At 38.6% G+C, this 288,358-nt stretch overlaps 1 protein-coding gene and 1 non-coding gene across 5 annotated transcripts; one reads left to right on the top strand and one right to left on the bottom strand.

The window, feature by feature from the left end:
- Positions 1-95,647: 95,647 nt before the first annotated feature.
- Positions 95,648-273,814, bottom strand: Pdgfc (platelet derived growth factor C). 4 transcript variants are annotated; one of them, XM_039103196.2, is made up of 7 exons: positions 271,938-273,814; positions 188,034-188,092; positions 178,311-178,506; positions 139,330-139,510; positions 104,978-105,185; positions 100,362-100,579; positions 95,648-97,233 (listed from the first exon to the last, which is right to left on the bottom strand). In XM_039103196.2, the coding sequence occupies exons 4-7, from the start codon at positions 139,333-139,335 to the stop codon at positions 97,117-97,119; spliced, it is 549 nt and encodes a 182-aa protein (XP_038959124.1). In that variant the 5' UTR covers positions 139,336-139,510; positions 178,311-178,506; positions 188,034-188,092; positions 271,938-273,814; the 3' UTR covers positions 95,648-97,116.
- On the top strand, positions 245,409-245,470 carry Rnu7-62 (RNA, U7 small nuclear 62). The gene has a single exon (XR_005501601.1). It is a non-coding gene; the product is annotated as a U7 small nuclear RNA (small nuclear RNA).
- Positions 273,815-288,358: the final 14,544 nt, after the last annotated feature.

Genomic DNA, 288,358 nt, shown 5'->3' with positions numbered 1-288,358 from the left:
ACCCCATAGCAATTACTTCACTTTTCAGTTGTTTGTATTTTAATGCCTATTTATACTTTTTGCCCTGTTTTTTATGTGCAATGTAAATACATGTTATCGATGCAAAATTATATGAGTGAAAACCATGTGACCATCGCAGCATATTCTGAATTTCCATTAAGGATATTTTCTCAAAACAGTAGGCTTTATCCAGCAATGCTAATTGAAGGTTGCTTTTTCTTCCATAAGTTGTCGCCAACTGTATCTTGACAAGGCATTTTTAAGAGCATACCTATTCTGCAAAATGCTACTTTTTTGTACCGGATACCATAGCGTCTTTGACTGTTCTCTGTTCTTTGTTTTGCTTTCATTCTCATTTTATCGTAAACCTAGATGAAAATTCCACATTTGCATGTTTATACACACAGACTCATATGCACATACATACTACACACATGCACATAAACAAACACATGTCTAAGTACACACGCATATATATTCATATACACTTACACAAACAAGTAGAAACACACACACAGGCATGCACACAGGCGCACGCACACACACACACACACATACACTCACTCACACCTGCCTGTTCACACTCATAAACATACTCACAAACATGCTTAAATAATGCAGGTGTATGCTTGCATGCACACACATAGACACATCTGTACACATACATGCATGCACACATAGACCTTGATAGCCCAGTGGATAACATTGGAAAAGGTAGTGGTATAGAAGTTAGAACTTAACCAAGGGCCATGTTTTAATTCTCAATATACGTGCTAGCAAAAATCTTTGAATAGACCTTAGTAGAAGGAAAAATAACAATTACAGTCAGGAAGGTCTGGACAATGGAGTTTGGTGCCCCACACAGTTCCTAACCTTTTCATTTCTTTTGAGGTCTACAAACACTACTGTAGGCATCACTATTCCTAAACCTTCCACAGAGAGAAAAAAGTCATCGGGAATACAGTAAATTACTAGAAAGAAGCCTTCCAATCTAATTTCCACAAGCTCTTCATTGGTTAGAACCAAATTCTGGGGTTTATGAGCAGATTGTATTTCCTTTTTGAAATGCACAGTAATGAGGTAATCTCTGGTTCTTCTATAAGAAAGAAAATCCCTCCGAGCCCTACGTTTGGGATGTCCCACTCAGAGAGAGAAGGAGATCGATGCAATAAACAAGAGGTTTACTGATCCAGTGCACTGAAATTGTTCTGAATCATGGCAGAGGCGATCCCCAAGAACAAAGGCACACTTTTTATACTTTTTAGGGGTACAAATTGCATCAGCAAGGTTACAATTTAAACTTACTGGCTAAGCATATTGACCTTTAAATCTACTGGCTAGCAAGCATATGACATGCATTCAAGCTCTATGAGGGAGGTGGCTCCTGGCAGGGAGATACCTTTGGCACACAGAGGAGTTGGTGGAGGGTCCCGCCCCTACCGCGGTTGCATCACTTCTTAAACAGGGTGCTTACTCAGCAAATTCTTGTGAAGCTCCCTGGCCTCAAGCTTATCTGGAAGTCCCAGTCACCTGACGTTTTCTAAGACAGCTTTGTTTGTTTGGATCCACTTCATAGTGGACCTTTTCATGCACAATGGATCATGTAGAAAAACAAGATAAATGGCTGGAGGACTCAGCTCAGAAGAGCAGTTCACATGTATCAGTCTCTTCATTTGACATGCATGCAAGTTCCACATTCTCCAGTACCAAACCACTAGGATGAAGACTGCACTAGTGAAGGAACATACTCTCTTGCCCCATATAGCCAGGTATGCTCGGGGCTGAGGCAAGAGGATTAATTACCATGGTTTAGAGGACTGTTCTGAGCTTTAGAGGGAGATCATGTCTAAAAAGCAATAAGGTTTAAAGAAAAATATAAAGTATTTTGCCTAAACTAGTGATCTTAATGCAGTTTTATCAGAAAACTCACAGATGAGAAGCCAGCATATCTCTACTTTTATCACAAATCCCTAGTCTAGGTAAAAATCTCCTCATGTTATACAGGATAAAACTAAAATTTTTTATGCATATGTTCTCACATTAGGCTACGCAAACCCTAATAGGGCTCACTTTCCACAGTGATGAATGTATTAATTGGATCTGTCTCTTTTCCAGCTCTCAAGACCCTACTCCATGTGCTGACAAACTCTCATTTTTGCTTCCTTTAAGTCAGCTAGTGAATTTAGATGTCCAAATACTAAACTCAGCTTGCTTTTTTAATTCTTTGCTGACATAGTTCAATCTAATGCATGCTTTCACAGTGATTATGTATTTTGTAATCTCCCTCACAAAATAATGAAGTACTGATGTGAATGAACAAGGAGGAAGGCACAACCTTGCTTGGGCAATCTGCGCCGTGGCACTAAAGGGATGATGGCACTTTGGCTTCAGCAGTGTTTGTACTTATTATTTGACGGCACTGATTATTGAAAGGTAGCTTACCGATGGGAAAGATGCAGATTACAGAGATATAATATGAGTGAACTTTACAAGGTTATCCATATCATCCTGAGATAGAGACCATGAGAAAGAATATGTCCTTACTGTCTCCATCAGACACTAGGGCATTCAGAGGAGTGACCACACACTAAGATCCATCTGTATGGACTAGAGGGCCCTAATTTTGGATTTTGCATGAATAATACTCTAAAAGAAATGGTCAAGACAAATTAAAAGTAACATTTGGAAAATTTTACTCATAAATTGGATAGTACCCTAAGCAAATATATCTTCCCAGTACTACAATGGGCAGAGTATGTACAGATTAAAAGAGGCTGCAACACTGGAAGAAGGTATGTCAATTGGTTGCAGCTTGGCTTTTATCTTACCTAGGCTCGGTCTGAGCAATTGGTACTTTGTGGTTGGGTTCAGCTTGAGAAGTTGAGAATCAGTTGTCTATGACAGAATCACAACATAGTCTGAGGTTAAGCGGCAGTTAGCTCTCTGCATAGGCAAAATTGAATATAGTTCACCAAGTCTTGTGTGTGTGATGGTGGTGTGCATTTTGTATCTGCAAGAGCTATACACATTATTTCACGAAGAAATACTCTGAATCACGTGGCATTATATGAACAGTCTTAATCATATTCAATATATTTAGTGCATGACAGATTGAGATGTTCTAATTTTTCTTCTGTCTGTTTCTGAAGCTACATTTCGCCAGGTGAGCTCATGTGAAATCCACGGCATTTACTTCCAGTCTTTCAGCCAGTGGTCTATAGTTATGTCACATTGTATTGCTTATGTTTGTAACTCATTTGCTATCTGCACATTTTTAATCTCTAGGGTGTTATTCATTTCTTCTACTAAGTTTGGTTTGTTGAGTTTGGTATCTTGCTTGCAGTATGATTATTTTCAATTGTTTTGATTCCTATGACCTTGCTCTTCATAGCATTTTGTTTTAATTTGCCATGGTTTTGTTGGTACTGAACAACCAGTTTAGGTCACTGTTTTTAGCATTTCTGTATTAACAAATGCCTTAGAATCTGTCATTTCATCTAAGTACTTCTGCAGTTGTATCCACAAGGTCTGATGCTGTAGCTTCCTTTTTGATTTGTATTTAATTTGGGAGACTACAGTTTGATTGCTAAAAATCTCCAGAATATCTCTTTATGTTTTTGTCACGACTTCGGAATTCCTTAAGTGTCTGGAGAATCTTCTCTGGTCGTTTTCACACAGGTAAGTTATTTTATGACTTCTTTTACAAAACAGTATGCTGTCCCCTTTGCCTAAAGCCCATTGGAAATGGAATCCCCAACTCCTTCAGTCACTTATGTTTCTTCTCCTTTTGAGGGTAGAGGCGCCGAGCTCATCCATAATTCACTGTGGTATTGAGGAAGCTTGTGTAACAAACAGCTTTAGAAAACATGTCCTATGCTTCCCTTTCTGTCCCTTCCCTCTTCTCCCCTCCCATCTCCTCCCTTCCTCACTTCTTCTCTTCTACCCTTCTCCCTTCTGTTTCTCACCTCTGTCTCTCTCTTGTGTTCTGTATTCCATGTTTTTCACTGTATTATTTAAATACAGTCAGTTTTTAGAATTTTTTCTCTATTCTAAATTTTCATATCATATTCTTTTTTTGATGTGTATAAATTTAACCTATTATTCATATTATGGTTGTATGGGCTAAAATTCAATGATTCCAGAGAGAAATAACCATAATAATATTTGTTTCAGCAAATAATTGATGTGTTCTGAAACCAGTGAAGAAACTCACTCTTCTTCTTTTTTTTATCTTTATTAACTTGAGTATTTCTTATTTACATTTCGATTGTTATGCCCCTTCCCGGTTTCCTGGCCAACATCCCCCTAACCCCTTCCCTTCTATATGGGCCTACCCTCCCCATCCTCCCCCCATTACCACTCTCCCCCCAATGTTCACATTCACTGGGGTTCAGTCTTGGCAAGAACAAGGGCTTCCCCTTCCACTGGTGCTCTTACTAGGCTATTCATTGCTACCTATGAGGTTGGAGCCCAAGGTCAGTCCATGTATAGTCTTTGGATAGTGGCTTAGTCCCTGGAAACTCTGGTTGGCTGGCATTGTTGTTCATATGGGGTCTCGAGCCCCTTCAAGCTCTTCCAGTCCTTTCTCTGACTCCTTCAACGGGGGTCCCGTTCTCAGTTCAGTGGTTTGCTGCTGGCATTTGCCTATGTATTTGCTGTATTCTGGCTGTGTCTCTCAGGAGAGATGTACATCCGGTTCCTGTAGGCCTGCACTTCTTTGCTTCATCCATCTTATCTAGTTTGGTGGCTGTATATGTATGGGCCACATGTGGGGCAGGCTCTGAATGGGTGTTCCTTCTACCTTTGTTCTAAACTTTGCCCCCCTATTCCCTGCCAAGGGGATTCTTGTTCCCCTTTTAAAGAAGGAGTGAAGCATTCGCATTTTGGTCATCCTTCTTGAGTTTCATGTGTTCTGTGCATCTAAGGTAATGCAAGCATTTGGGCTAATAGCCACTTATTAGTAAGTGCATACCATGTGTGTTTTTCTGTGATTGGGTTACCTCACTCATGATGATATTTTCCAGTTCCCTCCATTTGCCTATGAATTACATAAAGTCATTGTTTTTGATAGCTGAGTAATATTCCACTGTGTAGATGTACCACATTTTCTGTATCCATTCCTCTTTTGAAGAGCATCTGGGTTCTTTCCAACTTCTGGCTATTATAAATAAGGCTGCTATGAGCATAATGGAGCACGTGTTTTTGTTATATGAAACTCGCTCTTTTTGAAGCATTCTCTCTCTCTTTCTCTGTCTCTCTCTCCCTCTCTCTGTCTCTCTCTCTCTGTGTATTAATTATGATTAATTATGATTGAAAGTTAACAAATTTTCTGAGGAGAACAAGTTTAATCAAATTGCAAAAAATGCTGGCATGTTAAATAATAGTTAAGAAAGGCAAATTTTCTGCTATCTGATACTTACCTAGAAGGAGACATAGTTACTTCTCTGGTGTTCCTGTCCAAATGTTCAATCTGAGCCTCACTGGTAATTCTAAGATTGGTGGAGGCAGAAATGCAGAGTGATCTGTGGAGTTGTTAGCTGCAGAAGAATGCAAGAGCTCCCAGTTTTCTGAGAAAAAAGATACTTACCAATAGTATTTTATTTATTAATCTTTAATGAATCTTTTGATTTGCTGAGGGCAAACCTATCAGTCACATTCTCATTTCAACTCTTAAAGTTCAGAATTATTAACTATGGGAATAATAATTGTTCATATTAGTTTCTATACTTGGGTTGTTTAAAATAAATTTCACAGGGCTCATGATGCAAGCCATAGAAAATTTTAGGATCATAATTATAACTTTTTCAACATTAACTGCATTCCTTCTGAAGTAATGTTCATGAGCCACAACAAGAAAATAAAAAGAAAAACAAAACAAAACAAATAACATGCTAGACTACTAATCAATCAACTTTTTCTAATCTCAAACATGCTACATGGTGATAGCTTTTTGTTGGATTTTCAATATTTTCAAACACATGTAGAAATCTTTTCTTGGTTTTTAATGAAATGTCTATAACAATTCTCTGAGAGTCACAGCAGCATTACTTTGAGAATTGCTATTTTCCTCCTGAGAATGTGTCAGCTATTAAGTCTCCAGACACACAGACAGCACAGAAGGATTCCTAAGTCAGAGGAAAGGCAAAGCCACATTCCTTTCACTCCACAGACCCAAGCCATGAGGCTGAGGAAAGGCCAGTGAGGAAATGTGCATTTTTCTTATCCCACTTCCATAAGCTCTTTTGTTTGCCAGAAGTTTATGTTAATTGCAGGGGAAAGGGACTACCAATGAGCACAATTCACTCATGGTTTAATTTAAATACCAAATTCAGCCTTAGCCACTTTCCTAGGGATCATATACGACCAAGATACATTACTGTAAATACTAGCAATCACGTGTCAAGGTTTTCTCAGAGGGCTTATACAGAAGGAAAACAACCAATAAAAAGAGGTTTACAGTTAACTAGGGAAATTCACTTCTAAAAAAACAAGTTCCAGCATTAAAATGGAACTCTAAGAAGCTTCCTGCCGCAAAAACAGAAAGAACTCATTCGCCATTTTAAGGAATGATTTCTGTGTTCATCAAAATTTGTTTTCTATTACAGCTAATCTCTTTGGTTTCCAGCATAGCCTGTACCAGCAAGCTCTCTCCCGGCAGACAGATGCTCTTTGTTTCCATTCCTTTGGTCATCTCACTTTTATATCTAACTTCTACCAAAGGTTTCTTTGGATTAGTAACCTGATAATTTGAAGCCTATTCGATCAAATATGTGGAGGAAGATCATACACAAGTAAGTGATCATAAAATCGAAAACTTCTAGCTGTTTGATGTTTCAGTAAGTTGTGAGCATGGAGGTAGGTGTCATGCCTAGAAAAAGTTAGTGACCTAACACTGACTAAGTGGGAAACAATCTTGGGCTCTCTGTTCACAATAACCCTTGAGATAAAGTACAATGCTTTGCATGCTGTCTTGGTTAAGACTCAGGTCACAGCAACTGATGTTCATAGTGTCTCAAAAGCTCAAAGGAGCAAGGTTGCACAGAGCTGGTAACTGGTGTAGAGACACACTCCAATGAATATTGTTCATGTTCACATATGGGGTAAATTTCATTCTTGGACAGATAGAAAAATCAAGTCCTTTTTCTTACTGAAGACTCTCTTTATACCTCCTGTTGTTAGGACCTGATGGTGTCACCTGGTGGGAAGACCAGATTACAGAATGGCTTCTCGCCACCACCATGCTAAATATATACTCTATATTATAGCGCAACGGGTTTGGAGCTTCAAGACATTTTTAGTAACTGTTACTATTAGGTAACAGGCTCTCAACTTTCTAGATGACCTGGCAGTAAAATCCTAAACAATACCTCTGTTTAAAAACTGCCAGTGGGGATAAGGCTGTGGGCATACAAACTAGTGTCCAGAGTAAACTGTAAGAATCTAGAGATCAAGGCAGTTCAGTCATGGAACTGTGACCCACTCAAATCACAGCTCCAGAGCCAAAAATGGTGAAAGAGGAATTTCATCCTATGACCTCTTGGATGACATTAAAGTCCCTGCAAATAAAAATGTCTTTAGAAACACCCATTAAAGTGGCCTTTGTTTCCAACTCATTCTCCTTACAGGTTCCTTTCTCATCTAAGCTCCTTCCCAACTGCAAAGGGAAAAAAATTGTATAAGGCTCTATTTCTCTCCAACCTATTAGATTCTTTTATTTATTAATTTTAATTATTAGCAACTATCTTATAATTGCCATTCTTCATGATCAATTGATTGAAGTTCTTGATTATTTTTCTAAATTTTCATTAAAATTTGATGCGTGTGTATGAATGTGTGTGTGTGTGTGTGTGTGTGTGTGTGTGTTGTTATTGTTGCTGTTATACAGGTGGAAGTGAGATGATAATTTGCAGGAGTCTGTTCTCTTCTCTATATGGGTCTTGGTGATGAAACACAATCCATCCTGTTAAGAAGGAAGTGATTTTACCCACAGAGCCACCGTGGGTCCATAGTCCTTTGTTTCTGTCTATAACTATGAACTTTGTTATACAACTTTCTACCTCACACCTACCATAACATGAGGTTTATCCTTGTGTTTAATGTGCAAGATAGACACTTTGCACACAGAGACACAAGCAGAGACTTGTCCAACCCCCTTTGCTTTTATTCTTTCTTTTTGATAGTGTATAAAATTATGTTTGTGTTTTTCTCTTAGATGATGGAAACACTTGATCTTAGTATCTGTGTTGTTCTAGCTGGCAACTTGTCTACCTCATAGACCACAAAGAAGTTCAGAAGAACACACACAGACACTAGTGCAAATCTCTGATTACATAGTGGTAAGGTAGATAAATGCTTACACTAAATATATCATATTGGGGCTGATATATTTTTATTGGTTATTTTATTTATTTACATTTCAGATGTTATCCCCCTTCCCAGTTTCCCCTCCACAAACCCCCTATCCCCTGCCCCTCCTTCTGCCTCTATGAGGGTGTTCCCACCTGCCCACCCACTCCTGCCTCATCGCCCTAGCATTCCCCTACCCTGGCAGCCTCCACAGGACTAAGAGGCTCCCCTCCCATTGATGCCTGATAACCAGATGGAGCCATGTGTCCCTCCCCATGTGTACTCTTTGGTTGGAGGTTTAGTCTCTGGGAACTTTGGGGGGGTTCTGGTTGGCTGATATAGTTGTTCTTCCTATGATGTTGCAAACCCATTCATGGAGCCGATATTTTATGAGCCATTTTTATGGAAGAAGACAAGGAATCCATGGAGCATCACAAGGTGATGAATGAACGCTCGTTTTTGTAACTGTAGCAAAGAGGAATAGCTCTGAAGAGTTATCCACTAGAAAACTTCTCTGCTGTATTTCAGTTATAATAAAGCAAACAGATAAAGACTAAGCATGAATCCCAGCATAAGAGGTGTATGGTTGGAATAGTATCTGTCTTGTTAGACAAATCCAAGTGATTATATGGTGTAAGTGTGAGTGTCCTGTATTTTATGGGGTTATATGGGCATATATGTGGGAATGCAGAGGTCAGTGTTGGACGTCTTCTTCAGCATTTCTCAACCTTTCTTGAGACAAGATGTCTTACTGAAGCTGTAGATAACCAATTGCCAGAGAGTTTCAGAACCTGCCTGGTACTGAGTCCCAAGCACCGAGTTCTCAGCCATGCATTCTCATAGCCAAGATGGATGTTGAGGATCTAAACAAACACTTTACTGACTGAGCCATCACCCCAGCCCTAAAAATAATCAAACATTTAATACACTCGTCAAGCAATGCAATTTCTTAAAACAATCCTTAAGATCTTATGGAAAACTATAAAGAACAATAATGTTTAAAAATAAAGCTTACTTTTCAGAATTAGATTTTACCCTAAAAATATTATCTCTCTTGGTTTATGATCTCATCCAGACCTACCTAGTCCTCTCAAAGACTCTTGCAATTTACATATCAAAGTCAGTGATGAATAGCTGTGAAACATAAAATTCAGGGGGTATGTCACTATCCTTGCCTCTTTTGGCTCCAAAAAGGACTTTGGAAAAATAAAATATGTATATTTGTATGACTTGTCTGAAACACTGATAAAGTTTCAGTTATTTTTATAGTAAAATAGTCATTCTGAGAAAAAAATCGTTAAATATCTGACTCTAAACTTAAGGAAGTTAAGAAGTATTAGGAGGTAACTCTCAGATTAACTATTAAATTATTTCAAAAAGATACAAGGAAAGGAGGAGTGTAGATTTGATCTAGAGATCTAGATCATTGATCTAAGAAGCTTAGTTTCCAAGCTGAAGGTACAAATGAAGAAATTACTGCTGACTATATAATATATATGCATTATATATTATGTATTATAAAATATAATAACAAGCATAATAATGGTTTGATATTACTAAGTGGGGTGATTCCAAGAGGTTTTGCTACCCAGTCCTCTGCCTCTGCCCATGTTTCTCCAACCACCAGATATTGCCATAATGCTCACAGTGAACTAAATATGCATGAGAATCAGTGTTCATATGTGCAGATAAGAGAAATGTCAAAGTGATAAAGACAAAAGGACTAAGGGCTTGAGCTGAAGATAATATGTTGGTTCAATAAATGGTAGGCAGATAAGTGGAACAGAACATTGAGTCTAAAAATAGATCCAAGAACATATGAAAAACTAGATAGGGTAACAGTTGCATCTTAACATCAAAGATACAAGTATTTAATAGAATTGAAACAACTAAATCATTTTCTGGAACTGACTACAGTTGAACTATACTTCAAAACTTTCCTCAATCATACCAGTAGTTTCTAATTAAAGGACATGAAATAATTAAGGAAGAAAACAGGTAAGAATTTCAAGATAGTCACTCAAAGAGTTCTTCAGATGGTGATCGATGAATTGAAGTAAACTAAATAACCTTCACTAGAAACGTTCATTTCAAAATGAGGCAGGAGAGCATAGGAGGTAGTTTGGGATTCTGGGATTCTAAATGCCAGGCTTCTTTACTGGAGACATTATGCAAACACTCCCATCTCTGAACAATATATCTTTCAATCCTGGTGCCAACCATAAACCCAGAGATTAAGTCTCTTCCTACTAAAGACTATCAACCTTGGACCATTCCCCTTCACACACATTTCCAACCGTCCAGGAACAATGCAGCCTAAACTAATTTGGGCTGTTTGTGTCAAGAGAAATTTAAGGGCCTGAATGACTTTTTGGAACTTCCTCGTTGTAAAGGGGAAAAAAAGAGGTGAGTTTGGTCACCAGGGCTATTGTGAGGTTGTTTTTGTGTTTATTGACTGAAAACATTAGTTCATATAATTACTTTTCTGTTGCCTATGTATTTCCTCATAATTCATCTGATTTTAATCATACACACATCCAGATATGTATAGGCCTAAAATGGTAAATACAATAGCCCAATGACCAAACTCATCTTTAAAATGAGGAAGCACCAAATGATCATTTGGGCTCTTGAATATTTTAATCTTTTCTACGGCTTTTCTTTATTTAAATCAAGTTTCCTTGCTATAATTGCAAATTTGTGTGGGATTTTATCTCAGGTCTTTGAGTAAGAGGCCACAGACCTGGAAATCATCTACCTACCTGTACCCTGATGACTAGGAACAAAAAGATAAATAACAGAAGGAAAAAAATTAGTGATATTCATTGCTGACAAAAGATAAATCATTCTAATATACAATTAGCTTTCCCAATTCAAAAGACAAAAGGTAATGTGTAATATGTTTCCATTTATTTTAAAAATAATAGATAACTAGCCCTGCTGGTGTATGATGGGAGGCAGCCGCCAGGAAGAGTGAGCACAGAGTCAGGGTCCATTCATGCAAAAACTTCAGAAATGTGTTATCTATTCTATTCAATACGGGTAAGATTAAAGTTCTAATTAATGTTTCCTGGTAAACTCATATTACTTCAAATTTCTGATGCTTGCTCAACTGGAATAAATGCTAAAACCCTTGACATAAGGCTGATTTCTCACCCAGTATAGTCTGGCATATGGAGGGTAGCTGGCCACATCGAGGGTCAACCTCAGTATATTGCCTTTCCTAGTCAAGTGGTTGCCATCTGCCCTTAAGGAAGGTGCTGAAATGAACACACGGACCCATTCCATATTGTGAAATTTTGTTTCACATTATTGAAAAACAGAAATCATTATTGTTAAGCTCTAGAGGAAGACTTGTGGATGGAAGCCTAGGATACATATGTCCCATGTGTAGAAGAAGGAGCTCAGCATTGCACAGCAATTGGCTCACCCAGTTTCAGATGTGCTTTGAGATTTTTGGGGTTGTCCTTTGCAGGTGTACCAGGCACTATTAATCAATCACAGTCACTAGAAGGCATGTGGGCTCATTGCATTCACTTGTCAGCCTCTTTCAGCCAAGTAATTTGCATATCCATCGGGCAAAGCCTCGAAGTATGCTGTATCTCCATGCATTGCAGAATCAAAAGAGACAGTTTGCATTTATACTTGCTGTTTTGTCTTTCAGTTCCACTCGAATCTCTTTTGCCAAAGTGTTCTCCCACTTTCCAATCAATGGTCCCTTAAAAGTGATTCTTAAAATTCTAAAAGCAGAGGTTTCCTGGTGTTTTTTTCCCTTATATTTTAGATACTTTGGATGAAATTATAGACATGATTTAACAGCTTGACTCCCGTTCTCTTCTTTTTGTGTAGGTATTCATTTCCCAGAATGACTCTTGCATCCAGGCTTAAGGAATGCCAGCTGTCCAGAAAAGACACAGCAGACAAGATGGAAAGGCTAGGGAATTGGAAGCTGGGTAGAAGGATTACACAGCAGAGGAGATGAAGAAAAGAATTGCAGAAAAGATTGCCCTACAATCAGTCTGCAAAGTCACAGCCAAAAAAGCATGTCCCACAATGCCATTCTGTGAGCTGTGAAAGCAGCTGCAGATTAATCATTCTGTCTCTTTAATTTCATTCTCTTTGTTGTACTTTAAGGGAAAAATGTGCCACAAGCACTGAGGAAAGATGTGTATTTATGAGCATACCCTATCGGTGTGGTGTGAGACAGTATTAAAGGCAATAGATGGTCTCAAGCACATTTGGCAACTTCGGTAGTATTATTGTTTATTATTAGATTATTTTTATCACAATGAAGTATATAATATCAAATAATTTAATATTATGCTCTAAAGCAAATATTAATATGTTGATTATGGGAATAACTGTAAGTACATATATTGGAAGGGAGTGGAGTCCTTCCTTAAGTTTTGGATGTCCTGGTATACCTTCCCTTCAGCTCTCTAAGTAAGCTCTTTGGAATTTTTCATGTGACCATGTGGGTTTAGCAAGCTTTGCAATTCTGTGAGGTTTCTACACCCGTCAGTCAATTTGATTCTGGACCTACAGAGCAACCTGTACATGTCACATACAACTTTGCAGTTGACAAATCACCTGTTTCTCCTTGTTACTCCTCAGTTTTTGCTGTCATCAAACACATTCTTCAAAATGCTTGGTTATGACAAAACATGAAGCCCTCTGGGAAGCATTCTTGTTGCAAACTATAAAACCAAAGCAGGTCATGCAATCATATGGAAGGGACTTCTCCCACTACGTAGCTGGAAACTGCAGTGTTCTCTAGCATACAAACTTACTGTTTTAACTACTTTTCTAATGCTATGACAAAACTCCATGATTAAGGCAACTTACAGAAATTGGAGTTTATTTAGGGTTATGGTCTCAGAGTGTTAAACTCTATGTTGTTGGAGTAGAGTAACAATTGGCAGGCAACCGGGCAGCAGCTGAACACTCATATTTTGAGCTGCAAGCAGGAGGAAGAGAGAACAATGGGAATGGCAGGAGTCTGTGGAAATCTCAAATCCTGTCCCTAGTAACACGCCTCCTCCAACAAGGATGTACCTCTTAATCCTTCCTAAACTGTTCCACAACCTGAGAGTTAAGTCTTCAAACATCTGAGCCTATGGAAGGGCATTCTTATTCAAACTATCCCACTTACAAATCCATATACTCCTTTTCCCCAGTTCTGGAGATTGACCACAGGGTTTTCTGCATTCTGAGGAAACATTCCAATATTAAACTATATCCATAGCCTATGATTTGTGGAAAGAAACAAATAAGCAAACAGAATTGTTTAATCAGGTGTCTTCTAGATAAAAATAAATGAAAATGCCCTTTTCTACCTTTCCTACGTGAGAGACATAGCTTTGGAATTGGGGACTGTGGGATTGTCATTGTGAACTGAATGAGTATAAAATTTATTTTTTTTGTTTTGCTTCTTTTTTGTTTCCAGTAAGAGTGATTTCATGCAAGTAAATGACTACTTTTACTGTGATTTTTATGGTGTTTTCGTAGCAAGGCATTTGCAATTTAACAGTTTGCTTACTTGACTTTTCGGGGTTCAAATAATAAGATTGGGAGCTAGTACCTTTAATATTATAAGTAGATAAAGGAAAATAGAACAAGAATTATGATTCTATTTTTTTTTCTGAGAAAGGTTCTCTGATAGGTAAACAAAGGTGATCTCAAAGCCAATACCTTCCTACCGCTGCATACTAAAGACAGTCGTTATTGCAATGCCCATTGTAATTACAAGTCTTTTCAACTTCCACAATCCAATATGTTGTCTGAGCATTCAGAAAGCAGCCTTGGTGTTATAACATACAAGGATCGTCTATCAAACTCTTATATCCAATTAAGTATAAACAATAATTTGCCATCAAATATCATATATCCCCCGTTAAAACAATGTAAATAGGTGTCAATGACTACAAAAAAAATTGTCAGTGTTGATGCTCCGGTCCCTTAGCCTCAAAACTGAATCAGAGAAAGTATGAATTCATCACTCATTGCAATGGTGATATCTCTCAAAGTTGGTTAAAGACTTCTTTCACCAATTCTTAGATATCTTTATTTCCTATAATCCCTTTCTAAACATGCATGTCCAACTGGACTAAATGTATATCAATTAGCCTTCTCATGGAGTTCTTTAACATTTTTTATGTGGTTACCATGTCAGCTAAAATGATGCCATAGGGCCAGCAAATTACAAGCAAACTAATTTATCATCATAGCAATGATGAGACCAGTAGTCAGCGTTAGTGAGAGTTTAAGATACTGTCCTGCTTGTGTGTGATATCTCTTAGTCCTCCTGACAACTACAGAGGCCAGTCCTGTGATTAATGAGAAACTGAACTCTAGTGAGAATTAACCTGTCCAACTTCACATTCTTAGTACATGGAAGACCCTAGCTGACCAACATATTTTTCAGAGATGTTTTCTTCTCCATTTTTCATGTGTTAAAAACTGTCCTTATCCAGGTGTCATTCTTAATCTTGTTTTGATAGAAAGCATAGTTATCAAGTGCAAAATGGTCCATATTTACTTTCAGTAAGCTCATTAAAATCCATATTTTTGTCTTCTTATAAATGCTGGCCAACCAGGGGAAAAGTGCTCACTTCTCAGAAAAATGTTGTAAAAACACATTTTTCAGCAGCAGCAGCATTAGCTAAAAGCAACCTGAATTTTCTGTTGCTACCCACAATATATAGAGTAATTACAGTATGTTCCCAAAGGTTCTTTGGATCTAATATAGAATGTTTTCTGCTTTTCTCCATATTCTATAGTTTGCACTAATGGTGCAAAAGTGTTGAATCAAGCTGTCAAAGCCTGAGTCAAGTCAAAAAGTGTCTTCTCTGCTAGAATCTTATAGTTTTCACTGTGATTGTACTCACAAGGGGAGATTTCTATGTCAAAAGGTTCTCATAGACCATATGACTAACGTCGGAGAGTCCTAGGTTCAGTGCTCAGCTTCAAAATAGAGGAGAAAAGAATTCTTTTAAGACATTCTAAATTATTAATATTCTATTCAAGTCTATGCCTTTGAGGATGAGCCTTTTAATATTCTGAAGATAGAGCTGAACATTTATCTAAAGGATGCATGCTGAGCAGTGTGAGACAAGGTTTATGCTTTAGAGAAAACCATGTGTCTGGTGGGCCTATGTAAATGTTCTAATCATGACAATATTTTTATGTAAAGAAGGCTCTATATGATTTTTCAGCTTCTATATTTGGCAAGATTAGCCTTCCAGTGAAAAAGAAACCTATTACATTAAAATAGCAGTCACCAATGCTTTCCACAGTGATGAAATCTCTGCTTACAAGGAAAATGAAGGATTTTGAAAACCAGGCCTTCTCCACTGCTTTGGCTATATCTCAATATTATATTAAAGAAAAGTGAAATTGGTAATTATGGCTTATGATGTTCAGTGGACTGCCAACTCCTACTTGGGTGTAACATATACAGATGTCACAGAGCTAACACTTCCTAATGACCAGCGTTAGCTAGCTCAAACCCATTGCAAGTGCAAGATTCGCCTATAGTTTTCAATGGACCAGAATAAAGAATATTCAAGGATATTGTTTCAAATACTTCATCGCAACCCTTTTTTAGAAAAAAGCAACTTATACCATGATGTAATCATAAAGAAAATATATCTTAATTTGTTTTCAAAATATATTAAACTATCTATTCTTTCAAGTAAATAAGTCAACTGAGGAATGAGATTTACTGTTCTTCCTTGGTTTTAACCAAAATAGATTGACTAGACTTAAAGTAGAAATATGTGAAAATTTAGTTGCATTCTATTAATTCTACCAGTGAAGTTTTAATGTGAGAAAAATTATTCTTCATAAATATTTCTGTTTATCACAGTTTTATCACTGCTTTTTAAATAACTAATAATGATCTCATCAATTATTTATTTTTGATTGTATACCATGAGTTACTTTCAACTTTTTTGTTTAGTTTTGAGATTGTGATTTAATTATATCTCTCCCTTTTCTTCCCTCCAGTCCCCCCCTCATACTTCTTCCCACTATCCTGAGAATTCATAGCTTCTCAGCATTGTTATTGCATACTTATATTTATTTGTTTATACATATAGATTCCTCAACATAACCTGTTGAGTCCATATAATGTTGTGCTTATGATGGTTTCAGCGCAGAACATTTAACCCTGGAAAAAATTGCTGTGTTTTGCTCTGGGAAGGACCACCTTTCGTGACCTCAGCTTTACATATTTTCCTGTAGAACTTTGCCTAGAGTTGAGGTCTCATAGGATTTCTCCCATTCAGTTTCCATGTTCACTGGTATCATTCGTGCTCAGATCATGTTTGAGTGGTAGCTTCTGATTTCAATAGGAGCATAAAGAATCCAGTCTTCTGGCCATATATATATATACATATGTGTGTGTTTGCATATATATATATACATACACACACACACACACACACACACACACACACACACATATATATATATATATATATATATTCCACAATGTTCCTTAAGCCTAAGGTACAGGAGTGTTTTTCAGGTGTATCCACTGGAACTGGCTCCACAACACTGCAGTTTGATTGGTTGTGTGTGTGCTTTTCCAACTTTTTAATGAATTTTATGAATACTATGTGATCATCTCTTAAATGAGAAAACAGGAAGCTCTGGATAACAGTAGAAACTGGAAGAGGAAGAACCTCCAGCTAAACAAAGACTTACAGCATCTTTAATCTAATCATTGAGAATCAAATTGAACACTTATTCTTTTAATTAAAAAGTATCTAATTTGCCACTGTAATTGGAAAGCTTGATGTAATGATCAAGGAGAAAATAGAGGATGCATAGTAACTGAGGTTCCTATTAAAATACACAAAGAGAACTCATGGTGTTAAAATTGCAAATCAGAATTTAGAATTGAGCTGCTAAATTCTAGCTTAAACTATGAGGTGTGTGTGTGTGTGGGAGGGGTGTTGCACTTTCTTGCTAGAAAATGTAAACTAAAAATGAACTCAATGTGGAATGTACCCAGATGTCATAAAGTTTGGAATCACTGCTCTTTCATGTTCACTTTTCATGATAGCTACTTATACGTGACTTCAGTTTTCTCATGAAAGGGTTTGCTCATGTAAATACTGTTTCTTCCACAAATGCTGACATATGGACTATCTGACTACTATAAACAAAAATAGTATAAGAGAACTAGCTGCAATTGTTTTTTTCCTGTTGTCACAATAAAAGGCCATGACCAAAAGAAACGTAGGAAGAGAGGGCTTATTTTAGCTTGCAGTTCTGGGAGACAAAAAAACCTTCATGTTGGAGAACATGTGGTGTGTCAGGAGTTGTTTTATTTTATTTTATTATTTTTCATTTTTCATGTCCAGAGGAAGGAAAGACAAAAGGAAGTGGTGGCAGGCTATAAGTGCTCAAAGGTTCTGCCTCGTGAATCGTTCCTTCAGCAAAGCTCTACCTCTTATATATTCCATAACTTCACTAATGCTATCACCAGAGGATCAAGTGATCAAGTGTCCAAATCCATGAGCCTATTGGGGACATTTCTCATTCACATCGCCACACTATGCAATAGATACAAAAAAGCAAGAGAAATGCATGAATGCTCATGGCAAGCTGAGGAGCTAGAGCATGTCACCCCAAGACTGGCCAGGGGACCATAGGATAGAGGAGGCAATGGAAACTTCTTTCTTAACTTTGTAGAAAGTTTGATGGGGGAGCTGAGCTCTAACAGCAGTATGGGATAGTAAAGGTTATAATATTACAGAGATTTAGTCATGTATTATGAAGTCTATAATTTGAAAGAAGACAAAACAAAATCCCAATCATCAGTCTACCAAAAAGATCTGATGTGTGGTGTGCTCATGCACACACTCACCCACACATCCCACACGTACATACACACGCATCCCTTTGACACAGGCACACACACACACACATACACACACACACACACACACACACACACCACTCATACGCACATACATACACATATCCCATCAATACACAGACACACATATCCCACTGATACACACATACACACATCCCATCAACACATACACACATCCCACTGATACATACACATACATCCCCTTGACACATGCACACATGCTCACACACACGCACACACGTGCACACATGTCCCATCAGAGTACTAAAGACCCAGCTTTAGATGTCAGGAATTACATTCTCATTAGGAAAGGGTATTGATCGTGGGGACTCACAATCTGTTGGATATAACATAGATAAGACATAGAATGACTTTAAAGTTTTAACAATTCCAACTCTATTTTCTAGAAGGAAGCCAAAACTGAGAGTTAAAGTTTGAAATAGCTACATTTGAACTCTAGCTCCACCGTCCTTTGAAAATATGATCATGAGCAAAATGTCCAGCTCTGCAAGATCTGCCGCTGCATTCCTAACATGGAGAATGGTATTTCCTGAGAGTGCATCAAGAGGTTTTGGTGTGATGTTCTCTGAGTAAATACTGTAACACACATGAGTATATTAGTTACCTTTAGCAATTAAAGATTATTGATTATTCTGCAACGAAAAACAATCTTGTTCTTTCTCAATTCCAAAAAATAATTATTTTTCATTTTTTATTTTCTTTTATTGGATATTTTCTTTATTTAGACTTCAAATGTTATCCCCCTTCCTGGTTTCCCCTCCAGAAATCCCTCATCTCTTTTACCCATCCCTGCCTCCATGAGAGTGCTCACCCATGCACTCACTCACTCCCTCCCAGCTCCCTGCCTGGGCATTCCCCTACACTGGGGCATTGAACCTTGACAGGAACAAGGGCCTCTCCTCCCATTGATGCCTGACAAGACCCATCCTCTGCTTCATATGCTGCTGAAGCCATGGGTTGCTCCATGCGTACTCTTTGGTTGGTTGGTTGGTACCTTGGAGCTCTGGGGAGGACTGCCTGGTTGATATTGTTGTTCTTCCTATGGGGTTGCAAAATGTTCAGCTCCTTCAGTCCTTTCTCTAACTCCACTGGAGACCCTGTTCTCAGTCCAGTGGTTGGCTGAGCCAGCAATCATGTTTGTTTGACTTTACAGCAAAGCAAAAGGACAAAAAGAGCATCATAGAAAATATTTAAGCTTGAAAAAAAGCATGCAAATGTCCTACAAAAATACCTCATCACAGCTCTACCTCAGGGTGTTATGACCACGCAGTGAACTCCTCAAAAGGAAGGGCGCTGGTCAGTAAGCAAGAGTCAAGCCATACATCACTTTATACATTTTTGAAAATAAGATTTCAAAATCTTATTTTGTAGTATAATATTATACTGGTAAATGATGTGCTCACAATAAAGAATATGATTCAGACAAGTACATTCCATTACTTTGGATTTTTCGATAAAATTTTTATATTAATCTGCTAATATAAAGTTAAATCTTTTAAAACATTACACACAATGCAGCTGGAAGTCCACAGATAGGGTCGTATCCCTTAAGATTATGCTTTCTGAGAAACATCCAAAAACCAAGTGAAAGTTTGAAATACATACATTTGAATCCTATCGCTTCCATGCACTAAAAGTGTCATGAGTACAGTGTACAACTTTACTTCATTGGCTTACTTCATTTCCAACAAGGAGAATAGTATTTCCTGATAGTTCATCAAGAGGATTTGGTGTGATGTTATATGAATAAACATCACACCCTTTTATTGACTTTGATAAAAAAATTTGATGCTTTTCATGCTGCTCCTGTTCCTCTTACTTTCTTAAAATCTATCTACCTTTCTATCTATCTGTCTATCTATTTATCTATCTATCTATCTATCTATCTATCTATCTATCTATCTATCCATCCATCCATCCATCCGTCCATCCATCCATTCATCCATGTATCTATCTATAATATAATACATATCTTTAATTAAAGAAGTTGTGTCCTCTGCAATAAGTTGGAAATGCTCTCAATCAGGTATATTTAGATTTCAGTAAGCACACATCTAGCTTGTATAAAGACTAGCTCAGATGTTCATTCCACATGTTCTCCAAGTCTGTTCTTGTGCATCTGTTTTTAAGTGAAGCTTCTGACAATACATTTTCGAATCAACACAATATTTTCTCTCTCTCATTTTGTTGTGTTCAATTTCAATTTATTTTGAGATAGAGTATTTTTAAAAATCAACTTTATTTGGAATTCAATGTATGGCCCAGAATAGCTTGAAACCCTTGAATTTCCAACCACAGCCTTCTAAGGTCTACAAGTACAGACACAAGGTTATTAGCATACTCATCTAAGAGAAGAAAATAATGTAACTAGAAGTATAGTTGAACACTGTGTAAATCCAAGGACAAGAAATATTTATATGTATAGAATATATTTTAATAAATTCTCAACTATCTTATTAAAAGATATACTAGGCAATTTTATGTGTTTTATAATAACACTTTAATATTTAATTCCTACTTAAGTAGTATATTTAATAAAGATATAAAGTTTTACCTTAGTGAAAATTCAGTGCATTAAAGGTCTTTTTTCAAGGTACACAATCACAGGAAATTAAAAAATACTACATTGAAGCTGTACATTTTCTCATTGCATAGGAGCATGCTAGTATAATCCCAAGACAATATGAAAACATAAGTATACTGCATGTTTTTAATTAAATTCATTTTGTTTAATACATAAAGCATAGAAATCATATACATGTGACAGGGTACCACATGATGCTTCTACACATGCAAGTGTTAAGTAGGTGGTACTGTACATCGCACTACTGCACAATACATTTTAAATGACAATCTGAGAATTTTAACTACAATGACATCAGAACAATTTTAAAATGCTGGGACTCTTCAAGCTTGCAATATCAACATTTTATGCTGAGCCTTCTAAAGAGTCAAGTGCGCGAAGCAATGCGTGGTTTTATGAGATTCTTCCAGGGGTAAGGGAATCGCATTTGCAGTCCTCCAGTCTAAAGCATGGACCCGGAAGACACTGTACGGAGGAGGGGCTGATGGTAAAACCTCTCATGGATCACCGCACACCAGGAGGGAGTGCAGACTCTTCAGGGAGGACGTCTGGTGGTTCACACACAAGATTTATGATTTGAAATGATTAATCAGCAGTGACCATGATTTGTTTTCAAAGAATTTCTCTTTGAAATGTACCTTGATCTTGATCTATTGCTTTGGGTTAATCTACACAGGAAAAAAAGTGGCACCAAATACTGCCACGGTTTTGAGGGGAGTTTTATGTGATCATTAGATTTCAAAGCCGTGCTCCTGAGGGTAATCTTCCACCTGGAGATCTGAGCAGGACTGTTAAGGAAAACTCCTTCTTCCTCTCAGGAGCCAGCCTACTCACCTCCCATTTTCTCCAGAACCATGTGAAAATACACAGTGACTTTTCTTTGCCTTAGGAGGGTTTTGCCACATGACATCCATTCATTTAAAGGAATTCACACAGTGACAAAAGGTACCTTGTGGGTGGGAGTGGAACTGATAGACCTAGCAAGCAACCTCTCTTGTACTTATTTAAAACTCAGGCTTTCTGTAGATGTCCCATCAAATCCTCAGTGTGTTTTCCATTGCGTCCACTTCTAGAGCACAGTCAGAAGCATAACGTTTTTCTCTGAAAAGCTTCGACATTTATTGCTTTCTACAAATTATGAGTTTCAGGTATCGACGACTACTGCAGATACGGTAGGGAGAAAACCTATTGCTTTTCTTACTGCTTTAATAAAAGCTGGAGAAATGCTTTACAGTTAACATTTGTACAGAAGTGTGTGTGTGTGTGTGTGTGTGTGTGTGTGTGTGTGTGTGTGTGTGTGTGTGTGTTAGCACCAGCTGCCCATAGATTGAAGGAATGTCTATGGCATCAGCAGACAGGAATTATATTTCATTCAGCCCTTTGCCATGGTAAAGGAGTCAACAAGATCCAGATGTTTGTTCTGGGTGTTAAAGTGTGTCTGCTTTGTAATCGTTGTCTGAGACCCAAGCCATTGGTTTATGGTGCTTGAAAAATTGATTTCACCCAGCCTTCAGTCAGAGCTACAGAACTCCAAATATTTTCCCATTAATCCTTAGAGTAAGAAACTCCTGATGTGCTTATGAGCATCAGAATTCCTGAATTCATGGGAAATTGTAGAGTTTACAAGGAAGTCCATTTTGGGAATGAAAAATGAAGCTGTATGCTGACATTTTCATAATGTGTCAAACCAGTATTTGAGAATATCATTAAAGCTTGAGAATATCACTATAATTTAAGAATATCATTATCAATTGAAAATATCATTAAACTCAAAATATACAAGGTTTCTACACACACACACACACACACACACACACACACACACACACACACATATATATATATATATATATATATACATATATATATATATATATATATGCCAGTGCAATTTTTTTCAAATAACTGGTGAGTTTGTAGAGTGTGTATGTGTTTGAATGAAAACACAACTCTGAAAAGTTAGGACAGTTGCTCCAAAGATTATAATTCTCTAATGAAAAGCTATGAGATAAAGATAATCTAACTCTTTGTTATCAAGAGAAGTAAGTGAGAGAAATTGTCTCCGTATTTCCTCCTATGAAAAATTTCCCCCTTCTAAGAAGGATTGGAGCATCTGCACACTGATTGTCCTTCTTCTTGAGTTTCATGTAGTCTGTGCATTGCATCTTGGGTAATCCAAGCTTTTGGGCTAATAGGCACTTATCAGTGATCTTTGTTTGTTTGTTCATTTTGTGATTGGGTTACCTCACTCAGGATGATATTTTCTAGTTCTACCCATTTGCCTATGAATTTCATGAATTCATTTTTTTGATAACTGAGTAGTATTCCATTGTGCAAATGTACCACATTTTCTGTATCCATTCCTCGGTTGAGGGACATCTGGGTTCTTTCCAGCTTCTGGTTATTATAAGTAATGATGTTATGAACATAGTGGAGCATGTATCCTTGTTATATGTTGGAGCATCTTTTGGGTATATGCCCAGGAGTGGTATAGCTGTGTCCTCAGGTAGTAAGTTCTTCATCCAATTTTCTGAGGAACCACCAAACTGACTTATAGGATGGTTGTACCAGCTTGCAATCCCATCAACAATGGAGGAGTGTTCCTTTTTCTCCACATCCTTGCCAGCCTCTGTTGTCACCTGAGTTTTTGATCTTAACCATTCTGATTGGTGTGAGGTGGAATCTCAGGGTTGTTTTGATTTGCATTTCCCTGATGACTAAGGATGTTGAGCATTTATTTGGGTACTTCTCAGCCATTTGGTATTCCTCAGCTGAGAATTCTTTGTTTGGCTCTGTACCCCATTTTTAAGAGGGCTATTTGATTTGCTAGAGTCTAACTTCTTGAGTTCTTTGAATATATTGGATATTAGCCCTCATCAGAAGTACGATTGGTAAAGATCTTTTCCCAATCTGTTGGTTGCTGTTTTGTCCTAATGACAGTGTCCTTTGCTTTACAGAAGCTTTGCAATTTTATGAGGTCCCATTTGTTGACTCTTGATGTTAGAGCATAAGTCATTGGTGTTCTGTCAACAAATTTTCCCCAAAGGGCACATATTCTTTTGAATCACTGAGTAATTGTGCAAGACATATCTGGAAGCAGTGGATCCCTCCTTCTATTGAGTGGGCAGCATGGAGAAGAAGACTATCAGATCCGTTTTAGAGGTTGTTCTCCATTTCTCAGAAACAAGATACAGGAGACTGCTAGAAACAAGACACTACTAAAAAAGCATCTCCAGCGACCTACTTCATCCAGCTTGGTTTCACCTTAGATAGTTTCTATGACTTCCTCAAATATTTTCACAGGCCGAGGGCCCTGCACTAAAAACACAAGATAGCCTGGAACATTTTACACCGAATGCATGATGAGACCTTTGTGGAATAGATGGAGATGTGATTCTCTTTACAGACATGGATGAGCAGGACCTGGCAGAGGAATTATAGTCATCTGAATTCTAAATGATAATCCTTTATACCGCTTTAGATGGGTACAACTGGCATAAGTTGTCCAACTAGTTCGTTATCTTGTTTGAAAATACATGTTGAACTTAGCAATAGAACATTGTCATCTTCATTCAAATTCAAATTCTGCATGGTATTACTTATAAAATAAGAGAGCAGAATCCATGTGTATTTAGTTTTCATAAAACATAAGTGAGAAGAAGCAGAAACTAATTATCCTATTGTTTTTAAATACATTATCCTGGATGCGCTTAAAAGAACATCCTTTACTTTCAGCAGTGGCAGTGTCATCGACTGTCCCAACATGATGGTGATTGATACTATGGAGGGGACTCTGTGCAGGGCTCAATCTGGACAGCAGGAATGGCATCCCAGGCAGGGCCAGAATAACCTCCACCTTCATAGCATGCTGTCATCTGTCAGCCACCACAGCTGAGCAGAAATGGCCTTAACTACGTAATCCTTTAAAGGAAATGAGGACAGTCAGATTTCCTGAGGTAGGAAGACAAAAGGAAAGGAGCAAAAATCCCAGCACTACAGTCCTATACCTTTCCACTTTAGAAGAGCAGACAACTTTCAGTTGTAGTTCATGAAATCGGAATCTTTATCCTTTAAGGAGCTATAGAAATCATCACTCCTATTCGTTCTTGCAATACACACACACACACACACACACACACACACACACACACACACACACACACACGGCACATATGCCAAGTTATGTGGAGTTCCTGTAGGGGATACCCACTCATTTACACCAGTGGAAATCTGTCTGAGATATATCTGGAAGCCCTGATATATCCTATTGAGAGGGCAGTAAGCAGGGTGTACATTGAGAAAACTCAAGCAGATCCCTCCTAGGAAGTTGTTCTGGGGAAAATGGATAAGCCTTGGCTTTCCCCAGTCCAGCAGCTTGGCATGTCTTGACAACTTAATGGGGTAGTGTGGCAAATAAGATGATTGAAGCACTCAGGCTGTTGTTGTCTTTTTGAAACCTCTAGATATTTATTTGAAGACTAGAAATGAACCAGTGTTACTTTTAGATATTGGTGTGGACAACACTGTGTGCTAGCAGGAGAAGGTCTGGACTGGAAAGCAGCCCTTTCTCTTTGAAAAGTGGAGTAGAGGGGCTAGTATTGCTCTCGCCTCTCAACAGCTGTCTTGGGAGAATAGGAGGTTACCAGAGCGCAGACATTCTAATATTTGAGATAATTTGATTTATGCACTGTGGTGTGGTTTTGTTTTTATTCTGCAGGGCTGAAGATTAACCATGGGCCTACGGTATGTTAACCCAGAACTCTACCAGGGAGCTCAACACCAGACCATCATGACTTTTTTTCCCAATGAAAAGAACAAGTTCTACAGACAAAAACAAAACGAACAAAAAAAATTCTAGATTGTTCAGTTGACTAACGTTACAAACAACAGAAAGGCTTTTCCCCACTAAGAGAGGCTATGGCAGAGGGCAGTGGTATTGAGAAGATGCACCTGCAAAGTAAAGATTACAGTTTGGGGTGGGTACTCTTCATTGTTGATGTGCTGAGATTTACAATCACCATGGCAACTTGCCTCTGTGTGTGCTAATGAGTTTCCCTGAAGAGTATAACTAAGAAGGAAAAACCCAATCAGTATCTAAGCCACACTATCCCACGGGTCTGGGTCCCAGACGGAATATAAAGGGAAGGGGAGCTGAGCATAGCTCTTTCCTTCCTGAATGCAGACGCGATGTGCACAGATGCTTTACGCTCCTGCTCTCGTGATCTGCCTGCCACCATGGACTAGTTCTGCAAGCTGTGAGTGACTGCGGACCTTCGTTGCTCTCGTAAGGTGCTTGGTCATGGCAAATAATGCTTTCCTTCTGAGCAGGTCAATTGCCACAGCCCAGTGACCCCGGACATCAGTGTATCTTATCAAAGAAGCAATGCTTTTATCACTCCTACATCCATCCCAACCAAAACAAAAGCCAAGCCCTACAACTCATCCCCTCCAAACACACAAAAAACATAAAATGGTACCCAGACACTGACCACAGATACTGGGAAATATGTGAACAGGATAGGCATGTGAGTATATGGATATGTGAATAGGCAGCATGCACTTTTGATTCACAAAACACTCTGTAGTACAGAACAGCATGAGCAGAGCTTTGAAAGGTACCATAAGCCTCTAGTTTATAAGTATTAACACCACTGTATATAGGAAGCCCACTATGTAACAGGATAACGTCATCTAGAGAAAGTGATAGAAGCAGAATGAGAACTCTGAAGTTGAAATGGTTCTCCCAACTTTTCTCCATGAGGAATCATTTGAATACCTGGGATCCTGATGTGGACATCTTACAGCCTGGAGGTCACATGCACCAAAGGCTAGCAATGAATGTGGTCTGTCACAAAATTATAAATGGATTTAAAACCTAAAGGAGTCTGTGAATTTTTTAAAAGGTTAGTCAATGGAGTCGTGGAGCCCCTTGGTCCTTTATGTTATAAAGCCTTTCTTTCCTTACTCATGGATTAACATGTGTTTGTAGGAGCATAATCTTTGGGACTCTTATTTATGTCCAGTGTTCTCTGTTCTAAGCTAATGGCTGTGTGAACAATGTGAAGCAACACTGACAGCTTTTTTCATCCCATTCAAACATGAACATATTGTTTTTTACTTACTTCAAGGATATTGAAAATATTCAAAGGCTTCAATCTCATCTTTCTTAAGTGATTTTTTTAATTCACTTTGCATCTTGCTTGCTGCCCTGCTCCTGGTTACCCACTCCCACAATCCTTCTCCCTAATCCCCTCTTTTTCTCTTCTGAGCAGCTGGGGACTCTTCTAGGTATCCCTGCACCCTGGCACATCAAGTCTCTATGGGGTTAAATTAATCCTTTCCCACTGAAGACTGAAAAGAGAGCCCTGATAGAAGAACATATCCCACATACAGGCAACAGCTTTAGGGATAGCCCCCACTGTACCCACTTGAAGACCAAGCTCCACATCTGCTGCATATGAGCAGGGAGGTCTAGGACCAGCCAGTGTATATTCTTTGATTGCTGGTTCAGTTTCTGAGAGCCCCAAGAGCACAGGTTAGTTGATTCTGTTGGTCTTCCTGTAGAGTTCCTATCCTCTCTGGGGCCACAATCCTCCCCCATATTCTTCCATAAGATTGCTCAAGCTCCATCCACTGTTTACCTGTAGGTTTGTACATCTGTCTGAGTCAGGGGTTGCGTGGAGCCTCTCATAGGACAGCCATGCTAGGCTCCTATCTGCAAGCAGAACAGTGTATCATTAACTGTGTCAGGGACTAGTGCTTGCCTGTGGGAGGAATCTCAAGTTGGACTGTTTATTGGTCATCCATCCCATGAGTCTCTGCTCCATCACCTGTCTCGGCATTTCTTGTAGACAACAAAAATTTGAGTTGAAAGTTTGGCGCATTTGGTGTCTCTATCACTCCACTGGGGTTCCTGCCTGGTTACAGGAGGTGGCCTCTTCAGGCTCCACATTTCCAGTGTTGTGAGGCACAGTTAAGGTCACCCCCATTGATTCATAGGCGCCTCTCTTATCCCAGATCTCTGTCACCTAGAGATGCCCTCCTCTATCTCCCTACCCGAGTCAGTGGCAGATTTCCATTCATTTTCAGAGCCTTTTGGACATCTCTCCTGTCCCTCCCCATATCTCATCTGAACAGCCCCCAGCATTCTCCTCCCCTCCTCTCTCCCACCCAGTTCCTTCCCTCTGTCTGCCTTTTATGACTCTGTTATTCCCCCTTCTAAGTGAGATTCAAGCATCCTTGTTGTGCCTTCTTGTTTAGCTTCTTTGGGTCTGTGGAGTGCAGTACGGCTAGTATTCACTTATAAGTGAGTACATGCCATGAATATCCGTCTGGGTCTGGCTTACCTTACTCAGGATGATATTCTCAATCTCCACCCATTTGCCTGCAAAATTCATGATGACTTTTCTTTTTTAATAACAGAATATTATTCCATTTTGTAGATGTACCACATGTTCTTTATCCATTCTTCTGTTGAGGGACACCGAGGTTGGTTCCAGTTTCTGGCTATTATGAGTAAAGTTGCTATAAACATGGTTAAACAAGTGTCTTTGTGGGATGGTGGCACATCCTTTGGGTATATGCTATACTGTACTGGCCAGGTCTTGAGGAAAAACTATTCCAAGTTTTCTGAGAAACTACTAAATTGATTTCTAAAGTGATTGTGCAAGTTTGCACTCCCAGAAGCAATGGAGGAGTGATCCCTTTGCTCCATGTCCTCACCAGCATATGTTTTCCCTCAAGGCTTTCACCTTAGCTATTCTGACATTTGTAAGGTGGAATCTCAGAGTCATTTTAAAGCACATTTTTTCCCAGATACCTCTGGCGCCAACCTACCTGGCTGAACCTAATGCTGTCTACCTGATCTTATTGTTTCTTGCCTAGTTCATAAAATAAATATTGGATCTTTAAAGTTATGCCACTGCTATTTCATCATTCCAAACCATATTTGATAAAGGAGGTGACTCAAACATCAAATCAATACTGCTGGGAACATCAAAATCTTAAAAGTTTCTCCATCATTTTGCTGCTAAGCAACTCAAACTACACCATTACATAATTCATTTCAAAGACTCATAGAGTGTGTTTCTTCCTCTTCATAGTTAAGTAATTCCAAAAGGCTTTTCTCTAAATTATGATTAGTATTACAAATTTCTTTCTACAAAATGATTTTGTTTCTGCTACATTTAACTCTTATGGTTGTGACTTATACCTAATTTTGACTCCTTTAAAGATTTTCAAACCAAAGGAAATAAGTGAATTGAAAGAACTGTAAACTGTATTTCAGTTGCATTTTAAATGGTCAGGAGTGATAATCTAGGCAAAAGTCATTTTCCACCCAACTGTCTTACCCTTTTTATTTTAGAGCATTTACACTTTGGGTTGATTTACTGTTGGAGCCTGGAATTTGCCAGAAAGAGTTACCTTTTACATAGTAAGCTTAAGGGTGTTTCATGAGTGCTCGCAGAAGACACAGACTCCTTGGTCAGCAAATCTTGCAAACTCCTGGAGAATCAGCCTTTTACAAATGCTCATATTCATCCAGTCTCTCAGCCTGCTGACCTTCCATGAGGGCTGGCAGACACTCACTGAGCTCAAGAAGTCTCCTGGTTTTAGGAAGACTTTGTAAACCAGAGTGACAAGCACAATAAGGAAAAATGGTGTGGCTTCCTCACACCCAGGACTTACATTCTTGTCATACCCTACAAGTCTGCACGAGGATGTGCAAGTCTCCATGAAAGATCACCTTGTCCCCTTCACGTGCTGGTGAACTGTGATTCCGAATATACTGTGATTGAAATTAACTTTAATTCATCTTTGTGAGATCTGTTCATCATTCCCAAAAAACACAAAAATTTCTACATATGCACAACACCCCTACTTTCTAGAATGCCTTAAACTAAATTAGATGAGAACTAAAAGATAATTTTAAGTCCCTACACCACCAGCCACAGTCACTTGTTTGATTCTTTTCACATGCAAATTTATTTTTTGATACATCTGATTTTCCATAATGTTGATGCAGAAATGGGTAGGTACAAATTTCCATCACTATGAAAATAAATCATATTTAAAATAATAAAATCACTGTACATTAAATTTGACACTGGTTATATTACATTGCTTTCTGGAAATAACTTAAAATACTTAAAAGTAAGCTGGAGAGATGGCTCAATGGTTAAGGGCACTGGTTGTTCTTCCAGAGATCCGGAGTTCAGTTCTCAGCACCTACATGGCAGCTCACAGTTGTCTGTAACTCCAGTTTAAGGGAATCTGGCACTCACACATAGATATAGATGCAGGCAAAACACCAATGCTCATTAAAATAGTTAAAAGTAAAGTAAGGTTTTTAATTATTTTACTATAGTACACATGTGTAAGAATACATTTTCATACTTATTTATATTTTCTATGAAATTTGAGTAAGATGTGCTTTTGGTTTTATATTTAAACTGAGTAAAGCATTACAATTCTTTGTTCCTATGTAAAAGAATAATGTATGGAAAAAAGAAATACATTTAATGCAACCTAAGCAAGAAGCAAAGTTGTTTTAATGTGGCTTATTTCATTCTGTGCATTCCTTTTTTAAAAAATCTTTTTGTCAAGCCAGATTGCATTAAAAATATTAGAAAATGGCATTTGCAAGGTGAATCAGAAAGAAAATTTTATACACTAAACATTTCTCTTTAACTTTACAACTTATGAGTTGTCTCCTGCAAGTCTTTGAAATATATGACTGTAGCCAAGCATTTCAATAATTTATAACTAAAGCAATTGTAGTTGAAATTTGAATAATACTACAGAAAAGAATGGACTCATTAACATACTAACATTAACATACACACACACATATATATATATATATATATATATATATTTGTCATGAATATTCCTTTCTTTTTAAAGAAAGTATTGATTTGCCCATAGAGTAATGACTTGGTTTCTGGCTCATTGTGTTATAGGAAGGTGGCTTTAACTTCAGGAGGTATAACCTAGAAGGAAGAAGCAAGGTCATCCAGGAATGTTCTGTGGAAGGAGAATTTAGGACTCTGACCCCATCCTCTCTCCCACTTTCTTCCAGCTGCCTGCCATTAGGTGAGAAATCTTTCCCTGTGTATTATTCTAATATAATACACTGCCTCACATAGGTCCAGAAGCCATGAGGCCAATCAGCTATGGCTTGATGGCCCTGAAATCATAAATAAAAATGAACACACACACACACACACACACACAAAATCAAAATGTTGTAATAATGAAATCTGAAATATGTAGTTCATTTAAATGAGAAAAATCAAAGACAATGTTTTATATAATTTTAACCCATGCTTTGTGTAGCATAATTTATCTTTCCTATGCAAGAGAACTATATTGCAACCATGTCTCTGTATCTGGAGACTTGCCCCCTACTTATTCAGCAGGCATTTGTCATGGCACCAGGTGTTGTGGCTAATGAAAACAAAAAAATGAAATAAAATCTACCCAGAAGGACTTTGAACAGGGTAGCAATCAACTCAGATGCCATGGTGCGGAGTGTAATCAGACACCTGCACAGGGTTATTGGCTGCTACTTTGTATGATAGAATCTCTGAACTTGACCTCTTGATATCAATTAAAAAGTAAGCACGTTCAGCAACATACAGATATGCAAGTCCTGTGAGGTCGGATTCATCTATGCTTCCTTCTAGAGAGATGTGTATAGTGGTCAAGCCACAGCATGTAAAATGTGTCTGAAGAAATCCACGGTGAACCCCAAAAGCAAATCCCATGTTTCTGTAGTCAGTCTTCAGTTTAGAGGGCACTTCGCTGTTCAGTCTTAAGAGGAAACAGGAAGTAACTGATGTATCATATGCTGATACTGAACTGATGCTGATATCCTTGATAATATCAGCAGTGGTTCCTTCCACGCCAGCCCTGTGTTGATAGAATACAAATCCTTCCATGTAGCCTTTATCATCTTGATCCAGAGTTATGTGATGGGTACAGTTGCAACTCAGATATAAAAGTAGGATCTACACTGAAAGAAATTAGAGAGGATATTCTAACACGCAGGGGTATGAGCAGCGGGATTGAAATCCAGGCATATCTGTTAGCAAAATGTATCTTTGAAAAATGTTCCATAATTTTTAGCAGGATTTTTATAAAATGAGATTTGAAAGTAACAGTCATTGCAATGGTAAAACCTTCCATGTGTTAGGAATAGTTACCTAACATGTTGAGGAAAAATATTGTTTTATTGTATTAACTTGCAAAGGGCTTCAGGCTTGGTACCATGAACGGCAGTAATGTAGTATGCTCAGAACTGGAGGGCAAGAAGATCTATATTAACATGTTAGCAGCCCAGACCATCCACTACACCTGCTCTAGATGTTTTCTTTTAATAATTTATTTTTTATATACATTAGTGTTTTGATTGCATATATCTCTGTATGAGGGTGTTGGATCCCCTGGAATATTTGTGAGCTGCTGTAGGTGCTGGGAATTGAACCTGGATCCTCTGGCAGAGTAGCCAGTACTTTTTTAACTGCTTAGCTATCTCTCCAGCCCCTTGATATTTTTCTTGATCTTTCTTGATCTGGGTCTTCACTGCCAGTCTTCAGTGTGCTCTAGTTTGAAGATCCTGTAAAATCCAATGTTTCCATAGTCAGTCTTCAAAGTTTAGATGCTACCTCACTGTTCAATCTTAAGATGAAACAAGACATATGTTTGAAGTTAGAATTTCCTGTGGATGATCATCCAGGCATAGTGTAATAAGGGCCTTTTCTACTCTACTGTGTCAACATCCTCACTATGTGGCAATAGCCAAGCCTGAGGCACAGTAGATTCAAGTCCAATGAATGAACTCAGAGAGTGCATTCACCCTGTCGCATATTCCAGATAAGACAAACTGTTAAACAATAATATGCCTTACGTACTGAGGTTCAAAATTTAGCAACTGTACTCATGACAAAGTCTTTCAGTTTAGTCTCATGGGTCACAGGTTACACACTCAAAAATGTAGAGGAGACAATCAATGAGAACACATATGTGGTGTCCAAGAATAGAAGTGTAGACTGTGGGAGTGGTGTGGACTACAGCCAAAGAATAAAATCATTCTGGCCTTAGAAAAAGCTATACTTTGAGCTATCAAACTGATGTCATAATGAAATTCTTTTAAACTCTGTAGAAATCAGACTTTTACCACATACATATACACACAGAGACACACACAGAAACATACATACACACACACATACACACACACACACACACAAACACAAACACTTCTACTCACTATATTTGCATATATATGCTGTGTGCTTCTCCAGAAATCATCAGAGTCTTTCCCATGGCTCTGTATTTGTACATCCCCTGATGATATTTAATCATATGAACAAACCGAGCTACACTTGGGCTGTGGTCCACTATTACCAATATTAATACTGGCTCTTCTTCCTCTGAACATTCTGGCTAGTCAATTTCAGAGCCGTGATGTCATTCATTTTAAAATCATCCGGTTTCAATTCTTTTATTTCTCCTTCTTTTGTTCTATGCCTCAGTCCTGCCCTTCCAACCAATATCAAGTTATTATTCACATAATATAGCTGGAAGGGACTCCTGATTTCCATACTGCTCAGGGTTTCCTGTTTCCATGACAAATGTCATCAGCCCCTAAACCCCCAAGTCACCCAAACTGTAAAATAATGGGAGTTCTTTCACTCCTTTTTTGTAGCGTCTATGTCAAACGACTTGATACATTTTCTCCAGGAACCTTTTAATGGGTCAGAAAGTTAAATAATGTTCCCACAGGTAACCTTTGATGTGACTGATTGCCACATAAATATATCCTACTCCTGTAGAGCAGCCAGCAGTCTAGAAAGAAAATTAGGATGCCAACTAACCTTCATAGGATGCCTTTGCTCCAACTGCTTTGCAACAGCAGTTGGCAGTCAGGTGGAGCACAGAAGCCAATGACACATTCTATAGTGTGCAAAAAATTATGATTTAATGGCTTCAAGGGCAGGTAGAAGACAAACCGGCTGTTGTAGCTACTATCCAAAAAGTTCATGTAAATGAGCTAGATGTATCTTTGGAATAGAAATATTTTATTTCCTCAGAGTCTTGAACATCACAGTAGAAAACTAAGGGCTAAGGAGTAGGTTGGTGATATCCCAGGTTCAAACTTCAGCACAGAATAGAAGAATAAGAAAAAATAGAATGTACATCTAGGCATGAGAAGAAGGAAAAAATCCAACTATAAAATATTTCTAGAAGAGATTGCAATCTTGGCAGATGTGTAATGGCTGAAAGTCTTTCCCAGTCGGTGGGCTTAAGCTTCACTAAATTAATGCACACTACAACTACTTTGAGTTTCTATTCCACCCCAGTCAGAATGGCTAAGAAAACAAATGGCAGCAAATACTGCAAAAATACAAGGAAAGGAGATTAGTAATTCCCAGCTGATGGGGCTGTAAACTGGTATAGCCATTTTGCTACTTAGTGTAGATTTTAAAAATAGAAACACCATGTCACTTAGCTATATAACTCTGGGGAATATAACCAAAGTCTCCATATTCTACTTCAGAGATCACTGAGCATCCACATGCATTGCTAGTCTACTCACAGTAACTAGAAAATGGAATAAGTCTTGTCTATCGATAAATGACTGGAAAATAAAAGTGTGCTATATATACACAATGGAAAGAAAACTTAAACTTATAGGAAATTGAGAATTAGAAAATATTAGACCCACCAAATAGCCCAGAACAAATGCTGTATGCATGCTTTCTTTCACATGCAAATTCTAACACTGAAATTAGATTTATATGTTAAAGGTAAAAAAAAATGTAGCTCTAGAGACACGAAATTAAGAAAGGAGTCACGAGAAGCAAAGGAGTTCAGTTAGGAGTGGGGAGAGCAAAGAATATATGTTATAGAAATAGGGGTGGAAATGTTCCTCTGGGGAATGGGGAGAGGATTAGGAAAAAAAGGAAATTAGAGGAAGAGCCAACCAACCTAGAAATGTATGGAAAAATCAAATGGAAAAGTACTACTGTACACAGGAAAGTTATAAATCAAAATAAAAGAGGTTGAACAGAGGTATTCTATACCTGTTAGTACTACTCCCAGAATCCATAGAGATTTTTATCTTTCCTTTTTTAATTTTATAATTTGATCATGACATTTCTTCCCTCTCTTTTCCCACTAAACTCTCTCTATTTTCCTCCAAATTCATGGTCTTTTATTTTTCATTAATTGTTGTTGTATGCATATGATATGACATGATAATACAATAAAATAATATAAATTTCTAAATATAACCTAATAGCTTAGGGTAGGCTTAGGGTTAGTGTTAGGGCTACGGTCAGGGTTAAGGTTAGGGTTGGGGATGTTGTCTTTTCAGCAAAATGTCAGTGATGCAGTCTTCCCTGAGGTCTTTACTTTCTGGAGTTGTAGTCTTTTGACAAAAGTTATAGAACCAATAGTGTGTTCACTTTCATGGAACATGCCTCAAATATTGTCAAAAAGTACTTAGTCAATCTCTAACACACTGCTGCTATTATTAAACAAATGGTCACCTCTTTGGTATGTCGGAATTGAAGGACTCAGGATTCACTGCTGAGAAAGAATACGATTGTCTTTTCCTTCCCAGTGCCTGCATAGTGTCTTCTAAAACAAGAACGGTACCCAGCTAGAAGGAGGCTGCCAGCTCAGTTCCAGTCTTATTACTCTTTGTCCTTCATTAAAACTCTATGGAGTCTTCAGAATGAGAGTCTTACCACCTAGTTTACTGCCCCCAACTCTCACCAGTGGCAACACTTGAGAAAACTTGCCCAGGGAGCTTAGTGAAGCTGGTCTTGATGGCTGTGTGTGAGTGAGCCTAATCTGAGGGCATGAGTGTGGGATTGTTGATCCAACCACTTATCATCTGGTGAGTGTAGTACCAGTACAGAAAGGAAGTACACCCCCTAAACACACACACACAGACCCACTCACACAGACCCCCAAAGACCCTCCACACAGACCCACACACACACGTGCATACACACTCATGCAGACACCCCCCCAACACACATAGACCCACACACACACACATAGACTCCCCCACGCAAACAAGAGAACCCCCCCACAAAACACACACACACACACACACACACACACACACACACACACACACACACACACCCCTCTGGCAGTCCAGAAAGCTGCCCACAGAATCATGACTGTGGGAGAGCTAGGCTTATCCTTCACTAGATGCAGCACTCACGGAGGCTGGCCTGGGTGACACAGTGGAGCTGTCCCTGGTGGCAAAGGAACAAGGCAAGGTTAGGGGTGAGAGAGTAGAAGAGCTGTTCCTTTACTGAGCAGCAAGGCAGGATATAGAGGTGTGGGTGAAGATGAGTTGGCCCAAAGGCATGAGCCCCTACATCCTGTTAATGTCAACCTTGGGCAGCCTAGCCAGTGCACTGCTGGTGATGCTGTGCTGGAGAGCTGACAGGCTGACCAATGCAGCTACCACCCAGACACGGATCCAGGGTTTTGAGTTGGTCCATCCCAAACTCTACTCCATCTATGAATTTCTGGAGTATGCAAAAGAACAAGTCCTGCAGATCCAAAGCTGCAGGATCTCCATGACATAGGATAATACCTATTAGATCCAATATTGATGGTGTCACAAAAGCCAGAGATTTCATACCAGACATTGCATCATTAAAATAAACATTTACAAGTAAAGATGTATGGATAGAGGGATATACTGCTACAGCTTGTATGATAATATGGTTTTTACTTTTTGTTTTCTCTCTCTGTGTGTGTGTGTGTGTGTGTGTGTGTGTGTGTGTGTGTGTGTGTGTGTGCTGTGTGTGCGTGCGTGCGCGCTCACACGCATTGTGTTATGTTATTTTGGAAGGGAGGTTATAAGGGCAAAGGGTAGATATGAGGTAAAAGAAATGAGTAGTAATGGAACACATGATATAAATCAAAGAGTCAATAAAAAGTTAAAAAACAAAGATACTATTTTAAACTTATCACAAATTATTTATAGATGTTTATAAAATGTAAAGTATGCAATGAACATACATTGTTAAATTTAAATCCACGATGATAATTTTTATAGAAATCTATGTAAACACAGTGACTTCATCAGAGCTGTATGACTGCCATCTGCCATGTTTTTATATGACCTAATGGGAATCATCTTTTGGATGTAGAAAATCATAGGAACGTAACAGGGAGAAGCAAGATGTTTTATTGGCTACTAGTCATTTCTTCTAAGATGGAGACAGATGTTGGGTGGTAGTCATTGTGAAGGCCTAATTATTGTTTGTCTAAAAATACTTCAGAGTTGCCTGATTCTGAAGCAGACTGAAAACTAACGGTAAGAAGCTCAGTAAGAGTAAGGGCTGTACTATCAACTGGCTGGCCTCTGAAACATGGACACTGTGACTGGAGAAGGGCTGAAAGGCTACAACAGTTCAAAGTTAGGGAGGTTCCCTCTGGATTTAACAACACTATGTGTATACATAAATATCTCTCAAACTTTTGTTACTCAATATCTAAAGCATAACATAGAAGAAAGCTACATCTTGATGGTTTAAAACCCTCCAGAGGTATAACTTGCACTAAATGTGGAACATTAATACCAAAATATAGTAAGTTACTAAAGACATACACATCTTTCCACATACACATTTCTTGCATTAGCCTCAGTCTGCCAGAAGTTTTTATGGGTAGCATGACCCAAAAAATTCACCAAATGAAACATCTTAGCTTGAAGTCACAACAGCTTGAACCCTGTCTTGTGTTTATGAACACCTGCCAGGCTTATGACATCACATTCATTTGAACCATTCTGATCCATCTATAAATTATTACAGTATGATCTCAGGCAGTTGCCCCATGAGTACAAATTTGATCTGTGTCCATAGGGATCATTAATCCACGTGGGCAGCAGCAACAGCTGTAAATACAATGCTGGTACTATAAGAGGTTCAATTTCTCTTTATTTTAAAACAGAATTAAATGGTTTATCTGCCCTAGACTCTATAGTCATGAGGTTTCAGGGTCATCTTCTTAGGGTAACTGCCTCAAAGTTATGTGCATCGGGTTCTATTAAAATAAGAAGAACAAACTCCTTGTTTCCAACTTACAAAGGGAATTAGATATTGCTATTAAATTCATCCTTTTTATTTTTTGATTTTTGCCTCTGGATCAGCAGCTATAATTCATAGTTGTTTACTATTCAATATTAACGAAGCATGGAATGAAAGCTAAACCTGTCCCTAACCATATTGCCTCAATAGCACTACACAGGAAAATAACAAAATGCAGAGAAAGGATACCAAATAAAACTCTAGTGTATAGATCCAGGGGCTGGTATTAGTGGTTGTATCTACAGTGGTGTCTTGGGGTCCAGACTGTGGCTGTGATAACTACTTTTACATTCATCTTCCAGAGTCCTCTACTTTGAGAGTCAGACCTAACCAACGTTATGACTTACTCTTTATGGCCACTTTTCTGGTCTCCCTAAATGTGTCGAGGCAGTATGTGCTTTCATTCTTTCCAGTCTTCAGTCCACACATGCTCTCGTATGGGATGCTTCTGCAAACTCACATCTTTTGTTTGTTTAAATTGGCTTCGCAGTTAACTCATGGGAACTCAAGAATTGATCTGAGTGTCCTGACGTGTGTTCTACACCATAATGCTTTACGGAGACACTACTTCTCTCCCTCTTCCATTTGGTGAGATACATTAAGCTATCGTTGGCTTTGCTGCTCAAAGCATGCATTGTGTATGACACAGCAGGAGCATCATCTGCTGCTAGCTTCTGAAATTGAGTTTCTGCCCCAACTGCTACCTGCTGCATCCAGCAGCAGCGCCTCGCTTTGCTCATCTGTGATGCTCATTCAAGTTCCAGAAGCATTGAGTCAGAGGAAAGGTGCCCTGTCTTGTTCCCTCAGCTTGGTCTTAGCTCCACTGTTTCTGTCTGGCTTACCTATGGCTCCTACTCATCCACAAGATTATTCTTGCCAACATCACTGTCACCCATATCTCTAACCAGCAAGGGCCAATTCCTTATCCCACATACAAAAACTGTTTTCCTAGAGAACTCTGCTCCCATGGACGCAAAATACATTTACCATATTGGTACCATATGCTTGGGAGAGCAGTTTGGGCCCTTCCAAGACAAGAGTAGTCTCTAGAAATGAAAGAGAGATAAGGAAATAACCTGAACAGGAGATATAGATGAAAGTGGCAAGGAATTGATGTTTCCTCTAAACATGTGATCCTTTGTAGTTGTGCTCTTGCCTTTATTCTTTTCTTCTAGTTGCTAAAGGCATCCATATTTTCTATACTAGCAAGGAAATTTGGGTGTATACCATAGTAAGGGAAACACAGGATCAGTCCCTAATTTTCCAGCGGGTAAAATGACATAAGGATTGCCAGGTCAGTAGCAGAGAAGGCAACTGAACTCTTAAGTTTGTCTTTGAATTTTCCAGATGGAAAAACTCCTAGAGCTGTAAAACTAATAAGAATGCCAGGATGTACTCCTTTAGTGACTATTTAAAATTGATGCTCATTATAAAGCTTGGATTCCTTAGAATTCACTGCACTACAAAGCTAAGTGTTGTTGACGTTTTGGTATTGAGAAACTCATAAATGGGTTGACATACTCTGGTCAACCTGAATATTATACCAATATACGTATAGAGACATTTTACACTGTCCAACAGAAAATGCTCTAATATGAATGACTGGAGGCTTACTTAATTATTACCAAAGGAAAAATTTGAATGTACAAAGTTATAAGAATATTTATTTAGCAGGAGGTGACATTTGACTACTTAAATATAATTCATGTGTGAATTATTGATGGTCAATTCATGTTATCTAACTCTTTCATTTTATCTGAACTCATATTAGGGAAACTCAAAGTTTGTGGTTCACAAAGAACCCAATCCCAACCACTACACCATCATATCCATAATATTTAAACCAGAATCTGCAAAGTATAAGGAATTGGTTTACTAAGTTCCCCTATGTGATTCTGAATATATCAAATATGGAAATCACGGCAATTATACAAAGGATTGGCTAAAATGATGTAATGAAAGAGGATAATGATGGGTAGAAGAGGAAAAGGGAGTTAATATTGGTTTAAATTAATATTTTATTAACCAGAACCTTCTTGTTTTCAGTGCCATTCTGATTTACAGGGTCTTAAAAGTAGGCTGTCTACCATCTCTCTGTCTTATGGCCTAAAAGATTCTGGTAAATGCAGAAGAATGCCTTTTATTTCTATTTGAGTAAGATATATTCAGAATTTAAAGCTGAGATTTTCCTTTCACCATAAATTTTTTAAGAAGAGCAGTGAAACCCTAACTCGATTGAGTCAGACAAAACAGGAACTGCAGATGTTATGTGAGCAGCAAGAAGGATACGGGCCTCAAACGGCAGCTCTCAGTTCCCAGGCAAAAGCACGTTTGTGGCACATAATTATCATTACTATATTACTTTCTGACACATATGATATTACCAGAAAGAATTTACTGCAATTATGAGCTAGAAACTCAAGCCATAGATATGCATGATAATGATATTTTGGTTTTGTGTGGACAGCTATTTAAAGGGGGCCATGGATTATGCTATGCCTTTTGGAGAAATTAAGTGATTTGTGTCCAAAACAGGTTTAGAGTTTTAGTGAAAAAAATGTGTGTAAAAGAAGGGGAGATTATATATTAATTTAGTTAATGACTCACCAATTAGTAAATTCATTCTTGATATATTATTCTGTAAGAAAGAAAGGCTCAAAACAGCGTCTGCTTCCTCTGCTACAGAGAATGCTGTAAGTAGTAGAAATGACAGAAACAATGGCCTCATAAATGAAATGTGGAATCACCAGTCTGTACGGGCAAGAGGGTAATAGGAAATAATTATGTACATTATGCTTTCAAGTCACACTAATTCACTCTGGTACTGTAAATGGATTATACCCTGTTCAAACTATGTGTGTACTCATTTAATAGTACAAGGACCTGAAACTGAGCAGTAGTAGTACATTTGCCAAGCATGTGTGGTACAACAGGTTCTACACTTAGCACTGAGAGATGAGAGAAAGAGAGAGAGAGAGAAAGAGAGAGAGAGACAGACAGACAGACAGACAGAGACAGAGACAGAGAGACAGAGAGACAGAGAGACAGAGACAAATAGAAACAGATAGAGACACAGAGACAGAGACAGAGAACAAAACAGAGATGGGGGAACAAGGAAGAGGGGAGATAGATGAGGCATTAAAGAAAATTTTCATTTTCCAGGATTCAAAATATGTGGTATATGACTCTAAATTTATTACTGAAAACTTTCTCTAAGTTATCCAACCTAACATTTTATAAAAGAGCTGAATGTTATCTCTATCTGGCATGTTTCCATGGAAACATTCTCTGAGATAAAAGATGAACCCTCTTAGAGAAAAATATTCCTAAAACAGTGACGAAGGCCAAAGCAGGTATGGAGGTTGGAGTGAGGTGGGTTGTGGGGTAGAGGACTGATTAACAAGCAGTGATAAATGAGACTTCTGACAAAGCAACCAGGAATTCTGGACCCTTAGTAGGCCTTTTGACTTGATCAAAAAAATAAAAAATTAAATAAAAGCCAGGGACAAGGCTTTATCTGTACACTTGAGCTAGGCAACACTGAGCCTCCACCAAGATAGACTGGCTTTAATGAGAAGACATTTCCTTGGATTTGTGGAGATTTTAGGTGAAAGACTTAATTGCCAGAAGCAGTCAGGGCTACCCAGATGGCTTTACTTTTCATTAAACTTCTTTTCGAAAGCCTTGAATCTATATATTGTTATTCATCTGGGTAGTAATGGTGAAGAATTTACCCCATGGGTCAAAGTGGGCTATGATGATGCCTGTAACACAAGGAATCTATTCAATGAAGAAATGACAGCAGTGCTTACACGAACCTAGTGTGTACAACTAGTATAATTCCTAAGGAGTTGTTTTGTACTTTTTATGTTGCAGCCTGAGCATGCGTGATAAATGAAGTCTTGCTCCCAAGGAGAAAAATTTCTGTGAGAGGGCACTGCAAGCATCCCATATGCTGCTTCATTCTATATGCCAGGAGATCAGCAGGCATAGAGTAAATTAGTCTCTCTAGCAACAGAAACCCAATGCAATTATGATGAGAAAATGAGTGATCCAAATATATGTATAATATATTGTGTATTCACTACACATTATATTATATGCATAGCATATTCTACATTATAATTATTGTATATATAGTACATGAAAATATAATTGATGTCAAGTGGTTCCTGGGAAACATCCTCTGATGTTCTGTACAATTTTAATAGTAAATAAACAGTAGAGTAGCCATGATTTAAGAAGGGACTAGGATACATGGGGATTTAGGTTATCTCTCGATAAGAACACAAATGTCACAAGCTAAGAATGGAGATCATTGAAATTGTGTGAATTGAATTGTGTTACAATAACAGTTCCAGTCTTGAGATAAAGTCTGGCATTGAAAAGAAAGGCTTACTCCAATGACCCTTTTAATACTATATATGCTCTTTAGGAAGCCTTGTCAACATGCCTAACTGCCTGGTGTCCTTATAAAAACATGGAGCTGGGTTATACACAAAAGCATCAGGGCCACGTTTATCCAAATGAAAGACTGTGAGTACACAGGAGAAAGAAGCCCTCTCTAAAGCAGCGTTCCTCTCTGAAGGAATGATCCTACCATGTTGTTCTTCTCAGGATGTTTTATGATTGTCTCCCAAGATGGCAGAAAAAAATTGCTTTCATTTTAGCCACCTAGTCTTTATCATATAAAGCAAGGCACAAAAACTAACACACTTTTTTTTAGCTATATCACACTTTTTTTTCTTGACGTCTTGTTATACAACAGTGTATGGCAGTGTCTACAACCCTCTAGTTATGGATGTAGGCAAATATTTGTATACAAAAGGTAAATATACAAACATAGTAGGGGGCAATTCCATTCAAGGTGGTTTGTGCTCGAGACAAAATGCAAGTGACATCATTTGGTATATATTCAGGGGATTTTGTGTAGGGTTGTTCAGGGTTGATCTCTGGTGCTGGAAAGATGGATGCACATGTCCCAGGGCAACAGCCAGCTCACACGTAATAAGTGGGTGTCCATATCGTAAAGCCTACCATCCAAAGGGCCCATCTGCACTTTCCATTCATGCATTCAGAATTGCAGCACTGGACAGTTAATGTAGAATCAGGCTGAGATACACTAGCCACTCTGTTCCATACATGTTGTTTTTGTGACAGATGTTTTCTAGTGGAAATTTAGCTTACAGACAATAGTGTCAACACATCAGGCCAAGACTGCATTCACACTTCTTTAGATCCATTTCCCTACTTCCCTCTAGAATTTCTCAGCCTAGATCTTCTAGTCTTCTGCCTTAAAGGTCTCCATGTGATTGGCCATACTACCCATGAATACATATATATTCTGATTCTGGTTAATTTTTCTATTTACACCATATAGATGACTATGTAAACCCCCAAGCATCTGTATCAGCTCTGATTAGAACTGATTGAGAATTCACCGTTATCTTTCATTGGTGTCCTGGACAAATCAGGTTTTCTTTTCTTTTTTTCTTTTTTAATAAATCAGTCTATGACCACTGATGTAGATCACTTTTGACTCTGGTCCTGCCCATACCTGGGATAACCTGTTTTATACACTATCATCTTTGAGGCCTGGCTAATCTAAGAAATGATATGTCAAGAGAGATTGCTCAAAATGGATCTGTATGCCCGGTGAGGCTCATCACTTCGCGCTTCCTGGTTAGGCCTGTACAGAATCATGCTTGCTTCCTTTTGAATTGTGTATAACTTGGTGATATAGCTCATCGGGTTACTATAGAACTCTTTCCTACCCTAGGCCCAAATCAATGCAATTAGTCTCATACTCCACAAAGCACACAGATGTGAAAGATCACTTTTACATTTCAAAGATATTTTCTGTAGAACATGACAAGCTCCCCCAAGATGTGTTAATTTCATATATGGAAGGCAATATATGCTAAATTGGCCTCTTACATTTGAGAAGACATTTTGAAATCCCTCATGCCATTACTCCTTCATTAATATATGAATGTAACAAGTCCTGAATCAGCTTTGGCTCTTGCTCCATGGGATGTTTGAATTTTGACACAGCATGTAGATCCATACCTGTTTAGCTATCTTAACATGATGTCTTCAGTATTTTCAATCAATTTAATATGTCAAACTGACAGTCCAGGTCTCTTTTGATTAAACAGTGGAAGACAGAAATGGATCCAATGTTAACCTCAGTCAACACAGTAAATATACTGAATTGTGTTTTATATAAAAATAAATACCTCTTGAGAGGGATGGAGAGCATGTTTATTAATCAATGAAAGCACACCATGTGCCATGGGTTTTTTTTTGTTGTTGTTGTTGTTAATTTCATTAGTCTATTTCTCCAGGTGTACTGGACAGGACATTTTTGCTAATTGTTATTGTTGGTTTTTGTCAACGTGACATTTGACAGTATAATAAGTGGAGTACTTAATATCTTGGAGTCAGTTCTGATCCTCTGGGCTACAACGGTCCTTGGTTACTTCTCCAGCTCTGCCATCTACAGCATATACAGCGTTTTACTTAGACTCAAGCTGGTTACACTCCACAGTTGCCGTTATTCTAGCTTATCATCCCAAGGGACTGACATCTTCTAAATGCTCAGCCAAAGTTCGTACAGAGTAACTCACTGACCTCTAAGCACTCGATAGTTTTTCTGGCTCAAAACTCAAAGGCCACCATAGTTCTCCTAAATAATAAAAAACACATGGTTAGGTCTGTCAGTAATACCCCATGAAAGTGGTACAAATTCCTATCTTGGTTAAGGTTTCTTTTGCTGTGATAGGACACCAGGATCAAAAGCAACTTGAGGAGGAAAGATTTGATTTCACCTTACATCATCACATCATGAGTTTTCCTGTATTTCCAGCTAGCAGATATTGAAACTTTTAGGCTTTCCATCTGAGGTCCCAGAATATTTGGAGCAGAGACAAGGGAACCTCTCTCCATAAGCAAGTTTAAATAACTTCTTAAACCTCTGGTAAAGCACAGTCTAGCAGTTGTAATAGAAATACAGACCCATAAGTGAAGTGCTTCCACAGCAAGACCTAAAAAACACTTGGATAGTATCCTGAATGGCCAAACCAACACTACAGACAGAGAGTAGTGCGGGATCGTGATGTCTGATGGCAAATTTTACTGCACCGCTACAATAATTGAGATGGTACCACACCGGAGGAAAAGTCATAGGTACCAATTGACTAAAATATAAAACCTACAAATAACTCCACAAATAGCCACCTATATTTCTTATAAAGTATCTAAAACATACATTGGTTAAAAAAAAAGACAATCTCTTCAATAAATGATAATGGAAACTTGGTGCTCACATAAGAGAATGATTTTTGATCTGTATCCCCCATCTTATACACAATAAATTCAAAGTGGAAGAATTAATGTAAAACTTGAACTTGAAATCACTAGGGGGAAAAAACAAACAGATATAAGGCAAGCATTTTCGTTAAAGGGGTTCAGTAGCAGAACAAAGTACTCCAGAATCCACACATGGGTTACTTGAAAACACACAGCAAAGACGAGGCTCAGCCAGCTGAAATGATGGTTTAAAAATAGAGTAAAAAACTGCGCTAGCTTTATCTCAGAAAGTCTGCTAGTATTATAATGTATATAGAAAAATTGGACACGACATTATAAAATCTGCAATAAATAAATAAGCTAATGAGATGAATTGAACGGATAATTCTCAAAAAAAGAAATACAAATGGTGGTTAATGACTATTTGAAAAAATGTTCACCATCCTCGACAATAGGAGGGAAAATTTAAAGCAAATTAAGATTCTATCCACTCCAGTCTGAATGACTAACTCAAGGAAACTGAGAACCAATATGGACTAGTGGACTAGAGTATAGGAAAGAGAAACATTTATCCCTTCTCAAGGGAACAAAAACTGATAAAACCTTTGTGGAAATCAGTATGGAGATTTTTCAAACATCTAAATAAAATTAGCCTATCACTCAGTTATACTAATCCTAAGTATACCCCCAAAGGACTCTAAAGTCCTATCAAACTTGCATACCTGGACTCATTGATGTACAATTCATGATTTTAGGAAATGGAATTAGCCTATATATTCATTAACAGAAGAATGAAAGAAGAAAATATGATACATATGCACAACTGAAGGGGAATGAAATCATGACTTTGCAGAAAATGGATGTAGCGAGGAATCATTCTGTTAAGTAGACTATCCAGAAAGACAAATAGCCCTGCTATTGTTATATATTTGTACTGTATTTTAATATTTATATATGCATAGACATGTGTATGTAGAGCTAACACAGGTCATATGAAAATGGGAGCATAGAAGAAGGGGAAAGCTCTTAAGGGAGGATTGGAGACAGAAAAAGGAAAGTAATGGGATCTGTTAGTGGATCCAGAGGGAGAATGCAGCAATGAACTGGGCAGGGAATGGGAAGGGTAGTAGATGAGAAGAATAGAATTACTGTGTGTATTAACATGCCATAATAAATGTATTATATTCTATGCTGATCTAAAAGCTAAAGGAAGAAACTTGGTGTGTTTTCACATTTTTATTTGCTTTTCCTTTGAGAAACCCTGAAGTAGAGCATTATATGAGATTAGTTAGCATTCCTATTGCTATGTGAAAACACCTAGAAGAATCAACTTGAGAGAGGAGACATTTATGGTCTAGAAGAATAGGTCTCAACCTGTGGTTTATAACCCCTTAGAGATCAAACAACCTTTACACAGATGTTGCCTAAGACGATCAGAAAACACAGATATGTAGATTATGATTCATAGCAGTAGTGAAACTAAAGTTATGAAGTAGGAATGACGCACATTTATGGATGGGGTCACCAGAGCATGAAGAACTGAATTAAAGAATAGCAGCACTAGGAAGGTTGAGAACCACTGGTTTAGAAGAAGCATCAAAACGTCACATGGGGAAGGTAGATACTGTTCTGTTCATGGTGGGTCACAGCTTTCATATCACCTCAGCTGTAAAGAATCAGCAAGACAGAAAATGGGGAATTGCTATAAGCCAAAATGCAACGCAGCAAGGTCCTACCTTCCGAAGGTTCTACTACAACCTCCTAAAACAACAACCTTTACTGGGAACCAAGTGTTCGAGCACATGGAACTGTGGAGGGAGAACTTTCAGGTTGAAAGGGGATCTAAGGAATTCAATTTTAAGTGTTATGAGGTGTTTTCTCTAACCTTTATCCAAGAAAATGTCATTACATTGAATTTTTTTATTTAAAGCAGAGTAAAACCAGTTGAGGAAAAATATCACTCAGTAGCAGAGCATATTAGCACATTGCCTTCACATTTCTACTATTTGAAAGGCATATATGTTTTCCATTGCTAAACCTACTACAGATTTTTATAGAAAATCATTTCCTTCTAACATGGCCCAAGTTCTCAGATGTGCTGGAGAGGCAGCAAAACCTGACAGAAGGAATCTGCATTAGGATAAGAAATGAGCTTCTGTGGCAAGAGCTGAAATACTCCCAAAATAAATGTACACATAAAAAGAGCAAGGATATTTGCAAGTACCATAGACTGTAGATGGAGTAAACATACTCCCCCTTCCCTCCCTTTTCACATGAGCTGTATTATTATGAAATTGTGGGAATTATAAGCTTAAGAAGTTGTCAAGGTCATCTTTTAATGCTGCAGGTACTTCTGGTTTATTGTGGGTGGATGTTAATACCCAATTCCATGTGAAAGTCTTCAGTTTCATAGCAGAACTTTTGTCAAAGTTCTACAAAGTGTTAAGCTATCAGTGTAGAATATAACTATCAACCAGAAAGCAAGGGGGAAATTGACATCTACTACAGAGTTGTTTTAAGTTTATCTCATTATTATATGAATATGAGAATAAAAATCAGCAGAAGAATCATTGGTAAATAATTGTTAACTCTAAATTTCTCAGTTTATTTTACTGCTTTTATTTTGAGGTTATAAAGTAATTTCACTATTTGTCCATTTCCTGTCAACCCTCCAAGCACTTCCATGTAGTCTTCACATCTCTCCTTCAAATTCATGCCCCCCTAACCAAATTGTGACTGCATGCATGCATGTATTTGTATACAAGTATATATTCTTAAATATAAACCTGCTTAATTCACATAATGCTACTTCTATGTGTATTTTCAGAGCTAACTCTTGTACTAAACAACCAATTGATGTGAACTTCCCTCATTTGCTTCTTAAGATTGAATTTACAGGAAAATAAAAAACACTAACCATGAAAATTAAATTAAATGAACTTCAGAAGGAAATGTTTGTCACTCTCCAGCCAGAGAAGCCAATAGGCTAACTGCACAACTTAACTTCTCCCTCATCCCCCTAAGTCCAATCCTCTGGTCTTACTTATTCCAGTTCAATAACAGAACATATGTGTTAGGCTCCCTCCTTGAAGCCCCCATCTCCAGTGGCTCACACAGAGCTTCTCCTTTAAATTTCCTTCTGTTTGGCTTATTGATTTATCCCAGCCTCCAACTCAAATTCCCTGAGAACCTACAGACTGTTCCAGTCAATAAAGCTGATAGATTACCTGAAAATCTTCACTTCTCCTTGCATTCCGTCAAGTCCTTACTCCATTCTCAAGCCCAAATCTATAGCAGACTTTCTTCTGTGGCTTCTTCTCGCTCTTTGACTCCATTCCTAAGTGACTAATAAGATCCTTGTGGAACAACCTGCTTTCCTCTCTTCTGTGATCCTGCTCAGTTCCTATATCTTAGCGCATCCTAATTCTCAAGTGTTAGTTACCAATTTCTAGGAATTCATTTTACCCAGAGCTCCCAGTGTCCACACTTATCAAGATCCCAGAAGAGTTTCCTATGGGACAACAGACAGCTGTAATACTATCCTAAGGACCAAAGAAGGTAAGAAAAGCCAAAGAAGAAATATCTATCCAAACACAAGGGCAGATATCAGCAGCTAGAATTATCATCTTTCTTCTCTCTCTCTCTCTCTCTCTCTCTCTCTCTATATATATATATATATATATATATATATATATATATATATGTATATATATGTATATATGTGTGTGTGTGTGTGTGTGTGTGTGTGAGAGAGAGAGAGAGAGAGAGAGAAAGAGAGAGAGAGAGAAAGATATCCAGCATCCAGAACAACCCTAACAGAGTTGGCCCTGAAGCAAATGACCAGATATTAAGATACCTTTTATGACTATGATAAAGATCCTTAAAGGGGAAACAAATAAATCGCTTAAATAATCCTATAAAAACAAAAACAAGAGTATAAGAAAATGATACAGTTCAAGATCTAAAAACTAAATGTAATCAATAAAGAAAAGCTAATATGAGGCTAATCTGGAAATGAAAACTTTAGGAACTTGAACAGACCCACCAACAGAATAGATATGGTGAAAAAAGAATCTTAGATAATAAAAATAGAACTGGATAACTGGGTCAAATAAAATGTTAAGTCTAAAAAGCTGGAACACTATAAAAAGGTCAAATCTAAAAATAATGGGACTAGAAGGAGAAGGCACAGAATATGCTTTCAACAAAATCATAAGATGAATTTTCCTAACCTAAAATCTGGAGATGCCTATCAAGGCATATGAAACACACACAATACCAAATAAACTAGACCACAAAAGAAATCCATTTGGCACATAATAATCAAACATTAAACTATCACACAAAGAAAGCATATGAAAAGGTGAGAGGAAAAATTCCAAGCAATATATAAAGGCAGACATAAACAAATAGCAATTGACTTCTCAATGAATACTAAATCCCTGAAGGATCAGGACAGATGCTCTACATACCAAGGCTGCCAACTTAGACTATTATAGGCATCAAAACATTCAATCACAATAGAAGGAGAAAATAGAAATTCCACGATAAAACCAAATTTAAGTATTATCTATCTACAAATCCAGACCCACATAGGACTCTGGAAGAAAAACTCCAACCTAAGGAGATTAAACATACCCAACGAAGCAATGCAATAAACAATCCCTGCCCAGCAAATCAAAAGAGGGTTAGCAGTAAACACTAAAATAACAGGAGTCAAAGCACAGAGCTCATTTGCATTCACCATATCAAGATCTCAATGCCCAACTAAGTTGACACAAGCTAAGAGAACTGATGAAAAACAAAAACAGGATGTGTAGTAACAACTGCCTCCAAGAAACAAACCTTAATAGTAAAGGATAGGCATCACTTCCATGTAAAGGACTGGAAAAAAATATACCAAGAAATGGACATAAGAAACAAGCAAGTGCAGGCACTTTAACATCTGACAAAATGGACTTGAAACTAAAATGAATCAGAAAAGATAGGGAAGTACATTAAAAACATCTCAAAGAAAAAACCATCGACTAAGAGACGTGTCAATTCTTAACATTTGTGTGTGAAACACCACGGCAAATGGACTCATAAAAGCAACACTAATATAGCTTAAAGTGCATATTAATCCCACACACTAATAATATGAGACTACAATAGCCAACTCTCACTAATAAACAAGTCATCCATATAGAAACTAAACAGAGAAATGAGGGAGCTTGTAGGGAGCTGCGACGTGTCACGCCTCAAAGATGGCGCTGGTTTCTGCCTTCTACCCTCCCAATGGTGAGCACCCCTTGTAGTAAACCTTATTTGGCTATACCTGCCTGGCCTGCTAGCTTCCGCATAGTGACAGCCTATCTGCATGACCCACGTGGCTTGCTAGGATTGGCCAGCGCTAGCTATTTAAGTGTGGTGCGGGGGTTCCCCGGGGTCAGAAGATTGTATCAAGGTTCCTGAGTAAAACTGCTTGAAGAAGATCTCCTCTGGTAGAGTCTTCCTTGCTGGTCGAGGTTGGGTGCAACAGGAGCTCACTGACATTATTAAATGAATGGACCAAACAGAAATTTACACATTTCACCCAAACACACAAAAAAATACCTCCTTCTCTACACCTTATAAAACGTTCTCTAAAATTGTTCACATACTTGGATCTGGATTAATGTCTATATGCAGCTAAGAACAGGCACAAGATAAGGCAAGGGCTGTGATTGGGCAGTGAAAAAGTAAGGCAGGCATGGAGTTTTGGAGAGGTGAGAGAGAGAGGAGAAGGGGAGAAGAAATGAAGATGGAGGAAGAGAAGGATGACTCACCCCTGTGCAGCTTTAAATTGCCACAGGTAGCTCTGAAAATCATATAAGGGATGCATAATTAAGTCTTATCTCAGTGGACAGGTTATATCAAGAGTTTATTGTATGGACGTTTTATGGAGTGAGAATTTATCAATATAAATCTGATAAATTACAAGCTTCTATAGTTTTGTTTTACTGGGATACTGGGAATTGTGACTATAACCATAGGGAGTGAATGGCTGAATGGGGCTGGCTTGTCAGTGACCCACTCCATGGTAACTAGAAGGGTGGTTGCTTCTGGGCTAGCCATGGAGCTAAGATTGCTGAAGGGTCCAGAGAGTAGTTGGCAGCAGTGTGAGATGGAAATTGTGAACTTAGGGAGTCTTTTGAGAGTTCTGGGCCAGAGAGTGTGCTGAGTACACCTAACTGAGGTAAAAATAGTCCACAAGTGCCTTGTGGCCCTACAGTGTCAGCAATAGTGTAGGTTGGTGTCTCAATTTTATATTATTTACTACAACACTTGAACACAAAGCAAGTCTCAACAGATAGAAGGAAATTGAATTGAAGTAATATTCTTCAACTGATTAACTTGAATTTTAATCACAGTTCTTTTAATATTTCAATGGCTAGATCCTCCAAAGATCAGAAAATTAAACCACTGAGTGCATTTTTTAAATCAGTACTACAAATAGGCACATAAGTTGTATGAGTAGCTGGTCACTTGATAACAGAGTTTATAGCATTTTTAAAAATGTGGACTTCTCTATTAAGTCATTCCTGAGAACAAATGATTCAGAAGGTAACCTTGTAAGACTGATATAATTATGCAAATGCTGGTGATTTGTATTATTAAATGTAAAACAATTTTCCTAATGATGAAGAATAAAATTAAGAGAGTTCTTCAGAACAAGCAAAGCAGTTTAAACACAAATTTAAAATTGGGAGATCAGATAATGGACTTGTGCCTCTGATATATTAGCAGCAAAAACAATCATTAAAACCTCTCCATGGTGTGGAATCCAGAGAATAAAACAGATAAATAAAATAAACAGGGGAGGAGGGGTGTGTGTGTGTGTGTGTGTGTGTGTGTGTGAAGAATGCAAATTGATCCATTTTTATCGCCCTGTACAAAGCCTAAGTCCAAGTGGATCAAGGACCTCCACATCAAACCAGATACACTCAAACTAATAGAAGAAAAAGTGGGGGAAGAGTCTCAATCACATGGGCACTGGGGGAAATTTCCTGAACAAAACACCAATGGTTTATGCTTTAACATCAGGAATCAACAAATGGGACCTCATAAAACTGCAAAGATTCTGTAAGGCAAAGGACACTGTCATTAGGACAAAATGGCAACCAGCAGATTGGGAAAAGATCTTTACCAATCCTACATCTGAATGAGGGCTAATATCCAAAATATACAAAGAACTCAAGAAGTTAGACTCCAGAGAGCCAAATAACCCTGTTAAAATGGGGTACAGAGCTAAACAAAGAATTCTCAACTGAGAATATTGAATGGCTGAGAAATACCTAAAGAAATGATCAGCATCCTTAGTCATCGGGGAAATGCAAATCAAAACAACCCTGAGATTCCACCTCCCACCAGTGAGAATGGCTAAGATCAAAAATTCAGGTGACAACAGATGCTGGCGAGGGTGTTGAAAATGAGGAACACTCTTCCATTTTTGGTGGGATTGCAGACTGGTACAACCACTCTGGAAATCAGTCTGGAGTTTCCTCAGAAAATTGGACATTGCTCTTCCGAGGACCCAGCTATACCTTTCCTGGGCATATACCCAATATATGCTCCAACATACAACAAAGACACATGTTCCACTATGTTGATAGCAACCTTATTTATAATAGCCAGAAGCTGGAAAAAACGCAGATGCCCTTCAACAGAGGAATGGGTCAAGAAATTGTGGTACATCTACACAATGGAGTACTACACAGCTATCAAAAACAATGAGTTTGTGAAATTCATAGGCAAATGTATTGAACTAGAAAATATCATCCTGAGTGAGGTAACCAATCTCACAAAAACACACATTGTATGCACTCACTGATAAGTGGATATTTGCCCGAAAGTTTGAATTACCCAAGATACAATCCACAGGCTACATGAAGCTCCAGAAGGATGACCAAAGTGGGGATACTTCACTCCTTCTTAAAAGAGGGAAGAAAATATTCATAAGAGGGGATATGGAGACAAAGTTTGGAGCAGAGACTGAAGGAATGGCCATTCAGACCCTGCTGCACATGGGTATACAGCTCATATACACACACACACACACACACACACACACACACACACACACACACACACACACACATATACAGCCACCAAAATTAGATAATATTGATGAAGCTAAGAAATGCATGCTGACAGGAGCCTCATATAGCTGTCTCCTGAGATGCACAGCCAGAGCATGTCAAATACAGAGGTGAATGCTAGCAGCAAACCATTGAACTGAGAACTGGGTTTCTCTTAGAGGAATTAGAGAAAGGATTGAAGATGTTGAAGGGGTTTGCAACCCCATAAAATCAACAATGCCAACCAACCAGAGCTCCCAGGGGCTAAACCACTACCCAAAGTCTATACATGGACTGACCCATGGCTCCAGTTGCATATGTAGCAGAGGACGTCCTTATTAAGTACCAATGGAAAGAGAAGTCCTTGATTCTGCCAAGGATAGACACCCCCAGTGTAGGGGAATGTCGGGGGGAGTGACAGGAAGGGGATTGGATGGGGAGGGGAACACCCATATAGAAGAAGAGGAGAGGGACAGGATAGGAGGCTTATGTCTGGGAAACCTGGAAAAATAATATTTGAAATGTAAATAAAAAATATCCAATAAAAATATTCTCTCCTTACAACATCAAATACTTACATACATACTCAGATGAGTGTGTGTCTAATTTGAATATAATTCCTAATATCATAATTCATTCTCTAAAATTCAACTTACTATCTTCTCTGAATCCTTTTACTCTCTAATGCACAAATATTTTTCTAATTCTGCCTTTAGTAATCTCAATAAATTTTAAAACTACAAAAGCCAGTTAATTTACCTTTATATAAGTGCCCTGTTAATAACAAATTGCTTCTGTGGCACCAGAGACCATTGGTTTTGATGCTAGTCTACTAAGAATCCAACATCAGAAAGACTCGTAGCATCTCCTAGAAGTTAAGAGAACTTGTGAGCTACTCTTCCATGGCCACCATGGACTAGAGTATCAGTGACCTTCCCCAGGTCTTTTCTGCTTCCAACTGCCATGACATTTTAGCACTGCCGTGAACTAAACAATCTTTTTGAAGACTAAATTTGTGTATATGTTTGTGTGTGTCCCTGCCTGTGTCCCTGTGTTCCTGGCCTGTGTGTGTGTGAGTGTGTGTGTATGGGTGAGTGTATGTGTGTGTGTATGTGTGTGTGTGTATGTGTGTGTGTATGGGTGAGTGTATGTGTGTGTATGTGTGTGTGTGAGAGTGTGTGTGTGAGTGTGTGTGTGTGAGTGTGTGTGTGAGTGTGTGTGTGTGAGTGTGTGTGTGTGAGTGTGTGTGTGAGAGAGAGTGTGTGTGTGTGTGTGTGTGTGTGTGTTTATGTGTCTGTGTACCTGTCTTCCCATTTTTCTGTTGTGGTCAGAAGAGGGTTTCAGTCAGTGGGATTGGAGTTACATGCTCTTTAAGCTATTAATGCTGAGCCATCTCTCCAGCCACTGAACTGTATCACCTTCGTTATTTTGCTGGGAGGTGTGATTTTCCTCAGGTGACAGTATAAGACAAAGATAAGAGCCCTGTATGCACTTGAGTCTCCAGCAATTCAATGGAGTAATCTATCAACCAGGCCTGAGCTACTCAGTAGAGCATTATTGTTTTCTGGGACCATACCACCAATTCAAGTATAGTTAACATTTGCTGTATTTCCATTTCCTCCTTCATATAATGTTACCTATTTTTGTGATGTTACTATTTATTATTAGCTTGACCAGAATAATTGAGGTTTTAAAAATCTGAGTCTGTCTGGAAAGGTAAGTATGTGGGTTTACATTCTGTGGGGGCTGGCTTGCTTTAAAAATAGGCAGTACCATTAAATAAATTGGAGGCATAGATACAACCAAAAACAGATGACAAGGACTGAACTTGCATTTTTTTAATCCTCCTCGAGTGTGGTCTTGCTGCAGCCATCATCCATGAAGGTCATGTTTTAGGCTCTTTTGATCACCAAGTCCTGTGCAGCAGTACCTGGTGGGTGCTTTCTGACCTTCTACCTCTTCTTGGAGCTCTGCCATTGCTTCCAGTTGTTACGTTAGCAAATGCTCTTTCTTTCCCTGTTTCTCCAGCTTTCATATAGCCATTGTCTGACTATATAACTTCTGGTATTGTGAGCCAATCTGATTAATTCTTTATAATTATATATGCATTCTATTGGTTGCATTTTTTGGTGAATAATGGCTAATGCCAAAATGCCTCTTATATTGTCTTTGTTTATGGGTAGATACTCTGACCTGATTTCCTCAGTCTTACGGTCTTTATCAGTTTATCTCAAAAGGTAATCTGTCTTGGAAATTAAAACTGCTTTGATAGTCTTGTCAGGACTGCTAACTTGAATTCAAATTCCATCACAGTCACTTATTACTTATAAGATAATAGGTGATTTAAATCATCATAGTGTTTCCTCATGTTAAAATAATGGTCACACTTACCAAATGCACAGAAATGTTATGCAGCTCAAAAGAGTAAAACATAAAAATGTAACTGGAAACACAGTAAGCACAGAGTGGTTTTAATACTAATACAATAAGGAGGCAAAGTCATGAAAAGATTCACAAACCAAGAAATACACACACACACACACACACACACACACACACACACACACATGCGTGCACATCTGGTTAAATATAAAATAGTTTATTCAGGAATGAATTTATCTTCTTCATTTATAAGAAAAGATGAAAGTTTCTATGTCTTAAGATAAAACTAAATTCTAAAGGATGTATTGATATATTATCAATCTAGTAAAAGAAAATATTAATCATCTTCCTTGCCTTATTCCCATTGTTAACTGGTTGATGCCCATGTAATGAGTAAGGGAAGATGTCCTGGGATTGGCAGCGCAAAGCATGGAAACCCTGGATGTTGAGGCTGGTGTGATGGCTCAGTCACGACTATTCCTGCCTCAGCATCAGGGGAACCTGAGCTCAATCCTCAAAAGTAACATGAAAGCCACTAGTGTACCCTGGGGCTCACTGGGCACCCAAACTAAGCTAGTTTGAAAACTCTTGAGCTCAGTGAGACACTGTCCTAAAAAGACAAGATGTACAGCCTCTGAGGAAAGATCTCACACCTGCATAATTATGAATACACACACACACACAAATACACACTCACTCACACAAACCCACTCACATACACATACAATGCACACAGGCAAACAAAAACAAACATAAATTTTATAATGATATATAAATTAATCCTAATAAAATACTGTTTTAGAAAAATATTTGCTGTGAGCGTTTACAGTAGATATTAAAGGTAGATATAAAATTAAGACATATCTTTTTATTCTAAGAGTTAGCAATACAGAGAGGTAGACATGTATGTGAATAATTAGTTATCTTTTCAGACAGAAACACATTTACATAGGATTCAACTTGCTGTGGAAAGGAGAGCATATAATCAATTCTGACCTAGATAAGATCTAGGACACTTAAAAGAGAATGTGGTTAGCAAAGGTGTTAGATAATATATGCAAGTTAGTGCTGGTAAAATTTTAACAACACTTAAATGTGTGTGTAATTGTATTAATAGTATGTACCCACAGCATATAATTAAAAGATAATAAAACATAGGTTTTTCTTTAGTTTGCATATAGATAATAAATTCCTCTGAGTCTTTCAGAATGCTTTCCATGATTTTGCTGAATTCCGATTTGGTGGTTTTGGTTCTGGGATTCTACTTCGACCAGCACAGTCTACCATTTGTCTTTGGGCTATACCCATACCTGAATATTTGCCAAATTGCACAGACTGAAATCACCTGTGTTTTCCATTAATGAGTGAGCACACCAGAGGTACAGGTGTCTGCCATTCTCATTAAGCCCATGACTAGCACGAAAGTTAAAGCATCCTCACAGTACTGTGAACAAGCTCTTTGCAGAGCTGCATAGTTCTTTTAGTATCCCATGTTTTGTGTGTATTCACTGCACAAAGCACACAAATATGGCAGGCTCCGAAGGGTTGATCTGCATCATTGCCAATTCGTTCATAACCACCATTCAGTCTAAATATAATTAAGATAATAAATTATACTCAAATTCTTCTTGTTCGATAATTTTCATGGCATAAATTCCACTATCATGGGGCTGGGGATTTAGCTCAGTGGTAGAGCGCTTACCTAGGAAGCGCAAGGCCCTGGGTTCGGTCCCCAGCTCCGGGAAAAAAAAAAAATTCCACTATCATATCTTATTTCAAGCCATGAAGTCAGCTGACAGTAGTGTGAACAGGGAAGTTGTGTGGTGTTGCATGTAGAGGAGAGTAACGGCACACCATGGTAATGTGGTAAATTGTTTAGGAATGATGACCATTGAGTATTTTCTTATCTCTGTTTTTGATAATGTGTTTAATTCTATTTATGTAAGTTGACAGTTTTTCAATTTTGCCATTAACAGTAATCTTGTAAAATTCCTGAAAACTTACAATGAGACTCTTAAAGCCTGCTTTGAGCCAAGTACAACACGGCACTGGATGTTAAACGCACAGAATTTCTTCATGCCTGAATCTTTAATTTATAGCTGAAGAAAAGGACAACCTTTAAAGCTCATTAACCTTCTAAGCATTGAGGAACTACTTGGCCTTTCTTGTGCCAAGATTTCCGAGTGGCTGAGTTCACAGACTTGTCTCCTGAGCACTCTGGCTCACATCTCTATACTCTGAGTGGAGAGTCTCCTCAAGAACATCTTTTTCCTATACCTTCTCTGACCTGAAGGCTGTTAAAAGCCGGTCATACAAAATAAGCAAGAGCCTGAAGTCCTGGGGCAGCCAAACAGCACTGTCTGGGGGATTTCTTTCAATCCCATGTCAGAGTCTTTGTTTCCATGCTTTCGTAAGTAGAGCACTGGATTTCACAAAGAGCTTTCACTGGGGATATTGGTAGCTTGTCAGCATATGTGTGAAATGAACTTTCTCATAGGATTACATGGACCATCTACATACTTTCTACCCTTGGTTCTCTGGGGATGTAAATACTCCACAGTACAGGTATGACTTTCATTCTCTGCTTTGATGGATTTTTGGTGTCCAGTGCAACTCTTGATGGAAAAGAAGAGTGAAACTGGTACATTCTGCATTTTTCTGAAATGAATTTTTCTAAGTGATAATGGAGATTGAATCTAGAGAATTGACTATGTATACTGTTTGTGGATGCTTATGAATGAATGTATATTTAAAGTGTAGGTCCGGGACCCATGATCCGCAGCCCATGCATAGCAGTCTGAAAACAGAGTGGAACCTCTGGCTTCTCCCGTTCCAAAGTTACCTCTGGCTACTGCTGTCGACTGAGAACTCAGAAACAGGCTGAATCAACCCTTCCAATTTTAACTGGCAAGACAGAAGTCTAGTTTCATAACAAAGAAATTAATTGAATAAGAGCACAGAGGGTAGTTAATAACAAACAGGTGGTTTGGTGCAAGGGAGGTAGGGGACCAGGGAGGGTGTGTAATGAAAAGCAGGGCATCGCAGGGTTTCCCTCCCGGACTACTAAGGCCCAGATTGTCAACCAGCTAATTCAGTTATTTTCAACTTGTGAAAACACTCACTCACTTTCTTCTTGTGGTATCTCTGAGAGAGTTCTTTCCTCCTAAGATTCTGGTGACTGGATGGCTGCCAGAATGCCTTGTTTTCCTAGACCGTGTGGGGATCCCGGTTGTCGATCACAGAATGTCCTTGGCGTAGCTCAGCAATCACCTATTTTAAGCAGCTGCTTCTTCGTCTGCTCCATTGACTTTTTCAGTGGTCAGAACATGAATGCTCCTTCAATCTGAAACCTGGTACGTCTGAAGGGACTCCTTTGTCCAACCCGGTATGCACCAAGCTTAAATAAACAATATTTCCCTCTGCATGGCATCAAAAGGCAGGTGACCGCAGGGTGGTGTTAACCTTTCATCCTTCATTCAGATTTTTTTTTTAAATGGGGAAATTGACTCCTGAATGAATGGGAGTTCCTTTCTGTGACCTCGTTGGAGGAGGAATGTGACCAGATTGTGGCTCATTTTGAACGTTAACGAGTTTAGACTTGATCCCATGTGGTTGTAGCAAGTTCTCGAGGGAGAGTCAGGAGCAGAATCACACTTCAGATACTCCCGGTCCTGGGATGTGTGTCTGGGAGAGGTGAAAAATGAGGCAGAGGCCAGGGTTCTTCCAAAAGCGATAGGAGCCTAAACATCCAGTACATAAAATTCAAATGTATGAGACTCGTTTTCCAGTAGTCGCCCTGGGCGCTGGGACTCACTGATGTAGAACAAACAGAAGGACGAGAATAGTGAGGCCATGGGACAGAGAAATGAGCTGGCTTCTTTTGTGCTGAGAAAGTGCCACAAATGACACATGTATATGGGGAAATGGCCCTTGGGGTTCTAGTTAAGAAGAGTTGAATTGAGGCATGTGTTGAGTTTCCTTTTATTAAAACAGACAAGCCATATTTAGTTTAGAATAAGATATTCTTATCTTAGGAATACTCCAGAAAGCCGCCCAGACAATCTTCAATGTTTGTAAATAACATGTTTGCAATAATTATAGATGAGTGTGCCCCAGGAGTAATGAAATGTCAATCCAACCTTATCAGCATTATTTACATTACTAAAATATTTAGGATAAAAAAATCCTAAATTAAGCTTTAGTGTCAGAACTTGGACCAGAACAAGGCAGCAGGATCAGCATTTTAATTATCCTTGGTGAAAATTTAATCCTTCTCTTCCTTTTTGTCACACATATGGGGGAAAAGGTAAAGTGCTTATATTTTATTAGAAGACATTTCATGACCTGCTTTCTGTCTAGGGTTGTGATTTCTCCCCGCACGCTCCAGAAATAAACTGGATATTAATCATATTCTCTGTACTCAAAAATGAAGCTGCCATAGTCACTATAGGTTTTTGCTTCTTCTGTTTCTCTGCTTAGCCTGAAAAGCATACTAAGAGAGAAAGAATTTGAATGGATGGAAGGACATGCATCCTGAAAAATGATGGATTGCATGATCTTGTCAATCAGACGTCAGAAGCAAGAGCGAATTAAATGTCAGGACTGAGAAAGATGATTGGCCTCCAACCATTAAAGGTAAACACTGGGGAATTATATTCCCTCACTGAATCCAGGAGGCACCTTCCCTAGTTGCATAGACTTGGGGTGTAGAAGATGAGGGAGAGATGGCTCAGCAGTTAAGAGCACTGACTGCTCTTCTACAGGTTATGATTTCAATTCCCAACATGCACATGCTGGCTGATGACCATATATAACTACAGTTCCATAAGATCAGGTCCCCTTTTCTGGTGTATGGACATACATATAGACAAAATACCTGTATACAAAAATAGATAAATATATTTAAAATGATGAACAATTAAAAATTCTTTCTTTTGACACAACTTTGGATTTTGTAAGAAATTTTGAATTTTATTTTATAGTTTTGTAAAGTTTTGAAAAATCTTCATATTACTATCTGTGATAATTAAAAAAGCAATGGTTCAAAAATATCATAAAATATTGTTCAGTTATCTGTTATCAGGTTGCATTAATTTAACTGTCAATTCTATTCTTTCCTAGATACATTATCATTATCAAAGAAGTTTCTTTTAGCAGAAAGAATGAAGTGTAAGTTAACAGGAAAATATAAAGTTTATTACGATAAAGTTTATTACTGTTAAGTGCCAGAATCATTAGGTGTCTTGGCATCTGCCTGTAATCCGAGCCAGCACTTAAGAGGTTGAACCAGGAGGCCTGCAATTTGGCCATTCTGGCCTACACGATGCCATATTTTATCAAAAAAAAAAAGAACAAAATACCACCTCAAAGGATTGTGGGGAAGCTTTTGCCCATAATACTTGCCTTCAGTGTAGAGTGTGCAGGATATTTAGGATTCAATTCCCAGCACTGCCCCTCCACCCTAGTACATCCTTCTAAGACTTCTTAGGTTTCTCAATGGTAAGAACAAGGAAACCAAAGAGCTGAGATATCATTGTCTCAGATCAGACAAGCAATAACTTTAAAACTGAGTTTTTACATAGTCAACTAAAATCCATTTAATCTTGTTGTTCCTCACAGCAGATGTTTTTCCAAAGTATTTTTTTATTTTACCATTTTCTATTTTTATTTTTAGCTATGTCATTTTATTTTAGCCACTATTTTTATCATTACTTATTTTATTCACTTACATTTCAAATATCCCCCTTTCCAGTCTCACCTCTGCAAACACCTCTCCCCATCACTCCCTTCCTTTCTTCTATGAAGGTGCTCTCCATTCCCCTGCATCCGCTTCACCCAAGCACCTCATCTCCCACTGACATCAGTGAAGGCAGTCCTCTCCTATATATGTAGCAGGAGCCGTGGACTGACTCATGTATTCACTTTGGTTGGTGGTTTAGTCCCTGCGAGCTTTTAGTTGATGTTGTTGTTCTTCCTTTGGGGTTGCAATCCCTTTTAGTTCCTTCAGTCCTTCCCTGAACTCTTCTATAGGAATTCCTGAGTTCAGTCTAATGGTTGGCTGCGAGTATCTGCATCTGTCTTAGTCAGGTGCCGGCAGAAACTCTCAAAGTACAGTCAAACCTGGATCTTGTCTGCAAGCCCTTCTTCGTATCAGCAATAGTGGCAGAGTTTGGTATCTGCAAGTGGGATGGGTAGAAGATGGGCGTGTCTTTAGATCTTTAGATGATCTTTCTTTTCTTCAGTCTCTGCTCCATCGTTTGTCGTTTTGTTTTCTTTAGACAGGAACAATTCTGGGTTAATAATTTTGAGAAGGGTGGTGGCTGCCTTCCCCCACTGGAAGTCATATGTATCTGCTGGAAGAGGTCTCTTCAGGTTCTATTTCCCTTTGTTGGGTATTTTGGCTAATGTCATCCCCATCTGTCCTGGGAGCCTCTCCCATCCTTGGCATCTGGGACTTTCCAGTGGTTTCCTTCAGTGCCTACAAAATTTGTGAGGTCATCATTTTAATATATAAGCAGAATGTCATTGTGTTAATGTACCATAACATCTATATCTATTCTTCCATTGATGGATATCTTGGTTGTTTCCAGCCTCTCACTATTATAAATAAAGTTGCTATGAACACAGTGGAGCATGTGTCCTTGTTATATGCAGGAGCATTTTTAGGTATATGCCCAGGAGTGGTATAGCTGGATCTACAGGTAGAACTATTTCCAATTTTCTGAGAAACCACCATTTGATTTCCAAAGAGGTTGTACCAGTCTGCAATCCCACCAGCAATGGAGGAGTGTTCCTCTTTTTCCACATCCTCACCAGCATTTGCTGTCACCTGAAGTTTTGATCTTAGCCATTAATTGGTGTAAGGTGAAATCTAAGGGTCATTTTGACTTGCATTTCCCTGTTGACTAAGGGTGTTGAATAGTTCTCTAGATGCTTCTCAGACTTTTGAGATCCCTCATTTGAGAATTCTTTAGCTCTGTACCCATTTGTTAATTGGGTTATTTGGTTCTCTGAAATCGAACTTCTTGAGTTCTTTGTATATTTTGGATATTAGCCTCCTATTGGATGTAGGGTTGGTAAAGATCTTTTCCCAATCTATAGGTTGCTGTTTTGTCCTATAGACAGTGTCCTTTGCCTTACAGAAGCTTTTCATGTTCATAAAATCCCATTTGTCAATTGTTGATCCTAAAGCCCGAGCCAATCATGTCCTGTTTAGGAAATTTTACCCTGTGCCAAAGCACTCATGGCTATTTTCCAATTTCTCTTTCATTAGATCCAGTGTATCTGGTTATACGTGAAGGTCTTTGATCCACCTGGACTTGAGCTTTGTACAAAGAGATAAAAATAGATCAATTTGCATTCTTCTGCATACTGACCAACAGTTAGAAGAATATCATTTGTTGAAAATGCTTTCTTTTGCCCACTGTATGGTTTTGGTCTCTTTGTCAAAGATCAAGTGACCATAGGTGTGTAAGTTTATTTCTTTGTCTTCAGTTCTATTCAATTGATCTACCTGTCTGTCTCTGTACCAATATTAAGTGGTTTTTTTGTTTTTGTTTTTGTTTTTATCACTATTGCTCTGTAGTGCAGCTAGAGTTCAGGGATAGTTTTTGTTCCAGATGAAGTTGAGAACTGCCTTTTCTAATGTCCATGAAGAATTGAGCTGGAATTTTGATGAGAATTGCATTGAATCTATAGATTGCTTTGGGTAAGACGGTCATTTTTACTGTGTCAATCCTATAGAATGATATGATAAGCATGGGACATCTTTCTATCTTATGCAGTCTTCTTTGATTTCTCTCTTCAGAGACTTGAAGTTCTTGTCATAGAGATATTTCACTTGCTTGATTAGAGTTATATCAATGTAACTCTATTTTTAGATGTTTTATATTCATTACTACTGTGAAGGATATTATTTCTCTAATTTCTTTCTCACCCAGTTTATCATTTGTGTAGAGGAAGGCTACTGATTTGTTTGAGTTCATTTTATATTCAGCCACTTTGTTGAAGTTGCTTACCGGATATACGTGTTATCTGGTAGAATTTTGAGGTAATTTGTGTATGCTATCATATCATGTGCAAATGGTGATGCCTTGACTTCTTACTTTCCAATCTGTATCCCTTTGGCCTTGGTTTGCCGTCTAGTTTCTCTAGCTAGAACTGAGAGTACTATGTTGAATAAATAGGGAGAAAGCTGTTTTGTCACTGATTTTAGTGGGATTGCTTCTAGTTTCTCTCCATTTATTTGATGTTGCTGTTGGTTTGTTTTCTGTTGCTTTTATTATGTTTAGATATGTGCATTTAATTTCTGATATTTCCAAGACTTTTAATATGAAGGGGTGTTGTATTTGCCAAAGGTTTTGTTTAGCATCTTTTTCTTTCAGTTTGTTTATATAGTGGATTACCTTGATGGATTTCCACATACTGAACCATTGTTACATCAATGGGATGAGACCTACTTGATTGTGTTGAATAATAATCCTGACGTGTTCTTAGATTTTGCTTGTGAGAATTTTATTGTGTATTTTTCCATCTGTATTTGTAAGTGAGATTTGTTTGAAGTTCTCTATCTTTGCTGGGTCTTTGTGTGGTTCAGGTATCAGCATAACTGTGGCTTTGTAAAAAAAAATAGGTAGTTTTCTTTCTGTTTCTATTTTATGGAGTAGTGTGAGAAATATTGGTATTAGGTCTTCTTTGAATGTCTGATAGAATTCTGCACTAAAACCATCTGGCCCTGGGCTTTTTCTGGCTGGGCAACTTTTAATGACTGCTTTTATTTCTTAAGGGACTGTTTACATAGTTTATCTGATTGTGATTTAACTTTAGTACCTGGTAGAGTCTAGAAAATTATCCATTTCATCTATATTCTTCCAATTTTGTTGAGTATAGGCTTTTGTAGTAGGATCTGATGGTTTTTAAAAATTTCCTCAGTTTCTGGTGTTTTCTCCCATTTCATTTCTGATTTTATTAATTTGGTTACTATCTCTATGCCCTTTAGTTAAGGGTTTTTCTATCTTGTTCATTTTTCTCAAAGAAACAGATTGGTTTTTGTGATTCTATGTATAGTTCTCTTTCTTTCTAAGTGATTGATTTCAGTCCTGATTGATTCTTTCCTGCTATCAACTCCTCTTGCATGAAATTTGCTTTTTTGTTCTAGAGCTTTCAACTGACAGCTGCTAAGTTGCTTGTATGAAATTGCTCCAATTTCTTTATGAATACACTCAGTGCTATGATTTTCCTGTTATCACTGCTTTCACTGTGCATATTCATAACTTTGGGTGTGCTGTTACTTCATTTTCATTAAATTCTAGAAAGTCTTTAATTTTTTTATTTCTTCCCCGACCAAGTTATCATTGAGTAGAGAATTATTTGGATTCCATTAGTATACGGGCTTTCTATTATTTTTGTTGTTATTGAAGTCCAACCATTGTCTGTGGTGATCTGATAGAATGCATGGGATTATTTCAACCTTCTTGTATCTGTTGAGGCTTATTTTGTGTTTAAATATGCAGTCAGTTTGGGAGAAGGTACCATGAAGTCCTTAGAAGGAGGTATATTCTCTTGTTTTAGGGTAAAATATTCTGTAGGTATTTGTTATATCTATTTGGTTGATAACTTCCGTTGGTTTCACTGTGTCTCTGTTTAGTTTTTGTTTACATGATCTGCCCAGTGGTGAGGTGAGGTATTTAAGTCTCTCACTCTTATTTTATAAGGTACAATGGTATTTGAACTTGCTAACGTTTCGTTTACAAATGTGAGTATTCTTGCATATGGGGTAGAGATGTTCTGAATTGAGAGTATATCTTGATGAAATTTTTTTCTTTGGTGAGTACAAAGTGTCCTTCCCCATCTCTTTTGGTAACTTTTGGTTGAAAGTCTATTTTATTAGATATTAGAATGGCTACTCCAGTTTGTTTCTTCAGACCAGTTTCTTTGAAAATATTTTTCTGACCTTTTAGTCTGAAGCGGTGCGTGTCTTTGTCATTTAAGTGTCTTTCTTGTATGCAGAAAATGCTGGGTACTTTTTAAATATTAAGTCTGTTAGCCTATGACTTTTTATTGGGAAACTGAGTCCATCGATGTCAAGAGATATTAAAGGTCAGTGATGGTTGGTTCCTGAAATTTGTATTGTTAGGGCTAGCATTTTTGTCCTCTTAGGGTTTATATGATATCTATCCAAGATCTTTTGGCTTTTAGTGTCTCTGTTGAAAAGTCTTGTGTAATTGTTATAGGTCTGTCTTACATGTTATTTGACATTTTCCCTTACCACTTTTAATAATCTTTCTTCAGTCTGTGCATTTAGTGTTTTGATTATTTTGTGACAGAAGGAATTTCTCTTCTGCTCCAATGTATTTGGTGTTCTGTAGACTTCTAGCACTTTTATGGCCATCTCTATTTTTAGGTTAGTGAAGTTATCTTTTATGATTTTGTTGCAAATGCTTTTTGCCCTTTGAAAGGGGAATCTTTGCTGCTTTCTATTCCTATTACTCTCAGGTTTAGTATTTTCACTGTGTCCTAAATTTCCTGGATGTTTTGTGTTAGGAGCTTTTTGCAGTTTGCATTTTCTTTGACTGTTGTGTCAATATCTTCTATGGTATCTTCTATGCCTCAGATTCTCTCTTCTGTCTCTTATATTCTGTTGGTAATACTTTACTTCCAAGTATTACCAACAGATAATAACTGTTATCTGTAACTCCTGATCTCCTTCCTAGGTTATCCATCTTCAATGTTGCCTCCTTCGATGATTTCTTTATTGTTTCTTATTTTCATTTTTGGATCCTGAATGTTTTTGTTCCATTCCTTTATGTCTTTAAGGGATTTTAACATTTCCTCTTTAAGTTCTTCCACCTGTTGACCTGTATTCTCCTGTATTTCTTTAAGGTAGTTATTTATGTTCTTTTTAAAAACTTCTATCATCATTATGATATGGGATTTTAGGTCAGAATCTTGCTTTTCAGGTGTGTTAGTATATTCATGGCATACTATAATGGGAGAACTGTGTCCTGATGTTGCCAAGTGGCATTGGTTCTTGCACTTGCCTCTTGCCATCTGGTTATCTCTGTCTTTAAGTGGCTTTGCTCTCTTTGAGTGTCTTTCTTCAGACAGATCTCCTGGGAGTCAAGCAATGTGTTGATATGTGTGGCAGGGTAAGTTAGAGATTGATTTTAGAAACAAAACTACGGAGTAAATTAGTTTTAAAGATTTTATATTTTTAACCATGTCAAATCAATATTTGTAAAGGTGCATTTGAATTCTTATATAGGGGTGAAATGGGACACACAGAAGATGCCCACCAAGCCTATCTCTGATGTACAGGATCTGAAGGAAATGCACTTGGCTCTCACCATCCCTTTCAACAGCACACCCTGCCTCTAATGATACAACATCCTCCAACCATTCTACCTTCTTGAAAGTACAGCCCTTTTCAAATGTTCTATAGAATGATGACCATACCCTTAACACACAGTTAAAAGGGGGAATTTCATAACCAAAATTATATTATTTGAAGAGAAAGAAACAGCCTCACAGAGAAGTAGATATAATGTATATGTTTTTACATGGATATACTTGAGGAGGAAAATAGCTACCTTCTTCCACCCTGAATTTTCCCCTAAACTTGAAGGTCTTTAGTCAGTATATGTCTATGGTATCTTGGTGAATTAGTTTCCTAGAGAAGCCATCAGAACAGAGCATGACAATAAGCTGTATATGATTTCAACCAGGCCGACAAGCATCCCTCGCCTTACTATCCTCATTCTCTGAGGACTCCAATAACCTAAGTGCTAGGTGGAGGTCCAGCTGTCCTCTGTCCTGAAAATCCTCCAAGCCCTTCTTTCTAGCCTATTCCCATTGCTTTGTGTCAGGTGTCAATGCCTAAACATATTCCCTGCCATGGACTCCAGTTGTCACCCCTGCCTGGGACTCAGGCAATTTCCCTTTTCATTTGTGTCCTCCATTACTCTCTCTCTCTCTCTCAAGTCTTATCCTTATCCTGGTAGCAACTTGCTTGCAGATGTCACTCCATTTAATGGAGGTTTCAAATCTAAGGTCCTTCCAGGCCTTTCATTCCTGTCTCTCCAAATTATTCTTTGTCTGAACCCTTATTTCAGGAGCACCTCCATCTACCACACCTACATTCCCTAGGAATTTTCCTTCTATGTGTGAACACAATCCTCTTTCCTTTTTTAAAACTCCCCCAGGCTTTTCTCTTATCCCAACTCTGTTCCTAACCGGTATCCACTGACCTGCAGAAGCACCAGTCTCTAGCAGGCAACTCAGAACCACTACACACACTTTTCTAAAATCCAGAGAGGAAGGGCAAAAACAAGAACAAAGTAAAGAAATAAAAACAAGGAAAGGACCAGCCTCCCAACAAAAACAAGATCAGATATCATTGCTTAGAAATGTCACCCATCCTAATCCAGATGCATAGATACCAGCACAAAAACAAACATTTACACCAAACACAATGAATGTATCTGCACCAGAACCCAGTATGCTGCTATTATAAACCCTGAGAAAAGAAGTATAGCTGAAATACAAGACAAGGACTACAAAATTTTAATTATGGATATGTGCAATGACTGTAAATAAGACATAGATAAGTACATTAATGAATTCTGTAAAATTGCAAATGAACAGAAGAAAGAAATAATGAAAACAGTTCAAGACATGAAAGTCACAATAAAGTCACTAAGAAAGCCCAAACTGGGGTAAAACTGTTATGTGTAAATGAAAACTTTAGGATTCAAACAGAAACCTCAGAGGTAAGCTTTACCAACAGAATACAGACATGGGAGAGAGAATCTCAGGCATTGAAGACAAGTGGGAGAATGGTTGTCTCAGTCAAAGAAAATGTTAAATCTAAAAACAACAACAACAAAAAATAATCCAATGGGCACAAAACATCCAGGCAATCTGAGACACTATAGAAAAGACCTAATCATAAATAATTAGAGGAAAAAAAGAAACCCATACCAAAGGCATATAAAATGTTTCAAAGAAAATCACAGAAGATTTTGTTATCCTCAGAATATGCCTATCAAGATACAAAAAGAATATAAATCACCAAATAGACTGGGCAATAGGTTATTATTTCACTACATAAAAAATCGAACAAAATTATAAAATTCACAGGTAAATAAATTGAGCTACCAAAAGTCATTTGAGTAGGATAATGCAGAAACCCAAAGCCCAAAATGATAAATGTGGTCTATATTAGCTTATATGCACATTGCATTCTACATAACAACAAAGGTAAAGTATCAAATACAGGACTAGGGAAGAGGTAAGGATCACCTAAGAAAACTGAAATAGGTATACTTATGTAGAGAGAGGGAGAAGACTGGACAGGAGGATAAAAAAGGGATGAGGAAGAGTTGAACGAGGAAGAGGAAGAGGAGGAGGAAGGATTAAGTAAAGGGATATGGGGAGAGATCACTAAGGATAATTTGAGTGTGCACATGCCACTGATTGTAGAAAAGTCTTCATATGTACACATGCATATGTTCAAACATACACACACACACACACACACACACACACACACACACACACACACACACACACAGGATATTGCCAAAGCTATTGGTTGTGCTTCAAAAACTGATGGTGAGGCCCTATTGCTGAAGACAATATTTACATATTTCACTGAACAAAGAAAAGTTAAACAGGTGCCTACTTAGAGCTTTCACCCATTCTGACTAGGGCTCATGATACTGGCATGTATTCTGTATGCTACCAAAGGGTAACTGTCAATCTAGCTTAAAACCCTATGGTCTCCATTAGTGAACTACATGCAAGATATGCTGGTATAAAAGTGGCCCAAGAGTTGTGGGAGAAACTAACCAATATCTGATTGGGTTTCAGTTCTACTCCATGAGATAGAATACATGCGTCAAAGTGGTAAAAACCCTGAGACTAGCTAGGCCATGAGGGAAAGAAAATAATAATATTCTGCAGAAGGAACACAATACAATGACTCCTAACGACATTCTGCTGTACCCATAGCTCAATTTCTTTCTCAACCACCTTCAGAGAAGCTTCCTCTTGCAGTTGAAGGAAAATATCAGAGAGAAGCACAACTGAACAATGCACAGAGATGGAGAGCCATTGGAACCCTTAGTCTTAAATGGGATGTCTTTATCAAACTGATCACGTCTGGGCATCAGCAAGCTGTGTGAAAGAGAAGGTACAAAAATTGTTAAGAGACAGCCGGGGTGGAAGACAAGAAGGAATTCCAGACACAACAGGATGGATGTACAGATGGTCTCACAAAGACTCTTCAGGTCCAAGCCAGATGGAGTCCCTGTGGTAAGAGGGGGAAGTGGACATGGCTGTCCATCTCTAACTAAGAGCTTAACTCAAATTGACATCTGCTTGCTAAGAAAGAATTAGTCTTCTCTAGTAGAGTTGATGCATATATAAACCACTCTTAAAGGAGGATGACCAACACAAACTCAATGTTAGTTCTGTAGATATTTATCTCACTTATCTTTTGTTTGTATATTATGGTTTTCTATTTTGTACTTTTATGGTGTGTGTGTGTGTGTGTGTGTGTGTGTGTATGTGTATGTGTGTGAATGTCTGTGTGTTTCTTATGCTTTTATCTCGTGTTTTTTAAAATTCTGCTTGCTTTGGTTTTGTTTTACTTGTCTGATTTCTAAACAGAGAGAAAGAAGCCGTGGTGCTAGATGTATGGTGAGAATTTAGGAAGAGATAGGGCAGTGGAACTATAATCAACATATATTGCATGAGTTTTCAATAGAAAATGAATAAAAAATTATCGAGTATACGGAAAATAATAAAATTGTACTAAAATCAGCCATTTTGTTGATTCAGCTAATTTGTTTCTGTAAAGTGATATCATATGCTACTATGCAAACCTCAACTATCTTGCTAGTTATGTATTCATTATCATTTTTTACACATAATCAAGAGACTAGAAAAATATTTCAGCCAGAAACTTGCATGGGTCCATCACTTCACAACAAATTACCAAAAATAATTAGAGCTGCCAACACTTATTTGGCATTAACATGCCATATAATATGCAGCATTACAACTATTATCTTACACATTCTTTATATCAATCCAACCATGCCAGAACTACTGATATTCTTCAGGAGAGACCAAGACAGTGTAGTTACTGCTCTCTTCTGTGTCCTACATGCATCCTATATTACCTGGGTCTCCCCATTAACATATGCATTTTAAAATTGTGGCACTAGTTAATTCCTCATCAAGCAATTGAAGCAGTTCGCAGAAATATTTCCAGTCTTATCAAGTGAGGTGCAGTGTGTCTGGTGATTATTTCCAACCCCTAGGATTTCCTACTTCTTCTATCTTCCCACACACATGTTATCATGAAGCAAGTTCTTTATCTGTTTGTTCAATAACGTTTACTTTGCTTATTCCTATTGCCATAGCTAAAGTTGACAAACTCAATATTGATTTTACCATTAATCATTAATGGGTCTCTCTTCCTCATAAATCTCACTTTCCCAATAGCCAGAAGAATCTTTCTTAGGAATGTAATCTTCTCAAACAGCACTTGGATCATATGTTTGCGGCTTATCTGAATTCTGGTAGCCTCAAAGCAAGTTGGAAATGTGTTTATTCAATTTCCAAGGCTGAGAAATCTTAACTTTGACATTAAGTTACATTCTCATCCTCACATCTCTAAAACATATGTCTAAACATATGTCTAAAACATATGTCCAAATAGTCCTTCCTTACAGATTTCCATTCTACCACAGTATCCTTTGATCTTTTCACAGTAACTAGTTTTTGCATCTATGTGTGATATGTTTTCCATGCCCTTTGTTTATGTTCCCTATGACCCTTCACCAAGCTCCCGGTTTCGTTCTCTCTAGAGGCCTTGTACCAATGTGTAAAGCATTAGATGGTTTATGTTTCATTTGATACCTCTATTCTTCCTTTTATCATCACTCTTATGAGTGAACATTTGACTTCTTCAGCCACATTTAGATTTTTTTGAAGTATTATTAGAAATATAATTCTTCTTATCATTGTCTTACTATTTTTATTATTTTTCACTTCCATATATACCGCATACAATATGTAACAATGCAATTTTTACCTTAGGCCATTTCCACTAAAGAGGTCATCATTTTAACGGCTGACTCTAGTCTCCATCTTATTACTAGTGTTACTGTTTATATAAAGTAAATTATTTTAAATAAAATACTACATATTTGAACAAGTGATAGGAAATATTTAATTAGGAATTTATATACATTCAGTAGAGTGTTAAAAACTGTTTTAATGCTATCATGTTAAGTTTCCTATTAAAATACATTTTAGTATTCTGATGTTTGGATTTGTTCCCATCTTCATCATTGCCAGACAAATAGAATCTAATTCTCTCCCATTTGTGTACTTCATCAGGAAAATGTTATGATGCAGCTTAGTCTCTGATAAATAGTCCATTGTAAGCTCAAATAGCTACAAAATTAAGATGCCTAGCTTGCCCTGAGGAATACGCCCTCAGTAAAAAATTAAAATATACATTTTGGCATGTAGTCTAAAATGAGTAGAAGCAACTGTAAGTTTGAATCTAATAATCTGGAGTAGTTTGCCCAAATGCTGTACTCCATGCCCATTAATTACTTTCTTACGTCATTCTCAACCTCGTGACCCTGCTTGACCTCACCCACATCATGTCAGTACCAACAAATTCATGGCCATTTTCATTTTGTATGTTCAATTTGAGTGGCTAATTTAGAAAGCAGCCTAAGTGAATATGTAAAATAAATGATAAGACAAATAATAAGACATATGGCTTTCAATGAACTAGTGTTCATTAATAATTGTTTACTTTTAAAGTGAATTGAACTGTATCAAATGGTAGAATTGTGGCTGCAGTTCTAATATGAGAATTAAGAATGATTGAGGATCCAGCTATACCTCTCTTGGGCATATACCCAAAAGATGCCTCAACATATAAAAGAGACACGTGCTCAACTATGTTCATCGCAGCCTTATTTATAATAGCCAGAAAATGGAAAGAACCCAGATGCCCTTCAACAGAGGAATGGATACAGAAAATGTGGTACATCTACACAATGGAATATTACTCAGCTATCAAAAACAACGAGTTTATGAAATTCGTAGGCAAATGGTTGGAACTGGAAAATATCATCCTGAGTGAGCTAACCCAATCACAGAAAGACATACATGGTATGCACTCATTGATAAGTGGCTATTAGCCCAAATGCTTGAATTACCCTAGATCCCTAGAACAAACGAAACTCAAGACGGATGATCAAAATGTGAATGCTTCACTCCTTCTTTAAATGAGGAAAAAGAATACTCTTGGCAGGGAAGGGAGAGGCAAAGATTAAAACAGAGACTGAAGGAACACCCATTCAGAGCCTGCCCCACATGTGGCCCATACATATACAGCCACCCAATTAGACAAGATGGATGAAGCAAAGAAGTGCAGACCGACAGGAGCCGGATGTAGATCGCTCCTGAGAGACACAGCCAGAATACAGCAAATATAGAGGCGAATGCCAGCAGCAAACCACTGAACTGAGAATAGGTCCCCTATTGAAGGAATCAGAGAAAGAACTGGAAGAGCTTGAAGGGGCTCGAGACCCCAAAAGTACAACAATGCCAAGCAACCAGAGCTTCCAGGGACTAAGCCACTACCTAAAGACTATACATGGACTGACCCTGGACTCTGACCCCATAGGTAGCAATGAATATCCTAGTAAGAGCACCAGTGGAAGGGGAAGCCCTGGGTCCTGCTAAGACTGAACCCCCAGTGAACTAGTCTATGGGGGGAGGGCGGCAATGGGGGGAGGGTTGGGAGGGGAACACCCATAAGGAAGGGGAGGGGGGAGGGGGATGTTTGCCCGGAAACCGGGAAAGGGAATAACACTCGAAATGTATATAAGAAATACTCAAGTTAATAAAAAAAAATCAAAAAAAAATAAAAAAAAATAAAAAAGATTTTAAAGAAAAAAAAAAGAATGATTTTTCAGGAACTTTAGTTTCTGTGGTATAAAATGAAGGTAATATCCTTGTTAATAACTGTGGGTGTGAATATACATAGGCAGACCCTATGTAAGACACATACACACACAGAGAGAGACAGAAAAATACATATACACATACATACTGAAACAAAGAAAAACAGTAGCAATAAAAAAACAAGAGTAAACAATACAAGGAACCACTAAATTTCAGTAGACATTAATGTAAACTCCAGCAATGGGACCTGTTAGATAAACAGATGACTCACATTGATATTAAAAATTATCACAAGCTGGCTCCAGAATTTGGGTGCAGATAAGTTGCCTACTGCCAATGGGGAGCAGTACTGGACCAGCTCAACTTTTACCCAGGCCCAGATCCAGTCTCAGAATTGACACACACCCCCAAATCCATATTATGCACCAGCAATTAGGACAGGGAAAAAACCAGTCCTGTTGTTCCAAAGCTACTGGATCCAGGATCTCCACAACCCAGGGCAACAACAGGATAATAATAAGTCTCGTCTTGATGAGGATCCAGTATTGTTGATATCACAGAAGCTGGGGATTTCAAACCACACCAATGACTCATTGCAAGGAAAGATTGTGGACAGAGGGATAAAGTGTTGCGTACACTGGGACATGCTGAGATGAGATATTTTCTATACTTTGTATTTTTTATTTTGTTTTGCTTTTTTGTAGTTGTTTTTGTTGATGTTGTTGCTGCTGTTTGTGTATGTTTTATTCAGGGAAGAGGCTGCATGGGCAAAGGGTAAATATTAGAGGATGAGGAAGTGAGCGGGACTGGAATTCATGATATGAAACTCACAAATAATCAATAAAAAGTTTTTGATAAAGAAAAAGCCAACACACAGAGATAAAAAATAGAACACTGGTGATAGGGAATGAGTTTAAACATGGAGGAAGGGATGTGGCTGACAACGCAAAACAGAAACAGATAGCCCTTAAGTGGATGGAGCAGTTTCCTGTATGGATTCTATAGTGATTACATGATTTTCCATATATAATAAACACATACTCATAAAAAATATGTCCATTTTGGTTTGTCATCATTGGAGGAAACTGGGTGGTGGACACATGGTCCTCTCTTTTACTTTCGTCCCCAGGGTAGATTATGGAGAAACCATATCTGTAAGTGCTTATCATTATGAGGAAAAGGACTTGAGGAACAAGTTACTCAAATTCTGACTAGAGATAAAAGCTACTACTTGACTCTGTCCAGGAATATCACAAACGTCCATCCATCCTTAAGCCTCTGCTGACTTGTACTAGGTTTGGTTGTACACCAATTTTTGTTGTCAAGAAAATGGAAGAACTGAGATCATGTTCAGATGGAGATTGTTGTCACTCCCAAGCATATCTGTAAATATAGAGCAAAATGATTTTGTAATTTTGTTACCAGAAGAAAAGAGAATATGGATTCACTTATGAATAACAGAGAGACACTATAATGAACTATAATAACCAGGATAAGAAACCTCACTGCTGACTGATAGCACTTCAAGTGTGTTTCTTTCCACGTGAGAAATAGTTACTTGCCTATTTGACTACAGACAGCACAATGTTAGTGATAGCTATAATTCTCACTGAAGAGTTGGATAGGAAATAAGGAAGAAATGTCTCAAAGAAGAAAAACACAGGTAGAGAGACTAACATGACTAAAGTGATTGGAATTTATTTTTTTTTAATTTATTGCTTTTTTATTTTGGTGTCTAATTGTATAAGGCAAAAGAACAAAACAGTGAAAATCAGAAGATTCAAGAAGAAAACCTTCAAAACATTTACTTAAAACTAAAGTGTTTCATAAGAAACCTAAAAATTGGTAAAAATAACAATATTTTAAAGAAAACAGTTGTATCTCATGATACTCTTCATCTGAGAGAATGAAGACATATACATGATATATATGGTCAATTTTATGATATAATGTAATATGCAGATTATATGTAGACTTGTACAGACAGGTAGACACACAAATAGATTCATATATACCTGCATAGATAAAAGGTATTTTATATATACAAATTGACATATATAGAGACATTATACATATAGACAAACATAGATACACATACACAGACTGATATACACAAATCAAACCTGTGAATATAGAGAAATCCCTTTCCTGTTAGAGTGTGTATAATTCTCTATTATAATAAAGTTAATGAAACAGGTATGATACTCATGCAAATTTTAAATTGATAATATTCACTGCACGTCATAGGGAAGGTTTCAAACATTGGAAAACACACACACACATATACACACACACACACATACACACACATATATATGTATATATAATCTGAGTCTATAATGTTACCTGATTAAATTTTGAAAAAGAGCAATGAAGGATACATGGGTAGATTTGGAGGGTGGAAGGAAAGAGGTATGTGATATAATTTTATTATATCTTCAAAAGAGAAGTAATTTTTTAAAAAGAATGATAGCCAGCAGAGAAAACATAAAATGGCTCTGACAGAGTCACTCAACAGTTTATTATTTCCTTCATCTCTTCTATTTCAGCTGGTCAAAAAGGGTTTGCCAGGATGCAAGTTCAATCCACTGCATGATGTAGTGCCCTGTGAACTTAGGACAGGCACGGCCCAGCCCCTCTGAGTGTGGGTGGGCTACTGTGGATGTGCATGTGGAAGTATTTCATGTGCTTATTTCTCTTCTTTCCCTTAGGAATGAAGAGAATGAAGAGGGAAATACATTAAAAGTACGCTGCCCCAGACATCATTCAGGGTGATTCTTTTGTGTTTACAAGAGCTTAAACCTCAGCTACCATATTTAAGACAGTGCCCAGACTCTGGCACCATGATTGAGTGTTGTTTTTATAGGCATGATACGCTAATGCTAGTGCCACAGAGCAAGATGTTTATACAATGAACCTCGTTCATGGCTTTTCTACTATAAGGAATGTTACACTTATTTCCTTAAGTGCCATCTTAAAATGATGGGAAAAGGAATTATAATGTACTTTAAACAAAGATTTAGCTTTACATTTTCAAAGGGACAAGCCTATGCATTAGTGTGCTTTAAAGTAGCAAAGACAAGAAACTATTTTAAAGTAAAGATGAAGGATGTTTCATCTCTGATCAGGAAGTAAAAGGACACTTTGGCGTGTGTAGACTTAACTCAAGTGTTCTATTATGGTGTGAATAGCGATTAGCAGAGAAAGCCCATTTTGTTCATCACAGCAGGCTATAGTTTCCATATTCAGGGTTTCTAGAACCGTCAAAAACCATATTATAAAAAGCAGTTTGTATTCCCAAAGTTAGAATCTGAACCTCCATTACAAGCACACATGCACACTTGTATGCATGAGTATACACACAGAATTATATACATATTTTTGTCTGTGCTAGGGATAGAATGCATGGTATACATACTCTATTATCTTCTCTTGCCCTTGGAGAACATTTTACATTTTTATGCATTCTTCCTGAATGCTCTCATCTTGAAACATGAAATTTTTTACTCAAGTGGGCAATTGGCATAGATCCTTTTTATTCTCAGTCTCAGGAAAGGAAGACTTTGGGATTTCTGTTTCATCTAGACATCTCTTGGCCACAATTTTTGTCACTTTTCTCTTTCAGAGGTGGTGGCAGAACAGTAGCTGGGCCATTTTAAGTGGAGAAGTGTTACCAGATGTGACTCTTTCTTGGTAGACCAGACTCTTAGCGAAGAACACTGGTGTGTGTGCGTGTGTGTGTGTGTGCGTGTGTGTGTGTGTGTGTGTGTGTGTGTGTGTGTGCGTGTGTGTGTGCATGTGTGTGTGTGTGTGTGTTTGAGAGAGTCTCTCTGTGTGGAGGGGTGTGTATCCAAGAGCTCATTTGTAAATTCTTTCTGTACTTGTCCTTAGTTGAAGAGAACACCTCTTTACAAGATAACAGTTCCTCCATATCTTAGGATAGTTGTGTGCTCAGGGCAGAAAAGGGTCGCCATCTTCTTGTTCCAGTGAAGAACAACCATGATTCTTACTTACTACAGGGCCCCAGAGAACTTGGTTCCTCCACCCACCGAATCCTGTAAATTCTCTTCCAGTCGTGAGGAGCCTGGAAAGACCTGCCAATAAGCCATTTGCACAGAGACTGTCTTCTACTTGCTTCCGAAAATCCAGTCTGTGATGTCAACGATTTGAGTGGTCAGACTTTTAGGCAAAAGTGTGATTCTTCGAAAATTTATAGGCTTGAAATTCGATGGCAAAAAATCAAAGTAAGGATTAGAAAGTTGACTGAATGGGGGTGCATATGACACTAGAGAACTACAGAGGAGCAGCTACAAGGACCTCGCTGGGGCAAAGAAGCTGACATCGGGGAGAGGAGAATAATAGAAATGAAGGACTATGTGCCATAGTGAAAAGCAGGCTTTTCCTGTATATTTTTCTGAAATTTTTATTAATGTATCCAATATATTATGATAATATCTGCCCTTCACTTTCCCCAGGACCTACAATATCATGCCATTCTCAAAACCTCATGTCTTCCTTTATTAGATTATTTATTATTTTAAATTCACTATTTTGAATTCGTGCTACCAATATCTACGCATGGATGTCACCTTTGAGACATGCAAGAGACCAACCACCTCACTCCCGAAAAGTGACTCTTGCAGCAGCTGTCACCTACCAAGAGCTCCTCAGCAAGGAGTGGAGTCTGCACCGCTCTTCTCTATCCAGGTTGGGATTTTTAACTAGTTTAACTAGTCCTGCCTTGTCTAAGCTCAGCACAGGTAACTCGCTCCTATGAGTTCACGTAAGCAGCAACCATATCATGGGCTGAAGACAGCATTTCAGGTTCCTTCCCCACTCTCAAGAGCCACAATCTTTCTTCCTCCTCTTTCTATAATGTCCCTTGAACCTCGGAGGGGTCTGGGTACTGAGTCTTCCCAGTCGCTTGTCCTCTGCAGGTTGAGCCACTACCCAGGGTAGTGAGAAACTTCTCGGAGCAGAGGTTGGAGCTGCAAAAATCTAGTCATAAACATAAATATTAGGATGGCACTTTGATAACATGACCACTTAGAAAAACCATATCCAAAGGTTCTCCCCTAGAGTTGATGATCCCTTTAGCCATATACCCCATATAGTGAATTTTATAATTTTGTGAACAATTTCCAAGCAGCATTTTGGAGGATCATTTTTTCACATTTGTCAACCTTTTTTATAGTGCTTCATGCCACATAGTCAGGTCTTGAATTTTGCAGATTGCTTTCATAAGACTATAAAATCGAGGGGATGATGCACAAGGTGACAGACTAGAACATTGGAAAGAAATGAGGCATAATCTGCATGTTCATACATGTGTCAAATATGCAATTTCCACTTCAATTGATTTGCTTACAAATAATTTAATGCTTTTACACATACATACACACATATTTCCTTACTTTATATATACATATACATAAATATAAGTATCCTTACTTTTATATCACTCTTTCATAGACTTTTTATGTCTACTATAAGTAACATAGTTGAATTGATATTAAAGCTATTTTTTCCAGTGGGTTTGAAAAGTAAAAAGGCTCTGAGGAGAGCCAACACTTCTTGCCTGATCTATGAAATGCCTCTCAACATTTCCTGTTCACTGCATTGAGTCAATAGGCAGATCTCTCTGCTAGACAGGATTCCTGAAAACAATAATTCAGTGTTCTTTGGAGCCCTTTATCTTCCTCTATAGTCGTTTATTCACAAATAGACATATGCTCACACGTTATGGGATATCAACCTTTATTTCTGCCTTCAGACTGCCTAAATAGCTTATGGGCTACCAGCACCACCAACAAGGTATGTGATATTTCAAACATAATTGGCTATACATCATAGTTAGACTAAAGGCTTCAAAAATATTCTCAAATGAAGGTCTAGTTATGATGCCTTTTCATCATTTTACCGACCATGTAATCCAGAACAAACAGCCTCTGTGTAGGTCTCTAGATAAAGATACAAATTTGAATACATTTAATTTATTAAGATATGCTTTTTCTAGAGCCCGGCATCCTGAATTCCACCTGTTATCTCACCTGTAATCCCAGTAAAAGGTTCTGTGGCTCTGAGATAGTCCTGAATACAAGGCCACCCTGAGATCTATGGGAAATAGTGAATTCTAAGCCACCCTGAACTACTTTTTGAAAAAATTTAAAATGTATGTCCTAGATGTTGTGTTGATTTTTTTAAAACATATTCTTTTGGCCAATTCTTCATGTAATCAAGTAGGTCGTTTTTGTCCTTATCTCCTAGAGCTGAGGTATCTGAAGTTTAGTGACATTTGTCAAGTTTTCAAAGGCAATAATGCTAATACTTGGTGGCACGTGTTTCAGCTGCATTTGCTCTCACTCTAGAATTCCGCATATAACCTGCATGCTCCATGATGTTTCATCATGTCTCTAGATGCTGTCACAGGATGTATATTATCAGAACACCCAGATAACTATACAAAACAGTTCTATGAGCATGAGAACGGTTTAGACCTATGGGTGAAACATGTTTTATGGAACCCAGTGAACATCAAGAAGAGAGTGTGAATTAATGCATCCATGAAAGTGGCATGGAAAGGTGGCTGCATAACCAAAACACTGGGATAAACTATTTAGCAGAGGTTCTTTTTAGCTTTCAACTCTATGTCAAGGGACATCAAGTAATCCCACTTCTTATTCAGGCACAAATGAGAAGAAGAAATGCCCTTAGGAATGTAACATCGGTGACTTAGTTTTCTATGTCTCAGTATTGAGCTGTTACATGTGGGAAAACATCGGTTGTTCCTAATGAGTGCATGAATCTCTCCACTCAGCAGCACTCGGGGAGAAGAGAAATTGAACAAATCCAAAACTTTAAAAATAGGACTTGAGATGTGCCTGCAGGATTTAAGGCATGATATAAACAGTAGAGGAAGGAATGTTAGGTGTGGTGGAAAACATCATCATGAAAAATTGCCAGATGGGTAAATCTTGGACGCAAAGTATCTTAAACACTGGATCTAATCTCTATGTTTGATCGGAGACAAAATTGAATGATGTCAGATAAAATACAGATTCCACAGAGTCAAGGGAGCATGAAGAGAGAATGTTTCTTTGCCTTTGCTATTTACATTCATAGTATTTTAGTTTGCTGGTATTTCAGTTGTTTATATATTTGTCCACAACAAAAACTTACTGAGAATCTGTCGCATGTCACATTCAGTTCCAAAATTTACTCAATAGAAAGCAAGATTCAGCATCATATTCATTTGTTTAAAACTACATATTTACATATTTTTATATTGTTCCTCTGTATGTAAATGTATGCGTATGATGTTTGTCTCTGTATCCTCATCAGTATGTGTGGATGTGCATGTGTGTGAATGGGTGTGAGGGTATAAGAGTGTATGAATTTGATAAAAGTGCACAAACTCATAGTGCTTGTCTGATTCTCACATTTCTGTGCATTGAAAACACAACCACTTATACAGTGGGTTTTTTTTTAATTCAATGATGGAACATGTATCAACCACTCATCAGGTCCTTACTGGGCCCCACTCATTTGACCTCTACTACTAAATAAAGAACAAACTTAAGGTTATCATTTGGGAATGCAGAACTAGGAATGTTTTCTTTAAGTAAACCTTGGTTCTTCCTTTCTGAAGAAGCCTGCCAGTTGTGCTACAAAAGCCCTGGAAATTTTGGAGAGGAGGCCTTCTAATTGCTACCTACTGGGTCCACTCAGTGCTGGGAAGGCTACATAAACATAGAAGCAACTCCCAGGATTACATAAAGGTCGCAGATCTAAAGTCATCACAAGGAAAAATATAGGTAATTTAATTGTGATTGGCATGACAAGTGCCAAACTATACATGTGATAAAGATCATCAGTGTTCAGATATGTTCTAAAATGAATGAAAAATAGTAATGAAAGTCATCCAGCTACACAGACAGTAAAGTATACTTGGAGCTCCATGCATTTCCTACTTGAACTAAAAGTCGTTTTTAAGGTAAATGTGAGTTTTATTCATTATATGATTATCAAGTGGATGAAATTCTATTTTACAAATATCAGCAAGTAAAAAGATTACTATTTTGTTATTGTTGCTCCTGTTGTTTTGCAGAGTTTATCTGCATGGCCCTGGCTGTCCTGGAACTTGCCCAGTAGACCAGGCTAGCTGAGAACACAGAGATCTGCCTGCCTCTGCCCTCCAAGTGCTGGGATCAAAGTTGTAAGCCACCACCAACTGGTTAATACTACTGTTCACTTTCAAATCATTTCATTGTTTTTTAAAGTATTATATTTATGTATAAAATCAGTTTTATTGTTTGAATATCTGCTGTCTATGTAGCAAGATACCATTTGAACAAACAACAAAACAGTTAGCAATATATTGCATGTATGTGTGTGAGTGTGTGTGTGTGTGTGTGTGTATACATCAGTAACAATAAAAAGAAAGGAAAGGTAAAAATATTATCACACTGAGAGTAAGGGGAGCCATGAGAAAGAAGGTATCTAGGAGAGTATGGAGGGAAGAAAGGGAGCAGGGAAAGTGATAGAATTATATAAAGCGTTTTAAAGAGACAATTAAAGGGAAAAATCATTTCTCCAGATTAATGATCTGCATACAAGACAAGAAAAACACACTATGCCCTAAGAGGAAATTTAGTTTAAAAACTTGCTATCTAGACAGAATTTTGATGAACTAAAAACTTTTCATCAGAATTAGACAACTTAATTTCACTAATGCTTTGACATTCTCCCTAGATTGTATGCAAATTAAAATGTGGAAAATGTTTCCTGCCAGGAGGAAGAGGCCTGGATTTACAAACATACAGATAAAATGAGAAACCCTTCTAATTTTTGCTATTTTTATCATTATTACCAAGAAAGTATGCCCTTGTGCTCTGTTGTAATTTTTGTAATACATTTTCCATAGGGATAACCTTACCATTATACCATAGAACTGAACTCAGCTGTATATTCAAAGATTACATAGTAACAAAACATTACAAGTATAATCTTAACTGAAAAACAGGATAGAGAAATGTGACTATATATTCAGGCATTGAGATATTATGGAACTACTCAACTAAACATGCATATTAATGAAAAGGATAAAATGTTCATCACTCAGCATAGCCACAAAGCCCAGGAACATACATTGACACTATGACTCAAAATTTATTAAAGGTTACAGGAAAGAATATTCAAGTGATAACATGAAGAAATATTTTATTGTTAGATATTCATTCAATATTCTCCTCTCAAATTTGTTTTATCAGAGAAGGTTTTTCTATTTGCTTTTTTATATTTGTATTATATGTTGACATGAATTGTGAATTGTAAGTTATTTGAAAAATATGGGCTTTTGAATGCTAATATGAAACTAAATTTTAAACAGGGAAATAACACAGTAGAAGGCACCTAACAAGTTGAAAGACTACTGAGGTCATGTTCCAAGCAAGAATTCCATTCCTATTTTTTTTTCTATCTAAGTCAGGATGATGTTTTCTGAGCCATGTGTCTTTTTTCTAGTTCTGTGGTGAGGAGATCTGCATTCTTAGGAGCTTGGACTTTGAGGGAAGAAGACCCTTGATTCTAAACATGTGAAAATCAGGTGGTCACAATGTTGGAGGCAAGTCGAAAACTGAGCTGAGGTTAATGTGCTTAAGCCTTTATTGTACTCCCTGTCATCTCTCCAATAATTTCACACAAGCAGGTTCTGTTTTCTTTCCAAGTAATTATCTCTGACATGCATCTGGCAAGTTAATCCTTGAGAATCTTCCTGCAGTTCTGCAAGCAGTGGAGTTCTCCAGATTCTTTTCAGCATCCTTGAGCAGAACTTATATCTACAGTGAGAGTGACTCCTTGCACAGACCCTTAGAGTGGCATTGATTTGTAGGAGTGGCTTTCAAGAGTACTAAAATAAAGTTAACTGTAGAGCTGAGGAAATGATAGTATCTCAGGGAAACATGTTCTTTCCTGCTGTGTGGTCTCTTCCAATAGACCGGGTTCATTCTACCCCATCACAGGGGCAGTCTTCTTTCCGTTACCTTTCTCAGAAATACAGCTGTCAACAGATGTTAGCACATTACCTTCCAGCTTCCTTTATTGTCCTTTATTGTTTACATTATTGATTCATAGCACTGTTTGAATCAAGAATTCTTTAACAGCCTTAGAAGACTAGCCCTGTGCATTTTATCTTTCTCATTCGTCTTTGTCATTTTCTATCAAAATACATCTCTACTGGGTGAGCTGGCAGCCTGGGTGAATTAGGTGAGAAAGTGAAAGCCTCTCCCAAAGTACAGAAATCCCATGGCAAGAACCACAGTGGAGCAAGGGCCCGGGAACAGAAACAAGAGTAACTTCTTGACTGAGCATCTACACACAAATTCAAGAATATTCCCAATAAACAGCATAAGTCAACACAGTGAAGGAAGTCAAGGCCCATGTTTATGACTACAACAGTAAGTGGATACAGACACATGATTGATAAAGGGACACGTGACTACAAGAAAACTTTTGTCATAACAAAAGTAAGAGGCTGGCTGGATTCAACTGTCCTTTTTTGTTCTTCCAGCAACTCAAAAGGCTCATACAGAAAGTTTCCTGAACCTCGGGAGTTGTGTAAGCATATGAGACTCATACATAAGAGTAAAATGAAAGGACAAACAGAAAGACAGAGAGAGAGACAGAGAGAGAGAGAGAGAGAGAGAGAGAGAGAGAGAGAGAAATATGCAGGAGTACCTGAGGGTAAATCACTAAAAATAAAAGAGAGCCTGCTTGAATTAGAGAGATTGCTCAGTGACTAGGGCACTTGCTGCTCTTGCAGGAGACAGACATTCAATTTCATAGAACCCAACTGACAACTCACAACACTCAGTAACTCCAGCTTTAGGGGATTTGTTGGGTCTTCTGACCTCTGCAGGCTCCCTCGTGCACATGGTACACATACACTAAGACATACGTACATACACATAATATATAATAAATATTACCTTTTAAAAAAAACAAAAGCAAAGGGAGCATTATGGACAGATAAACAGATAACTGTGACATCTAGATGACTTGCCATTGTTGTTCTCTTCCTGTCACTGAACAAGCACTGAGACATAGCATTGCACTAGTGAAAACTCATGGTGTTCGAAACATTTACTAATTTCTATTCTAAGATCAAGACCCTGAATAAGAGTTTTTCTTCTTTCCCGACTTTTACTACCTGCTGAGATAATGTCTTGTGCAATAGTCTTAAATGACCAGAAGTGAGGGAAATAATAATTTGTAGTATTTATTTTGTATCATTCACTTGGCTTAATACCTTCTTTAATCTGTAGATTTCCCTTGATCTCTGCATTTTCATTACCAATGTCATGTCACATGATGCTAAGAATTTGCTTCAGGTTTTATTAGTATTAGAAGTGACTTCACTGTGAAGTCCCTACAGAAAGACTCAGCCTGATTTTTATAGGATCAACTCTGTTCAGAAAGAAGAAGCACACACTTTATGGGAGCATTCCAAACCAAGAGTTCATAGGAAGTGACAGTTGTGCTATCTGGAAGGACAAATGAGTTTGGGTAATAAAATAAAAGAAGACAGGCATTGAAGACAAAATAAGGTGTTTATGTATTCAAGGATTTTGTCAGAACCATGGGAAGCATTAGGTTGTGTGAGCTCAGATGCATAATGTATACATAGAAAAGTTACATAAAAAATTTAAAAGAGTGATGACCGGTGCTTGGAATGAATCTTTTCCACAAAAGTACTCTTTGGGTGTTTGGTGGGAGACAGAAAGGGCCTGTAACGACAGTGAACAGTTGGAGAACAACTGAGAGACTGATAGAACCTGAGTGATGATAGTGATCTAAGCCAAAGCAGGGAGTATGGGTATAGATTGGGGCCATTTCAGCAATGGAATTGGCCTCATGTTAGAGGGACACTATGCATCATAAGGTTTATAGAAAAAAGGTATTTAGAAAGTTTCCAGTGTTAATAACTGTGACAAAAGTTGACACCTACTTGCTCACTAACAAACATGATATCAAATCTGAGAAGAGAGATTGTGTTAGAGTAAGTCTATAGAAGGGTAACATTTAGAATATTGTGCTGGATGGATTCATTGGACTGGTCTAGAACCCAGGGACAAGAACAGAGAGTTTGGTAAGCAATCTAAAATGAACAGCCACTCCAGGGTGTTTCCAGTCAAGGGTGGAGAGTTTGAGGCTCAAAAAGTATAGGAAACAATAAGATTTCATGAACAGAAATTGGCATAGGAAACCAAAACACAATGCTTTATCACAAAAGAGAATGCTGAACCAAGGTAGATAGGAAACAGGAAGAACACTTCAGAAGAGAGCACGGAACAAAGGATAAAAAATGGCATCACCGAGTACTTTAAAATGAAAACAATATTTCAGGAATCAGAAACAGCATGGGTCTTAATATTTCTGAATGCTTAGGGGTGACCACATATTCAAAGTACATGAATGTGTAGATGATTCAAATAGATCAGTGCTTCACACACCAGTATTAATGTGACAGATGCTTGGGCCTGGGTAGATGAGTGGAGGGTAGGATGAAAGTGCTTTCTCATTCCTGTAATTGTCTAATAGCATTATGACTGGTTAGAAGTGTCATTCTGCTTGGAAAGACTCAGCTTGTAGATGTTACAAAAAGTGTTTTAGATTGTCTAGATCAAATGCATCATCAGTCTAACACAGACAAGAAAGGTATAGGCAGATCTTAGTATCTCTACAGCTCTTCTACTACTATACTGCTTCATACATAGAAGACTTGACCTATAAGGTTGAGTTTCTAATATGTCTCTAATGTTGGGAAGGACAATATTCTCATTTCTTAATATTTTGGTCCATTTTATGGTCAACTCATTAAGTAAATAAAAAAAATAGTAGGAATTGGAGGATGTCTTATTTTGTTCTAAACTTTGCCTCCCTATTCCCTCCCAAGGGTATTCTTGTTCCCCTTTTAAAGAAGGAGTGAAGCATTCACATTTTGATCATCCTCCTTGAGTTTCATGTGTTCTGTGCATCTAGGGTAATTCGAGCATTTGGGCTAATATCCACTTATCAATGAGTGCATACCATGTGTGTTTTTCTGTGATTGGGTTACCTCACTCAGCATGATATTTTCCAGTTCCAACCATTTGCCTACGAATTTCATAAACTCGTTGTTTTTGATAGCTGAGTGATACACATTCCATTGTGTAGATGTACCACATTTTCTGTATCCATTCCTCTGTTGAAGGGCATCTGGGTTCTTTCCAGCTTCTGGCTATTATAAATAAGGCTGCTATGAATATAGTGGAGCATGTGTCTTTGTTATATGTTGGAGCATCTTTTGGGTATATGCCCAAGAGAGGTATAGCTGGGTCCTCAGGTCGTTCAATGTCCAATTTTCTGAGGAACCTCCAGACTGATTTTCAGAATGGTTGTACCAGTCTGCAATCCCACCAACAATGGAGGAGTGTTCCTCTTTCTCCACAATACTATGATGAGTTTATTTGTATTGGGTGACTATGGGGCAAAGCGCTGTCTGTGGAACGTGAAGGGGAGGGCTAGGCACTAATCTAGAAGGTTTAAGACATTACTTGTCCAAGAATTTGCGTGTCTTCAATACAAAAGTTGCTGATCTATGACAAGCAAGGTGATAATTATATTAATGATTTCATGTGTCTCTTTTCATATGCCTGATATAAAAAGCCTACTGACATATGGTACATGATTCGTGATAGGTACTGATTCAAGGATATGGCAGGCACAGAGAATACAAGTCTTCTTAAGTAGATATTCAGAAATACTTTAATAGAGCACAAAAAAGTAAATGTCCAGTCTAGAAAGGATAATTCTATTTATTGAGGAACATACATTGCTAAATCAAAAACATATAGATACCAATGGAAATCCCTCTATTTTTTCCAATAATAGAAAACAAATATGACTCTCAAAATGTTACTCAAATGATTTTCAGTCTATGTGCGATGTGTGATGGAGGAGTGCAGGGAGGGGACACTGTAATTATACTATATTATTTGAGAAAAATTATACTTTTAATAAAAAGAAAGTATCTGGTGACTGGAGAGAGGGCTCAGCTATTAAGAGATTAAGAGTGTTTCCTGATCTTTCAGACTATTGGATTTTAGTTTCCAGTACCCAGATTGGACTGTCTACAATAATTTATTTCTCCAGTTTCAGAAGGATTATGATGCTTATCGCTTCCATCACCAGTAGCACTTACATACACAAATTACATATTTAAAAATAATACAAATATGTAAAGTATTTTAATTATGAGGTTTATTGTATATCTACCAATTAAGCATGGAAAAAGAATAGATTTTATTCTGTAGTTTCTAAGGGAATATCTCTTTGTCTTTTGTATATTGATTGCCATACTTTCTCTCTCTATTTACAGACAAATATGTATCTCTCTATCCAGAGATCTTTGGAGCTGGTTGTCTATTAAGAGATCTCATTGGAGTTGGTTTTGCAGGATTGTTCCTGTAATAACTGAATACATTTTGGTTTTGTTTCATTCCTTTATTATAAGCAACCTGGAGAGTAGGTAGTGAACCATCACTTAAAAAGATAAGAAAGACCCTGGGCATACACCCAGATAACTCCCTAGCCTACCACAGCTATGCCCCCTGTTGCTCTATACAATTCCAAGGGAATAGACCCAGCCTAAATGTTCATCAGCGGATGAGTGAGTAGTGAAATGCAATGAAATTCTATTGTGCTATTTAAGCAAAAGAAAAATTAAGAAATTTGCCAAGAAATGGATAAATTTTGAATGTATAGTATTAAATAAAGTGAATCAAACTTAGAAAGACAAAAAACTGCATGTTTTTGTCATATGTGAATCCTAGTCTGGACTGTACACACACACACACACACACACACACACACACATGAATGCAAATACCCACATTCCCACTTAGCAAATACACATTTATATGATAAATTTTAAGGACATAGGAGAAAAAACACCTGAGGGAATCAAAAGGAGGAGCAGGATAGGAAGTTCGTGAAAGGAATTTATTAAAACATTCTTTATGAACATTATAATGATATCTCATAATCCATATGCCAATTTCAAAGATTAAAAATGTCCTTTTAATTGAAAGTTAGTTTTTAATTTCCTATTAAAGTATTTTCGTATAAGATCACTGTAAAACTTACACTAGCTTGCTTTTGCTAGGTAGATGAAAATGTACTTTCAAAAAACTGTTTCAAATTTAGCTCAGGAAATTATTATTCTTTTTGTCCAAGTCCTGTGAAAGGATTTATTTCACAAATGAGAAGGTATTGTAATCCCAGTGGTCCCTACAGAGAGACAGAGTAGCCATAACATTTCCAGTACTAAGTAGCATTAATGATTCTGTGTATTAAGTGTCTTTCCAGACTGAAATGCCGAATACGTGTGTTTTTACAAACATACATCCTATTTGATGCCTAAGTACACATGGAAATAACTTATTTTAGTAACAAAATATGCATTAAGATAAAATTATTTACATGATATTACGCTTCAACCAGGATTATATTTGTGAAAGGGAGCTGAAGTGTAGAAATAACATTCTAACAAGAAGCGAAGGGGTTAATAGTATCTAAGGATGGGGTGTAGCTTATGCTGTAACTTCAGAGTGAAAATCACTTGAGTCTCAGGGTAACTCACACCCCAGCCTCACCTTCCAGAAGTAGTACTGGAAAAAACTCAAGCCCTCTTGCTGGTGGGAGAGAGAGAGAGACAGAGAGACAGAGAGACAGACAGACAAAGAGACAGAGAGATAGACAGACAGAGACAGAGAGACAGAGAGAAGGAGGCAACATTTTTTGCTTTTTTTTTACTTTGAGTGAAAGGGGAAGGAAAGGGATTCTGGGAAGCTGGCTTCAAATACAACTTGGAATATCTTCCAGTTGTTCAAAGTGGGTTCAGTGAGATATGAATAAGACCTGAAGTGTAATTTACCTGTGTTCCTTTCCTGACCATGCAGAATCAGTGCCTACCCTGGATAATCTCAGCAAAACACCATTTTGTTTTTGTTTTGTTTTTTTTTATTCAGAGAAAGCTAAGTAGAGTTTCTTCGTCAAAGTTTCTCTTTCAACCAATGGCTCTCAGCCTCCTTACCTCAACAGAATTAAAAACTAAGTAGAATATAGCTAATCTTTAAGCTGTAGTTCATTTTGTCAAAGAAATTTTAGAAATGTAAAAATGGAGATGAGATCCCCGCTCTTCCTCAAGCAGAGAAATGAAAGTCTGGAGAGCTGTGCAGTAATTAATGAGCAGGAGTGTTCTTAGAGCATATGGGGTTGTGAAAATACATTACATAGAAAAACGGGAGAGAAGGAGAGGAGGGAGAGAGGAGGAAAGGAGAAAGACAGAGAAGCGGGAAAGGACTAGGTTTGTTAGGGGGGAAAGAAAAGAACAGGTTTGCTAGGTAGGGAACTAAGGAGCTTTAAACCCTGGATGCAAACTTCAGTGCCAGTTAACCTAAGCCTATGGAGATGTACTTGTTATCTCTGCATGTGGGAGATGGAGGGGGAATCATAATTTCAAGATCATTCTTGGTTATATCACAAATTAGAACCCTATCTGAGCCCCCTGAGACCCATCTAACCAAAGGAAGTTGAGAAAAGCAAAGGCTGAAGACAGTAGAGAAAACTTGAGAGAGGTAGTGCTAGATAGATATGATCAAAAAGTCTTGTATAAATGGATGAATATCCGAAGAATAAATAACATGTATAAAAAGCCGCATAGTAGAAAAAATAAGCAGGTGTCTCACCTTGTAAAAAGTCCATTAAATCATAAAATATTTTCATGCTTTCTAATTTCTTTGAACTGTTTTTTAAATGTGTTAAGTATCAACAAGGACTTATTAAACGCTAAAAGAAACACTATAGTTAGCAGAAGGAAGTTGATTAAGTCAACAGTGAATGGGGCTGCCAGTGAGCTAACTTCTTCATTAGTGTACGATCACGTGCTTTGTAAATTATTTTGTGTCTTCGATGTTTTCGTAACTATTTTGACCGTTTATTAAAATCGTTTCAAAAAGCTGATGCTCTATCATTAAAACATTTCCCATAATATATGGGTGTGTGTTTTTGTTGTTTTGTTTTCTAGGCTGAGGTTCATGTGAAAATATCTACAGGATAGTATTACTACAAAAACAAAGTAGTATATTGGGGCTTGGGAGATGTTCCAGTGGGTAAATAATTACTATGTAAGTATGAGGAAATGAGTTTGAATACCTAAGACTGATGTAGATCTGGATTCAGTAAAACATGTGTACCATCATCATACTTCCACAACAAGACAAAGTAGGTTCCAGGATCCTCTGAGGCCTCTGGGCAGACTCTACCGCACTGAACAATAAACGAAAGATCCTGCCTCAAAATAAAGTGGGCGGGTCAGGCTCACACTGCAGATTGTTCTCTGATTTCCATGCATGCAGATTTGCATGTACAGACCCATATTCACGCAAAGAAATGTGTAAATAAATGCATAAAATATGTGCATATACTAAGTAGTTTGCATAATTCAGTAGCACTTTCAATGAACGACCCTCAATCACTGGCATAGTAATGGATAATAGATTCTCCCAAACATTTCAGTGACTTCCAACTCAAAGCATCATAGTAAACTAAACTTGATTCCTTCCGGGGTGAGGATTAGACTGGGCTCTGCCCCTGCTGACTTGTGACAGCAGTATACCCCAAAGTTGATGATCACTGCTGTGAAAGTGAGCACACATACTCATGAAAGTATGGTGTAGATTGTTGCTTTGCTTAAACACGATGACAACAAGCAAAACAGGAAATGTATTGCTCCCAAGCCCCCTGCTTTCAGGCTTGGCAAGGCAGATATGGATGTGAAATATAACCAAATAGGGCAGCACTGAGACCAGTGATGTCATCTTACCCCATGCCTAATATTTTCAGGTTGCACATTAAATGCATGGATCTGGAGGATGCACGTTTAGATGATCTCTGTCTTAGCTTTATTCCTTGCTTCTGGGTGGAGGGTATTATATATCTTATCTGCTGTATTATAGGTACCTGTGCTAACAAACAAACAAACAAAACCAAAAACGATACCAAACAAAACCAAACAGAAAACCACCACAACATTAACAAAGTCCCACTCTGAATAAAGTAAATTGGTCTCAACAAAACAAAACAAAAAAAAAAAAATAAATCTCTTGAACCCGGAAAGGAAATGGTAGGAATGAGTTGATGTGAGTGGAAATGGGAGGGAGACAGGAAAGGGTGGGAGAAAGTAGTAAGACTACATGACACATATATATGGAATTCTCAAATAGCAAAAGTAATTAGTAAAATAAGTTAAACCAGCAAAGCGGAGTTGTATCGAGATACACGACACAGGCCAAAATCAGTGTAGTTAGCTTTGCCTCATTAAAACTGATTTCAGAATACTTTCAACACACCACAAGGAAAGCCTGCTGTCATTAGAAACCGCCCCATTAGCTCCTTCCCTCTATCCTTACAAACTAATATACTGTCCGTCTGTATTACTCTAAAAGATATATCTATAAATGGACTCATGCTACGTCATCTTTTGTGAATGGACACTTCTGTGTAGTGTGCTTTCAGGGCCGTCCACCCTGCTGTATTACTGATTCGTCACTTGTCTTTCTTACAGCATAATGGCATCCCATTGTTGAAACATAAGCTCTATTCCTTTTCATTAGATAGGCACTTTGATATTTTCTACTTTTGAGGTATTCTCAAAAAATGTGCTTTTTTGTTCAGGCATTAGGCTTCTTTTGGGTATCTATCTAGGAATGAATCGTTTCTTAACGATTTATATATGAGGCATGCTTTCATGTAATGACTTAGGAGTTATGTAATAAGTTGCTGGGGCAATGCTTGCAAAGATGAATTAACATTTTTCACAGGTTGACTGAGGTAAATGCAGGAATGGAGCTTAGCATGAGCATCTAAGGAAATACCAGTGCATTTGAGAATCTGCGTATTTTCTAGAACTGGGTGTCTCAGGGTTGATGAAGTAGAATCATTGTAAAAGGTAAATTAGAGAGGGAGAGAGAGAGAGAGAGAGAGAGAGAGAGAGAGAGAGAGAGAGAGAGAGAGGGCGTACCTCATAGAACTTGGAGAAGTTGGTTCTCTTCTTTCCCTTGGTGGGTCCTGTGACTTGAACTCAGGTACCAGTGCATTTGAGAATCTGCGTATTTTCTAGAACTGGGTGTCTCAGGGTTGATGAGGTAGAATCATTGTAAAAGGTAAATTAGAGAGAGAGAGGGAGAGAGAGAGAGAGAGAGAGAGAGAGGGCGTACCTCATAGAACTTGGAGAAGTTGGTTCTCTTCTTTCCTTTGGTGGGTCCTGTGACTTGAACTCAGGTACTCATGCTTGAAGGCAAGCATCTTTATTTAGTTAGCAATCTCCCAGGCAATGAGAAAAGTAAATTTTATAACCTTACATCCTAAGCAGCAGGCAAAAGTCTCCCTGCTGTAATTATTTTGTCAACTTCACTGAGAAAACAGTAGTACGGCCTGTGAGGAGCTGAGAAGTAGCAGCATCTTTCTCCTGCATCCTTCATCTCACAGCTGAAGGTCAGAGAATTCAACAGCCCCAGGGTTTGTGTCCTAGGGATGTTCCATTCAACATCATTTATCCTCATGCATTCTCACATCACCTATTTATTGATGCAAATTGATAACCAACTCCCAGTTTGATTCAATGCCTCATTAGGCATTGGTGAAAGAATAACATTATGATTCCTGCTAAGAGTCCCATTAATGTAGGAGTCTAATGAGAAACCAAAATGAGGTCGTGGTAACTCAGTCCCACAATATTTATAGATGAACTATTTCTGTGCTCCTGTGTAAGTGGAGAGAATGAAACCAAGCTTGAGGGACTAATGGCATTTGAACTGACATTTGGCAAGAAGCTAGTGAGAAGGGTATGTGTAGGAGCTGTTCTCCTAAGGGACGGCAGCACACATTAGCATACATGTGGAGGAATGCTGGCATTTCTCAAAACCCACAAATATTCTCTACAGCTGTGTCAGGCTTGATGGTGTAAAATGAACGGAAAGTGGTAAACAGTGAGCTTAGGAGGGATTTGGTGTGCCACACGAAGATTACAACAGAATTATGTGGAGTTCTACTGGGGAAATTCTACCCGTCATCATCAACTTTGTTGAAGGGCCATGCTCTTAGTGGTGAGGAGGACAGATCAGGCAGGAGCAGGGCCAAAGGCTCATTAGGCTGGGGAAATGGAGACTGTTTTACTGGAATTGAGAGTGCTGTAAGGCAGGGCCAAGAAAGGACACAGTTACAGAAATGGGTGTGTGTGTGGGGGGAGGTAGGCACAAATGTGAGAGGAAAAGGGAGTCTATGATATATGCTAATAACATAGGAAGCAGGAAACCAAAACAAAGGCTGAGCTTCTCAGAAGTGGGATGGTACATTATAAAAGATTTGGCTCCAGGAAATTCATTCAGCCTCAACATCGAATGTGAGAAGAAAGCAAACCAAGAAAAAAAAATCTATCCATCCAGTTTCATTTTCAGAAGGCAAGACTACCTGTTTTATGTTTTGCACATGTTATAAGGTGTCTATAAGGAATAGTTGATGAGAAGAAGAAAGGAACAATGAGAATCAGAAATAAAAAATATGGGCATGAATACTGCTTCATGTAACTAAGGGCTATTTTTCAGTTTAATAAACTTCACTATGCAAAAAAGGCCTTTGCCACAAAGACAGAAGACTGAGCCACTGATACAACATACTAAGAAACCTGTGATCAATATAGCCAACACCTTCTAGACTGATGAGAAAATGAGGTGGCCTGTGCCATAAATACATTAGCTTCTTTTGGCTTTGGTAAACATAGTAAGCAGCATGAGTGTAATTGATCAGAGACAATTAGGCTTCTTCATACCTACCATACCCACTGGCATAGGGAACAGACGACTACTTCTATGATCACCTTTGACCACCAAACAGAACAATAAGTATTTTAAAACTTACAAGGGAAATGGTTAGAAATACAAAAGTAAACACATCTAGTAGGTCATTCGATGTAATTTCTCACAGTCCTTACATTGCCAGTAAGACCTGCAAACTGCCAGCTTTTCAGCACTTCCCATGATGCTTGGTGGTGAAGCTATTTCTGGATCTTTATAGCACTGGGACAAGAGGGCAAAAGGTTTAAGAAAGGAGACAAAGAGCATGTTTATTTGTGCACTTGTTTCTTACATAGTGGGAGGTAGGGCAGGGCAGCCAGCAGTAGGAGCACAGTCAATGGGTACTGCTTGGAAGTTCAGTCTGGATAGACTGGCTCTGGACACGTGATGTTTCCACCAATCTTGGAGCCAAGTGCTGAAGAAACCAGACCCCAAGAGATCTGTGTCTGGAATGGAAGGACTATGTTTTGAAACACACTGGGCAATCCATAGACTAGCTACCACACACGGCACTCAGATGTTGCCATAGAAAATGAAGACAGGAACAGAAACTTATGGAATCTGCCCCCCCCCACTTCACCATATCATATAATTTATCACTACACATTTTACAATGCACATGCGGCTTTTGGATCCTGTGCAATTTACTTAATCAGAAATCACTATTAATACCACTGGGAAAAGACGAACATCATTGCATCATTGCAAAAAGACATTAGAAAGAAGAAGAAGGCAGGGGAGGCTGAACTGGCAGATATTTTTGTAGAATGCAAAATATGGTAATTTAAGACTTCATAATCTTCCTTTCCTTGGAATCAAAGAGATAGACATGTTGACACTCATGGGTGAACACACACACATGAGCACACACACACACACACACACACAGACACACACACACACACATGCATACACTTAAACAAACACTTCCATTTGTCCTCCAAATAGCCAGATTCTTTTATTTGATGATCCATACATTTTAATTCAAATAGACACCACAAAACTTAGGCACAGATTAAGCATTTTACAAGCAATGCATTATGCCAATTTTCTTTGCAATTGCCAAAGAGTACAATAAGTGAACTCCTTAAATGATATACTTCTGTACATAAAATATCCATGTATTAATACAAGTGTATGGAGCAGAGTTTAAAGGTAATCAAACCCTAGGATTGAAATAAATAGGATGTGTCCATACAGAGCAGCATATCCCAGAACACTGTGCTTGGAAGTGGTCACGGTTTCCAGAAGGTGTATTTCTCTGAGCTATGCTTGTATTTTCCACAGAAAGGGGTAGGTTAACAATGTCTCCACGTGAATGTTTATTATATGCTCTGTTTTATTTGTATCTCTAAGAACAGAAGTGGGAATTGATGATAATTCAGTTGTCAAAATGTCCCCGCGACCTACCAATTCTAGAAACTTCCTCATTCCATCCTTTCAAATATGGACGACTCTAAGCTCTAGCACCATACAAGAAAGAATACATGTGTTTTTGTCAGAGCAACAAGATTTTATATCAATCATCTTTGTTCTTCTGGCTATAACAATTCTGTTTAGAAAAAATTTATCAAGCTAAAAATAATTGATCTAGGTTGCCATAAAAAAGAATATTAAATACCTTTGGTAAAAATAGAAATATTTAACAAGATTAGAAAAGCCAACAGTTATAATGTCAAAAGGAGAACATAAAAATGTACACAATGAAACACAGAAACCACCTCAGAGGGAGGGGAAGGGGAGGGCACTCCTCTGTACAGGTGTGCTTCCTCCAAACCATGGCCACTCCTCTCTTCTTCCAAATGGCAGAGAAGTTGCCATGCATGGAAAAAATCAGTCTTTCCTATCAGCATGGCACACTTAATTCATAGCAACATAGCTGTCCTCTAAAAGCTTTGCGTTTGTAGAAAACAGAGCTTCCGTATTTGCAAACATGAGGGGAAAATCCAAGGTTTTTCTACTTCGTTCACAATTAAGTGTGTGTTTTTCACCATTTTCTTGGGCTGTTGTCACTTTCCCATATCAAGATAACTAAGCTATAGCATGCTGTCAGTGGAAACAAAATGCTGTCACTCTGGAACTTGCTAGCGATCTACATTCATTTCACTTGTGTCTGTGGTCGGAAAACCTCTTCCACTGTTTGGGCTTCCTCTGAAAGACAGTGCTGTGTGAATGACTCCTGTTGGTGCCTTGGATCTTTCAGAAGACACTTGAAGTCCTCCAGGGGGAAGGCTGTTGAAGCAAACAATTGAGATTTTTGGATGGAGACAACCGAGGAAGATCTTTACTATAGCCAGCATCAGCAGCTGAGAGTCTTGCGGCCAAATACTAGTGGGGATGAGGGTTGCTCGTGGGGGACGCAGAATGCCAGTGCAGATGAGTGCTGCCGTGAAGGTTGCAGTTACCCTTCTGTGTTTCCTCTACACACACAGTCACATTCCTCATGGTGTTCCAGGGCCACATCGGTGAGCGACTTATGCAATCCCTTGACTCCAATTTTTGGTCTCAACTGAAGGACCTATAAAGGGAATAAAATATGTCAACTTTAAAAACATTGCTTATTATATTTGACTTCATGGACAAGTAGCACTTCAAAAACCAGAAAACAAATTCAAAAGCAGCAATAGAAAACAGCTAAACAAACAACATCAGGGGGCCTAGGGAAGGCGCTTGTGCTCTTCTGTATTGCATAATGAAGTTACATGCTCAGTTCTCCTCTCTAGCCCCGCCCCCAGTCATCCACTACTGTCATTTCATAAAAGAAAGGGCACGTTAATGCCAGAAGTTTCAAAGCACACAGAACAGCTCTTAAACTTAAACACTCGCCATGTGCTTATTGCTTTCTAAATGTAATCATACAAGAGACAATTTCACCTCAAGGATTTTGAAACTGCTGATGTACAATTTGGTTTCCTGTTGTTTTAGCTTCTTCCCCTCATACACTTATTCTCACACTGTGCAAATATTTACACTCAGTGCAGTACACTCAACCATGGGGTATAGTGTAGAAAGAAACTCGATCATTCCACAGCTGAGCTTGCTCAATTATGCCACTCATTAATTTCCTTGGCTACACTTCAAGTCCTCTATAAACTTGATGAGATGGATTACAAGTACTTCATAGGCGTCAGCCTCAGCCCCAGCTTAATTTTTGCAGCTGGGTCTTACTGAACAATGCTAAGGAGGCCCAGCAGTAACAATGAGGCCTCTATTAAATGAACTTAGTCACAATTTAGGTTGTTCAGGTTTCAAAAAATATAGGTGGCAAAATTAACAATGTATCTTAAAAGTACTGTGACAAAAGGATCCAGTTGTTCATTCTATTAAAACTACCTGAAGTATTGGAAGTCAATATTTTTTAGAACAGAAATTATAAATTCTAGAAATTATGTCATTTTGGAATGCAAACAAATCCCAGAGCACATAGTAACATGAAAGTGTTCAGTTTCCCTACTTTTTATGTGTACATAGAGAACTCCAGGAAGTAACTGTGAGAATTTCCCATTCCAGTAAATTGTCATTAATCCACAGGGACACAAGTCATATCCTATGACTGTTTGAAGACTTGCAAAAGAAACCTGGGGAATGGATACATAATTTTGGACCATGTGATTCTAGAAGAGTTTAATTAGCTTGCATTTTTTGAATACTTACTGGGTGCCAGGCACAGTAATAATGTGTTTCCATAGTTTAACTCACGCTGATCCTATGACATAATCTGTAGTTATTGCTTTTCTTCACATATGAGAAAGTAGATTTAGACACATTGAACGAAATAGTTGCTATTTGCATCTAGACCAAAGTATGAGTTATTAAAACTAGAATAATAAATAACAGTTTACGGAAGCCTCAATATCATCGACCATCAGTTTGTTTGGCAACTTGCTTTATTGAAAGATAGACTTCAAAGTCTTAAAGAAAGCACCAGAAATGCTGAACTTCAAAAGCAACATTTTCAGTTCATTGTATTTTATAATTTTGGACCAATAATCAGTTCATTTGTATCCCTTTAATGTAAGATTGACTAATTAGATAATTGGATACTACTTTATACCAATGACAGTGCTTTACATTAGCTGGGTGTCATGAATTGATGATAGTGTTATTCTTTATCATATTCTTGCTTCATGTTTCTTTTCCTTTTCTGGAATGAGTTTTTTTGTTGTTTTGTTTTGTTTTGTTTTTGGTAAATCAGACCATCAGTAGAGCCAGTGTCATCAGTTCCTACCTCCACGTCTATGCGTTTTTCTGCCCAGCAGAAGAGAAACATGGTATAACATAAGAAGTTCCTCCAGACTGCACAGTGGGCTCAGGTTGCATCTCTGCCTTCATCTGACTGGCTGTCCTAATATGTGTCCTCTGAACATCTTCAAAAATAGCAGAAAACTCTTGCTACAGTAATTTTAAAGAATAAGATAAGAAATTCTAGTAAAGGGATGGATAGTGTTATTTCTTTTAAACTCCATTAAAGGTTGTAACATTTAGAAGATGCAGCTGGACATAATTCACCTGCAGAACCTAGATAATATTAAATAGAAATATATGGACATTAGAATGAGAGAGAGAGAGAGAGAGATAGAGAGAGAGAATTAATTTGAAGAACTACTTGAATTGGGCTTCAGTTGTGGAAAATGATTTTCACCTAGAATGCATGAAATTCTGGGTTCATTCCTACTGTGGTTCAATATGAAATGACATCTAAGGACTCATGGATTGAATACTTAGCAGTTGACAGAGCTGTTTCAGGAAGGGATTGAAACTTTGAGTGGTGTAGCCTAGTTCAGAAAGGTAGGGGCAATGGATCACACAATTCTCACTCTCTCTCTTTCTTTCTGTCCTCCACTTTCTCAGTCCCTACGAAATAACTAATTAAATAAAATTTTGACATTGTAGATAAAGAGAAATCATTGGGTCAACTATGGAAGTAGAAAAAGCAACAAACCCAGTCTAGCTATCAGAGTATCACATTCCTCTTGCTCAGTGCAAGTTCACTCCTTCGCTGATAATTCACCATCATAAAATCCAGGCAGAGAGGAAACAGTGAGTAAGAATTCGGCTAACATGAAGTATGCTATTTGAGGCAACAAACGTAATATGAACTGTCCTCACAGTATTTATGTCCTGACATTGGGCCATATGGAAAAGCAATTATCAAAGATCTCCTTGCTCAAAATTAGACAGCGACTTGCTTCTCAGCTTGTCTTTAAGAGTTTGGAAAACTTGTAGTTGAAAAGCATCACTCTGTTTTTCCTCGGAAAAGATGTTGTGTGTTTAATATAAGAAATATAAATCTTGTATGATTTGGGCTGGGGTTGTTCAGTAACAGGGCACTTGACTAGCATACACAAGTCCTGAGTTTGATCCCAACATATAGAAAAAGCAACAACAACAAACAACAGATCAAAACTTCACTAGTCAGAGATTATCCACCATTATACAACGTGCATTCTACATTTTCAATGTTTGTGTCTTAAAATGAAAGGCCCTGGTTTTAAAAGTGAAAATACGAACACTTTCTAGACGTGGTGCTCGTATTTCCTTGACAGGACCATGTCCATCCCAATCACCAGAGTATTTGAGATGCATTCTTTTCTTTTTAGGGAAGAAAACATCCCAAAGAAAGTGCGTAGAAAACAATGTACTTACCTCATGGTACTTTTTTGTAACTTTACGTGGGACACACTGACATTCATTGCAATTATGGAGGCAACAGGCACAATTTCCTCCACAGCGCTTGACCAGGAGACAACCTGGCCAGAATATGGTGTCTGTCCTCTTTAGCTCTTCCCGTATGGACACAGAGAAGTTCCGGGGTGTGCAGCTGTAAAGTTTTACCTCTTCTTTGAGAAGGTTCAGATTCACCGCTACAGGGCATAGAGAAAAGCAAAGAAAAAAAATTGCTCATGCTTTGAGCCTGATTCCATTTCTTTAAGCTCCTTTTATAAAAGCGATCTGGTTATTTCATGAATGATGACCCTAACAATATCCCTTCTCATCTTAACTAGGTTGTACGGCTCCACAGCTTACAAATTGGACTTTCTGTTTCATAGTAAACAAAGCTTCATTATGACTTAGTGACCAATGAAGAGGTGGCATTGTGCAATATGAAGAACAGAGCCAATGAAGCAGTTGAGAACTACAAATAGGAAACTTTATATAGAGAACAGGGGCTACACCTTTTAACCTCAGTCAAAAAAGCAGACAAAGAGAGCATTTCAGGGAAGCATAGCACGTAGGAGTATGAGCGCTTTGACTAAAAGGCCGATGTAATTTTTTAAAAGGATTACAGGCTCTTATAATTAGAGCAGAACAGCTCAATGAAACCCATCCATGGAGCTTCTGCAGTCGTTCTGGTTGTAAGGAACATAAAATATAAAGAGAGTGAAAAAAGTATTTGTGAAGACAGCTGAATGGACAGTTAGTAAGAGAGATTACATGTCAGAGAAAGAGCAGACATTGGAGAGCGGAGCCTCAGAGTCTTAGGTATTGGTGCCTTCTGAAATGTGAACAACTGGATTCCTTCAGATTCCTATTGTTCCCTTGTTGAAAGATGGAGGGCGTCTAGCCAGTACCCGCTGACTATCCTTTCAAATGAGTTGTTTAACTATATTATCCTTTAGTTTTTGCATGTGTTGAACAAACACAGTATCCTTTCATTAAATGTGCAGGAAAATTTCTTAAAGAGTGATTGTTTTTTATACTGCCTCAGGAAACTTTTGCTAAAACAAATCCGTTTTCTACAGACTTACACATAAAGAGTAAGGACAGGGTATGTATTTCTAACCTGGTGTTAGTTTCTGTCATTTGGTTATGTCTACCTTTTTCCACAGAAATATTTCAAGTGAAATTAACGTAAGTATTTCAGGTCCCTCTATTTATTTGGGGTTAATTTTTATGTTAAGTAATTACCTAAAATATGTTGTTATAGAAAGTATAAGAAAGTATATGTATCTTTAAACCAATACTGACAATATAAACATTATTGTGTTTCTGATGCAGGGACAGTTTTAAATAGGAATTATGATTGTGAGATTCTAATTCTGATAAGTAAAAGTAGCCAATTTTAATAGTTTTAACATGTGATTATAAATAAGAATGAAGTGCTTGCTTTCTTTACTATAGTAAACTACTATAGTTTGTTAAGGGTGCTTTTAAAATCTCTAAGGATTATATTAGGTTATGAATATTTAATTGAAAATTAGAACCATATCTAACTGTAAGAGTGATGAAAAACAGAGGAAAGCTATAAAAGTATTGTTTTACTCAACTAAAAAATTATTGTTAATTCCATCTGAAATCATAGTTTTGAATATTTAAAAATTAAACAAACCTGTGAAATCAGTCTTCAAAAAAAAAAACTGAGACAAGTCAGTGAATAACTTCCAACTCCCTGTAAAGATTTATCATCACTAATAAAGTTAATAAGGTCGCTGTGATAATGATATCACTGATTCTACTGCACTTACTTTGCCAGTGGCGAAGTTTGGCATAGAGAAACATTACCATTTTATTTTAAAGCTATATGCATGTGATTGGTCAGGTCCCTTTCTGGATGAAAATGATATCTAGGCTGTGAGGGAGAGAATGTTTAGAAGTGCACAGCATCACAGCTGCTCACCACAATTTCTATGGTCCATCTAAAGCTTCAGAAGCTTAATGAAGCTCCCAGTGTTAAAAGGACCTTCACCTACCATACATAATTTAAACTTACCATTTCACAATACTAGAAAAGGGTCTGCATGTGTTCTCCTTAAAATGTTTACTTAACCGCCATAAAAGGCTAGGGTGGATTTCCCGAGAGTATTCTTGTACCTGCTACAATGGGAAAATTTAAACACACTTTCCACCCCACGTCCCTCATTTATCATGCTTGACTCACAAGTCAAAAGCCCCCTTTGAAACTACTGTTAAGCTTGACTTAGAAAATAGCTTATTTCAGTTTTTTTCCCTGTACACAATATGAATGCAAACTTGGAGTTAGAGAAAAGGATGTAAAGAAAATAAGCCAAAACCCATTACTGCCTGCTAACAGATTATCCTGGACTAAAAAGTTAAAGGTTTTACATTTGCATCTCATTTTGAACATTTATAGGTCTGTGCCTCCAAAGGCTTCAGACTAATATCATCTTCATTAAAAGAAAATCTTACAAAAAAGAAACCTTACAAGTATTCTGCAAAATCTTAGCATTTTAAAATGATAAGAAAAAAGAGGAAAGAAAAGAAAAAAGCTACATGAATTTCTCTTTACAAAATATTTCCAAAGAAAATGAAAATACAGAAAAACAGCCTTTGGGTTCACTTTCATTAACATGATTGCTTCCTGAGAGATAGAAGATAGAAGAGTTTATGTTTCTAAAAAATAAAGATACGGACCCTATCACTAATGTAAATCATGATTCCTCAAGGAAACTTTATCAACACTGTAAGTTTTACCAGAAAGGATACTACTGATGAAAATTACAGACACATTTTACTTTGTTAGCTGTTCCTGTTTTTCAGATATTCAATCCTAGGCTATCATATTACAGTAATGCAACCTGAGGGTGGTCTTTCTAAGATGAATGTGCTAACATTGTGATATGTTTATTCTGGGGAAAATCTATTTCAATGTCTAATTAGAGGCTTTTAGAAGTATTTCCCAGCTCCTTTGTAGAAAGGCTCTTGCAGGGCGCTGATCTAGTCTAGAGATATTAGCCCACACCTGCATTTTTACTTTGTATAAAGTTCTAAATGTACACGCTGCTTTCCACATACTCAGTATATGCTTAAAAAATGAATTTTATTTTGGTAAACTGCAAAGGGCTTCAATGGTGAAGGTTCGATACTTAAAAGACTCTGGATCATTACCATTATTTTAATTATAAGATAGCTTGTGGCCTACTCTATAAGCAGCAGACATAAGGATCCAGACTTGCAGACTTGACTCAAAAGAACAGTTTTAGGATAGCATCCAGAATCACTGCTCAAAAATCTCCATGTGAGTTTAAAACCAATTTCTCACTTCTACTGCCTATGAATGTACCACATAATCTAATTCATATTGCTAGAAAAAAAAAGCTACAATTCATGGGATGTTCAGCCACTCTTGCAGATCTTCAGCCTACTGTTCATAAGTGCAGAAAAGGGGAAGCGCTGGCTGTTGGTAACTTATTCATCAAGATCAGATCTGATAAATATGAAGCAGCATTCGGCATCTGGACAGGATTCAGCTGCTCATGCCCTTGAACGTAATCATGTTCAAACACTTTTCAAAGGAAACCATGTCTGTCAGCACAGTGAAATACCAGGCCTGGGCAGGTCCAAACGTGACCCTCAGAGATGAAAGCTCAAGATCAGGAAGGCTGCAAGGGCGTGCAAGAAAGGCAGGAATCAAGTTTCTTCTGACGGGGTTCACAGAAAGCTTTGCTGCAATCTGCTGTGGTGAATGGCTCAAATTAACTAAACACTGTTCCTTCCACATACATTCTCCTTACCATTCTCTAACATGAGCCTGAGTAGTTTTCTGAGGGCAGTCCCATTTTCCTATTACTTCTCTCCAGTGTCACGTATGTAAGCTACAGCTCCTTCACACTTCTAATGTTTCCTTGAAAACTTGCTACCTCTATTGGAAACGTGGTTAGTATCCCTATTTTTTATATCCATGAGAGATTAGGTCTAATTATCAGAAATTTTGCAATTCAAAGAAGGTAAACCAATTGGGTTGAGAGTAATGGTTGCAAAGGAAAGTTTACAGATAGGAAAATTCCCTTTTATGGTCTCCTGAAAGCAGTTGTTTTTTTGCTGTGAATGCCACCTTGGCAACTTCTATCTGGAGTTTATAACTGAATTTCCCTACCTTTAGAACTTTCTGAGTTTACAAAGTGTATGCAACCGTGACCCAGGGAATACACAAAAAGAATGACTTCTACAAAACATCCCCATTTCTAGCCCTAAACATTATTTTTAGTGCTGATCTTTCCTTTTAAATCTCCCAATGTAGATTAGAATAAACATTGATTCTTGTCAAAGGGAAGAGAATGCCCCATCAAAATTATATTTGATGAGATAGGAAGTGACTAGAATTTTCAACAGAAGTATCTCTTGATTTTCCTCTCATTTATATTCCATTTAAGTCATGTGTTTAGATTGGTAATACAATGAGTTGTTTAAACTCATCACTGAGGGCATTCTAAACTCTCCCTTTTAGAAACCATGGCAAAGGAATCGGAAAACATCAATGATTGAGAGAATTAAATGAGTCCTAACCTGAAGTGGAAGCTTACCTTTGCTTTTTTTCCCATACAGGAAAGCTTTGCCCAAAAGCGGCCATGTTGGCTTGTAGAGGCTGTCCAAGTCTATCTGCCATCGATCTGGCTCTAGGAACCGAATCAGCTCTTCCACAGTACTGAAGGCAGTCACAGCATTATTGAGCAGGTCCAATGACAAAGCTGAAGGGGGCAACACTGAAGGACTCGTAGTTTCTGTGACTTGCTGAAAGTGAAATGAACCCCTCATTAACTGTTTTGAAAATGTTAGTGTATTCTTTTTCTTCATGTCCACCAAGAAAGTCAGACTAATGCTGGAAGTACAGAGCAAGGAAGACTATGTTCAACTCAAGTCAGCAGAAGTCACTTTACAGCAGGGTCCAATGGTATATAATCTGTAATATCAGGACACAGAAGGCTGAGACAGGAACATTTTAAGTTTGAGGCCAATCTAAGATTCATGTATGCTATTTTATCTGGGAAAAAATGAAGAAAAGAAAAGCCAAAACTAATTACTGTATAAACTTCATGCCGATGAACTCTGTGCAACGATCTATAAGGTATAAGAGACATGTAATTCCATTTCCACAATCGAAGGATCTAAGTTTGATGTGAATGTTGTTTCCTCAGACTAGAGAATTGAAAGCACGTGCACTATGTGCTAATTTATGGCTCCACTGGAACCCAGTGCCAGATAGAGATCATTGTTCTAGAAATTTAGACAAAGATATAAAAGATGGAAAGATAACTAAAGGTCTAAGCACAGGTTTAAGATGGATTGAGTCTAGAAAAGCAGAGTGGGCTTTTCTCATTTTTTTCATTTCTGTAAGTGATGAAAATCACAAGTTTAGAAAACACAATGCTCCCCCTAAATATTACACAAAATAGCCCAAAAAAGCTTTATCTACTCAATCAGCTTGAATTATTTTCTTTATAATTTTACTTAAAAATTTTTAAGTATATGATTAAGGTACAAGAGAAACACCAGAAAAACAACTTGTCAATCTGTATGACAAAGCTATCACAAAGCTTATAACCAGTGCCTACTGTTGAGGTGCTCAAAGATCTCTCAATAATGCAGATTTTGGGGGGTATCCTCCAGATTTTGATAATAAGGCTTGCGTGCAGAGGACATCACATGATTTTATAACAAGCCATGGAGAAATCAAGCTGGTCTTGATTTAGAGCATTTATCCCTGTCTAGCTTTCACAGTGTTAGAAGACGCTCTGCACACTATTTGGGAAAAATAGTCACCGATCTTACTGCGCTCTGAACACTGGGCTATAATGTTACCTGGTCTACCAAATTATACCCAGGGTTGCAACAGTGGCATGAATTTTACATAGGTAACTACTATTGATCGAACCTAAGTCCTTATCCACAAGATGAAATCAACACCCGGTTCCATTACTTGTCAAAAGCCTATGTTTTGACAAGTAGAGTGTAGAAAAGAACCTATGGTTATTAATCTGTCAACAGTAATAACCCAGGCATTAATTTCTTTTCCTTATACACATAGATTTGGGTACCTCTCAAGCTACATAACTGAAGCATTTTTTTGGACATTGTAATGGATGAAGATGAATACAAAGTGGTCAATGTGTTGAAATAAAAGATATTGAGTGCTCAATTCTCAGACTCTATCAGCTATATCAGACTCCCTCCCCACAAGACTCAATTATTTAAGAAAAGGTGACAGGATTTTAAGAGCCAGAAGTACTCAAAATCTACTGTGAAATATATGTGATAGACCAGAGAAGGCTATTGAAAATGTGAAATGATAGTGGCTGCGAATATATTCACAAGACCTACACAGCATTAAATTATCCCCAAAGCCTGCATGAATGAGGGAGTTGTTCATAAAATTCCATCCATCACTGAAGAACTATTGGCAACTGATGGCATTGAGAAGTGGTCATTCATTCAGTTTTCTTCAGGGATGAGATCCCTACTTATGCTCCAGTAGATGATCCTATAGCCAAGCACATATAGGCAGCACTAAATGTACTCAGTTGGCTTTTACACAGGAAGTTAGAGGAAAAATTGGGAAGACAAATAAAATTAGAGGGGAGAGAAGAAGTGAATTTTATCAAAACACATTAACGTATGAAATGTTCAATGAATAACAATAATATCTTCCCAGGTCATATATAGACTCACAGTGAAAAATCTGTACATTCTAGCAACTTTTCCTTTTATTTTTACTTTTCCCTTTCCCGAACTTAGAATATAGCCTAGTAGTTAATGCATGATAATATTGGAAGGATTGAAAACATATGAACTTATGAGTAGGAGAAAGGGTGCTGAGGTTAAGAGCATTTATAAACTGCTCTTACAGAGCGCCAGAGTTGGGTTCCCAACATCCACACTCGGTAAGTTCACAACCGAGTAATTCCAGCTCCTGGGGATTTTTCACCTTCTACCTCTGAAGGCAACTGACTGACTCAGGGACATAAACACACGCACGAGAGAAGAGGTGAAAGCAACACAAACATATAATTAAAAATTAACAATAAATGATTGGAACAATTTATGCCAGCAAAAATACTTTGAAGAATCCTCATAAATGCTTTTAATATAATAGACTTATCAGATAAAATTAAGACAGAAGGCAGGCACTTGGAAAATATCATATCAAATCATGACTGACCGTAGGCTAGTATCTAGTCTATACTTAAAAAAAAAGATAACACTATGAAAGAAAATGAGCAAACTTCAATAGAACATTGAAAGATCTTTAAGCATAAGAAAATATTTTAAAATCCATTAATTCATGCAAAACAAAATGAGATCACTCTTGCATACTAAAAGGGACATACTACTGTACAGACATGGTTTAGAAAAAGTTGTGAATGTGTTATTGATGGGGTGAGTAAACTGAACTTCCTGGGCAATACCTAGCCATGAATGTTTGGGAACATGCCTCTTCTGACATAAGGCTGTAGTGAGTGGAGCCCAGAGCAGGCATTATGCTCCTACAATAGAAATAAGTGCTAACGTATTCATCACATTGTGGTTTGAAACATAAAAAAAGCAAGGCAACATACACCGGCAGTGTGGGGAAGATTGAACATTTTTATATAATGCAGTACAGTTCACCTTTTTGTCCCATTTTTGATGTTTATCTCAAGGTAAGATGTGCGGTAGGCAAAGTTAACGTGAGAACAGGTAAAAGTAAGTGTAAAAAATACAAATACAATTTTTCTATACCATTTATCCAAATCGATGCAGGAAGAAGAGTATTTAATAAGACATTTATGCTATTTGATGTTGATTTAAAATAATATTTAAAATAATAAAAGTATGGAAAATAATAAGCCTATAAGATTACAATAATTTATGTTTGCATTCAAACTACAGAATGATGGATAGTCATTAAAAATGAAAACCTTTAAGAATTCCTATTCACAAAATAAACAATAAAATTTCTCCTAAAGTACCCTCAATAAATGGTGATTTCAACAACACCAATTAAACCAAAATTAAAAATTTAATAACAATGAGGTTGAGGAAAGAGAATGAGTGTTTTCCATTGTTTTCTCTCATTTTCTTAAGTTCATTTTTTTCTACTGCAGCCATGGATTTCTTTGGGAAGCCCAGTGAAAACATCTATTATCCTAAAGTACCATTGCATCAGATCTTCCTTCCCATTGTCAGTACTTGTCTGCACAAACTCCAAACCTTGTCTATTGGAATTAGTTCTTTGCTGTTTTTGTCCTACATTGCTGAGGTGTGATTTTTAGCTACCTAAAATAGTATGTTACTGATCACGTGATTTCTCATCTAAAGGATAACATCCAAATTCCTCAGCAGTCGGTATGCAGGCCCCATGATCCAGCCTTCTGCCTAACGCCAAGTCATGCTTACTATATTACCTTCCACCCAGTGTCTTTCTAACAACTACACTAATTACACTTATTCCAGACGCTTCCATGAGAACAGCTGTTCACAGTCCCTGCACACTAATTTCTTCCTTCTATTGATGTAAATTGACCCTAAAGATCCATTCCATCTATGCATCCAGCAGCATCAACCTGAACTTCCCTAAAAATTGTATATCAATGATGCCAACTGACAATGTGTCTCTCTAGAGGCACCTTATGGAACCCTTGTTTGGAAGGCAATCTGCTCTAGACACTAAAACAAGCAGCCATCTTTCCTGGGCAGGGGTGACCCTTCCAGGAACACTAGGATTTCTGTGTTCAGATCCCTCCTACAATTATCAAGAGATGAGGTCACATGTATGATTATCAACAATGCATATGACAGTCTTGGAGAAGGTTTTTGGACTTATTGTAAAGGTCTAATTAAAATTTTAGGAGGAATATGTTCTTCAGTTATTTAACAATTATTTTGTTAATTGCGTGTGTGTTTATGTGAGTGTGTGTAAATGCTTGTACACATACATACAGAGGAGAGAAATGAATGTTGGCTGTCTTTTCTCAGGTACTAATAAACTTGTTTTATGAGATAGAGTTCCTTATTGGTCCAGGACTCACTGCTTATGCCAGGAACCCCAGGGACTCCTTTGTATCTGCTTCATCAGCATAGGAGCTAAAAAGACCGATCACAGAGCTTGAGATTTTCCATGGGATCTTCTGGAGATCTCATCAATAGACAGATCATGGAAACAGAAATTAAACAGAGACATAGACAGACTAAGAGAAGTCATGAAACAAATGGACTTAACAGATATTTATAGAACATTCTAACCTAAAGCAAAAAGATATCCATTCTTCTCGCCACCTCTTGGAACTTTCTCCAAAATTGACCATATAATCAGGCACAAGACAGGCCTCAACAGATACAGAAAGATAGAAATAATCCCATGCGTCCTATCAGAACACCATGGGCTAAAGCTGGTCTTAAATAACAGTAAGGAAAGAATGCCCACATATACATGGAAGTTAAACAATGTTCTACTCAATGATAACCTGGTCTAGGAAGAAATACAGAAAGAAATTAAAGACTTTTTAGAATTTAATGAAAATGATGGTACAACATACCCAAACTTATGGGACACAATGTAAGTTGTGCTAAGAGAAAAACTCATAGCTCTGGGTGCCTGCAGAAAGAAACAGCAGAGAGCATATATCAGCAGCTTGACAGCACACCTAAAAGCTCTAGAACATAAAGAAGGAAATATACCCAGGAGGAGTAGAAGGCAGGAAATAATCAAACTCAGAGCTGAAATCAACCAAGTAGAAACAAAAAGAACTATACAAAGAATCAACAGAACCAAAAACTGGTTCTTTGAGAACATCAACAAGATAGATAAACCCTTACCCAGACTAACTAGAGGACACAGACAGTGTGTCCAAATTAACAAAATCAGAGATGAAAAGGGGGACATAAGAACAGAATCAGAGGAAACTCAAAATCAGATCCTACTACAAAAGCCTGTACTAACAAAACTTGAAAATCTGGAGGAAATGAACAATTTCCTAGATAGATACCAGGTACCAAAGTTAAATCAGGAACAGATAAATCATTTAAACAACCCGATAACTCCTAAAGAAATAGAAGCAATCATTAAAAGTCTCCCAACCAAAAAGAGCCCAGGTTTAAATGCGTTCAGTGCAGAATTCTATCAGAACTTCATAGAAGACTTCATACCAATACTATACAAATTATTCCATAAAATTTAAACAGACGGAGCGCTACCAAATTCCTTCTATGAAGCCACAATTACTCTTATACCTTAACCACACAAAGACCCAACAGAGAAAGAGAACTTCAGACCAATTTCCATTATGAATATCGATGCAAAAATACTCAATAAAATTCTTGCAAACCGAATCCAAGGACAAATCAAAATGATCATCCATCATGATCAAGTAGGCTTCATCCTAGGTATGCAGGGATAATTTAATATATGGAAAGTCATGAACGTAATCCACTATATAAACAAACTGAAAGATAAAAACAACATGATCATTTTATTAGATGCTGAGAAAGCATTTAACAAAATTCAACACTGCTTCATGATAAAAGTCCTGGAAAGAACAGGAATTCAAGGGCCATACTTAACATAGTAAGAGCCATATACAGCAAACGAGTAGCTAACATTAAACTAAATGGAAAGAAACTTGAAGCACTCCCACTAAAATCAGGGACTAGACAAGGCTGCCCACTCTCTCTCTACTTATTCAATATAGTTCTTGAAGTCTTAGCTAGAGCAATCAGACAACAAAAGGAGATCAAAGGGATACAGATTGGAAAGGAAGAAGTCAAAACATCACTATTTGCAGATGATATAATAGTATATTTAAATGATCCCAAAAGTTCCACCAGAGAACTTCTAAACCTGATAAAGACCTTCAGCAAAGTGACTGGGTATAAAATTAACTCAAATAAATCAGTAGCCTTGCTCTACACAAAAGAGAAACAAGCTGAGAAAGAATTTAGGGAAACGACATCCTCATAATTTTCCCAAATAGTATAAAATACCTTGGTGAGACTTTAAGCAACCAAGTGAAAGATCTGTATGATAAGGACTTCAAGCCTCTGAAGAAATAAATTGAAGAAGATCTCAGAAGATGGAAAGATCAATCCATGCTCATGGATTGGCAGGATTAATATGGTTAAAATGTCCATTTTACCAAAAGCAATCCACAAATTCAATGCAATCCCCATGAAAATTCCAATCCAATTCTTCAGAGAGTTAGACAGAACAATTTGCAAATTCATCTCGAATAACAAAAAACCCAGGATAGCTAAAATTATCCTCAACAATAAAAAGACTTCTGGGGAAATCACTATCCCTGAATTCAAGCAGTATTACAGAGCAATAGTGATAAAAACTACATGGTATTGGTACAGAGACAGACAGATAGACCAGTGGAATAGAATTGAAGACCCAAAAATGAACCCACACACCTATGGTCACTTGATTTTTGACAAAGGAGCCAAAACCATCCAATGGAAAAAAGATAGCATTTTCAGCAAATGGTGCTGGTTCAAATGGAGGTCAACATGTAGAAGAATGCAGATTGATCCATGATTACCACCCTGTACAAAGCTTAAGTCAAAGTGGATCAAGGACCTCCACATCAAACCAGATACACTCAAACTAATAGTAGAAAAAGTGGGGAAGAATCTCGAACACATGGGCACTAGAGAAAATTTCCTGAACAAAACACCAATGGCTCATGCTCTAAGATAAAGAGTCAATGATGGGATCTTAATAAAACTACAAAGCTTCTATAAGGCAAAGGACACTGTTGTTAGGACAAAACAGCAACCAACAATGGGAAAAGATCTTTATCAATCCTACAACTGATAGAGGGCTTATATCCAAAATATACAAAGAACTCACAAAGTTAGACTTGCAGGGAGACAAATAAACCTATTAGAAATGGGGTACAGAGGTAAAGAAAGAATTCACAGCTGAGGAACATCGAATGACTGAGAAGCACCTAAAGAAATGTTAAATATCTTTATTCATTGGGGAAATGCAAACCAAAACAACCCTGAGATTCCACCTCACACTGATTAGAATGGCTAATATCAAAAACTCTACTGACAGCAGATGCTGGCGAAGATGTGGAGAAAGAGGAACACTCCTCCATTGTTGGTGGGATTGCTGACTGGTACAACCATTCTGAAAATCAGTCTGGAAGTTTCTTAGAAAATTGGACATTGCACTATCTGAGGACCCAGCTATTCCTCTCTTGGGCATATACCCAAAAGATGCTCCAACATATAACAAAGACACATGCTCCACTATGTTCATAGCGGCCTTATTTATAATAGCCAGAAGCTAGAAAGAACCCAGGTGTCCTTCAACAGAGGAATGGATACAGAAAATGTGGTACACCTACACAATGGCATATTACTCAGCTATCAAAAACAATGACTTTATGAAATTCATAGGCAAATGGATGGAACTGGAAAGTATCATCCTGAGTGAGGTAACCCAATCACAGAAAAACACACATTGTTTGCATTCATTGATAAGTGAATATTAGCCCAAATGTTCGAATTACCCAAGATGCACAGAACACATGAAACTCAAGTAGGAAGACCAAAATGCGAATGCTTTACTCCTTCTTTCAAAGGGGAACAAGAATACCCTTGGGAGGGAATGGGGAGGCAAAGTTTAGAACCGAGGCTTACAGAATGCCCATTCAGAGCCTGCCCCACATGTGGCCCCTACATATACAGCCACCAAACTAGATAAAATGGATGAAGCAAAGAAATGCAGGCTGACAGGAACTGGATGTAGGTCTGTCCTGAGAGACACAGCCAGAATACGGCAAATACATAGGTGAATGCCAGCAGCAAACCACTGATCTGAGAATGGGACCCCCCATTGAAGGAATCAGAGAAAGAACTGAAAGAGCTGAAGGGGCTCAAGATCCCATATGAACAACAATGCCAACCAACCAGAGCTTCCAAGGACTAAGCCACTACCCATAGACTATACATGGACTGACTCTGGACTCCAACTGCATAGGTAGCAATGAATAGCCTAGTAAAGGCAGCAGTGAAATGGGAAGCCCTTGGTCTTGCCAAGGCTGGATCCCCAGTTAACGGGATTATTGGCGGGAGTCCGGTAATTGGGGGAGAATGGGTAGGGGAACACCCATATAGACGGAGAATGGGAGGGGTTAGGGGGATGCTGGCCTGGACACCAGGAAAGGGAATAACATTTGAAATGTAAATAAGAAATACCCAATTTAATAAAGATGGAGAAAAAAGAAAATAAAAATATAAACATCTAAGCCACATTGTATATATTTATATGAGATTCAAATTAAGAGACTTTTCAGAGATTAATGCATAAATCTCATGATTGTGAAAATTCCAAGTTTTACAATCTGTTCACAGGAATCTTGCATGTCTTTTTGAAAAGACAGGCAAAATGTCTGTAGTAGGTATCGGATGGAAGATGCAGTATGAGCAGTTATTTGAGTTATATACAGTGCCAGGTGATTGGTGCCCTTTGCTGCTTACAGGTCTGCTGGAATCTTAGTGGAAAAGCCACGTGCTACTTCCGGGTCTGTTAGAATCTTAGTGGAGAAACAACAGTATGAATTAATATTAGAAAACCGTTTATAGTATTAATATAAAAGAAACAACAAACCTAGGCCTGTGGTGTTCACTAGCAAAGTATAGGCATTTTGAGTTCAGTGAAACCTCTATTTCAAAGCCTTCCCAAAATGACTTAAGTTGGAAGTAAAGACTCTTGTCATGTACATGTAAGACTCAGTAGGACATCTGCAAAAATGCCTTGCACAGAGTTAAATTCAAACGGAATAAGCACAAAGCCCCTAGCCCCCACCTCCAGAAGATTCTATCAGTAGTAAGGCACTGAAAAATTAATAATGCATTACCCATGGGTTCTGTACACAGTCCCGGGGTAGGGAAAGCCTGGCTGTTCTGAGTTCTGCCTGTTCTGAGTTCTGCTCCTCCCTTGTTGATTATGGGGATTTTTTCAGAAGAAGCAGAGAATGGAAAACAGAAGGTAGAGGACAGAACACCCTCTAATTTCTTTAATTTATATTTATGGCCAAAATCCATTGTTGAGGCCAGGCTTTCAGATATTTTCTGCTATATTTAGCAAGGGAAAATTCAAACAATATGTGTGATATTTAAAAGTATTTAAGGATGGGAGAAGTAATTGCCAAACTACTCTGAGAATGCTAGCGGCACCTGCAGGCCAGCCTGATGACCCGATCTTCAGGTCTCACCTTCTGGAAGGAAAAGAAGAGCTATGAAAACTATGCTTGGCCTCTGCGTGTGTCCTCTACATGCCTAACCCCAAACAGACAGATGAATAAATAAATAGATAAATAGGTAGATAGATAAATATTCTTAACATTTTATAATGCTAATGATTGGGTTGTTAAGGTTAACGTTAAGAAGGCCCACTGGACTCTATTTTCACTGCTCTCAGTTTCCTTTATGTACATAATGATAGGAACTCATTGTGGGCCAGTAGATGGCCATATTCTGGAATGTCTACAAACAAAAAAAAGTCTCTTCAGCGATCTACACAGCATGGTTTTCAATGCCACTCTTTGGGTCAGTGACATCAGCAGTCTTACTATAGTCCTTCTATCAAATCATTTAAGAAATATTTACCACAAACCTATAGAGCACTCTATGCCACACGTAAAGGTTCATCCTTGAGAAGCTCACATTTCCTAAGCCAAATATTCTGTCGTCTTCTCACACCCAGAGAGAGCCCAACTGACAATTTGTTGTCATAAATCACATAATCAGACAAGTATCACAAAGACCCTGATAGGTGAAGATCACAAACATGAACTTGGTATAAAAAAGCATCCGTAAAACAAATATATTTCTACTTCAATTATTGAAAATTCATTACCTAGCTGCCCTTTAGGTCAAAGCACTAGTCGATGAAGTGAATTGTCCCTGGAGCCTGAGAGCAAAAACGAGTTTCCCTACAGCCTTCTCCAGTAAGACATTTGATAGTGAGTGCTTCAGTAGGATATGTTTACTGTGGCTATGTTAAGTGCTTTCTGCACTTATTATTATCTTCTCTGTTTCATCTTTCTTTCTTTTTTTTTAGAAAAAGAGAAGCAGCTTCCCTGTTTGGAAAAGTCCAAACTGAACTGCTCGTAAATTCACAATAAATAGTTACTGCTTCCTAAACGACTGGGTAGTCATATCATTAGGGTGTGCATGGGCTATTTTGAAAGCACATCATTGACAGTGAGGTTTCTCTGGACAAACACACAGACAGATGTTTGTCTTGAGTAAGTAGCATAGCAACTGTGCAGTGTAGTGCCAATTGCGATTTATGACACGCTGTGCTCCGTCAACTGCGTGTAGTACATTTTAGACTGGTAAAGATTACACTTTATTCATGCACAGTTAAGAATGCATACTAGACTACATTGTTGTAATTAAAAAATAAACAACTAACGTCGGATGCATGCCCATCTTCCCAACTCCTGGGTGACTGAGCCCAGTTCAAGGCTAGCCCCGGCAATATGGAGTAGCCTCATCTCAGAAGGAAAAGGATTTTTAAAAATTAAGCCTTGAGCAACAGCCTTCTTAGAGGTGTGTCCGGCCTCATTTATACAAAGTCAAGCTGATATATTGCACATAGCTTTGATTTTAAGAGCTTTAGCTGCAGACGGGGCACGCAGACAAAACTGCCTGCCAGGAACAACTGACACAAGAATACCCTGGAACAATTCATTTCAACATGCTTCTTTTTACTTTCCCCTTGCTCTTATCTAGATTCATCCAAAAAGTTGTCTGGGTTTTGTTTTTAAATTATTTCTAAGCCAGCAAAGAAAAGCCAATGCTTGTATTTCGACCGAAGAACAGACGTTCAATTCTGTGTGGGTGATGGAGATTAGATATTTAAGTAAAAAAGAATGGGGAAGATAGCCAGTTGTGCTCACATCAAGACTCTGCAGGTGCTAGGGTCGTATAAAAAGAGCATTACAATTGGATTTACCTTGTTATGTCTCCAGCAGGCTTCAAACCTAAAAGAGAACAGCCGGCACTTATGAGCAGCGGCTTCCATGTTGAAGCCTGCAATGGGCATTCAGAGGCCAAAACTTCATAGCTCCAGATAATCTCCAGAGCAGCAGATCTAGTCCAGTCTACTGAATAAAACATTGGGATGGCAAACGTGGCCAAAATCGGCTTAATGCTGCTCATGTTCCTCAGTGCCGCTTCTTACTAACTGGATGGACTGACAGTTGCAAGGGGGATCCTTTTCCTCATCCCACGGTACGTGAGTCAAAGGCTATCACTACGGTTTGTAAAACAAGATACCATTACCTTCTAATCCTGTTTCTCTACCTTGTTTGCAGTGTGAGATAGAGGGAACTGCAGCACAACGTTTGTACCTAGGTTTTAGGCCATAGGGATTGCTCCATGAAAGCAGATGAGAGCTGGGGGTTGATGAGTGCAATTCAACAGGTCTCCACCTTAGGTATAGCTGCACACTATACGTTATATATATTGAAAACTGGAATTCCCCAGGACGACTAAGTGAATTAGTCCCCAATGCACTTTCTCAGTGGCATTTTGTGCTAAACTACATCAAAGTTTGGTTTGATTGTTTTGGCTTTTCCTACCAAGATCTGAGAAATTCCCATCCCTCCCCCCAAACAATAAACAAACTCAAAAACAATAACAATATCAGCAACAACAGCAACAACAACAAAACGATCACCAACAAAAACCTGGAATAGTTTTAGCAGTTGAAAACACTTAAGAACAATGTGTCCTGTGACCTTTACCTTATCACATTGAATACTCATGCAGTTGCTATTTATTGTGCTCAAGAAATGATGGACAGCAGAAAAGAATATGAAGTAAAAACAGTTCACAAAACCTAAGACCCTCTGACGAAGCTTGAAATGATGTCTACCTCACCCCAGAGCTCTAGAAACAAGTGCTCACAGATTTCCCCCTCGCTCAGCATATCACGCAGAAGCCTTTACACAGAGCTGCGCACCGTGTAGAGGTGTCCTAGCACAGAGAGATCATGATATTTAATAGATAGTTTCAATTATATATTCAATATATTTAATAGACAGAGAAGAGATTAAACTTTGTTGTAGTATTATGTGGTACTTGAATGGAGGAGGCTAGCTTGAGTATTTTTACTTAAAAAACACTTTTTGTTCTTGCAAAAGACTTGGGCTCGATTTCCAGCAGCCGTCTCTCACTCGAGTTCCAGGAGATCTATCACCCTTTTCTGACTTCCAAGACCATTAGTCACCCATGCGGTACACATACATACATGCAGACCAAACACTCAGACTACTATATAGGCAGTAGTGAAGTACGTCCTGGCAATTGCCAGCAGAAATGATTGGAATGACTGTGAAGGTCTCTTGCGACACATACATGGCTGAATCCTATGGTCTGTTTCCTCAGCCTTTATCCTTGTTGATCTGACAGTGCGTAGTGAGTTCAGGGTTCAGAGCATTGTGCATGATGAGTATGCATTGTGTCTGGTAGTCTGCTTCTCACTTCTCTTTCCCAGTCCTTCTTGCCTGGATGACACTTGACTACTTTGCTTTCATTCTTTTCTGAGGATAGTTGTAGCTCTAAAGCACTGGATGGGATTTACACAGGAACAGCATCCTGAGTGCTTTGCTTCCTTGGTCAACAGCAACAATGTAGTTTGTAGCCATCCTCTGTGCCTTTCCCTAACTGACAAAGTGTCACCCAAGGTCACTGTGGTCCTATGCTCAGACCACAACTAAGATATGACAGTTTCCAATCCTGTCAATCCTCTAATGTGGTATTTTATTGTCCCTTTTGCATTTCTTGGAAATTAAACAAGACAAATCTGATAAACAAGATAACACACCCCTATCATAAGTGGTAGGGGTGTGTTAATAAAATTTCTATTTTATATTTTCCTAGAAACATAATCTGCTTTAAAAAAATTAAACGTCAAAAGCGCCCTTCATTTTAAGACAGTTTCAGTGGTTTACAATGTCAGGTGTGCACACCGCTTCATAGACTTCAGCTTTCCCAGAAACTATGAAACATGTCGCTTGTGCTCTGGAAATACATTCCTCCTTGTTTAAAGGTGCTCACTACTCTACTATGGACTGCTGCAGATGTGAACAGTGCTCTCTTCTTTAGCGAGGGAGATCAAGATTCCACTAAACAGGAAGATGAAGTAGTCCTCCAGATTGCACTGCTCCTGGCTTACTTTTTTGTATATCTGCAAGGATGTAGGTTCCACGAAAGGGTGAAAGCCATGTGCCTAGGAAAATGGCTATAAAGTTGTGAACATTAATTGTTAAAAATTTTAAGCTCTTTCTAAGCTTAGAAAATTTACTGGATAGTATTTATCATACTTTATTATCTAGGTAGTAATATTTTAGCAAGGGTAAAAAATTATTCAAACATAAATTAATATGCTGGTCTATGTTATAAAAAGTGACATAACCCATTGGTGTGTCAGGGCACCTCTGTCCAGTACTTGGTATAAACAAAGGGCAAGCCATAGCTTGTCCTGCCCCACAGAGGAGATTTATGAGCAAACATTTGTCTCTGATAACTCAGATGTACTTGCAGTAGCTGTTGTGCTGAAAGGGGAATTAGTGTTTCACAATAGTGATTCCTGAAATGAATATTTAGTTTCTTTGTGGCCATGATGACCTCTATACTAAGAAACTTTAAAAAAAATAATTGTAATCTCTTTAGTTCAGATCCCCTCTATCAGTTTCTGAATACATACTCACTGCTTTTCTTTACATGAAATAAAGCAACATCACACCAAAAATCATGGTTCCATTAATCTGCTTATTGAATATGGTTACCTTGATTACAGAGTATTGCATTTCAAAAAAGTGCCCATAACGTAGCAAGTGAGAACGAACTCCTCATTTCAACAGGAAAGTAAGGTACCAATGGCATTTATTTTGGTTGATCATATCATCTATTTCAACATTTTGAAACCATTCTACGCCATTCCTATTCTGTTGTGATGTCTTTCATGTTCTTTCTCAGATCTGAACAGCTCCTGAAATGGAATTACCAATGTTCTGCTCCTGCGTCGTGTTCTCTCATGGCAGACACTCCACTAAAAAGCGATTGCATCACACTGTTAAAATTTAGACAGGTAACAAAAATCACCAATGGCAACGAAAAAACACAAAACACTTCTGTGAAACATTACTGCATGACGCCCACACTCGTGCGCGAACGCTACTATCTACTGATATTAGTAAAATACGGTTTTTAAAGGGGAGTAGGAAGGAAATTTATTCAACAGAATGTTCCATGTATGTAGGACATTCCACTCTAGGATACTGATGATGAAGGTGCCAAGTCCTGTGTGAGTAATTATAACATGTAAGGACCATTCTCAGGGTAGAGAGGAATGGTGTAGTCACGGAATCATGGCACCTGGAAAGCTGAAGCAGAATCACTGTGAATTTTAAGACAATCTGCACCAATAGAGAGACCTGGTCTGAAGCAACAAGCTTTACATCCCTTAAAAAGAAATAAACCAAGGAACTCAACCCAAAGAACGCCAAACAAAAATCCCCCAAAACAGGTAGTTACCGGCAGTGGGGTACAGTGGGAGACAACGAGACTAGAGACGCATGTTCAACTAGAGTTTTAAGAATACAAAGTTGGGCTGGAGAGATGGCTCAGTGGTTAAGAGGACTAACTACTTTTCCAGAGGTCCTGAGTTCAATTCCCAGCAACCACATGGTAGCTCACAATGATCAGTAATGGGACCCGATGCCCTCTTCTGATGTGTCTGAAGACAGCTACAGTCTCTCAAATACATTTAATAAGTAATTTTTTAAAAAAATGAATAACAGCACCTGCGTAGATTAAAATCCCTGCATACATTTACGAGGGTTTAGTAGGAGAGGCCATGCATGTGATGTCTCAGCATGTGCATGAGCATTGCTCTAGGCTGGGGAACATGCAGGTTGTGAGGCTGCAAAGAGAGGAGTGGTCTGAGTTCAAGGCTGCTGTGTGTGTGTTTAACGATGGAATCTGGATCTCAATGGAGGAGTCGACAAAGGTGAGAGAATCTAAACCCTGTGTGGCTGGCCTTCCAGCTGTACTCCATGTGAGGAGGTATTCCAGGGGAACGAGCACTCTGGTGGGAGCCACAGAATTTCCTTCTTCATATAATCTCCTTCCTCCCTTTGCTATATGGGAGTCATCACAGACCCATGGAGAAAACTGCTCTTGTGGCAGGCTCTACTAACGACATGATTTTTCTCTTCAGTTTGACCATAAAAGCTAAAGACTAGTCTACAGTAGGTCTATTTTATAGGCAAACGGATAGCAACAGTTTGAGTTAAACTTTTCAGTACAGGAAACTCACAAGAGCGAAAAGCCCTTTCATGATCTGAGCATGCATTTGATGGAATAGTGAGACTAATTGGGCTATTTTTTTATGTTCTTCTTTTACAATGTGGGTAACATTGAACTCAGGTCATCAGGATTGGGAGAAAGTGTCTTTATCCCTGAGACATCTCAACACTCTTCAGCTACTTCTCCAAGTTGGAAAAGATGGTGAAATTACATTTGAAGTAGTCATTTCTGCTAATTAATGAGCCTCCATAAAGCCTGTATGGTTAGAATGATTAAATATATGAGCTATTTGAGTCTTTTTCTGCAAGGGCATACTTTCAGATACATCTCCTTTTAAATCCAAGTCTAATGATAGAAATGTGCACGCAACAAATACTTTAAAACCACTGTCTGAAATGGTTATTTTTAACGATCTTTGCAAAGCTCTTCCTTCTCTGATGCAGAGATGCATTTTGGTTTCTGACAGTTTTTGTGAAAATTGTTATAGAAATTTCTATATTGGTATCAGGGAGACAGCAGTTTTCTTTTTTATTGGATATTTTATGTATTCACATTTCAAATGTTATCCCCTTTCCTTGTTATCCCTCCAGAATCCCCCATCCCATCCCCCTCCTCATGCTTCGATAAGGATGCTGTCCCTGCCACTCACCCACTCCCTCCTGTCTCCACGCCCTGGCATTCTCCTAGAGTAGGGAATTGAGCCTTCACAGGACCAAGGGCTCCTCTTCCTATTGATGCCAGACAAATGCCATCCTCTACAAATGCAGCTGGAGTCCCTCCATGTGTACTCTTTGGTTGGTAGTTTAGTCCCTGAGAGTTCTGGTTAGTTGATATTGTTCTTCCTTTCAGCTCCTTCAGTACTTTCCCTAACACCTCAGTTGGGGTCCCAGTGCTCAGTCCAATGGTTAGCTGTGAGCATCTGCCTCTGTATTTGTCAGACTCTGGCAAAGCCTCTCAGGAGACAACTATAACAGGCAAGTACTTCTTGGCATCCACAACAGTGACTGGGTTCGGTGTCTGTATATGAGTTAGGTCCCCAGGTGGGGCAGTCTCTGGATGGCCTTACCTTCAGTCTCTGCTCCACATAGTCCCCACATTTCCTCTAGACAGAAGCTATTCTAGGTTAAAAGTTTTGAGATGAATGGGTGACCCCACTCCCCAACCAGGGGACTTGTGTAACCTCTATATATGGTCTCTACAGGTTCTCCCTCACATTTGTTGGGCATTTCAGCTAATCTTATCCTTGTTGGGTCCTAGAAGCCTCTTTTTCTCCTGGCATCTGGGACTTGCTGGTGGCTACACCTAGTTCCCTATCCCCCATTGCTACACACCTCTGTTCAAATTCTTTTTTTTTCTTTTTTTTTTTTTTCGGAGCTGGGGACCGAACCCAGGGCCTTGTGCTTGCTAGGCAAGCGCTCTACCACTGAGCTAAATCCCCAACCCCTCAAATTCTTAACCCGCCTTATAGCATCCTAGTCTCCTCCCATATCTGATCCTAGCCCCCTTTTGCCCTCCTCCTCCTTTCTTCCTCCCAAGACCCTCCTGTCTTCTACCTCCCTTGAGTATTTTGTTTCCCCTTTTGAGAAGGACTGAAGCATCCAGTTTGGTCTTCTTTCTTCTTGTGCTTCATATGGTCTGTGAATTGCATTTTGGGTATTTCACTTTTGTGCTAATATCCACTTCTCAGTGAGTGCATACCATGTGAGACAGCAGTTTTCTATGTGCCCACCATGCATCTAGTTTTGGCTGCTGGTGCTGCTACTGATAGGAAATGACTCGCTTTGTTCCTATGGTTAGAGTTCAGGATTATGTAATTGTTGACACTGGGATAGCTCATTCTTTGAGAGTCAGAACACTATATAACACTGTATCTACTAGGGAAAACAGGTTCTTGGTGAACTTTAGACATAGTTTAGTTTAGTCTATACCCTGAAAGCATATACTTAGCATGCAGGCCAGAATGATTCACTTTAAGATGTGAGGATGATTTTGTCAATAATCCAGTATAGAGTACAAGGAGAAAACTATATGAGTCTTACATAGACTTCCAGAAAAATAAAAATCTCTCATTGCACTGACTTGAGAAAGACAAAGTCTATAATTCTTCATGTGCTAACTCAGGAATCAACTGTAAATGGTGTATTCATAGGCTTCTAACAATGTTTAAATAAGAATTTTATAGATGAAACCCACATAGTCCAATGTTTCGTATGGCCTGCGTGTTCAGAGACAGAGCATGTTATGAGTACTAGCCTGAAGCCTATTAACTTTTCTCCAGGGTTATATGTGTAAAATATGTATGCACTCATATGGGACAAGGGATAGACTAGCTGACAAGCTAAGATATAATAGGGACATTGGGAATGGCGTGTAGAAGACAGACTTATATTCAGAACACCACTAGGAAGAATATTTTGAATTTTCAGAAGCATAGCAAGGCATGGAATTTTGAGTCAGAAAACCCAGGAATGAACCCAATGTCCCCATTTGATACCTGTCTCTGTAATTACTGGGAAAAATACATAATCGTTTTTCTTGACTTTAAACTATTTGGCCATAGATCAAAAATAATAATATAGAATAACTGTCTTTCTGTAGATTGCAAATGCAATGATATATACTGTCTATTTTGCAAGGCATCCATTTAGAACATTAGAACAGCAATCTAGCATTGATGCATTTGTTTGAAATTGTGGTTTCTTATGTTCCAGGTGCTGTTATAATATGAAATAAAGTAGATATCTTATCTGAAAGCATCTAAACTGTAGTCATTCCTGAAAAATGTATATTAGGTTTGTCCTCAGTTTATTATGCCTTTACTATGGGCTTAGATATAAAATAAGATTGTTGGGGTTAACATATCCCAAGAGGCCTAATAAAACAATCTTCTTACAATTAAGAATATAATAACACTTTAGGAAATAGAAGAAAATATGGAAATTAATGCAAATAATATCCTCTAAAGGCCTAATAATAAAGGCTTTAAAAGACATAGGATTACAAACAATTGATTAACACGTGGAATGATGAAAACAATTGGGAAATATGCAGATTATTTCTTAGAATAAAACTCCACATGATTACTTACCTTCCTATATGGTAATAAAAATGCAATTAGCAGTTTTAAAGAATCAATTCAATGGAATGAATGTACGCACTGTGACTGAATGAATGAATGAACAAATGGAAAAGTTGAACCAGATTGGAAGTGAGTTTAAACCTAAATGACTTCCCATGGAGAATGAGATAACATGATTAAAAACAAAACATTTCAAGATCAGAACAGAAAGAGAAAGAAAATACGTGAGCATGAATTAGGAGAGAGATGTTTGGGAATTCCAACATATTCTGAAAAATATCTCACCTAAATTACAAGCTATTTCTATATACACAGGAGTAGGGGAGGGAAAGGAAAGGAAAGACAAAGCAAAGCAAAGCATTATCTTCAGGTGGGAATGCCATTAACAGACACAACAGAAACCCCTATGGCACCATTTAATGATGGGTGAATTGTTTAGAAAGCAACTAGACCTGTCCAAACAATGAATGCTTGCTCTCCAACACCTCCCTTCAGTTATACCAAAAACAAGAGAAGGAATACCCTTCTCTGTACTTCTAAGCACTAGTTCACCCTGAATCCTAGATGCAGTCTCATTTTTTATTTCACTGCAAACAAGAGCTCTGGGGTGTATAGGAAATGATTCTTTGGCCTGGGCTTATTGCCCGGGCATGATGGGAGAATCTCTGGTGGTTAAGCTGTTGGGTGACTAAACCTTGAATCCCTGTGCCAAACGGTAAAGAAACTCATCAAAAGAAGTGGGGGTCAGTCAAATCCAACCCTATCAATCCAACAAACTATCACAGGGTAAGCAAATTGATCAATAATTAGTTCCCATGGCCTTTATGGTATTAGTAAAATTCTTAAAAAAAATAATCAAGGTCAAGTTTCTAAATGGAATTAAGTCTTACTAGGTCCTGGTGGTAACTTTGAACCTAGACTTTGTGGAATTTACCCAGGTTAGAGGAGAAATTTTTTTAACTTTCAAGTTAGAGATTCTTAAAAGATATGTATGCATGTTTAAGATACAGAATAAAAAAAATAGCCAAGGAATGTGGCATGTTTGAGGGTCAGGAGTGAACTCATAGCCACATGTATGATAAGAACGAACTTGACCAAAAGCTTCAGCTGCTGCAAGGAATGCTCTTCTCATGGTCAACATCAATCTGCTCTCAGACTCCAGTTGTGAAGATTTAGTGAGATCAAAGTTTGATACATCACAATGAAGACTTTTAAGGAAGATAAAAATAAAAGAGGCAAACAAAGCAAGCAGCATTACAGTAAATTCGTTCATTTTCCTCCTTCCTTCCATCCTTCTCCCCTCTATCAGTCATTCATTTGTTTATTCATATTGATTGATTGATTGAGGGAGGGAGGGAGGGAGGGAGGGAGGGAGGGAGGGAAGGAGGGAGGAAGTCATTGTCTTAGCAGCCTATGTAAGCATTTTACCACTGAGCTATAGTGTCTGCCCTTTTCAGTTTTTCAATGCAAGACTGTTTCAACAGTCTTGATACACAGGTTGACCTTAACTCTGGTAACCTGTAGTCTCAGTCACTTGAGTGACTGAGATTACAGTCATGGGCAGCTGCTGCAAATATGACATTTAAAAATGTGGTCTCATGCGTGCATTCAGCATGATGACATACGTCAAATTTTCCTTCTTGTAGGTGTTGGTCAAAAAGTAAAAAACAAAATAAAACAATACAAAAACAAAATGCCTATTTAGAAGAACAATGTCTTTAAATCCGAACTTGTCAGTATGCCTGGCACTGGAATAAAGGTAATAAATACTTGTTGCCCCTGCATGCCAAACACTGAGCTCAGGATCTGATAATTAGTCTTCACAATGCTGTTGGTAGAAACTTTTCTTTTCTACCCTTTGTGGGTAAGTCAATTAGCTGAGAGAAGGTCATAGAGGATAGATAAATCAAACTAGATGAGAAACACTCAAAGCCAAAGAAACAAAGGAGGCCCAGCAATCCTACTGCAGCCAGTGTTGCTTTTGAGTACAATGACTCAAGCTGTACATTATGTGGGTTTTGATATCATTTAAGGAAAATGCATATTCTTTGCATTCAATTGTGTTCTTTACTCGATCTGCATGGTTGTACCCTTGATGTAAAGACCCAAATCGAGAAGTGAAATGAAAAAGGAACTTGGTTGTCATACAATCCTGCCTTTTTACACATTCCTGTTAGGTAAAGCACACCCATGGTAGGAAACCAGATGATACATTGGGAAGCAAAACCATTTCTAAAAAAATCTTGTTTGTTAATAAAGAAATAGTGTGGTAGAATACTGATAAAAGTTTGATATCAACTTTAAAATAACACAAGTAGTTTATAAGGGTTTACTTAAGAGATGAGGGGAGGAAGAGAAAGGAGAAGCAATAGAGGAAGACAGGGTGAGAAGAAAAGTGCGAACAGAGAGGAAAGACACCCATAGGTCTTCATCTGGAGCTCTCCACACCTGATCACTACTTTAGTAGTAAACTCACTCCTTCCAATGTCAAGAAACCTCCAGTGAACCAAACTACTATACACAAATTGAAAAACGCTGAACTTTAATCATAGAAAAATTAGGGAAGGGAACAAAGATGCATAAGAGGTGCACATTAAATCAGGCTTGATTTCAGCTACATTAGTGCCCTGGGAAGACCTAGTTGCCAATTAACTTCCTGTTGACCATATAACCTGCACTTCCCAGTGCCACTGGACCAGGCAGCTGCATATGGAAACTGCACAATGGCTACCTTCATTACCTGAAGTGGCCATCACTTAGCTTATTGTTGTAATTTGTCTCCTCAGTGCCAGAAGAACTTGAACGATAATGCTCAGAACTCACTCAGCACTGCTCACCAACGCTCTCTTCCCCCAACCAGTGGAACTGACATTTAGTGATCTACACTTTGTTCCCAAGTATTCGTATCAGTAGTACTTTTTACGGCCATTATCAAGCCACTTAAATACTGAAGAACCCAATCAAATGCATGCTCTTTGCTACTTGAAACTGGTGTGAATGTTTTGGAAGAACTCCATACAAATGAGCTGCTATAAACTCAGTATTAAGTTAGCTATGAAAGATATAACTGTAGAATGTAGGAGGGAAGGACCTCATAAAATGCAGTAGGGTCCACACACAGATTGCTTTCAAGCAATGGAGTTTTCATTTGTACTGAAGGAAAGCCAAGAGGAAACTGCCATAACTGAAGCATTATGACTGTGATTTTTGGAAGAAAAAGGACAGTATTTAACTTAACAAATTGTGCTTCTAAAAGAGAAAGTCCCTGGCCCTAACTGAAGAGGAATAAATTAAAATTCAGTGTTTACGATATGTGTCTCGTTTTAATGGTTCTCCACTTAGGTCACCTCCTGCACCAGCTAACATCTCCAAAGGCTTCCTAAGTTGGCTTCCACTAAGTCCTAAAGTTCTATATGAAGAAACCTGTTGAGGGTATCATCTGTTATCTGTTACTCTCTTTCACTTTCAAATTGATTTGGTTTTTATGTATTATGCAGTTACATTTAATATGTAAATACTACCACATACCATACCTGTTGGAACCAAATTAATCAATTTTTGGATGAAAAAAGATTTAGTAAAACTAAAGTCATCAATCTATTCTAGAGACATGAAGGCATTTTCAGTAATCAGTTATAAATCTTGACATCAGTTTAAAGCGCTAGATTATATCTTGGGCTCTTAGCATCCTGAAACTTCATTAATCTCTGTCTCGCAGGCAGAAGGGGCTCATTCATGGATTTATGTATTGTGACTATTTATGTTTTGCACATTTATTTTGGATCCAACATCAAGGGGAGTGCTTTGTGGTCTTATTTTTATTTTGCAATCATTAATCTCTGATAGGTGTTCTACCCTAAGCTGAATATATGTCTCCATACCTCACTCTAGAACTTTAGAGGAGCATGTTTATGAAGGCACCAAATTAATTGTGAAAGTTTTCTCTTAAGCCAGTTGACATTCTGAAGCCTCTTTTGAACCAAAACTCCTGGTCTTTATTCTAGATTGAATCACTATTCAAACTATGGGCTGACTGCATGTATTTTTCACTCTTACTTATGAAAGATTTTTCATGTAACCTTTTACTTATCACATGTTATGATGCTTTGAACCTTTCTTCATTCTGAGGAAAAAGAATAAAGATTGTGAGAGAGGAAACGCACAGATTTCTCAGTCTCTATTTCAGGTTGTATTATGCTACACCGTATTCCTCAGTACAAATCAGTTCCTTGCCAATACACAAGGAGCACATGAGGTTAGGAGGGAAAAGTTGTAGGGAGGAACTAGAGGAATGGAGTGGAAGTGGATTTGATCAAAACAGTATATTCATTTATGAAAAAGAAAATAAATACAAATATTAAAATAAAAACTTGAAACTGTGTAGTGCTGTAAGACAGTTCAGTGGTCAATTCCTTGCTAAGTGTATTCTAAATTTCCATTCTCAAAAAAAAAAAAAAAAGAAAAGAAAAAACCACACACACACACAAAACAAAAGCCACCAAGGAAGTGAAAAATCAGAAACAAGGATTATTACAAGAAAAAAATCCAAGGATTATTCGATTATTCTCTCTCTCTCTCTCTCTCTCTCTCTCTCTCTCTCTCTCTCTCTCTCTCTCTCTCTGTGTGTGTGTGTGTGTGTGTGTGTGTGTGTATGTGTGTTTTGTGTTAGGGTTTCTTATTGTAGCGGAGGCTAACTAGGTACTCACTGTGTATTACGGTTGGCTCCAAACTCAGCCTCCTAGGTGCTGGGAGAACAGGTATATGCCACAATCATGTTACATTTTTATTTTTAAGTTGAGGGTCTTTAACTAAATTTTTATGTGTATAGGTGTCTTGTCTGCATATATGTCTATTGCCACCAATGTGCCTGGTGCTTCAGATACAGAAGATGACGTCAGAACTCCTAGAACTGAACTGACAGATGGTTGTGAACTGCCATGCAGGTTCTTAGCAGCAAACTCAGAAAAGAGTAGTTAACGCTCTTAAGAGCCAAGCCACCGTTCCATTCCCAAAACATTGAGAATCAGAAATTAAAAGTTGAGATTCTTAATATATAATGAAGTTTGAGGTGATGAAGAAGAAATAGTGACTAATGACTGAAGTCTTTAAAGTGCAGTTAGCAAGTCTATTATGGGAAGAGACACAGGATACTATGTCTTGGAGAAAACAGCTTAAATAAACAGTAATTCCACAGATCTTATCAAAACCTTTCAATTACACACTTTAGTGATGTGACACTTAATGGTGAATGGTAAACTTCTTTCAGAGTTCTGAAGGCGACTCCAAGGGCCACTTCAGTTAGAACTAAATATGGTCCCTGCAAGAGAGCAAGCCAGCAGGGGTCCCAGGAAATCAAAAGAAAATAAATCTCTGGTAGACTTGGAGTTCTTTTGTTACATTTATCAGTAATGGTACTAAGACAACCCAGGACGGTGTCACTCATCATATGCCTTAAAGGAAGGAAAATACTTGTGTCAGAATGCCTGAGATGACTTCTAAGGACCTCATCCAGCAAATGTGTCATGTGCTTTAATACCTCCTCATTCAGGTGTTATAAGTCAAGCCTAGGCATGCAGTGTGCCTCTCACTTCAAGGTCTCACCCATTTCTTTCTCTACAACAACTAATTACATTTAATGCTATTTCATTAACTTATACGAGGAAGAAATGGACTTTTTACTGAATCACAATGCTACTCTATTAGAAAAGGCATTTCCTTCATAAGAATTCAAAATAATATAAACACACAATTTCAGAGGTGATATTAAACACTGAAAGATTTATTTGCAATATATTAGCAGTACCTACCTTGAATTTTACTTTAGAGTCGTGGATAATTGCCATTTTAATGTATTTCTATTATTCTTTTACTTAAAAAAGAAAAAGAAGTCTTTGGTGACATAGGCCTTTAATCTCAGCACTTGAGACTGAGAACCAGGTCTCTAGAACTAGTTCCAGGACAGCCAGGGCTGTTACATGGAGAAACACTTTCAAAAACCAAGTAAGGAAACAAAAACAAAACAAACAAACAAAAATTTTATCACAAGTCCTAGTTTGCTTAAATTATGTGTATTAGAAATGCTGGAGAGAGTCTATATGGCCTTTTAAGTCAAGATCTCTAAAAGACTACCTGCAGTGGAGGCTGTCCACTAGCAAGGCAGTCATCATCCCGCCATCGCCTTGACCTAAATGGAAATAAAGCCTGTAACAAGAATGCTAGTTCCTATCCACAAACAGGAACTCTATAAGCATATAAAATGCTAATTGGATTACTTTTTAAAATTTTATCAAATACTAGAGGGGGATATATAAAAATTGAGTTTGTGTGTGTGTGTGTGTATTTGTGAGTGTGTGTGCGTGCAAATTCATGTGAACTTGAAGTAATCTTAACACATACATAGTACTATTGAAATAGACAAAAGCTTGTAACATGAAAGCAGCTTAGGCTTTTCAATTGCATAGGTCACGGAGTGGGTCACCTGGTTATGCCTACCACAGTTAATGAACAAAGTATGATCGGTATCCTAGTGGGGCTGGCTAGAAAGCAGGTATCAATTAACCAAGGTGCAACGCTCTTCGGGTTGGTTTGCAGGAAAACCTCTAAAATAGTCCAGGTCCAAAATAGTAATCTTTGTTTCAATATGTGCAAGTGAAGTCATCATTCACAGTTGAGCTTCTGATGACACAGGATCAAAGACCCCTTAACATGATAAACACATTAAAAGGAAACAGGCAACTCCTGAAGAGACCTGATGACTACATACTTTCATACAAAACTCCCTATAATCTCTAATTGTTATTATTTGGTTAAGAAATAGCTTTTCCTTCTTCAATCCTATCAATGTCCTTCCTATAAACTCAAAACATAGGCATTTAAGCAAGATTCTTATCTTATTTCACTAGTTACAGAGAAGCATGCATGTAAATCTAAGAAAACACAAACAAGTAGCCAAATAAACTAATCCAAGATATGAAAATTACAATAGAAATAGCAATGAAAATTCAAATTAAAATGAAATTAGAAATGAAACATTTAATAAATTTAATTAAAATCCTCAGTGGAAAGCATTAGCAACATGACACAACAAGGAGAAGACAGAACATTAGAGCTTGAAGATGATATAAAGGAATTGGCTCAATCACAGAATATGATGATTGTTATTATCCTTCATTTCTAATGATGAGAATATTCATAAACACTGGAATATCATGAATAGACCAAATCTATAAGTTATGGACATAGAAGAAAACGAATTACAGGTCAAAGTCATAGAATATACTTTCAATAAAATTACAGAAGAAAACTTCCCAAATCAAGGAAAAGAAATGCCTAGTAAGGTAATAAGCAGGTGAAAGATCAAATAGAAAGAATTAGAAAGACAAACTTGGGATGTTTTATAACTGGAATGATAAATACACATACACACACAGAAAAACACACAGAGACACGGACATACACACACACACACACACACACACACACACACACACACACCCCACACCCCAATTACTGAAAGCTGAAAGAAAGAAGGATCAAGAAACACATAAAAACATGTACATCAGAATCATAGCTGGTTTTTCAATGGGAACATTAAAAGCCAGCAGAACTTGGAGCCATGTGATTGATCCAACTTCTGAAAGCTGCCAATTGGACTATTCCACCTGACAAAACTATTTGTTGTAATTGAAAGAAAATGAAAAACTTTCCATCAGAGCAATAGGCTAAAGAAATTTACAATCATCAAACCATCTCTCCAAAGAGCACTAAAAGGAAAACTTTGACTGGAGAACAAGAGAAGATACTATAGGGGGAAATGAATGAAGCTAAGTCATGGCTTATGTGAATTAAGTCAAAGGAGACAACACAAAATCAACAAAGTGATGGCAATTAAGCAATTATTCTTCCAATAATAAGTCTGAATATCAGTGGTCTCAATCTCTCAATCAAAATACACAAGCTTATTAGAGAATTAGAGAACAAATGCATATTTTTGCTCTGTCTCAGAAAAAAACTCACCTTCAAGAATAGGTAGTGCCTTAGAGTAAGAAGTATATAAACATTAGTGCTAAATGTCACTGTGGACTAAATGGACCTAACAGACAACTACGAAGTATCCCAACCTAACTTGACAGAACATAAATTTTCTAACAGAATAAAAATATGTATGGTATTAAATTAAACAAATTTTAATTATAAAGTATGAGGACATGGAAGAATATTTGTCTTAATGTATTGTGTTTCGTCATATTGTGGAATGAGGGCATCTGTCCAAGAACCGTGCTATGTGCAACATCTGTGAAGAACCAAATAAGGCTCGTGTTGAGCAGCAGCAACGGCAGACGACAATCCATCACAACACTCTGACTAACAGATACTGACAGTTGACAAATCCATAGTCCTCAATATGCAGCTTAGAAATGTTGGAGCGTACAGGCAAGTGCTATGAAACACATCCATATAATTTTGGGAGAATTCCCCACCCTTTCTGCAATTCTGAACAACGAAGAGAGAAAACACAACTCTTAAATATGCATAAAAGTCCCCAAACCAAGTCACAAAATCTTAGTCAGAGTGTAAGAACACTTCTCCAACATGGGACGAAAACTGCTGCCCAATTTATAATTTACAGCCACTGTCCCATGCTTCCATCCAAGGCAGTGACAACAGATCAATGCCATGTAGAGCTCCTGGTATCAGCATCTCCAAACATGGCTGATGAAAGGTCTCCTGTGCCAGCCACGAACAAAGGAGAACCTGTGACAAGTAACAATCCACAATAGTGACCAGGGATTTGGTCTTCAGAGGTTCTATTACCTAACTGATACCAAATCCAAGCTGGATCATCCTCAGTATGTGTGTGTGTGTGTGTGTGTGTGTGTGTGTGTGTGTGTGTGTGTGTGTGTGTATTTTTTAAGAATTGTGGCATTCTTTTCCCCTCAATAGTCTCAATTTCATGACATGACATATTATATACATGTACAGATATACTTTTTTTTCTAAAGTAAGATAGAGGCAAGGTACTAGAGATTTGGGGGAATATTACCACGCTTGTTGAAATGTCTGCACAATAATTTAACTAACATTTTCAATAAAGTTTATTGAAATAATTCCTGTAAGGTTTGGAGAGCTAGCAAATTAGGTAAAGTGTTTAGTCTGCAATAGTAAAATCTCTGGTTCCATACCCAGAACCATCGTCATCAACAACCACAACACTCACATTTTGAGCATGGTGGCATGCCTGGAATCTTACTCCTGAAAAGGTGTGACAGAGGTTCAGTGGTGCTCTCTAGCTGGCCAGCCTGACAAGAACCTGACAAGTTCTAGGATGATGAGTGATTGCCTTGGGAAAAAGGGGGAGTAACTTTTGAGGAGACACTCCTGAGATTGTACTTTAGTCTTTACATGCAGGGCATGAAGGACTGATGCATGTGTTTTTTACAGACACATGTGCAGGAGAACATATGCACTCATACATACACACACACACACACACACACACACACACACACACACACACACAAACACACACAAAGACATACTATGTTCCAGGCCTCACTCCTGAACTAACTCCAAACTTTTAAATCTTTGTGGTCTTAAGTATACAGTATTGATTATTGAATTTTTTTCCATTTGTTCCAAATCTTTCCATACAACTCCATTCAAATGTCTGTCTTTTACATTTCTTGCAAGAGTTTTGGCTACTTTCTCTAAGAAGTACATACAAAGCTCCATCCTAGAAGACATGAAAATAATTGCAACAAAAGGAGGTAGTAGAAATTAAAGAGAGACAGGATCATGACTTATGAAGAGGAACCCTGCACTCATGGGTAGATGTCAGACAGAAATCGAGTAAACTGGCCTAAGCCAAGTTTAGTCTCTGTAACAATTGTATAAAACCTTGATGCAGTAAAATACTGTCATCCCCTGACTTCTTCCTAAGCACACAAAAAACATAGTGCATTTTCATAAGAATCTAGTCATTTGACAAGTACTTCTGATGACTGGAGACAAACACTTGTACTGCTCTCTAAGCTTTCAGTCCTAACAAATACTGTAAAACCACAACCATTTTCTTTGATCTTTGGCCACATAAATAATAATTTATTTGAACTTCATGATCTATATAAATAAATGGTCACTGCTTAAATTAGTTTGATAGGATAATGTTGAAATGTGAATCAATTGGTAAGACAAAATTTTGGAGAATATTGGTCATATTGTACCACTGAAGACTTCCCCACAGTATCTATGTGTAGGTACATTCCAAGGAGCATGCTATTTTGCCCAAAGTAAAAAAGCAAAAATTTAATTTAAAGGCTTCTTTAGGAGTCAAGTGGAATTTCTCTTCACCTGATAAAAACAATGAATTCTGTCCTTGGTTAGAGTAGACTTCTTCAGAACATTGACATGAAATATCTATGGGCACAGCGAGATGGAAGGGACAGTGGCCTCTCCCCAACTCCAATATCCACTGAGCTGCTTTGTTCTTTGCCCACATATTAATAACTGGCAATAAGTCATGCATTCCTTACAGTACCTGAGGCACCAAGTTTCCGTCTACCCCATCCCCACAGAAGAAACCACCACGATGGCTGTACAGGGACTTAATTCCACACAAGTCATTTACAAAATTACAAGGAAGGGAAACGCATCTGGGTTCTGAAGCAGCCCAGAACCAAGATGGCATTCTCTCTCCAAGATATGCAGTACTGGGGGATTTTGTTTTATCCATTTGGCGAGGATGGCATTAGTTTATTTTCTTTATATATAATTTGAACAACAAAATTTGAAAAACTATTATATCCAAGCAGATATCATTGATAGATGGATAAAGAAAATCATTTTTTACAAAGTAAGAAAAGTTTGATAGAAATTTAAAAGTAGACGGGCTGGAGTGCATGTAAAGGCTGTGCCCATTCATTCTTTCCCTAACACCCCATCCAGATGCCCAGCAATAAGTAAAATGGTGACAACACATGGGAGTCAATGTTATGCTAACTATAGCATCAGGTTCCATTAATTAAGACTGATAACCATCAAATAGGACTAAATGAGTTGCTAGAAGTATTATCTTATTGTTAGTAACTTCAAAACAGTCAAAACTCAGGTTAAATAAAAATTATTTAAGAAAGTTAAACATTAGTACAATATATACTCAAAATGCTGCAGCCAACTTTAAGGAAAAAAAGTAAAGTCCTCGCATTTCATGAGCATTGAGAACAACATCATAGTCAAGCAAAACCATTTTATATATTAAAAAATCAAAAAGAAAAACCCTGTGGAGGGTCACACCTGATTTTCCACATTTTTATTTAAAACTTCAGGTATGTTTTGGGAGACAGTTTCCAAATATTTATGACGGGAAAGTGTCAATCTGATATTTTGATACTAGATGAAACATTGTTCTATTTATCCTTTGCCTGTTTCTTAGGCTTTTAAATACTGGTGTTTATGCAACACTGCAGAGTAGGGTATATATATATATATATATATATATATATATATATATATATATATATATAACCTATTACTCCAACGTTACAACGTTAACAAGAACTTTTCTTTCTAAGAGATGGGAGCTATGTTCTGGGCTCTCACTGTGTGTGGCCCTAGAAGGAAACAAGGTCTTACTTTTTTCACTTTTCTTAAACAATCTCTTACACTAATCTACCAGGGTATGTGTACAAGGATTCTCCCCTTTCTTTTTCTATCCTCTCATCAAAAAGAATCAAAGATATTATTAACTTCTTGTGAGCCATCATAAAACCTAATATATCATTTATTAACAAATTTATACATATTTATCTTCATTACTTGTCAATGAAGTGTAACAAGGGAACCATATTTATTTTTGTGAATAATTGTCTGAAATAGATAAGTGTTAAACTTTAAACCTATGGAATAAAGTTTGTAAGCTGTGGCTCGTTGTAGTAATACATTAAAATCTCCCAGGGCTTGTTTTAAAACTAAGCCTAGCTAGTGACTCCGATTGAACATAGCAAAATGGAGAAATACATTTAATTTGTCTTCTTACAAGTTATTTGGAAATCAAAAAAAATTGTTCTTACTCGTGAGAATTTTCCTGCTATGACGTGATAATGAGAACCACAGAGAGTTTTTCTGCTGAGATGTTCATTCTATCTCACAAATAAAACTACAGAGTGAGCTTCTTATAAAATATAACTCAGTTTAAAGTACATGTGTGTGTGTGTGTGTGTGTGTGTGTGTGTGTGTGTGTGTGTGTGCGTGTGTGTGTGTGTGTAACTAGAGTTTTAAAATCCATTCCCTGATATAGGCTTTTTGTGTCAGATGTAAAATAGTCACTACATTGATTGTGCAAAGCAGATAAGGCTGATTATATGGCTTAGTTTTTATAAGTCCTTGATTTAAAATAAAACGTGTATACTTCGTTCATTGACTATAGTCAATACTTCATTAACTGCCCCAACTTGGGCTTCTTCTTACCAGGATGAGTACCAACCAATTACATCACAGTCCACTTGTGCCCCTAGTGCCTCAGACACACACACATGAGCATCTGAAAAACACTTGACAACATCCCTGTTACTCTGGCTCTTTTTTGCCTTCCATGTATTCCAGCTGCAATAAAGGTAACACACAGCAGCAGAGACATTACGATATGCCATCAGATCCTAGATGAGCCTGAGAGAAAATGGCCAAATTTCTAGAAAATCTTAATGAGCAGCAGCTACGGGGAATGGTGTTGAGCAAGGCCTATGTAGCACACCTTCTGACAGGAAGCTAATCATCTACTGAGGCCTGCGGTCCATGCCTTTTGTATCATTACAAAACTAGGAAGCCATTGTGGTCTGCATCGCCACAGGTCTGGCTTCACAGCTGTGAGTTTGCTGACAGTCCAATCATTGTGTGTAGGGAAGTGGGGATTCCAATAAGAGAGCTCATCCAGGACACAATGAAATAAATGTATGGGGAGTGGGGGTTATGCAGGGGCAATTGCCCTGAGCAAATACCACAAGATCCTTCAAGTCCTCTCTCCAAAAAGCATCCTTTCTTCCTTTGGACTTTCTTTTATCTGACTGACAACTAACACTGATGAATTGTTGCTTGGTCAGTGCTAATGCATGTGGGGGTGGGTCAAGGGAGGGTGACATTTAGCAACATACAGTGATAATTCAAAGCATTCTGCCAGACTTAAAAGCATTGTCACCTTTCAGATTTTCACTCATCAAATCCCACTATTCTGCAAACAGTTGGTGAAGGTGGAATGGATGTATTTATAGTACAGAGTGAGGGCTGCGGGAGATCTAAATGGTAGCACGAGAAGTACCAAGTCAGCCACCAAAGTAAAGTGTGTGAAACTGGAACAAAAGCAATTGTCTGACATCATCAAGTTGCACTTCTTAGGTATGTAGGACCCTACATTCCTACATTCACATACTTTAATTTCTTTCATCCCATAGCCTGCTGTTCCGTTCAGGATGATTAGAATAATTATAACCACATTATGACTTCTCAATAAATCCTTAAATCCTTAGTGGGTCATGTTCCCAGTTCTATTCAGCAAGCCCATTGACACTTGTTGTTTGTCTGTAAACATGTATGAGGCTCATCAGCCAATCAAGTGCTGAGGTACAGGCTCGTATCAGACTGCCGAACGACTTCCACCACTTAATGAAACACTAGAGATCTCAATTTCACTTATTACTTGGAATACACAAGTGGGTTTCCCATGATGCAACATAGGGACTAGGTCACGTTTGTGTAACCGTTTCATGGTGACACATGGAAGTTATATTCGATGTATGTTTAGATGGCATTTAGTCCAACAAGCTATGTATGCAGCCCTTGAATTCTGTCTTCATTTCCTATAGCATCTCTCAACCAGGATTCTCTATTGTGGCCACTGAACCGACCTGAACTGGGCAGTAGGAAGCAGAAGTATGTGAGCAGATGACGACGTTAGAAAGACTCTGTCTAATCCTAGGCTGTGTCAAGCTGTTAAATCGTCTTCAATTTAATGTTTAAATATATTATTAGGAAGATTATTTGAAATGTAATAAAGGAAATACTATGAAATCTAAGATGGAAACAACATTAAGAATGGAATAGCATCTTTGATAATCTATAAAGAAGGTTAATGACGATTTCCAGTACAAGTCTAACATCCCAGGATGCCTGCTTTAGCATCAGTCACACGTAATAAAGAGTTCTATCACAAGAGAACAAGCTACATGCTTTAAAATCAGCTTGCATTCTTCTGTTCCCTTTCAGCTGTCTTATCAGCCAATACCTAAAATTTCCCCATCTACTCAGTGATATAAGTTGTGCATAAGCAGTCAAGGATTTACATTTTTGCATAACTATTCAACATAAATATGATAAGCAAAGTTAAACAGTGTTAGGTTTATACCAACAATAGATACAAAATTAATTTTGGAGGGTAAAGAAATGGTGCTATATTAAGTGTAAAAACGTTAAAACAGCACATAAAAACATTGATTTTTTTTAAAGTAATATTAAACACAATTTAGGTAAAATAGTATTGACTGCAAATAGTGCTGCCTTTCCAGATCTTCGTTCTATCCATCCCTAAATCTACACATAGAATCGACACTAAATAACACAGATTTAAGTAACTTTCAAAAATTGCATCTTTAAACTGAGAAATGTTACTAGCAAAATACATTAATATATCATATACCCAAAGTCTTAGATAATATTAGGAAGCTGCAGTTGTATTTCATTATCTAATATGACGTCCATTAAAATAAGTTAAAAAGAATTATAATATTAAGCTTCTACAGTGACCCTTAAATAATAAAAGAGTGAGAAATAACACATTTTTATCTATTCTTCTCAAGACAAAAATCCGTATGTCATTTCCCACTAATGCTGAGTTGATGGTCAATGAGCCAGGCCTGAGGAGCATGCTGTCTCCTTTGTTTTTCAGATGTATGTTTATGTATGATAAATGTGTGTGTATGAGAAGCTGGAGGGCAGACATATACTTCGTGTTATGCCTCAGGCCTTTTCTATGTGAGTTTTTGAGTCAGGATTTCTCACTGGGCAGGAGCTCACCACCTAGGCTACACTGGCTGGCCAGGGAGCCCAAGCCTTTCTCTGCTTTCCCAGAGCTGAAGTACAAGTTATCATACTTGGCTTTTTAAATTTTGTTCTGGGGATCAAAACCAGATCCTCGTTTGTTCAAGGTAAGCACTTTATTCTGTGTCATCTCCCAGTCTGTTATCTTCTTAAAATGACTAAAAAAATCACCACATTTCCTTTCACTACATTGAAGAGGTACTTGGTATTTCTAATAATCTACAGAGAAATGCTTAAACTGGCTGTGACAGTTATAATGCAACCTTTGTGGTGAAAATAATCCAAACTAGAGAACATGATCTGATGTTGGTGTTCTGATTCTCATCTTTCAAAGGGGAGATCCAATTAAAAAAGCAAAAAGCTGACTCAGCGGAGTAAGGAGAATCTCAAGGTTGTACTTACTGGCATGATAATACTGTAGTGGATGCAGAATCCGGGTTCAGATGGAAAATACTCATCAGATACAAATCTTATCCTGATATGATTTCCTTTAGAAGTCTGCTTTCCTGGCACAGTCCCAGAACCACACCAGCGTCCTAATACACTTCCATCACTGGGCTCCTCAACTTCTACAAAATCATACCTGTGAGGAGGCAAAGGGGGCAGAGACTGACGTCATTGCTTATCTAGGCAACAGAAAATGTATGTGTACAATGTATCTATGGAGCACATCTTGAGTTGTCTCCTGTCATACTTGAAAAGAGAGACTGTGAGATGGGAAAGGTAAAGAGAATTAGAAATGAAGACCCAGTTGGAAAAATATGAGACTTTTCTTTCAAAGCTTTCCAATTTGCTAGTAACAATTGAGATTGATCAGACATTTAAAAAAATATTTTGTGTAAGCAAAATTATATGACTTTGAACCCATGAGTTATTCAAGTTCCTGTCTTAGTTCCTACCATTATTGTCCAAATTTCCTAGTTAGAAAAGATTTTTCAGACTTTACCAACCGTTACTACTTTAGAAAAGTACAGTACCAAAAGGATACTGAGGCTCTGCTAATGCTTGTCGAGTCGAAGCACTCTATTTGATGTTGGGGTAGTTGATAACATACATTATTTCCTTATAAAGAACTTGGCAGATATTCCAGCTCTCTTTTGCTTCCTAGGGTGGACACTGTGACTAACATGTGTTTAGTAATTGCTCTCCTACTGAGGAATATGTCCCCAGTTTAACTAACACAGAGACTAATGTTTTTTTTTAATTTTCTTCAACAATTGCATTTATAATTAAATGATAGAGTCTCTGGATTGAATTTATGAATAATAAAACATACAAAACTTTTAAAGAGAGAAATCTGACATGCTTGAAAAATTATTGATAAGATTTTAAAATATAATGGAATATAAATACACTAGACAAAAATCAAAACCAACATTTTATATAGTATTATATTTTAAAGACAAAATTGTTAATAAGAATACAATATATATACACATATATACACATATATACATACACACACACACACACACACACACACACATATATATATATATATATATATATATATATATATATATATATATCAGTATAGTTACAGATCTTCCCCTAGGAAACATAACATTTTTCAGCTTTATTTTCTCACAAGAACTAAGAAACTAAAATACTTTAAAATAACCATGTACACTCTGTGTTAAATAACTCCTGACCCAGAGTTGCCACTCAATGAAGCTTGCTCTAGATCTATGCAGCATTATGCCTACCTCCATAAACCTATGTTTTAAGATACCCTAGAGAATTTAAAAGCATCAAAAAGAAAACATTCGCTATCAAAAGAAGACAATTGTTATGTCATTTCCTAAAACAAATCCAGACCTTTAAGCTGTGTAGGCTCAAGTCAGCCATTACTCATTACAGGAGTCTAGAAGGACGGAAGTTGGTCTCCATGTTGACGTGACAAGAGTAGACAGAGTCAAGTAGAGTAGAACTAAGTTAAATCTTATGCATAACTGTTTAAAGAGCTGGTTTAGCCATTTTTATAACAAAACTGCCCAGAAAACAAAGTTCCTGCTTGGGCAGCTCTGTTCTGTTCAGGGAAAGTCAACCTGTCCAACTGGATTTCTACCACTGCTTACATAGATGTTTAAGTGTGTTAGGATACAGGGAGGAACACTCATTTCCTTGGGCTTAAGATGCATAAATCAGACGGTAAAATCTCTAATGAAAGTGCATAGTGAAATGCCGGAAGAGCAAGGGCAATTTTAAACGGCTAGATTAGGATCGCTTTACGAAAGACTTAATATCTGGGCTGTGAATGTGTACTGATTACCTGACCTGAACTGAAAAGGCAGGGGAAAGGAGATGCATTCTAGCAAGAGACACAATAGAAATGTAATATAAGAGGGAAGCATGATCAACTGTGAAAATAGAATGACAAACAAAGAAAATGACACAGACCAACCTGGGAAAAATTGGTGTAGGCACTAAGAGTTTAGCATTTCAGACTTGGCTGTCAGAATTTTACTTGTCACACAAGATCATAAACAGAGATGGGCACAGCATTAATAGGCCCTGTCCTCCCTTAAAGTATTGAATTCAATACATTAAAAAGCTGAAACTTTCATACCTATGAGTTCCTAGTTTCCTTTTAAATTTTGAGATCTGGTAATATTGACTATTGTTACTCTAATGTGATTCACAGAGGCTTCAGTATGGTGTCAGTTCCAGGACATGAAGTGTTCTTGTTCATTTCATTGTCGTTCCCCACACACCTGTAGTCCAGGCACACAGTAAAGGCTTGATAGGCACACGCGGGGTGAATCGGCAAATGTGCACTTGAACCTGACCGTGACTGAAGGTGGAATTGGATGGAAATAACTGTAGCTGAGAAGTGCTGTTTTAAGAGTCTTAGAAGTGTGGATTTGCTGCAATCCATGTATTTTACATATGCAGATCTCATTTATTTGTACTAACTGACACAATTGTGCATCTGGGTTTGCCATGGCTGTAGTATATACAACATAACCAATGAACAAATGCCAGATACACAGTCATCACCAATCTGAGAAATTTGAAGAAATGTTTCAGATGTGAGCATAAAGAAAGGGTCCTTTAAACAGCAACCTGCAAGGAAAGAAAGTCTGGGTGCAATCTTGAGCAGGGCACAAAAGCTGAGGAGAGCGGGAAGAAAGAATTCTCATCAAAAGCAGACAGAAGCAGAAGCAGTCAGTAGCGCAATGCCTCAAAGACACTCAAAATTAGTCAAATGCACTCACTGAATTTGACAATCACAAAGCCATTTTCAACAAGTAACCTGGGAAGCAGGCATTGTGTTAAATAGTTTCCTGTGACCATTTGCAAAGTAACTATTAAACTGTTAGAAAGAAAACACTAGAAGGAAAAAAAATAGAACAATTCTTGTCGCTCCTTTCATTGTATCTAACTTTCCTTTATGTTCAAAAATAAATACCATGTAGGTTTACTTGAGTGCCAGTTTCCTTTAAAACACTTTAAAAGGGTTTCCTAAAGCACAAGACAACACTGGGGCTATAATGTTAAGACCTTATTCTGACCCAACTGTGTCTTGGGCTGAGTGTTTGTCTAGGGTGCAGACGGTGTGAGGCTGACGCCCCGCGCTGTAAAATCAAACAACAAGAAGTCTTCATTTGGCCCTTGTCTAATTTGCATTTCGATGCAGAACTTGCTAGAGCAGGGTGGCCAGTCCATTATGATTTCATGAAGGTTTTCTAATGAGTTTGGTGTCAGATTTAAAACAAGTTCTGGATTTAGAGCTGTTTACCATGCCCTATTTAGACACATCTGAAGTTCTGTTCACTATTTTTTTTGAAGGAGTTATGGAGTTTTCCACTTTGTAGGAAAGAAAAAAAAATTCTCAAATGTATACTTTGTCTATGAAACAGAAAATTTAATATTAAACTACTAATTGTTTCATAGTAAATTAGGCACTTCAATTTTTGATCCCCACAGCTACAATTATACAATAATATAATTAGGAAATTTATCCAATTATTCTAACTTTCACAGTCCTATCTAATAATCAGCAAGGCATCTAGGAAACTTAAGAATAACAATAGAACAGTTATTTATTAAGGCTTACATTTCCTCTTAAGGAAAAGAGCACTATCAAAAACTTTTGTTTAAAACCATGCGCTGAAGGTCCAGGTAAACAGATTATGGACGACAATGCTGCTCACTTGCAAAGCACTTGACCACCATGCACTAGGTCCTGGGTTCAATCTCCCAGCAACACAAAAGTTTTTTTTTAAAAAATGAAATAAAGATAAAAAAGGAATAAAATAGAACAGGAAGTGGTGGGGGGATGGGGGAGAGGGTGTACCTGAAACATATATGCCTATCTTACTGTTCAAAACTTACCATAGCGCAAAGGGGAACAAACAAAAGTACCATTGACCTGGGGTTTGATATTTGCCTTCTATCTGTAGAGTACATGCAGAGGGTTTTGGAAAAAGCATAATGCATTTTAATGGAATTAATTCCTCTAATGATTTATAGGTTATGTTTCTCACTTTGTTTTCCCTGATGCCTTCTGCAGACTAAGGGATTCATAGGAGAGGCCATTTGACCTATGTTTACTAACATAGTTCAAAACCTCATGAAGGAAAGGAAGAGGGAAACTAGTGAGAAAACCATACCTCCAGGTCATAATAAAAGGGAGTGGGAACCAATTAAAGCACACCCTCCATGCATGCTCAGGTGATCATACTGGAGACACGGTAATCCTTACAATACACTCCCAGGTATTAATTTTCAAGGCGAACAATGGCCGGCAGAATCATTTAAAGGATTTATTAAGCATGAGCCAATCAAACATCACGTTCTCCCAGCAACATGAGGCAGCACACACAGTGCAAAGTGGCTGGCAACGTTCACTCCGCCTCTCTACCATACTCCTGGCACCCAGGGAGGATTTATGCTCTTTTATGTTAATAAACAAGTCTAATGTTGTAGACAAAATGTTTGTTCTCCTGTGGGAATGTAGAAAGTGTGAGAATATGGGAGCTATTTTCTGACTCCTAAGAGTGTAAGGAGTATACCAGAGAAATAAATTCACTGGAAAACACAATTGTCAGACACCCGGCTTCTTTCAACAAAAAAATAAACCAACCTTGCAGAACAGGCTGTCTCTAGTTCATGCTGAATAAAACCACGTCAATTAAACCTTCCCCATGAAGTATCAGCCTGACAGTGGTGAGAAAGCATGCCAAATGCATGTGGATTACAGAAAGCCCGGCTCTGCAAGTGTCAACGGGATCTGGAGCAGGTTGGGATGGGTAATAAAAATAATAAGATGACAATTACTGTACAGAGCTTATCGGCTTGTGCCTTTGCTACCTACCCACAAACAGCATCTTCAGACTCCTGTTCAAACACCAGATGTTCTTCTAGACACCAATTAATACTGAAAATACTTTGAAATAATTATCATATTTATTAGGTGATTACAGTGTGTTAGGCATGTTTTTAGGTGCTTTGGAATATTTTCTCCATAGATCCTCTTAGCAAATGAAAGTGGCAATTTCTAATTGTGCCCAGTTATGGGTTACTAAATATAGAAGAGCTAAGTAATTTGGCTAAGTTTGCAAAGTGATTATTTGTAAACTTTTATTTGTAAAATTATTTGTAAAGTTTTAGTTTTAAAGCCAAACTTCAGACTCCAAGGTCTTAGAAGCTAAGACCTACTACTCTCTATATTTAAATTTATACTTATTTATACTTAAAATCATACTTAATACATCTCTATAATTAAATTTCTTTTTTTGCCTAACTACATAAAAATCTAATTTTCTAGTCAAAAACTGACTATGAAGATAACTTTTAAACATCTAGAAAACAGACTGTAACAAATGAAACTGAACATGTACCTTGCATGTCTAGATTATTTATTATAACTAAGTTGGTGATATCTATTATCAGGAACTGTTGTTTGCAGAGAATTTAGAAACAATGTACACTGTAGAAGCCCAGCACATAATCAAACTTCCCAGGACAAACAGCAAATGATGGGGAGATTCCCATGGGAACAGGAGAGCTTACCATATGAAAGGTGGCTCAAGTTGGTGTGGTATGAGGTGAAGATTTTGAAGTAATTCTAATCACTAAATAAAAATAATGCAACTGTGTAGGACCCCAATTCAACTTAGACAACTAAGAATAATGAGATGGCGAGAGAGACAAAGCGAAAAGCATTAATTGCTAGAAATAAAATAAAATTTGTTAAGAGGTATAAGCAAAAAAAATAAGTATTCATAATTCAAAACAACTGGAAAGGAAAAAAATAATGAAAGAAAGAAAGAATGAACAAAAGGGAGAAAGAAAGAAAGAAAACATGAATGAATAAGTAGCCAGAGACAGAACAAAAGACACAGACTCAAACCATGCAAAAGACATTACAGTTAAAATTTTATAATTTATGACATTTTTCACTAAATATATTTTTAAAAATGTATAAAATGGATAAAACAAGAATTATCAACTTAGTTGTAACAGTTAAAGTAAATAATAATTCTTAAATTGAAAAGTTGGTCAGTATTTATCAGTATAAGGAAGGAAATAAAAGGTTTATTAAGCTATAAGCAAATGCATAATTCCAATTTTTCATAAATAATTACAAACCATTGAAAATGATAATCTCTCAAATTAACATGATAATCTTCCCTAATCCTTCCTTGTATTGAAAACTCTGAAATGGCAATATTTAACATTCAGAAATATGACTCATTTTACTTAGTCAATTGGAAAAAATGCTACCTATCAGCCATTAGCAGATTATATATGATTAGTGTAATCAGCCCAGTATGGGCTTTGTCCATGAATAAAGAGGACTAAAAAATGCTCCATAGAATGTTAAAAGGAATGACACCAGTATGATCATAGTAGTAAATGAATCACTAGTATGGCTTAATTAATTGGTTACTAAAAAAATGGAAGTAGAAGACTTTAAAATTGGGAGGCAATATTTCTCAGCAGAAAGCATCAGCATGCACTATCTGAAAGGAAGCTAACTTGATTATTACGACAGAGTGAGCAGAACTCATTAATACTTTGGAATTTTGGAGAAAGAGCTATAGATAAATTTGAAATAGAAGAAAAAATTAATAAGAACAGAGACAACACATTGCAGGTTCCATATACTTGAGCAAATTTAAACGATTTGGTATGTTGTGCTTTGTCCTCTCTACTGAGTACTGAGGGAAGCTTAGGCAAGCTCTGAAGTTACAACATGGCAGATTATGCTCACTTCCCAAAAAGTAAATAACCAGCCGTAAGGCCTGCGCCCTGAGCTGACCCTGAGCCATGGCTCTCTGTACCCCAGATACTGCTGGGAGAAAGCTGGTTTCTTAGAAGTGCTGACCCACCGGAGAGCACATATGATACCACCATTTCTGCTCACATTCCTGTCCCATGAGGAACCTGTCCGGAGCCTTCAGGACACAGAAACCAAGGATCAGTCTGGGGCAGGATACTTGTGGTTTCCACCTGTACCCTGAGCTGACCCTGTTCCACAGCTCTTTGTAACCAGATCCCACTGGGAGAGAGCTGGTTTCTCAGAAGTGCTGACATACAGGCTTACAGGAGGGTCAAGCTGCTGGTAGAGACAGGAAGACCAACTAACGCCAGAGATAAGCAGATGGTGAGAGGCAAGGGTAAAAAACCTAAGCAAGAGAAACCAATGCCACTTGGCATCGTCAGAACCCAGGTCGCCTATCACAGCAACCACTGCATACACCAGCGCACCTGAAAAGCAAGACTTTGATTTGAAATCACAACTCATGAAGATGTTAGAGGACTTTAAGAAAAACATAAGTAACTCCCTTAAAGAAATACAGGACAACACAGTTTGTAAAAAGATAGTGGCCTTTAAAGAGGAAACCAAAAATCAACCAAACAGGAGAAGGAATTGAAGAAAATCATCTAGAATCTAAAAACGGAAATAGAAACAATAAAGAAATCACAAAGAGAGAAAACCTGGAGATGGAAAACCTAGGAAAGAGATCTGGAGTCATAGACTCAGGCATTACCAACAGAATACAAGAGATGGAAGAGAGAATCTCAAGGACAGAAGATACCATAGAAAACATTGACACAACCTTCAAAGAAAATGCAAAACACAAAAAGCTCCTAACCAAAAAATACAGGAAATCCAGGACACAATGAGAAGATCAAACCTAAGGATAATAGGTATAGAAGAGAGTAAAGACTCCCAACTTAAAGGGCCAGTACATATCTTCAACAAAATTATTGAAGAAAATTTCCCTGACCTAAAGAAAGAGATGGCCATAAACATATAATAAGCCTACAAAACTCCAAAAAGATTGGACCAGAAAAGAAATTCCTCCCGTCACATAATGTTCCAAATGAAAGAACTCCTACATTCATAACAGAAACCTTACTAAAGCCCAAAGCACACATTGTACCTCACACAATAATAGTGGGAGACTTCAACACCACACTCTCATAAATGGTACAGATCATAGAAATTGGAACTAAACAAAGACACGGGGAAACTAACATAAGTTGTGAAACAAATGTATTTAACAGAGAGCTATAGAACATTTTAATCCTAAAAAAAGAAAAAGAATATACCTTCTTCTCAGTACCTCATGGTACCTTCTCCAAAACTGACCATTTAAACAGTCAAAAATCAGACCTCAACAGATAGAGAAAATTGAAATAATCCCATACATCCTATGAGATCACCATGTACTAAGACTGGTCTTCAATAACAACAAAAACGACAGAAATTCCACATATACATGGAGGCTGAACAAAACTTCACTCAATGATAAACTGGTCAAGGAAGAAATAAAGAAAGAGATTAAAGACTTTTAGAATTTAATGAAAATAAAAGCACAACACAGCCAAACTTGTGGGAAATAAAGAGAACAGGGATAAAAGGAAAACTCATAGCTCTGAGTGCCTCCAAAAAGAAACTGGAGGGAGTTTACACTAGAAGCTTGATGGCACTCCTAAAAGATCTATAACAAAAAGAAGCAAATACACCCAAGAAGAGTAGGCAGCAAGAAATAATAAAACTCAGGGCTGAAATCTCCAAGAAGAAACAAAAAGAACTATAAAAATAATCAACAAAACCAGGAGCTGGTTCTTTGAAAAATCAACAAGTTAGATAAACCCTTAGTCAGACTAAACAGAGAGCACAGAGAGAGCATCCAAATTAACAATATTAGAAATGAAAAGAGAGACATAACAATAGAAACGGAAAAAAAACTTAAAAAATCAACAGATCCTACCACAAAACCCTATACTCAACAAAACTGGAAAATCTGGATCAAATGGACAATTTTCTTCACACATACCAGGTACCTAAGTTAAATCAGGATAACAGAAGCCATCTAAACAGTCCCATAACTCCTATAAAAATAGAAGCAGTTGTTAAAAAATCTCCCAAGCAAAAAAAGCCCAGGACAAGATGGATTTAGTGCCGAATTCTATCAAACCTTCATAGAAGACCTAATAACAATATTTTCCAAACTGTTCCACAAAATAGAAAAAAAAAAGATACTCTACCCAATTCCTTTTATAAAGGGAAAATTATGCTTATACCTAAACCACACAAAGACCCAACAAAGAAAACTTGAGTCTAATATTCCTTATAAATATCAATGCAAAATTACTCAATAAATTCTCGCAAACTGAATCCAAGAATCATCAAATCATCAAAATGATCATTGACCATGATCAAGATGACTTCATCCCAGGGATGCGAGGATTGTTCAATACGTGGAAATCTACCAATATAATTCACTATGTAAACAAACTGAAAGGGAAAAAAACCCCACATGATCATCTCAATAGATGCTGAGAAAGCATTTGACAAAATTGAGCACACCTTCATGTTAAAAGCCTTGGAAAGATTAGGAATTCAGGGTCCATAACTAAACATAGTAAAAGTAATATACAACATACCAGTAGCCATCATCAAACTATATGGAGAGAGAGACTTGAAACAAACTCACTAAAATCAGGGACTAGACAAGGCTGCCCACTCTCTCACTACTTATTCAATATAGTCCTTGAAGTCCTAGCCAGAGCAATTAGACAACAAAATAAGGTCAAAGGGATACAAATTGGAAAAGAAGAAGTTAAAATATCACTATTTGCACATGATAAGATAGTATATGTAAGTGACCCCCAAAATTCCATCAGAGAACACCTAAACCTGAAAAATTATTTCAGTAAGGTGGCTAGGTATAAAATTAACTCAAACAAATCAGTAGCCTTCCTCCACTCAAAGGATAAACAGGCTGAAAAAGAAATTAGAGAATTGACACCATTCATAATAGTCACAAATAATATAAAATATCTCAGTGTGACTCTAACCAAGCAAATAAAAAATCTATATGACAAGTACTTCAAGTCTCTGAGGAAAGAAATCAAAGAAGATCTCAGAAGATGGAAAAATCTCCCATGCTCATGGATTGGCAGAATTATATTGTAAAAATGGCCATCTTGCCAAAAACAATCTACAGATTCAATGGAATGCCCATCAAAATTCCAACTCAATTCTTCATAGAGTAAGAAAGAACAATTGCAAATTCCTTTGGGATAACAAACAAAACAAAACAAAACAACAACAAAAGGATAGTGAAAACTATCCTCAACAAAAGAACTTCTTGGGGATCACCATTTCTGACTTTAAGCTATATTACAAAGCAATAGTGATAAAAGTTTATGGAATTGGTACAGAGATAGGGAGGTAAATCAATGGAATATAATTAAAGACCCAGAAATAAACTCACACACCTATGATCACTTGATCTTTGACAAAGAAGCTAACACAATCCAGTTTAAAAAATACAGCATTTTTAACAAATGGTGCTCTTTCAACTGATGATCAGCATGTAAAAGGAAGCAAATCGATCCATTCTTATCGCCCTGCACGAAGTTCTCGTCCACGTGGATCAAGGACCTCCACAAAAACCACATACACTCAAACTAATAGGAGAAAAAGTGGGGAAGAGCCTCAAACACATGGGCACTGGGGGAAATTTCCTGTACAGAACATCAAGGGCTTATTCACTAAGATCAACAATAGACAAATGGGACCTCATAAAATTGCAAAGCTTCTGTAAGGCAAAGGACACTGTCAATAGTACAAAATGACAACTAATAGATTGGAGAAAGATCTTTACCAATCCTACAATCAATAGAGGACTAATATCCAATATATACAAAGAAATCAAGAGGTTAGACTCCAGAGAATCAAATAACCCTATTAAAAATGGGGTACAGAGCTAAACAAGGAATTCTCAACTGAGGAATATCTGTCTAATGGCTGAGGAGCACCTAAGGAAATGTTAAACATTCTTAGTCATCAGGGAAATGCAAATCAAAACAACCCTGAGATTTCACCTCACACCAGTGAGAATGGCTAAGATCAAAAACTCAGGGGACAACAGATGCTGGCGAGGATGTGGAGAAAGAGGAACACTCCTCCATTGTTGGTGGGATTGCAGACTGGTACAACCACTCTGGAAATCATTAGAGGTTCCACAGTAAATTGGACCTGAGGCCTCAGCTATACCACTTATGGGCATATACCCAAAGATACTCTAGGATATAAAAAGGACACATGTTCCACTATGTTCATAGCAGCCTTATTTATAATAACTAGAAGTTGGAAAGAACCCAGAGGAATGGATACAGAAAATCTGGTACATCTACACAATGGAGTGCTACTCAGCTATCAAAAACAATGACTTCATGAAATTCATAGGCAAATGGATGGAACTAGAAAATATCATCCTGAGTGAGGTAACCCAATCACAGAAAAACACACATGGTATGCACTCACTGATAAGTGGATATTAGCACAAAAGCTCAGGTCATCCAAGCTACAATCCATAGACCACATGGAGCTCAAGAAGAAGTATGACCAAAGTGTGGATGCTTCGGTCCTTCTTAGAAGGGGGAACAGAAATAATTACAGGAGGATATATGGAGAGAAAAGTTTGGAGCAGAGATTGAAGGAAAAGCCATCCAGAGACTTCCCCACCTGAGGATCCAGTCCATATACAGCCACCAACCCCAGACAATATTTCCGATGCCAAGAAATGCAAGCAGACAGGAGCCTGATATAGCTGTCTCCTGAGAGGCTTGGTCAGAGCTTGACAAATACAGAGGCAGATGCTTGCAGTCAACCATTGAACTGAGAATGGCATCCCCAATGGAGGAATTAGAAAATGGTTTGAAGGAGCTGAAGGGATTTGCAACACCATAAGAACAACAGTACCAACCTACCAGAGCTCCCAGGGACTAAACCACCATCCAAAGAGTACACATGAACAGACACATAGCTCCAGTTTCATATGTAGCAGATGGCCTTGTTGGGCATCAATGGGAGGAGAAGCCCTTGGTCCTGCCAAGTCTAGATGCCCCAGTGTAGTGGGATGTCAAGGAGGGGAGGTGGGAAGGTGTGGGCAGTTGGATGGGTACAGAAACACCCTCATAGAAGAGGGAGGGGTATGTGATAGGGGATGTATTATCAGGAAATCGGGAAAGGGGATAACGTTTTAAATATAATTAAAAATAACATCCAATTTTAAAAAAGAACAGAGGCAAAAATATTGTTTGTTGCTGATAGACTTGAGCTTGGTTGTGTGCATATTTGTGTGTGTGCGCATGCACATGTGTGAGGCCAGGAGTCAACACTGGGTGTCTTCCTCAGGAATTCTGCAGACTTCCTTTGAAACAAAGTTTCTCATTGTCATGGAACTTCACTGTGGAACTTAGAAGTTGATATCATGATGCCTTCCTCAGTGCCTTCTCCATTTTCATTTTGAGTCCAGGTCCCCTGCTGAAGCCATGGGTTGTTGTTTCTGCTAAACTGCCTGTCCAGCAAGTCTGTGGATACCCCAGCCATTTCCTTCCTGGCTATTAAAAGAATAAGTGACACCTGTTGTTTCCACTTCAGTTCTGGGCATCGAGGTGATCCCCACCATTGACATCAAGTATTTTACAAGCAGAACCATCCCTGCTCCCAGATTTTGAGAACAAACTTCAGCAGAGTTAGTACAGAGGCTAAAGAGCCCAGACCTGGAGCAGCAGAATTGAGTTCTACTATAGAGGTAACTGTTAGACATCATCTATTCTGAGGTAGACCTAACAAGAGCTGGTGTGCGATAAGGAAGATAGACATCACAATTTGTTTTAAACCTTGGGCTTTTAAAAAGGATTGGGACCTAAAATGATAATTCTGTAAAGAGGCTGAATATGGGATTGATATACAAAGATCAATATGCTTTATGATGGAAAGCTCAGAAACTCATAGGAAAAAATGTAGAACACTGCAGATGTCCAAATATATATATATATATATATATATATATATATATATATATATATATATATGAATGAACACTTATTGACTGAAAATGTATAACCGAATGAAAAGAAGTCATGGACTTGTTTATTTTTTACCAACATCTTAATAAGGTTGCTAGACTTTTGTGTAAAATGGTTAATTACCCTAACAGAGCAAACATGATGAGGTACATACAAGGAACCAGTGCTCCTCAAATATCAGCTCCATCACCAGACAAAACTTATCTGGCTACTCTGACTGGGCCCATAGCCAGGATACAATGGGTTATGAAATAAATCAAAGTAATACAAGTAAGACTCAAAGAGGCAGAGGCAGAAGCCTGGCATTAGGTTAAGAGTTTATAGTTTAAGAAACAAACTGTTTCTGGTTTAAAAGGACACTTGAAGAATCATTCTACCCTAAATGGCCATTATTCCTACTGACTCTCTGCTCAAGTCTCTTTTAGACACTTCAGAGACTCTTTTACAAGACAAAGATAATTAGTGATTAACTGAATAGGTTTCATGAGGATGAAATGAGAGAAAGTATCTGTGCATGGCATTACCATAGTATCTAACAACAAAGTGCTTAATAAATATTTGCTTTTGCTTTGAGATAGGTGTACATGAGTGTGGCATGCATATACAGGTGTAAGTGTGTGGGAATTTGCCCGCTAAACTGGACTGTCTTATGGTCAAACTTCAGGGAATCTGCTCAGCGTCTCTCCAGCACTGTGGATACTATATGTACTGCCGCACCTGGCTTCTTCCTTAAATTCTGGGACTTGAGTCATCATAGGTGTGCTGAAACCATTTTATACACTAACTATCCATCCTGTTAATCACTAGTTCTTAGAGACAATAATTGCCGTTGACCTGACACATAACCTTTAATGAAAGACTATGGATGAACAAACCCCCAAACCTCGTATGTAATTATAAGCACTGCAGACATTCTGCTTTTAATACTGAATTTATTTTCAAAGTACCTGGATACAGTTGTGAGGACAATATGATGTGCGAGCGAGATGCTTTTTACCTTTCAGAAAGAAAAATGCTTAAAGTCCTGTCATTCAATATGATATGTAAGGACATTATGATAAGTGAAATAAGGCAAGCATGTATAAAATTATTATTTAGCCTCATTTCTATGTGAAATCTAAAAAATTAGTCTACCTTCTAGAAACAGAATAAAAAGATGATAGGCAGAGTCTGGGCAAAGGGAGGGGCTATGGAAATGGCAGTTGTTGACCACAAGGGGAAGTTTTAGTTGTGGTAAAGGAATAGGTTACTAATCGTGGTGCTGCACAGTGAGTGTAAGTCACAGCCCTAAATGGCAACAGAAGGCAGGCTGAACTCCCATAATTACTCCCTCTGTGGAAACAGTTGTCTTGAATTTAGCTTGTCTAGAATAAGTTTAGCATGTAGATATTTTCTCTTAACAGTTGCCTCTCTTGTGGTAAGAAACAGATCGATGGATCACTTAGAAAATCTCTCAGTACTTTCTCTTGTTTTCTGGATTATCCAGGCTAGACTTGGTGTGCAACTGTAGAACAATGTGTAAAAAAGCATTCTTTCAAAGGCTGAATATCTCATATCTAGGATTGAACAGATTACACAATTACCAGTTGCTTCTACTCTCAGTGAAAGTTCACTTTCTATTGCTCTATTATTATTGACAAGAAGCCAAGGTTAGGAAAGTAGTATCAAAAAGTATCAATTCAAGATGGTTCCTAAGAAAGGGATCAGAAGATGTTACTAATAAGATGAGGTAAAGCGTACTCTGAGCCCTCTCCTCTGAGGAGCATATCCTTATACTCTGACACAGTCGAAGTCGGGATGAGTTTCACAGAAGCATCTCATTAACATGGGATGGTTTGTGATAAACAGTCATTCCTTAAACATAGATTCTGTGAGTCACTACTAAATCAACCACAACTAAGTAATAAGTTTATATATGATACTTTTACACATGTGATAACTCAATTGGGCATTAATAAAGTTAAGATGAGATATTACATTTAAGAAATGAAACAAGCATTCAAGGAAGAGTACTTGTTGCTTTTGAACACTTAGATTCCCAGCGTACACATCACAGGGATCACAGGACAGCCTGTGACTCTAATTCCAGGGTTTCTTACAATCTCTTCTGGCTTTTGTGGACAACAGCATGTGCATGCTTCATATTCATAAACATAGGCACTCATTTATGTACAAAAAATCTGAAATGATAAAACTGACTTGGTTGTCATAGTTCGTCTTCACTGCATGAAGGGAAGCCGTGCAGACTGAAATCAGCACGTGAAAGTGGATGTGCATACAGTCCTCACACTGTCTGGGAGCACAAGTCTTGGCATAGGACAATAATTAATCCTTTTCAGTAAAAGGCTTGGATCTCTGACAGCAGATAAACAATAATCCTTAATTCTACTCACATGGAAAGCAGAGAAACAGGTTTTATTTTATTTTGCTTTCATTTGGCATATTTTCTGGGTGTACTACGAGGTTTTGTTTACTAGGACCAGGGACTGGGGAGATATGAAGGGTTCTGTTCTTGAAACCAATGATTGAATAAGGAGGGGTTAGTCTTTTAATGTTTTCATTTCCAAAGAAAGAAACAAAGCAGAAAGCTTTATCTCAAAGGAGCCGGTCTGTTCATCAGGTGACATGATCATGGCTGTAAGTCCCGCTAAGGAGATTACTTCATATTTAATGGTGTGAAAAGAGAAATGAGAAACACCAGGCTCCGTGCCCACTTGGATAATTCACCCCCAGGCAAGATCCCGAGGCAGGGATTATCTGCAATAGTCTTATTTTATTTTTTTCTTGGCCAATTTGAAACATGCTTTTTTTTTTTTTTTTAGCCATTTCCTCTCTATGTTACCGCTTCAAGGTGCTTTTATAACAGACTCCCCCATAGCCTTTTACAGGTCCCCACATTGCAAGGAACCGTAGCAGGTTTAACATTTTTCCGGGCATCATTGCATTCCCCTTTTTTGCTCCAGTTGATTTCTCTCTCAGATCTTTCTCCTCTGTAGAAGAGACAAGATAGTTTTTAAATAAATATGTGATGATCTTATAACTTCTATTCAAATATTTATAAATTTGTATCTCCTTGCTTATTCTATGGCCCTTAATTTCCCTCTGGAAATGACCAAAACCAATGATACATTTCACTTCTGAATCAATCTCTCTGTGTCTCTGTCTCTCTCTGTCTGTGTCTCTGTGTCTCTGTTTCTCTCTCTCTCTCTCTCTCTCTCTCTCTCTCTCTCTCTCTCTCTCTCTCCCTTTCTGGTTAAGAATTGAAATTAGAGTACATACATTGTTAAAAATAGCCATTTATTTTCTCTTAGTCTTAATTGTGTGCATGATAATTAGCACAGCTTTTCAGATACATATCTAAAATAATAGAATCCAATTTCCTTTTGCTTCTATAAAAATCACTGGAGTGTTACTGATAGAAGGCTGTCCTACAACGAAGGGCTTTGAGATTTATATTTATAACAACTGACTAACTTACTAACTATATACATATATATATATGGTTAACAATTGAAATTAGAATACATATATTCTAATTTCAATTCCTAAACTGTTTATAATTTTCATTTAAACTAAAGCTTAAAATACAGAACTTGAACTGTAGTCTTAAAAAGAGAATATGTACTTTTGGGATATTTTCATAACTACTGTTGGATCTGCTGTTTATCATCACAGTGTGAGCATAAAACGGCTCCACTCAGATGGTCAGAGGACAGAAGGTCGTCATGTTATCCAGAGGTAAGGCATGCACATCTGCTCTCTCTTATTCTTCAGACTTCAGTCAGAGAACCTATGAAAATTTGCAGACAGCTCTCCATCTACTTTGGGGCTTTTGGGTAACTGAGTCATTGTGGGCTACTTAAGCCTTTAGTCACTATGAACCTCAACCTGGGCGAGACAGCACATCTCACCAGATGGTAAATATGACCACATCTTTTGGTACAGTGATCCCAGCAATAATGGCCCTGTCATAGGTCAAATGCTTTGTCACCATATTTATTACTCAGGGTTTCCAAGCTGCATAGCAGTATATGTCATAGGACATACACAGAAAATGATGAGAAGTAACTCTCAAGGATTACACATGAATATTTGAAAGTCATATCTGAAATCCCCTAATGCAGGATTCCTTCCCACTTCACTCGACAAACTTCTACTTCTTCAGACTTTAGTCGTATAGGAGCCCCTCAGGCAAGACTTCTGGGAGTCTCAGAGGCAGAAGCAATGATGTCTTTGCTTCATAGCCCGTACCACACCCATCACAATTTGAATTCGAATTTTAGTTTTTCATGAACATTCCTTTGCTGTTCAATGTTTTCTGGAGTCAAAGAAGCACTGAATACTCTTTGGATCCCTGATATGTAGCATGATATTTGGTTGATTCACAGTAGGGTACATGATTGCTAACTAAATGGGGGAATGAGTGAGCGTATGCAAGGACAGTAAGGAAACAAGTTTATAAACAAATACCAGAAGACAGAATAAATAAATACCAGAAGACAGAGTTGGAAAAAACACCAATTCACGTGCGCTGTTCAAATTGAAATGGCTTGTATTTTTCTCTTAAACATTTTAATCTTGTTTTCACTTCAATTCTAGATATTCACATTAAATTCAAGCTAACTTTTTTTTTATTTGTAACTACACATGGCTTTTAAAATGAGGGTACTGGACTTTGTTTGGAGTAATGAATTCAATATAACGTGCTGGAATTTATTTTGATGTTAACAGTCTTCCATTTCTTATTGACTCCCAATGACCACGGTGACTGTTGAGCTTCTTGTACATGCCCCCCACTCTGATTTAACACTGGAAGTGAAACTTGCTATACTTGTACCTTAAGATCGAGCTTTCTCTCTATGTGTCTCTAAGACAGTACATTACCAAACTGTACTGGGCACACAACTAATTGAGAACATACATATGCTTATACATCCCACCTAGATAGTCTGTCCTGAGAAGGAAGTGTTAATTACATATTCACAAGTGTCTCAAACCTTGTATTAGTGGCTAATCATTTGCTCTGAGTAAATAATTTGCTTTCTTAGGAACTAATTATAGAGACTGAAGTTAAATGTTTTGATACACCTTGTCTGCTTTTAAAATAAGAGAAGAAAGAATTATGTGACTAATCTCTAATCTTCTTCATACGGATGCTAGAAACTGGAATTTCAAATGGTTTTTTTTAACTTAAAATATTTTGACTATGTCTCCCCTACACATTAGAATCCCAAAATCCTATTATTACTGATGACTCCAGTGGACCTTCACAAGACCTCTAAAGCAAATACTCTTGCAACCCTCCCCCTGTGCTGTTTTGAGTAGGTATGATCATCATAGACTCATATGTTTGGATGCTTTGCCCAGAAGGAATAGCACTCTTAGAAGGTGTGGCCTTGTTGGAGGAACTTTGTGTTTGTGAGAGCAGGCCTTGAGGTCTCTCACAAACTCATGCGAATCCCAGAATGGCACACAGTCTCTTTCCTTCAGATCAAGATATAGAACCCTCAGCTCTTCAACATCATGTCTCCCTGCATGTTGCCATGGTCCCCACCATGACAATAATGGACTAACTCTCTGAAGCTGTAAGCCAGACCCAATTAAATGCTTTCCTTTATGGTCTTGATGTTTCTTCACAGCAATAAAACCTTAACTATGACACATCTCAACAAGAATCAGGGCTCGCCTCCTGTAACAGCAGGCCTTAACTGACTATGCTGCCTTCTTAAAATAGAGATGAGATGTCTTTTAAGTCTGGATCTCTAGGATTATCCCTTCATTCATATGCCTTGCATTTCTTTCTGGTCTCTACAATGATATTTTCCAGGAGCCTGTTATTGAGCAACTCAATTACAAGTTGGTGAGCAGTGCCAAGTAGATGTTCAGTCACCTCGTCTAAAAGTCATACACTAGTCGGGGAAGTCATCAAGGTAAAAGTCAAAATGAGATGTTTCTTTGCAGCCAGCTTGCTGATAAGGACAATAAGAATTTCTTAGAAGACAGAAACATATTCGTGCATCTTGCCGGCCACTCCTTAAATGTGCAATAAGCAAATCTTTTGAGATCGGATATCTGTTCACACTTCTATACTATCAGTCAACTCACCATTATAAAATATCTGGGACAAGACACTTCTGTAAGAGATGGGCTATTTAGACTCTCAGCACTGGGGGTTTGTATTCACAAATGATCATGCATCAAGTGTCCAGACTGAGACAAAATTCCATAGAAGGAGAACAGCATCCATCAAAAAGTTTCCAATCATGAACCAAAGAGGGACTGCACAGAGCAGGCTAGAGACATATGTGCTTTAAAAGCACACCAATAATTCCTGATGACCTCATACTATACTCTACATTTAGAGGTTCTACTAGCTGACATTAGTATCATACTGGCTATCAAACCCTAATACATGTATCAATGGAGGATAGTCAACATCCAAACCATAGAATACACTTTCAAATCCAAATGATGCTATCTAGTCCTCATACTTTGTCAGTGTATTCGGTCTTCACAAGACAACCTTTATTTCATACTTTGTTGTTTCTGCTTTTGTTTAACAGGCCAAATAAGTATTTCTCTGATGACAGAGCATATTTATGCTTCTTGCCTGCCACTCAAGTTTACCTACACTCCCTAAATGTGCAATAAACATATAGTAACTCTGATGTTGAAGTGACTTCTACACAATTCTCATGCAGCACAAACTGGAGCATAACTGTGTGTCAATTGAAAAAGACTGGGAAATCATAAATCCACATTAAAGGGTTGAGTGACATCCTCTGAACATGTGCCGACATCCTTGTCATATTGACCCACTAGGAAGGCAACTATTCAAATCATGATAGCTCATTAGTAAATCCAGTTTCTAACAAGTTTTCTTTTTACCTAGTTCTGGGATTAAGAGAGAAAATGGAATGGCTTTTGTTTACCATGGCAAATACTGAAATAGTTAATAATGAACATGTAGAGTGAGTATGGAATTATCACCACTATTATTGTCATCATTATTAATTATTATGTAATGACATGCATAAGCTAGAGGAAGGAATTGGATCACCTATATCTTGTGTTATAGCCTATTTTCAGCTGTCATGTGGTGGCTGGAAACAAAGCCCAGGTCATCTACTGCTTGAGCAGTAACTGTCCTTAACTGCTTAGCCCCAGTAATATCGTTGCTGTGTCACTACACTTAGTGCTGGAACCATTCACATTAGCCCTGCAAGCTCGGTCACCTTTCATCTTCCCCTCAGTCTGCATCTTCCTTTGCTGAACAGGTAATAGCAAGACTACATGAACGTCACCTCCATGTGGTTTCCAGAAGCTCTCCTCATAAATTTAGAAAAGAGGCTGGGGTGGGGTGGGAGAAGGGTTAGCCAATGAATGCAAAAGAGAACTTAATAGGATCAATAGTTTTTGATATTTTCTTATACACTAATGTGACCACAACCAACTATACCATAATGTATATTTCAACATGGATAGAAGAGGAATTTATGAGTCATCTCACCACACAGGAAAAATAAATGTTTGAGATGACAGATATGTTGAACGCCATAATTTGATCACTGCATTGTGCACACATCCACCACAATAGCCCAAATGCACACACACATACATGCAATTATTTTTTAAACTTTTATTCTTATGTGTATGGGTGTTTTTCCTACAGACATAAAATTATTATTGGATTAAGGCTAATGGCAATCTCTCCCACCATAAAGATGGCTCAAAGTTCAGAGTTGTAGATAACTATCATAATTTCTGAAGCAGTGGTTTGATAAGGGATAAGAACATCTGGTTGCCTTGGTTTCAATGATCCAGCTCCCAGAAACTTAACAGCATCAGAAAGTTGTACAATGTGCAATTGTTTCAACCTACACATTATATATAATCCATTTTCTCCCTCTCTCCTCTTACAGTTCTATTTTTCCTTTCTCTCTTTGTATGATACAGGAAATCTTAGCACATGCTTTTGGGTGTTTCTTTTCATCATGGGAGAAATTCCTCATACTATGAACCTGAAGACTGATAAACAAGGATCTGTAGGTTAGGAAGGTTAAGAGAGAATAACCAGAGTCGGCAACCTGTTGTTAAATCACCGCAAACACTTTTTTGGAAGTTCTTAATCTAGATAAATATTAGGGAAACTGAGATTAGAGAATTCTTTTTCTCCTAAAAAATGACTATAATAACATAGAGTGGAGGCCTCATTTCCACTGAGATTAACCCCAATGGCTCAGCAAAAATAAGGCCTACCACAATCCCATGAAATAATTTTAGAAGCAATAAATTATGGTTCATTCCATTTGCACAAATATTTTGATATCATGAACTGGCTTGCTTATTTAAGCTGACACACTGAGGTAGAGGGCGACAGAGGCAGAGCACACAAAGGGACTGCTTTTTCTTCAGTATGGGCTTTCTGCTGAGAGCTGAGCAGGGGGCTAAATCAGCTTCCACCAGGACATTGACTTTTGACTTTCCTCAGAATGGGAGAGAAGCCTACTTGAGGACTGAAAGATGTACCCAGTCATTTCCCAAGCTATTTGAAAAGCTATGAGGGTAACTTCTGATGGCAAAGAAGTTTCAAAATGTGCTCAAGGTGACAGGTGACAGACCAGCATTTCATAAAAATAAGCAGCATGCAGGAAGAGAGTATTTCTTGGTTTCAGAGGTTTGAGCCCTGTGGTTAAAAGTTAGAGAAGGCACATACTGACCTTCCTCTGAACAACACGGAGAGGAAAGAATGCCATGGGGTTGTCACAGCAGACTCATTGCACAGAAATTCTTTTCCCTGAACTGACTCAAATGTGGAGTCAGCTTAATTTAATTTAAACATTTTTCATTTAAAATCTGACACTGGATTAGAGATGAATTCTAGTGCAAGGAATCATTCATGCATCAAACTGGTTAAGAAACCAGAGTACTATATTTTCAATTCTAGGACTTTCAAAACATTTTTGTAAAGATCTTTAACATTTTCAAATCAGGTTAATAAAAATACTATTAGTATCTTATTATCTTAATATATATTATAATATATATCTTCAAAATATTATATATATAAATCTTCAAAAAGATAGAAAAAAAGCCAACAGAAATCTACTCAGTGCTAGAAAAGAACTGCATCTTCTATGCAAATATAATGCACTATTTTATTGTATTCTAAGAATGTAGGGATAGGGCTAAGTGTGTCCAGGGCGTAGAGTGCTTCCTTAACAGACTATCTGAATCAGTATCCTACTGTTGTGAAAAGACACCATGACCACAACAACTCTTACAAAGGAAAACACTTAATTGAGGCTTGCTTATAGTTTCAGAGATTTAATTCATTTTCATCATGACAGGGAGCAGGTGGGTCTAGACATGGCGCTGGGAAGTAGCTCAGAGTTCTGCATCCAGATCACCAGGCAGCAGGAAGAAAGAGATTCTGGGCCTGGCTTGGGCTTTTGGAAACCTCAAAGAGCAGCCCTAGTGACATACCTCCTCCAACAAGGCCACAGGTCCCAATCCTTCTTAAGTAGTGCCACTCGCTGATGACCAAGCATTCCAATCTGTAAGCCTATGAAGACTGTTCTTATTTAAACCACCACACATGTGAGACTCCGGTTCCATTCACGATACCACAAAACAAGAGCAAAGTGAGTACCATGATCAAAAAAGGCAAAGTGCTTTAACCAAAACCATCCTGCTAGTAGCAAGTGACCTAAGTGAGTCTGAGACAGGACAGGCATCCTTAACAGGCCTGTTTCCTAAGAAATTAAATTCTTCCATGCAGTCTATTAACCTAAGCCAGTGAAGGAAATCAGTGTAGTGAAAGGAGCTAACCTTTTCATTTTCCAAACAAACCAGTTGCTCCCATAAGTGGGCTCTGAAAAGTGCATTCAGGATGTGACCCTGATTCTGATGAAACAATCATCTTTTCTCAGGCACTGAAATGTTCTCTTAGATCCTAGTAACCTTAGCAGGACAAGTAACACAAACTTCTGTGTACTAATGACCTACTTGAGGGCCTCATAAAAACTAAGGATTACATCTAAGGAGGATGTATGCTCAGTATACAAACACACACATATATACTCACACACATCATCTCTCTCACACATACGTGTTCACACACACATTCTCACATGATCTCTATCTCATACACACACACACACACACACACACACACACACACACACATGCATATGGGGTGAGAGGGCATGCCAAGGATCAACTCAAGCATCTGTCATGGAGCAACAATACTAACCTAAGAAGGTACATACTTAGTATAAATGATAAATAAAAGAGTTTTTTGGGGGCAATTGACAACACTACATTGTCTAATATGTTTATACTCAAACTAAGTTCACAGAGAGGGCGGAAAAGGACATCTGGCCATCTGGCCTCCTTCCCTGCCAGGATTTGAGTATATGTGAAGAAGGCAGGGCATGGCTTATACAAGCATCTACCATGACCAACACTCAATTTCAATAAATCTTAGGCAAGACATAAACACCATATATCATTTCTTTAGGACATTGACAAAGATTCCCCCTTTGAAGTGAATTAATGAAATGTTACTTTTCAATGAGGCTTTTCCTATGACATTTGTACTCACATAGTTTTGATCTGATATTAAATGCGGTCTTTAATTTCATGTCCATACTACTATAGAAAGCTTTTCATTCTCAACATCTATTTTTCTGTTGACACATAGTGTCGATACTTTTACGAGGGGCATCACTGTAATGTGATACACAATTACAGTGTGGATTGGTAGTACTCCTATCTCCCCAAATATGATGAGAACATGTGTTCCAGCTACGGATCACAACTGTGAATTGTTCTCCAGTTGCTGAACCCTTCTGAGGCTACCCAAACAATGAAGATTATTGTCATTTTAGATTTTTTTTAAAAAAAATGAGAATATCATGTTCTTAAACAGTGTACTATGATCATATTACCTCAACTACCCTCTACCATGGTCCCATTCCTGTCAACATTTATCTTTTCCTCAGCTACTCCCCAAATATTCTTATGCTCCCCCACCTTTCTTTTTCCCTTCTTTCCTTCTTAGACAGTGGACCCAAGGCTATGGCTGCTGGACACTGTGATCTTCGCTGCTGCCATCCTGGTTTCCTTCCCCTATGGAATTCCTATCTTCTACTGGGTGACATCCAGAGACCTTCCACAGCATTCAACTCAAAATACTGTTATACATTTGTTGTTTCGTCACTTTCATGTAGGGGAGGAGAGTTGGACACGACTATAAACCATACTGACATCTTTCCATTTCCCATTGTTTGGTTACTAGTAGTCAGTCATGATGGCTGTTGCCTCTGGCTCACCATTACCCCTGAGGGATGTACCAGTGAGAAGGCCTATCCTCATCCTGCCTTCTCTTAAAATGGGAGGATGAAGATGAATCTGAGATGAGGCACTTCCAGCCACAAGCAATCAAATGCAGTGAAGAGTCCTTGGAGTACCGTGTCCATCTGTGGCCAGATGCGTAGCAAATAGCACTCCTTATGCACAGATGAAGTTTTTTTTAATTTATTCTGTCAGTTTTCAGAGAAGAAATCAAATAGTTTACAAATGAATCCATCGAATAATCAGAAAAATATCTTCCGCCAGCATCTGCCTTCATTATAAAAGGCTTCAGAGACAGCATTTTACTGAGAGACTAACATTATTGAAGGGGAGCCTTTTCCATTAAGACAGGTGGGACTTCAATAAACTCTAGCTTCCCAGGAGTCAGTAATTTGAAAGGTTGGTATAGGTGACACAAGTGTATCATATGCAAGCCTCTAAGGTGGCTCAGTAGATAAAGTCCTAATGACCTTAGTTACATCCCTGGAAGCCACAAGGCAGAAGGGGAGGACTAACCCTGGGATGTTGTTCTCTTATCTGCATGTGTGCTGAAGCAAGTGTGTGTGTGTGTGTGTGTGTGTGTGTGTGTGTGTGTGTACATGTGTGTGTGTGGCTTCCTTAACAAGCAATAGTATATTGCTTCCTTAGCTAGTGCGAGGGAGAGAAATCAAGGTACATTGGTTAATCAGTTAAAGAGGTAAACTTATTTACATTTCTTCAATACTAGAGGTTGCTCAAGTATAAGGCAATATTTCACTTGAATAGTCTGAAGGAGTAGCTTCATCCTGACTCCCTGCAAGACAATTTAAAGTAAGGGCATGTCATACTGGAAACTTCCAGGAGCCCAGAACCTTACAGTCTACTAATGATAAAGCTCTGCCTGGGTAATTGAAGGAAACTGATCTTTGGCAAAAGAATCCCATGGAAGGTGAGAAAAGGAAGGCCATGAGCAGAAGGATATGCTGGGAGATGCCAAGAGGATTCAGAAAAATATACCAGACCCTAGTGACAAACAGACAAATTCTGGGGTAGATGACAGGAGTGTGGGTCATTACAGACACATATTTTCCCTAATTGGAATGTTGATTTTGAACATTTCAAAACATAAAACCAAAACATTTCATTAGCCAAAGCATAGTCCTTTGATCTAAGCCTTATTCAGAAATCCACCCATCATTTTAAGTCCTCTGAGGAATGTTTTCTGTTTTGTTTTTGCTGATTCTTTTAAACTACAAAACTACATTCTACAGAGGTCAAAGGATAACAAAGCTATAAATTATGCCACTGAGCTAACTATGCTCAGAAGAATTGTTGGGAAGGGTAACTGCACTCTGAAAGGAGCTTTGTTCTGTGGCCAACAGGTGGGCAAACAGTAATTGGCATTTTGAAAGCTTCATGGCCACCACATCTACCCTTAGCACCAAGAATAGACACTATTACGCATGTACTACCTCCTCCTAGAGTGGAGAGAGAGGTTTGTTCTTAGGAACTCAAATCACAGGGCATCACTTTGAACGAGGGAATGGCCATGGAGCCTGAGGTTGTCAATCATCATAGCACAGTCTCCTGTCCCTGCTGCTTTAAGTTGTTTGACTCTAGAACTGGACTCACACCCACACTACCCCACCCCGCCTCAGAGCGATCACAAGGGAAGGTTCTTTCCCCTTGGATTAATTGACATCTAAAAAGAATAGGGATCTAGAAAAGAAAAAGTCATCTAGAGAGAAGCAGGCAGAAGGAGAAGAGGGCAGCAGACATCGGATCCTATCATTTCAACATCTGGAAAAAGCCATCAGTGAACTATCTAGTGGTGTGATCCAAACCAGTTGTAGTCACTAGAGAACTTCTGTGGCAGTTTGAAGTCCCAGTAACACTCCTTGGATAGATCTCATTGTCTTTCCAGTCACATCACTGACTAAGGAGGGAAGTGTACACTGTTTCTGTGCAGCCCAGTAGCATGTATGATGATTCCTAGACCCTAGGGAGTAGGGGCTCCAGGCTGTCCTGGTGTTTTCTTTGTTTCCCTAATGTAGAAGGCAGAGAAGGGACAGCTTGACCTGTGATCTGGGAACAGCGCATTCTCTGTTCAGTGTAGCGAATGAAGATGCTGTGATTGTTGATAAAGTGCAAGTGGCTATTTTGTCTTGAAGCAAAGATAACTTTGAAGTTAAATGAAAAACACTGGGGCTCTGTAGTTTCTCATTGCACACAAGTACATGGGTACCCCAGTTCCCAGTGTACCAAAGAAAAAATTTAGTAAGGGAGAAAAATCTGATTTGGGAGTCAATTGAAAAAGAATCTGGAGGGGTTGGGGATTTAGCTCAGTGGTAGAGCGCTTACCTAGCAATCACAAGGCCCTGGGTTCAGTCCCCAGCTCCGAAAAAAAAAGAAAAAAGAAAAAAAAAGAAAAAGAAAAAAGAAATCTGGCAAAGTACAATTATGAAGAATTGTCATCCTGTTAAGTTTTGTGCTTAGAAAATGAAAACTGAAAATCTTCTGAGAACTCTGATCCCTGCAGTCTGTCTTCTGATGCATTCACCCAGATCTGTTAGATGTGACTTCCAATCGAGCAGCACATGACCCTTCATCAACAATAGGCTTGTCCTCAGACGGCATGAGAAAGTGCTCAGAGTCAGTGCAGGATCCTAGGCTTTGCACAACTAGACCTCAGCTAGCACTACAGACTCCCCACTAGCGCCTCCAAGGCAACTCCCACCGCTGCAAAACTCTTTATTCTCATACAGCGCCTCCATTTCCCAATTCTGGCAAACTGAGCTTTCGCTTCTCCACCATGCAAACATCATTTTATTTTAAGTATTATGGAGCAGGCCTCATTTGTACTCTTTTCCTGGGTGCTTCTCAGAGAACCTGGCCTCCTACATGTCAGTGTGTAAACAATTAATTATTTATTTAACTGATAGCACAGCACTTGTCTAGGTGCTGCTCTTGCCTCCTCTTCTTCCTCACAGCTGCAGTGATCTGTTTAAGGAGCTTGTGTGAATGGAATGCTTGTGTCAAACCAACATCCCTCTGTGAATTTATAACTCCCAAGGCTGTGATGGGCAGAAGACACAGTGCCTTGGGAGGTGATGAGGTTATGAAGGCCCTTGTTGTCTTCACAAAATTAAAATAAACCCCCATTCTTTGTTTCATGTAGCCAAGTAGTCATCATCCCAAAGGTGCATTGGCACCTCAGTTTTATATTTGCAGCCAGAGCTAAGAAATAAAATTCTGTCACATATAAGCTGCCTTTCCATGGTGTTGTGTTACAGTGGGCAGAGATAATCACTACCATCTGCATGCCTCAGCATAGGGGCTCTCCTAAGACAAGATCCAGAGCAATCAGGGATGCTTCAGGTCATTCTGGCTGCCCCTGGGAGGACAAGCCAGTCACAGATTTCACAATGCATCTAGGGCCCAGCACAACAATCATTTCTGTCTTCTAGCAGTGCACCCACAGCGTACCCCCAGAAGCATGGCTTTGCCTGCTTAATCTGTCTTTTGTGTGCAGTAACCCAGAAACTGTAGGTAATGAGTTACAGAACAACACCCAGGTACTTAATCTTGGGCTCAGATCGAAGGGAAGCTGTGCAAAGGATAGCTAAAAGGTCGGGTGATATAGCTTTGGCTTTCTACAGGATTAAAAGTGATTTTTTAAACCAAATACAAACTATTAATAGTTATGGTGTACACTCCCCAAGTCCTTTTAAGGAGCCCCAAAGAAACAATTTACTTGGGAAGTCCTTATGGTACACTTAAATGTCTATGTGGTCATTATCAGCCACATAAACAACATGGTCTTTATTAAGGTTGTATGGCCACCAACTAAGGCAAGCTTTTACTGTTTGCATAAGGTGACATTGTCTTAAAATTTTTATACTGCACAACTTGCAGTTTCATGGTTTGCTGATATAGGAAATCTATGGTAGTCTCAAATGAAGAAGTCAGGGTGATACAGGAAATGAATATTTGAAATTTGAGGTCTGAATGGCGAGTTTAGTCTCACCACTTTATGTATAAATGATATTTATTTAGTTTTTAGTACAAATACCCAATTATGGTATGATTTAGAAAATGGACAGAGAAGCAATATAAACTCAACCCATTAAAGTAAAAACTGTTCTGTCTATGCACTGGGGTGGGTAGCATTTTATCTTGTCTGTTTCCTGGTCTTTATCCAGACTGTGGTCTATGTGAGGGCACAGTCATCTCCTTCTCACTGCTGTCATCATATTACCCAACTCAGTGCTCAATAAATATTTGTTGAATGTGGGAATAAATAAATGAGTAAATAAGAAGGCCACATTAATTCTACTATAAACAGGAGGAAGACAAGCAAATGTCTAAAGGAAATGGATTATTTTGAAGGGTTATAAATTTTTTCCAAGGATTAACATATACTTTATTTCAGTGATTGATTTTTGATTTTTGTTTTACTTTACCTTCTGATAGCAGCCCTATTTCCATCCTCGCCTTCCATTTTCACTTTTACAAATCAGTCCCCTCATTACAGCACCCCTAATTCTCAAAGGAGGGAGAGCCTCCTTTTAGTACCACTCCACCCTGAGCCATCTAGTCTCAGCAGGGTTAGGCACATCCTCTTCCGCTGAGGCCCAACCAGGTAGAGTAATGGGATTCGGTAGCAGGCAAAAAAGTCAGAGGGAACCCAATGTATGGCTGTTATGGCACCAACATTTAGTAGAAGGTGCACATCTGTTACAAATGTTTAGGGGGGAGTAAGTCCAGCACCTGCAAACCCTTTGGTTGGTGGTCCAGTCTCTGAGCACCATGGGCCAAGGTTAGATGAATCTATGGGTCTTCTTGTAGTGTCTTTTTTTCCTCCTCCATCTTTATTAACTTGGCTATTTCTCATTTACATTTCAATTGTTATTCCCTTCCCTGGTTTCTGAGCCAACATCCCCCTAACCCCTCCCCCTCCCCTTCTATATGGATGTTCCCCTCCCCGTCCTCCCCCCATGACCACCCTCCCTCCAACAATTACGTTCACTGAGGGTTCAGTCTTAGCAGGACCCAGGGCTTCCCCTTCCACTGGTGCTCTTATTAGGCTATTCATTGCTACCTATGAGGTTGGAGCCCAGGGTCAGTCCATGCATAGTCTTTGGGTAGTGGCTTAGTCCCTGGAAGCTCTGGTTGCTTGGCATTGTTGTTCATATGGGGTCTCAAGCCCCTTCAAGCTCTTTTAGTCCTCTTTCTGATTCCTTTAACGGGGGTCCTGTTCTCAGTTCAGTGGTTTGCTGCTGGCATTCACCTATGTATTTGCTGTATTCTGTCTGTGTCTCTCAGGAGAGATCTACATCCGGTTCCTGTCGGCCTGCACTGCTTTGCTTCATCCATCTTATCTAGTTTGGTGGCTGTATATGTATGGGCCACATGTGGGGCAGGCTCTGAATGGGCGTTCCTTCAGCCTCTGTTCTAAACTTTGCCTCCGTATTCCCTCCCAAGGGTATTCTTGTTCCCCTTTTAAAGAAGGAGTGAAGCATTCGCATTTTGATCATCCTTCGTGAGTTTCATGTGTTCTGTGCATCTAGGGTAATTTGAGCATTTGGATTAATATCCACTTATCAATGAGTGCACACCATGTGTATTTTTCTGTGATTTGGTTACCTCACTCAGGATGACATTTTCCAGTTCCCTCCATTTGCCTATGAATTTCATAAAGTCATTGTTTTTGATAGCTGAGTAATATTCCATTGTGTAGATGTACCACATTTTCTGTATCCATTCCTCTGTTGAAGGGCATCTGGGTTCTTTCTGGATTCTGGCTATTATAAATAAGGCTGCTATGACATAGTGGAGCACGTGTCTTTGTTATATGTTATAGCATCTTTTGGGTATATGCCCAAAAGAGGTGTAGCTGGGTCCTCAGGTAGTTCAATGTCCAATTTGGACTATAAATTTTTGATCATCTTAAATTCTAAATATTAAAAACAATCTCAGTTTAATTTATCAAATTTATTTCCAGAATCCATTAACTTCTCTTTCCAGCCTTCATCACAGGTTGGTTCAAGTATTCCTATTTTACAAAGCCATGTACAGTCAATAGGCAATATTTTCAACCAGATTGATGCTTAAGAAATCCTTTTTCAGATGCTGTCTCTTATCATCTTGCTTTCAGATATTTATGGCAATGAGAAGATGATTTATACCAGAAAGGAAAAAAAAAGAAATGTTAAAAAAAACTTCATTAAAATCTTCTCCAAGCAATTCCATCACATCTCTGTAATATCAAAGGCAATGGAGGGGCAGGGTCAGTAAATAATATATTAAATATATGTAGAGCATAGGATCGGGAGCCTACCAATGTACTCATCTTTCTCCATATCAGTCCATCTCTTCAGATAGATGGTAGACCGTCAGACAGGCAGGCAGGCAGGCAGGCAGGCAGGAAGGCAGGCAGGGAGGCAGGCCCAAAGAGAGAAGAAAAGAGTTGAAAAGAGAGGGAAACTGAAAAACAAACTATGTCCTGTTTACAGGAAGGCAGGCAGATTCATATAGATGCCCTCTTCCAGGAGTTATTGGGGTGACTTAGCTGAGATGCCTGACAGTGGGGATATGGAACCTGAAGTGGCCCCTTCTTATGGCCAGGCTGGACCCTCAATGGAGAGATAAGGGCACCAAACCACCCACAAAACTTTTGACCCAACATTTGTTCTGTCTAAAGAAATCCCTGGACAACGATGGAACAGAGACTGAAGGAATGGATAACTAATAAATGGCCTCCAATTGAAACCCATCCTATAGGCAAGCACCATTCCCTGACACTATTGATGGGACTTTGCTATACCTCCAGACAGGAGCCTAGCGTAACTGTCCTCTGAGAGGCTCTATGAGGCAGCTGACTGAAACACAAACAGATGTCACAGCCAAACATTGGAGGAGGTCGGGTACTCTTATGGAACAGTTGAGGGAAGTACTGAAGTCACTGGAGGGGCTAGAAGCACGAACAGAGCCAATTAATCTGGACCCCAGGGAGCTCTCAGAGACTGAGCCACCAACCAAAAAGCATACACAGGCTGGGTCAAGGTCCCAGAAAATATACACCATCTCAGTTTGCATGTGGGTCTACCAACAACTGTTGCCAGGGAGGAGGAGTTGTCCCTGACTGTGGAGTCAGTTCCCCAATAGGGCTTCTTTATCAGACTTCAGTGGGAGAGGATGCCCCTCACCCTACACTTGATTTGTCAAGATGGGACGATAATCAAGGGAGGCCTTACTCTATCAGAGAGAAGGGAAGGGGGACTGGGAAGGGATTCTGGGAGAGGGACCAGAGGAAACAACTTTAAGATTGTAAATGAGTTAATTAACTTATATACATACATACTTACATACATACATACTACACACACACACACATACCCACAAAACCTCTTCTGCATGATCCTCCCCAATCCTACCCCACTGGCTACATATCATACTGAGTGAAACCACTACTCCAGTCCTACTCACTGTATACACCATCACACTAGTACCACAGTGCTGCCTCCCATGGAACCCAGAGACTCTCCTTGTACCCAGTCAATGTTATTGTTGAGCCTAGGAACTTGCCTAATTTTTTTCCTGTAAAACTACAGTAGTGGACATTTACAAACACTCGCTGCCAGCCTGATATGTCACTAATTCTATGCTGTACCATGGTCCTTATGTAACAACAATGGTGAGTTTTAATTGTCAACTTGACCTGATTTAGAAAGAAGAGAGTGTCAGTGAGGAACTGTCGGTAGGGCTGAGTAAGGTCTTCATTAGTAAACTTTAACTGATATGAGAAAACCTAGCCTGCTGTATTTACAACCATAATCAGGGCACAGAATGCTGGAGTGTGTAAGTGTACAGTGAGCAGGACACTAATAAGCCAGTGTTTATTTCTCTCTCTGCATTTCACTAGGGAAATGACATGTTTGAAGTCCCTATCCTGGCTTACCGAAAACGATGGGCTGGAACCTGAAGTTGTCAGCCAAACAAACCCTTTTTTCTTCAAGTTGTTCTGGCAGGGTATGTTACCACAGCAACAGAAGACAGGAAAAATCCAGTTCCCACATCCATATCCCCACAAGGAAAGAACTATTTGAAACCTAATTCAAGTGCATACAACCTGGTTTTGCACAACTTCCTCCTAAGCTCTCGCAAAGCTGTCAAATGGCCTTCTCAATCACCACATTAAACAAGTCAGCTATACTTTGTCAGAAACAGTTGTGACACCTGAGAGCAACAAGGGCAAAACTACTCTATTGTCATCATAGGCACTCATTTCGACATGACCAGCCATCTAAAATCATGAGAGTCATGACTGCCTACTGCTGTGTAACCTTTGTAGATTGTTGGGGCAATTCCTTGGCATCTGTAATTAAATAAGACCTCAGAGCACAGCATGCAATATTGCAGCACGACTATAGCACCATGGACTCCCAAGAATTTGCCTGCAGCCTTTGATGTGAGCTTCAGATAAGCTAGGCATATTCCACCTAAGGCAGCTTTTGTTCTAACCACTACATATGACCTTCTTTCTATCCCAAGTCATAGAGATTCACCTGCTGTTCTGCGGTCAGGAACCAACAAGTTCCCAATAAACTTTACTGTAGACAGTCATGGATCTTTCTGCCGCCTTATTGACTCTCAAAGGACGTTGGACACATCCTCATATAAAGGACATGGTTATTCCAGAAGAATGCTTTGCATTGTAGAAGGAAGGAAAATTCCTTATTGTTCTGGCTGGTTTTGTGTGTCAACTTGACACAGGTGGAGTTATCACAGAGAAAGGAAGCTCCCTTGAGGAAATGCCTCCATGAGATCCAACTATAAGGTATTTTCTCAATTAGTGATCAAAGTGGGAGGACCCAGCGCGTTGTGGGTGGTGCCATCCCTGGGCTGGTAGTCCTGGGTTCTATAAGAATGTAAGCTGAGTTAGCCAGGGATGCAAACCAGAAAGTAACATCCCTCCATGGCCTCTGCATCAACTCTTGCTTCCTGTCTTTCTTGAGTTCCAGTCCTGACTTCCTTTGGTGATGAACAGAAATGTGGAAGTGTAGGCTGGAAAACTCTTTCCTGCCCAACTTGCTACTTGGTCATGATGTTTGTGTAGGAATAGAAACCCTGACTAAGACATTTACCTTTATATATTGTTTAATTAAAATGTATTTTAAGGATAGTAATTAAAAAGATATTGGTACACACTATTTCAATTAAAAGAAAAGAAAATGGAATGAAAAACAGCATAAATAATGCAAGTGAGGAAATTGAAGAAACATAAAAATAGAGTAGAATTAAATAATCATAAAAATACTAGTGACCTAGAATAAATTCTATGGTAATTGTGTGCACACAGACACAAACTATTACATGCATACACACAGAAAGACAAAAAGTATGAAGGCAAATAACAGTTTAGTAGGAATTATATATTTTGAAATAAAAATAAAACATCAATGAAAGTAGATAATGCCATATTTCTGAACTTAATTAATATAATTTTAACAGATATAAGGAAGGAAAATCTTTACTAAAGATTTAAGGTCTTATACAACCAAATAGATATGTTTGTATACATACACTCAGTATATAAATGTATGGATACACAGGCACATGTAAACACACACAGACACACACACACATACACACACACAGACACACACACACATACACACACACACACACACACACACACACCTTCCTCCAGGAAGCAATCCTTGCTCATTTCTTAAGAACAGAGAGGACTAGGACTTAAAGGACTTAAAGACTATACATGGACTGACCCTGGACTCTGACCCCATAGGTAGCAATGAATATCCTAGTAAGAGCACCAGTGGAAGGGGAAGCCCTGGGTCCTGCTAAGACTGAACCCCCAGTGAAGTAGACTGTTGGGGGGAGGGCGGCAATGGGGGGAGGGTGGGGAGGGGAACACACATAAAGAAGGGGGGAGGAGGGATTAGGGGGATGTTTGCCCGGAAACCAGGAAAGGGAATAACACTCGAAATGTATATAAGAAATACTCAAGTTAATAAAAAAAAAAAAAAGAAAAAGAACAGAGAGGACTTGGTTACATAACTCCAAATAGCAGGACATGAAAGGAAATACATTATTTTACTAGAGAAGCATCCAAGTTGAAAACTTATATGATCAAATGGAACCTCTGATAAGACAATAATAAGCGACATGGATAACACTGTCCTCTTGGTATGGCAAGCATGTATAAACTTTATAATTCCTCTCAAGACCCCAAGCCCCAGTGTAATCATGATGGAACTTAGCAAAACTTTACAGAGTGCCTGGACACCTTTCTTCAGAAAACCCAACCTATGACATGCAAGGACATAAGAACAGTAGATTTGCAGGAAGCTTTGAGACAGTACCGCTGAATACAGAGCCCATGTCCTGGAAGGTGAAAAATCACACACCTAATTACTTTTGCACTTCTCTTTAGCATTGAGATGATATACGGTTTCTAGGTATGCAAGTTGTCTGTGGGTTTTCTGAGACCTTAACACTGGAGAAACCTAGGCTACTAGTACAGGCTCATTTTTTTATATTGTTTTTGTAACATTCTTCAAACTTGAATATATTCCAAACTTTATACCATTTTAAAAGCAAGCTCTTTAAAATAAGTAAGAAGACTGAGATGTTTAGTAGTATATGCAAAAAAAGATAATGAAACTGAAAAAGATAATTTAAGTATAAAAAAAGAAAAAAATTCCTTAAAAATATATGGCATTTTGTATATTCACAAATTAACCCCCAGAACAAGTATTAAATGAGAGAATAACAAATTAGCCAGATAATAGACTAATACAAAAAATGATTACGTTGCTATGTAACCTCAACATAATTATGAGGTTGAGTTTTGTAAAGGAAACACAATCTATAGAAAATATTAAAATAAAATGGGAATACATGATTAATCACCATAGCTAGGAGGTTGAGGCTGGCAGAGGACCACGGTTTTGAGGACAGCCTGAGTCACATAGCAGTAGAAAAATGTCTATCCAAAGCCTTAAAAAATGAAACAAAAAGGAATCTAGAAATAAATCTAAATTACATACTTGCACACACATATATGTGTGTACATATATGTGCACATAGCTGTTTTATGAAGAAAAGTTTTAACTTTTATAGACAGGAAAGAGAACCCCAACACAAACGGAAGCATGGTGTTCCTAAAGCCAAGAGTCTCCACGATTACAATGTCAGTGTTAGCCAAAGATTTCTAGAGATTTTCAGTAAGTGAACTAAGTATGTTAATAGTTTGAAAGGAAACTTCACACACTATTACCAAAAGACATATTAAAGGAGACAAAGCAGGCTCCATAAGCCTGTAATTACATGTACTGAAGAGTCTGAGGCAAAATGGTCAACTCTTGATAGAATTACAGTGCTTAGTGGGTAACTTTCCCTGATTCTGTCTCCAAATAAAAGGAGCTCAGCTCAGGGGTAGAGTAAGTGCTTAGATTGTGAGAGCTGCTGGACCCAATGCCGATGTGATAGATATTCTTCCTTGTCACCTGACTATACCTGCAATTAACTAAAACCTAATGTGCTGGGTCCACAGGTGATGGATTTTGTTTCTCTTAATTAAATCATTTAAAGTGGGAAGAGCCATTTTTAATCTGGATCTTTTGAAGTGGGAAGATACACGCTTAATCTGGACCACATCTTCAGGTAGCAAGGAAGCTTGTTTTCCTTGCCTAGCTCTCATCACTCCTGCTGACAAGTCTATCCTTTACTGGCAAATAGTCTATGCCAGCTAAGAGATCCAGAATGATGGACCAAACAACTACTTTATTCTTTAACTTTCTGTTGGTTGACAGTCATTAATGTACCAGTTCAACCACAACCTATAAATCATTTTGATAACTTCCTCTCTATTAAGTGTCTATCATCTATCTATCATCTATCTATCTATCTATCTATCTGTCTGTCTGTCTGTCTGTCTGTCTGTCTGTCTATCTATCTCTACCTACCTATCTACCTATCTATCCATTCACCTATCTATCTAACATCTATCTGTCTCTCTATCATCTTCCTATTTGTCTATCATCAATCTATTTATTCTATAAGTTCTGTTCTCCTAGAAAACCCTGAAGAATACACTCTAGTAATGTAATTTTTAAAAGACAACCAAGATGGTCCCAAAGGAGAAGGCAAAGCAAGATACCTCTAACAGAAGTGTCTACTATAGAAATGCAATTAAGTCAAAGCCATACAGTAAACAGATACTGGTGACCAAAAGAATCAAGCAGTCCAGTACAGGAGATCCTCAGCACAAACTTACTACATAAGCTGTCTGGCTTTGCATATCCCTGGTGAGAATGATTCTTTAGACAGTGGAGACTTCATGCTATTACATGCCCTGGTGAAAACCTGCACAATCACAGAAACACATGCCAGCAAGGCTTAAATATGAGAGGCAAGATTTGAATAGCTGAACAAACAAAGGAAAATTAGACCAGAGGCATGTGTAGGCATTTCAAAAACAGGAAGCAAGAGTGGCAATTACTAAATATGAAAATAACTCAATTTCACCAGAATTGAAATTCATCAGAAAAAAAGTCAAGTTGCTGAGCACGTACTAATTCATACTTGTCATTTTATCAAAACTTGAAGGAAGGGAAAGAAAAATTCTGTAAGAATAATATGAAACGGAAATCTGTGTTTATTGGTGATAAATGTTTAAAATGGACAGTTATAAACATTTTAATTCTTAGTCAAATTGAGGATGTCATATGCTAGGTCCACTTTCTGACCATTCTGAGGTCAGACTACTTTCAGTGGTGTAGAAAAGCACCAGCTATCCCAAAGATTCACTTAAGTACAGCAAACAGGAAAGACTGGCTATGGGCAAGGGCTGTCGCTCAGGGATACAGCACTTATAGGGACAAGACAGTGCAATCATGGAGGGACATCAACACCATAGGAAGGGTTGTTTCTTAAAGTCGAGCTCTATGCCAGATAAAATCATATCATGCTCTGCTTGCGGAAGGCAAGGTGATAGTTATCTTCTGATCATTAACTAAAATATGTCTCTTCTATAATATGTCCATCAGTAATACAGAGGTCAGTAATACACAGTGCCTCCCTCAACTGATCTAAATTAGTTGTTTTCTACTCACACGAGTAAACCCCAGACTCTTCAAGTGTTTCACAAAATTTGGAATTCTTATTTACAGCAAAATTATTTAAATAGGAACCAGGAAATGTGTGTTTTAAGTTGTGCTGAAGTATGCAATATGCGTCAGCTTCCAGGTACCTGATGATTTCTATCACTAAATATAATACAGAGCTCAACCCCAGTCATCTCCGGATAGCCCATTTTTGCTGCTTGGCATTATACACAGAAGGGAAAGCACAATGCAAACCTCAGGCACAGAGAGAAAAAATGTGGTGAAAGAATGCAGATGCTAAAGCTAAAAATATTTCCTGTGCCCTGAAATATGTATCTGTTATGAATGACAAGAAAGAAAATTCTCTTTTAACTTACATACCAAAGAAGACACAAAGAATTCAGCAGAGACCATCAAATCAAATATTTTCGTATTGTACAAATGGCACTGAAGTGAAAATTCTTAAGACCACCGAACCTTGACAATAATATCCACAGGGTATTAAAAGGGTAACATTTATCCAAATTACAGTAGATCTTCTGTGTGACTGAAATACACGAGCTAACCGGATCTTGAATGCTGTAGGGAACCATGGTACAACCCTACCTTGCATTCTTATCCTGAATGTCAAATTCTGCTCGCCAGAGTGTATGCCTCCCTCCTAATGAGACTCGGGCTTCTTAGATCTGCATAAGTGTAATTAGGTATCAATGTATCGGTTAAATGATGTAAACCTGTAGGTGCAGTTTTGGCTTGTGAACTTCTGTGTGCGTGCATGTGTGTGTGTGCGTGCATGCGTGCGTGTGTGTGTGTGATATATTATATAATATATGTGTGTGTGATATTATATAATATGTGTGTGATATTATATAATTAATATATGTATGAATATGAATATGATTGACTTGTGAGTGAACCTGTGTGTGCATGTCTGTGGAGGCCAAAATTTGATACGGAGTCTCCTGCACAGTCGCTTGTCTACCTTAATCTTTAGTTAGACCTGACTGCTTCACATACATAGACTGGCCTGAGTGCACCCAGTTTGAGATTAGTCTGCAGCTGCACAGCTGTTAGAGATCTGCAATCAGGTCCTCATGCAGCATGGCAGCTTTCCCACTGAGCCACCTTCCCAGCTCTCTTTAAATACTGTTTCTATTTCCTTGACTTGACTTTCAAGAAGCTCAACTAAAAGACAAATGTCAACAGTCATTCACGTTATCTGGTATAGCTATAGTCCTTTATCTCTTCCATATCATGTGCAGAAACACTCAGACACACTTAGACAAAGTTTTGTTGAATTGTGTAGATAGAGGTAGATGAAAAGTGACCACTGAGTTTGTGTGTGTATGAGTCTTGCAATTTTACTTTTAAATCACTAGGTGAAAGAAAACTTGTTTTCTTTAAATCACTAGGTGTTTGTAAACTTAGGTCAGCAAAAGGTTCCATTTAAATGCATATCACAGAAGCAACGTGAAAACAATAGTGTTACACTCGGCCAGAACGTCACGTGTGTGTGTGTGTGTGTGGTATGTGTGTGTGTGTGTGTGTGTGTGTGTGTGTGTCACTCACTTGCATAGATCGTCCTCTGGGTCTTCCAGCCCAAATCTCTCATCAAATGTCAGCTGGATCCGCACATTTTCATCTACTGCCACTAATCTCCAGACCAGCACCGTATTTCTTGGGTAGGTATGAGGAAACTTCGGGCTGTGGATGCTCCCATTACCAGATATAGTGACAACTCTCTCATGCCGGGGATCTTGCACTCCTAAATCAAAGACACAGGCACAGACATACTGTTAGAACGGATGTTTCCAAAATCACAGTCTTCAAAACAAGTGCCTACATTTCCCTTCAGGTGTTGAAGCCAAGCATGCCTCCTATGATATTAATCAATTATCACTCCTTTCAAAATCTATCCAAAATATTTTAAAGCTATGTATTTTATAATGGAAAGAAAATAGAAAATTCATCTTTTAAAATCTAGTTACTGAAGGGTATATTACTAACATTTTGGTCTCTAAACAAGTTTGTTATAATTCTATAATTTTCTATCATTGTTATTTTTATTTTGAGGCAGGATCCAATGTAGCCCACGCTATTGTCACACTCACTACAGAGTTGGGGGACATACTTCTGATTATCCTGGGTCTATTTTCCTTGTCTTGAGTTAATAAATTTGAGGCATCAAGCCCAACAGTACAGTACCTTTTAAAAAATACAAATCATGACTCATTTCCTAAATAATAAAATGATAGCATGGTTGCCTAGAATAAATTTATTTCAACATTGACATTAATTTTATTTATGAGAAAATATGAAATAACTTGAAAAAAAGAAATGTGAAACTAAATAAGCCAAAATGGAACATTATAGGAAGAGATAATGATAACGGATGAAACTCAGAATGGATGAAACTCAACAACAGACAACACCACAAGCATTCAGAGCCTATCATCAGAAACAGAAAAAAGGAGAGAGAAAAAGAAAAAGAGAGAGGGTGTCCACACCAGCAAGTACTATATTGCACTCTGTCAAAGGAAGGCTCTACACTACAATTTCTGTGGGTTTTACAGCCATCAGTCCACAGATGTCACTTTGCTGGGAATAGAAGCACAAAGCAAGCATGCAGCACTACACAAAGAATCTGCCTACTTTAATAAACATTTGGTTTGCTTACAGCCAGTGACCAATGCACCCAAACTACCAAGAAAACACATGCTGGTAGTCAAATGACTCATCTACCAACGTAAAATCTTTTCTTTAATTAATCATTCCATTCATTTACATTTCAAATGATATCCCACTTCCTGTTTACCCCTCCACAAGCTCCCCATTCCACAACTTCCCTCTCCTCCCTCCCCTTTGCCTCTATGAGGGTGCTACCCCACCCACCCTATCCCACCCACCCTATCCCTCCCCATCCCTCCAGCATAGCCTTGCCTGACATTAATGGGATGGGATACCCTTGGTCCTATAGAGTTTTGATGCCCCAAAATGAAATCTTGTAATGTGCATGAAATACCAAATCTTGTATGTCTTAGGCAAAAGAAAAAAAGCTACATGAAAGCTACATGGTTTGTTTTGTTTTTAGAATTCACAATTATAGCTAATGTCATATTATCTGGCCCAAACATTCTGATGGGAACAGCATTATGATCTAAAAGGAGGCCAGGCAGCAGGGGTGTTGTACACCTTTGATCCCAGTACTCCAGAGACAGAGGCAGGTAGTTCTCTAATTGTAAGGCCAGCCTGGTCTACAAAGCAAGTTCCAGAGACCTTTTAACTCAAATAAAAAAAAACAAGCAAAAAACAAACAAAACCCCCAAACTAACTAAATCGAGTCAATATCATGGAAAAAAGGAAAGAATAGAAATTAAAAATGTAAGTACTGTAAAACTACTGGCTATATATATGCAGAAGCAGCTCAGCTCTACATCTGTTGACCAGTTTAATATTAAAATCAGAGAAATCCCTTATTGTCCATAAATTACATATCATTGGCTCTTTTTTTTTTTTTTTGGTTCTTTTTTTCGGAGCTGGGGACCGAACCCAGGGCCTTGTGCTTCCTAGGTAAGCGCTCTACCACTGAACTAAATCCCCAGCCCCATCATTGGCTCTTTTAGAGCACATTTACAATGTTTGACAGAGATTAATAGAGGAGGAAGATCATAAAATCAACAAAAAATGTAACATTTCAACATGTATTATTGATAAAGATAACATTTGAACGGTTTATTGATAATACATAACTCAAGACAAGAGACAATCATTCTTGTCTGTTTGTCCCACAGATATGTCTGCGTGCTGGGATTACAAGAGTGTGCTATCTTGACAGATCTAATAAATTAATATCTTACCATGATATTAGCAAAAAGAACTGTAGTATTTAAAGTTTAGTAAATAGAATCTGGCTTCATCTATGAACTCTGTCTGTCTGGCAGAATCAAGGTTATCAGCCATGTGTCACGGCCCACCGCCTGGCAGACTTCACAAATGGTCTGAGAAATGTGCAGTGTGCTTGATTCCAAGTACATGTTATTTTTTAATGTTCAGAAAACATTTCTTTATGAATCAGAACATCTCTTCCTAATCCTTCTTTAACAAGCTCATGTATTCACTAATCTCACTTGTGCTTTGGTCTGCTGGTGTCTTTGATGTTTATTTGCATATTTCCTTTTTGACCTATTATTCTTCCTTATCTTCATCTAGATGGTTTCTGTACAAGCTAATTTAACAAGTTTCACTTTAAAAATACTGGAAACCCTTTGACTTGCAAGATGGATATTTGTACATATATATTCATGGAGTCCAGGAACAAAAATTAGGTTTTATAGAAAAATCAGAATGATGCCACTAGGCCTTATTGGATTCTTCAAAGGCAAACTTGAACTTCACGGCAAAATAAACATTTCATATCCATCTTTTCTGTGTAGAAGAGCCCTACAAGCACACTTGATGTCTTGCATTCTGAATAAGGATAAATGCATAAGATAATCCATGAGGCAGAAACCATAGGTTCTAGCTTTGATTTTTACCACTTCCTTCCTATTTTCTTTTTCTTTCAATATGACAAATGGTTAGACTTTATTTCTTGTCATCAAGAGCCATATTTCTGCCCTTTACTCCTTCCTTTTTGCCTCTATGAGGGTGCAGCACCACACACTTCATCCCCACCTCTCCGGCATCCCCCTATCCTGGGGAATCAAGCCTCCACAGGACTAAGGGTATCCCCTCCCACTGATGTCAGACAAGACCATCCTCTGCTACATATGTATCTGGAGTCATAAATTTCCTCCTTGTACACTCCGTGGTTGGTGGTTTAGTCCCTAGAAGCACTGGGTGGTCCGGACAGTTGACATTGCAATCTCCCTCTGCTACTCCTCCAGTCCTTCAGCCAGCTCCCCCCTAGGGATTCCAGAGCTCAGTCTGACCATTGACTCCAAGCATTCCCATTTGCATTGGTCAGTTGCCGACAGAAACTCCTTAGGAACATTCATTTCTTTTTCACATTGATTTACCAAAACCTACCATTTGCTGTGTCTTTAACACCATAGCAGAGTAAGACAGAGACAATCAACAAGGCTAGTACTATCTATCACAGTTTACAAGTCAGGAGAGCAAATGACATCTCACTGAGTAAAAGAGGGATTGCTATATTTAGTGCACCAAAAAATTAATAATAATATTACTTAAGAAATGCCCAATTAAGGTTGTTGGACTTGCTCTAGCTGACTCACTTTTGTCCTCTTGAAAAGGAGTAAACAAGCAAAAGAACTACTCAGCTACTTTGAGACATAAGAGACTAAACAGAGCCAGTTCTCCTAACAGGGAAACCAGTAAGTCTGTCTTAGCATTATGTGTGGCAGTACTGCTAAGGAATACTCTGCTACCAAAACCACCCCACTGTGTGCATAACCTTTCTACAGTGTGCCTACTGATTCACACTGTCTGCTACTTTAGTTCTGTAAATGTAGAGTATAACGGACATTCTGGTGACTTTTTTTTCTTTTCTGCCACACTATTACTTTCATGAGGCAGATAGTTTTATGGAAATCTATAAACGTAATCTTGTCCATGCTTCATAGCTGTCACTAACTCTGACTCATGATATTATGAAGAAGTGTGGCAGAATGGAGTAGTATAGATTATTTCAGCCTTTAAACTGCTCACCCTCAAATCCTAACTTTACAAAGATTATTCACAGTAAGGAAACAGATGCTTCATCCAGCACCATTAAGTTCTGACATGTATGTTATATTAACCCTTAGTTGGATTTCCATCATTTGTATTTAATATCTTAGCTGAAGTTCGTCTACATAATCTATAATGTGCCAGCTGAGCACCTCAATCAGAGAGCACTGATTATTGAGATTGGACGTTTTCTTAATGTGACTGCTTATTTTTAAAAATGAAACATGATCACTAATGTTACACCCTCTAGGAATGTCACAATATAGTCTTATAATATTTCTTTTACTTTGTCTAATTTAACACATTAAGCCCTGTAATATGAATCAATAAAAAATAAAATTCTGGTGTTTTAAGAAAGCCACTTGATTCATGCTTTCTTAACTAGAAATAATCACGTGCCATTTAAAATTAAAATGCTTTTTAAAAGAAAATAATTTCATATTTACAATTAAGTGAATGAGACACACTATCCATAATACTCTAATTCAAAAAAAGAAAAAGAAAAAAGGAAAAAGGAAACCTGAGGAAAAGCTAGCCAATAGTCAAGTTACTTGACTTATCATAGTTACTTCACCTATCATAATGGAATCCAGTAGAAAGAAAAAAAACAATGTGCAAGTGTCATGTTACTCAAGAGGTTGTTGGTGGAGACACAATACAAATTTAATCATATGTATAAAACTTCCCATTTCACAAGAGCAAGTTGGGAGAACCTTAGCTATCACTTCTAGGCAATGGCTTAGGAGTTTGATGAGGAAAAGTAGAAATTTTGTTATTGCTATGACACCATCATTTAGAGAAGTTAAAATTTTTCTTGAAACTAAAGAAATTATAAGAATAAACATGCTAGGCTTTTGGCTGACTCTTGCAGTGGGAATAAATGGGAACTTTGGAAAGCACCCACAAACAGGAAAATTAAACACAAAGAGCCTTCCTTCCCCTTCCATTACTGTGAAGAAGCAGGGTATGGGTGCTGTTCTGGTTCTGCCCAGCAATTATAGAAAATTACTAATATAACTGAATTCTTTCACTGTCCATATCACATTATTGGATCATTCAGAGTGAACTCAGTGATGTCATTTTGGTATTTGGGGATGAGACAATTTGAGAGTCATGGTGAGGTCCTGAAGCTATGGTTCTTCACCTATCATAATGGAATCCAGTAGAGGGGAAAAAACAATGTGCAAGAGTACAGGATAACAGGGCCAAATCGAAGTTGAAAAGATATAATCAGCTCAATCTGCTTCTGACTTCTCCAGTCAATTGTATGAGAAGATCACCTTCACTTTTAAGACAGTTGAACTGAACATTTTATAAATGAACTAAAACTTGGGAGGGCCATCTGTTTGGGTATGTCCGGGATACCAATGATTCAAGGCCGCACTGATGCAATTACTGTCACATTGTCTCTTTTCTTCTTGAAAATACCCCACTTACATCACAAAAGACTAAGCAAGTAACCTTTAGAGAATTATTCTCATATTGAGATTTATCAAACAGAAAATTTTTGAAAACATAATATTTTTTAAATTTAAATTTTCTTGGATATTTTATGTATTCACATTTGAAATGTTATCCCCTTTCCCCTCTCTCCCATACCCCCCCTCCCACTGCTTCGAAGAGGATGCTCCCACTCCCACCCTTTCCTCCAGTCTCAATGCCCTGGCTTTACCCTACATTGGGGAACCCAACCTTCACAGGACCAAGGGCATATGACAAGAACTTCAAGTCTCTGAAGACCATCAAAGAAGATCTCAGAAGATGGAAAGATACCCCATGCTCATGGATTGGCTGAATTAATATAGTAAAAATGGCCACATTGCTGAAAGCAATCTATGGATTCCATGCAATCCACATCAAACTTCCAACTCAATTCTTCATAGAATTAGAAAGAGCAATTTGCAAATTCATTTGGAAAAGCAAAAACACTGGAGAGTAAAAACTATTCTGAACAATAAAAGAACTTCTCAAGGAATCACCATCAAAGCAATCCTGATAAAAATTGTATGGTATTGTACAGAAATAAGCAGGTAGATCAATGGAATAGAATTGAAGACCCAGAAATGAACCCACACACCTATGGTCACTTGATCTTTGACAATGGAGCTAAAACTCTCCAATGAAAAAAAGACAGCATTTTCAACAAATGGCACTGGTTTAACTGGAGGTCAGCATAAGAAGAATGCCAATTGACCCATTCTTTTCTCCTTATAAAGGCCATGTGAATCAAAGGCCTACACATAAAAGCAGATACAGTGAAACTAATAGAGGAGAAAGTGGAGAAGAGCCTCGAACACATAGGTATAGGGGAAAATTTCCTAAACATAACACCAATGATATATGCTCTAAGATCAATAATCAAAAAATGGGACCTAATAAAATTGCAAAGCTTCTGTAAGGCAAAGGACACTGTCATTAGGACAAAAAGCGGCAATCAACATATTGGGAAAAGGTCTGTACCAATCCTACAACCATTAGAGGGATAATATCTAATATATACAAAGAATTCAAGAAGTTAAACTCAAATCTCACTTCAAACAATTAAATAATTCTAGAAAACATAGTATTTTAACTCTCAGGTAATGATAAAATAAACTCCAGTTTGATTCAATGGGGTGAACCTACGAGTTACTATGGAAGACAAAGTCGATATAATCTTATCTAGCAGGGAAAGACATGGAGAAGCAAGCATATACACACATCCTTACATTAAAGACACTGCATACAAGTGGACAATAACTATAGCTGCATATAACAAGCTCTGAGGCAGAAAAAAGAGGTTTAGATTATGCTGGTTTTATTCTTTTAGGTTGAACTTTGTTTTAGACACCCAAAAAGAGGAAAAAGAAAAAAAAGAAGGCCAGAGTGTAGAAGAGAATACTAGAAAGAAGTCAAATATATAATAAACATTCATCTTAAAAATTATCAAATCAAACCTTTTATTAAAATTTCAGTGTACAAAGTTCAAATAACTATTTTAGAATGTAGTATCTCTGAAAATTATTCAGCAAAAAATTATACTAAATAATGTTATGACAAAATAAATGCATAGATTAACTTTAGAGAAATATTTTAATAAAAATTTGTAAAACCAATACATATTACTGTCTTGTATATAATTTTAAACATCCATTTGAAGTTTCATAAGCATTTCTAAAATTAAGTTACTTTTTCCTTTGTGGTCTTTTGATGGGAGAAAGCTTATGATTTAACAATGAAAATAACAATAAGATAATTATCATTCAATTCATAGTCATAGAACGAGAAAATCGATGAATTAGTTTGTGTAGTTAGAAACATTTAAATTCTCTTGGGTTAAGCTGTGCATTATAAATGGCTCTCCTGCCTACAGAGCAATCAGTCTAACCACTGAGCTATCTATTGGTCTGACAGCATATGGCTTTCTTATGACCATGAATCAAAGGCAAATAGATTTAGTCACTTCATCCACGTATGTCCCGCTTACAGGTTTTATGTTTTGGAAATAAGTAAAAACATATTCACCCTTCTACAAGTAGTCTTGATAGCTAGACATCAGAGACTTTGCTTTCATAATAATACCAGTAATCATACATAAAAATTTCAGGAAAATGAGATAAATAGTACACTGAGACATGACTGCCCTTTATGGCCGAATTTACATAGAATGTGCTTATGAACACTAACCATTCTGCTGCGTATCCCACTGCCTCTGCACCTACTCTACCTCAGCCATTCCTGTCCACCTTGATCAGGAAATGTGACAATTTTGAGATAAACTAAGACCATAAGTAAATAAGAAAATTATATAATTTAATGGGAAATTGAGTCCATTTTGGAGACATAGATTTTAATAACAATAAAGTACCCAATTACACGAAGTTATGTAATCACAGCTTACAAGTTTTTAAGACCTATAAGAACAATGAGAGAAGAGCGAATATGAGTTAATATAAAAGTTCCCTTCATTCTAGAACTAGTTAGACCCTAGTTATTGTTAGCTTCCGCAGCAACAGGTACATCTGCAACAATAATTTTTAAGTTGAATCAAAGACCAAAACACAGGAGTCCAAAAATAATGAGGAAAGAAAAATTACAGTCCAGAAGAATTTTATCCCAAAGACTTTAGCAAGTCCACCAGGATGTCCATCTGTGAAGGGAGGTTTTCCTCTGATAGTCTACGTATTGATCATGCCTTGATCACTATTGAAAACTGTATCTTCTACTCTCAGAAAGACTTTGTGGCTACTTCTGTCAAGTTGAACACTGTTAGATTCTGCTTGAAGATGCGAGATCTCTCTTGGTGATATTAGTGTTGCTTGTATTAGGTTAATCCCCAGTCAACAAATGGAGCAGCTGCATTCATGACCTCCCAGGATTTCAACAGACCTGTTTGCACAGAGCACTTCCTTGTAAATTCTTGTGCTTGCAGTCTATTCCTAAATTTGAAAAAAAATCCACTCATATTTCTTATAAACTTATCTTTATCTCTTAAAGAAATGGAACCCTGACAGGAGATAATGAAAAGGTGGTAAGCTAATCTGGAGGCAGACAGACAGGAGAAGAAAATGGATATAAAAAAATCTCCAAATCATACTTAATTTAGTAGCATCAAATGGAGTAGGAACAATTATCTCCACAAATGGCTGTCACATAACCAGTTGAGAGAAAGCTTTGCAAAGAAAGCTGTGCATGGCATAAGTCTAAGAACAACTATTTCTAACATTTTAAGTAAATATAGGGTCTTATGTAGATCACCTATAAACGACACAAATCCTCAACTATTTATTTTATTGCAGCTAAATTTTTAGCAGGATATATTGTATGTTCTAGTTTCACTGCAATGATGTAATCTTTTTAACAGCAAGCCAGTACAATTCCAAAAAAAAAAAAAATTCTAACGGAGTAACAAGATACCAAAATACGAAATCTTTCTCTCTCTCTCTCTCTCTCTCTCTCTCTCTCGCTCGCTCGCTCGCTCGCTCTCGCTCTCTCGCTCTCTCGCTCTCTCGCTCTCTCGCTCTCTCGCTCTCTCGCTCTCTCGCTCTCTCTCTCTCTCTCACACACACACACACACACACACACGCACGCACACACACACACAGAATACTTACACAAATATCTGCCAAGACTGATCTGTTAATTAACTAGGAAGCTTAATTTAGTTCCGTCTCAAAATGAAACTACTAATAATTAAAGGCTGGGTAAAGATCCCAAGAACCACCAGAGTGAAAATGTAAATCCCAGAAGCAAACACGTTTGTATTTTCTCAAAACCCTCACACTTCATATTATTTCCAGGTAAAATTCTCTTTAGCAAGCCAGAGAGTCCACAGCAGTGAGAATATACTATACATAAAGACCAGAAGGCAGCGCTCAATCAAAGGGATGATCAGATAGAAATTCAGAAGTACCCAGACGTTAAAAAAAATGCTGTGATGAACGTAAAGCTTTTGTGTCTTTATCTGCTAATTTCAAGGAGCAGGAAAAAGCACTAAAATACCTAAACTTCTCTCATTTTGTGGTGACTCATTACAGTAATGTTCAATGCGGAAACATACAATAGAGTATGTGACAGAAAGTGTACACGTTCAGAGGAAATAAAAACATATGGTAGGCTTACCTTTTAATGTTCTTTCTCCTCTTTTCTATGCCAGTCCAGATGCTGGGTATAGTTCCTCCCTGCCAGTAGATGGAGATAGTAAAATTGAGTCTTGGTGACCTCAAACCCTAATCTAGGTGGTTCAGAATTTTCAATTTTGGATTTGGGTATTGAAAAAATTGAATAATTGAAAAACACAAAGTTTGTAAAAATGTCTGAGTCAGTCAAGTGAACTTTTATTTGTGGACATTATTACTAATTTTTATAGGACAGGGTCTTGGCTGGCATAGAAAAAAATATAAGAAAGAGCATTATTTGGTAAGTTATATAGCCTAGACATTTTTATTCTCTTATAACTTGCTCACTTACTCAACTATACCTATATTTACTCTGAATATGTTATTGGACAGATGTTTATTATACATCATTCAATTAACATTTTAATAACTCTGTAAACTATTATTCCCCACCTCCATCCTATCCCAGACACTGAATTTGCTTAAGGCCCATGTAGCAATGTCCGAATGCCATGATTCTCAGTCCCCCTAAGTTTCAACATATCCTTCACTTTGGGCAAGACTAGGCTCTTCTTCCTACTGATATAAGGGCCTTAGAATTGAAAACTTCTTTCTCAGTGATAAAAACTAAGGTTTTTGTATTATTTTGTTTCAAATCAACATGTCCTCTCACAATTAATCACAGAGAAATTTGTAAAACCAAAATGTTATCACTTGCAGGTTAGATTATCTTTGAAAGATCAAGAGGAGCCCAGGAAAAAGGACCAAGGCTTTATTTAAGTACTGCATCTTGAAATGAAACTCAAAGGGAAACACATAAAAGCCTGGGCTTGTTGGCAATGATTTCTAGAAACAAAACGGTTCTTCAAACGCTAAAGAAGTATCCCTGGATGATAACGAGGAAGCTAACTGAAAGACATTCCTAATTGAACTTAACACCTATGGAATGGAATGATATGAGCTCACTGGTTCTTTTCTCATTTAATATGCAGACCCACTGAACCCACTGGGAAAGGATATCCCTCCTCTTCATTGTCCCAAGCAGAGCATAAGTTCCAGTGTCACTTGTGGACACGATCTGCGAAATGATTTTAATAGAGCATGTTATGGGAAAACAGCACTATACAACTAATTGAATAAAAAATACAAATTTACTCAAAAATACCATGATTAAGGTAAAAGTATATTTTTATAGAGTTGCCTCATCACACTTCCCAAATGAGAACAGTTAATAGTGCTTTATAGGTCTTATGAGTTTTTAAGTTGAAAAAGTATTTTCCAGTGAGGACAATGACCTTAAAGGTTAAATATATCAAGCAGATTTTTCCTATCAAAATAGGAATATGTCCCAATGCGAATGGCTATAACAGTTTTTGTCTAAAGCAAAATGTTTGTTTTTCTATACTTTAGTTTTAATTGTGAGGGGTATATACATCCAGATGTGTGTAGGTAAACTCATCAATGCAAGCATAAAGAGGCCATAGGAGAATGCAAGGTACACTGCTCTATAGTCTGTGGTTTATTCCCTTGAAACGAGGACTTATGCGTGCTAAAGTGAAGACCACTATACACCAGTGATCCTCCAGTCTCAGAGTTTATCACAGTAATAGGCATGTATGCATGATGTTCACATGAGTCTCGGGCGTTTGAGCTTGGGTCCTGACTTGCTGAGAGCACATGCTCTTACGTGCTGAGATATCTCCAGAACACAAGCAAGTCCGTTTTTAAAGAATAAAAAACACTGACAGTATCATGTCAGATGCACAGATATAAAATATAAAGTGGTTCCAGAAAACTTAAAGATATAGTTATCTTAATCACAAAAGTCAGCATCAATCTTCAATGCAAGTCACTCTAGTATAATGGCTATCAATTCCCCTTCTATCACAACACATTACTTCATAAGATCATATCACGGATCATGTCTACAAGGGACAATGACCCACTGTACTGGAGACAGGACAGTGTACTGTCAGTGTACTGGGAAGAGTGATGACACCCTTTACAATGTGTTCAATAGGTGTACTACATTGAGTTAGAAAAGGAGGTCCATAAATAAATGTAACCTTAGGTGTTAATTTCAAGCTGCTAATGAATGTAGATTTTGCTATTTGCATTCTGCTCATTTTTATCTCATTGAGTAAAACTTTTTTCTTTATTTTTTTCTTCCCACGAATTTGGTAACAATCTCTTATAGTTACAGTATTTTACTCAAGTAGGTTAAAACAGCTACAACAAAGTAACATTCTCTGCCTGATTGTCTCTATTAAAATTGTGGTCTGAAGACATTATTATCAGTAGTTACTGATTTGCTAAATGCCGGAGTCTTCTTAATGCCTGAATCAGTACACCCGACATTAATTCTACTTCTGAAAGTAAAGATTATTCTAGGACTTATTACTCCCCAAAAAGTGTCCAATTTCAGAGATGACTGAAAAAAAAAGAGTTGAATGATCAGAAGACAAACTTTAACCTTTTGTTGGCCAAAAAAAAGCAAAGAATAATTTTTCTAAAATTAACATTGTCACCATAAAGAAAAACTAATAAGTTCTTCATTTAAAGATGGGAAAAGATAGATTGCATCATAGTCATTTGGGTTTTGTAGTTCTGAGGTCAGGACATTGTCCTTGCATATGATGTTCTAGGACCTGTACTCTGGTTCAAGTCCTTGAAAAGAAAGAGGGAAATGAGGGGTGAGTCAAGTGTTTGTGGAGAATTGACCACTTCACATAGTCATAATCAACTGTATGTATAATCAAAGGTATTTAATATGCTGTCTGGAAAGAGCTGTATCTTCAGTATGTATTTTAAGCAGTCTAAGCTGAAGTATCTACAATTGATAGGGACATGCAAATGACAAATTAGTTTTCTTCACTACTTTCACTTGGTACACCAACCATTTCTTCTGGTCATCTCAAGCAGTAGATGGCCAACGTGAAACTTACTCAACGGCAGTTTTAGAAATAGGTGTTTTGGATATATATTATGGTTACCAGATTTGTGTGTTTAATGGATTTTCATGTGTGTGTGTGTGTGTGTGTGTGTGTGTGTGTGTGTGTGTGTGAACATCTGTTACATGTGTTAGATGTGTTTCTTAGCTCATTTTTTAGTTTGTTTTGACTTCTCCTGTTTTTAAATTTCTCGTTATTTTATTGCATTATTTTTAGGTGATAACTTGTATTCTAATGAGAAACAGACAAAGAAAGGGTGTGGATTTGAGTGGATGAGGGAGTGGAGAGGATCTGGGAGGAGTACAATCACAATAGATTGTGTGAAAAATATTTTCAATTTAAAAAAGTTAAAAATACCTAAGAAGTTATTACAACCACCGATTTAAAATATCAATGAGGCTGGAGAGAGGGTTCAGCTGTTCAGAACACTGGCTGCTCTTGGAGAAGACCAAATGGCAACATTGTAGATCACAATTGTCTATACCTCCAGTTCTAGGTGATCCAATACTCTCTCCTGGCCCCCATTATCACTGGGCATGAATACAGGACAGAAACATATGCAGGAAAAATACTCTTGAATTTTAAATAGATTAAAACATTTTAAAACTATCCAGGCTGAAAAGGTAGCTCATTGGTAGAGCATTGGGGAATATTAGGCGCTGAGCTTTAACCCAGTGACAGTTCTCTAAAAACTAAGTTTTCAGAAGAAGCTATAAAGACCTATCATTTTAAAAAGTTTATGTATAATTTCAAAATAAGGAACATTATAGTAGGAGAGGGCTAATTCTTCTCCAATCAGAAGCATGGCATTCTTTTTAGTGCAAACAGAAAGGTAAGTGAAGAACAACACATCTTCACTGGCTGTTTCTCTGACTGTTTTCTATAAAGAGCAGACTGAGGGACAGCAGTGATTGGCTAATCATTGATCTCTTTCCTCTGTTATATGGACCTACTTCACATTTCTTAGCCTATTTAGGCATTCTTTTGATTTGCCTCCTCTTTAAATAACTGAGTAGCACTTCCATAAGCTTTCTTCACTCACCCTTCCATCAGCCCAAATCCCCAGTGACCTCAAGCTTTACTTAGGCTTAAATAAATACTGCCCCTCAGCACACATCCTTTGAATCTGCATTAGAAGCTCAGGCTCTTCTCTAAGTCACAAAGTCACATTCACACATGCATTTTCCCTTTGAGATCTGACATACCCACTGCAGACACATGCACAATTTATGAGCTCTGGTCCTTCTCTTCTTCCTAGACTCCCCCATTTTACCAAACAGGCCCCCTTTAACGTCTCATCATTCATTTATGACACTGTTTCCACAGACCGTGATTGAGGTAATGCTTAAGTGAAGCACCACTAATCCCACATTCGAGTTGTTTCTGGAATTGTCTTCAGCAGGAATTATTATTCTTGCTCATACAGGGAGCCTCCTGCTCCTTAATATGAGGTGAGTGTTCCCGGCTCCTAACAAAGAGTTTTGTTGTCTTTAAGAAACGCTGTAATTTTTGACTGGTAAAACCATTCTGGAAATCAGTCTGGAGGATCCTCAGAAAATTGGACATTGAACTGCCTGAGGATCCAGCTATACCTCTCTTGGGCATATACCCAAAAGATGCCCCAACATATAAAAAAGGCACGTGCTCCACTATGTTCATTGCAGCCTTATTTATAATAGCCAGAAGCTGGAAAGAACCCAGATGCCCTTCAACAGAGGAATGGATACAGAAAATGTGGTACATCTACACAATGGAATATTACTCAGCTATCAAAAACAACGACTTTATGAAATTCGTAGGCAAATGGTTGGAACTGGAAAATATCATCCTGAGTGAGCTAACCCAATCACAGAAAGACATACATGGTATGCACTCATTGATAAGTGGCTATTAGCCCAAATGCTTGAATTACCCTAGATGCCTAGAACAAATGAAACTCAAGATGGATGATCAAAATGTGAATGCTTCACTCCTTCTTTAAAAGGGGAACAAGAATACCCTTGGCAGGGAAGAGAGAGGCAAAGATTAAAACAGAGACTGAAGGAACACCCATTCAGAGCCTGCCCCACATGTGGCCCATACATATACAGCCACCCAATTAGACAAGATGGATGAAGCAAAGAAGTGCAGACCGACAGGAGCCGGATGTAGATCGCTCCTGAGAGACACAGCCAGAATACAGCAAATACAGAGGCAAATGCCAGCAGCAAACCACTGAACTGAGAATAGGACCCCCGTTGAAGGAATTAGAGAAAGAACTGGAAGAGCTTGAAGGGGCTCGAGACCCCATATGTACAACAATGCCAAGCAACCAGAGCTTCCAGGGACTAAGCCACTACCTAAAGACTATACATGGACTGACCCTGGTCTCTGACCTCATAGGTAGCAATGAATATCCTAGTAAGAGCACCAGTGGAAGGGGAAGCCCTGGGTCCTGCTAAGACTGAACCCCCAGTGAACTAGACTGGGGGGGGATGGCGGCAATGGGGGGAGGGTTGGGAGGGGAACACCCATAAGGAAGGGGAGGGGGGAGGGGGATGTTTGCCCGGATACCGGGAAAGGGAATAACACTGGAAATGTATATAAGAAATACTCAGGTTAATAAAAAAAATGTAAAAAAAAAAAAGAAACGCTGTAATTTTTACAACAGTTGGACACATTTGTTGTTTTAAATGCTGTGTAAATAAAGAGATAATCTCACAGTTTCCTAAGTAATCAATTGAAGAAGAAAAAAATTTCAACAAGTAAGCCTATTCATGTCTGTTCTTATTCAAGTGAATGTGTAAATAAGTCAACAAGATGTCTTAGAGGTTAAGGGAGCTTACCCCAAAGCTAATGAAATAAAATCGATACTAAGAACCTATGTAGAGGAAGGAAAAAATTGACTTCTCATAAATGTCTTCTGATTTCTAAATGTCTGCTATTGGCATTGAAATCATGACACACAAAATACATACATACATACATACATACATACATACATGCATGCATACAGAATACATACATATACACGCACATATGTTTATACACACACACACATACAGATGGCATATATGCATGCAAGTAGAATAATAGGCAGACAGACAAAAACACCTTTATACTAAATGACAGAGTAAGTAATTTTAGTATGGAGACACTTCTAATTTGTTTTTAAAGCTTTGCTAATGTTTTATTAACTTATACCAAACATTGAACTTAAAATAACTAAATTACGATTCTTTATTTCTAAGAAAAATATAGCTTTCATATATTAAAAAAGACATTCTTTTCTATCCCAAGTCTTAATATTTTAACTATTTCTGTTTATTATGAATTGCATAGAACACTGAAGAGCCAACATTCTAAAAATAAAAATTTACCATACAGTTCAAACTCCCAATTCTGTCCCCTATCATGTTTCTTTGAAGTCACACACTTCTGGTTTAATGTATTATTAATAACTTAGCTAATATTGGCAATTTATTCTTCTCTATTCTCTAGGGTGAACCCAGAACTTCACACATATTCAACAACTATAACTCATAGTCATCATGTTTATTTCCTAAAAATTATTTGGGGGATTTTATGTATCCATTTACCCTGACCTCCTGTGTTATTATCTTTTAATAATAGCTAAATAACTGTGAATACAAGTCCTGAAAATAAACGAAACCTACAAAAAAAGTGCCTATAATAATCAATAAACAATGGCTATTTTCTGGATCCCTGTCAATTGGGAGTTGCCTGTGTCACACTGGAACACTAGTCAGAAACAGATCACAGATTTAAGATAGGAAATAAAAGCAATGGGCCAGCGGAGGCACATCACTGCTACCTCCACTAGTAATAACCTGATAACATATTCTACACATTGGCTATGTTTCCCCAATTTAAAGATATTAATCCTAGGTTAAGTAATAGCAACCACCTTAACAGTTCTGTACCTACCATTAACTTCTCAACATTCCCATACCTTATTTTAACAGACTCTATGTGTCTATCATAGAGTTCTTTGGCAAATGAAATTAAGTTTTCAAGGTCCTTAGGATATACCGAGTGCTGATATTATCTTGTTCAACAGAATGTGTTCCACTGTCTTCTCTTCAAGGCACATTTCTTGAAAGGAAGGGAGGCAGTTTGTTTTGTTTATTACTAAATCTAGAGCAATCACAGGAGTAGCTAAGTGTAGGTGGCATACAAAACATGTGTTCAGTGAATAGATTTATGCTTATATGATGACATTGTTTACATGCATTGGGTAAGATCTTGCCAGAACAACTGTATAAAATGTCAATCCTCTTATTTATTAAAGAAACCCAAGATAGACAATGAATCAGAAGAATCAACTTCACAAAAATCATCCTTTTCCTTAGCCAAGTCTTTACCCAATTATCCTTACCTTCACTTCTCCCTACATGTTTACTGACCTCTAATAAATCTGACAGGTATTTTTTTTTCTGTTATTTATGAGGTTTTCTCTCTCTTCCATTCCAATCCTTTATCATCTATCCCAATCAAAAGAGTCTCTCTAGAAATTAAACTCATGGTGCTTTAGAACACACATTATGTTCCAGTCTTATGAAGCAGCAAGGCCTTAACTTGAATGAAAAAAAAAAGAGCAAACAACATAGTCACTTATATTTCTAAGAACATTTCTGAGGCACACAGCATCAAGAAGAAAGTGTTCTTCTGTAGAAACTTGAACTAAGAGTTATCATCACTGCTCTGCCTCAGTGACTTATATCCCTCTCCTCCCCCCCATAAATAATCTGGTATTATAAACTCATTTCAAGAAGACTGTTCCTTTAAACATTTACAAATCAAATAAAGGTTGAGTGCCTCAAAAGAATGCACAGCCTCCTGCAGTCGGAACAAAAATACCCTGACCATTAAGATATATTTTTAATACATTATTTCTTAAAACTAACTGGGTGACTCCAGTCCAGGACTGACATTTGAAGAAATTATAAAGGCCGAATTTTGAAGAAATTATAACGACGAAGATAAAATGAAAAAACAGCAACAACAATAATAAAACAGATTGAATGCTGACAGGAACAAAGGTCAAAGATCAGATGGTAGGAAATCCCGGAGGCAAACAGGACCACTGCACACGGAGGAGCATCTTTACATACTGAATCTGGAAAGGAAGCAAAGTGAGGGGAAAAATGGCATAGGCCTTCAAGTTCACACCAACAAACTGCTCTTGTGGGCACAGCTGCGTTTTCTTTTAGCAGCTCTGAAAACAGGGGTTGAACCAACTTACAATGGGAGCTGCAAAAGAAATTCGTGGCAGATATTAGCAACAAAATATTTCCCTGGCAAATACTGCAGGTCAAGAAAGTAAAGGATAAGAAACTCATGGCTCTAACTGAGGCATCCATGTATTGATCTGCAGGCTTGACGGAATAGAAAAGCTGCAGTTACAGCCTAAAGTTAAAGCAAATGAAGAAGTGTTCTTGTGGACAAGCGAACCCCCCACCCGAGAGTCCCCATCTGTTACCACTGTCAGCTGTGTCAAAGCCTGCAGTAATTTTTGCTCAGCATGTACATTTTTATATTAATTGTATTATGGACTAATTATGAAGTATCCTTAAAACACTGCCATGTAAATCAAAAAGTAGTTAAGGCATGTTTTATGAAAATATTTTTGTATTTAGATTGTGCTTTATTTTGAACCAGTTTTGGTATTTGATTAAATTTTTGTTATGTGACCAAAAAACTGGCATGCATAGTACAACGATTGGAAATTTCAAAGAATCTATAACAAGGTTAATTTTTATTAACATAATAATAATAAAAGTTCCCAGAGTGACTGTGAACTCCTGCTTCGGCTCTCTGAGCACTGGGATCACAGACATGCACAACCACATCCAACAAACATGAATTATTGAGGAGAAAGCACTGTTCCCAATAAACTGCTCATAAAATTCAGGCTAGATCTTAAATTTGTTATTTTTAAAACAGTATTTCAGACTAAACTGAGTCTCTGAGTGATACAAGGGTAACAGGTTGCACACAAGGATTTTTACAAATAAACTTCAGACCGTCCCTCGTGTTTGTACATAGAAAGACAAGTATAAATGCTTATTCTCCTATTGTAAGAAATCTATACTGTTTTTAGGATCCAAGAATTCAATGGCAAATATTATAGAAATGATAATATTAATAAAATAAATATGCTGAATATAAAAAGAACCCTCTTAACAAAATATCTGGGCACACAAAAGTGGGCTACCTCTCATTTGCCACTATGAATAAAGAATAGTACTATTACTCTGAATCATACAGTCACAGATGCTCCCCAATTTTATAGTTGTTCATTTTCTATGTCACAGTATAGTGATAAAATGAAATTTATGTGTTTGTGTACAGACACATTTCTGCACATTCGCATGTACAAATGTACATGTGCACACACAAACAAACACACACAGATACACACATACAAACACAAACATACACTGATACACACACACAACACAACACACACACACACACACACACACACACACACACACACACACACACAGGTGTACACACACCAATTAAATTGAATGGTTTCTCCAGTAATGGAGGAGTCAAAAACAAGACTAGATCTTCAAATCCAAAAATCTGATTAAGAATTTGTTGTTTCTAACACTTCTATCCATCAGCAAACACTGCCAATGAATGTCGACTGGGATTCCTTGTTGACTCAAGACTTCAAAGGAGCAGTGAGTCTGATGTGTTGCACAAAGTCTAGGATACACAGCACACAATGATCTCATCCCATCTGTGAGCCCAAGGTACAGTTTTAGACTGACATTGTGCAAGTGAAGCTTGTAGGTCTTACTTAAGCAAGATAATTGCCAGATGTTTAGGTATTCCCCTTCTCAACTGAACTGGAAATAACCTAAGGCTAAAAACATGTCTTAGTATACTTTTCAATGTTCCTGTTACTGCTACTGGATACATCATTTCAACTTGATCTTGCACAGAATAAACTCTTAACCATAGTCATTTTACAACTCCTACCGATTTTTAAAAAGCACTTTGTGTTTGAGTCTTCTCTTGGGATTTACTGCAGCTTGAGAATTCATATGTGTTCCATGTAATGCTGACTACATGATGAAATTTCAAGTTTATACAACACATATTCTTTACTACAGATCCTGACTTTTAAGGAAGTATTTTTCAATCAGCATCAGTAGCTCACTAGCTACTAATAATTTTGGCTGGAGAAGAAGTTTGATAATAGCACTGACCTCCTGCAACCTAATGCCTAAGTTGGCCATACAGCCAACATCCTTCCAGCATCCTGAGAAGCTGAGAGATAGATAGATAGATAGATAGATAGATAGATAGATAGATAGATAGATAGATAGATAGAGATTTCTGTAGACATTTTCCTTATCTTCCCATTTAAGAGCCTGAGAGATTTGCACAACTGTTTAGAGTCTTTACTATTTTTACAGAGGCCCTACGTTCAGTTCCCAGCACTAACATGAGGCAGCTGACAACTGCATGTATGTCTATATCCAGAGAATCTGCATCAGCACGACTGGTCTCTGAGGGCACTTGCAATCACATCCATAGATCCCTCCCAGAGACAAAAACATGTGCACATAGGTAAAAGTGAACTATGTCTTTGAAAAACATGAAAAAGGTTTCTCACTTCAAGGACAGATGCTTCATGAGTAACAGCAAACAGAAGCAGATTTTATTTCAGGGAAAAGTGAGAAACTGTGCCAGTCACACTTGTCCATGAAAATGGAAACATGCCTAACGTGTCTATCACTTTGGTCCCCAGCAGTCTGACTTATTGTGCTCACAATAGCATGTTCTGAAAGTATATAACTTAAGGGTCTTGTCACTAAAAAAAAACTGAAATGGAGAATGGAGATATGAATAAGGAAGGAAGGAAGGAAGGAAGATAAGAAAAGAAAAAAGAAAAGAAAACACTTTTGAACAAAACATAGCACACATTGCAAAATAATTTTTATGAGGTAAAGTAACAGCCCCCCTCAAAAATTTACTGACATGCCATATATTTTAAAACTGTCACAATGTATTACTGGACCAAACACTAAGGATTCACCATAACCCACAAATAGCTAGTGTGCAGACAACTTCCTGTTTATTGTGGCACAGACACAGCATTCTGTCAACAGTTTATAGATTAATAACTCTGATGAAGATCTGGCATGGCCACATAGGAAGCATGAAGCCCATTTTATGTTATAGTAAAAGTCATCAGCCTGGCATCAGTGTGTGATAATGTATGCCATAAGTTCAAACAGTGTGATAGGTGACAACCAGACTCAAATATTGTGCAGTTCAGGTGAGGCAGGTACAGGATAGAAGGAGGCCTGTCATTGGAGGAGAAGGAAGGATGGGCGGGAGAGAAGTTTGAAGGAAGAGGAGGAGATTAGGAGAGAGGGGAGGATACAGGGCAGAGGAGAGGGTGAGAAGCCATGGCAGGTGATGTTAAGATTCTGCCTATGTATTTACAGATTGTAATTATTGTTCCTAAGGGATGGATGGTACCAGACTTTGTATGTTTAAGTGGGCAATTATATCTTATCAATTGGGTCAAAAAGTATTGTGCAGTTAATAAATAACAAATATGGCAGAAAAATTAGTACATACCAGAATTAAAGATCTCAAATGTCATAGGTCAGAGGCTTATAAGCAACATTTACTTAAATGTTTAATCACTTATTAAATAGTTTTGAGGAGTCAAACATGGCAGATATAACTTTCAATGATTTCTTAGGCAGATGGTTTTCAGTTAAACATTGGCTTTGTCTCAAGTTAAACACATATTTCATTTTTCCAACCCCTTATATGTATGAAAAATTTCAAATATTGCCATTAACAATAACATAGAAAAATTAGAGTATATAGAGCAAAAAAGAAAGAGAATAGGAAGGAAGGAAGGAAAGAAGAAAGGAAAGAGGAAAGGGAAAAGAAAGGAAGAAAGAAAGAAAAGTGAAAGAAAGACAGAAAGAGGGAAAAGGAAGAAGAGAAATAAAGATGGCAGATGTCAAGACTCACGAAGATCGCTCCAAAGGAGTGTAAGGAACACAGCATCTCTAACAATTCCTCTGGAAATTGTGAGGTCAGCATCTATATAGCTGCCTGCTATAGCCTACTTTCAGTCAATGGGGCATAGCATCAGAGACAATGGAGATTAAATTAGGCCAACGTTAGGTGTGCAGCACCAGTTTGTGTACTCCCTTGGCCAGTTCATGTCCCTGGCTTTTCATCTCTAGTATCACAGCAAAGACAAACATCCCAACTTAATTGATCAAGATGTTAGCCACTGGGAATTTGACTGAACCTCAGCCATGAACCTTAACTCTGGAGACAATTTTGAAATACAAATGTGACCATCATTCAGGTGTCCATTGAGACAGGATAAGATAGTCCACAGTACGAGTAGTAAAATCTTGGCCTCTCCACAAGGTTCTGCAAAGTTACAAATGCAGGGGAAGAACAAGCAAGTGGCACACTGATACTGGAGAAGCAGAAACAAAATTAAAAGCAAGGCTGGCATAGTACAGAAGGTAACAATCTTAGAACAATTTCATGTGATCAATAAACACTAAGAAAGAATTACCCCAAGCTAAGAGAAGGGAACAAGGAACTCACAGAAGGATGAGCCAAGATAAGAACAAACGTTCCCAAGGAAGAAACAGAAGGCAGAATCAAAGTCAAAACACAAGATCAATAGGAACAAAACAGTGTTTGGATTACATGATGTCACTGCTCCAAAGAAAAGCTATTTCTAGTCGTTACCTCATGAAGCATGAGATTATGAACATGAAGGTCCTCCAAGATTCTCCTTACAGAGACAATCACCCACAAATTAAAAGGGTTTTAATGACTTGAGTATATTCTTATGACCAGCATTACCTTCTTCCAAAATGTCCCTTGATTTTCTTCTCCCTGGAGCAAATTTCACCACCAGTAACACTGCTTTTGGGTACAGAGTTCTCCTTGAGGACTAAACATGTGCTAAACCTATGTCACATGTTCTGTCTAATGCACACAATACACTTTTGAACAGATGCTGTTATTCCTCCATTATCCAGATGAGAAAACCCATTCACAGAGAATTACATTCGATCACAGAGGCAGAATCGGTACACTGACCAACAAGGAAGGCCACTGACAAGAAAGACATTTTATGGCATTTTTATGTAGAAGACCTCAGTCATGGGCTAGAGAGATCGGGCATCTTCCCATGCCTTGGAAGCATGAGCACCTGAGTTCACATTCCCAGGACCCATGAAAAAAATCAGACTTGCTTGCATTCTTTTGCTATCCTAGCACTGGGGTGGTAGGCAAAAGAGGATTCCTGGGGCTTGTGGCCAGCCTGTCTATTTAAATGGATAGGCCCTAACTCAAAAAAAAAAAAAGAGGTAGGTGAAGAGACTGAAGAAGAAAACATCTGACATTGACCATTGACCTACGTATGGCCTCCACATAGATACACGCACACACACACACTCCTGCCCACCCCTTCAGTCACCTTTATGAACTGATAAGGATCTTTGCTGCCATGAGCTCCCTTCACTGTATACCTTCATTATGCTTTCACAAACAAAGGATTGTTGAAAAACAACTTTCCTCATGATGCGAGATTTCTTTTTTTTTTTTGTTTTGTTTCATTAACTTGAGTATTTCTTATTTACATTTCGAGTGTTATTCCCTTTCCCGGTTTACTGGCCAACATCCCCCTAACCCTTCTCCCTCCCCTTCTTTATGGGTGTTCCCCTCCCCATCCTCCCCCCATTGCCGCCCTCCCCCCAACAATCACGTTCACTGGGGATTCAGTCTTAGCAGGACCCAGGGCTTCCCCTTCCACTGGTGCTCTTACTAGGATATTCATTGCTACCTATGAGGTCAGAGTCCAGGGTCAGTCCATGTATAGTCTTTAGGTTTCTGATTGATACCTGACAGATGCTTGAACTCTATAACTGTTAAATTACTTTTTTATATTATATAGTGGGATGCGTGCCTTTTTTTAAAGTTATAAAACAGAGATGCTTTCCATACTGTTCATAGCATTTTTTATGTTTTGAAACAAAACAAACAAACAAATATTTTTGCCCAGTTCTAAAGAACAATAGGAAACCATATCCTGTTTCAAAATGGTACATTACACATCTTAGCAAATCTATGTGTATGTGGCCTCATCAAGTAGAAACAATCCAGAATACTAGAAGAATAGTCCATTTCTTTGATCAACTCAATTAACATCAGCAAAGACTAACATTGCAATAGCCTCATTTTCAATATTAGTTATTTAATATAACTTTTCTATGAAAACTTAATGAGTCAATTATTAAACTATGACAGGATAAAGAACCCTTACCATTGGATAAGTTATTTTCATAAAAATTTCTTCTTTGTTCTTCATTCCATGTCTGGCAGATGTGAATTATGAGTTAGGCAAACACTGTGCAAAGCATGACTCAAGGCACACTAGTCATAAAAATATTAACCCCCACATCCTCGAAAAGTAAAAGCAGGATGTGAAGCAAAGCAGAGCACACTACTTTATATTTTTATTTAACAAAATAAAAGTGACTTATATAATCTTCTGAGTTTTAGGTCACTCAGAAGAGAAGCTGAATTAAAATGGAATATGCTTATGGGATCTTGCCTTTGGGGACTCCTAACCTACTTTCAGCATGCCCCTAAGCTTCAGCTTTGCTTGTTTGTTCTGTTCTTGTAAATGATAGGAAAAAATGCCATCTCCAGCGTTTGTCATGTGAGGACAGACTCTGAGAATATACTCTGGTAGCAGGTCCTATCTGCTTCACAGCCATATGACTAGTGCCATTTGAATAATTAGTTTTTCCCAGCCTGTCCATTTACAAAGTTAGGTTCCCTCACTACAGGGATTTCCTCTTAAATATTTATGAAATAAATAAGTAGGAATGTGGGGTGCTGTTAATAATGTCTAGTCACTTAGTAAAATATATCCTTCCATCTCTAATACATAATTTTGAATACTATTATATTACTACATGATGTTGTAAAGAAAGAACTTCAGCAGTCTCCAGATCTAACTTATAATTAACAGAGGAGCATTGAATTGTTTAATGAAATAATTGTGTCAAAGTCATTAGGATTTGGCAAGGATAGGGTACCAAGGATGAATGCATTCCCAGTTGACTGTCAGAATCTTGGGCTGCCTGTCCCAGCCTGTTGCATTACTTTGTCTTTGACAAGTTTACTCCTGCCATGCCCCAATATTAATTAGAAACTTCAAATGGGGACTAATTGCCCGTATTGGAGAAATGCATAAGGCTTTAGTGGTATTCTGTCAGACTTCTACTGCCTTAACTGATTATACTTTCTGTATATAAAATGCAAAAGAAAACAAGTTAGCTTGATACTTCCAAAACCTTTTCCGAAATTCACCTGCCTCCTTCCTCTATTGCCTACTTCATTATACCTCCTAGAGTACAGCCAGAAGGAAGTACATACTGCTCACTAGAAGGAAAGCAGCCTAGCAGTCATACGCTTTCCTTTCTAACAGGGAAAACTTTAACAGCTAAGTATTTGGGGAAAAAGAAGTAAAATGATCATTAGATCCTCCTTCACATTCCTCACACAAAACACAGAGTTGATCTGGGACTGGAAGAACTCTGAAGGCTGAGGTAGGAGAAATTTCAAGGTTTTGGTATTTTATTTGCTGATATCAAGTACTTTTGAAGTATCTCTATTCTTGTGCTCAAGAAAAAAGCAAATGTTTTACTTAAAATACATTACAAAGCTCAATAAAAGTGCCATAAGGAATTATCAATTAATGACTATGTGACTCTATCCTATGATAGTTAATAGATCATTGTGATAGTAAACCTTTATTGAAAACTTGACTAGTTTTAGAATCACTATGGAAACAGACCTCTGATTATGTCAACGACAATGCTTCCAGAAAATCCTAAATGAAGAGAAATGGTTCAACCTGCAAGTGAATAGCTCTGTGAGCGGCCCAGAGTCCTGGAACTATGAGAATGGAGAAACAGAGATAGGAACCATCATTCCCATCTCACCACTGTCTGATTATGGATGCAATGTGACCAGGTGCCTCAGTCTCCTGCTTCAAAATCAGCTCTCTCATGGTAGATTACATCCTTCAAATAAGAGGCAAAACAAGTCTTTCTTCCTTCCCTTCAGTTGCTTCTGGTAGATACTTTATCAAAGTAAAACAAGCCCATAATTGTGTTTTGAAGCCTCACAGCAAGTTAATTTCAACATAATACCTGGTCTAGTATGGCCTCTGTTGTTAGTTCCATGAAGTGAATACCTTAAGAAATTCAATTATATCTCCCACATCTACGTTTTGACTTCATTCTCTTATTTTTATTTTATAAAGTAATCTACATGGCCAGGAACAGCCATACACACCTTAATCCCAGGAATTGCAAGACTGCAGGAGAATCCTAAGTCAAGACAGCCTGGATTACCTAGCCAGACTGTCTCTAGAAATACCAGTACCATATAAGTTAAATAGCAATTTTAATGTCTATGAGTGGCACCAAAAGTTGCTGGATGTTTACCCTTTCTGCCACATTGGGCCGTCTTCTTTCAACTTCTGAGTTTGTAGTTCTCACTGTAATTCAGCCTTGGCATCCTTAGAAAAATACAGAAACTCTCTATAGAAGCCGCTGCAAGTGCATTGATTACAGATCTAATGAAGGCACCCTAGCTCTCATATATTGTTTTTGCATTTAAATGTATTGAGAGTCCATAACAAATATCAGATTAATTTGATCTATATTCTATAAACTGCTGAAATCAGTTAATCTGGAACATTTGCAAACTCTGTAGAATTCTTACCATGGTTTCCTTTTTCTCCTAAGAGAACTGGATTATAAAATCAAGCACATACACAGTGTGCTGCAATGCAGAAGGCGTATCAAATCTATTGTTTCTGTGATGGAAAAATTTGAACTTAAAGGAATACAAGTTTTAGGGCCCAGTGCCTGTCATCAACAGAAAGAAATGTCACACATTTGACAGATGAGTGTGGCAGATAACTTTGCTCTGTCCCTACAGTCAAATAAGCTAAATTGTGCCTATCAGAAATCAATTCAACACTGCCCATTCTTTTAATGAATGATAGAAAATCCACTGATAGAAGCTGGCGTCAAGAAGAGCTCTTTCTAGGAGTGCCTAGAAGCAAAAAAGACTCTTCAAATCCAACCTCAAGCTCAAGTGTGGCAGTTTACCAGCCTCAGGGCCTGAATTCTCTGAAGCAGTGTGTCAAGTAGAAGTGATTATACATTCCTTGTACAAAAAGTATTACCATGCTACAGGAAATGATTCTAAACCATCTACTGGATTCAGCCAGAGCAGTACCATACTTAAGTTTCCCAGAAGAGGTAGAGAGTGACTACAGTCTATGTTTGTCCATCATAAACATTTCCACGATTATACTGTACTGTTGCTTCAGGTGTTCTGTATGAGATGCCAAAATAGTCACACTCTGTGTGTCTTCACACTTTACAGTGAAAGTTCTAATGTAAAAACGTAGAACCTGGCATAGAAATCACATGATTTTATGTGTACCCACATACATCCATGCACCCACAATATGTAACCAAGAGAAAGATGTACATGGGTATTTTTATCCGGTCTTTCCCACTTTAAAGGTACCCAGTGAAGTGCTGCCATATATGACCACGTGTGTCCCACAGAAAACGGTTGATGTTACCTCAGAGATAAACTGTAATAGTCAATTTCAAGTATCTACCTTACGATTAGTAAATTTCTATCATTTCATACTCATTTTTTTTGGTAGTACTAAGTATTGGATCCAGGTCTTTCAAATGCATGTGAAGAAGACAGTCTACAGCCCAACTACCCTGAAGATGTTTAGGACAACATTCATCTTAAAGCTTACTTCACAATTCTTGATTGGTAGTTATCACTCATAGGCTTCTTACAATTTTGCACTGAAAAGCTGAAATATAAAGAGGTTTGGGAGACATGGAGACAAGTTTGCATCAAAATCGAGTGAAAACTTATCTGTGATTAAGAAGGGTGGGAGATGGGCTGGGGAGATGCTTGGTAGGTAAGGCACTTGCTATATAAGGAGGAGAAGCTGAGATCAGATCGACAGAATACAAGCAAAGCCAGGAATAGTAGGAGCCCGGCTACTTTGATGTATAAAGGGGTACAGAGGGAAGAAAACCCATCTCAAACAAAGTCGGAGGCAAGATCCAATATGTAAATTGTCCCCTCACCTCCACACATGTCCCATGGACCCATGTGTCTTAGTACAAACATGCACATCATGGACTATGGTGGTTTGAATGAGATGCCCCCTTTTTGGGGACACTCACAGTGTGCCTTCTCTGCGACATAAATGCCCCTAATGATGTAAGTTCTCAGCTCTCTCCTCCAGCCACTGTAGTTTTATTCTACCGTCATGGACTTTTAGATGGACTTTTATTCTTTTGCGACCATATGCCCAAATAAACTCTTTCTTCTGTAAATTGTCTTGATCATGGCGTTTTATCACAGCAACAGAAAGGTAACTATCAGAGTTAGCGAAGACATTTTAAAATAATATATTGCAGTCACAATTTTGTCACTAAGTCTGCTCTCTGTACTGTCTGAGCAGAATCTCAATTTTATGTCCTATCTTCAAAGGGATTGTGTCTTCTGTGAAATGGTAAACACCACTCCAGGTCCAGTGGTGAATTACAATTATAGAGTCACTCACAGTTATGACAGAAAGAGTTTGTCTGGTGACCCTTAAATAGTAATTGCTCTTAGTCCTGTCATGGACAATGGTGGGGAAGTTACTTTACAAAGTGCTCTTTGTAGGTAAGCTCGGTTTTTCCTTTCTGAACACAGCTGTGTGAGGTGCTGATGCTGGGACAAGCCTGGGACTTAAAGGTAGAAAAAGAAGGGGGAAAATTTATATGATACTGATAGTGTCGTCCCTGAGTCCTCATATTAACCCTTTAAGTATCTTAATCATAGACTTCTTATTCAATGACTCAGCAAGTGTTACAGTGATGTCTGATTTGGGATCTCTTCTTTGCAACTAGAATGGTCATAAAGTAGAGTCCTGTTTTAAAGTTTCTTTAGATTCCTACTGAACAAAAAATATACCCTAAGACAAAGCCATATGACTTACCAATGTATTCACACATTTGACCACACATTAAACAGGACGAGAGAAGATGACTGTACATATGAACAAGCAGCATCCCCTAGTATAAGATTTGAAAAGCTGCTATAGATTTATAGACTATTCACATTATTTAAATCAACCCTTCATATAGAAACCCACTAACGTGATAGACATAAGATTTCCTCTTATTCTGATTATTTGCAGAACCTAGATCTGTCATGACCTTCTGCCATTCTTCATATGCAACAATATTTTTGTTACAGAGTAGCATGCAATGCGTTTGTTCAAATATTAATCTTCCTATATCTTGCCTGAAGCTTGGCTTTCATGATTACTCATTAATAAATAAGTTGGCACTATCAAAGGCTATTAACAACTTTCAAAAGCACAAGCCACGATCAATTAAGAAAAATTCAAGTATCCATACCAGTATTTAAAAAAAATTGCTAGCAAATGTGAGTTTGAGAGAAAGCTAATAAAAAGAATAGAAAGTTGCCTTTTCTATACTTTGAAATAGTTTATAGTAAAAAAAAATCTTATTTGTATACCATTCACTTTCTGAAAATACATCCTTGATAAATATCAACAGAATGCTCAAAAATTTAAGGGCTATATGCATAATTCCACAAGACTGTAGTAGTCAGGTTTTAATGTCAGTTGTGCAGAGTTCCTATGGGCTCTGGGGGGGCTATACAGTAGACTTTCCTTATTGCTAGTGATTAAGCAATGAGATGTCAGCTCTGCTCTATTGCTCAAGACCAATACTGTAATCTTCATTTTGATCTTACCTGGACTATCACATGCATCTTGCTGAAGAATAATGTGTGAACAAAGAAAATTTACTATCTCAAAGCATGCGCTTTATCTCGTTATAATCAATAACACTGCACAGGTACTGCCATGTAGCTCCATTCTGTACACAGATTTATCACATCTGAACATTTGCAGTTTGATTTAGATTCATGGAGCCCTTAAGGAAATGGAAATAAGGTCTCTGTGTAACTGTGTTTAGGCCAACCGGGACCCTGCTCATGCTAGGCAAGTTCTTTACTACTGAGCTGCACCTTGGTCTCCTGCCACATTTTTCCTTCTGTGTATCATCTACAAGTCTTTATTTAGAATTCTCTCACTTTAAAAACCACCTACCTTTACTTTTATTAATTACTTTTTCCTGCTGTTTTCTGTATTCCTATATAATATTTAGTTTTGTGGATTAGCATTTTTTTAATTCACATTTTCCACTTAGTTTTATCCTCATACCTTGTACACATAACATTTTATATTTATCATCTGTCATTTTTAAAAAATGCTTTATGCATTATTGTATGATTTTCTGGTGGGTGAATACGGTTAGCCTTTAAAGTACCATAAAAGAAAATGTAACTTTCACATAATTAGAGAAGGTATTGCTTAACCAAGAACAGTATGCTGAGATAATAAAAAACAAACAAGCAAGAGAACAAACAAAAACACACTTAAAAGTTTGTTGAGTATTTGGACTAGTTCTGTGGAGTGGTCTAAGTGAGAGCTTCATCTCATGTTAATGATTCCTCCTTGAGCTCCAGTTAGCACTGTGAAAGAATAAACATTCTTTTGTTCATCTCCAACCAAGTGATAAAGGGTTCAAAAAAATTCTGACTCCATCCTGGAACTTCTCATCTTTCACTCAAAGTTATTATCCTCAGGAATCTAATTTTCATGTCCAGACAGAGGCTCCGCTTCCCCTTAGCCATGATTTCTTAACACTGCCCATTGTTACTTTTCTCTCATCTTTTTATCTAACCAATTACCCACTGTGACAAATCTCCCACACAGGTGTGGTAACATCCCTATACACAATACTCAGATATTAACTCCACCTTCAATTGTACTATGTGTTGCCCTTTTTAATATAAATGACTATGTGAGATATCAGGCGTCTTTCATAGTGTTCCAGAATTACTCAGAAGAAAAGGTGATAGGGTCTTTTTGTGAATCATGGAAGCAAAATGCATTTAGCTACCTGTAAAAGGTTCCTTAAGCTCCAAGCACTTAGTAACCGTTGGGTCAGATGTAAAGGCTATAGTAAATAGGAGTTACTTTACAAATATGAGTCTGTCATGTAGATTTTTTAAGCTCTTAGCCTGATAGAGCTTCATTCTGCGCACCCTCCAGAACCTTGTGAGACAGCTTAGTTCAGACATTCCCAGAACTAAAAGCAGACCTGTGGATAGCAGACTCCATTCTGTTTTATTTTGTAATCTTGATGTTTGCACAGTTTCCAAGAGCACTCAGTTTTCTTTCTCAAGGAATATATTCTAGGGCACATGTACATGGCAACTTTGTGGATTTGTTTATGTAGGATTGATTATGGCTGAGACTATGTTCTCGCAGACTTTGTTACAATAATTATTTTGACATTATAATAAAATTAATCCTTTCATCCTCTCCTTTCTTCCTTCCAATGCTTCTGATATACTCCTTCTTGCTCTCTTTCAAATTCTTAACTTTTTTCATCAATTATTGTTATATACAGACAGACAGAGACAGACAGACAGACAGACATGTATGTCTATTTTTAAAATGTGGAATCAATAACACTTGAAATGTATATAAGAAATACTCAAGTTAATAAAAAAAAATAAAATGTGGAATGGTCCAAGTATTGGATGACAGAAAAAATGGTGTATTATATTACAAAGTATATTAGCCATTTTTTTGTTTTATTAGTGAAATCCTTGATGGGTTTTGCATTCATCACCCGTAAGCAAGTCTTCTAAATTAAGATACAGTACCTATTCGGGTTCATAGATGCGGGCTGACTGCATTTTCCTAGTCCAGGGTTACTAAAACAGTGAGCATTCATCTGGAGCCGATGTGTGTCAAGTGTTGTGACAGAAGAAATGAGGAGAGGAGGGAGTTGAAAATAATATTCAGAGAAGATATTGACCAGGATTGAGGGTACCACTGCTATTGGGTACATCATGTTCTTCCCTGGACTCTGAGTCTTTGTAAACCAAAACTAATGATCCACCTTCTGTACCCATCAGCCAGTCACTTGAGCCTAGTGACTAGTTCCAGGACCTGCTGCCTTTGTTCAAAATGTCCTTTTATACCTGATGCCTATCTCCCATCACTTGGACCTGGGATGAAGTAGAAACAAGAGTTCTTGTTCTTGTACCACGAATTTAACACACATTAAAAAAAATTGAATAAAAGTGTTTCTAAAATGCCAACCAGAGCACCATTAGGAAACTGTACAGATTGTGCATAAATATTGTTAAGATAACAAAATAATAACATACAAAATTAAAGCATCTTGAACAGATGCAATATTTCCTAAAGGGTTGTCTTTAAGTATTTTTTAATATTTTTACTCATATCCCCAAATATGTTCACCTGGTAAAGCATATATACATACATATACACATGCATGCACACTTGCATATATACATACACAAACACATACACATACATATACATATGCCAAGACTACAAATGGTTTAATGAGAATACATGCTAAATTTTATTTGTAAACTATTCCAGGAGATTAGAAGAGCGGAACAAAAATTTTAAGACAAGCATCAATGTTGTCCATGTTTACATTCAAACTCTCTCCAGTGAGGACTGCCAAATCCAAGACCAGTCTTCACTCTGGTGAAGTTCATTTAGAATGGTGAGTTCCACCCAGCCATACAAACTAAAAAGACTTCAGAATAAGTTTTTGTCAGACTTTTACGGTACTTAGATAAGTAAGTAGAGTGCAGATTCAGCAGACCGATGTAAATCACACCCCACACCCACTTCTTACCATGTCCTGGGACATGGTGATAAGTCAATAAGTCATCATCCATTAATGGTCAGAGAGAAATGTTTACCTGCGGGTGATCATTTTCTACTAAAGAACTGAGCTTTCTATGACACTAACATACATTAAAGGTTTACAATTGAAAGATTTGGAAACAAACCCAAATTAGAATTCAAATTGTGAATGATACTATAAAAATGAGCAGAGATTTCATTTTATCTGGACACAGTGGACATAGTGATGCACTCACTCAGCCCTCGGTGAGCATTCTGTAAGGGAGAGGAGCAATCTCTGAACACAGACAGTCCTGAGTAGATAAGGACGCTCTACTGCCAGCTACGTGGATTACTGACCTCTGACCTCTCTGTGAACCAGTACCTTCCTTACAGGGTAATGAGAAAACACGAAAAATCAGTAAACAGTGGGAAATGAGGTGGCAGATATTGTCACCATAATGTTCATCATTCAGTTTACTAGATAACACTTCAGTTCCAGCATCATTAACAAGAGTAATACATGTGTCTCAATTCAGCTATGAAATCTTTTAGGCAGCAAAAATTCAATATATCCCAGAAAGAATTAGTGGTTTGTTCGCCATAAATATCTGTGAGGGTTTACATTTTTGATATTGTAATTCTTCAATTTTGAAAGTTCTTTTACAGCACCATCTCTTTTACCCGAACTCTCAAACAGAAAGGAAATTACATGAGAGATACTCTCCGAACTCATGAAAAATAGAAATGGGAAAACCTCAAAATATGAACATCTCCAAGGATAACTAGGGTAAGACAAGTTCAGAAAAGCAAATAAATGAAGAAAACAAAAACTACCAATACCTAAGGAATTTGAAAAGAAAGAAATGTAAATAGTCATACTTGATGGGCACACAGTCCTGTATAGTCCCAGCAGCTGGGAAGCAGGGGTCGGCAGATCTCTTGAGTTCAAAGCCAACCTGTTTTACAGAGTAATTTTCAGGACTGCCACACAGAGAAACTTTATGCTCCAGTGTAGGGGAATGTCAGGATGGGGAGGCAGGAGTGGGTGGCTGGGGGAGCACACTCATAGAAGCCGGGGGAAGAGGGATGGGATTGGGGTTTTTTCAGAGGGGAAACCAGGAAAGGGGGTAGCATTTGAAATGTAAATAAAGAAAATATCCAATAAAAGAAAAGTAAAGTAAAGAAACTTTCCTTAGAAAAACTACCATAACTGAGCCGTTCAGCCCAGGGATTTCTGCTGACCTTGTAATTCCTCAGCTGACGGCACCATTTGTATGCTCAGGCATGTGTGTCCCGTGACTGCTGTCTACAAGTAGCAACTCAGGTAGCTGGCACTCAAGCTACTTCCTCCTGTCTGTGTCAGCCTTCTAAAGTCAGGCTGCAGGTTCTCATAACTGTGTCCTTGCTAAACCCTCTTAGTTAATGCTTTGGGTGGAAAGCTACAGGAGCATGACACCTATCCAGTGAAGTCCTCACTAGCTGCTGCCCATACCCCGGAGTTCATACAGTAACACTTACAACCTTCTTTCTCACTGATCCAAACCTTGTATTAGGTAGTCTAACATCTGCATTTAGAAAAAGAAAAATTAAAATTGGCTCTTGTTTTGAATGCTCAAAACAAGATGGGATTTTGAAGGCTGTAAAACCTTTATGATGTGGGGCCCAGCGAGTACAGTCAGATCATCAGGATTGTCATGGGTGGTTCTTCCTGCTACTTTCCTCGGCAGCTTGCTTCTCTGTTTCATAGTGTGTGAAAGAGATGGATCTGCCTTGCTCTCATGCCACCATGAAGGCTTCCATGACAAGCTCAAGAGCCTGTCAATTCATTCAAAACAGGGTCAACTCAACACATACAACAAATAAAAGAGTCGCACTGCATTATTTATGAGCCCACTCATCGCAAATAAAAATAGATTTTGCTGAAGCCATAATGGGGACCTAGTCTATCAGTTTCTATACTAGGCTGGCTAGTAATGAGCTGAATGAAACACTAGCATAGTGGCCAAACCATGCAATTTATGCACTCCAATTCTGCTGACATGTTAGATGGAAAATTTCAATTGCATCTATATTTACATAGCCACATCCTATTTAAAAGTCAACCACAAAAATTATGCTGACTGTCACATTTCCTCCGCAAGGAAAATTAATGGCCTTGATTTATATTGTATTTTCCCTGATATGCTCCATAATGTAACATTTACCTTATATTATGGCTTTGCCCAAGTACTTAATGTGTAGCAGGTGCTGGGAAAACATTCTTGGGTGAGCTTACTGCCTATCCTTTATCTAACCAATGCCCAACAGGACAGTTATACCTAAATTCAGTACTGCATTAGCAAAGCATATTAGCTAGCAGCAAGTGAGTTGCATTAACTACCCCCTCTGAACAATTCCAAGTAACTATATTTTATTTTCACAATCTTTTCATATTCCTGTTAAAAATAGCAGAATAATATAACTATTTCAAAGTCTTTGGAGAAATTAATAATTTAATTAGTCCAAATCAAATAGCATAGGGTATTGTGACCTGGATTATCATATTACCTTTCTAACTAGACAGCCTAAATATTCACACACACACAGACACACACACACACACACACACACACACACACACACAGAGAGAGAGAGAGAGAGAGAGAGAGAAAGAGAGAGAGAGAGAGAGAGAGAGAGAGAGAGAGAGAGAGAGATGCATAAGCAGGTGAATCCATAAACAACACTGCAGGAGCTTCCTCCGTTTGGTTCCTTGTGAATGACCTATGTCAGGAAGGCTGGTCCTACCTCTCCTGTTAGGCACAATAAGCATAGAAGCTAATTATACCCTACAAACATTTTAATTTTCAAATTTCATTCAAAGACATGCGATCTCCTTGTTTTTGTGCAAATACAAACTTGATAGCATGAGGTTAGGGCACAATTGAGATAGTATAAGAAAGGAAATTAAAAGGAGGCTAGTTAATGACTCATCAATTTTTCTCTAAAATACTAATGCAAAAACGAAACAAAAAAAGTAACGGGCTCATGATCACTCTGAAGACACTGATTTGGGTTTATATTCTACCTAATTTTCTATATTTGGGTCCAGCATTCTATTTGTCAGTGAAATTTATGCAGTTGTTATTAACTACTCCCAAGATTATCATGGCCCCTTCATACCCAGTCACTAATTTGCAAGCATATCAGTATACAGTCACATCTAACACATGACCTTCATTTCCACTTTGGCAGTATAGTGTTCTCAAGTAAAATATATGTATTTTGAATTCAGACAAAATAGGATATTTTCCTTGTTCCCCTCACAGATCCCACTACCTCAAGAATGATATAGGAAAAACCCTAGATCAGCCACAGACAATCAGACAGAGCCTGGAGACCCCAGTAAAGGAGTTAGAGGAAATACTAAAGGAGCTGAAGGGGTTTTGCAATCTCATAGGAAGAACAACAATATCAACCAATCAAAACCCCCCTCCCCTGGAGCTCCTAGGGACTAACCACCAACCAAAGAGAACACAGAAATGGACCAGCTGCACATGTAGTAGAGGATGGCCTTATCTGGCATCAATGGGAGGGAAGGCTCTTGGTTCTATGGAGGCTTGATGCCCCAATGTAGGTGGGTGGGTAGAGGGGCACCCTCATAGAAGCAGGGCGACAGAGGAATGGGATGGAAGGGTTGCTGAGGGAAAACTGGGAAGGGAGATATCATTTGAAGCATAAATAAATAAAAATAAGTACCTGGTCCTCGAAGTGATTAAAAATGCATCCATGGGAAGGGATCTACCGGATAAACAGTTCTCTGCACCCAAATCCCGTGGGAGGGAGAGCTAAACCTTCAGAGAGGCAGACACGCCTGGGAAACCAGAAGAGACTGCACTCTGCACACATCTCTGACTCCAGAGAAAAACACCAAACGCCATCTGAAACCCTGGTGCACGGAAGCTCCCAGAAAGGGCATCGCAGATCTTCCTGGTTGCTGCCGTCGTGGAGAGCTCGTAGGCAGCACCCCATGAGCAAACTTGAGCCTCGCGACCACAGGTAAGACCAACTTTTCTGCTGCAAGAGACCTGCCTGGTGAATTCAGGACACACAGAGGCAAAATTCCTCTAGGACCGGGCACTTCCTGTGTTTACCAGGAGCCCCAAACCCGCGGATACCGGCCCGCAGCAGCTCTCTGCTCCCAAACCCCATGGGAGAAAGACCTCACTGCCTGGTCAGGTGGGCACGCCTGAGGCTGCAGAGCGGAAGAGACCACCAACACTGCCCACCCCTGCCCACATCCCTGGCCCAAGAGGAAACTGTATAAGACCTCTGGGTTCCCGTAGAGGAGGGCCCAAAAGCAGCAGGACCGCTGCGTCTGAGACACCGCCAGAACCTGAAGGGATCTACCGGATAAACAATTCTCTGCACCCAAATCCGTGGGAGGGAGAGCTAAACCTTCAGAGAGGCAGACACGCCTGGGAAACCAGAAGAGACTGCACTCTGCACACATCTCTGACACCAGAGGAAAACACCAAACGCCATCTGGAACCCTGGAGCACGGAAGCTCCAGGAAAGGGAGGCACAGATCTTCCTGGTTGCTGCCCCCACGAAGAGCTCATAAGCAACACCCCACAAGCAAACTTGAGCCTCAGGACCACAGGTAAGACCAACTTTTCTGCTGCAAGTGACCTGCCTGGTGAACTCAAGACACAGGCCCACAGGAACAGCTGAAGACCTGTAGAGAGGAAAAACTACACGCCCGAAAGCAGAACACTCTGTCCCCATAACTGGCTGAAAGAAAACAGGAAAACAGGTCTACAGCACTCCTGACACACAGGCTTATAGGACAGTCTAGCCACTGTCAGAAATAGCAGAACAAAGTAACACTAGAGATAATCTGATGGCGAGAGGCAAGCGCAGGAACCCAAGCAACAGAAACCAAGACTACATGGCATCATCGGAGCCCAATTCTCCCACCAAAGCAAACACGGAATATCCAAACACACCAGAAAAGCAAGATCTAGTTTCAAAATCATATTTGATCATGATACTGGAGGACTTCAAGAAAGATGTGAAGAACTCCCTTAGAGAACAAGTAGAAGCCTACAGAGAGGAATCGCAAAAATCCCTGAAAGAATTCCAGGAAATCATAAATAAACAAGTAGAAGCCCATAGAGAGGAGTCACAAAAATCCCTGAAAGAATTCCAGGAAAACACAATCAAACAGTTGAAGGAATTAAAAATGGAAATAGAAGCAATCAAGAAAGAACACATGGAAACAACCCTGGATATAGAAAACAAAAGAAGAGACAAGGAGCTGTAGATACAAGCTTCACCAACAGAAAAGAGATGGAAGAGAGAATCTCAGGAGCAGAAGATTCCATAGAAATCATTGACTCAACTGTCAAAGATAACGTAAAGCGGAAAAAGCTACTGGTCCAAAACATACAGGAAATCCAGGACTCAATGAGAAGATCAAACCTAAGGATAATAGGTATAGAAGAGAGTGAAGACTCACAGCTCAAAGGACCAGTAAATATCTTCAACAAAATCATAGAAGAAAACTTCCCTAACCTAAAAAAAGAGATACCCGTAGGCATACAAGAAGCCTACAGAACTCCAAATAGATTGGACCACAAAAGAAACACCTCCCGTCACATAATAGTCAAAACACCAAACGCACAAAATAAAGAAAGAATATTAAAAGCAGTAAGGGAAAAAGGTCAAGTAACATATGAAGGCAGACCTATCAGAACCACACCAGACTTTTCGCCAGAAACTATGAAGGCCAGAAGATCCTGGACTGATGTCATACAGACCCTAAGAGAACACAAATGCCAGCCCAGGTTACTGTATCCTGCAAAACTCTCAATTAACATAGATGGAGAAACCAAGATATTCCATGACAAAACCAAATTTACACAATATCTTTCTACAAATTCAGCATTACAAAGGATAATAAATGGTAAAGCCCAACATAAGGAGGCAAGCTATACCCTAGAAGAAGCAAGAAACTAATCGTCTTAGCAACAAAACAAAGAGAAGAAAAACACACAAACATAACCTCATATTTAAATATGTATATAACAGGAAGCAATAATCACTATTACTTAATATATATATGACATATATGACATATATGATACATATGACACGCACATGTCATACAGTCATACATCCATATATAGCTTTATGCATACATTCATACATACATACATGTCATACATACATGTCATATATACATGTATACATAATACATACATACATACATACATACATACACACACACATACACACATACGGTAGACAGGGACTGGGAATGACAGTGAACCTTAACTTCGGGCATCCTTGTTCACTTGCACACACAGGAACATGCACAGATACGGCAGATAAACACAATGTTTGTAAATCTCTACGTATATGGCACATAAGTGTCTTTGAACAAGCACGAGACTGAACTCGGAACAAGTCAGAGTAAGCAGGAAAGAAGAGTGAAACAGAAAAAGCTAATGAGGCCAAAAACGAGGTGAGTGCTGATTCACTGAGGCAGCAAACACCACAAACCGATTAAAGATTACCTCTGCTCCATTAATAATTAATCCACTTTCATTAGAGTGAATCAAAACAAGCTCACGTAGCCAAGACCTTGGCAAAAAACAAGGGAGATTAGATGATTGTAATTTTTTAACTACGTTTGAGTTTGTTTCTCAAAACTTCAAAGAAATACCAGGATTAAGGGATCCTGGTTAAGTAAATATTAATGAAAGTAACAAATTCATCACATCCAGTCTAACGCACGTTTACCAGACACACTGTTTAGAAACATATAAAGAATCACTAAAGAATTTTTAAAAGATAATTCAAAACTACTTAGCAGTCTCCAGTGTGCAGAGTTAGATCTTGAAATCGTTGGTATGAGGATCACCTGTTTTCAACCAGGCTGTAAATACATTGTTCCCAGCGAGAGGCACCGAAGACGCTTTCATTCACTTACTCTAAAGTTCAGTTGGAAGCTAAGTATTAACAGGACTGTCAGTTCACATAAGCTACTCCTGTGGCCCACGGGCTGTCTTGCTCCTGAGGCCACAGCTGTCTACACTGAACTGTAAAGAAAGTACCCTCGGCTGCGAATCCCTCCATCCCGACCCAGAAACCATTTTCAGTGTAGCATCATCGACTTTTGTTCAAATTTGAACAAAGCAAGTTTTGCTTAGAAAATTATTAATTATTTAATGTAAACAAATGAAATTTAAGAAAATCCATGCATAAAACATTAAGCATACGTTAACAGCTAAAGTGGACAAGGGTGTGACTCCAGGCCTGTTGTGTACACATAAAAGTACCAGGGCTCCACCCCGGCTCTGCAAATAAAACAAAGATTAAAATACAGAAACCACTGTGCTTTCTGAACAGCAAGTGACTGTATTTGGCAACTGAAAGGAAGAGAAATCAGACAGTCCCTTTGGTCATTTAGACACCAGAAGCCCAGGAAAACCTTAGGCAGTCCCAACACACTCAGTCCCTGACCCACACGTGAGATTCTACAAGACTGGTATTTACTAAGCAGTAATGGAGATATAATTTTCCTTTCCTTTCTTTTCAAAAAAAAAGTTCAAAACTTAAAATTGGTTTGAGAAGATGTGTGTTGATCATTTGCTGAAAAGATGGTGTGGTTCTTGGACAGGAATGATTTCTTTGTGAGAATCTTACATCCATGTTAAAGAAGGGGCATTGATGTCCACTGCAACAACAAGGAATTTTTTATTCCTTTTTGTTTCTTATAACAGAGTTTTTCTGTGTAGTCCTGGCTATCCCGGAAGTCACTCTGTAAACCAGAGTGGCCTTAAACTCTGAGATCCATCTGCCTCTGCCTCCCTAGTGCCATTTCCTTGACCTGTCTTAGTAACTGTGACCCTGAATAATTAACATGGTTTATGGTTGTTTCAGAAGCATCACAATCTTGGCCTCTAAAGCTCTTCCTAGGATGTGACTAAGGTAGGAGGTATGCTGTACTGTGCAATCATAAGTAGAAAAGAAAGTTATGCATGTGGTGATTCACACGTGTAATCCCAACACATAGTAGGTTGAAGTAGAACTCAGAAGAAACAAAACCAGCCTAGGCTTCATGGCAAGCTACCAAACCATCTTACAAAGTGAAGAAGTGAGGGACTTTGCTGAAAATTATCAAAATCACAAATACAGTGTCCTTGATGGCCCATACTCTAATCCCAGCATTTGAAAGGCTGAAGCAGGAGGACTGCTGTGTATTGGAGGCTGATATGATCAACATAGCTCAAGGTCATAGTAGACTATATATTAAGAATCTGTATAAAGTAATAAAATATTACATTTTACATGTGTATATGAATGATAAACTTTGTGCAATGTCCTCCTTAAAATATGTGTGAAGACTATCTTGTGCAATAGAATTAGAAGGTATAGCCTTTGCGAGATGAGTTGTGATTAAGTCCTTGGAAATTCCAGCCCCCACCCCTTCTGTGTATTTTGTGTTTAATGTATCTTTTCTTTACTTATCTTATTGGATATTTTCTTTACTTATATTTCAAATGTTATCCCCTTTCCCGATTTCCCCTCTGAAATCTCCTTGTCCATTCCCTCCCTCCCCCTGCCTATATGAGAGTATTTACCCACCTACCCACAAATTACCTCCCACCTCCCCGCCCTGGTATTCCCGTACAAGGGGGCTTTGAGCCTTCACAGGGCCAATCTTCTCATTGATGATTGATAAGGCCAGCCTCTGCTACATATGTAGCTGGAGCCATAGGTACCTCCATGTGTACTCTTTGGTTGGTGGTTTTGTCCCTGGGAGCTCTCAGGGGTCTGGTTGGTTGATATTGTTGTTCTTCCTATGGAGTTTCAAACCCCTTCAGCTCCTTCAGTCCTTTTTCTAACTCCTGCATTGGGGACCCCATTTTCAATCCAATGGTTGGTTGAGAGCATCTGACTCTGTATGTCAGGCTCTGGCAGAGCCTCTCAGGAGACAGGTATATGAGGCTCCAGTCCTTTTAAAGCAGATCCAGCAGGCTATCTGTCCCTTTTACCTGGTAGTCCAAAGGATACAGAAGAAAGCCAAGCCTAGTACAAATACTAAATTTGACAGCCTTTTAATCAACGGCTTCACAGCCTTACAAATGGCAAGAAACACATTTCTACTATTCATAAGCCTCTTATAATTTGCAGTGCAATCTGGAAAAACTAAGACAAAAACAAAACAAACAAGCAAACAAACAAAAACAGGTAAAGTATATTACTGTGAACTACAAAGATTCCTGATTAAGGCTAGGCTAGCCAGCCTACTGTGGATATCTCACAGGTCTAGACTCCTTGTTCACAGCATGTATGCAATGGCAGTTCCATCCTGTTGTCTTTTGCATTCCACAGGAATAGGCACTTGTCCTTCTTCCCAAGCTATCGCTCCAGTGTTCAGGCTGAAGATAATCCACCCCCACCCCTTTTTTTAACCATACTGGGTATGTCAGCTCTAAGTTCTAAAAGAAGCTGTGTTTCTCCAGAAACGCCATCTTGCTGGCGTGTATGTTTGAAATAAATATTTCATAGTTAAAACCAACAAAAGAAAGGTCATAAATCCAGCACTGCCTCAGGACTCTACTGCTCTCTGTCAAGCTTTTGGAACGCACAGGGGACTCCACAGATGCACCGTCATTAGTTAAGCAGGTCCTAAGCTAATGGCATGGATTCCTACTGCTCTCCTGAATTCCCTTTTGATGTTCCTCACTGAGGTGTTAACTACAATATCCAAAACAGCTTTCGATCTATATTTTCTGTGACTATCCTGCAGCATGTGATATTGTATTCTATCTCTGCTCTTCATAAAGGCACCACTTTTCTGGTTATACTGCCCATCTACCCAATGTGGTCTTGACCTCAGTTCTTCGCTTTAAATAATGACACTTATACCTCAAGCCTTCCATTTACTGTTTTAGATGATAATTCAACTCCATCATTTCAGAGATTCCAACCTGACTGACATCTTCCCAAACATTTTACTTTTGTGCCTGAGGCAAAGAGCTATATCTCTAAGAAAATATATGCATGCCTATTAAAGTAACAAATGCAAAATATGGAAGCAAAGAAATATGAGCATTAAAAGTTGCAACTCCCCAACTCCCTCTGTCCTAGGAAGCTATAACCTCTGCTTTCAGTGAATCCTCACTTCCAATTTTTACTTCTAAACATCTAATTATGAAGAATTATGATTCTTACTGGAAATATCTGTGACCAGGTTTGATCTTTCTTTTCTGTTCTTAAAAATTCAGTTAAAAAACCACTTCCTTGGAAAGAATTGTGGCATTCATGTGAACTTTTTAAAGGCCCATCCCATACACAGCACTATGTTGCATGTAGCCTTAAAAAGTCACCTGAGCTCAGTAGCAGCATCTCTAAAATGTACCACACTGAAGAAAAGCTCTAATATGCAGAGGATGCAGGTACATGCATGAAGTCTGGGAAGTGAGAAGCATTAGTTTCAAATGCAATGTTGCCCTACTATAGTCCCAAAGGAAGAGTAAGATAACTCAATGAGACAGGGGGAAAAAACAAATACAGAATTTGTTTTCCATACCAATGAAAAGGGATATGTTTTCTGCAGCTAACTGAAAGTTCTCAAATTGTAATGTGCACATAGCTTATCCGGGGTGTTTCGTAAAAACACCAGAGCTGCTCCTAGAATTCTGGTCCATCAGCTCTGAAGCAATATCAGGAATGCACGTTTTCCCTTTTATTACATTTTATATATTTATTCTGGGGTGGTGAACATGCCATGGTACATTGGGGAGACCTGTAGGAGCGCCTTCTCTCCTTCCACCATGTGAGAGAAGGCAGATCTAACAGAGAGCATCAGATTTGGGAGCAAGTTCTGTTACTGACAACCATTTTATAGTCCCATCACTCATATTTTTAACAGGGACCCTGGCGCTTTAGACAATAGGGCTTGCTCCTAGGGACGAAAATGATTAAAGACCATCAGAAGAATCGCTGAGAAAACTAAGTGACAGATCATAGGAAATAGATAAGCCCAGGGGAGAGACCAAGAAGATCACTGCTGAAGAACAGGAAAGGGGTATTAAAGAGCTTGGAGAGGGATCGTAACATTCAGAAGAGGGAGAAAGGGAGGGCATGCAGGATAACTAACCTTGCACTGGAAGTTAGGTGGAATAAGACACAGATTCGTATAAAACATGTTTCTTTTTGGGACTTGCTGCCTCTACAGTGACACCTGAATAACTTAGTAGGTCAGAGAAAGCTCACACTGAGAGAAGCAGGAGGCATGAGTTGAGCTTCTTGGCTGTGAAATCATCCATGTAACAGTGCCTAACAATGGAGAGCACAGGAGAAACACTCAAACAAGAAACCTAAACGGTTAGCAAGCCATAGCCAATAGCTACAGTCTGACTCCTGACTACTTCGCCTTATTTTTACACTTGATCTTAGCCAAAAGGCCGAGAAGCGATTACTTTGCCTTATTTTTACGTAGCTACTGACAGTTTATCACATTATGAATATATGTATGGCTTCTATCATTAACCATTTTAGACATATAATTCTGAAAAGTAACATAAGTGTCATCTACTATGAAGTTTAACAAATGTTTGTATTCTGTAAAATCTGCTTCAGATTTTTTTAAATAAACTAATTCATGAACACCTACGGTGAAAGTAACTTGAGTAATCCCACAATTAAAGAATAGAATTTGGTATGTGATCCCATCAACGCACCTTCCTCACATGGCACTATGGAAGGGAGGAAGACAGTATGCAGGTAAGGCTGGGAATAGGTCTGGAACTGGAAATAAATGCCAATTTCACAGTCAAGTTTGTTGAATTGGATATATGTGCTCGTTGATTAAGAGTGTAAAAATCTGCGTATGCCTCCTAAGCTATGAATGATGCTCGAACTGTGTAAGCCAGACAACTCTGTTGATGCCTCATGTTCATGATTTCATTGAGTTTTCAGATGCTCTAGTAAGGTGTTTTTGTAGAATTGTCTGATGCTAGTTTTTTATATTCAAAGATGATCACTATTAATATGCAGCTATGTAAACTGAAATGTGACTGAAAGACACTGATTGAGTTTAATTAAATAACACAGACCGTAAGGACTAAAGGCAGGATTTGTATCTGAGCCTCTGATGGCAAACCTCCTATTTTGTCTAGAATATTCTTAGCTTTCAAGATCTCTTCATCATCTGATTCATGTGTATAGATTCTCCCATCCCTAGTAACCATTCACACCATGCATCTGAGCTCTGATTTAACCACCCCTCCCTCCCCACCCCCCTTGAAAATTCCACTACACTCCCAGACATTAAATAAATCTACTTAGAAAGTGAAGAGCTCAGTCTCACTTTAATTACATTAGAGAAACCATTCTTTTTGGGTGGTCCAAGGGTCATTTAAGGCCTGCACTATATACCCAAAACAACAGGAGTATGCACTCTCCACACTGAATAAACTGCACATACTTGGATCTTGTTGCTTACACGTTAATCATACAAAATGCCAATAACCAAAAGATTATTTGTGGTACCCATGTCAAGTACAATTTGTGTGGCCAAGCAAAAGGGGATATGAGCACTTACCAGCTTGGCATTGCATGCATATCTGCGTCAACAAGGGCAAGAGTAATGTGTATGTATATACATGTTCATACTACCGTTTCTGAAGTTATCAAGGTGGAAATGTTAATTTTACAATATTCCACAAACTCAGTATATTTAACAAAACGTATTACTTAATAATATTGCATGTTTATCCTTTTACATATTCCCCGAGCTTTAAACTTGTATGCATTGCTAAAGATGGTAAAGTCAATTTAATGTCATTGTTTATAATTCTAGAATAGCCCCCGCGCATGGGGAGAGAGTGATCTGGCTTTACTCTTAGTTAATGTAAAGTGGGAATAATCACTTTATTCTTGTGATTTACAGGGTTGTTTTGCACCACTTGTAAAACACGTGATATAAAGGAATGTAAAGCTATCATTTTAAGAGCGGGTAGGTGAATAATAGCTGTTGACTTCCTGAGTTTTCACTTTGTTGTAATTAGAATTCTTGGAAAGTAGTTTAGGGGGGGTAGGTTAAAAAAAAAGATTTATGGTGTACTTTAAAAATTTCCTGAGCATGGGCAAACATTTATCTTTGAAGTTCTGGGATATAATTAAAGTGTAAATAGTCTTTTGATTCCTACTGAGGTTATGAGAGCATTTCTTTTGCAGACCTGGAATTCCCGTTGTTCAGAGGAAGGTTAGATGTGAAGAACTCCACAAAGGGTGAGCTGGCAGCTCACTTAAGCTTGGCAACTGCATGTTTTTCTCTGTTACATGTAATAAGACACAACCTTATCATTTTAGTCCAGAGAAATTTGAATTCGTAGTAAAACTGTGAAAATAGCCCAAGTACTTCTGTATCCTGTTTCTACTTTTGTCTCTCATTAACCAATTAGCATCCCCACGCCCATCTGTCCCAGGTAATTAAACAGTGTTACTATTATTAAGCAGTGCCAACGTCTTGCTCAGATTTCCTTAGTCTTGCCAAAATGTCCTTCTTCTGTTCCAAATAATATATTTACACCTGGTCAATGTGTTGGTTGCCTCAAGTTTCTCTTGACTGTGGAGTTTTTCACAGGTTTGTTTTGTTTTCTTTCATTTTGTTTCTGGTGATCCCTTTCCTTGTTTCTGGATAGCATAATAGTATTGAAGAGTGTGCGGGAAAGATGTTTTGTAAAAGGTCTTTCAGTTTAAATTTTGCTATGTCTCACAATCTGACCACAGTCTAGAGATTTGACCAACAAATTTTGGTTATTATCATATCATATTAAGAGAATATCCTACCCACAAAACTGTCATTGATAGTGCCACTGCAAGTCACCATGCTAAGGGAGAATGGGTCAAGTGCTCTATTGTTTGACTGCTATCTACTACTGCCATCAGCCCTGCTTCTTCTATGACGGAGTGTATGCACAGAACTTGGATTCCTTCTGCTTGTGAAATGTGTGGTTTCCCCCTCATTTCTATTCAAATACTTATTCACATGGGTTGGGGCATTGGTTTACATGTAAGGTTTGATGTACATGTCACATAGTTCCTGTGCTTAAGTCTACATTATAGGACATGGTAGGATTTCAATAACAAGTTCTGTGGCTATCAAGAGCCCTCCATGTTGGTCCTCTTCTAATTTCTATTTTAAAATGTGTTATAAAAAGACCCACCTGTTTGCACTAAGAAAACTTATGGTTAGTGTTATATCACCTAAATCAGTCATTGGTTAGACTATACCACAGAGTAGTGACTTAAATATCTATAACTTGGTTTAAATCCTGAGCCCTAGTGGCTTCTTCTCTTCTAATTTATGATGATGACATCTATCAAATTCAAAATCAAGTATTAAAATTAACATGAATATATTTCCATAGGAACATGTAGAGAGACACTTATGAGTATCAACTGTCAATAAAAAAAAGCCTAATACAGATGATCTGAGGCAGGAAATAGGAGGTGAGATGCTGGAAAGAAGAGAGAGGACTCTGGATAATGGTGAGATGATAAAGGGAGATTCTAAGGAGACACTGTGGGGGAGGTGGGGGGGGGGACTGCGGAAAAACCACAGGAAGAACAGGCAACTCACCATGTGGAAGACTTGAATAGTTTGAATGGGTTAAATAATTTAGCTACTGGGGGATTGAACCAAAGCTAGGGCCTAGACATTTATTAGTAAATAATTATTCTCAGAGTCCTTATTGTTGGGAACTAAATGGTCAGGATGAAAAAATGGATTATTTTTTATAAGAACATAAACCTGTAAGCTTAAACTTTTCCTCAAATATAATACAAAAATGAAGAAAGCAAGATAAAATATTTAATATATTAAATATTAGAATTATATTTTAAAAACCTCTCAATCCAATGAAATGAGAAAAACCCACAAAATTTCAAAACCATAATGTTGTAGCCCTTACATAAATAATTTCACAGGTGCCTATCTATCCATCCTTATTTTAAAGTGACCTTTTGAAGATGGTAATTAAACAAAACTAACTCTGGGTTGAAAACCCTATGAAGGGGTATGCTTTTTCTATTTAAACAGTAGAGCAATGTTGTGCCTTTATGTTTAAATAAAGCTCAGAAGAAACAAAATGGATAAACAGTGGCGGGATTCAAAATGAGTCTCTATAGAGGTAATGACTGACTTGGGTCAATCCATGCAGCTCTTGCCAAGCCTCGGACTTATTCGCATGCTTTACTGTGTAAATCACTGTGGCTGGTTTTACACGACAACCTGATTGGAACAGAGAGATCAATGCACGTAGCAAAGTAGATATTACTAGGAGGTGCATCTGAGAGGGTGTCGCTGGCAAAGGTAAACATTTAAATTAATAGACTGAGTAAAACACTAATATTTTTGTCACATAAAAACTAAAATAATTTTATATGTTGTCACCACAGTTTTTATAAAAGTAGCTCGACAGTCTCTTCATAAATTGCACATTTGTTAACACGTATGTTTTATGTAATATAAAAGGACTTCATCACAGGGTAAACAAAGGAAAACCGAAATGTGTTTAGAGCCAACTAATAACTAATTGTGACTATCCAATACATACACAACTAAACAGTTTGATCAAGACTCCAACTTAAAAGCAGAAAACGTAGAGTCTCTCAACTTGAAAAGCAAATACGGAAGATATTAAAGGCACATTTAGTCTGGACCTGGAAACTGATATGGGTTTTGTTTTGTTTGTGTGTTTGTTTGTTTCTGGGAGGCAAGAGAAAAAGTCTGCATTACAGATATCAGATGATCAAAATGTCAATACGGAGGCGAGGAAACTGACAGATACTGAGGACTGAAAGTAAATGGACCCGGTGTATTGCATTTGCCTCTGTCTGCCCTCTGAAAGTATGCTGAAAGTCCAAGGCTAAGAACTCTGACATTTTTGACATAGAATCAGCTATAAGAACTCAGTTTATAATAGGTGCTCTAATATGCAAACGTTTGTCAACCTTAACTCTAGGCAATGTGTAGGGTGTTCCAGGCAGAGCCCTATGCTACCCCCGATTTTCACGATTTTCATCCTTCCATCTCTCTCTGTCTCCTTTCCTTCCTTCCATCTTTGCTTTCTGGTAGTCAAGGCAATTCTGGGAAGAAATGTGTGCCTAGGGCAAAACCCCAGAAGTAGCATTAAAGTCTGGAGACTGACAGCTCTAAATAAAAGCCTGCTGGTTTTCTGTATTCACTTGAGATTACAAACTTTTGACACATAAATCTGTTACAGTCTTAAGAAAAGAAATGCAAGAATACTTCCAATACTATATGAATTCCCATAATTCTTAACATCTGAATAGTCTGACTTTGTGGAAGACCTACATAGTGATATAGAACATGGTCTACTCATAGATTTTTAGGTTGCTTTAGTAGATAAATAACATAGATAAAATAAAAAAGAATTCTGGAAGACTAAAAGAGTAAAATTTTATTTAAAATAGTATTTTCCCTTCATCTCTGTGAGCTCCATGTTTTGAGATATATTCCATATATTCCCATCCATTGATTTTATTCAAATACAGGCTTTCTATCTGGAATCTGGTGTCCAGTGATCCACTAACACCAAAGCCTCCATGCAACACTTATATTAAAGGTGAAACCTAGGCTCTTTTGTGCTGTTCTCTTGAAAGAATAAGTCTTTCTCAAAAGACTTTATATGCTCCTTGGGTACCAACTTACAACATAGAAAGGTTTCCCCAGTGTGGAATCCCACTTCATCCTTCAGCAGCATAGACTATTTTTCATAGAAGTCTCCAACATGGTGGACCAATGGCTTTTCTCTTTTGAAACAGTCTTGCAGATATGCAAATGCATCCATAAAAATTCACCCATTGAAAATGTGCCATTCAACAATTTTAGTGAATTTCAAGGGCTATGAAATCAAATGTCTTAACTATATCATTAAGTTGGCAATAGTAGTTACCATTTCTTAATCTATCCTTTTAAAACTACGTTTATTCTTAGCATAATAGCATACAACACTTAGGACAGTGTCAAAATAACACCTCACCTTCCTGAAGTAAGGATTCTTCAAAAAGAGTTAATACCTGTCACCCACATGTAACACTGACTTCTAATTGTTTCCTTTGAACTTGAGTTTATGAAGTTCCCTGGGGTGAGTCACTAAGGAAGCTAAAGCTGAAGAAAGCAGTAGAGAGCTGAGAAATTCTGCACTCTTCTACCTCCCTTTTGTGTCCACACAGCTGGGGAAAGTACTCCCCAAAAGGAGTCAGTGGCAAAGAGACACAGGTCCAATTCAAAAGCCACACATTTAATGTATCACATGAAAATTAGGGGCCAAGAATAAGTCTGTCAAATTCTCTACATTCAGAGTTAATTGGATATGAACATAATTGAAAAGTCACAGAAAAAACCATCCAAATCCTGCCACACTTGACCATAAATTATGCTAGAAATTTAAGCCTGAAGCAATTTCCATTTCTATCTTGAGTCTGATCTTTCTTTTTCTTATTTTTAATTTCTTATAATGTAAGACTTCCTAAATGCAGTTTTTAAATTGGAGCTTCAGAGTACTTATCTTGCAAAACCTTAAAGAAATAAACTTAATCCATCTTTAAGGCAACATCTGTAGTTTGTAAGCTTTCAAACTCCCAGTGTTAAAATAAAATCCATTCACTACAAAAAAATTCTTTCTGTTTTCATGAGTTACTCGATTTGATTCAGGCTCAACAGTACTTGTCTCTTGGGTACCCAGAGAAGTTTCAAATTGTTCCAAATCAAATTAAATTCTGTCAGTGGTGCTGGGGACAGGGGGGTTGTTATGTTGTTAGAGAGTTCAGTTGGGCATGTGTGTAGCTCACTTCCTTGGAAGCTGGACATTGCTAAGACCCTACAAGGCTGACATGCTAAGGTCAAACACTTCTACCATGTTAAGTAATAACTAAATACAGTTCCTTTTATTTTAATTGTATTGAGGTTATATTTAATTTTAGTTTTTCTAATGTATGGGTTACTTCTCTGTTTCTGTAACAAAACAAAAACAAAAACAAACAAAACAACAACAAACAAAACAAGAACAAAACAAACAAACAACAACAAAAACTGACCAGATGAGACTTGTTTGCAAAAAAAAAAGTTTATCTTAGCTTTTTGGTTCTAAAGGCCCTAATACTCCATCATAGCAGGGAGACATGGCATCAATCCAATCAGCAGACATGGAGCTGAGAAGTTACATCTTCAACCACAAAGGTGTAACAGAAAGTGGAGAGTGGCTGTGAACTGTGCCTAGTGACACTCTGTCTCCCACTCTGCACCCATTCCCCAGACAGCTAGAGACCAGGTGCTTTAATATCAGAGTTTATGGGGACAATCTTATTTAAAGCACCACACTAACCTTATACATCTATATACAAAAACCCATTCTTAGGGAATTTATTCTAAGTTATCATCACTTTAATTCTAAGGATATAACAGGATCAGGTATAAATTAGTGCTAAACTTCATAACTTATAGCCATAAGGTCCTAGATTTAGACCTCAGAACCAAAACAAATCAGTGGGACAGAAATGTATAGAGGAGATAGAATGGAGAAGAGAGAAAAAGAAAGAGGAGAGAGAGGGGGAGAGAGGGAGAGAGAAAGAGAGAGAGAGAGAGAGAGAGAGAGAATATAACAATATAATATGGGCATTGAACTCACACAATCCATGAAGAAAGAAAAAAAAGAAGTCAGAAATCAGATAAGTCCCAAGTATACATCAGGCCCCATTTGAAACCCTCTTGAAAGCTAAGATTTATAAAAATATGAAAAAAATTAGCATCAAATTTTCTCAAAGAACTTGAGTGTGTAATCTTTAATGTTTTCCGGTATCATACATGTAAAGCTATATACTAGAATTACATTTTTCACGCTTTGTATCTAGCTTGACTGTGTCTCCAACAGTATCTATTCCATCCACTATTCCCAAACCTATGAAAATGTTGGCTTCTTTCCATATACGCATTTAATTCTACATAGAAACATGGGTTTAGAAATGAAGAACATAAAATGTACTTTAAAAGATCTTTATATCAAGATATCTGAAAATTAGAGTCAAGCTTCATTTTATGAAAGGCTGGTTCTACAAGCCATGCTTGCTAACTATCTCGGTTTATTTATCTATTCTTTTAAGGTAACAATTCAATTCCAGAAAATCCATGTGCTTTTACGTCCAGGCAACTGCAAGTGTCCTCAATGACTCCCTGAAATTTTGTAAACTTCATCAGAACAAAGAACATGTTGGCTCTTGAAGAGGTGTGTGGAGAAAGCAGTCAGTCTACAAATCTATTTACTTCTCAGCAAATCCCAAATGAAAAAAATTATTCCATAGAAGGAAGCTAGGGCAGCTTCCTTCCACACACATTATCTAGTCCTTCCTTCTGCTAAAACCAGCACCCACAGGAATCAACATTTAAGGAGAAAGGGTTATTTGTGCTCATTAACTGCATACGTTTAAGTCTGTGGTCACAAGTGCTTGTTGCCTGTGTAGAGAGAGAAGTAAGAACTGAAGAAAGTTAGTCAACTCCTTTTTTACTTTTCAAACATGTGATAAACACCTACAATACCCTGAGCAAGGCACTGAAGAGATGCTTTTAAATACAGCCTTAATTCTAGGTTCTCTCATAGGAAAGCCACTTTGAGAAGCTCTACAAGACAGAAGCAGGTGCAAGATAGAAGTGAAACTCTAGAATCCATCTTGATGCCTCAGGAACACTGAAGAGCTTCAGCTTTAACATAACAAAATGTATTTATCCGATCTGTTTAAGATCATTTAGTATGGCCAAAAGTCTTAAAGAAGAATTAAAAATTTAAAAGATTGAAAACTTAAGTTCATGGTAGGAATTAACATCAATTCATAAATAGGTCTACTATTTTAATATCTTTAATCCACACACACCTTAATCTAACATTATCCCCCTGAAAGATAGCCTGCATTAAAAAGGCTGCGCCTAGTCACACACCACAAAGCTAAGTGAAAAGATTCATATCTACAAATCAAAGTGTCTTTCAAATCCTAAAAATAGATGGTTCAGAAAACCAAATTAAAAAAGGAAAAGAAAACATAGCAACAGAAAACTAAGAACGGGATATCATTAGCAATTAATTGTAAATATTGCTAATTGCTAGCACAGAAGGAAAATGCTAATGAAAGCAATTAACTTGTAAGCAAAAAAGAAGGGAAAAAGCAAAAGCTGTTTTCCTCTTCAAGCCATTCCATAAAAACTAAATGTAAAACCAAAGATTCAGTTTTTGAAATTATCCTCAAAGTCATTCAAATGACAATCTTTTTGCTACTACTTTAAAAATAGCCAGACAAAACAAAAACAAAAATTGAAAAGTAACATACAACAGGATAGCTAAAACAGTCTTGAGTAATAAAAGAACTCCTAGAGGTATTACCATTCTTAACTTCAAATTCTACTGCAGAGCTGAAATAATAAAAGGAATTGGCACAAAAAGAGATGTGTTAGTCAATAGAGTCAATCTGAAGACCCAGACATAATTAATCAACACACCTATGGGCAGCAGATGGGAAAAATAGAAACCTATACCCAGACAATATGCAGAGAGTGAAGACCTTGGATCACTAATCCATACTAGGATGTCTCCATCAAATTCCTCCTCTCCAGGCGCAGGGAACAGAACAGCAAAAGAGGCAGAGAGAGGGAGGGAGCCAGAGGGAATGGAGGACATCAGAGAAAAGAGGCACTCTACATCATGAGGATGGATGAACATGTACGAGTGCACAGAGACTAAGGCAGCATGCACAGGATCTGCATGGCTCCTGGAGCTCAAAGGACAACTGGGCACATGCTCCTATTCCTAACCCGTAAGTTAACTGATAACTACTCCCGAATGAAAATTTGGTTTCCTCCTAAGGAGTCTCGGTGGGGAAACAAATCATTCTTTAAGGATAAGACACATGTCCAGCAGTAGATGGCCAACAAAATCAAACTGCATGGCGTCTTTAGATGCTCCTTGTCCCATAATGTCATGACAGGGCTCTGCCTTTTTTATATTTTTTTTTAATTTTACCTCTTATTTTTTCTTTTCTCTTTTTACCCTAAAGGTTCTCTCTCTCTCTCTCTCTCTCTCTCTCTCTCTCTCTCTCTCTCTCTCTCTATCTCTATCTCTATCTCTATCTCTCTCCCTCCCTCCCTCCCTCCCTCCGTCCCTCCCTCCCTCCCTCCTCCCTCCATATATATTTCATATATATTTCATATATATGATGGGTTTCAGTTTAATGTTTATGGGATTCCTTAGTGTGCAAACAAGTGGGTCTCTGTTTCATGTGTTTTTAGGCTATTTTTTCTGCTTGTTTTGTCCTATTTCAATGTGTTAGTTTGTATTTCACTTCATTATTTTATTGTATTGTATTATATTGTATTGTTACCCATTATCCTTTAGATGCCTGCTTGTTTTCTAATACTAAAGAAAAAGAAGTAGATCTGGATGGGAGGGGATGTGGGGGAAACCAAGAATAATAAAGGGGAAACCATAATCAGGATACATTTTCAATAAAATAAAAACTAAAGAAATAATTTAATTAATTAAAAAGAGAATTGCATTAAATATTTTATAGCATGGTAGGGCAAATAAGACATGTGCTATCCAATAAAAGGCCATTTATTAGGGGTGCTGTTAAGGCCCAATTTACTTAAAGTGACAGAAGAAAAGTGTCCAGGAAAATGGCTAAAACTGGATGTAGCAGCAGCACATCACATCGGCCAGCAACTATTTCTCTGTGTTTTACTAACATAGGCATGGTTTTGGGAACAGAGACAGGAGATGAAGTTGATATACTCCTGTGCTCACAGTGTACCGGAAGACACAAACCACTCGGCACAGAAGGTAGAGGTGGACATGGCTAGAGCTACCGAAGGGAAGACAGACGCTGCAGGATGGGGAGGAGAAAGGAGCTGCTGATGCCTAAGCAGTGTTGCTGGGAACTGCTGATGTTTCTTCCCTAACAATATTATTCTTTTAAAGACATTCATAAATATGGCACTTTACCTAAGCAGCCTTGCCTAAACATGACAAAAGAGACATTTTTAAGATGTTGTCCCAGTGAATAGCTAAAACTTGTGCTCTGTGCGAAAGTGGTCCTTAGAACAGTCTAAGGCTTCATTAGATGCACCCAAGTGTCTTTTGATGTGGTAGTTTAACTGCTTTGTCTTCCAATGTGAATTCTTGAAACTGGGAATTTGGATAGATAGATAGATAGATAGATAGATAGATAGATAGATAGATAGATAGATAGATAGATAGACAGACAGATAGATAGATATAGATAGATATAGATAGATATAGATAGATATTGTGTGTGTAAATCTGTGTAAATATATTATGTAAATATAATAATGTAATGTATACATATGTGTATATGTGAAAACATTACTCAGTTATTCATCAATAATTTATTTAGTACTTGTATTTATTCTGCATTTATGAAATGAAGAAAAACATCCAGTATGGGTAGAACTTTTCAATAAAAATTTCTTGGGAAATATTAGAGTAGCAAATGTTATTCAGAGAAGTAAAATGATTAGACCTGGAAAAGTCTAGATATCAGAAAGTATCTTAAGTGTGATATCCCTAGACATAGACTTTGGGATGGAGGTTAAGTGCAAAGAATCTATTCTATTCAAATGGTTGAACTGGAGAGCTAGCACAGTGAAAGGAAAGAGCCAAGGAAGAAGTCCTCACAAGAGCAACTCTCACGGTGAATGATGTCTGTCACTTCCCAGTGGAGATGCTCTTTGCCCATGAGACATGCGGCCAAAGGACAGAAGAGTTCACTAGCATTTATATAGCAAGTCCTCTGAAGCCCTGGAGGGAAGAAGCCCCTCTCCTGCTCTGTGACGCTGCAAGAGGAGAGCTAGCAAAAAGCAGATGCCTAAGGCAGGCGTTACTCGATGCCAAGCAAGGAAGCAGCCTGAACCCAAGCGGAGAACTGGAGATGTGAGTGCTGAATCTCAGTGCAAACCTGGTGAAGGATTCCAGACAGAAGCAATCTCAGAGCTGGATGAAGCTTAGTGTACTTGCCTTAAAAAAAGCTTTAGTCAGACTACACGGTCAGAGTAGAACTTCATGAGAAACTAGGTGAACAGAGCAGGCAAAAATAATAATAAATAAAAACAGATTGCAAAGGTTCCATGAACCAGACTGCAATTCTTGGAAGGGGGTTTGGGTAGCTTGTACGCAGAAAGATGAGTTGCTCAGTCATGCCTCCCTTGTTCAGCAGCAACTTTATGAGGTAATGACAGGGGCCCCTACCAAGAGGAAGAGGAGGAAGAAGGCACATGTGTGATAATAAAGTGAAGACTGTTTTAAACCATGTTAAAATTAAGATGTGTATTTGTTATACACACACACACACACGGATGCACATTCAAGAGTTGTACACTGCATGGCATGCTGAAGGCATGCGATAGGTGGGATCTCCTGACACAATTTAATCAAGGAAAACGAGATAAAGTTGTGTCCACAATCTTTCACTATGTTATAAATCACTAAATTGTTAGCTCAATATTTTTTCATTCGTTCTATAAATATTGAACATCAAAGAAATTACCACCAAATGCAGAGACCTGTGGGAGAGTAACGGTATTTCCTATATCAATTCTCAATTTTAGTGCTGAGACCCGAAACTGATCAAAGATTTTCTTATAATAGATGCAGATAAAGGTCCATGAACACTCAGAAAAAGGGTGATTCTCACATGGTACAAAAAAAAGTTTAAGAATTAAAAACCCAAGGCTATTTAAAGAGATAAGGCCTTTTAATATCTAGCCTAGAAGTTCTCAAGATGTGGACCTACTCTGAATGAGCAATGCATAGAAACCAAAAGGAGTCTGACAGTAGGCCTTCATGAGGAATGACTTTATAGGTCAGTAAGTAGCTGAGTCTCTTCTGTGGTAGAGTGCAAAAACAGGGTCACCACTAAGTATTAGTACAACATTAAAACAATTAAATATATTTCAAAAATGGAATATTAAAAATAGCTAATTTTTATGGTGTCAAACTGTTAGTTTGAACTCAAGAAAACAAAGGTGACACTGAGTAACTTACTTTTCACCCACGTGGCTCATTTTGTTTAGATTTTTCCAGTCTATAGGTCAGTTCCTAATATGTTTCATCTGGACAGTGATCTACATTTATTCCTAAATTGAAATCTCATGAATTATACATAGATACATAATGTGCACCCAAGGATGAAATAGCTGGATTTGGGTGAAGGAAAAGGAAAAGATCTTGTTTGAGTAAGGAAAAAATGAAAGCCAGCCTCAGAATAGCTGGCCCAGCAGTGAAGGACAAGGGTCAGGTTGCTTGGAAGAATGAATGAGGCTCAAATGGTCCAGGAGGGGCTAGGTCAACACACAGACCACAAAGAGATTTTACACCCCTGTGGCATGCTCTCACTTGTCTCTTTAGGTATCCTTCCATCTAAACCCACTATTTGGTTTCTTTTTCCCATCCTTTAAAAAGCTCCGAGGGAGGTCTTCCTATGGTAGTCTTGGAGGAGTTTATAATACACAACTCTTGAAGAAAAGAATTTCATGTAGTAGACTCCTTACAAGGCACTACATAAACCACATTTTTCATTTCTCATAATAATAAAATTTATAGTTACTAAGTGTGAATTTCTTGGATGGTTCTTTCTGTGTTTCTTTTATTTGTTTAGTTTAGTGCATGTGGATGTAGAAGGTATTCATGTACCTGTGCTCATGCACATGAATACATGTATGTATACATAGAGTCCAAAGGTTAACATGGGATGTCTTCTAGATTTCTTTCCACCTTATTTCTTTAAAGTAATTTCTCTCAATATACCCAGAGCTGAGCAGTCAGCTGGATTTGACAAGCAGGAACTATGGAGAATTGACCATCTCTACTTCCCCTGAGCTAAGACTATATGTACTTGCTACTACATAGGGCTTCTTACACAAGTCCTGGGTGGATCAAACTCACAGTCCTCTGCTTGTTCAGCGAACAGTTTACTGCTGTGAAGAGGACAGCCATATAACGAATACATGAGCACGTGTCCAGGAGAGCCAAGCAAAGCAATAAAAAGAAATAGAATAGAGAAAAAAGTAGGAATTCAAAAAAGGTAGGAAAAACAAGGAGAAAAAAAGATTGATCCATAAATCCGTGAGGGGCAGCTTAAGAGAGAAAGCAACACACAGAGCACTGTGACAAGACTACTAATGAAGTCCTCTGAGACATATCCATCATTTCGGAATTGACAGAAGACAGAGAAGCCTGTGAGACAGCATGCAAATGAGTTAGCCTTTGGAAAATAATAATATAAGAATAAAAAGCACCCTTTAAGATATGTAAATCCAATACTCAAGCATCTGTGTATGTTGATACGGTGCATCGTCTCTTCAAAACCTACACACTATGAAAATTGCACCTCCGCTCAGCAGTCTAGGGCAGGGTTGGAGAAGCAAGGGAGGAAAATGGGAAGTAGAAGGATAAAATGTAATTATAAGGTCTCATAAGATGTCCATAGTTCGTAAAACCAGTTTTTCATTGAAAAACAAAATAAAATAGCAGTTCTAAGTTCCACAAGATACAGCTGGTTTTGCTCCATGAAATCTGATCATGAAATTTCCAATCTCTCAGTCTCGTAAAAGTATTCAAAGACAAAGGAATTAACCCAAGAGGAAAAAAAAACTATTTCTGTTTCTTCCTCTGCCTCCATCAGTTAATGGCTTGATGTTCAAAAGCGGTTAGCTCCAGTCAGCTAAGAACAAAGTGGGAGTCTCTGTTCCCAGTCAATGCAGAGAAAAATGGGAGAGAGTCCCTGCTTCCTCTGCCCTGTGCTTATGACATCAGCAATCATTGATAACACTTTTAACTGGGGGATTTCAAAAGTTTGCTCTCGTGCATTTCAAACGGTCCTTTGAAGATACTAGCGTTGACAAGCCAGAGCTTGCAATGTCCTGAGAAGCATAAAGCCCTACACCAAAGCCCACACAAGTAGAGATGTTGAAAAAAAATTCCTCAGGTCACACATGGTGATATACCAGATGTTAGAACACAGAATCGACAGTCACTAAATTATGGCTCTAAACCAAGAGATCTGGTTTGCTCACTCGGCTAGTTTGGCGCTTTACGGGTGTGTCTCTGATAGCCCTCAAAAGCATATTACTGGGTAATGTTCAATGAACACCAGGAAATCCACACTCACAGTGTACAAATTACAAATACTGCTTAAAAATGACAATTGTAGGAGCTAAGCTCATCCACAGGTCAAGGTCTTTCCCACAGTTCTGCATACCACACCCTATTGACATCCATCTTTTTTCCAGCTCAACAGGTAGAGCAAAGTCAGACAGTAGATTAAAAACACACATCCAAAAATCATGGAAAATCACCACCAAAGCCCAGAGCTAAGAGAAGTCCTCGGTGTAACTAGGGTTGAAAGACAGGAGACTTGACCAGATCAATGGAAGATCTGTGTACCTACCCAAACTGTGAATGGTTTTGGAGACGGGAAATAACGTGAACTGCTTGCAGACTCTTTAAAAAGACATTTCTTTGTGGCCTTGTGATGACAGCCGTATAATTGTGAAGAAAAAAAATTAAACCTGAAACACACCTTGTGTAAATGACTAACATATCATAATTATGTACTGAGAATATAGCTTTAAGATTTTAATATACATAAACCAGTCTCCATTTTATCCTGGGCTTAATTTCCTTGCATAGTAATCCCAGTGCTGATTTTACACCTTCTCCTACTCCTTTTGAGTGAGGTGATGCTCACCCATGTATGGAATTCAAAAGAGCATTTTGAACATGGGTGGGGAGGGGGCAGTGAAAGCAAAGAACACAACAGCCTTAGAATCCTGACCATTAGAACTAAAAATCAGTAAGCATGACTCCTTCTGTGGGGTGGATACAATAGCACGTAGCTCCTATTAGTAAACATTTTTGCCTTTTCTTCCCAAGACTAATGGTGAAGCATCTGAAAAGATAACAGTGACACTACAAAGGCAGTTAGATGTCTCTGAGCTACAGAACAAAGAGTGTAATGTTTGTACTGCTAAGGAGGCTTAAACAATAGGCAGAGATCCAAGGAGGCTCATGTTTGCCTGGATGATGTGCACCTCTGGATACTGCTTCCACTTCAGGCTGTCTGCCTGAGGAGGGTCAATGTTTACTCGCTCCCAGTTTAAAAACAAACAAAAACGCAAGACACACAGAAACCTTGCCACTCATCAGACACCTTAGCCATTTATGAACACTAGAATGGCCAAGGTCTCAAGAACGGACAAATGCAAGACTCTCCTGTAAGAGGGGAAGCCTGCCAGGCTGACACCTCAGCATGCTCCAGTCTCCTGAAGCTTTGGACCACCCAGACATTAGCTATGCTAACTATCCTCTTCAACCAAAGTGGAGATATTTATTCAGAATTATGGTTTATGCTTACACTGGGACGGATATTTGCATGGACTTTTAAACATTACGTTTATAGGATTTTTAAACTTTACATTTATAGAAGTTTTTTTTAAACATTTGTTGAACAGAAACCTCTCAGGTAGTGAAGCATTCTTCAAGGTTTTAGTTTAGAACTTTCCTCCCCTTGAAAATTGCTCTGAACATTTCTCACAAAAGGACATCTTATCAACAGTTTAAAAACATCTATAACACCCATCCATGACATGCTTGCTTTTAAAAATAGCTCAAATTGTTAGAAAATGTATAAATAAGAGAGATAAGACAGGGATGTTTGCTTTCTGGTACAAGACCAATTTAATCTATTAATAGTAACATCAGTAAGTTTTGTTTTGGTTAGGACCCACATGGTAGAGATTAACTTCATATTTTCTATGTATTTCTTATATTGTTTTCAGTTATTTTGATTTATTTTCATTTATGCTTGTGTGTGTGCACAGATATGCATGTGTGCATGCCCAGAGAGGCCATAGAGACTCTGAAATCCCCTGTATCTTGAGTCACAGGCATTTATGAGCTGCTGGTCTGCAGGAACCAAATTCTGGTCCTCTATACAAAAAAGTAAGTGCACTTAACCTCCAAGCCATTTCTCAAAGTGGTTTTATCATGCACGCTTGCTTTATGTGTCTGATTATTTTGCCTGCATGTATGATGTGTACCATCATACGTCATCGTTGCTTGATACTTAAGCAAGTCAAAAGAAGCCATCAGGTCTCCTGGAACCAGAATATAGTTGGTTGTGATTCAGCACAAGACTTAGCACTGCTCTTAACCACTAAACAATGCCTCCAGCCTTCTTATCATTGCTTTCAAAGCAAGGTTTCATATATCTTAGATGAACTTGGTGATAGGTATATAAGCCTATATGACCTTGAACTTCTGATCCTCCTGCCTCTACTCCCCAACATCTATATTACAGATGCACAGCACCACCAACTGAGCGCCTGGCCTTTTCAACTGGAATTCTTCAGAGTCTTGTGTTTTAATTTTATAGAGTAATGCTTTTAAGGCTAGCATTCGCAAATCAAAACAGGCATATTTACCTTACGGTAATGGTAAAAGAAGTAAGGCTAAGACACATATACTACATTTGTTCTCAAAGAGTAAAAATAAAAAAGTTTGGAATGAGAATTATGACAGCCATTACAGTAGAGCAGTCCGGCCTTTGGAGACTCTTGGTGGTGGCACTTCCCACTGAACTGTGGACCAAGGACAGTTTCCACACTGAGCATCCCCAAGTTTGTGCAATCTCACCCTTACAGAGAATCCATATGGCTTTTTAAAGGCTTTGGTGAAATGAAAGTAATGAATGCTGGTCTGTAGTAGCTGTCACTAGATATAATGTCTGTTGCCAAATAACAAGGAAAGTAAAGCTGCTCAAATGTAGTCTGTAGAACCATGAAACTTAACATTAAACTGATTTATTCATTCTCAATAATTGTTATTATAGATCATGATCCTCCTACATACAGGCCTATTTACTTAAATCAGTCCACGGTGCCAAACCAGCAGCAGCCTCCTGCATCTCTTAATTGCATCAAAAGACTGTATGATGCCATTGACCTATGTGATGTAGATTTTACCAACACCCTCTATAAATGTTCAAATTAAAATAACCCACAAATGCATTCCTCAGAACTGACCTCATCCTTAGGGAATGGCTTACTGTATTTAATAATGTATCTGAACTCATTAAACTAAAGTCTCTTTATTCAGAGTCTGTATTGATACATTTGCCTACTACTCAGTAAATGTTATTTGTAAAAGCAAATCAATACCTAGTTTATAACTCCATGTGTGATGCTTAGAACACGTGCAGATACTATAGAGTGACCCAGGGGCACTGTTTTCCACAGATCCTGTTCCCAGGCTCTGTAACAGTACGCCGCAGATGTTCATCTTCAGTCCTAATATGTTGCAAACCGTGTGATTGTGCAGGACAGTTAGTCCTAGGTTTTGGATATTTATCCATAGACGTGCTATGTAAAATGGTCCCAAGCAAAGTTCTGAAGTCCCATCTACTGCTTCTAAACACAAGAACGCAGATTGTAAGGAGAGCTTTACAGACAAAAGTATGCCAGGAAGGCTTCATTCAGGCAGCAGGCACAGTACTGGTGGCCAGGAATGCTAAGTAAAATCTGTAAAGGCAAAGCCTCTTAGGACATCCCGGTGACAGCAGAACACTTTAAATGCCGTGTTTGTGAAAAGAAGCACAACAGAAGCAAGCATCACTTGATGGGGTAGAACCAGAAACCTTCAAAGGAGAGTTTCTTCTATACTCCTGGTGTCTCCCTTACACACTCCCCATCTCCTCAAACCTGACCCAGGCTCACTGCTACTCAAGAGAGATGAGGAAGAATCAGCATCAACCGGTATACTGAGAGACTTCTTTTGCCTTATAAACGCTAAACTGTTAATATACTCTTTCCAACAGGGGGAAGAAGACTTGGGAGAAAGACAACTAGAAAAGTGGAAAGGTGGAAAGACACACTGAGGACCTGAACTGAGATTCCTTCCCCAAGGCCACAGAAGAGCTGTAGAGGGATTTCACAGGTGACTCTAATGGCCAGAGTGACCACACACATTAAGGAGAACCTCAAATGAGAGGAGACCATAGTATACTATGGGGATACTGTCATCCTGAACCAAGTGACAGTGTTTGATGGAATGTTTAAGATGCACTTAGGGATAGTAGGAACAAAAAATTTTGTTAAATGTGTAAATAAAGGCATGAGGAAGAGAAGAGCAGTACAGACTTCTGAAGCTAACAGTCTACCGGAAATACTATCTTGGTCTACACAGTATAATTCACAAGAAAATAACATTTGAGGATTGAGTAAGAAGATCATGTGAGATAAGTCAAAAACTGAGTTATTTAAGGGCACATCCACCAATTTATGTCCAATAGTTACATATGAGTGTTTTACACATTCCCTTAAATATATCTAATATTAGTTAAAAATAAAATTTTGACCTATAGGAAGGCATGCAATGAAATTCTCAAGACATCATGTACAAAAGAGACAGATTGCCTGGATACCTATTGTAGGGCTGTTATAATGCCCAAATTTAATACAGACTTAGAATTGAGCTGTAACGTGCTGACTGAACAAAACTGAAGTGTTAGTAGAGGCAGGAATCCTGTGGAGAGGAAAAGAATGAAACAGTCTGGTGCTACCCAGAGAGATTTACAGTGCAGACATTCTAAGCACTTCATATAATATTCTCTTGTGAATAAATTTTTATAAGAGAAAGAAATACTCAACAGATATTTTTAGCACACCCAATAACTGAACCTCTAGAGCTGAACAAATATTTATAGAGAAAAATACTGACCAAAGTGTATGCCATGAACAAGGCAACGTTAAAATACTAGACATGAAACGTTACTTCTATGGAAAAAATTAGTTAGATTATAACCTCACAGGTAACAAACTGCAAATGTTATCCAAGGAAACAATAGTTTTTGTGAGCAAATGTTAAGCATATTTTATTCAGAAGAAAACTGTGGAAATGATTAATGACCACACAATCAATACTGTCTGTGTGAGCATGCTGCTTATGTCATAACAGGGCACACCTAACAGAGTATACTAAGAAATTCTTAAGAATAAAAGTGCAACTCACTTAACCTTTTCAATACTCAGACAAAGAAATCTAGATGCTGACTAGGAACAATAATTAAAAATATTCAGATCGTATTGATTTGAGATAAAGACTGTGTTAATGGAAAATAGCAGAGTAGAATTCCTCCTGAGTAGATGACATAGCCGAGGAAGACTCTAATCCTCCTTAGGAATGGAGGTTTCTTGCTCAGTCCTCTCCTTGAATACAATGGCTTCTCTTCTAAATAAATAACAACCATACCCATACTATTAGCTAAACAGATTTGATATTCAAACTATATACTACTAGAGTGTAGGCTGAAGGTTGTTAAGCTACACACTCTGCCTACCTGACCTCTACTGTAGACATCAAAATGCTTATTTATATTGTGTGACTTTTTTGATTCTGGTTCCAAATATTACCTTACATTATATAACAACTTGTACTACTGACATCATGAACAATGTGAACTCATTAGAAAACATAACTCAATGAGTCAGATCTACAAACAAGAAAGAACATGAAGTTTTTCTTGTTCATGAGAGAAAACCTGTCAGTCAGCAAGAAGTAAATGGGAACTGCCTGAATGTTCTTTCATAAACCTAGGAAATAAAGCCAGGCTCATCAGTGAGAACTTGGAGAATTTACCCACACAACCTGAGCTGTTAAGAAAACATTGGACTTTCATTTCAGTCGCACTGAGGAAGTAACAAGAGACTTGTGCTTGGTGCAAATGAAATATAAGAAATAAATGTTTGGCATTAGAGAAACAAATCATGGTTTGTGTGCACAAAATATCTCTCAACATCATTGTTGATGTAAATGCACCTTCCAATGGAATGGGGTGAAAACATTCTTCTGAGAATACTTAATTTCAAACATGCATTCCACAGTGAGTTCAGATTTAACTCTGAACTCTCTGTAAGCTTTACTCTTTAAATATTACACAAAACTGCCGAGAAAGATCCAGTTCAGAGGACACAAAGGTGGAATGGAATGGGGATGTAATTACTTGAATTTATCACATATACAGCTGTTGAAGCTAACTGGAGAGAGAGCCATGTAGTTGCTATGCAACAACACTTTCTAGAATCACTCTTCCCAACTCACAGTCCTGGGCTAGGGACAAAGACTCACTGTGGGCCATGCTATAGCAAACAATGATTAAGATAGGATATTATCATGCAAATGGACTTTAGGTTACCTAACAATGTGAATTGCGAAAGTGCATATTTAGGTTCAACAAGGTGATTCGGTATAGACCCTTAAGGCCAAGCCTGACAATTTGAGTTTAATCTGTGGGACCCATGTGATAGAGTAAGAGAACTAACACCTGGCAGCTGATTTCTGACATACATCAGTGTGCCATGCGAAATCACACACACACACACACACACACACACACACACACACACACACACACTCCTATACACACACACTAAATCAATACATATTTATAAATGTTGTTTTGAATTTGCAAATGCATACCTAGCACAGCTATTTGAAGGAAATAAAAACTACCTTGCAGCCAAAGAACTTTAAAGAACCTGTCTTGTTATTACATTAAATCAGCTCTTCTGTGATGTCAGGATAGCCTTTACTCTAAGTACTTAAGTCAGTTTCCAAGTGTCCTGAGAAAAGTCATCAGCTAAATAAATCCTAGGAGACTTCTCTGAGATCATGAAATTGTGGCTAAGTAGCAAAACCAATGCCACTTAGGCTCCACCCTTAAGGGCTCCCTAGTCTTCAAACTTGCATCATGGGTTGAGGACTGAGGGCTCAAAACATGAGCTCATGGAGGACATTTCAAATTCAAATCAGACGTTACTTAAGCAATAGGTAAGAAGCAGTGCATTTCTTGACAGAACATGAACAATCATGATATATGGAGAGCGTGCTCAAAAAGAAAGAAGGAAGGGGAGAGGGGGGAGGGGGCAGGGAAAAAATGACTTCCCACTTTCAAAATAGATGTTATTAGCAAAATTGAAGAGAAACACGGATGGGTTTTTTCTAAAGAATTAAAACGATAGCATTTTTTCCCTATAAAACCCTTCATAAAAGTTCCTGGATGATCTTTTATGGACTAGAGGCACATATCGAAAAAATACATCCAAGCTCTCACAAAAGAGAGCCAGAATTATGAATCTACTTTTAGAGATGGTATCAAAAATATACTAAAACATGCAGTCCTGTGGTCTGTCTGAGGGCCAGAGGGAAGCCCCGGTTGACCATAAAAGGGCTGTCTGCATGTTCTCAGCAGACCGCACACAGGATCATATTCACAATACAGCCCATGGCTTTGTTCTCACAGGCACTCCGTAGGGCTGGCATAGGAAAGTCCCAGGACTCAAAGCAAACAGCGTTCAAAACCTCTTATGAGTTCCCTCCCAATATCAAATGTATTTTGTTTTTGTAGCTTAGCTTCTTTACACACACACACACACACACACACACACACACACACACACACAGAGAGAGAGAGAGAGAGAGAGAGAGAGAGAGAGAGAGAGACTCACTATAATTTAACAAGTGAAAACTTTAGAAATACTCAAAAGAAGGCTTTAAATTTCCTCATAAGGGCAGAAAACACACCCATAGGGAAAATGAGGGATAAAGAAGAATGTATTTGTGGTCAGTAACAATGGGGCTGTGCAGTTAAACTACTTGGCAACTTAGAAAGCTGCTTTGAAAGTTCTTAGGAGCGGGTGGTGTATAAATCATTGAAATGAGCCACAAGTCAAAAGCAAAAGGTAAACAACAAATTAAAGACGTGATCCTGGAGGCACACAGTCCTGAGCACTGAGCAGACACACACATGTACAGATGCTGTCCAGGAGTGGTGCGACAATAGGGTTTTCAAGAGAATGGGTGCCACAATAAGCAAGTGCTTCTCTTTAAGACTCTGATAGGATTCTGGGGTTTCTGTTCAGTAATGGATATTACCTAGGACCCAGATTATGATTCTCAGCTGGTTGGTATCTGATTTTGACATGCCACAAAACCCAGGCTCTTTCTTATGGTCACCTCTTGCTCAGAAAATTCTCTCTAAAACACAGTTCTTTATGTGGCCGTTCAGAAAAAATGCAGAGTTCATAAAAACAAAAGTTGGCAAGTGTTCATTTTCTCATTCCATCATGTGCGTCCTGGAAACAGGAAAGGTTTCTGAACACACAGCAAGAAAAATAAAATGAATTGAAGACCAAATGTGTGATAGATCTGAGGGCTTTCTGATAGCGCACACTAGGGTTGCCTCACGTGACTTCACCTCATCTTTGGGTTCAAACATACAGTCTACCCACCTTGTACTAGGGATGCAGTCACAGCAGCCAACAATAACGAAAACTGTCAGAAAGAACTCAGCTGAGACTATGGTATGTTAAAAGTTGAGGTGAAGTTATAGCCCTTTTAGAATTTGTTTAGCAGGTTTTCTGACCAAAGTCAGAAAACCTAATTTTAAAAAAAAAAGTTGAGGTGTTTTATATATACCATCCAAAGTATTTTAAGAACATTCTGTAACATGTCTACATATAAGATCTGAAACCATAAACTAAGCAAGTCTCCACAGTACCTAACCAAACCAGGTCTCAATTCTACTTAGTTAAAGTTCTCTTAAGAGGCAATGTGAGTTAAGAATAAAGGGTTATGACTGAAAAGCAGACATTGGCTACTCTAAGACTTCGGACACCTACCTCAGCTGCCTAATCTTGGCTAAGTGGGTCCTTCTCAGCCTGGGACCAATACTCGTAATTCTTCTAATGGGATTTTAGTGAGGATGAAAGGGATCAAGAAGTGCAAAGTAAATAAGTGTATAAGTAGTATATTCTAAACATTTGATCGATGCTGCCTTTCTGTATTATTAAATGTAAGCTGTCCTGGCATAACGGTTTCTATTTAAAAGCAACGCAGAGTTCCACCTGACTAGGCAATTGCGACAGTCCTCCAGGTCATCCTTTGTTTCCTTCCTCTTTGCTGATTTACTCCCATCATCATCATGACTAAAAGAACGGTCCTCTCTAATCTGTATCCCTTACCTAAGGCCGTTGTCCTGATCAATTCAGGTGTGTAAGGGTTGCCAAGGCAGGGATATTGACAAATCCCCTGACAAATTATGAGACAGAAACAGTTTCCAAGCACAAATCTGCTAAAAGCTGTAGGAGAAAGAACTCCAGTCCACCACCCACAATCCATGCAGCTCCTCCTTCCGGTCAGTCCACAGATCTCAAGAGCTGCAATGTCAAAACATGTTCAGACTCTGACCTCTGGTCTGTCTCATTCCTGTCGTGGTCACTACTGTGACATTTACATCCTTGTGTCACTATAAAGTATTCTCAAGCTGTAGAAAGAGGAATCTCTATACAACATTCGACATTCACAACATCACTCTCCACTCTCTGGTTCTTCAGTCACATCCTGCCAGGAGCTTCCTTCCTAGTCTTCGTGTTGTATTTGCCTCTGCCTAAAAAGACCGCCCTTTCTCTCCACAACCAATGCTCAGAATTCCTCATATCAGGAAAGTCTTCTGTGACCCTTAACACACTTAACGATGACCTTTGTCTTCACACTTCCTAAACCCCAATACTGATTTTCGCCACAGAAAGAATCCATTCATGTTTATGATTGGTCATTTCTCTCCTCCCTAGGAAGTGAACTTCAAGTCAGGCTTCGTGTATCCTTCTGACTGTTGTGTCATGTGTGAAGAGTAACCTATTACCTAAGTAATAAACATTTAAAGAATATTTCTTGAAAAAAATTAATGAATAAGAGATTGTAGGGATGGCCTAAATGTTTGCAGAAATGTCTAGATTTGTTGATAAATTCACATCTATCAGAAAAGTATGAGACACCAGTAGTCTTTCCCAGAGATGGCGTTAAATAAATAAATAAACGGAAAACCCTCAATTTCTTAGGTATTAAACAAACTTTTCTTCTTCCAAAGGAAGGACAAAATTAATACGCATGAGTTTATTAATCAAACAGATGCCCTCTCTCCTAAATACAACCATTTAGCTCAAGAAGGACATGCAATTGGTTTGTACAAGTGGAATCACAGTGGCAACTAACATACGCTGGGGTGGTGGCTAAGCACGTGTGATCTTGTCAAAAAGCACCTTGGAAATTTGAGTGAGCACACAGACTCCACAGTCTAGTTTTGAATCTCCGCTGCCAGCAGCCACTGCTGCACCAATCCCTCTTCATGGGGCCACTCATCCATGAACCCCTCTGGTGCCCCAATCACAAGGCTCATGATATTAAGTTTTCAGCTTTTCTTTCGGTGTCATTCAGACCCTACATTTATGAGCTGAAAAAAGTCACAAGGCAAAAGTTCATAATCTAACCTCTATTAGGGTTGACAATATTTGTCATTTCAACAACTACACGCTTATGTGAAACCTGAATACCATAAATATATATTATATATATGCATTTATATATATGTATATGTGCATTTAAATATGTATTCGTATATATATACATATATTTATATATGTTTATATGTATTTGTATATGTATATATAAAATATATTTATAATGTCATATATGCAATATATGTATTGTGTGTGTGTGTGTGTGTGTGTGTGTGTGTGTGTGTGTATCCTCATGGGTTTGAAAAGTTTTTCATCACTGTAATAAATAATCCAAAGAAATAGATTAAAAAGAAGCAAGAATTTTTGCTCACAGTTTCAGAAATTTCAGCCCATGGCTGAGAATCTTAGTGAACTGTAGCCACGTGTCTGGGCAAAATGTTATGGCAGTGGGGAGTTTGTAGTGAACTTTCTTCATCTCATAGAAAACATAAGCAAGAACAAGGAAGAAACTGGGAACCAGGCACCACCTCAAAGCTCTGCCCAAGACCTGTATCGAGGCTCTACCTCCTTAAGTTTCCAGAACCTCCCAAAAACGCTGTGACCAGCTGGGAACCAACCACTTAGTCTCTACCTTTAGGAGGGAAATGTCATCCATCCGGCAGAGTCAGATACTGTTCTGAAAGTCGACAGAATACACAAAGGAGGAGTGGAACCAACAAAATGGCTTACTTGTACTTGGCACAGAAGGTGTGGAGGAGAACACGTTCAATGTCTGGAATATGGAACACGCTATCGTACTATGGAAAAACAACAGCTCTGGCCCCACAGTTCCCAGCAGACGAGCCACCAGAAGCGCCAAAGCCTGTAACTCCAGATGTGCCAACACTGCGGTCTGACCCGCTGCTTCCCTCTGGCTAACGGGCAGTCACAACGAAACCGTAAGCAAATGTGTCAGGCAAGAAGAAGGCTCTCAGCTCTGAGATATTAGAAAGTCTGATTTTTCTCATTTTCTGAATTTATTTGTTTACAAAGGCCTCCTTTTCCTGAAGGAGCTCAAATCTTCCAAGGTCTTTTAAAGAAGAGACTGCATTTCCTCACCACATGGAATAATTTCATTTTTTAATTAAAAATGCATTTTTCAAGAAAAAAAAGGTTTTTATATTGATTTATAATACTTTATTTGGGGGGTCTTTTGATTTTCTGTTTATTTTGTGGCCTATATAAGCTGAAAGGCATATCATGAGAAAGAAGTCAGAGGAAAGTCAGTTTGTTTTCCAGACCCCCCTGCCAGACACCTACATGAGTAAGACACTGACCTCATCACTTCCAGAATGACCTCACTGCTGCAAGGCAGGAGGGCTAGACAGGACACTGTGGCATCTAAGTCACCCTCATCGTGTGTCTCTATATTTTAAAAGATTTTCTTAATCTGAAAATTCCCAGTAAATAAGCAGTAAGAATGTATCTTTCAGTTTGAAAGCACTGAAGACTTTTAGACATCACTTAAGCAAAAATGGAAAGGGACACCTCCAATTATATACAGCTTGAGACATTGAGGTGGGGACAGCCCACAATCTATTCCTGTGGCTGGAGGCCAGGAGAACAGTCTCTATGCACTCACCGATAAGTAGATATTAGCCCCAAAGTTTGGAATATCTAAGATAAAATTCACAGACCACATGAAGCTCAAGAAGAAGGGAGACCAAAGTGTGGATACTTCAGTCCTTCTTAGAAAGGGGGAAAAAATACTCACAGGGGGAAATACAGAGACAAAGTGTGGAGCAGACACTGGAAAGGCCATCCAGACACTGCCCCACCTGGGGATTCATCCCATATAGTGACACTACCAAATTCAGACAGCATTGCAGATACGAGAAATGCTTGCTTTTAGGAGCCTGGTATACTTGTCTTCTGAGAGGCTCTGCCAAAACCTGACAAATACAGAGGTGGATGCTTGTAGCCAACCGTTGGACTGAGAACGGGGTCCCCAATGGAGGACTTAGAGAAAGGATTGAAGGAGCTGAAGGGATTTGCCACCCCATAGGAAGAACAACAGTATCAACCAACCAGAGCTCCCAGAGACTAAACTACCAAACAAATAGTACACATGAGCGACCCATGGCTCACCTGCATATATATCAGAGGATGGGCCTTCTTGGGCATCAATGGGAGGAAAGGCCCTTGGTCCTGTGAAAGCTTGATACCCCAGTGTAGGGTAGTGCCAGGGCAGGTAGGCTTGAGTGGATGGGTAGATGGAGGAGTATCCTCATAGAAGCAGGGGGAGAGGGAATGAGATAAGGGGTTTCCAGAGGGGAAACCAGGAAAGGGTATAACATATGAAATGTAAATAAATAAAATGTTCAATTTAAAAAAAAAAAAAGGAAAAAAAAAACAGTTTCAGACAGTCAGCCGAGTCACCATTGCCACTGCAATGTTGAAGGGGGCCAGAGTTTTCCTAGTCAGTAGGATCTAAAGAGGATCGAAGACCAAAGGGCAGAGGGCAGGCTGCGCGTCTGCTTATTCTCTACAGGAAGACACAGTAATGATCAGTGATGTCCCAAGTGATTACTCTCATTGAGGTAGAACTGCATTTACAGACAAAAACAAAATCACAAACAAGCAAAAACAACAACAACAAAAAAACAACACAGCCCTTATAGTGAGATTAGTATCATAAATGCAATTAATTTATAGTGCTCCTTTCAAATGGCAGTACGGTACCCTAGAGCTGTACTTTCACTATTCTTTATACCTGGAGAGCTCTCACTTGGTTTTCCAAAGGGAAGGTCACAAATATGTAAGTATAGATGTCCAGGGCAGAAAGCTTGAGCAGGCATCATTTGGATCGAGTAAAAGCAGTTTATTTCAGTAAGAGGTAGGTGCCAATATGCCTGGAGGATTTATCCTATCGAGGAAAGCAAATTAATTTATAGTTCTCTATTCCCTCAATCTATTTATCTGTATTGGCAGGCTGGAGAACTATAAATTAATTTGTCATGCTATAAGCAAGCTGTAAACACAGTGATTTCCCTACAGTTTATATACTCCCATACCCATTTGTCTATAATGGTATGTAACCAGATGGTATATTCCCAATGCTTCCAATAAGTGTCAGGAAAATACAGAAAGAGATGGGGGAGAGGGAAAGAAAAGAAGAAGAAAGGGAAATGAAAGAAAAAAAACAGGAAGGAAAAGAAAGGAAAATTAAAGAAAAGAGAAAGGAAGGAAGGGAGAGAGAGAGAGACAGAGAGAGTGAGAGAGAGAGAGAGAGAGAGAGAGAGAGAGAGAGAGAGAGGAAGGAAGGAAGGAAGGAAGGAAGGAAGGAAGGAAGGAAGGAAGGAAGGAAGGAAGGAAAGATCCCTTTATGTTGCCAAATGCTGGCAGCTATTTTCTTTCTCCCAAACCCTTAGATCTTAGGAAAACAGTATGTCTTGCTAAGTGCCAACAACAACACAGATAATTGTTGGTATGCTTCAGCTGTGTGGATGGGGCATGCACTCTCCTGCTTTGACTGTAGCCACACTAGACTCTGGGGATAAAAGTCAGTGCCAAGTTTAAAATATTAACACTAAGGGGCCACCTTCAGCAGTTCCAAGGCCTCGTTTCTAACCCCATATCCTGCATTTTAGATGCCGCCTCTTAGAATGAAATAAAATGTGGCTTGTATTTGCTCTTACCCAAGCCTCTGGGTTACAGTTAACAGTGAACACAGAAGTGTTTCTAATGTAATGTGGGCTCACTGAAGAAAAACATTTAGAAAAGAATAAATTAATTTTAGGAAGAAAATGACCAGTATCTTTACCACTTTCTACCCTGGTCCTTACCAATAAAATATATTTACAAAGCTGTAGCACACATCACTTTAGTGATATACATTTTTACACTTGTGGAAATACTTATGGAGACATGTAGAAATATATTTAAGATGCTAGTAAGAGCAGTGGGGGTTCTCCAGTGGGGAGGACGTCATTTGTACCTTCCTCTGAATCCCAGGAATAATGGCAACTGTATTATTCACAGCTTTTCTCATGGGAGGTTTACTACATTGGGGGCCAGACATCCAAACAAGGTTCAGTGATGACATGTGTACCAATACAAGAAAGATAGAAAGGACTGCAGTCCAGAGGGTACCAGGTCCAGCATCTCTCTGCTAATTCACCCAGACCTTCAGGGAGTGCTTCAAGAAGACTTCCACCTCCCCTCCCTCCCTACTTCCCTTCCTTCCTTCCTTCCTTCCTTCCTTCCTTCCTTCCTTCCTTCTTTCCTTTCTTCCTTCTCTCCCTCTTCTTCTCTTCCTCCCTTTCTCTCTTCCTCTCTTTTCCTCCCTCCCTCCTTTCTTTTTTCTAAGTTTAAATTAAGAAGAAGAACAACAACAATAGCAGCAGCAGCAACAACAACAGCAACAAAAAGATCAATATATTCTGTGGTTTCCTAGTAATGACGAAGTCTAGGGAGGTAGCTTAATTATTCTTTTAAATAATCAAATCACTCCAAGGTGAACACAGTAGAAACCTAAAGCACGTGGTTTGAATAATGAAGATAAGGCATTCAGGATATCCGGCCTGAGAGTTTGATTGACATGCAGAGTAATGAGAAATGTGATGTTCCTTCTCTAGAGCATTAATATCACTCGGGTTGGTCATTAAGCAGAAAACAGACACACACACACACACACACACACACACAGACTCATACTCATACAAATGTACACACAATTACACTCACATACTCACACACTCCTACTCTCTCAAACTCTCTCTTACACACACACACACACACACACACACACACACACACACACACACACACACAGTTTTCAAGGTGATGTTTCTTTATAACAAACTGGCCTGGCCTCAGGAAATTATTAATGAGGAGCAAAGAGGTTACAGAGCAGCTAAGCCCTCAAGAATGCCTATGCAAAGAGAACTGCCTATTCAGACAGAGTGGCTGAGGGCTGTGTGGGGAAGACAAGCACTTAGAAAGGAATTCCTCCCTAGGCAAGAATTTTTCTATACCGTGCAAAGCCAAAATCAAATGAGTCATAACAGTCCACATCTCCTAAGTGTGTGTTAGTGGGATGACATCTAATTCCTAAGGAAGTCAAGGGCACCATCAATTAAAGAGCCATCCAGTCCCTCTACCCCTTCCCCCAGCACCACGAAAGCAGGAGGACCATCTGAGATGACACAGGTTTGCTCCTGCCAGATGCTATTACAAACTGGATGACACAGGATTTGTAACTTTTGGCTTTATTTCCAGCACTGAAAAAAAAAAGACTCATGCCAGAAATTGGGGTGGCTATTCTCTTTGGACAAGCCCGGGCATGCTGCAAGGACACCAGCACTGGCCAAACCTTCTCTTCCTAGGCCTGCCTGCCACTAGAAAAGTTTGAACATCTTAACTGATGGTTTTGAAGGATCCAGAATAGAACTTTTAGTCACTCAGCCCGAGCAGAACAACAGTAAAGAAAAAGTCCTCTACCCCCTGTGAAACTGCAAATATGGGGCCCATTTTCTCAAAGTGAAGATGGCAGGAGACCCCCCTTGTCCCCAAATCAGGATGAATGTGACCCTTAACACTTTGAAAAGAGAAGGTAACAAGTGATAAGGCTCAAACCCTGGACAAATGCTGAGCTACCTATTTAACACGCAAAGAGACCCAGGAGCCAGATTCTCCCAGAATCCCTCCTTCACTCCCTGTTTTGGGAGAGGGCGGACATACCCTGCCCTCTAGCCTAAGCTCCCCAGCCTCAAAGGCTTTTCCCTATACAATCCAGTCATTCCTGTTACCTGCCCACTTTCTTTTACACTTTGGCCTTTGGACTGCTGCACATGGTTCCTTTCCCTTCGCCCATCTCCTTACAGGACTCAGGGTCAATGTCTACTCTGGATTGCCTCTGAGTGTGCTCCCATTTTGCTCTGTAATAAACATTCCCCTCCACCACACCTAGAAGCTGTCATGTCCTTTCCTTTGCCTTTCTCGTTTCCATTCGTCTACAGGAGTACTATAAACAGACGGGATTGCAATATCTCTCAGGTAGTACTGCTGCTTCCCACCTGATTTCACTGTGCAAAGCCTTACTTTATTCCCATTTGTGTTACCTTTTCCCTCTCTGCAATTTATTGTCTTTAGTCATAACAGCCCATGAAGCCCAGTGTCTTAGCTACTTCACTGGGCTTCTACATCCTTCCGAAAGACTATCAGTCTTTAAAATTTAAAATATTAATAAAATCTCTATGTCTTTTTTTTCCCACCTGTCACTTTCGGCTTAATTTACACACCTCAGCTCGAAAAGCCTGTCTACCAAGCTGTTGTTCCCTTCCTATGGCACAATAGGTAGTCACATACTATGAAAAAAAAAGGGATATTCATGTTGTAAATGTAAAAATTTCTAAAGTGTGAATTGCTAAGCAGTTATATTTATGTAATATAAAAACCAAATTTTGGCAGTACTTATCAGATGTATCAGAACAAAATTCTAAATTTATAAGAAATCAGGATCGGTAGATTTAAATGTTTATTTTTTAATTGTCTAAATGCCTACCAAGCCCTGAACATGGCATTGTGTGTGTGATGGCTTGTATTTAAACATGGAGAAAAAAAGGGGGACGCAGGATTTTTGTCTCTGGACAGTGAGCACTTACTGGCTGCCTGCAGCGAGTTTCTGGGTACAGGAGACATAGCAGAGAAAAGGGAAGCAGACCTACACTACTAACAACCAGCCCCGGCCTTCTCAGTGGTGGGCATTCAGGGACTTCATTCATGAAGGTGCCTTCCAAAAAGTATCATACAGCACCACTTATTACTAATGTAAATCAGATTTCATCCCATGGAGTTAGCCCTGCAATCCACGAGAGCAGAGTTAGAGAGTGAGGGATACACGTGTGCTGCTTTTTATAGATGGTTGCCTATGAATATGACACGGGATTTTGTTAAATTTTGAAATCTCCATTAGCATGAAAGTTTTAATAATTAAACTATAACATTACTAAGTGGGTTTTGAAAGGTTTCTCCTCTAGATTGTCACAAGGCAAAAAAAGAAAAAAAAAATAAGTGAGCAGGACTGGGTGGCCTCCAGATTCAGACAGATACCACAGACCCAGCCTCTAGGTCAGTTGGCAGGTGGGCTGCCGAGTTGTATGCACAAGGTTCTGCTTGGTTACTAGAAGCCATGTAAAAGCAATACATTAGTCAAATGAAATAAAGCTAGTTCTGGTAGGTGCCCCAGGGCTGGGGAGGTAGAGGCAGGCAGATGCCTAGGATTTTCCAGCAAACCAATCCTTTCTAACTTGTGAGTTAGAGGACTGTGAATCTCATAAAAAAGAGTGGATGGTACCTAAGAAACCATGCCAGAGGTCGAGTTCAAAGTCCCAACACACACACGCACACACACGCACACACACACACACACACACACACACACACAGAGAGAGAGAGAGAGAGAGAGAGAGAGAGAGAGAGAGAGAGAGAGAAAGAGAGAGAGAGATCATACTGTATATCGAGTACAATATCTACTGCACGTAACTAAGGAAGCAGTCCTAAGCATTCTTTGTATTTCGATTTGATTGGAGACAATGGGTCTCAACAACCGAACCTCGGTCTGATGATCCACCCTCTGTCTGGTTAGAAACAGTTGAATCCTGGCTTCCTACAAGACATTGAACTGAGTCCTTCCTAGAGCCAAAGACAAACTCAGATAACAACACAGTCCACATCTAACATCTCTAGGTGCTTCCAAGTGTGAATTTTAGGGACAAGGAAATTCCCAGTGACTTGCTTGCATGCAAAGGAAAACAATGTTCTTCTCCCAGCAATATCCTGCTCTGGACTTCATTCCCCAAAAATGAGTAAAATACCAACTCAGATCATACCGCCTTCTCTAGAAGGTGACTCATTTTTAACATGCAGGCTTACATAAAGTTAAGTATGACAACATACTTAAAGTCAAGGATCTACAACAGAGGACAAAATAATTCATCAAAAGGGAACATCTGCCCAATTTCATTACTTTTAAAATAAGCCAAACGTTATTCTGTAGCTCTGCCTACATCTCTGATTAGACCGAAACCCTCTCTGCACATGTGTGCAGGAGTCACAAAAGACTCAGAAACAGAAACTAGAAGTCAGAATAGCAGGAGAGCAAGGCTGCATTACAGGTCCGCTGTTCCAGAGATATTCAATGACCCCATCAAGTTTGTTAAGGAACGTCATACCTATCTGTTGGTATTAAACCACTGGGGAAGAGCCTAAGAGTTAACCATTTCCTAGAGCTTAGATTCCTTTTACATTGTCTCAGTGCACTGCACTTTTGGGATTCACTGACAATATTGGCCATAGTTAAGATAAACCTATTAATGTTTTAAGATGTGACATATTGTTTAACCTGATGTCAGTTCAAGTACAAAGACCTAAGTGTCACACAAAATGCGGAAATCAATTTTGGTGGCTAGGCTAGCATGAGAATAGCAGAGGGCAGTTTTTTCCCAAGCCTCAGAGGCTCCTGTATGAAATAGTTAACAAATTAATTTACAAAAAAGCTGGCACCATTTCTCAACTTTCTAATCACCACAAAAGAAATTTGGTTTTGTTTATTAATCTCTAATTGGCTTAAATTCTCAGAATAAACTGCACAGAACTTTTGTTTTATATGTTGACTTTGGTTTTTTTGTTTGTTTTGCTTTTCTAACATCAAAATTAGATATAAAACGCTCAGGGATGGAAAATCTATAATCATTTTCCAATTTTTTTGTGTGTAAAGAACACTGACTAATTAGTATGAAAACAGTTCTTTGGGTCTTTGATCCATGTTGAAGATAATTATTTGTGAAGCAAACATTAAATTTTGTCTCTTTATGAAAACACTAAAGGAAATCTTCAGAATGAGATGTGTGGAGTACAAACAAAACGCCAAAGCACCATGTCTAAGTTACAGAGCTCAAAACAGAAAGGTGGCTCTTAAATATATTAGGCTCTGTCTATTGCGTTGAAGGATTTACACAGTCAAGCTCCACTGGCTCATGGAAGTTATTCTTCATAATTATTTTATTCTTCAAGAGGAACCCCTTGTCCCCCAGACCAAAGAACACCACTTGCAAGCAACAACTGTGTGGAGAAGGAGCTCCTCAAAGAGCAAGATCAAGCAGACGAACTGTTAAAGTGCTCAGTATGTTGGATACTTGCCAGAGGGATTTATACTAGAGTCAGCTAAGGCATTGGTAATAGCACAAAGACTCCAAGAAGAATGTGGACCTCTGAAAGGCATCTGTCAGAATTCACAGTTGATGTCACATCACCCCCACAGATGTGACAAACTGTATTCTAAGGAAAATATTTCCAGTACCATTGTATTGGTGCCATGCTTTTCAGTACGGTATTATTCTTGCTTAAATTGTTACATGCATTTGTCTTATAAAAGCAGAGAGAAGGGAAAGAACCCAATAATACCTCTCATATACTTTCCTCTTTAGAAATTTACCAGAAGGTAACTTATACAGATATTTGCCATAAAAATGGCAATGAATATGTATTCTTACCAAAGTGCTGTGTTTGCAAGGAGATGAGACACAAGCCAAGAGTCTAAATATGATGTAACACACAAACAGCCAAGAATTACCTGTGTGTCTGTGAAACAGTCCATGTTCAGTGGATAATCAGCACATCTAACTCCTTACTTAGCCCAAGCCTGAAGAAGGCCGGAATTCAACTACCTATACACAACTCCCAAGGCAGCACAAAGCCAGTCGACCTCTCCGCTAAATGTCACAGCTTCTAACTGTGACTGACTTCAGGTCCGAACATAATTCATTAATTACGATTCTCTCTCATACAGAAAGGAAGTTAATGGGAAATAAATGTGAAGTTTTATGGATCCCAAACACTGTGCTGCCTTCCACAAGGCAGAAGCCTGTGCTATCTAGGCACTACACTTACGTAAATAGCAGTGTGTGCTTTTAGTTTGCTTGAGACACCATAAATATTGGCATACTGAACATGTGCTTCCTGCCACGAATTCCGAACTCTCTCTCCAGGGTCTGCTTCTGTTTTGTCTGCATGCCAGAGCTACAGAAGACTTTCCCATAATCTCCTAGGCTCAGAGCTAAGGAAATCAACTTCATTTCCAAGGGGGAAGAAAACATATCCTTCAAGAGGCTTTAAAATAAACAAACAAACATCAAAAGCTTTCACAATAGTTTTGCATTCCAGAGGATAAATTAGAATTGTCAATTTCAAAACCCCAGGACATGAAGAGAAAACCAACACTAAGAAGAAAACACCTGAGTTGCATCTTAGGTTAACTGGAAACTTCAGAAATGGAAGAGAATCCAAAAGTTAATATTTTTTTTTTGCAAATAGACTTTCGGTAGATCATGCTCTTCTCTGAACAAGTCAACTGTAATGAAATATCATCACGAAGTTCACGGTTTAAAAGTGTTCTTTTTTTTCCTGGAAATAATGCATTTCTGTTTTCTGGTTGAGGAAATGATATTCTAAGGAGTCATCATTATAATCTGCCCATCGGGTTCTTTGTTCATCAATTTTATTCAGTCTAAGCAGAAAGACTGAGGTCATCCTGTGGGTCCCCTTTTAGTTCCTCAAAAATGAAGCCAGACGATAGTTACATCTCTCAGTTGTGAAATCAGGCATATGACACAAAGATCATACATAGATGATGGCTTAGGATCCGAGAAGCCAGCAGCATAGCAGCAGGGCAGGCTGTGCTGTGTCTGTGGTATTCGTATTTTACTCAAGACCTAACTGTCCGAAGCACTGTGCTATCAACTAGTCAATGTTTTATTGACTGACCCCTAAGAGTTATAGCAGATAAGAGCCATTGATAATTCAAATCTGCAAGTACAAGTGGTGACTTTGGGAGCTCAGAAACCAAGAAAGGCAGACTGAAAAATGGGAAAGCCTGGTAGCACAGCCTCAAGAAGAATAGGCCTTAATGCTTGGAGGCTGTGAAGAAATGTGAACAACTCCAGTCCCAGGCACTAACTAAACGGGCCCTATTGTCAGCCACTGGCTGCTGAACTGTGGTGTGTACTCTGTCCAGCTCCAGTCTCTCTGTTGTTGACAATCACCCTGATAGATTGATCCTTTAGCAAATAAAAACCAAACAGATGTGCATTAAGGAAATGCAAGTTTAAAAGGTAGCATCATATTCACAAAAAGATGTGAGGGTATGAATGGCTAGCGGCTGTGTGGTAGTGATTTTCCAGTAAACACACATAGCAAAACATTGAATTGAATATAGTAAGTACACTACACTGATTTTTTTTAAATTTATCACTTACATTTGATAAATTTGAGGAAAATATAGGATGCTAAGATAATGGTATGAAAAAATACTAAGTATGTATTTTAAAACACAAGCAGATTAGGCATTAGGAACCTAATCTAAATTTAAAGGCTAGAACCCTTCAATAGCTTGCTAGGGCCTCTTCAATAGCATCCACAGATGTCCTATTGACTGTCATGGTATGTCATAATTAGCAAATAGCTTTTCAGTTCTATTTTTTCTTGTAGACAAATCAAGGACCCCATTTTTTCTGCCCCTCCAGTTAGAAGCAGGTCTGGGGAAGTCTAGAAGTCTATTATAGACTACAATAGACTGAAGAAAACTATTCAGAATATGTCAAGGCCACTGATTTAGCTCTCGGGCTAAGGACTCAAGTCTGGTAACATAAGTTTGATCCTCAAAACTCACATCAATTCTCCTGCCTCAGCTGCCTAGTGCTGGGATTATAGGTGTGTGCCATCACCATCATGTCTGGCCCTCAGAACCCATGTGAAGGTGAAAGAAGATAACTGATTCCACAGAGTTGTCTTCTGACCTCCACACTCACACACAGAAGCATATTCACGCGCACACACACACACACAGACACGCACCCATGCACACACACACTGTTTGTACAGAACAAAAATGTGCATCACCTGACAGTGAGCTTGAGAATCAAGATCAGCAAGAATGCAGAGTCCCTAGCATTTCTTGATGCATAACCACTATGAAAGCCAGAATCTTGTCCATTGCTATGTATGAAATCTGCCCCTCCCTTCTGCCTGTCTCCTAAGTCCTAAAAAGTATGCCAGTTTAAAAATAAGACATGCAAGGCCCTGGGTTCGGTCCCCAGCTCCGAAAAAAAGAACCCCCCCAAAAAAATAAGACATTACCTCCCCTCTCTCCCTCCACTCTGGTACCACACTGATATGTTTCCGTCTTAAACCTCCAGGTCTCACACCTTACTTGGCCATTCTCCAATACCTCTCATCTTACTGAAGTACTCACATTTTTGTTCCCAAGTTCATTTTCACTAGTTACCTATCCCAGGCCTTCTACTCATAGCCTGTTTCAACAACTTAACTCCATTTAAAAACAAGCTTGCTGTTCTCTCAAGTGTGCCCAAACACTATGACAATGTTTACCCTTCATAAACAATCCTGGCAAATCTCTCTGTACTTTCTTTTATTCTTTTGTTTTTGCTGTTGTTTTGAATTTTGAGGCATTACTCTGCAACCTGAGTAGCCTTGAACATACTCAATCCCCTGCCTCAGCTCTCCTAGTCCTGACATTATTGGTATGTATTATCATGACTGGCCTTGGATGTGTATCTTATGTCTTCCTTTGAGTATAAATGAATTGGAGGCAACAAGTAAGGTATGTGGATCATAAGAGTCCACCAAAGATCCATGCAAGTATGACTGGGTCCCCAGAATAGCACTTTGGAAGATGGAGCTAGAACCTGTAAGTTGTCAGGGTCTAATCTTTATATCACCGAGGTCATGCCCTTAAATGATACAGCAGGAAACAAGCACCTGCATTTCCCTCTATTCTACTTTGCAGACATACACTTCCACCATAATGTACTGCTCCCTAGCAATGGCCTGAAGAAGTGAGTTTGCCCAATCATTGGTGAGAATCCATGAGACAAGATCCTAAATCCATGAGACAAAACTGGAACCTTCATTGTTATGTAGAAAACTATTTTAGTAATGGAAAGTTGAGTAACAAAGGCTATTTCACCTTTTCGCCTTTCACCAGGCTTTAGAGTTTGAGTAGGACCTGGCCTTGCTCTGTCATTGACATCTCAATCCAGAAAGTTTGTCTCCACAGACGGCATGCAACTGCATCAAAGAGCAGACTCCACACCTCAGCTGTTGTGTGCAAGATCATAGACATTTCCAATTTAAGTGGAAAATCTCCAGAGATTTTTGACATTGTTGTTTTCAGACTTAAGACCTTCATTAAAAAAAGAGAAGACAAAAGAGAGAAAGAAAGAAAGAAAGAAAGAAAGAAAGAAAGAAAGAAAGAAGGAAAGAAAGAAAGAAGGAAAGAAGGAAAGAAAGAAAGAAAGAAAGAAAGGAAGGAAGGAAGGAAGGAAGGAAGGGAGGAAGGAAGGGAGGGAGGGAGGGAACAGAAGGGAGGAAAGGGAAGGGAACGGAAGGGAAGGAGGGAGGGAGGGTGGAAGAGAAAGGAAGGAAGGAAGGGAGGAAGGAAGGAAGGAAGGGAAGGGAAGGAAGGAAGGAAGGAAGGAAGGAAGAGTTGGTTATAAACAACATAGACATGGTAGTATCCACCATTGTCTGTTGTTTTCTGTAAACCTGGGAGTTAGAAGACTTATTTCATCTGTCAAACTTCTAATTGCAACACTTAAAAGAGTGGCCAGTATGGTATAAAGCTGTCAGTTGTTAAAAGCTAGAAAAGTTCATTAATTCATTGTTTGTATATGTTTATTTGTTTGTTTTCTTGTTTTTTATGATGGCTTACTTATATAATCACTTCACTTAAAGTCACAAAAAACAAGCGAAATTACGGATGCCAGAGAATTAAGATATGCTATAGAATCGATATAGAAATTACTGAACATCTTTTGCTCACTCTGATGCCCCCCAAGATGCTTGGCTTCTGCTATCTATCAAAATGAGAAAGATTTATGTCACCACCTTTCCAGGCCCCATGTTCTGGACCAGTCGGAGAATGAAAAGGAACACTGTAATGCAGAATCATCTGCTGAGAGGGGGGCAACCAGGAACAGATCTAAGCTCCAATTCTCCAAGAAGAAAAAAAAAAAAACAGTGTCATATAAGGTTGGTCATAAGAAATTAAATTCAAGCCAAGCAGAATTACAGTGACCATAAATCATAACTGCTGTTGGATTTCTATTTTACATAACTGTTATAGGTCTACTCTTGTGAGCCAGAACAATTATTTTATAATTAGTTTAGGCATGTCTGAGCCCAAAAGGAAAATTTCAATTTCAATCATCATACTTTCCTTTAATAGAACCCTGTGTTACCAAAAAGTGGACCAATTCAACTTCTCAAACATAATAGGCAAGATGCATGGACCAAATCTTAGGTGTTTTCTAGCTATACTAAAATTAGCAATAGTGGCATTTCATGTGCTAGACAAAAACAAGCACAAAAACAACCAAGTTTGTCCCCTTAATCTCAAGGTAGAACACAGGCGCGACCCTATAAAACATCACATGCAGCTCTAAATTTGGACTGCAGATCTATCACTTAAACATCTAGTAAATGACCCAATTTGTTTACATGGCCCTCTAGCTTTTTATGGACTTTCCATAAAGAAGTTATTACATCCATTCCCTTTATTTGGTTTGAGAGTGTTTGAATGAGCCCCAGAACCACAAGGTAGTTAAAGAAGCCTTGCTTAGACGGACATGGTCTCATATAATTCACCACTACCGGGGAACTTTGCAGAACAGTGTTTGTAGTTTGGAAAAACGCTACACATTCCCACACGCCAAAAGTTATTTCCTGTGCTTTATGCTGTTTTAAATGGTCAGCAGATATAGTGTACAAGGCCCATTTCCCCATGTATGTTTTTCCCCAATGATAAGTGTGGGATTTGCACGACTTCCAGCAGGCCCACACCTCTAAGAGTTTTGCTATGCCAGGCTAACCATGCTGAGCAGGCTGCAGAAGAGAACTGGGAGGGAAATGGGAAATCCAGACAAGCTAATTGGTTTCCTAAGATGTAAATTCAGGCTCTAGAAGGAAGTCATTTTAAAGCAGTTAGCTTCATGGGGTGCCCAACTGATGCCTATTAAAAGTTATCAGTAAGATTAAAAATGAATTTCTACCAGGAAAGAAAAACTCCTTTTAAGAAGCCGAGTGATTATGTAATTCCTTATTTCATGTGCTTAATCATGCCTTTAAACCTCAAGTCTGCAAATATGCTCAAGAAAACAGAAATGAAAGTTATTCTTTAATGACTTACTGTCACCAATTAAGTCTCTAGATTAGCCTCTCAATATCCTGGCCAGATCTCAACCTGCAGTGCTATGCTATTTTTAGATGCCTGCAAATTAGTCAAGACGATTTCGACCACAATGACCAACACAGATTCTGCTGCAGTCATCCTCTGTACCTCTAATGAATAGAAAATTGCATCAGAGGTTATGAAAACGTGCCTGGGCTGCGTATGACGTGTGGTCTTGGTACTGTGAGGCTCTTCGTGTGGTGGTGAAATGTCAGCAACAGCACAGAGAATTGTATGACGCTATTAACTGAGACACTATTGCATCCAATTGAATTAGATCATTGTCGTAGTCATCATCATCAACAACAACAAAACACACTTCTCTCTACCTCCAGGTCACCTCCCTTTGGCTGTAGATGCATAGATCCATGGTTTTCAATTCAAATGGATCAAATTTAAATCTTTTTACAGTACCTAAAAATCACTCTAATGACTTCAGATCGATTTATCAGTGACTCTACTTTTTAGTGTTATTAGTGGAAACAGGAGCCTGACACATGCTAAGTTTATTCTCCAGTGATCTAATAGCAGGACAATCTTTACCAAGCATTACTGTGGACTGACAGTGCTTCCCAGGTTCTTAAATAATGCGAACCTTGACCCCAAGTCAGAAGTAAACGCTTTGATTTGTCCCTGTTTCCCAAAATCAGTGAGAAAGCACCCACTGATAAGAAAGTTGGCATTTCAAGCCAATGTGTTCCAGGTCAGCCGGGGCTGTAGAGAAAAATGATGTCTCGCACCCTCCCCCCAAGAAAGATGAGGATTTTCTTTCATCTCCTCTGTTCACATCTTGCTCACATCTCAAGCAAATTCCCCTCAATGCACTGATTGTAAACACCCTCTGCTGCCATAGAGAGGGAAATGATGGCACCGTAATGCCTCCCAATTTACATGTCTAATCACCCTAGCTATGAGCATGTGTGGCACTATGGGCTATAAGCTGTGATTTATCCCTCGCTAGAGAGAAAAAGATAAAGGGTACAACTGTTAAAGACAGATGTCCTTATAAATAGCCAGCCAAACAGAACAGCCAGAAACGGTGTAAGTGTCATGGAAGTCTAGCTTCTGTGGTTGATGACATCTCATCTGTTTTGTGATGCAAGGGCAGGTGCAGTGGACAGCTGGCCATACTTAAGCCAGAGGCCTCCCTCCATCTTACAAACACTGGAATGTTTAAAATAGCATCCAGTCAGAAGCAAGGATTTCCTGGAGTGCAAACAGTATAGCCTTAAATAGTGGCAACACACCAACACAACACACCCACCATAATTGAGTCCTTTCTAGTCCTCAACCATCATAAGATGTTGTAAGCATTGTTATACATACAGGGCCCAGAATGAACCTCACCAGAGAACTGATTTGGCAAGGACAACTCGGAAGGATTAATGTTTTACTAAACTTGAATTCCTGTTCCCTTAAAAGTGTTAAGGCTGTGGTCCATATTTAAGGAACAACTTCACAACACTGGTGGCCTGTAACAGAAGCCGCCTCTTGTCAACCTCTGGAACCCTCCCCCAGCTGCCTTCTGCAGGCCTTCTATTTCATGAATGAAGTGTGAAAATAGCTCTTTGTTTACATAAAGGAGGCAACAGAGAAGAGTGTGAAGTGGGTAGGGCTTGGGAGCTGGAACAGAGATTATGCAGCTTGCTCATGTACCCGATTTGCAATATGCCTGACTACTGAGAAAGCAGCAAACGTGAGGCAATGAGCAAATAACTATGAGCACCAAAGTAGACCGTCCCTACGTGCCTGTTGAGAAAATAATGAAAAACACTGATTTTCAACTGAATTGTAAACATGACACCAACTTTGTCTCTCACTGGGTTGACTGCCAGTCCTGTGGGAAGCAAACACTGAGAAGAGCTTCGGGCTTCAAATACAGGCGCTCAGGACAACTTCCCACCCTTCCTGCCTTTGCTCTAGAGTCTAGACTGTTCTTGCTTCTGTTGTTTTGCTCAAGCTTGTCCTTCTGTAGTATGTTTTCCTGTATCCCCAAGACTCATTTCAAATTAATTCAGCTTATCCTTAAAGGAACATTTCTCCTTGAACCTCCTATCCAGACAAAATCAGTCATTCAGATGAAGAAACTGAGTATCTTCGGTCCTCTTCATCCCTATATGATCATGACACAGGACACAGGAGGTAAAGGATGGTTCTGCCAACCTTCTGTGGCAGGTTTTAAGGGCAATAACGACCCGGCACTCAGAAAGGTGGAGCAAGATGATAGGGAGCTTAAAAATCAGCCTGCGCTACAAGAGTGAGATCAAGACCAGCATGAACTACAAAGCAAGACCAGGTGCTTAAAAGGCAGAGGGAGAAGGACAAGGGGGAGGAGCAACAAGTTCTTCTGGTACCCAGCAGAACCCCAGCACATGGGGCCAGGGGAGGCACAAATCACATGCTCATTTTATTCGCTGATTGAAAGCAATGTCCTTATAAAACATGCAGGACCTGTTTCACAAAGACAAGGCACATGACCCCAAGGCCTGTCTTGGAGTTAGATTTAAGTAGAATCTTTCCCCGGCTGTGGGAACTCCACTAAGCTACTTCTTTAATACCTCATGGGATGCTTGCAGATGGACTGTGTACTTTCTGTAAATATGGAACGCAAATATGTTCCCTGACAGGCACACCTGAGAAGTCATAAACCTTCTCAACATGAGGGACTCATCCAGAGCCTCCAAGGCCCATTCCCCCTACCGTGGGTTCTGTGCGTTTCTGGTGGCTCTTGTAGGCTTATCAATGCACAATGGACACAGAGGAAACTGATGACCTTAAACCCACAGTAGTGTGCCTTTTGGAGTTGGGAGACTGGACTCTTCGTGAGGTGCTCAAGAGCACACCTCATTTGACTAAGAAATGACGCAACTACAAGTGGAGAGGGATGAAGCCAGGTACAAAAGCGTCGGTGTTTGAAACTAGAGGAATTACCACAGAACACACTCAAAGAAGCAAAAGCAGTTAAAGCTAGCTTGGGAATGACAACTGGGTGACAATCGAGACCATTTTCCAAAAAAGAGGCAATACCACCTCCTATGGACCAGAATAACATCAGTGAGGCCCGACATGTAAGGTGATGTGATGGGAAAGGCATAAATGAAGAAAACATTTAGGATGTACAAAAATTCCACATTTAAGGACTTGGCTTCCTTGTTACTATCATTCCAACATCTCATCCTTACAGTTTTCAGAGCCTTTGTGTTCAAATTTAGTAATTTCAAAACAAAAATTTTAATAGACGAAATCTTTTTATACAGAATAACACACTGTGCTTTTTATAGTTCACCAAAAGATTGACACCCCCCAAAAAAAGAAAAATAATAAAAAAACATACAATTCTCCTGTAGAACCAAGCTTGCTAATGTCAAAAATCAATTCATTACTGTCAGTTACTGAAGTGAATATTATAAGCTAAATTATTATAAATTGAACATATACTGAATTATAAACTGAAATACTAAAAACCCAACTAGCAGTTTACTTGCTTGCTGTGAAACTCTGAAACTGAATGGTAAGAATTTTTAAAAGCAGCCTTTTTAATCATTTGCCAAACTGTGCCGTGTTTACACACCAGAATTACCACAGTATGTAATGGCCAGACATGCTGATCTATAAATTGAATGTGCTCATTATGAAGTTGTTTCTTTAATGTTCTTGTGAACTGAACAATGCAAAACACAATACTTTCTTACACGAAACATGCTCTAAAATGTATCTCATTCGGACGGCACAGTGCCATTGGCCTAACTGGTTCTAATATAAGGAAAATTGCGTCATCAAATTAGCATTTATGCCTTTACAGGGGCTGTCTTCTCTGTAAGGCCTCACTCAGTTTTCTTATCAGTGGATCCTAGGATCTTCCCAGATCAGATATCATCAGCATAGTACTGCTTGCAGATTTCTAGCATTTTAAGGTAGAATAAAAAGCATTCCAATTTTGGTGGCTTCTCATCTACTTACCATTCTCAGAAGTCTTGGTTCACATTAAACTCCCATCCTCAGCAAACACAGTACATATACATGAACAAATTGTACTTGTGAGAGAGAAACCAACATCATATCTAGAAAACCTGCCCAATGTTGGTACACCACACTTGGGGATTTGGGAGGTTCACAACATCAATCGTCAAGTAGTATTCTGGTCTGTCCCACCATTTCCAAGTTTATCTTCCTATGGAAAGGACTAAACACTATGGAAGGCATCTTTCAAAAGAACTTGCCTCTGTAGAAGATATCACAGCCTTGCTATAAAAAGGCACCTCATATACAGAACATTTCACAGATATTTAGTGAGAATACAGGATTTTCCACACCCTGATTCAAGGATATAGCTCCTACAGAGAACAAATCAGACTAGGCCCATGTTCTCAGAAAACTCAGAGAGAAGAATAATTAAAAGAAGAGGAGAGAAAAGAAAAGGAAAAAGAATCAAGAAAGAAGAGGAATATTTCAAAGCACAGAAAGTTCTATGCAGCTAATTATACTATTATATTTGAGAAGACAGAAAGATTGGTTAGTTTTGACTGAAGGGTCAGAAAAACCTGTCGTGGGAGAAGCTGTTTCTAATATCCATAACAGGAAGTTACCAGCTACACAAAGGATAATGGTTAATATTTTTCAGAGCCACAGACAGACACTTAAGCCACTGCAGTGCCCATGTCTGCCTCCATATGTCTTCCAGAAACAAAAAGCCAAAAGGTTGCCGAGAAGGTGAGGAGTAACGGAAAGAAACCAAACCCCTTGTTCACTCTAGGTTCATCCAGTAAGTTTACCTACAATCTCTGCTACATTGTACAGTGTCAGAAAGCTTTACTGTTGGCATGAGAGAGACACTGACCCAGAGCTCTGAGACCCAGAGTTGAAGGAGCTTTTCCCAGACCTGGGACTCTGCCAGGCAGCATTGAGTGGCTGGTGGAAGAGTAGAGTGACTACAAACAGTTCCCCACTTTAACAGTATAGCATAAGTACTAGGGCACATCAACAGGAAATTAACCTCGAGACAGATTCACAGGAGAAGGAAAAGGGTAGTGTTGAAGTCATGTATGGAGATAAATACACAGCACAGATTGTTTAAGAAGTGAATAAGCAATTACACAAAGAATACAGAGATATTGGCTACAGACAACAGTTTCAAGTAAATGACTGAAAACATGGAAATGAGAATAATCTAATGAAAGAACCTCAATTATGACATGGTATTTTGACTAACACAACACAAAGCGCTATGGAGACAACTTTAGTGGTCTTGGAAATATTTGATTTGTGGGTGGGTGTTTTATAGAAATTAATATACATCAGATTATCATAATTTTATATAAGAGACATTGCACTCTATCGCTAGAACTAACAATCTTAGCACAACAGAAGTTGGAAGCACAAAGGTAGAAGTGAGGGTAAGACAGGTGAGGAGATTTCAAGATGTAAATAAGACAAGACATAGGGCGTGGCTTAGCTGACTGAGAAAGCTATGCCACTCAGACTGTTTCAGTCAAGCTAGAACTATGGAGAAAGCTCAGTTCCCAAACCAGCATCTGTTGAAAGGGGCTTAACACAATCCAAGCCCATCTGCAAAGCTTCTACAGGGCCTTTATACTTTCTGAATACCTTTCAAAGTTAATGTAATGTATGGCTGGTTCCACATAGACTGTAGCAGTTGGTACAGGGCTTCCACAATCCATCTATTGGAAAGAAAGAACCCCACTCATCATTACATAATTGTTCTTTACTTATTCAGCTGCCTCAGCTCTCTCATACAGAACAGAACCATAGGAGGAAGTTTCTTCTTAAAGCTCATAAATAACAAAAATAAATGTTACAAAGGTCACACTTCAAAACTTAAGGACTGCCTGGCAGGAAAGTCCTTGGAGCCCCTTGTTGGACCCTGTGTACTGTTGGGCATCTTTCTAAAGACTCTGATCAGTTTGTTCACAAAAGAGCTTCCAGGCTCCTATCTAAAGGTTAAAATGTGGGCTCTGTTTGATTAAGTGCAGGCATGTGGCAGCAGTGTAAAGAGCTAGCACTAAAAGAGGGACCAAACATTCAAAAGCATTTCTAGTGGACCATTCTCCCCAAGGGAAGTGGTCCAAAGAACCACGAAATCTGCCTTTAGGAAAGAACATATGCAGCAATTGTTGATCATAAGTGGGCTCTAATAAAGACAAACTCTAGTCAAAACCCAAGGTGATTAGGGAGAATGAGGACAGCAAGAAGAAGCTGCAGATTAGGGGTCAGTTAAAACCACTTACATAAAACAAGTGAAGCATCCCTCCACCAATAGCACTGTGATTGGTATCTCTTTGCTATGTCTGGTGTACAAACTGAGCCTTTCTTCTTGCTGCTTCTGGATATCTATGTAATTCCTCCTATTGGAACTCAGAAGAAGACCTTCAGCACCTCATAGTAGATGCTGTTATCTAAGGCCAGTGCTTGCCAACATAAGTATTTCCTCCTAGTGTTTAACAGCCAGATGTCCTCCAAGTAGGTAAAAGTTACTTTTCAATTCATTTCCTTGAGGAAAATTTAAAAGGCTTTGCTTCATATGGGAGTCAGCAGGGTATGAACTAACAGTAGGAATGAAGAAGAGCTGGGGTGAGTTTCACTGGGATCGTGCTTATCTAATGCTTGTGAGGCCTGAGTTCCATCACTAACAATGGGAAGAAAAGATAAAAGTAAGGTACATTCAAATAGCAAGAGCTACCATGTTAAAATGGGAAACAAACGAACAATAATCAAGTAACTCGTAACTGGGTAAGTGGTCTTAATTCCTCATTCTGAGTCATGTCCATATGCTCTGTTCTAAGTAATTGTGCATATCTTGCTCCGCTATGGAACAGATATAGCACCCAGTTTCTACTTATGACATCAAATTATCATGGAAACCGATCAGTCCTAAGAATATGGACATCATGGAGAGAAGGGATCCTTGAAAACAGAGCCAACCTCTTATGATCGTGAAACAGGATCATCTTGGACACTTTGCATTTGGCCCTCGGAAGGTCTTTACATGCATCAAGCTGACCCCTGGAACTGTCTAAGGGAACTAACTGTTAAGAAGGTGCATGCCTACAGAACCAGACAGTCATCAACTCAAAGAGCAACAGGGCCCTCAAAACTCAAACACAATCCAGTATGAGGCTAGGAAAAAAACAACCAACGTAAGGAAGTGGCACTTTGGGAAGTCAAAGAAAAGGAAAAGGAAGCTGTTGTTATTCCAAGAAGTCTGGTCACATTTCAGAGGGCTCTTCTTCCACTGCCCACCTGTTATCCTCAAACCCTGAAACCCTAAGTGTAAAAGTCAACCTGAGCATGTGCAGAAAGACAGCTCTCCATTGCCCCCTAGTGCTGGCTAGTCCTACTTCTCTTAGTCTGAAAACTCTAAGGTGAGTAGTTCCTCTGCTCTCTACTTCCTGCTGCCAACCCTCCAAAGAGCTAAACATAGCCAGATCCTCTGCCCACAGATTAGGAAACGACTAGGCTATTTTTAGCATCATGCATCTTAGGAATGAGAATGGCCCAGCATCAGATGGCACCAGAATGTGTGTGGCCTGGCTTACTGAACTCCTGTCTTCTGAGGATGTGAAGCTACCCAGTAGCTAGCTGCAGCCAGCTCAAAGCTCTGGCGCTCACTGCAAAGTGGTGGTAGCATGTGGATCAGAAGAAAGGGCTGCAAGGAAAAAAGCAAAACGATGCAAATGTAGCAAGGAGTATGGGGTATGCTAGGGCCCAGCAATAGGAGATGAGGGACCAGAAATAGAAAGGAGCACTGTGCAGGGATAAGAAGCTATGTTGCTATGGAGATCCAGTAAGAAGCAATATTTTAAACTAGACGTTTATTTTGTATTAGAAAGGACAAAGGTTGGTTGGATTTGCTTCCCGCCTGGGTATAGCTGGTGTGGTGGCTCCTTTGATCTCTCAGGTCTCTGCAGGCCCTATGATTATAGATAGATCACTAGGCTGCCCTTTGATCAGTAGTTCAAGAGCCTTAAGGTGCCACATGCCATCACATTAGCCAGGGGTAAGGAAGGAGCAAGCATAACAATAAAGACCATGTTATATCCTGACTCAGCAAAGAGTAGGGATGATAAAGAGTGCATATGCATGTTAAGATGAGCACGTCATAGAGTTGAAATCCAGATGTGAAGCCTTGAAGCATCCCCTATATATAGAAAACGTCACTGTGTGTCAAACAATGCTCTAACTCCATCCTCATTTTCCAAATGTCTCTTGCAGGCATCTTACCTGGCTGGCGAAGTTGCATTGTAAACAGATGACAAAGTAGAAAAACATGTACATTTCTTTTTTAAATAGCAGCAAGAACCTCTGCTTGTAAACAGGGTATTTAATATTCCAGTTTTAGACAGCCTACATTAACATTGTGGTTTCATGTGCGGTATAAAATTTCTACTTACAAAAGAGTCTCAAAAATGGCTTTATAATGGGTAGATCAAGAGCAAAAGAGTTTAGAAATTGAATGATGTGAATCATATGGGGTTCAGAGGCTAAGCAAATTACACACCCGGAGCTTCCCTGGACTTATGAAAGAAGCTTTTCTCCAGCTCTTTGCAATCCCAGCCCAGGGGAACTTGCATTTGAAAGTTTTCTAAACATTTCAGGTACACTTGAAAGCTGAAAGTAATTCTCATTTCCTATGCAGGATTAAATCGCTTCCAACACATACAAAATAGTCATTCATGAACACATACAAAAAATACACCACCAAAAGGTGAGGGCTTCGGGGCACAAAGGCACGCTTTAAAAAAAAAATGCAAGAGAAAAACCATAACCAATTCCTTTGAAAATGTCCAAGTGGCCTCTTGACCTCTGTATTTCTCACCTAATTCTTTATTGGCGTCTGCCTTCCCATATACAGTGTTTCAATTAAGGAGTCTGATACCTTTCCTGAACTCTCCATTCTTAAACCACCCCCCCCCCATACCTGTGTAAATTCAAACTTGCCACGACTCATTCATTTTGGGATTTCTTCTTAATAGCAGTTCTTTTACTTGTAACTCCGGCCATATGCCACCTAGCAGTGTGGTCACAGCTGACTTTTCCAATCCTTCCCATAGCCCACGCGTCCTCTCCAATCTGAGGTTGCGGGGGCACTCCCGCTCCCGCTGCTCAGTGAGCTTCTGAAGTTGCAAACTCCTGAAATCCCACCCCCCCCCCAACTCCCCAAAAGTGCAGGCGGACTCACGAGACTCCCATCTGCAGCGCCAAAGACGCAACCATCAGCTCCAGGGCTGGAGGATCCCACATGCCACCGCACAATGCCAATCGGAACGCACAGAGAGACGCGGGAAGTGGGAGGAGGGGGCGAGACTCACCGTTCTGCTCCTTGTCGCTGGAGAGCTGCAACTTGCTGCTCAGGTTGGACTCAGCCCGAGTCCCGGTTCTCTGGCCGGCCAGGGCAGATGTCAGCAGGAGGAGGCCGAGGAGGAGCATTTGGCTGACTGGGGCGAGGGCTCACTCACGGCGGGCACTGGGGAAGCGACGACTCCAAGGCTCAACCCAGCCGGGGAAAGGCTGCGCTGCGGTGGAAGCGCCTGGCCGGCTCTGGCAGCGGAGAATCGCAGGGTAGTTTCCACATAATCCCATCCAAAAGTTTTTCCTAGAGCCCTCTTCTGTGTCTCCAGTTTTTGAAAAGGATCAAAGCAAAACCTGGACCTGAACCAGTTTCCCAAGGTTTAAACAAATCCTGAGCTGTGCCGAAGTGCGGGGGGTGGGGGGAGGCGAGGGAGGAAAGAGGGGGTGGGGACGCGGAGGAGCGGCGATGAGTCGTGGCGACTAGCTGGGAGCACCTGTCAGTTTGGGGGACAGGACACAGGCGAGGACTCGGGATCCCGCCGAGCCAGACTGGAAGCCAGGTCGGCAGCGAGGCGAGCACCTTGGGATCAATGACAAAGCTGAGGATCGGGGCAGCCGGCGGCGCCCCACCCCCACCTGGGGGGAGGGGACCGTGCCCTGCGAGTGCCGCGCGGGTCCCGGGCGGGCAGGGAGGCCGCGGGGGCAACTCGGAGCTGGCCCAGATCCACCGCGTAGCCGCCTCCCTGCTGCAGTCGGCGGCCACCGAAGTTCCCTGGGGTACTGACGAAGCGCTGCAGGAAGTCGGGAGAGCCTGGGCCGCTCGGAGTTCCGAGCGCTCGCTCAGATGCCTGCCCTAAGGCAGGGCAGGGCGCAGGGCTGTGGAGCAGTGGCCGCTTAGCACTGGCTGCGCAGGGAAGGCCTGGCTGGCCCTGAGGACCGCGCTTGTCCCCTCCCTGTCTCCACTTTCCCCCAGCGGGCGGCGCGCGGGGCGCGGGGCGGGCGGCCGGGCGGGCGTGGGGGGCGCGGGGGGCCCGGGCCGCCAGCTGGCGGGACAACAGGTGCTGACGCAGACAGGGGGTACTGCGGGCCTCGCGGCAGACGGAGCCCACACTGCGGCGAGGAATGCGGCCAGGCGGCCCCCGGCTTCCTTTCCCCTAGACGCCCCTAACCCCAAATAAGGAGCCTGCGGGCTGTTCAAGGGTGCTGCAAACGCCGAGAGGAAAAAAAAAAGAAAGCTGGAGAAGACAGTCACTCCTCCTCCTCTGGCTCTCCCTGGCTGTGACTTGTCTTTCATTCCTAAGGGGATCCCCGCTCCCAAAGTGCTTTGTCCGGACTCGTGGCCAGAGTTTTGCCCTGAGGGAGAGTAGTTGAACTCAAGATCCTTCCAGGATAAAGCAAAAGTAAAGATAAAGGGTCCAAGTTGTAATATGAATTGAAGCCAGACACCACTGTATCCGAATGCACCCTGTTTGGAGAGGAACTGGAGAGAACCACTAAACAGTGGGGTCCCTGCCTTCCACCCACCTGGGTGCTGCTTGACAGTGAAAACCAGACCCTAGAGTATCTGGGGACAGAGTGTGGCAACTCACATACAGGCTGTTCTGGAGCCCCTGATATTTGAACTGATTGCCTTTATGCACCAAGTGCTTCGTGCTGAGACCTGAAGTTCCTATGAGGTTATCGAAAATGAAAAAAACATGTCAGCAGGGCCTAGGATCGCTCCATGTGCAAGGCATGTGTCTGTGACAGGATCCAACATGCTGTGCTTATCAAGGGGCAGAAAATCCTCATGAATGTGTTGAAGGCACAGTAAGGTTTGAAATCTAAACAAAAGATGCATCTTTGGGGGGGTAATAAAAAAGAAAATGAAAATAAGAAAAATAAACATAATACATCAAGCAAATGCCTTGGTGTGCCATCAGATAGATGCATCACCGAGTACTTAGTTGAGTCAGTCAGTGCGTGCACTCCAACCGCAGAACCACGGTAAACATTGCTGAAACCAGGCATGACTTGGAGCCAGATATAAAATACTGCTTCCGTCCACATGAAAACGTCAAGCCTTTTCTTTGTTCTTGGACACCACTAGAGCCTACCAAATAGCCCTGTTCTAGCCAGGTCTCAGTCCTTGTCTCTCCTCCTCTAAATGGATACTTGACAGGTTGCTCATTATCATAGCTAACTCCTGTTTGGCATCGAGGTAGTCCCCAGGACCAAAGAAAGATGTCGTTCTCCTGTGAAATATTTATAAACCTGTTCCATTCATTCATCCTTATCTGTGGATTTCTATGTTCACGGTACTGGATAGAAAGACAGGTAAGCCTTAAAGTCACTTAGATTTAAGTGTATGTGCATTAATGGTACAAGCATTGTTACTTTATTCAAGTTAGCAGCGCCTAATCTTCAATGCAATTCCATACATGTATGCATGTTACATACATGCATTCCAAACTCTTTTGTATGTTTCTGAATGTGCGAAGCAGAGTTCCCAAATTTAATCGAAATGAGACACACACACACACACACACACACACACACACACACACACACACACACAAGGCATGCCTAATGAGTAGATCTCTTTGCAATCCAATCCATCATGGTCCAGTTTTTTTAATGTACTTAGTTTTCTGATCTGGTTTTTCTAAATGAACCTTTTGCATCTCCATTCAGTTGGCCTTCTTGACCACCCACATAGGATTCATGTGTGTTCAGACTTAATCCATTTGCACTCCAAAGACTGCACGGAGTGATGACTAAGCTTTACTTTGTATCACTTCAGATTGGCTAGAACAGTGCCTGGCACACCGGGATCATAAATAAACACATTGGACTGACTGACAGGTTTCTTTATTGGACTCACATTCTCCCTGGAATTTCAGAGAAGGTTGTATTTGAAAAGTTACAGATGATCTACAATACCACGCCACCTCTGTGTTTCACCTCATCCATATTCTACAGAATGATTTGACAATTGCCTTATAAATAAAGCCGGCCAGGTGCTCCTGAGTGACCCCAAGACAAAATCACAGCCACATTGGCTGGTTTCTTTTCAATGCACTCACATGGTTGTTGTTTGAACTACTCTTGCCCTTGGCAAAGTTCTTTTTAACACTTTGTCCTCTGCTGGTATTTGGTTCTCTTTTGCTTTTAAACTTTCCCCGGGAAAGTAAAACCCTTGAAATGAAAGTCAGTTTTACAAAATCCAGAGTCCTGTAATTACTAAACAATCTATTTTGAATGAATATGGCTTTGTTTTAGCCCAAGGCATTTTCCTTGAGGAACGGCATCCATGCCGCCAACCAAGAAAAAAAAATAATTTCAAACATTCTTTGCGGTTTTCTTTTCTTTTCTTTCTTTCTTTTTTTTAACTGTAGGAAGCTGTGGGCATAGTGATCCTGCTCTCTGCTCCAAGCACTGGCAGTGAGTGCAATGTAAAACTAAACAGAAATTATGGCAGGATGCACTTGATTTGGGATGGCCACATGCGTGAGGGGAGGATATGTATGTGACTTCCTGACAAGATAGTCCACCAGTTAATTCTAAAATAATGGGAAGGGAAGGAGGAAAGGGATGGTAGAAATTTATTTTTGAACCAGAAAATCAAATAATACTGATTGCATTGTCCTTTTTCAGTCTCTCTCTCTCTCTCTCTCTCTCTCTCTCTCTCTCTCTCTCACACACACACACACACACACACACACACACACACACACATACACACAATTATTTTAAGACATTTCACAGACCTTTTCAGTATTTCAGTTGTAGGCAATTGAGCATGAGTTCCTAAAGCTCTGAAACCTTTGTTCTTCATAAACGCCCATCAATCCTGTTTCCAGAATGCTAACAAGCAACGATTATGCCCACATATGGAAAAGCCTCAGCCCAGGAAATTGTTACTAAGCAAAGAAAATGCCTCAGACCACAACAGAAATAATATCTGTTCCTGGGGAAAAATAGCAATAAATAAATAAATGAGACACTTGCCTGAAAGCTTTTCTTGGTGTGATCTGCTTTCTCCAGCCACCTCATATTGGTTGTGGAAGCTCTTTAAAATAATAACAATAATAATAATAACAACAACAACAATTACTAGACTGGATTTCCAATCTAGGAATAATGAAGCGTACTTGTTCTTACATTTTCTCTCTTGGCATCGGGTATCTCTTCCTCTCAGAGCCATCTAGGTAAAACAGCAGAATGAAAACAAATTTGTTAAGGATCCTCTCTCAGGGAGTGGAAATGTGTTCGTTTTGACTTTGAGGTGGGGTCAGAGAGTAGGGGTCAGAAGTTAGACGTGTGTGGTCCAAGACAGGAGACACAGGTGACAAGGACAGTTGTTGAAATGGCCCTCTGTGCCCTTTCTCACTGAAATACAGTTGCTGTTTCCTATTGGAAATCAAAGTGGGTGTGCACAGAGTTTTGCAAACTCTCAGAACTTCTTGTCTAACTTGGACTTCAGAGAAAGTAGGCAGCCAGCAACCATCCCCAAAGAAAGAAGAGGCTTGATAACCTCGGACCCACAACAACAAAAGATCACTTCCCTGGGAGCTGGGCCACCATGCTCTTAGCCTGGCTGTACCTCTGATACACAGCTTACTTTTTCCTAGGAAATCAGTTCTGGATTCTGTCCCAGATCCCTGACTGGTTTCAAATTCTTTGATTCTTTGAGTGATTATAGATAATGATGGCAATATATTTCCAACCTTGTGTGCTTCTGTTATAATGACTAGAACAGAGATTTCCTAGCCATAGTCTCAGATATCTTCATGACTGGCTAGAAAAAATGCTGACTCCATGCTGCTGTTTAGACTTGCCCAGTCAAAATAGTCCTATTGAATTTATTCTTCTCCTTATGCTTTAGAATGATATTCAGCTAATCACCGAGAAGGGAGAGATGGGAGTTTGGAAATCACTGGCTAGAGCAAGAATCACAAATTTTATTGCACTCCAGGATAGTAGTAAACTGTGTGTGCTAACCACATTTTAATTTTTAATATTGGGCTGGTATGACAAGAACTCTAAGAGGAAGCCTGGTCCCAAGTCTATATCATGGTAAAGTGAAATCACTAGCATAAAAACCGATTTGTAAATAATCGGGAAATAATAGTGTTGTCAGCCAGGGACAGAAGGTTGATCTCATACTGTTCTATAGAGTCACGCTGGTGGAATGTGAAGCAACCCCAGAGCAAGGAGTAGCCCATAAAACACGGAGCACAACCCAGGACATCTCTTGGCCCCGCTGTATAGTCACTATGATGTCATTTTTTTTTCTCTCGCTTGCAATCACTTGTAGAATATGAAAGCCGTTGTCTCATTATGACAAATCATAGTAAAGAGGTCAAGTCACAACCACAGACCCTCTTTTCTCAGACAGTGACCCTCTTATTTCAGAGGTCATGGGAGAAGAGTCCTTTTACTTTGTAACCGTTGTTTTAAGCACAATCCTTTTCCTGACCACAAGCCTTTGTAGTCTCAGGTCATTACTTCACAGTACATATTTAAAAAGTGCCATTGATTTTCCCGTACAAGTTGAAGTATCACATGTTAGCCTGTAAATACATATAGTATGTGAACATTAACACACACACACACACACACACACACACACACACACACACACACACATATATTCATTTCCTTTCAAAAAGTTTGATTTCTATCGTCAAGATGTTGGGTCTGTGGATCTCTCACCTGCACTTTTTACCCTTGGAAACCAAAGCCCCTGTGGAGTCCAGAGTGAGCAAATGTGTCGTGGTCCACAGTCACTCCTATCTGACTGAACAAAAACATACATGGTTTACCTGCCTTTGAAGTGAGAACTGCTTCTACAGGTAGTCAGGGAAAAACCTGTAAAAGCAAGGCAAAGAAAAAATGAAAACATATTTCTGTTCAATCCGTTTTGTTGTTGTTGTCGTTGTTGTTGTTGTTGTTGTTGTTGTTGTTGTTGTTGTTTTTGAAGTGTCTGCTGTATCCTAGGAAATGGTAGATGCATCCAGACATATATTATCAGTCAACCTTCCCACCAATCCTTTCAGGCAGGGCATAGCTTCCCTATTTTATTTTGTTTATTTGAGACAGTATCATTGTGAAGCTCTGGTTGTCCTGAACTTACTATGTGGACCAGATTGGCCTCGGACTTACAGAGATCTATCTCCCTCTGTCTCCTGAGTGCTGGGATTAAAGGTGTGTGCACTGTGCCTGACTAGCTCTGGTGAAAGGGAAATGAAAGAAGCTTTAATATCTCCAGAGGGACACAATAATGACAGAGTTGGGTGTATGGTTTCTTGGTGACATTAGTCCTTTAGGCCCTGGACCATGGACAAAAGTCACCTTACCTGAAACTTTCTTAGAGTCTCCCTTTCGATTTTCTTCTTTGTGACTCTATCTTCCTCTACACTGAATATTGGAGGCGAGGTAGAAAACTTTCCCATGAGTTCAGGAATACTAATACAGCTGCAGGCAGCTAATCGTAGGTGAAAATACAAAAGACAAGAATGAAGGTAGATCATTGGAGGCAGTGGTGGTGACTAAGGCCTCGAGCAGTCAGTGTCTGGGTACAGCCCACCCAAAGTGTGGGCTGGACAGAGTTGCCTGCTTGCTGGCCACCCTTAGTCATCTAGTGACTGCCGAGGCTTAGCCCATCTGGGGGCAGTTATGCCAGAGTCTGTCTCCTGCGCTTTAGGGACAAAGGGAATGAATTATCATTCCTCTTTTGCTACTCATGATTGCCACTGGATTGAAGCACCATGATTGGACGAAGTCTCCAGTCCTCTATCTTAGTCCTTCTGGGGAATCGACTTAGGTTCCTCTGTGGATGTCAGAATCATTCAGGAACCCCTATAAGCACATCTCCTCCCTTGGGTCATATGTTTCTCATTTAAAAGTCTGGGTGGAGGGTTTTCTTAAGCTGTTTGGTAAGGCAAATTTGCATCTCCATTGATAACAATTCAGAGGTATTTTAGATTGGTTGGAGGGATTCCAAGCACAAAGACTGCTTCATGCTTGGACTGGTGACTGGTTAAGCCCTCAGGCAAGCCAAGTCTCCAGCTGAAGTTCTGACTCCATAGATAAATTCCATTGGTGTCTGAGGGCAAGCAACTTATAAAATGCCCTAGGCAGTGCCTATTTTGTCTCACCCCGCAGCTAGTGTGTGTGTGTGTGTGTGTGTGTGTGTGTGTGTGTGTGTGTGTGTGGTGTACATATGAATCGCAAATTACTTAAGACATGTGAAACAGATAGAAAAATGCAAGAACCAGCAATTTATTATAGCAACTCTTCATACTCAATGATATTCTGCCTCTAACAAAAAAAAAAAAAAAGGAAAAGAAAAGAAACCTATTTTAAGAATTCAAAGCACTTCAGAATAGCCCTTCCTCTGTACCCATCTAGATTTGCTTCTTGCTGTCTGTGTAGACTTCTGTTCAAAGATTATTATCTGGGTGTGCAACTGCATTCAGCTTTGTCAGCACTGCTAAGAGACAGAAACTCTTCATGCCTCAAGGCCATGTTAGTCTGGTACAAAACTTCATCATGCCTGGCATAGATCCAAGGCACAATATCTATTTTCATGTGACACCACACAAAGTTGATATCACTTTATCATGTGCTTGTCTGTTCAATTATTTATCTATTTTTGCAATGCTGGAGATCACACCTAAGCCTCATTCATGTTAGGCACATTTCCCTCTCTCCACCCTGCCGCCCGGACCTCCACCTCTGGCCCTAATATTCTTTTTTTTTTTTTTTGATCATAGACTGACATTGTATTTTTTATACATTTAGTTAACAGAGCCATCATTTCAAATACTTAGCCATCCTATGGTAAGAAACTCGGAATTCGCTTTCCCAGTAGTTTTGAAGCATTGAAATCCCTGTTGTCAACTTTTCACCTCGTTGTGCAATAAACTAAAAATGTGTTCCTCCTGAGGCCTTAAAGCCCTGAAAGTTTACCTCCCCATTTCATATCTCAAGCTCCATGTGGTCACCTTGTCACTCTGTCTGTCTACCAGTGGGAGGGTGGAGTATTTCTGTCTATGTGTTGTTTATTCCCATTGGCAAGCATTCTAGTGTTTCTACCATATTTTCATAAAGGACACAAATCAACATTTGAAAGGCCATGAAGTATTTAATCGTGTACATATGCCACATTTTCTTTGTGTGCTCTTTACTTATGGGCATGTGAGTTGTGTCCATCACTTGGGTACAGTTCTGCGATGAACATGAGGGGCCTGATATCCATTTGATAAACGTATTTCCATTCTGTTCAGTAAAAATCGTGATAGCAGAGTATGGCTGGCTCAGATGACAACTGCAGTGTGAGCATTTGCAGGAGGCTTCATTGAGTTTTCCAGATGCTTTCATTGGTTTATGCTCCCACCCAAAGTGTAAGTATCCTCTCCCTCTATCATCCATGTTATCCTCACCAACACACGATCTCTTTTGTCTGTCTGTCCCTCTCCCCGGCCCTCTCCCTCTCCTTCTCTCTCTTAAAGGAGGTATTCCAAGGGTATAAGATGGTGTCTCCCTGTGGTTTCATTCCACATTCCCCAAGGACACTGAACCGCAGAAAGATTTTGTAACCTAGGTCTTGGGGTGTTTAATCATTGAAGGCAGATTTTGAAGTGGTTCTAGAGCAGGTTTGCCTAAGCATTTTCTCATTGCTGTCCCAAAACATTTCCTCAGTGAAAACTACACCTTGCCACAGGAAAGTGCTTCAAACTTAGTAAGCCTATAAGCATTTTGTGTTTATGACTCTACATAATTCCAGCCATCAATAGGTAAGTTAGAATTCTATTGTCCCTAAGAAAATATAAATAACCCTGATTTTTTTGTCTGCTATCAAAAGGATGGTGACTCGGGCAAAACAGGAAGCAGGTATCCAGGCAGTGAAACTGCCCCAGCATCTTGATTGAATACTCTCTTTAATGGGACTGGAAGCAAAAGACAGATCTTCTGAAACAACACTGAAGATAAAGAATTAGTGCTCTTTTCATCACAATAAAACCCAGCCATAAGATCCCCATTAAATGTGTGGTCAGTTCTGACAACTAAGATGAAGGAAACATACAGGCTAGAGTCACACACGGTTCCGAAGGACTGTGCTATGCAAAGAGCTTGCTGCAATGACTTGATTACTGTCTTATGAAAGTGAGAGTTTACAAGTGGGAGAGACATATTTTCCGTTGCCACTGAGATTATCCTGGACTTTACAAAAATAGCTATCTCTCGGGCCCATTAATAGCAAACAGTTGGGCCAGAGGAGTTACAAAGTAAGTAAAAATTATTGCAGCCTTCAACTGCTCTCTCTCAGTTGGCCCAGCCAGTGTCTCTGCACTTGCTTTAGTTTCCACCTCCAGTCTAACCCCGTCTTCTCCAATTATCTACTCCCTACACAGAGTCCTCCCACCTGCTCTCTGCTTGGTGCTCTCCCCTATCCCTCCACTGTCATCAGAGCACCAGCTTGCTCTAGTTAGATCTAGATGCCCCATGCTACAGGGTTTCAGGCCAGGTTGCCTGCAAGATCAAAGCTACTCTGTCCTCTGATCAATGATCTGTTTCTCTTTATGCAGCCGAGTCTCAAGCTCCCCGTGTCTTACACAGTTTCCAGACCCAGTATACTGTGCGTGCTCACACCATGCTCAGTGCGGTTTCCTACTTCTCTCATGCTCTCTTCACAGTTGTAGGTACTTAACACAGGGTATTATACTGTCTGGCTTTTATAGTCTCTTTCCCAGTACTTAACACATAGCACTTACTAGTAATAACCAACCCTTCCCGTATGAAACCCTCTGCTGGGAGAATTCTGTGTGTTTATACTCACAACAGAGCACGCAGTATCTAAAGTATAAAACCATAATGATATCCTGAAGATGCTGAGTGGCTGCAGCTGCAGTAACACCCAGATGTTAAGCAGCGGTAGCCTGGCTGTCTTTTAAAGTAACCCAGCATGCTCAAGTGTTATTTGAAGGCTAACTGTAGACTTACACTCCATGCTCTTATCTTTACATCACTCTTTCTCATTTAATAGAGGATATCCAAATATTCCAAGAAATAGCGTCCGAATTGGAGCGTCTTGTACATTTAACTAGCTTAGGAAACATGGACAGAAATTGAACATTTCCCATATCTACTATATGCGTATATATAACTAATATATTGTATTTATTTTATATACGTATATATATGACAGAAATCAAACATTCCTAGTATCTACTATCTATATATGGGTACATACATAATATATTATATATATTATATATCATTACATATAAACAACAAATGAATCTACTTCTGAATCTACAGGATTAAATACAAGCAAGGAAAGAAAGGTCTTTTGTGAAGTGCCCTGCCTGTTTTAAAACATTTAATCTATATAATTAGGTGCATAGCTGCATTTTAAAATTATGAAATCAACATTTTGTATCTTAATATTTATGAAAGCAAACGAAGGACATCTCAACTAATTGGCAGCATACTCAGAAGCCATTTCTTTCTTCTTCCCTCATAAGGTGATTGCTAATTTGATAGGCAAATTCATGGCAAGTGTAGTCAAATTCAAGAGAAGACTAATACATTTGTTTAACCAAGGAAGCAATTCGTATGTTTCCTCCCATCACTGATACCAGACTGAGTTTCATCTTCTAAAAGCTTTGCAGAACAAACCCACAGGTTTGCCACACCCAACATCAATGGGTGAATTTTCTAGATTGACATAGTCTTCTGGATATTGGTTATGACTTCTGATGGAAGAAATTTTGTATTTTACTTTTTTATTTGTCTCTGTTGGCCATGTGTTTCAACACCTGTTCCAATATACAGTTCTGTCTGTGCTGGGAGCGGCAGTGCGCCATACATCACACGTGTTTAACACATGTTTTAATACTTGTTGAAGGGAATTAACAAAGTCCTGAGTTCCTAGATGCAGATTCACTCATGCTCATGTTGAGGAAGAAACGCAGATGGAAAAGCAGCCACTTCTGACATCGCTAGGGTGACTGCAGCATGTGGAGTTCATTTTCTTCCTTGGCTGTCAGTCAAACCTGGGATCTAGAAGGAAGTGCTAACTTACAGAAAACAGCAGTCAAACTGAGTGATTCCCCAAGTTCACACTTATACCTAAGTGAAAATCATGCAGATAAATGGAAGTGACAATGTGTATGTCTTTTCGCAAATATGGTGCTAAATTCCATTTCAGCATCACTAGGCTATCTCTGAGGCCTGGCAAACAGCCTGTGCCATATTGTGTGACTGGTTTAGATAGAGTTAATTCTTTGTGATTGAGAAATCATACAGGACATATGGTTTACAAGTGTCTGTCTACTTAATTAACAAACCGTTTCATCCAAGATGTCATCATTTTGGCAAACAACTTCTAAGAAAGTGTCTTTGCTCCTTGGTAAGATGTTGAATGTGATTCTCTTTTAACTTTGTATGCTACAGTCTAAATGTATGTTATATGTGAAAGCACATGCTTTCACATATAATGATTCACAAATAATGATTCAATTACTGCTACTTGATTATTTAAGACTCACCAAGATATATAATAAGATATGAGATGCTATGGCTTTATGAATGGTCATTTTATAGTAAACTAGTTAAACAATAATTCATTTGAATTCTATGTTCTTTAGGAAACCTAATTTATTACAAAAGTTCACTCTGCAGCCTGAATTAATCTTCATAAAAGACAAACTGCTATAGAATAAACCAAATACGACTTCTTTTATTAACTATCAAGCTCCAATTCATTACTTTAGGAAATGTAAATGTGCACTAATATTTTATTCTAAGAAATAAGTTTATCAATAGCATGGTGACAACTTAATGATCTTATAAGATATAATTATGCATACCACTTCAAATTCATAAATATTTACTCACCTTAATGTCAGATTTCTAAAATCTGTTCAGGATAATCAATTTTAAATCCTTCTATAGATCTCTCCAGATACATGTTATCTATATACTTAAATGCTTAATTTATAATTCATGCACGAGTTTGGAGGTTTCAACTACTACTCCACCTTAACGTACCTGCAAATTTAATTGAGCAAAAGATTGAGAAAAGTCACATGTGTTTTTGAAACCAGAAGTGAATTTTCATTTCTAGTTTAGTTTTGCAAGTTTTGAAATGTTTTAAAATATAGCAATTGTTGGGCCGGAATATTAATTTTTTTTACAGGACACCATCATGCAACAGAAAATATTCAATATCAGAAGTATGACTTTTTCTTTAAAAAGAAAGAAGCAAGCAAACAAACAAACTGACTGACTAACTAACTAACTGACCAATTAACTAGCTTCTCTGGTACAGAACTTTTATAATTAGAAAAATGAAGTATACTAGGCTGAATTTTTATTTCCCCCAGTTTCCAGTTCATACTACAAATTGTGTTGTTTTCAACCAAACTTTCTCTTTGTTCTCTTTCTCTATCTAGATTGATACATGGTTGATAGTGAGATAGTAAGACAGGTGATTGGGAGGTGACAAATGATTAATAGTCAAGGCTTCCTGGATTTTTTTTCTTGTGGAAGGATAATTATTGAAGCTCAGCATACCTGTGCTTGAGAAATATTTTTGGCCTACAAAGAATAAATATGAAATAAATAAAGAATAAATGAAAAACAACATGAAGTCTAAGAATAGAAGTAAGGTCAAAATAGGAAGTTTGAGATCTTTTAACAGAATATTCATCTATAGAGAAAAATCTATTAGTCTTGATGTTTAAAAATTTAGGACTCTTATGCTATTAATCGTTATTTATAAGTGTGTGTGTGTGTGTGTGTGTGTGTGTGTGTGTGTGTGTGTATACATAGGTATGACAAAATTTCAATGGTCATTTTCTACTTTGGTTTTGCTAATAGTAACAAGGCCATGTTATCTGAACTCCATAGACCAGGGTAAATGGATGTTGATTGGAAGCTCTGTCTATTCTTCAATACTTATGAAAATTGTATACTGCTAATATTAATGTTTCTAGTTATTAGTTACTAACTACAGTACTACAGTTACTAGAAAAATTATATAATTATGAATATTAGTATTCTATACATTAATTATGAATTGAGAGTTCTACAGTTATTAAAACTTATTGCACTATGTATGGCTGTGAGTTTGTTCTTTGCCTTTCTGTGAGTCTGATATTGTGTAGTTATGCACATCGATAACACCAGGAGGCACATACAGGAGGTGCTGCCTCTGTTACTATGGTGACTGCTATGCATATTTTATAAGAAGAATGATGACGCATGCACAAGTTTAAAACATTACTGTCCACCTACTTTCAAGTTGTTAAGGAGTAAGCATTGCATTATTTAAGGTCATTTATTCTCCAATATTTTTCTAAAGAAAAGATACAGATGAATCAGATTGTTAAGAAAATAAAATTTTCATTTCGTTTGAAGATTCCCAAGTCATTACTAAGTAAGCAGTTTTGAGAAAACTCTAGAGCTGGCTTGAATCATTGGCTTTGACCCTTATCCAGTGCTTACTGCCAGCTGCAATATGGAAAAGTCACAGAGAAGCGCGGGAATAAATAATATGTAGTTTAGTGCAAAATTATTTTTAAAATGAAAGCACAGATAAAAATTTAATCATTAATTTGTTCAGTTGAAAATTCTCTTGTTAAGTTGCATTTTGGTATGTGTAGTATGTATGTGCATGTGTGTATGTCATATGTGTCTGTACATGTGTTTTTATAAACACGTATATGTATGTTACATATGCATGTACATGAGTACACATGCATGTGGAGGCCAGAGGACTGCACCAAGTATCTTCTGTAGCCATTTTCAACATTATTTATTTATTTAGGAGACAGAATCTCTGACTTGCTGGCCACTGAGTTGCAGGGACCTGTCTACCTTTGACCTCCTCACCCTGCTTTTCACATGGGTTCAGTGGATCCAAACTCATGCTTGCATGGGAAGCACTTTGCTGCCTCAAGAGTCTCTCAGCCTTTTAACTTAGTAAATGGTACTTCTTTTCAGGTAGTGAATCCGAAGACTCTGTGAGGCTTTACACTCATTCTATCTCTCTCCCCCTCCCCCGTTCTTCCTCCCCCTCCCCTTCGCCCCTCCCTCTCTCCTTCCTTCCTCCCTTCCTTCCTTCCTTCTGTGTGTGTGTGTGTGTGTGTGTGTGTGTGTGTGTGTGTGTGTGTGTAGGCATTCTGGGGACCAATTACACTATCCCTGATCTATGTGTCTTGCTCTCTAAGCACACCAACAAACAAACAAACAAACAAACAAACAAAAAAACACTATTAAGTTTGATTATCAGGCACTATCCAAGACCCTTAGACACAGTGGAGAAAGTAGAGAGGAAAAGGAGAAGAACCTTTGATTAACCTTGAGAATCTCATAGGCAGAACTTAGGTACAGAAGAAAAAAAAAGGAAAACTGTAAGTGAATAAGTTGAAGAGTAAATTATACATTTGATAACTAGTGTTTGTTCAGGTATGGGAACTCAGACTTGCAATGCTGGCACCTGAGAAAATGAGGCAGGAGGCTTGTGAGTTCTAGACCAACCTAGGCCACATAAGGAGACACCATCACCGAAGAAGTCCTTTAGATTTTCATTCCCATTCGGGTGATTGCTTGCATTGAAAGGGCACCCTGTGATGTTTTCATCAGATGTACACACTGAAGACACAGTGTATTTCTGTCATCTCAAATTTCTCTTGTAGTTTTTCACTGTCCTGTCTTCCCTCTACCCTTGTCCACCGTCCTGCTTTCCATCACTACGGAGAAGCTTGCATCACATGGTTAGAACAGTGCAGAAGAGAAACGTGCAGTCCTCTGTGGCCTCTGTCATAGGCTTGATTCTTCCATTCAACCAAGTTACTGAGGTCGTGGCTTGATCCTTCTTACTGCAAATAATTATTTTATTCTCTCATTATACATCCCTCATTCGGTGATAGGCATTTGGCAGCTCCCTGGATTCACGATGTTACAATCAATCTCATAATGTTTAATGTAAATGCCAAGAAAATCTGTCTCATTTCTAGTTCTTTACATAGAGTTGTTAGGTTGTGTAGTAAATGTACATTTAAATTTTTACTAGATTTCAGGGGCTGGGGAGAGATGGCCCAGCAGCTAAGAACACGTGCTGCTCTTGTAGAGCACCCAGATGCAGTTCTTGAACCTACACAGCCATACAAAACACCAGTTCCAGAGGATCTAACACTTTATTATTTTTTTTGCAAACATCAAACATTCATTCTCATAAAATAATCATTAAAGTATTGTCATCAGGTTTATAACATTTTACATTTATATTGGCATTATTTAAGATTTCTATCTGTCCTACACTTGATGATGTCAGAAACACTGTGATTTTAATCCATGTCACTAAAGACCCTTTGTTCTATATATTGATCAATTTACAATTTTTTAATTAAAAATAAATTTTAAAATTAATAAGTTGTGAGGAGGGTTTGTGGGCATGTGTGTGTCAGTGTGTGTGTGTGTGTGTGCGTGTGTGTGTGTGTGTGTGTGTGTGTGTGTGTGTGTGTGTGTGTGTGAATTCTCCAAGTTGTTCTCTCTTTTTATCCTAAAATATTCTCTGGATAGGTCCTGCAGAACACAGGTGCAGTTTTTTATTTTATCTATCAATCCAGGCATTTCTTCCAGGTTCTCTTTTTTATTATCTTAAGAATAAACCTTCCAAGACCCCAGCCCTTTGATTCTTAAGAGACGGCAAGCATATATTTTTTCCCTTAACATTGTAAAAGAATTCAGAGATCTGTCTGCCTTTGTTAAGCACAGACAGTAAACTGGTTGAGTGGGACTCTGCCCCGAAGTTACCATTTTCACTATACTTGGGTCTGGACTCCCAGGCTAACCTTGAACTCAGTAATCTGCCTGGATTTGTATCTGCCTGTCTGTGTCTTTCTGACAAGCTGGCTCCTAGTGTAGCTACCTCTGTTCCTTTAGATTTGTGAAGCCCCTCATAATTCATGTTCCATACTTATTTTTTGCATAGTTGAGAAATTATGTTTTCATAATTTCCCATAGCCTTAAGGGCTATCCTGAAGGTCTCTTGTGTTTACCATTTTGCTGAGGCATAGTCACACCCTGAACTCGTGCTGTTTCTGATTATCATAGAGTCATTAACATCAACATGGAGGACATTCCTCAGAAGGGAAAAGTCCTCCACTACTAGTGGTGGCTCCAGAAAATATGTTCGGTATTACACAACCAAGCCTCATGCGACAGCAGCTGCCCACACTCACACCGAGGTCCTATCCCTGGGGCAGGGACGATTTCACTCTGTTCCAACCAAGGCCTCGCCAGGCTCAGCAGATAATATGAGTTCAAAGCAGAGAAGGATGAAGAGGTAGGGAACAAAGAGCAGAGCGAGACTGTCAGTGTGGAAGAATGAGAGGTGGTTCCAGAAAGAGAGTATGAATAGTCTAACCTGCTTGCTGGTTCC

Source organism: Rattus norvegicus, chromosome 2, assembly GCF_036323735.1.
Source record: "Rattus norvegicus strain BN/NHsdMcwi chromosome 2, GRCr8, whole genome shotgun sequence".
NCBI classification, from domain to species: domain Eukaryota; kingdom Metazoa; phylum Chordata; class Mammalia; order Rodentia; family Muridae; genus Rattus; species Rattus norvegicus.
This window is presented reverse-complemented; position numbering and strand designations above follow the sequence as displayed.

Coding starts and splice junctions, on each gene's coding strand:
- Pdgfc (XM_039103196.2), bottom strand. Junction 100,580..104,977: donor GTATGGGAAAAAAAGCAAAG/GTAAGCTTCCAC, acceptor TATGCCCTGTAG/CGGTGAATCTGAACCTTCTC. Junction 97,234..100,361: donor TTACAAAAAAGTACCATGAG/GTAAGTACATTG, acceptor TTCCCTTTATAG/GTCCTTCAGTTGAGACCAAA.